The 288,358-nt window shown below is 46.3% G+C and overlaps 1 protein-coding gene across 1 annotated transcript; it reads left to right on the top strand.

Annotated features, from left to right (window-relative positions):
- Window positions 1–45,972: 45,972 nt before the first annotated feature.
- On the top strand, window positions 45,973–268,317 carry LOC138287474 (estradiol 17 beta-dehydrogenase 5-like). The gene is made up of 9 exons (XM_069227915.1): window positions 45,973–46,162; window positions 73,729–73,896; window positions 99,300–99,416; window positions 162,508–162,585; window positions 222,427–222,549; window positions 238,258–238,367; window positions 248,646–248,811; window positions 265,999–266,081; window positions 267,483–268,317. The coding sequence occupies exons 1-9, from the start codon at window positions 46,076–46,078 to the stop codon at window positions 267,523–267,525; spliced, it is 975 nt and encodes a 324-aa protein (XP_069084016.1). The 5' UTR covers window positions 45,973–46,075; the 3' UTR covers window positions 267,526–268,317.
- The last annotated feature ends 20,041 nt before the right edge of the window (window positions 268,318–288,358 follow it).

Genomic DNA, 288,358 nt, shown 5'->3' with positions numbered 1-288,358 from the left:
TGTACTGGGTGGAGGTGCTTCTCACCTCCCCCTGCATGAACTGTAACACCTGGCGGTGGCTGACCCCCTTTGTTACAGCACCCCAGGGCACTCCAGCTAGTGGAGATGCCCGCCCCCTCCGGCTACGGCCCCACTTTTGGCGGCAAGGCCGGAAGAGATAATGAGAAAAACAAGGAGTCACTGGCCAGTCAGGACAGCCCCTAAGGTGTCCTGAGCTGAGGTGACTCTGACTTTTAGAAATCCTCCATCTTGCAGATGGAGGATTCCCTCAATAGGATTAGGGATGTGCCCCCCTCCCCTCAGGGAGGAGGCACAAAGAGGGTGTAGCCACACTCAGGGCTAGTAGCCATTGGCTACTAACTACCAGACCTAAACACACCCCTAAATTGAGTATTTAGGGGCTCCCAGAACCTAGGAAGATAGATTCCTGCAACTTGAAGGCAAAGAAGGACTGCTGACCTGAAAGCCCTGCAGAGAAGACGGAGACACCAACTGCTTTGGCCCAAGCCCTACCGGCCTGTCTCCCCACTTCAAGAAAAACTGCAACAGCGACGCGTTCCACAGGGTCCAGCGACCTCTGAAGCCTCAGAGGACTACCCTGCATCTAAAAGGACCAAGAACTCCTGAGGACAGCGGCTCTGCTCCAAAGAAGAAACATCTTTGCAACAAAGAAGCAACTTTTAAAGACCACACGTTTCCCGCCGGAAGCGTGAGACTTTCCACTCTGCACCCGACGCCCCCGGCTCGACCTGCGGAGAAACAACACTACAGGGAGGACTCCCCGGCGACTGCGACCCTGTGAGTAGCCAGAGTTGACCCCCCCTGAGGCCCCCCAGTGACACCTGCAGAGGGAATCCAGAGGCTCCCCCTGACCGCAACTGCCTGCTTCTAAGAACCCGACGCCTGGTAAAGACACTGCACCTGCAGCCCCCAGGACCTGAAGGATCCGACCTCCAGTGCAGAAGCGACCCCCAGATGGCCCTCTCCCTTGCCCAGGTGGTGGCTAGCCCGAGGAGCCCCCCCTTGCCTGCCTGCTTCGCTGTAGAGACCCCTGGGTCTCCCATTGAACTCCATTGCAAACCCAACGCCTATTTGCACTCTGCACCCAGCCGCCCCCGTGCCGCTGAGGGTGTACTTTTTGTGCTGACTTGTGTCCCTTCCGGTGCCCTACAAAACCCCCCTGGTCTGCCCTCCGAAGACGCAGGTTCCTACCTCCTGGCAGACTGGAACCAGGGCACCCCCTTCTCCATTGAAGCCTATGCGTTTTGGGCACCACTTTGACCTCTGCACCGGACCGTCCCTGAGCTGCTGGTGTGGTAACTTTGGGGTTGCCCTGAACCCCCAACGGTGGGCTACCTTGGACCCAACTTTGAACCCTGTAGGTGGTTTACTTACCTGCAAAACTAACAAACACTTACCTCCCCCAGGAACTGTTGAAAATTGCACTGCGTCTAGTTTTAAAATAGCTTATTGCCATTTTTGTGAAAACTGTACATGCTATTTTGCTTATTCAAAGTTCCTAAGTTACCTAAGTGAAATACCTTTCATTTGAAGTATTACTTGTAAATCTTGAACCTGTGGTTCCTAAAATAAACTAAGAAAATATATTTTTCTATTCAAAAACCTATTAGCCTGGAATTGTCTTTGAGTGTGTGTTCCTCATTTATTGCCTGTGTGTGTACAACAAATGCTTAACACTACCCTCTGATAAGCCTACTGCTCGACCACACTACCACAAAATAGAGCATTAGAATCATCTCTTTTTGCCACTATCTTACCTCTAAGGGGAACCCTTGGACTCTGTGCATGCTATTTCTTACTTTGAAATAGTACATACAGAGCCAACTTCCTACATTGGTGGATCAGCGGTGGGGTACAAGACTTTGCATTTGCTGGACTACTCAGCCAATACCTGATCACACAACTAAATTCCAAAAATTGTCATTAGAAACTGATTTTTGAAATTTGAGCTACTTTTCTAAATTTTTAAAAGTCCTGCTAGGGCCTTGTGTTAGTCCCTGTTAGCATTTCTTTTAGAGTTTAAAAGTTTTGTAAAAGTTTGAATTAAGTTCTAGAGATAGTTTTAGATTCTTAAAAAGTATTCCAACTTTTAGAAACATAGGGGGTCATTACAACATTGGCGTAAAAGCTGCTTAACGCCGTGCAGAAGACCGCCAACACACCGCCGCGGCTGCGGAATTCCGCCACAGCTATTATGACGCACATCTCGGAACCCACCAAAATTCAGACACCCACACAAGTCCGCCACACCAAAGGTCAGTGATAAACTGGCGAAAACAAAACCTCCACTGTCATGCCAACAGAAATACGCCCACACTATCACGACACACGAATCCACGCGGTGGTTTTTCAGCCGCGGTATTCCATTGGCGGTACACACCGCCGCCCTCAAAATACACACACATTTACAAAACACAACCACATTGGACAATTCGAAATACAAACACCTGAGACACACACACACACCACTCCCACACACCCAATACAATATAAAACACACAACCACATCACCCATAAACCCCTACGACAAAAATTGAGAACGAAGCACAGAGAGAGACACCACCAGCAAGTACAACAGCATCCACAGGCACATAACACCATCACCCACACAACTTCCACGCACCTCACACAACACACCACTACATATCACCACACTTATCACCACACACACCACCCCACACATCACCTACACCACCCCATGGCACGGCAAAGACACCCCAGGTTCTCGGAGGAGGAGCTCAGGGTCATGGTGGAGGAAATCGTCCGGGTAGAGCCACAGCTATTTGGATCACAGGTGCAGCACACCTCAATTGCAAGGAAGATGGAGCTATGGCGAATAATAGTGGACAGGGTCAACGCAGTGGGTCAGCACCCAAGAAATCGGGAGGACATCAGGAAAAGGTGGAACGACCTACGGGGGAAGGTGCATTCCGTGGACTCAAGACACCACCTGGCGGTTCAGCGGACTGGCGGCGGACCCCCACCTCATCACCCACAACTAACAACATGGGAGGAGCAGGTCTTGGCGATTCTGCATCCTGAGGGCCTCGCAGGAGTAGGTGGAGGAATGGACTCTGGTAAGTCAAATCTTAACTATTACATCCCCCACCCTACCTGCATGCTATCACATACCCCCACCCTCGCCCTCACCCCTATCACTCCAACTCCTTACAAATGTACCGATATCACAAACCAGCCATCCCAACACCAAGCCCTGCATGCAACAACAAAGCATGGACACCCATCACCAAAGCATGCACACTGCACATAGCCATACACCCCCCTAAACCATCATCACACAAGGTCCCACACAGGAATGCCAGCACTGGGGTACGCAGTCACCCACCCATTGCACACCATGCCACACACAGATGCAATAATCATGCCTTTCCACCCCTGCAGGGCCCCTACCCAACGTCACCAGACAGGAGGGACCAGACATGTCCACTCCACCCACAGAAGAGGCCCACAGTGATGACAGCACCTCTGTCCAACTGGATCTAGATGACCAGCCCGGACCATCGGGGGCCTCGGGCCAGTCGGTTCCCCTCACACAGGCACAGGCCACCAAGACCTTCCCCCCTCTGGAAACACCAGCACAGCACCCACCCAGCGGGCCCACACCTCCGTCCCCAGGACACGTCAATCAGCTGTGTGTCCACCACTACAGGGAACCCAGGATAACCCACCACCCCAACAACAACAGGGACCTGGGGGCAGTGGCAGTGGGCACACGGTCCAGGGGACGGAGGCCCAGGAACACAGGGGAAATTAGAGGGCTGCCGTGCGACAGGGGGCGGACAGATCAAGGGAACCCACTCTCCACGAAGGCCCTCTCCTCCATCATGGGAGCATACCACCACTCCCAGGAGACGATGGCAACGGTACTGGCAAAGTTTCAGGAGACCCAGCGCATGCAGGAGGAACAGTATATGGGTTTCAGGGAGGAACTCAGAACCATCAGCTCCACCCTGGGCACCATCGTAGGGGTGCTGAAGGAACTACTCAACACCAGGAGGGACACTGTGGCACTCCAAGGGGCCCCTGACACTAGCATGGACGATGAACTGCCCACCACCTCCGCCGGCGCTAGTGGACAGGACGCCCGCCACAGGACCACCACACCAGCACCCCACCCCCTGCAGAGGGAGACCCACCCCACAAACGGTCCCTGAGATCCAGGAACAAGACAGAGCACAATGCCAAGACCCCCGCCAAGAAATGAGACCACCCTGATTGTCATCCCACTGTCCCACTTTGTCACCCTATCCATAATTAAACTGCCCCAGATCCACTTCCTATGCCCATATGGGCAATGCACCTGTGAGACTAATAGACTGGACTCTGCCATGGACACTCCTCCGCCATCACCCCTCACCATTTAACTTCCCCCTTCAATATTTTGCATTTAAATAAACACACCTAGAGCACGAAATTATCTGGAGTCTGTCTGTGATTTCGAAATAGTGTATTTGCAATTACAGTGACAACATGTTCTTGAAATAGTAATGTCAACATACCTATGTCACACAGCTCTAGTCCAAGAGGAATGTAAGCAGATGACACACGTTGGGACCCACATCTGTGAAACCGTAAGGGAAAGTGACAACTCAGTGACCATACACTGGGTGAAAACGACAGACAGGATAGAGGTAGTAGTGTAAAAGTACATATAGTAGGCAGGAATGTATTCTCACCTGTGTTTCACTGGAAATATTGCTGGATCACTGAGTCCCTGTTCTGCATGTCTTCTTCCTCTGCTTCATCCTCATCACTGTCCACAGGCTCCACAGCTGCCACAACACCGCCATCTGGACCATCCTCCTGCAGAAAAGGCACCTGTCATCGCAAAGCCAAGTTGTGAAGCATACAGCAGGCCACGATGATGTGGCACACCTTCTTTGGTGAGTAGAATAGGGATCCACCTGTCATATGCAGGCACCTGAACCTGGCCTTCAGGAGGCCGAAGGTCCGCTCGATCACCCTCCTAGTTCGCCCATGGGCCTCATTGTAGCGTTCCTCTGCCCTGGTCCTGGGATTCCTCACTGGGGTCAGTAGCCATGACAGGTTGGGGTACCCAGAGTCACCTGCAAATGGCGAGGGACAACTGTTAGACACACACTAACCTGTAGGGATAACCCCAGACAACCATTCCCACTGTCTTGCTTCCAGGGGCTCACCTAATAGCCACACACGGTGCCTCTGGAGTTGACCCATCACATAAGGGATGCTGCTATTCCGCAGGATGTAGGCGTCATGCACTGAGCCAGGGAACATGGCATTCACATGGGAGATGTACTGGTCTGCCAAACATACCATCTGTACATTCATAGAATGATAACATTTCCGGTTTCTGTACACCTGTTCACTCCTGTGGGGGGGGGGACCAAAGCCACATGGGTCCCATCAGTGGCACCTATGATGTTGGGGATATGTCCCAGGGCATAGAAATCACCTTTCACTGTAGACAAATCCTCCACCTGAGGGAAAACGATGTAGCTCTGCATGTGTTTCAGAAGGGCAGACAACACTCTGGACAATACTTTGGAAAACATAGGCTGGGACATCCCTGATACCATAGCCACAGTTGTTTGAAAAGACCCACTTGCGAGGAAATGGAGCACTGACAGCACCTGCACTTGAGGGGGGATTCCTGTGGGATGGCGGATTGCTGACATCAGGTCTGGCTCCAACTGGGTACACAGTTCCTGGATTGTGGCACGGTCAAACCTGTAGGTGATTATCAAATGTCGCTCCTCCATTGTCGACAGGTCCACCAACGGTCGGTACACCGGAGGATGCTGCCATCTCCTCACATGTCCCAGCGGACGGTGCCTATGAAGGACAACAGCGACCACAGAGTCAAACAACTCAGAGGTACGTACCGACAGTTTACACAGAACACCAATCATACACAAAAGGTGGCCTGTATGTGTGTTGAGACTAGGCCTAGGTATGTGTGACGCAGTATAAAATGAGGCCATGTGGGCCCCTGAAATGGCGGCTGCCTGACCTCTAAAGTGGGACAATGGGATGTGAGGTAAGTGCGTTGGCGTTGTACACCATTGCGGTAGGCGGTCGGAGACCGCGGCGCAATGCTGCATTGGTTAACATTGGACCCTATGGGTCCCAGGATCCAATGACGATGTACGCCGGCGGTGATGGTACGCACCGCCGCGGACGTGACCGCCATTTTCTATCTGTTCAATCACTCGATACCTGATCTTCGACAGGAGAGGACCTACACTGCAAGTGCTGCTGTGACCTCAGTCTGGAAGAGACAATGGCTTGTGCATCTGGGGAAAGGGCCCCTGCCTTCACATCGGAGGAGTTGGAGAAGCTCGTTGATGGGGCCCTCCCCCAGTACACGCTACTCTACGGTCCTCCAGACAAACAGGTAAGTACACAGGGAGCATGTTGTATGGGCTATGCCTGTGTGGAGAGGGCTGGATGTAAGAAGGAAGAGGGCAGAGTGCTACGTGCATGAAAGACGGTGGGTGTATGTGCCACATGGCAAGGGTAGGGATGGGAGGCACTCACTTTGACGGTGCAGTTGGTAATGACTTCTCTTCTTCCCCTGTACATTTCATGTAGGTCAGCGCCCACCAGAAGAAAGATATTTGGCGTGCCATCGCCAAGGATGTCCGAACCCTGGGGGTCTACCACAGACGGAGCACCCACTTCCGGAAAAGATGGGAGGACACTCGCCGCTGGAGCAAGAAGATGGTGGAGGCTCAGCTGGGGATGGCCTTCCAACGTGGGAGGGGTGCCCGTCGAACCATGACCCCCCTGATGTACAGGATCCTGGCGGTGGACTACCCGGAGTTGGATGGGCACTTGAGGGCATCACAGTAGACACAAGGGGGTGAGTACACTCTCATTCAGCTGACTTTGCGCGCAGTGGAGTTGTCTGGGTGGGGGAGGAGGGCTGTGGGTTTCCCTAGGCCAGGGCGAGTTTCGTAGGCTAGGCCCCTCCATAAGGCATGGCCCTGTGGCCCCCCACCCCACCTCTGTGGAGTGCCAAGTACAGCTATTCATGCCCCTGTGTCATCTATGTGTGCAGATGTCGTCCATAGCCTTGTAGGCCATTTCCCAGAAATTGCACTGTAGAGCCCAAGAGCGCGGCGTAGAGCAGGGGGCTTCTGTGTCTGTCTTGTCCGCCAACGGTAGCGGTAATCCATGCACTCAACATGTCTTTATTCTGTCTCCCCCCCCTTTTTGTGGTCTACCTGTTCTTATGTGCATTAGCATCATCAGGCGGAGGAGCAGTGGCACCGGGGCACGAGGGAGCTGCATCCCACATGGCCATGGAGGGCCACACTACGGACTCTGAATTCACCAGTGGGACGGAGGGCGAGGGGAGCTCCACGGTGGGGACAGGAGCTGAGACCAGCGATACGGACTCGTCCTCTGATGGAAGCTCCCTTGTGGTGGCGGCAACATCTGTGCCCCCCGCATCTACAGGTACAGCCGCCACCCCCCCTACCAGCACCGCCCTCCCAGCAGCCCCTCAGCCTTCGCCCCGTGCCTGCTCACGCAGGAGGGTGGGCATCACCTTCGCCCCAGGCACCTCAGGCCCTGCCCCAGTCACCACTGCTGCCGTCAGTGAGGAGGCCATTGACCTCCTCAGGTAACTCATTGTTGGACAGTCTACCATTTTGAATGCCATCCAGGGTGTAGAAAGGCAGTTGCAACAAACTAATGCATTCCTGGAGGGCATTCATTCTGGTCAGGCGGCCCTTCACCGAGCTTTTCAAACTCTGGCCTCAGCACTGATGGCAGCCATTGTCCCTGTGTCTAGCCTCCCCCCTCCAACTTCCTCCACCCAGACCCAATCCCCTGTACCTCTGCCTATCCCAAGCACATCATCAGACCAGCCTGCACACACCTCACCACACAAGGGAAGCTCAGGCAAACATAAGCACCACACATCCCACAGGCACTCACGCAAGCATCACACACAAGCAGACACACCAACATCCACTGCCTCCACTGTGTCCCCCTCCTCGTCGTCTCCCTCCTCCCTCCCAGTCTCGTCTACACACACACCTGCATGCACTACCTCTACAGCCACTACGTCCCTCACCAGCACACCCCGCTCACGTGCAGTCACCACCCCCACTACCATTCACACGTCCCCTGTGTCCTCTCCCAGTGTGTCTGTGACACCCCCTCCGAAGATACACAAACGCAGGCACACACCCACCCAACAGCCATCCACCTCACGACAGCCTCCAGCGCATGCACCTGCACCCAAAGTCACCAAACGTACACCTCCTACTACCACCACCTCTTCCTCCACTCCCAAACCCCCTCCAGCTACCCGTCCCAGTTTGTCCAAAAGAATTTTCCTGTCCAGCCTTGACCTTTTTCCCACACCTCCCCCACCCGTCCATCTCATAGATCCCGAAGTAGCACCTCAGCCACAACATCTCCGGGACCAGTGGTGCCTGCAGTCACAGGTATGTGGAGTGCACCGGCCACCAGGACAGCCAGTGTGGCACGGAGCCACAGCACAGCCAGTCACCCCCCTGTGAAGCATCAGAAGTTGGCCAGTGCCCGGCGGGAGAGGGGGAAGACTCCAGCCACCAAAGCCGCTCCCAGGGGTCCCGATGGGAGTGTGGAGTCAGCTGTTACACCTCCCAAGGTGGGGAAGGGCCACAAGAAACCCGGCAAGTCTGGGAAGAGCAGCACGGCGGAGAAGACCGCCATCATCCCTGCTGCCCAGGAGGCCACCGCCAGCCGCAGCCCAGCTGCCCAGGAGGGCCCCGCCAGCCCCATCCCAGCTGCCCAGGAGGGCCCCGCCAGTCCCAGCCCAGCTGCCCAGGAGGGCCCGCCAGCCCCAGCTCAGCTGCCCAGGAGGGCCCCGCCAGCCCCATCCCAACTGCCCAGGAGGGATCCGCCAGCCCCAGCCCAGCTGCCCAGGAGGGCCCCGCCAGCCTCATCCCAGCTGCCAAGGAGGGCCCCACCAGCCCCAGCCCAGCTGCCCAGGCGGGCCCCGCCAGCCCCACCTGCCCAGGAGGGCCCTGCCAGCCACAGCCCAGCTACCCAGGAGGCCACCGCCAGCACAAGCTCCGTTGGGCCATGAAGGACCGCCAGCACAAGCCCCGCTGAACAGGGCACCGCCAACTCAAGCACCGCTGAATAGGGCACCGCCAAATCAAGCACCGCTGAACAGGGCACCGCCAAATCAAGCCCCGCTGAACAGGGCACCGCCAACTCAAGCACCGCTGAACAGGGCACCGCCAACTCAAGCACCGCTGAACAGGGCACCGCCAAATCAAGCACCGCTGAACAGGGCACCGCCAAATCAAGCCCCGCTGAACAGGGCACCGCCAACTCAAGCACCGCTGAACAGGGCACCGCCAACTCAAGCACCGCTGAACAGGGCACCGCCAAATCAAGCCCCGCTGAACAGGGCACCGCCAACTCAAGCACCGCTGAACAGGGCACCGCCAAATCAAGCACCGCTGAACAGGGCACCGCCAACTCAAGCACCGCTGAACAGGGCACCGCCAACTCAAGCACCGCTGAACAGGGCACCGCCAAATCAAGCCCTGCTGAACAGGGCACCGCCAACTCAAGCACCGCTGAACAGGGCACCGCCAAATCAAGCACTGCTGAACAGGGCACCGCCAACTCAAGCACCGCTGAACAGGGTATCGCCAACACAAGCACCGCTGAACAGGGCACCGCCAAATCAAGCCCCGCTGAACAGGGCACCGCCAACTCAAGCACCGCTGAACAGGGCACGGACAAATCTAGCACCGCTGAACAGGGCACCGCCAAATCAAGCACCGATGAACAGGGCACCGCCAACTCAAGCACCGCTGAACAGGGCACCGCCAAATCAAGCACCGCTGAACAGGTCACCGCCAACTCAAGCACCGCTGAACAGGGCACCGCCAAATCAAGCACCGCTGAACAGGGCACCGCCAAATCAAGCCCCGCTGAACAGAGCACCGCCAACTCAAGCCCCGCTGAACAGGGCACCGCCAACTCAAGCACCGCTGAACAGGGCACCGCCAAATCAAGCCCCGCTGAACAGGGCACCGCCAACTCAAGCACCGCTGAACAGGGCACCGCCAAATCAAGCACCGCTGAACAGGGCACCGCCAAATCCCACCGCCAACTCAAGCACCGCTGAACAGGGCACTGCCAAATCAAGCACCACTGAACAGGGCACCGCCAAATCAAGCACTGCTAGCCCATGAGCGGCAGGGGCACTGACGCAACTGGGTCCGTCACGGGGTGGGTGATGCACTCTGGGCACCAGTCCCCCTCCAGAACCAGTGGAGAGATCCATCCACTACCTCTGTCCTTCACAGGATGAAGCACTCTGGGCACCAGTCCCCCTCCAGAACCAGTGGAGACATCCATCCACTACCTCTGTCTTTCACAGGATGAAGCACTCTGGGCACCAGTCCCCCTCCAGAACCAGTGGAGACTGTTATCCACTTGAGAGACTGTGGCTTTGCACTCCCCAGGATTAAACAGTGGGCAAACCACCCACTGGAGAGACTTGAGAGACTGTGGCTTTGCACTCCCCAGGATTGAACACTGGGCAACCCACCCACTGTAGAGACTTGAGAGACTGTGGCTTTGCACTCCCCAGGATTGAACAGTGGGCAACCCACCCACTGGAGAGACTTGAGAGACTGTGGCTTTGCACTTCCCAGGATATGGCAGTGGGCAAACCACCCACTGTAGAGACTTGAGAGACTGTGGCTTTGCACTCCCCAGGACTGAACAGTGGGCAAACCACCCACTGTAGAGACTTGAGAGACTGTGGCTTTGCACTCCCCAGGATTGAACAGTGGGCATTGAGCCCCCTCGTTGATCTGGCGTCGTGCACTCATCCGGCTGAGGTGCCCTCCCTTCCCTTCCCACCTGAGGTGCCTGTTGTATTTCTATCTGATGCTCCTGCAGTGTTCTCTCTGTTTTGATCTGGTATCGAGTGTGGGCCTCGCCCATGCATTTTGGGCCTAGTGGTTCACGGACTATAAATGGTGCAATACCTGGACTTGTATTATTGGTGTATATATTTGTTTATAGTGTATCTATATTTTGGAGTACTGTATTTTAATAGATTACAATGGTTACAATTATTTCCTTTTGTCTTTGCATTCTTCCTGGGGGCTTTGGGGGTGTAACTGTAATGTATCAACATGTATTAGTGTGTGTGTTGTAGTGGGTGAGGGTGGGGGTGGGGGTGTTGCGTGGGGGTGTCCCTGTTTTTTCCCTCCCCCCTCCCCTGTGTCGTAGGTGCAGTACTCACCCTGGTCTTCGCCGCCGGCGTTCATGCTCCTGGTACAGGAGCAGGAAGACTATCGCAGGTAGAATTTGGAGTTCCGGGTCCATGGTGTCCTCGTTCCTCGTGGAGTGTGATGAGGTGAGTGTTTTCCTTTTGAAATTCCTGTTTCCGCCGTGTTTTTATCTGCGGTGAATCCGCCCCGGAAAAGGTGGCGGATTGGCCTGTCATAATAGTGTGGGCGGTACATTGTCTCCCGCTTGTCTGTTGGCGGTGACCGCTGCGCTGTTTGTTTGTACCGCCGTGGCGGTCTGAGTGTTAAAGTGGCTGTCTTTGTTGGCAGTTTCCGCCACAGTCGTCATTGCTAATTTTTTGCCCCCGGCCTGTTGGCGGTCTTACCGCCGCTTTCACACCGTCCACTAGGGTTGTAATGAGGCCCATAATGTCTGCTGCAGAAGAGATAGTGATGGAACTCAACCTCACCCCTTATCTGCATCTTAGGATGGCAGAGTTAAGGTCTCTCTGCAAAATCAAAAAGATAAAAACTGGTTCAAACCCTACCAAAGTACAGCTCCAGGAGCTTTTGGCAGAGTTTGCTAAAAACAAACCCTCTGATGAGATCTTCACAAAGGGGGAAGCTAGTGATGTGGAGGATTTCCCACCTCCACTCCTAGATAGGGAGCCCAAGGTTCCTCAAACCCTGTCTCCACAAGTGATAGTCAGAGATGTTGCTTCTCTCAGAGGAGAGTCCAACAGCTCTGCAAGCATTGAGGGCAGCCTCAATGAAGATGACCTCCTGTTAGCCAGGATGGTCAAAAGATTGGCTTTGGAAAGACAGATCTTAGCCATAGAAAGGGAAAGTCAAGAGATGGGCCTAGGTCCCATCAATGGTGGCAGCAACATAAATAGGGTCAGAGATTCTCCTGACATGTTGAAAATCCCTAAAGGGATTGTAACTAAATATGAAGATGGTGATGACATCACCAAATGGTTCACAGCTTTTGAGAGGGCTTGTGCAACCAGAAAAGTAAACTGATCTCACTGGGTTGCTCTCCTTTGGGAAATGTTCAATGGAAAGTGTAGGGATAGACTCCTCACACTCTCTGGAAAAGATGCAGAATCCTATGACCTCATGAAGGCTACCCTGATTGAGGGCTTTGGATTCTCAACTGAGGAGTACAGGATTAGGTTCAGGGGGGCTCAAAAATCCTCGAGCCAGACCTGGGTTGATTTTGTTGACTACTCAGTTAAAACACTGGATGGTTGGATTCATGGCAGTGGTGTAAATGATTATGATGGGCTGTACAATTTATTTGTGAAAGAACACCTGTTAAGTAATTGTTTCAATGATAAACTGCATCAGCATCTGGTAGACCTAGGATCAATTTCTTCCCAAGAATTGGGAAAGAAGGCGGACCATTGGGTCAAGACTAGGGTGACCAAGACTTCCACAGGGGGGTGACCAAAAGAAAGGGGTCACAAAGACTCCCCAGGGGAAGAGTGTTGAGACATCCAAGGGAAAAAGTAAAGAGTCTTCTATAGGGTACCCACAAACCTGCTCAGGAGGGAGGGTCCAAAGCCTCTTCACAATCCAGTTTTGGGTACAAGGGTAAAAACTTTGATCCTAAAAAGGCCTGGTGTTGTAGCTGTAATCAGCAGGGACACCAAACTGGAGACAAGGCCTGTCCCAAGAAAGGTTCCACTTCTAACTCTACTCCAGCTAACACTGGAATAGCCAGTCTCCAGGTGGGATCAACAGTGTGCCCAGAGCAAATCAGGGTTCACACTGAAGCTACATTAGTCTCTGGGGGTGGGGTGGACTTAGCCACTGTGAGAAAGTAGCCTCTTTCTAGCCTTGTTACCCCGACTTTTGGCCTGTTTGTGAGTGTATGTCAGGGTGTTTTCACTGTCTCACTGGGATCCTGCCAGCCAGGGCCCAGTGCTCATAGTGAAAACCCTATGTTTTCAGTATGTTTGTTATGTGTCACTGGGACCCTGCTAGTCAGGACCCCAGTGCTCATAAGTTTGTGGCCTATATGTGTGTGTTCCCTGTGTAGTGCCTAACTGTCTCACTGAGGCTCTGCTAACCAGAACCTCAGTGGTTATGCTCTCTCATTTCTTTCCAAATTGTCACTAACAGGCTAGTGACCATTTTTACCAATTTACATTGGCTTACTGGAACACCCTTATAATTCCCTAGTATATGGTACTGAGGTACCCAGGGTATTGGGGTTCCAGGAGATCCCTATGGGCTGCAGCATTTCTTTTGCCACCCATAGGGAGCTCTGACAATTCTTACACAGGCCTGCCACTGCAGCCTGAGTGAAATAACGTCCACGTTATTTCACAGCCATTTTACACTGCACTTAAGTAACTTATAAGTCACCTATATGTCTAACCTTTACCTGGTAAAGGTTAGGTGCAAAGTTACTTAGTGTGAGGGCACCCTGGCACTAGCCAAGGTGCCCCCACATTGTTCAGAGCCAATTCCCTGAACTTTGTGAGTGCGGGGACACCATTACACGCGTGCACTACATATAGGTCACTACCTATATGTAGCTTCACAATGGTAACTCCGAATATGGCCATGTAACATGTCTATGATCATGGAATTGCCCCCTCTATGCCATCCTGGCATAATTGGCACAATCCCATGATCCCAGTGGTCTGTAGCACAGACCCTGGTACTGCCAAACTGCCCTTCCTGGGGTTTCACTGCAGCTGCTGCTGCTGCCAACCCCTCAGACAGGCATCTGCCCTCCTGGGGTCCAGCCAGGCCTGGCCCAGGATGGCAGAACAAAGGACTTCCTCTGAGAGAGGGTGTTACACCCTCTCCCTTTGGAAAATGGTGTGAAGGCAGGGGAGGAGTAGCCTCCCCCAGCCTCTGGAAATGCTTTCTTGGGCACAGATGTGCCCAATTCTGCATAAGCCAGTCTACACCGGTTCAGGGACCCCTTAGCCCCTGCTCTGGCGCGAAACTGGACAAAGGAAAGGGGAGTGACCACTCCCCTGACCTGCACCTCCCCTGGGAGGTGTCCAGAGCTCCTCCAGTGTGCTCCAGACCTCTGCCATCTTGGAAACAGAGGTGCTGCTGGCACACTGGACTGCTCTGAGTGGCCAGTGCCACCAGGTGACGTCAGAGACTCCTGCTGATAGGCTCCTTCAGGTGTTAGTAGCCTATCCTCTCTCCTAAGTAGCCAAACCCTCTTTTCTGGCTATTTAGGGTCTCTGTCTCTGGGGAAACTTTAGATAACGAATGCACGAGCTCAGCCGAGTTCCTCTGCATCTCTCTCTTCACCTTCTGATAAGGAATCGACTGCTGACCGCGCTGGAAGCCTGCAAACCTGCAACATAGTAGCAAAGACGACTACTGCAACTCTGTAACGCTGATCCTGCCGCCTTCTCGACTGTTTTCCTGCTTGTGCATGCTGTGGGGGTAGTCTGCCTCCTCTCTGCACCAGAAGCTCCGAAGAAATCTCCCGTGGGTCGACGGAATCTTCCCCCTGCAACCGCAGGCACCAAAAAGCTGCATTACCGGTCCCTTGGGTCTCCTCTCAGCACGACGAGCGAGGTCCCTCGAATCCAGCGACTCTGTCCAAGTGACCCCCACAGTCCAGTGACTCTTCAGTCCAAGTTTGGTGGAGGTAAGTCCTTGCCTCACCTCGCTGGGCTGCATTGCTGGGAACCGCGACTTTGCAGCTACTCCGGCCCCTGTGCACTTCCGGCGGAAATCCTTTGTGCACAGCCAAGCCTGGGTCCACGGCACTCTAACCTGCATTGCACGACTTTCTAAGTTGGTCTCCGGCGACGTGGGACTCCTTTGTGCAACTTCGGCGAGCACCATTTCACGCATCCTCGTAGTGCCTGTTTCTGGCACTTCTCCGGGTGCTACCTGCTTCAGAGAGGGCTCCTTGTCTTGCTCGACGTCCCCTCTCTCTGCTGGTCCAATTTGCGACCTCCTGGTCCCTCCTGGGCCTCAGCAGCGTCCAAAAACGTTAACCGCACGATTTGCAGCTAGCAAGGCTTGTTGGCGTTCTTTCGGCGGAAAAACACTTCTGCACGACTCTCCACGGAGAGAGAGATCCGTCCACCAAAGGGGAAGTCTCTAGCCCTTTTCGTTCCTGCAGAAACCTCAGCTTCTTCTGTCCAGTAGAAGCTTCTTTGCACCCGCAGCTGGCATTTCCTGGGCATCTGCCCATCTCCGACTTGCTTGTGACTTTTGGACTTGGTCCCCTTGTTCCACAGGTACCCTAGATTGGAAATCCACAGTTGTTGCATTGCTGGTTTGTGTCTTTCCTGCATTATTCCTCTAACACGACTTCTTTGTCCTTAGGGGAACTTTAGTGCACTTTGCACTCACTTTTCAGGGTCTTGGGGAGGGTTATTTTTCTAACTCTCACTATTTTCTAATAGTCCCAGCGACCCTCTACAAGGTCACATAGGTTTGGGGTCCATTCGTGGTTCGCATTCCACTTTTGGAGTATATGGTTTGTGTTGCCCCATCCCTATGTTTCCCCATTGCATCCTATTGTAACTATACATTGTTTGCACTGTTTTCTAAGACTATACTGCATATTTTTGCTATTGTGTATATATATCTTGTGTATATTTCCTATCCTCTCACTGAGGGTACACTCTAAGATACTTTGGCATATTGTCATAACAATAAAGTACCTTTATTTTTAGTATAACTGTGTATTGTGTTTTCTTATGATATTGTGCATATGACACTAAGTGGTACTGTAGTAGCTTCACACGTCTCCTAGTTCAGCCTAAGCTGCTCTGCTAAGCTACCATTATCTATCAGCCTAAGCTGCTAGACATCCTATACACTAATAAGGGATAACTGGGCCTGGTGCAAGGTGCAAGTACCCCTTGGTACTCACTACAAGCCAGTCCAGCCTCCTACATTGGTTGTGCAGTGGTGGGATAAGTGCTTTGAGACTACTTACCACTCTTGTCATTGTACTTTTCATAAGAGAAAAATATACAAAACAAGGTCAGTGTATATACACATAGCCAAAAAGTTTTGCATTTCCTCTTTTCACTCTTTTCTAAGTGCTGAAAAGTACTTCTAACTTTCTAAAAAGTTCTAAAAAGTTAAAAAAGTTTTTTTCTCTGTCTTTCTAAAAGCTCTGACAAACTTTTTATCTTTTACTATCACTTTAACTCTCTCTAAAAATGTGTGGCACAGGCCAAAATGTTGATCTGTCCAAACTTGCATATGACAACCTTAGCTGGAAAAGAGCAAGGAGTCTCTGTATAGAGAGAGGTTTGAGTGTAGGGAAGAATCCTTCCTTGGAACTGTTACTTAACATGCTTAGAGAACAGGATAAGGCCATAGGTGCCTCATCTGTTGAAAAAGTACCTAATAGTTCTCAATCTGATTCAGGGACTCCCCCAGGAAAAGATTCAGGAAAGAAACTTCCTAGCCTGCCCATTACTAGACAGTCTAGCATAGTTGGTAATGATGATGAGCCACACCATACAAATAGTGTTGTCTCACATCATAGCAAAAGCATTTATTCTCACCATACTGGTAGTAATGTTTCTGTTAACCAAGCTGTTAGGGTGGCTTCTGTAAGGGACAGGTGTCCTTCTGTTCATTCCCATCATACCTCTGTATCTAGGAATGTCCCTCCCACCAACCCTGAAGACAGAATGTTAGAGAGGGAACTCAATAAGTTGAGGGTGGAACAAACCAGACTGAAGCTTAAAAAGCAACAGCTGGATTTGGATAGACAGTCTTTTGAACTAGAGAAGGAAAGACAGAAGTTGGGTTTAGAAACCCATGGTGGCAGCAGCAGTATTCCCCATAGTCATCCTGCAAAAGAGCATGATTCCAGGAATCTGCACAAGATAGTTCCCCCTTATAAGGAGGGGAATGACATTAACAAGTGGTTTGCTGCACTTGAGAGGGCCTGTGTTGTACAGGATGTCCCTCAAAGGCAGTGGGATGCTATCCTATGGCTATCATTTAGTGGAAAAGGTAGGGATAGGCTCCTTACTGTGAAAGAAAATGATGCTAATAATTTCCAAGTTCTTAAGAATGCACTCCTGGATGGTTATGGCTTAACCACTGAACAGTACAGGATAAAGTTCAGAGAGACCAAAAAGGAGTCTTCACAAGACTGGGTTGATTTCATTGACCATTCAGTGAAGGCCTTGGAGGGGTGGTTACATGGCAGTAAAGTTACTGATTATGAAAGCCTGTATAACACAATCCTGAGAGAGCATATACTTAATAATTGTGTGTCTGATTTGTTGCACCAGTACCTGGTAGACTCTGATCTGACCTCTCCCCAAGAATTGGGAAAGAAGGCAGACAAATGGGTCAGAACAAGGGTGAACAGAAAAGTTCATACAGGGGGTGACAAAGATGGCAATAAGAAGAAAGATGGTGAAAAATCTCAAGATAAGCATGGGGATAAGGGTAAAACCAAAGATCCCACTTCAAATCTTAAACACTCTTCAGAGGGTGGGGATAAAACTAATTCTTCCTCTTCTTCTCAACCTGCACACATTAAAAAGCCTTGGTGCTTTGTGTGTAAAAACAGAGGCCATAGGCCAGGGGATAAGTCCTGTCCAGGTAAACCCCCTGAGCCTACCACCACTAATACATGAAGCTCTAGTGCCCCTAGCAGTAGTGGTACTAGTGGTGGGACTGCTGGCAACAGTCAAGTTAAGGGTGTAGTTGGGTTCACTTTTGGGTCCATAGTAGAAACTGGGGTAGTCACTCAAAAGACAGTTTCTGTCTCACCTAGTGGCATTGGCCTTGCCACACTGGCTGCTTGTCCCCTTACAATGGATAAGTACAGGCAGACAGTTTCAATAAATGGCGTTGAGGCCTTGGCCTACAGGGACACAGGTGCCAGTATCACTTTGGTGACTGAAAACCTAGTGCACCCTGATCAACACATCATTGGACAACAGTATAAGATTATTGATGTCCATAACTCCACTAAGTTTCTTCCCTTAGCTATAATTCAGTTTAGTTGGGGTGGAGTTACTGGCCCTAAGCAGGTGGTGGTATCACCTAGCTTAACTGTAGACTGTCTCTTAGGTAATGACCTAGAGGCCTCAGGTTGGGCTGATGTAGAGTTTTATGCCCATGCAGCCATGCTGGGCATCCCTGAGGAATTGTTCCCTCTCATTTCTACTGAAATGAAAAAGCAAAGGAGAGAAGGCCTGAAAACTCAGGATCCCTCTCCATCAACAGGTAAAAAGGGTATCACAGTATCCCCTAACCACCCTGCCATTCAGGATACCATTCCTGTGGTGGGAGAAACCTCTCCTGGGGTGGCACCTGTTCCAATGGAAGCATCAGCTGGCAAAGCTGTACTCCCTGAGGTGGAAGTACCTCTCTGTGGGATAACTAACATTGGTGACAAAAAGACCATTTTAGTTAACATGGAGCATCCCTCCAACCCTCCCAGAGAAACTTTAGTGCAGAAACCCTGCACTGCCTCACAACACTTAGGACAGCATCCCTGCCCTAGTGTGGAGCTCATAGGACAGCATCCCTGTCCTGCTCCAACCCAAGAGAAACAGCATCCCTGTTCTCTCTTCCAGCCATATGGACAAAGTTTTTGCCCAGCTATGGCTTTTCTGAGACAGCATCCCTGTCTGGCATTTCCATCACTACAAATAGGTTCAGTGGACAATTCCCACTGCTCTAAACTAAAACTTACTGATAGAAACTCTGAAAATACATCTTCACATTGTTGCTTAGCTAAAAAACTTCAAACAGGGTGGTTTACATCCCCACAGGGAAGTAACCATATAGTGGATGATAAAGGGAGTAACCAGTCTATTGCAGAGCTACTCTCTACTTATCACCACTTAGACAATAAAGTCTCAACTGGCCAAGGTTAGCCTTATTGTCCTTCGTTTGGGGGGGGTTGTGTGAGAAAGTAGCCTCTTTCTAGCCTTGTTACCCCCACTTTTGGCCTGTTTGTGAGTGTATGTCAGGGTGTTTTCACTGTCTCACTGGGATCCTGCCAGCCAGGGCCCAGTGCTCATAGTGAAAACCCTATGTTTTCAGTATGTTTGTTATGTGTCACTGGGACCCTGCTAGTCAGGACCCCAGTGCTCATAAGTTTGTGGCCTATATGTGTGTGTTCCCTGTGTAGTGCCTAACTGTCTCACTGAGGCTCTGCTAACCAGAACCTCAGTGGTTATGCTCTCTCATTTCTTTCCAAATTGTCACTAACAGGCTAGTGACCATTTTTACCAATTTACATTGGCTTACTGGAACACCCTTATAATTCCCTAGTATATGGTACTGAGGTACCCAGGGTATTGGGGTTCCAGGAGATCCCTATGGGCTGCAGCATTTCTTTTGCCACCCATAGGGAGCTCTGACAATTCTTACACAGGCCTGCCACTGCAGCCGGAGTGAAATAACGTCCACGTTATTTCACAGCCATTTTACACTGCACTTAAGTAACTTATAAGTCACCTATATGTCTAACCTTTACCTGGTAAAGGTTAGGTGCAAAGTTACTTAGTGTGAGGGCACCCTGGCACTAGCCAAGGTGCCCCCACATTGTTCAGAGCCAATTCCCTGAACTTTGTGAGTGCGGGGACACCATTACACGCGTGCACTACATATAGGTCACTACCTATATGTAGCTTCACAATGGTAACTCCGAATATGGCCATGTAACATGTCCATGATCATGGAATTGCCCCCTCTATGCCATCCTGGCATAGTTGACACAATCCCATGATCCCAGTGGTCTGTAGCACAGACCCTGGTACTGCCAAACTGCCCTTCCTGGGGTTTCACTGCAGCTGCTGCTGCTGCCAACCCCTCAGACAGGCATCTGCCCTCCTGGGGTCCAGCCAGGCCTGGCCCAGGATGGCAGAACAAAGGACTTCCTCTGAGAGAGGGTGTTACACCCTCTCCCTTTGGAAAATGGTGTGAAGGCAGGGGAGGAGTAGCCTCCCCCAGCCTCTGGAAATGCTTTCTTGGGCACAGATGTGCCCAATTCTGCATAAGCCAGTCTACACCGGTTCAGGGACCCCTTAGCCCCTGCTCTGGCGCAAAACTGGACAAAGGAAAGGGGAGTGACCACTCCCCTGACCTGCACCTCCCCTGGGAGGTGTCCAGAGCTCCTCCAGTGTGCTCCAGACCTCTGCCATCTTGGAAACAGAGGTGCTGCTGGCACACTGGACTGCTCTGAGTGGCCAGTGCCACCAGGTGACGTCAGAGACTCCTGCTGATAGGCTCCTTCAGGTGTTAGTAGCCTATCCTCTCTCCTAAGTAGCCAAACCCTCTTTTCTGGCTATTTAGGGTCTCTGTCTCTGGGGAAACTTTAGATAACGAATGCACGAGCTCAGCCGAGTTCCTCTGCATCTCTCTCTTCACCTTCTGATAAGGAATCGACTGCTGACCGCGCTGGAAGCCTGCAAACCTGCAACATAGTAGCAAAGACGACTACTGCAACTCTGTAACGCTGATCCTGCCGCCTTCTCGACTGTTTTCCTGCTTGTGCATGCTGTGGGGGTAGTCTGCCTCCTCTCTGCACCAGAAGCTCCGAAGAAATCTCCCGTGGGTCGACGGAATCTTCCCCCTGCAACCGCAGGCACCAAAAAGCTGCATTACCGGTCCCTTGGGTCTCCTCTCAGCACAACGAGCGAGGTCCCTTGAATCCAGCGACTCTGTCCAAGTGACCCCCACAGTCCAGTGACTCTTCAGTCCAAGTTTGGTGGAGGTAAGTCCTTGCCTCACCTCGCTGGGCTGCATTGCTGGGAACCGCGACTTTGCAGCTACTCCGGCCCCTGTGCACTTCCGGCGGAAATCCTTTGTGCACAGCCAAGCCTGGGTCCACGGCACTCTAACCTGCATTGCACGACTTTCTAAGTTGGTCTCCGGCGACGTGGGACTCCTTTGTGCAACTTCGGCGAGCACCGTTTCACGCATCCTCGTAGTGCCTGTTTCTGGCACTTCTCCGGGTGCTACCGGCTTCAGAGAGGGCTGCTTGTCTTGCTCGACGTCCCCTCTCTCTGCTGGTCCAATTTGCGACCTCCTGGTCCCTCCTGGGCCTCAGCAGCGTCCAAAAACGCTAACCGCACAATTTGCAGCTAGCAAGGCTTGTTGGCGTTCTTTCGGCGGGAAAACACTTCTGCACGACTCTCCACGGCGAGAGGGATCCGTCCACCAAAGGGGAAGTCTCTAGCCCTTTTCGTTCCTGCAGAAACCTCAGCTTCTTCTGTCCAGTAGAAGCTTCTTTGCACCCGCAGCTGGCATTTCCTGGGCATCTGCCCATCTCCGACTTGCTTGTGACTTTTGGACTTGGTCCCCTTGTTCCACAGGTACCCTAGATTGGAAATCCACAGTTGTTGCATTGCTGGTTTGTGTCTTTCCTGCATTATTCCTCTAACACGACTTCTTTGTCCTTAGGGGAACTTTAGTGCACTTTGCACTCACTTTTCAGGGTCTTGGGAGGGTTATTTTTCTAACTCTCACTATTTTCTAATAGTCCCAGCGACCCTCTACAAGGTCACATAGGTTTGGGGTCCATTCGTGGTTCGCATTCCACTTTTGGAGTATATGGTTTGTGTTGCCCCTATCCCTATGTTTCCCCATTGCATCCTATTGTAACTATACATTGTTTGCACTGTTTTCTAAGACTATACTGCATATTTTTGCTATTGTGTATATATATCTTGTGTATATTTCCTATCCTCTCACTGAGGGTACACTCTAAGATACTTTGGCATATTGTCATAAAAATAAAGTACCTTTATTTTTAGTATAACTGTGTATTGTGTTTTCTTATGATATTGTGCATATGACACTAAGTGGTACTGTAGTAGCTTCACACGTCTCCTAGTTCAGCCTAAGCTGCTCTGCTAAGCTACCATTATCTATCAGCCTAAGCTGCTAGACACCCTATACACTAATAAGGGATAACTGGGCCTGGTGCAAGGTGCAAGTACCCCTTGGTACTCACTACAAGCCAGTCCAGCCTCCTACAGCCACACTGGCTGCCTGGCCCCCTAATATGCAAAAATACAGGCAGCAACTCTTAATTAATGGGACAAGTGTAGAAGGCCTGAGGGATACAGGTGCCAGTGTCACCATGGTGACAGAGAAACTGGTTTCCCCTGGTCAATACCTGGCTGGACAGACTTATCCAGTCACCAACACTGACAATCAAACTAAAGTACATCCCATGGCTATGGTAACTTTAGAGTGGGGAGGGGTCAATGGCCTGAAACAGGTGGTGGTCTCCTCAAATATCCCTGTAGACTGTTTGCTTGGAAATGACCTGGAGTCCTCAGCATGGGCTGAGGTAGAACTCGAAACCCATGCAGCCATGCTGGGTATCCCTGAACTGGTGTGTGTCAAGACAAGAGCACAGTGCAAGGCTCAGGGTGAAAAAGTGGTGTTGGAGCCTGGAAAAAGGGCCCAACCCTCCAAGAGAAAAGGAAAGAAGACTGGGGAACAGCTTCAACACAACAAGAGAAAGAGAATCTCTCTTCCCAGGAAGAAGTTCTGCCCTCTGAGGGAACTGAGCCCATGGAGTTAGAACCTTATCAGGTTGAGCTCCTAGGCCCATGGGGACCCACAAGGGAACAGTTGTGTAAGGGGCAAGAAACATGTCCCTCTTTTGAAGGCCTTAGGCAGCAAGCTGCTGAAGATACCAAAGGAAAAATCACTGGAACACATAGAGTCTATTGGGAAGATGGACTCCTCTACACTGAGGCAAGAGATCCCAAACCTGATGCCACTAGGAGAGTGGTAGTGCTTCAGGAGTTTAGGAAGTTCATTCTGACCTTAGCTCATGATATTCCACTTGCTGGGCATTTGGGACAAACCAAGACTTAGGAAAGGTTAGTTAACCATTTCTATTGGCCCAACATGTCCCAGAAGGTAAAGGAGTTGTGTGTCTCCTATGCCACCTGTCAAGCCAGTGGTAAGACAGGTGGACACCCAAAGGCCCCCCTCATTCCACTTCCAGTGGTGGGGGTCCCCTTTAAAAGAGTGGGGGTGGACATAGTGGGTCCACTTGAACCTCCCACAGCCTCAGGGAACCAATACATACTAGTAGTAGTGGATCATGCTACTAGATACCCTGAAGCAACTCCCCTTAGGTCCACTACTGCCCCTGCAGTAGCAAAAGCACTCATTGGTATTTTTACCAGAGTGGGATTTCCTAAGGAGGTGGTGTCTGACAGGGGTACCAACTTCATGTCAGCATACCTGAAGTATATGTGGAATGAGTGTGGGGTGACTTACAAATTCACTACACCATACCATCCACAAACCAATGGTCTTGTAGAAAGGTTTAACAAGACATTGAAAGGCATGATCATGGGGCTCCCTGAAAAACTCAAAAGGAGATGGGATGTCCTCTTGCCATGTCTGCTTTTCGCCTACAGGGAGGTGCCTCAGAAGGGAGTAGGGTTTTCCCCCTTTGAACTTCTGTTTGGCCACCCTGTAAGGGGACCACTAGCTCTTGTAAAAGAAGGCTGGGAGAGACCTCTTCATGAGCCTAAACAAGATATAGTGGACTATGTACTAGGCCTACGTTCAAGGATGGCAGAGTACATGGAAAAGGCAAGTAAAAACCTTGAGGCCAGCCAACAACTCCAGAAGATGTGGTATGACCAAAAGGCTGCTATGGTTGAGTTTCAGCCAGGGCAGAAAGTCTGGGTTCTGGAGCCTGTGGCTCCCAGGGCACTTCAGGACAGATGGAGTGGCCCTTACCCAGTGCTAGAAAGGAAGAGTCAGGTCACCTACCTGGTAGACCTAGGCACTAGCAGGACCCTCAAAAGGGTGATCCATGTGAACCGCCTCAAACTCTTTCATGACAGGGCAGATGTGAATCTCTTGATGGTAACAGATGAGGACCAAGAAGCTGAGAGTGAACCTCTCCCTGATCTCCTCTCCACAGACCCTAAAGATGGCTCAGTTGATGGAGTGATCTATTCAGACACCCTCTCTGGCCAACAGCAATCTGTCTGTAGGAAGGTCCTACAACAGTTTGCTGAGCTCTTTTCCCTAACCCCTGGTCAGACACACCTGTGTACCCATGGTGTGGACACAGGAGACAGCATGCCTGTCAAAAACAACATTTTCAGACAGTCTGACCAAGTTAAGGAAAGCATCAAAGTGAAAGTCCACAAGATGCTGGAATTGAGAGTCATTGAGCACTCTGACAGCCCCTGGGCTAGCCCAGTGGTCTTAGTCCCCAAACCTCACACCAAAGATGGAAAGAGAGAGATGAGGTTTTGTGTGGACTACAGAGGACTTAATTCTGTCACCAAGACAGATGCCCATCCCATTCCAAGGGCAGATGAATTGATTGACAAACTAGGCGCTGCCAGATACTTAAGTACCTTTGACTTGACAGCAGGGTACTGGCAAATCAAAATGGCACCAGGAGCAAAAGAAAAGACAGCATTCTCCACACCTGATGGGCACTATCAGTTCACTGTTATGCCCTTTGGTTTAAAGAATGCCCCTGCCACCTTCCAAAGGTTGGTGAATCAAGTCCTTGCTGGCTTGGAGTCCTTTAGTGCAGCTTATCTTGACGATATTGCTGTCTCTAGCTCCAGCTGGCAGGATCACCTGCTCCACCTGAAGAAGGTTTTGAAGGCCCTGCAAGCAGCAGGTCTCCCTATCAAGGCATCCAAATGTCAGATAGGGCAGGGAACTGTGGTTTACTTGGGACACCGTGTAGGTGGAGGCCAAGTTCAGCCACTCCAGCCCAAGATCCAGACTATTCTGGACTGGGCAGCTCCAAAAACCCAGACTCAAGTCAGGGCATTCCTTGGCTTGACTGGGTACTACAGGAGGTTTGTGAAGGGATATGGATCAATAGCGACACCCCTCACAGAACTTACCTCCAAGAAAATGCCCAAGAAGGTAAACTGGACTGTAGAATGCCAACAGGCCTTTGACACCCTGAAACAAGCTATGTGCACAGCACCAGTTCTAAACGCTCCAGATTACTCCAAGCAGTTCATTGTGCAGACTGATGCCTCTGAACATGGGATAGGGGCAGTTTTGTCCCAAACAAATGATGATGGCCTTGACCAGCCTGTTGCTTTCATTAGCAGGCGGTTACTCCCCAGGGAGCAGCGTTGGAGTGCCATTGAGAGGGAGGCTTTTGCTGTGGTTTGGTCCCTGAAGAAGGTGAGACCATACCTCTTTGGTAATCACTTTGTAGTTCAAACTGACCACAGACCTCTCAGATGGCTAATGCAAATGAAAGGTGAAAATCCAAAACTGTTGAGGTGGTCCATCTCCCTACAGGGAATGGACTTTATAGTGGAACACAGACCTGGGACTGCCCATGCCAATGCAGATGGCCTTTCCAGGTTCTTCCACTTAGAAAAGGAAGACTCTCTTGGGAAAGGTTAGTCGCATCCTCTTTTGTTTGGGGGGGGGGGTGGGGTTGTGTAAGGAAATGCCTCCTTGGCATGGTTACCCCCTGACTTGTTGCCTTTGCTGATGCCAAGTTATGATTTGAAAGTGTGCTGAGGCCTGCTAACCAGGCCCCAGCACCAGTGTTCTTTCCCTAAAACTGTACCTTTGTTTCCACAATTGGCACACCCTGGCATCCAGGTAAGTCCCTTGTAACTGGTACCCCTGGTACCAAGGGCCCTGATGCCAGGGAAGGTCTCTAAGGGCTGCAGCATGTCTTATGCCACCCTGGAGACCCCTCACTCAGCACGGACACACTGCTTGCCAGCTTGTGTGTGCTGGTGGGGAGAAAATGACTAAGTCGACATGGCACTCCCCTCAGGGTGCCATGCCAACCTCACACTGCCTATGGCATAGATAAGTCACCCCTCTGGCAGGCTTTACAGCCCTAAGACAGGGTGCACTATACCATAGGTGAGGGCATAGGTGTATGAGCACTATGCCCCTACAGTGTCTAAGCAAAACCTTAGACATTGTAAGTGCAGGGTAGCAATAAGAGTATATGGCCTGGGAGTCTGTCAAACACGAACTCCACAGCACCATAATGGCTACACTGAAAACTGGGAAGTTTGGTATCAAACGTCTCAGCACAATAAATGCACACTGATGCCAGTGTACATTTTATTGTGAAATACACCCCAGGGGGCATCTTAGAGATGCCCCCTGAAAACATACCCGACTTCCAGTGTGGGATAACTAGTTTTACCAGCCTGCCACACACCAGACATGTTGCTGGCCACATGGGGAGAGTGCCTTTGTCACTCTGTGGCTAGTAACAAAGGTGCTTCTCACCTCCCCCTGCAGGAACTGTAACACCTGGCGGTGAGCCTCAAAGGCTCACCCCCTTTGTTACAGCGCCCCAGGGCACTCCAGCTAGTGGAGATGCCCACCCCCTCCGGCCACGGCCCCACTTTTGGCGGCAAGGCCGGAGGAGATAATGAGAAAAACAAGGAGGAGTCACTGGCCAGTCAGGACAGCCCCTAAGGTGTCCTGAGCTGAGGTGATTCTGACTTTTAGAAATCCTCCATCTTGCAGATGGAGGATTCCCCCAATACGATTAGGGATCTGCCCCCCTCCCCTCAGGGAGGAGGCACAAAGAGGGTGTAGCCACCCTCAGGGCTAGTAGCCATTGGCTACTAACCCCCCAGACCTAAACACACCCCTAAATTGAGTATTTAGGGGCTCCCAGAACCTAGCAAGATAGATTCCTGCAACCTGAAGACGAAGAAGGACTACTGACCTGAAAGCCCTGCAGAGAAGACGGAGACACCAACTGCTTTGGCCCCAGCCCTACCGGCCTGTCTCCCCACTTCAAGAAAAACTGCAACAGCGACGCGTTCCACAGGGTCCAGCGACGTCTGAAGCCTCAGAGGACTACCCTGCATCTAAAAGGACCAAGAACTCCCTAGGACAGCGGCTCTGCTCCAAAGAAGAAACATCTTTGCAACAAAGAAGCAACTTTTAAAGACCACACGTTTCCCGCCGGAAGCGTGAGAGTTTGCACTCTGCACCCGACACCCCTGGCTCGACCTGTGGAGAAACAACACTTCAGGGAGGACTCCCCGGTGACTGTGACCCTGTGAATAGCCAGAGTTGACCCCCCTGAGCTCCCCCAGCGACGCCTGCAGAGGGAATCCAGAGGCTCCCCCTGACCACGACTGCCTGCTTCTAAGAATCCGACGCCTGGTAAAGACACTGCACCTGCAGCCCCCAGGACCTGAAGGATCCGACCTCCAGTGCAGAAGCGACCCCCAGGTGGCCCTCTCCCTTGCCCAGGTGGTGGCTACCCCGAGGAGCCCACCCCCCCCTTGCCTGCCTTCTTCGCTGAAGAGACCCCTGGGTCTCCCATTGAACTCCATTGCAAACCCGACGCCTGTTTGCACTCTGCACCTGACCGGCCCTGAGCTGCTGGTGTGGTAACTTTGGGGTTGCCCTGAACCCCCAACGGTGGGCTACCTTGGACCCAACTTTGAACCCTGTAGGTGGTTTACTTACCTGCAAAACTAACAAACACTTACCTCCCCCAGGAACTGTTGAAAATTGCACTGTCTAGTTTTAAAATAGCTTATTGCCATTTTTGTGAAAACTGTACATGCTATTTTGCTGATTCAAAGTTCCTAAGTTATCTAAGTGAAATACCTTTCATTTGAAGTATTACTTGTAAATCTTGAACCTGTGGTTCTTTAAAATAAACTAAGAAAATATATTTTTCTATACAAAAACCTATTTGCCTGGAACTGTCTTTGAGTGTGTGTTCCTCATTTATTGCCTGTGTGTGTACAACAAATGCTTAACACTACCCTCTGATAAGCCTACTGCTCGACCACACTACCACAAAATAGAGCATTAGAATTATCTATTTTTGCCACTATCTTACCTCTAAGGGGAACCCTTGGACTCTGTGCATGCTATTTCTTACTTTGAAATAGTACATACAGAGCCAACTTCCTACAAGGCGCCTGAAACACTCTAGGCAAAGCCTATGCTCAATTTTTACAACCCTGGGTACACTATGATACCACAGGGCGTAGGGAGCAATCAGATGGTACAAATAATACTCAAAACGAATTCTGGGTCGAGGGATCAGGCTTGGGACGGTGAAGCACACCACAACGCTGCCCCAGAAGTTCGGAAAACTGCAATCAGACTTGCGGTATAATGCGCGCATGCGTGCGTGTGCCAGAAGCCTGAAAAAGTCCTGGAGGACTAGAACGAGAAGACGCGACCGACCAAAGATGGTGGCCGCGTCTCTGCTCCCACTACCACTCCACAAAAAAAGGAAACGCAAAAGCCTTTGTGCCCTGGGAGGCCGAAGCGCTCCCCAAATAAGAAATTTTAGTGCAATGAAACACAGTAGTGCTTGCGAAGCGACGTGCTAAAACACACGTAAATGCAATCACCGAAGTATACAAATAAATGACAAGCGTGTACTTAACTGGCTGCGGAGCAGCAAAGAAAGAGAAGACTGATGATTTCAGGAGTTTATATATGTGGGCTATCTTTACGGTTGGTCACATGTTATGGTAGTTATGGGAAGTGTAGTTATTAAAAAAGATCTCTTAATTGGCTGAAAAAAAAATCATAGAAAGAGAAGCATAATCTGAGCCTCTGGTCCTCACATAGAATCGGGAGGCACTGCAGAATCCATTTTCCCTTGGGCTGGTCGCGGTGGTGTAAGCAGCCAACTCAAACTGGTCTGGCCATTGGACGCTCACTGTGATGTCAGCATGTGCTTCTGTCAGCCGGGCCGCACGAGGAGGGTGTAAGGGGGCTGGATGTGTCTGTTTTGTTCACTTAACTTAGTTTTATCTACATTGTAACACGGAGTATTCCACTGCAAGCACACCTGGTGCCAGCCCGTTAGTGTGCCGGCCGCACAGCGCACTCAGCCCAGCTGATCTGTGCATTATAGCTCTCCCCTTAACAGCTGAGGAGGTGCTATAATCCAAGGTTTTCCATTTCCATGCATTGATGCTGACCACCACACTAAGGGCCTTATTTATACTTTTTTAGCACCGCATTTGCGTCATTTTTTTACACAAAAGCGGCGCAAACTTACAAAATACAATTGTATTTTGTAAATTTGCGCCGCTTTACATCAAAAGGCGGTGCAAATGCGGCGCTTAAAAAGTATAAATACCTGCCTAAATGCGTTACAATCACGCCTGATGCGTGATACCAGGCAGGGTTGTACTTACAGAACTTTATGTTGTGCCTCATGGGATTCTTTCTCATCTGTTTTAATCCCAGTTAGATTTCACTCACAGTGTCACTCATAAGGCACAGAATGTCACACATAAACACACTTCCAATGTGGTAATGTCACACACGACCACCAAACTGGAAACTTGGCAGCTAAATCCCTCTACATCCCCATACCGTGGTTTATTTTATTTGACTGGAGCAGGTACTCTCTTTTACGTTAAAGCTGCTATTTTTGTGCTACTAGGCCCTCTCCCCCTACGGCCTTGAAAGTCGTGAAAAGCTGCATTCCTTGGTCTGAGCTCTCACACCGCAGGAAGCAGAGAGCCTCAGAACCTTAAGCCGCAGAGATCAGCGCACCGAAGAAGCCATGGAGCTCAATAAAGATTCCTTCTTCACAATGAACGACGGAAACCGAATACCGGTCCTCGGCTTCGGAACCTATGCCCCGGAAGGCGTAAGTCAATCTCTCCTTTCTGCTTCCGTACTGCCTTTGTATTCGTGCATCTCCCAGGCTTAGCTGACCAGTCGTCTCATGTCCTGGGACTCTTTGCAAATGGACATGGACACTTTGCAAACTGCATAAATGATATCATTTTAGTACAGGAAAGCGAGAGATTTGGATAAAAAAAAATCAGAGGAACGTATTTTGTGTTAAAGGTGGCGAGTCAAAAAATTAACAGGGCCTGACCAGGATCTTAATGTCCATTCAGGTGCCAAGCCCTGAAAATATGTATTGTATGAGTCATACAAACATCATGTAAAATATCATAGTCTTTTTAAAATTAAAAAATGTATATATATTTCTGTAACACGTGGAATTTGTGACATTATTAGGGCACATTGTAGCACTGCACTGAGAAGTACTTATTAAAAGTGATAGTTTTGTACAACTGGCAGTTTGAACCTACATATTTTGAACGCGTTTTATACGGCAGAATGAAGAAAAAGGAGTTTTAGTTAAATAAAATATATTTGCCTAAGATCACACAGTTTTCGCGGGAAAGCCGTGATTTATCTAGTGTTTCTGGTTTCACCTTGCACAAGTTACCCTGTAAATGTCTATTTGTCTTTCAGTATAGTAGGATTTCTCGCGCCCCCCCCCCCCCCTCAGTGCATTTTCTGTAGTTTTTAAATATCGCACGAACGAAGGCCGAGCGCTTTACCCGAGCACCAGTTACATCAGACATGGTCACGTGCATTGTTTATGGCTACGGGGAGAATAAGTGATTTTCACAGAATCACTAGATGTCGCTCGACTAGAATTAGAAGTTATAACGAGAGGACAAAGGGAAACCCGGCAGCCCTACTCGTGTGTCCCATACTGTATGAGCAGGTGGTATGCTGTATAACAGAACTCGGCCAAAGGCCTCACTGAATGATTCTGCACATTCCATTCAATGAAACTGTACACTCTCCACGGTAGGTATGCAGCGGCTTCTTTAGAAGGGGAACTTTGTTTCAGAAGGGCAGGACTTTGAGTGGGCGGGGCCTATAGGTCTGGCTTGTTTTATGTGTAATATCAGTTGTTGAATTATGTAGCCGGATGCAATGACGGAAAGAAACAGAAAAATACCACTCATGCGGCTCACTATGCTAAGCACGGATTTTTGAAGGCCGGATAGGCACTGGCATACATTGCTGTAAAGAAAGTTTTAGAATGAGAGATCTATACCGGCACTTGAACACACACTCTCTCTCTCTCACTTACATATGGTGACCACCCGTCCATACATTTCACAGACTGCCCGTAATTTTGCCCTGCTGCGTGATGAAAGACTTAACGGATGGCAGTGGTCCATAATTTTAGCCTTTCACCTTAAGGACAAAATGTAATTGGGACTGGCCAGTTTTCCCAGCTGGATTGAAAGGCAGGGAATCTCCTGTGCTATGAGGGAGGGAGGGGCAGATAGATAAGAAAAGGCCTTGCCAGGGTGTCTCCTTCCCTAAAGAAATGCAAATGTGCACAGTTGGTAAATCTGCATATGTAAAGGGGCTGGAAAAACTGCATTGACTCAAAGGAGTCACTTGAAGCTTTCTGATGGCAAAGATATTTTCTTTGAGAGAGGTACTGTAATAGTGTTCCAAGGTGAGCCATGGAGGGAGTGTGTGTGGTTTTAATGGAGTGTTAGAAAAAATGTTAGCTCTAGGTATAAACTGTATATTATTCAAATCTGTATTTGAGCACTTTTTTAATTTATCCAATCTGTATTTGAGCACTTTTTTAATTTATCCAAAATGTATTTGCGCATTTTGTAACAGCCCATATTATAATGTAATTGTATTTGTATAGCGCTTACTACCCCTGATGAGGCATCAAATGCATGTTTAAAATAAGGACTTACACATTCACAGTTCTTTCAGGGACCTCAGTACCTCATAGTACTAACAAACTTTGGCAAACCCAATATATTTAGTCTACGCAAAAGTTATTGGCTTTGCCAATGTTTTTAGCCATTACGGCAGAGTGGCTGCTGTTCTTGGCTAAAAATTAGTGGCATAGTGGTGTGGAGTAGAGTAGAGTGGTATAGGAGCAGTGGTTTAGAGCCCAGTGGTGCAGAGTACAGTGCAGTGGAGTGCAGTGCAGTTTTTTAGAGTGCATTAGTGTAGAATGCAGTGTTTTAGAGTGCAGTGGCATGGAGTGGCGTGGGGCAGAGTAGAGTGGCATCAAGTGAATTGGAATTGAGTGTCATACAATAGAGTAGCAGAGAGTGCAGTAGTGTAGAGTGGTGCAGTGGCATAGAGTGCAGGGTAGACTCGCATGGTAGAGAGTACAATGGCGTAGAGTGGAGTAGTGTACAGTGGTGTAGTGCAGAGTAGAGTATAGTGCTGAAGAGTGCAGTTGCGTAGAGTGGAGTGATGCAGAGTAGAGTGGCATAGAGCGCAGTGGCTTAGAATGCAGTAGTACAGAGTAGATTGGTGTACAGTACAGTGGCAGAGAGTGCAGTGTTGCAGAGTAGAGTGTCAGTGATGTAGAGTGCATTGGTGGAGAGTGCATTGGCATAAAGTGGCATGGGGTAGATGTAGGAAAGTACCATCTTGCCTGGCATGTTACCCCCATATTTCACTGTATATATGTCGTTTTAGTCTATGTGTCACTGGGACCCCGCCAGGCAGAGCCCCAGTGCTCATAAGTATGTGCCCTGTATGTGTTCCCTGTGTGATGCCTAACTGTCTCACTGAGGCTCTGCTAACCAGAACCTCAGTGGTTATGCTCTCTCTACTTTCCAAATTTGTCGCTAACAGGCTAGTGACTAAATTTACCAATTCATATTGGCATACTGGTACACTCATATAATTCCCTAGTATATGGTACTGAGGTACCCAGGGTATTGGGGTTCCAGTAGATCCCTATGGGCTGCAGCATTTCTTTTGCCACCCAATGGGATCTCTGACAATTCTTACACAGGCCTGCCAGTGCAGCCTGAGTGAAATAACACCCACGTTATTTCACAGCCATTTACCACTACACTTAAGTAACTTATAAGTCACCTATATGTCTAACCTTCACCTGGTGAAGGTTGGGTGCAAAGTTACTTAGTGTGTGGGCACCCTGGCACTAACCAAGGTGCCCTCACATAGTTCAGGGCAAATTCCCCGGACTTTGTGAGTGCGGGGACACCATTACACGTGTGCACTGTACATAGGTCACTACCTATGTACAGCGTCACAATGGTAACTCCGAACATGGCCATGTAACATGTCTAAGATCATGGAATTGTCACCCCAATGCCATGCTGGCATTGGGGGGTGACAATTCCATGATCCCCCGGGTCTGTAGCACAGAACCCGGGTACTGCCAAACTGCCTTTCCGGGGTCTCCACTGCAGCTGCTGCTGCTGCTGCCAATCCCTCAGACAGGTTTCTGCCCTCCTGGGGTCCAGGCAACCCTGGCCCTGGAAGGCAGAACAAAGGACTTCCCATGAGAGAGGGTATAACACCCCCTCCCTTTGGAAATAGGTGTGAGGGCTGGGGAGGAGTAGCCTCCCCCAGCCTCTGGAAATGCTTTGATGGGCACAGAGGGTGCCCATCTCTGCATAAGCCAGTCTACACCGGTTCAGGGACCCCCCAACCCTGCTCTGGCGCGAAACTGGACAAAGGAAAGGGGAGTGACCACTCCCCTGACCTGCACCTCCCAGGGGAGGTGCCCAGAGCTCCTCCAGTGTGTCCCAGACCTCTGCCATCTTGGAAACAAAGGTGTCTGTGGCACACTAGACTGCTCTGAGTGGCCAGTGCCCGCAGGTGACGTCAGAGGCTCCTTCTGATAGGCTCTTACCTCTCTTGGTAGCCAATCCTCCTTTTCTGGCTATTTAGGGTCTCTGCTTAGGGGATCTCACCAGATAACGAATGCAAGAGCTCATCAGAGTTCCTCTGCATCTCCCTCTTCACCTTCTGCCAAAGGATCGACCGCTGACTGCTCAGGACGCCTGCAAAACCGCAATAAAGCAGCAAGACGACTACTAGCAACCTTGTATCGGCTTTCTTGACTGTTTCCAGGTGGTGCATGCTCTGGGGGTAGCCTGCCTCCTCTCTGCACCAGGAGCTCTGAAGAAATCTCCTGTGGGTCGACGGAATCTTCCCCCTGCAACCGCAGGCACCAAAAGACTGCATCACTGGTCCTCTGGGTCCCCTCTCAGCACAACGAGCGTGGTCCCTGGAACTCAGCAACTCTGTCCAAGTGACTCCCACAGTCCAGTGACTCTTCAGTCCAAGTTTGGTGGAGGTAAGTCCTTGCCTCCCCACGCTAGACTGCATTGCTGGGTACCGCATGATTTGCAGCTGCTCCGGCTCTTGTGCACTCTTCCAGGATTTCCTTTGTGAACAGCCAAGCCTGGGTCCTCGACACTCTAACCTGCAGTGCACAACATTCTGAGTTGTCCTATGGTGTCGTGGGACTCCCTTTTGTGACTTCGTGTGGACTCTGGTTCACTCTTCTTCCAAATGCCTGTTCAGGTACTTCTGCAGGTGCTGCCTGCTTCTGTGAGGGCTCCCTGACTTGCTGGGTGCCCCCTCTGTCTCCTCCTACAAGTGGCGACATCCTGGCCCCTCTTGGGCCACAGCAGCACCCAAAAACCTCTACCGCGCCCCTTGCAGCTAGCAAGGCTTGTTTGCAGTCTTTCTGTGTGGGAACACCTCTGCAAGCTTCATCGTGACATGGGACATCCATCCTCCAAAGGGGAAGTTCCTAGTCCTCTTCTTTCTTGCTGAATTTCAAGCTTCTTCCATCCGGTGGCAGCTTCCTTGCATCCTCAGCTGGCATTTCATGGGCTCCTGCCCACTCTCGACACTGTCGCGACTATTGGACTTGGTCCCCTTGTCTTACAGGTACTCAGGTCTGGAAATCCACTGTTGTTGCATTGCTGGTGTTTGTTCTTCCTGCAGAATCTCCCTATCACGACTTCTGTGCTCTCTGGGGGTAGTAGGTGCACTTTACACCTACCTTTTAGGGTCTTGGGGTGGGCTATTTTTCTAACCCTCACTGTTTTCTTACAGTCCCAGCGACCCTCTACAAGTTAACATAGGTTTGGGGTCCATTCATGGTTCGCATTTCACTTTTGGAGTATATGGTTTGTGTTGCCCCTATACCTATGTGCTCCTATTGCAATCTATTGTAACGTTACACTGCTTGCATTACTTTTCTTGCTATTACCTGCATAATTTTGGTTTGTGTACATATATCTTGTGTATATAACCTATCCTCATACTGAGGGTACTCACTGAGATACTTTTGGCATATTGTCATAAAAATAAAGTACCTTTATTTTCAGTACTTCTGTGTATTGTGTTTTCTTATGATATTGTGCATATGACACCAGTGGTATAGTAGGAGCTTTACATGTCTCCTAGTTCAGCCTAAGCTGCTTTGCCATAGCTACCTTCTATCAGCCAAAGCTGCTAGATTCACCTCTTCTACACTAATAAGGGATAACTGGACCTGGCACAATGTGTAAGTACCTCTGGTACCCACTACAAGCCATGCCAGCCTCCTACAGTAGAGTAGCATAGAGTGCAGTGGAGTAGAGTGGCATACAATAAAGTGGCAGAGAGTGCAGTAATGCAGAGTGGTGCAGTGTCATAGAGTGCAGAGTAAACTCATGTGGCATAAAGTGCAGTGGCGTAGCGTGGTGCAGATAGGAGTATTGTAGAGTGGTGTGGTGCAGAGTACAGTATAGTGCCTAGAGTGCACCGATGTAGAGTGCAGTGATGCACAGTGCATTGGCATAGTGCAGTGACATAGAATGCAGTATTACAGAGTAGAGTGGTGTAGAGTGCAGTGTTGCAGAGCAGAGTGTCAGTGCAGTGGTGTAGAGTGGTACAGAGAACAGTGGCATAGAGTACAGTGGTGCAGAGCAAAGGGCAGTGGCATACAGTGTAGTTGTTTAGAGTGCACTGGCGTAGAGTTCAGTGGCATAGAGTGGCATGGGGCAGAGTAGAGTGGCATAGAGTGCAGTGGAATAGAGTGTATTGGTGCAGAATGTAGTAGTGCAGAGTAGAGTGGTGTCCAGTGCAGTGTTGCAGAGTAGAGTGTCAGCGTGCAGTGGCATAGAGTGCATTGAACTAGAGTGCAGTGGTCAGAGTGGCATAGAGTGCAGTGGCATAGAACAGATTGTTTCAGAGTAGAGTGAATTTGCATAGAGTGGAGAGGTGCGGGGTAGAGTGCAGTGGAGTGAAGTGGCCTAAAGTAGATTGTTTCACAGTAGAGGGAAGTGGCGTAGAGTGTAGAGGTGCAGGGTAGAGTGGAGTTGCGTAGAGTGGCATACAGTGTGATGGCATAGAGTAAGGTGGTGTAGAGTGCTGTGACATAGAGTGCAGAGGTGCCAAGTAGATTAGAGTGACGTACAGTGTATTGATGTAGAGTGCACGGGTATAGAGTTGAGTGTTTCAGATTAAAGTGCACTAGCATAGAGTGTATTAGCTTAGAGTGCAGTGACGTACAGTGCAGTGTTGCGGAGTGGCATAGAGTGGAGTTGTGCGGACTAGATTGGTGTTGTCTAGACTGGAGTGGTATAGCGTGCAGAGGCGCAGAGCGCAGTGGTGTAGGGAGGCATAAAGTGCATTGGCATAGAGTAGAGTGGTACAGAGTAGAGTAGAGAGGCATAGTGTGAAGTAGCATAGAGTGCAGTGGCATAATGTGGAGAGGTTCAGAATGGAGAAGAGTGCAGTGCAGTGGCATGGAGTGGTGTAAAGTGGAGTGATGCATAGTAGGGTGCAGAGCAGGGTGGAGTGGAGTGGAGTATGCATGGTATGGTAAAACACTGCCATTACAGACAACACATTTTTTATTGAAAGGACTATTACATTTACACAGACATACAGTTTTTCAAATCAAACTATACTGTGCAAAGACCATGATGTGTGGAAATTGAATCACCTAATGCAATGCTTTGTTTTAATGATGTAAAGGTATTGTTTCCAGTACAGTTCAGAATTAACAAAAATGTGCTTCATTTGTACTCCTAATTCGGAAGTTTATTTAAATGTTGTCATGTGATAGAAAAAAACTCTTTCCTAACCCCAGTATCCAGCAAGATTGTCGCATAAATCATCTCACTTTGAAGTCAGAGAAAGAAAAGTAAACAGTAAGTTCCCACTGAAGACAGAGCCTGACATTTGACTTTGCTTTTTGAATGCACAGCAAATGTGATGAGATAAGAACACGATTTACAGGCCTGTTTACAGAAAGGGAGCACTCGGAAGGATACTGTAAATGAAGGTTGGGCAAGGGAAAAGACGAACTCAAGCTGCATAGCCTAAAACAAATAAAGCCAGCAAATTGAAAGCAACAAAATGTGAGTTACAAACCACAAGGCCAATGGCAAGCAACGGACAGAATGCATTCACAAGGAAGCTCTATGAATGTACCTAAAGTGACAGCGTGGGATACTTTGTGGGAAGAGTCCAGTATTTTAGTCCAATCCATATCTTGCAGAGGTTTGGCCACATCAATCACCCAGGTAGTATGACGAGAAGACCTGGAGTGGTTTCCATGTTGCAGGAAAGATCTGTACACCCTTTCTATCAGTTTGCCATCAGTTCCTGTGGTGTAAAACATCTGGCACACCTCTTGTAGGGTTAGTGCTCAGTGGCAGACATGAAATAGGGCATTTCATGATTATTTAAGGTGGTTGTAAGTAAGGAGTTGACTGGGGTGAAGATGGTAGTCTGCCACAATGATTTGGAAATTTAGTAGCTCACTGTCCAGAAATAAATCCCCCAATTTTAAGATACCCGCAGCATGCCACTGATGGAGTTGCTCTGAGCACAGCCGTCCTGTGCGAGTGGGAAGGCTTAGCAAAGGTAGTGCAGGATGTAGGAAAGTACCATCTTGCCTGGCATGTTACCACCATTTTTCACTGTATATATGTTGTTTTAGTTGTATGTGTCACTGGGACCCTGGTAACCCAGGGCCCCAGTGCTCATAAGTGTGCCTGAATGTGTTACCTGTGTAGTGACTAACTGTCTCACTGAGGCTCTGCTAATCAGAACCTCAGTGGTTATGCTCTCTCATTTCTTTCCAAATTGTCACTAACAGGCTAGTGACCAATTTTACCAATTTACATTGGCTTACTGGAACACCCTTATAATTCCCTAGTATATGGTACTGAGGTACCCAGGTGTAAAGAAATGGCTCCCTGTTGCAGTTACCCCCCACTTTTTGCCTGATACTGATGCTGACTTGACTGAGAAGTGTGCTGGGACCCTGCTAACCAGGCCCCAGCACCAGTGTTCTTTCACCTAAAATGTACCATTGTTTCCACAATTGGCACACCCTGGCATCCAGATAAGTCCCTTGTAACTGGTACCTCTGGTACCAAGGGCCCTGATGCCAGGGAAGGTCTCTAAGGGCTGCAGCATGTATTATGCCACCCTAGAGACCCCTCACTCAGCACAGACACACTGCTTACAAGCCTGTGTGTGCTAGTGAGAACAAAATGAGTAAGTCGACATGGCACTCCCCTCAGGGTGCCATGCCAGCCTCTCGCTGCCTATGCAGTATAGGTAAGACACCCCTCTAGCAGGCCTTACAGCCCCAAGGCAGGGTGCACTATACCATAGGTGAGGGTACCAGTGCATGAGCACTGTACCCCTACAGTGTCTAAGCAAAACCTTAGACATTGTAAGTGCAGGGTAGCCATAAGAGTATATGGTCTGGGAGTCTGTTTTACACGAACTCCACAGCACCATAATGGCTACACTGAAAACTGGGAAGTTTGGTATCAAACTTCTCAGCACAATAACTGCACACTGATACCAGTGTACATTTTATTGTAAAATACACCACAGAGGGCACCTTAGAGGTGCCCCCTGAAACTTAACCAACTATCTGTGTAGGCTGACTGGTTCCAGCAGCCTGCCACACTAGAGACATGTTGCTGGCCCCATGGGGAGAGTGCATTTGTCACTCTGAGGCCAGTAACAAAGCCTGCACTGGGTGGAGATGCTAACACCTCCCCCAGGCAGGAGCTGTAACACCTGGCGGTGAGCCTCAAAGGCTCACCCCTTTGTCACAGCCCAGCAGGGCACTCCAGCTTAGTGGAGTTGCCCGCCCCCTCCGGCCACGGCCCCCACTTTTGGCGGCAAGGCTGGAGGGAACAAAGAAAGCAACAAGGAGGAGTCACTGGCCAGTCAGGACAGCCCCTAAGGTGTCCTGAGCTGAAGTGACTCTAACTTTTAGAAATCCTCCATCTTGCAGATGGAGGATTCCCCCAATAGGGTTAGGATTGTGACCCCCTCCCCTTGGGAGGAGGCACAAAGAGGGTGTACCCACCCTCAGGGCTAGTAGCCATTGGCTACTAACCCCCCAGACCTAAACACGCCCTTAAATTTAGTATTTAAGGGCTACCCTGAACCCTAGAAAATTAGATTCCTGCGACAACAAGAAGAAGGACTGCCCAGCTGAAAAACCCCTGCAGAGGAAGACCAGAAGACACCAACTGCCTTGGCTCCAGAAACTCACCGGCCTGTCTCCTGCCTTCCAAAGAACTCTGCTCCAGCGACGCCTTCCAAAGGGACCAGCGACCTCTGAATCCTCTGAGGACTGCCCTGCTTCGACGACGACCACAAACTCCCGAGGACAGCGGACCTGCTCCAAAAAGACTGCAACTTTGTTTCAAGGAGCAGCTTTAAAGACCCCTGCAACTCCCCGCAAGAAGCGTGAGACTTGCAACACTGCACCCGGTGACCCCGACTCGGCTGGTGGAGAACCAACACCTCAGGGAGGACCCCCGGACTACTCTCCGACTGTGAGTACCAAAACCTGTCCCCCCTGAGCCCCCACAGCGCCGCCTGCAGAGGGAATCCCGAGGCTTCCCCTGACCGCGACTCTCTGAAACCTAAGTCCCGACGCCTGGAAAAGACCCTGCACCCGCAGCCCCCAGGACCTGAAGGACCGGACTTTCACTGGAGAAGTGACCCCCAGGAGTCCCTCTCCCTTGCCCAAGTGGAGGTTTCCCCGAGGAAGCCCCCCCTTGCCTGCCTGCAGCGCTGAAGAGATCCGTTGATCTCTCATAGACTAACATTGCAAACCCGACGCTTGTTTCTACACTGCACCCGGCCGCCCCCGCGCTGCTGAGGGTGAAATTTCTGTGTGGGCTTGTGTCCCCCCCCGGTGCCCTACAAAACCCCCCTGGTCTGCCCTCCGAAGACGCGGGTACTTACCTGCAAGCAGACCGGAACCGGGGCACCCCCTTCTCTCCATTCTAGCCTATGCGTTTTGGGCACCACTTTGAACTCTGCACCTGACCGGCCCTGAGCTGCTGGTGTGGTGACTTTGGGGTTGCTCTGAACCCCCAACGGTGGGCTACCTTGGACCAAGAACTGAACCCTGTAAGTGTCTTACTTACCTGGTAAAACTAACAAAAACTTACCTCCCCCAGGAACTGTGAAAATTGCACTAAGTGTCCACTTTTGAAATAACTATTTGTCAATAACTTGAAAAGTATACATGCAATTGAAATGATTCAAAGTTCCTAATGTACTTACCTGCAATACCTTTCAAACAAGATATTACATGTTAAATTTGAACCTGTGGTTCTTAAAATAAACTAAGAAAAGATATTTTTCTATAACAAAACCTATTGGCTGGATTTGTCTCTGAGTGTGTGTACCTCATTTATTGTCTATGTGTATGTACAACAAATGCTTAACACTACTCCTTGGATAAGCCTACTGCTCGACCACACTACCACAAAATAGAGCATTAGTATTATCTCTTTTTACCACTATTTTACCTCTAAGGGGAACCCTTGGACTCTGTGCATGCTATTCCTTACTTTGAAATAGCACATACAGAGCCAACTTCCTACACCAGGGTATTGGGGTTCCAGGAGATCCCTATGGGCTGCAGCATTTCTTTTGCCACCCATAGGGAGCTCTGACAATTCTTACACAGGCCTGCCACTGCAGCCTGAGTGAAATAACGTCCACGTTATTTCACAGCCATTTTACACTGCACTTAAGTAACTTATAAGTCACCTATATGTCTAACCTTTACCTGGTAAAGGTTAGGTGCAAAGTTACTTAGTGTGAGGGCACCCTGGCACTAGCCAAGGTGCCCCCACATTGTTCAGAGCCAATTCCCTGAACTTTGTGAGTGCGGGGACACCATTACACGCGTGCACTACATATAGGTCACTACCTATATGTAGCTTCACAATGGTAACTCCGAATATGGCCATGTAACATGTCTAAGATCATGGAATTGCCCCCTCTATGCCATCCTGGCATAGTTGGCACAATCCCATGATCCCAGTGGTCTGTAGCACAGACCCTGGTACTGCCAAACTGCCCTTCCTGGGGTTTCACTGCAGCTGCTGCCAACCCCTCAGACAGGCATCTGCCCTCCTGGGGTCCAGCCAGGCCTGGCCCAGGATGGCAGAACAAAGAACTTCCTCTGAGAGAGGGTGTGACACCCTCTCCCTTTGGAAAATGGTGTGAAGGCAGGGGAGGAGTAGCCTCCCCCAGCCTCTGGAAATGCTTTCTTGGGCACAGATGTGCCCAATTCTGCATAAGCCAGTCTACACCGGTTCAGGGGACCCCGTAGCCCTGCTCTGGCGCGAAACTGGACAAAGGAAAGGGGAGTGACCACTCCCCTGACCTGCACCTCCCCTGGGAGGTGTCCAGAGCTCCTCCAGTGTGCTCCAGACCTCTGCCATCTTGGAAACAGAGGTGCTGCTGGCACACTGGACTGCTCTGAGTGGCCAGTGCCACCAGGTGACGTCAGAGACTCCTTCTGATAGGCCCCTTCAGGTGTTAGTAGCCTATCCTCTCTCCTAAGTAGCCAAACCCTCTTTTCTGGCTATTTAGGGTCTCTGTCTCTGGGGAAACTTTAGATAACGAATGCAAGAGCTCAGCCGAGTTCCTCTGCATCTCTCTCTTCACCTTCTGCCAAGGAATCGACTGCTGACCGCGCTGGAAGCCTGCAAAACTGCAACATAGTAGCAAAGACGACTACTGCAACTCTGTAACGCTGATCTTGCCGCCTTCTCAACTGTTTTCCTGGTGGTGCATGCTGTGGGGGTAGTCTGCCTCCTCTCTGCACTAGAAGCTCCGAAGAAATCTCCCGTGGGTCGACGGAATCTTCCCCCTGCAACCGCAGGCACCAAAAAGCTGCATTACCGGTCCCTTGGGTCTCCTCTCAGCACGACGAGCGAGGTCCCTCGAATCCAGCAACTCTGTCCAAGTGGCCCCCACAGTCCAGTGACTCTTTAGTCCAAGTTTGGTGGAGGTAAGTCCTTGCCTCACCTCGCTAGACTGCATTGCTGGGAACCGCGACTTTTGCAGCTACTCCGGCCTCCGTGCACTTCCGGCGGAAATCCTTTGTGCACAGTCCAGCCTGGGTCCACGGCACTCTAACCTGCATTGCACGACCTCCTAAGTTGTTCTCCGGCGACGTGGGACTTCTTTGTGCGACTTCGGGTGAGCACCGTTTCACGCATCCTCGTAGTGCCTGTTTCTGGCACTTCTCCGGGTGCTACCTGCTGCTAAGAGAGCTCCTTGTCTTGCTCGACGTCCCCTCTACCTCCTGGTCCAATTTGCGACCTCCTGGTCCCTCCTGGGCCACAGCAGCATCCAAAAACGCTAACCGCACGATTTGAAGCTAGCAAGGCTTGTTGGCGTTCTTTCGGCGGGAAAACACTTCTGCACGACTCTACAAGGCGAGTGGGATCCGTCCTCCAAAGGGGAAGTCTCTAGCCCTTTGCGTTCCTGCAGAAACCGCAGCTTCTTCTGTCCAGTAGAAGCTTCTTTGCACCCGCAGCTGGCATTTCCTGGGCATCTGCCCATCTCCGACTTGCTTGTGACTTTTGGACTTGGTCCCCTTGTTCCACAGGTACCCCAGATTGGAAATCCAGCGTTGTTGCATTGTTGGTTTGTGTCTTTCCTGCATTATTCCTCTAACACGACTTCTTTATCCTTAGGGGAACTTTAGTGCACTTTGCACTCACTTTTCAGGGTCTTGGGGAGGGTTATTTTTCTAACTCTCACTATTTTCTAATAGTCCCAGCGACCCTCTACAAGGTCACATAGGTTTGGGGTCCATTCGTGGTTCGCATTCCACTTTTGGAGTATATGGTTTGTGTTGCCCCTATCCCTATGTGTCCCCATTGCATCCTATTGTAACTATACATTGTTTGCACTGTTTTCTAAGACTATACTGCATATTTTTGCTATTGTGTATATATATCTTGTGTATATTTCCTATCCTCTCACTGAGGGTACACTCTAAGATACTTTGGCATATTGTCATAAAAATAAAGTACCTTTATTTTTAGTATAACTGTGTATTGTGTTTTCTTATGATATTGTGCATATGACACTAAGTGGTACTGTAGTAGCTTCACACGTCTCCTAGTTCAGCCTAAGCTGCTCTGCTAAGCTACCATTATCTATCAGCCTAAGCTGCTAGACACCCTATACACTAATAAGGGATAACTGGGCCTGGTGCAAGGTGCAAGTACCCCTTGGTACTCACTACAAGCCAGTCCAGCCTCCTACACAGGAGCACAGGGTTTCTTCGTGTCAGTGAGCTTACAGGTTCTAGCAAGGCAAGAGAAATCTGTGCATGATAACCCCAGATGGTGATCCGTAAAATGGTCAGTAGGAAACAATGAGCAGTGCATTAAGCCTTCCTTAAAAGTCTTTACTGAGAAACCCCATCTCATGCAGGGAGGTGGGCAGAAAGCCAGCGAGCCACCCAATGGACCTGTGCAGCTGAATAATAGCATTCTAAGTCCAGAAGATCTAATCCACCCGCAGTCACAGGTAGCTTTACAGGGAAAGAGCTACCTGATGACATGCCACAAATCAGATGTGTGGCATGCCTGAAGAAAGAATGAAGGATGAGCAGGAGAAGGTTTGCAAAATAATACTGTCATCGGGGTAGCCCACCATCTTCACCAGTGCCACGTGGCCCACTACAGAAAGCAGAAGAGAGGACCAAAAAGCAAACTGGAATAGGAGGGACTGTGACGCTCTGCCGAAATTTCCATCCTGCAAATCAGTGGGAGAATGGTAGATATTAATCACTAGGTATCAAAAGGTAACTGGTTCCCAGTTCAATCTGAGAACTAATTGTATATATAGGGGAAACAGTGCCATATGTTAACCCCTTCTGTGCCCAGGACGTAATGGTTACGTCCTGAGGCACAGTGCTCATGTGCCCAGGACGTAACCATTACGTCCTGTGCACAGAGCCCAGAGGAAGCGCTAGCGCTCCCTCTGTGGGGTTCCCCCCCACTCCCCCAAGGCAGGGATGGAAGGGGAAGCCCTTCCCCTTCCACCGCCGACACCCCCACCCACCCCCGGTGACGTCAGAGCGCAATCGCGCGCTGACAATCACAGAGGCCTCCTCCCATTGCGCTGCCAGCGCGATCGGAAGAGAAATGCAAAGCATTTCTCTTGCGATCACGTGGAGGAGGCCGGAGAGGCTTCAAAGGGAAGGAAAGGGATTTCCTTCCCTTTGAAGTCTCTCTGAGCGTTTTAGCAGCCGGATTGCAAGCAATCCGGCTGCTAAAACGCCCACTAGACACCAGGGATTTTTTTTTTTTATGAAATTGGCAAGGGTCGCTCCCAGGGGGGCATTTTTTTTAAGGCCTTTTCTGCCCCCCCTGGGGGCAGATCGGCCTATTATTAGGCCTATCTGCCCCCAGGCGGGGCAGAAACCTCTATGCACCAGGGATCATTTTTTTTTTTTTGTTTTGTTTTTGATTTTGTTTTTGTTTTTTTTTTAGAGGTGGGGAGTGACCCCTTAGGCAAGTGTCGCTCCCCTATGAGGCAAATTATATTTATGCCATTTCTGTCCCCCTTGGGGGCAGATTGGCCTATTTTTATGAGGCCAATCTGCCCCCAACGGAGACAGAAACCACTAGACACCAGGGAGTTTTTTTTTTTGTGTGAATTTCACGCAAGGGGAGCGACCCCTTAGGCAACAGTTGTTTCCCTGGGGGACAAATTTATTTTAGGCCATTTCTGCCAGATCAGCCTAACCACTAGGCACCGGGGATTTTTTGTTGTTGTTTTACAGATGGGGAGCGACCCCTTAGGCAAAGGTCGCTCCCCTGGAGGGGCAAATTGTATTTAGGCCATTTCTGCCCCCCGCTCGTGAAGCGGCGCGCTAAAACACACGTAAATGCAATCACCGAAGTTTACAAATAAATGACAAGGGTGTACTAAACTGGCTGCGAAGCAGCAAAGAAAGAGAAGATTGTTGATGTCAGGAGTTTATATATGTGGGCTATCTTTATGGTTGTTCACATGTTATAGTAGTTATGGGAAGTGTGGTTATTAAAAAAGATCTCTTTTATTTGGCTGAAAAAAAAAATCATAGAAAGAGAAGCATAATCTGAGCCTCTGGTCCTGACATAGAATCGGGAGGCACTGCAGAATCCATTTTCGCTTGGGTTGGCGCGGTGGTGTAAGCAGCCAACTCAAACTGGTCTGGCCATTGGACGCTTACTGTGATGTCAGCATGTGCTTCTGTCAGCCGGGCCGCACGGGGCTGGATGTGTCTGTTTTGTTCACTTAACTTAGTTTTAGCTACATTGTAACATGGAGTATTCCACTGCAAGCACACCTTGAGCCAGCCCCTTAGTGTGCCAGCGCACAGCGCACTCAACCCAGCACTGCAGCTCAGCTCAACTGATCTGTGCATTATAGCTCTCCCATTAACAGCTGAGTAGGTGCTATAATCCGTGGTTTTCCATTTCCATGCAGTGATGCGGACCACCGCACTAAATGCGTTACAATCACGCCTGATGCGTGATACCAGGCAGGGCTGTACTAACAGAGCTTTATGTTGTGCCTCACGGGATTCTTTCTCATCAGTTTTAATCCCAGTTAGATTTCACTCACAGTGTCACTCATAAGGCACAGAATGTCACACATAAACACCCTTCCAGTGTGGTAATGTCACACACGACCACCAAACTAGAAACTTGGCAGCTAAATCCCTCTACATCCCCATACCATGGTGTATTTTTATTTGACTGGAGCAGGTACTCTCTTTTACATTAAAGCTGCTATTTTTGTGCTATTATGCCCTCTCCCCCTACGGCCTTGAAAGTCGTGAAAAGCTGCATTCCTTGGTCTGAGGTCTCACACTGCAGGAAGCAGAGAGCCTCAGAACCTTAAGCCGCAGAGAGCAGCGCACCGAAGAAGCCATGGAGCTCAATAAAGATTCCTTCTTCACAATGAACGACGGAAACCGAATACCGGTCCTCGGCTTCGGAACCTATGCCCCGGAAGGCGTAAGTCAATCTCTCCTTTCTGCTTCCGTACTGCCTTTGATTTCGTGCATCTCCCAGGCTTAGCTGACCAGTCGTCTCATGTCCTGGGACACTTTGCAAATGGACATGGACACTTTGCAAACTGCATAAATGATATCATATTTAGTACAGGAAAGCGGGAGATTTGGATTTTAAAAAAAATCAGAGGAACATATCTTGTGTCAAAGGTGGCGAGTCAAAAAATTAACAGGGCCTGACCAGGATCTTAGAGTCCATGCACGTGCCAAGCCCTGAAAATATTTATTATATGAATCATACAAACATAATGTAAAATATCATAGTCATTTTAAAATTAAAAAATGTATATATATTTCTGTAACACGTGGACGCTGTGACACTATTAGGGCACATTGTAGCACTGTACTGAGAAGTACTTATTAAAAGTGATAGTTTTGTACAAATGGCAGTCTGAACCTACATATTTGAATGCGTTTTATACGGCAGAATGAAGAAAAAGGAGTTTTAGTTAAATAAAATATATTTGCCTATGGTCACACAGTTTTCGCGGGAAAGCCATGATTTATCTAGTGTTTCTGGTTTCACCTTGCACAAGTTATCCTGTAAATGTCTATTTGTCTTTCAGTATAGTAGGATTCGCCTCCCCCCCGTGCATTTTCTGTAGTTTTTAAATATCGCACGAACGAAGGCCGAGCGCTTTACCCGAGCACCAGTTACATCAGACATGGTCACGTGCATTGTTTATAGCTACGGGGAGAATAAGTGATTTTCACAGAATCACAAGATGTCGCTCGACTAGAATTAGAAGTTATAACGAGAGGACAAAGGGAAACTCGGCAGCCCTACTCGTGTGTCCCATACTGTATGAGCAGGTGGTATGCTGTAAAACAGAACTCGGCCAAAGGCCTCACTGAATGATTCTGCACATTCCATTCAATGAAACTGTACACTCTCCACTCTAGGTATGCAGCGGCTTCTGTGTTTCAGAAGGGCAGGGCTATGAGTGGGCGGGGTCATACAACAAAGCCATTGTACTTGTTGACAAAGCTGGCCAAGCCCCTTTAAGAGAACCCCCAGTTTTTTCATCTCACTTAAAGGCCTGCAGAAAGGGGTAGAGCTGGTCTCATTTGAGGAGAGAGGAGTTTGTTAAAAGGGATGTACTGTATACCTCCCGTACTACAATGAAAGGCAGGATAGGCGCTGGCATACATTGCTGTAAAGAAAGTTTTAGGATGAGGGATCTCAGGGAAATCGGGACATAATAGTCGACACTCACTTATTAGTGTAAAAGGCCATTTATTAGGACAGGATTGCAAACATAACATAACATTGATATCCACTGTAACTTCAACTTATCGACCTTTCAACCTCCCCCTTTGAACTCTCCCCATTCTTCCTTTTTACTTCATTCCTCCAATCTTGCCTCCGTTCCAGCATCCACATGCATTCCCCCACAAATCCCTCTTTTCCATCCGTCCCCTGCCTGTCTCGGGCATCCCCCACTCTGTCATCCTTCACCTGTTTCTTCTTCTCCCCGTGGAAGGGTGGCCAGGCCCGCATCTGGCTCTCCACCCTCCCCCATCTACTGCTACCACTGTGCAAACCTGCCCCAACTCTGGCATGCTCCCCCCTTTGCTCTTGCCCCATCACCCTAGCCCCCATTCACTTTACCTTATTCCCTATGTAGGGCGGGTGGGTGGCCAACTTCATGACAGCGCGGCAGGCTGTCGCGGAAGAGGCCGTCCCCCTAATCCCATTCCTCCTATATACTCCCACCATTAGACCCTCCCCCCACCTAGCCCCAGCCAATCCCTGTCCTGGTGTGTCACTTCCTGTCCCGAATGCCCCCGTGGAGAGACTAGACTGCGTCTGCTCTCCACGGGTCCCTACATCGGGACATAATAGTCGACACTCACTTATTAGTGTAAAAGGCCATTTATTAGGACAGGATTGCAAACATAACATAACATTGATATCCACTGTAACTTCAACTTATCGACCTTTCAACCTCCCCATTTGAACTCTCCCCATTCTTCCTTTTTACTTCATTCCTCCAATCTTGCCTCCGTTCCAGCATCCACATGCATTCCCCCACAAATCCCTCTTTTCCTTCCGTCCCCTGCCTGTCTCGGGCATCCCCCACTCTGTCATCCTTCACCTGTTTCTTCTTCTCCCCGTGGAAGGGTGGCCAGGCCCGCATCTGGCTCTCCACCCTCCCCCATCTACTGCCACCCAGCAGAAACCCCTCTTGGGCGTTTTGCTGCCCCACCAGCGAACCCACAGCAACACTGCAACCTTAAGCCGTTCAGCTCATCATTTTCTTTTCTTTTGATTTTGACACATTACCATAATGTAATATGCATTCCCCGTCTTCAGAAAAAATGCACCCGTCATCTGTGGAGTGCCCGCTTCCTTCACCATAAATGCCCTTGCATTCCATGACTCATGTAATGAATCCCAGCCAAAAACCTTCATAGCCAGATTGATCTTCCTCCAAGCCCCTTTCGTGGGTATGTTTCATTGCCCCTCACCATCTTCTTTTGAGGACCGCTTAGTCCAGACAACACAAATTCCATGCCCATTCTGGGCAACATACGCTATGCCCCGTTGCATGTGTTGCCGTAGGGTGAGCCCCAGGGAGCCGTACCAGGCCATTATCCCCAGGTGTAACCAAATTGTCCATACAGCCCCCATGTTGGCCTAATAGGCATCCAAGAAATGCAAGCTTCCCCACTCCATGTTGCTCTTTCCTCCCACAAAAATGTTGTGATGGCCACCCCAAAGGTCCAGCAAACCTCTGTAAAGTTGCCCCTCTGCATATATCCCCTCTCGCACATGACTGATGATGCTCAATGCAATGGAACCACGTCCGCTTACCCGGGGCCACTTATGTATCCTGCAAAGAAAATACATAATGGTGTACTAATGATGGACTAATCTGCAAAGAAGCACCATAGTTTAAAGGTAGACTATCACAAACCCCCCCCTCTGCTTCCGCTACCATGCCCTTATACCTCTTGCCTTGACTCTCACTGCTCATGCCCCCCACCTGACGGACACTGCGTTTTACCACCACCCCAACCCACCAGAAGGAAAACCAGTGCCAACCTAAACTGTCTGCCACCGTGGCTGCTCCACATAAATGAAAAAACACGCAGACAATTGGCCTACTGCCTAACCCAGACAATGCCATCCTCAAGACCGCCATCAAATGGAAATGCATAATATATTTCCCCTTTTGCCCGACAAACAGCTTCCTTCCCTCACGTCACCCTGTGCGTCCCGAAACTGTCCCCCATTCACATACCAGCCATGCTGCTGCAACTCCCTCTGTGCTCCCCATGTCTGCTTCCCTGGCCCCCCATTTATTATTATATATATATATATATTTTTTTAAATATATATATATATATATATATATACCAAAAATACCAATTATCCCGCCAACCGCCACTCAACTAACCCCCCCCACACCTGCTAACCGACTTCCCTCCAATCGTCAACTCCTAAACTCCCATATGAGCCCCAAACCTATCTACCCTGCCGAAGCTGACCATGCCACTTCCAGTGCACCCAACCAGCATATTGGCAATACGTACAATTTCAAACCGGTGGACAAACGCAATAAACCTTGTTCACCGCTGTTCCCTACCCCAGGTCCTTTCTTTTTTTTTTAAAACCCCATCAACCTTTCCACAATATCGTTCCCAACGGGATAGCATTGTAAACCAAAATGCCCATGGAAAACACCTGTCCACTTGTCCACCCTTGTGACGTGCGGGAAACCCTTCCAACCCCAAGACAAAACCACGTAAACCCTCCCTTTCCAAGTACGGCTCAGCAGTCCCCAAATTGCCCCGTCACAAACCTACCAAATCTGAAAAACCAACCATGTCAAGCGGGAAACTTCTCTGCATGGGTGGGGCTAACGACCCTTCGGCCCGCTTAATGACCATCCACGCCCCTGTTCCCAAAAATTCCTCCAGAAACCTTGACCTGCCTTCGTTCTTGCTTGAGCCAGGCTTCCAAAATTATTGCCACCTCCAATGATCCAGTGCATCGGCAGCTAAACGCGCGCTGCCTTGAAAATTTTGTGGAGCAAAGCCCTGAAGCATGCAGAAAATTCCACCGCAGATGCAGCACCCTAAAGTCCCTTGCCCTCTGTCAGTTCAACAAAAAACACTACCTTCAGATTGCACACATGTGCTGATGGTTCGAGTGGCCAACCTCTCTCCCCATTCTGTCCAACCACAAACAGTGAAAAAACTTCTAGAACACCATACTCCTGTCTTAACAAATTTGGTTCCAGCCGTATTGCCGTGCTGTACCGTACATCCCCAAAATTGGCTAACACCCAAGCAGCCCCTGTCGCATCAGGCAATATCCGCACCTGCCATACAGTACCTGTTTTCGCCAAAAACCCTGTATACCCTGTGTAAAACCATGCTAGAAACGTGTTCCACACCCGTATACCCTTCCTCCGGCCCCTTAGGAAATTAAAGTATGCACCCGGCATCTCAACAAATCCCACCCAGCTGCCACGTACCTTGTCCCCCCCATGCGCATATAATTTGATCGCAGTAATTCCTTACACCGCATAGTGCCCAGAAAAATCCCTGCCATGCCTCGTGGCATCTTGCCGTGAAGGCCACTGTGTCCAGTTTGATTCTCCATTGTCAGTACCCCCCCTGGTACCCTCTGTCTGCCATGGAGCCAACAGAAACACCACTCCCTTTTGCGAGCTGCTTGAAAACCTGCAAATCACAAGCCCCCAACCCCAAAACCGTGTCCATCCCTCAAAGAGAAATCATTTCACCAGTGCAGCCCCGACCAGTGTCCACTCCCCTTGTGAAAGGAAACCAATCAGAAATGAACCAAAGGCTGCCGAGAAAGGACAGTGGATTACACATTCCATGAGCACTCCTGCCCCCTATATTGCCCCCCCCCAATAGCAATTCTCAGCACTGTAACAGTATCTCCCCATAAGTATTCAAATCGACAGTCGCTTCAACTGTCGCCTTCAGCCCATTCATCGCCTCTGCCACACCCCAAAATGAGCCGATTAGCCTCATCCGCTAGCGCATGTACCACCTGCGTCTCCACCCAGATGATGAAATCATTCACCAACGCCTTCCCCATCCATGACGGGTGTGTACAAATCTGAAGTACCACTTTTCGTGAGGGAAACCACACAACCCACTGCCACACTTGCATGTTCCCAAGTTTTCCCTTTGACCTTTCTTTGTGCACTCCGTCATTTCCGAAACTGCCACTTCTGGTGCAGACCGCAATTTGTCAGCCCCAGCGTCAAAAACTCGGGCCCCAGTGACCCAAACTGAAATGATGTTGATGACCCCCATTCAGCTAGTGCGCCAGGACCATACCCATGCATCCATTTTATATATATAATTTTTATTTTAATTGTTCAATGTAATTTAATGTTTTTTTTTTTTTTTTTTTGTTTCCTGGGAAGCAGCCCGCAACATCAACGCCTTCCTGTTTCCCCGCAACCTCATCTTTAGCTTACTCCACAAAATGAAAAACCAAAAACTTTGTCCAACCCCTGCACAAGAGCTTTAACCTGTGTCCCCTTCTCTGTCTCCTCACCTTCAGTCTCCCTTACCGATATCGTCTCTCCCTCCCCACTCGTAACTCTTTACTCTTGGGCCACTACCCCCTTCCTGGCGCTCCACCTGTGTTGCACCTATACCGAGGCACTCCGTGTATGGCGTAATCCCCCATCCCAATATGCCATGCAGTGCACCGTAGCTACCCAGCAAAGTATCACACTGGACCCCCAATTCACCATACCTGGCACCACTGTGCGCCTGCTCCAGTGTCCACCATTGCCTTGCAATCGCGATTCTCGTTGCGAAAAAATTCCTTATTTCCATCTTGGCATTCTGCAAAACATTAACTGAAAAAAGGGGGGGGGTCACGCCGCACCTGCGCCCCTTCCCCTTCCCGCTTCAAAGTCCCACGTACTCATGAATCTCCCTTTCCTCTCAACCTCTACACCACCTCAAAATGAATTGCCCCACATCATCGTCTTTCCCACACACGTGTCCCTAGCACCTTCAGAAAATACGTCAAGCACTCACTCCCCAGCTCCTTACCCCTGATGGCGTGTGCCATATGTGTGGTGTCCACGTTCCCACGTTGTAGAGAATGCCGCCGGTGACCCCTCTAGTGCTTCGGGCCAACGTCCGAGGGCCGTGTTGCGCCCCGTTGGTTTCGCCACCTTTCTGCCAGCCTCCACAGCTGACTTCGACTCTCGTCGACTTGCATGGCCGTGTGCGCCATGCACTACCTGCGCGCTGCCTGCCCCCTTGGCCGCCCCAGCCGTCTGCCCCTTCCTAAGATCCTCATGCGGCACCCCCTCCTACTACTCCGACTAATTCAGGCCCTCTTGACCAAGGCGCCAGCGTCCCCCCTTTCCTATGTCCTGTCCACTAGCCCCCTGCCGCCCCCGGCTACCCGAGCCCACCTCCCTACTGTCTCCGATGTCCCCTGCCAGCCACGCAGATCATTGCCTTTACCCTCCCGAGGGGGACGAGGGGTGGGGGGGGGGGGGGCCACCGCCACAGTTGCCGCTGTCCCCGCCATGCCACTCCCCCCCGCCCGCTGTCATGCTCAACCAGAGGGGGGGGACCTGCACCGGGGTGCACCCCAAACCATCTCCTTTGGTACCCCCTGGGGGGGGGGAAACACAAACCCCACTATGCCTCTCCTCTCTACCTTTACATGCCCTTACAGCCTGCGTATTAACGGGTAACCTCTCACCCCAGTTCCCCAGCTTCCCACCTCCCCCCACCACCAATAAAAGTTGAGACTGGGCAGGGCCCTGCTAGTTCCCCCCCCCCCCACCCCGTCCGCTCCCAACCTCTGGGCCCTACTCCGCGTGAATGGGCTATCCCCGCCCTGCCGAAAAAACGCCCTGCCTGGCCGGCCTGCCTGGCCAGGAAAGAACAACATGCGGTGTGCAAATTTGTGAAAAACAGGTGGGGGTGAATAGCCACACCCGCCCCACAGAAAACCGATTGTTCCCGCACCTGAGCCGCGGACGACGCGCTGTACAGCCGCCTCTCCGCCTTGCGCTGCGCCATATTTCCAGCGCTCCTTGTCCCCCGAGGCCCGGCCCACAAAACAGGCCTGGGCAAATTTGCCTGGCTGGCCAGGCGACATCGCGGGGCACGGCCCGCGCAGCCCCCACTCACCGCGAGTTCCTCCAAGAACCTAGTAATCCACCCCCTACCTTTTCAATATTGAACAAGAAAAAAAAACCCACAGCCAACTTCATGACAGCGCGGCAGGCTGTCGCGGAAGAGGCCGTCCCCCTAATCCCATTCCTCCTATATACTCCCACCATTAGACCCTCCCCCCACCTAGCCCCAGCCAATCCCTGTCCTGGTGTGTCACTTCCTGTCCCGAATGCCCCCGTGGAGAGACTAGACTGCGTCTGCTCTCCACGGGTCCCTACAAAAACAACACACGGAGAAATAAACATAGTTCTCCTTGTTACACTTGACTCAGGTCGGTGCACATTTGGTGTCAAAGTGATGTTTATAAGTATTTGTTAATATGGGTTTGTGTCAAAATACATGGGTAGCTGCACAGGAATGCCCAAGTACCACTCGTGTAATGCCTACCTGACGTAAGGTAATGCAATGCAGCACTATATTTTGAAATGGCTTTCTTTTTTTATTACAAAACCACAATCCGGAATGTGTGTGGCTTTGTACATCCAAAACAGATTTTGCATCGGAGCTGTGACAAAAAAGTGACACAACCTGACGCAAAATCTTAGTAAATCTAGGCCTCAACCTATACATTTAGGGTCCTATTTATCAAATAATCACACATCGCAGCACGTCACCTTATTGCACTGCATGATTGGGAAAGCGTAGGAATGCGCCATATTTAAAATAATACAATACATTCCTGCCTTTTCCCAGCGCTGGCGCACAATTAACTGAATGGCAATTGTGTGGAGGATCTAGAGCTACCAGGAGTGGGTGGACATCATCATTGCTACATGAGTAAAATGTAGAAAAGTGATCAGCCCAGACTTTTGGATTTAGAAAATACTATTTGTCGGGTTCTCAAAAAAAGTCCACCATCTTTGTACTCCCCGGTACTGCCCGAAATTTGCTCAGCTCTTAAGATGTCTGCTTTCACTTGTGACAAACACTGAGGTTCATGTCTGATCCAATGAGTTATATTATTTATCAGTGATCCCCTATCCTCCCTTGTATTTCGTCCCAGATTGGGAATGTCTATCAAGTACACTATATATGCTGGCTGCTTAACAATACTTCCTTTCCTATAATCATTTGTTCCACACATAGGTCCATTAAGAGGATTCATCATACTGGAAGTGGTACGTGTTGAGAGTTTCCAGGTCATTCCCTTAACAAGTGGGTCAATGTGAATTGGATATGTAAATGGTTCCCTCCAAAATTGCGTAAATATACCCCTCCAATGCCAGCGTACACAGATCATAGGATCCTGGTGAACCAAAGTCCGGTCAGAATTCATCACCTGCTTTAGGCTCCAGGTGACAGTAACCACTTAAACATTTCGACATTTCGACTATCGATCTTAGAAAAACAAAATTACTGAAATTAGGCGAAGGTGGGCCAAAGTGCTGGCGGTCGATAAATGGCACAGTAATTGACCTGAGAAAAAAATATATAATTATCTGGGACTCATTTAACATCCTTGAGCGAGCCGTTTCCTTTAGAAACTTTACTAGGTGGAGCAATGGATGTATTTCAAGACCCTCTGCATTGTACAGCGGGCACTTCGGAGTGATTCACCAGCATTTCATCACCAGCTGATTCGAAAGGTAGCCACCTCTCCGGTTACCTCGCTCGGCATTTGCTTCAAGGGTAGTCGATTACATGTTTTGTTTATTGTGATAAAGAGTTATGATCTAGCTACAGTTTGGCCAGTGTACCAAAAAGCAGTGCTGTGGTATCTAAAAAAAAAGATGACACCTAGTTTTCGCCACTTTAGTGAAAGATTTGAGCATTTTGAAAACCGCCATGCCATTGGCTGGGATATTTTTATTTAGACCACTGAAATACTCCCAGATCCATTGGAGAGAGTCAAAGAACTCATAATGGTTATTTATACACATTCATCCCCAACACTTCAATGGCTCCTTGTTTTTAACCTTCTTCCTGTTTGATGTGGAACACTCTGCCACCAGTGGGTGAAATGAGCTAATAGCATTAGAGCTCTTCTGCCTTGGGCTGCAAGTGTTGATAAAGGTTCTTCCCTAGACATTAAGCTCTTGCTTGTGGTCAGAGTAAAGGGCCTTTCTTGGCCGGTATTTTCCTCAACATTGGGCTATATAGATATAACGATGATCTAATGTCAACAAAATGTCAGTTGTGCTAGAATCTAGGCCTGGAATGCATGTCTTCTGGGCACGAGGTTGTGCTGCAGGGTTAGACCCTTTAGTAGTTCAAACAATTAGTGGTGGTGTGTAGTCAGCCTGTTCACTGCTCATCACTGTCATATTATCCCCACAAAAGTTATTCATTTCTCCTCACCTCTCTTCCCCAAGGTACACCACAAGCACCAATGTGGACAATTCCAGGGATGCAATACTGAGGTTTCTGGCTGTGTAAGAATCGGACCATTCCTCCGTCCACCAATATTATTCTCTGTGCAAAGTGAAAGCACCTTCCTCTGCCATGTCTCACTATGTCTGCTTTCCATGTCAACAGGCCTGCCAGCAACTACAATGACACCCTTTCATATCCCTACCCACCCAATAATTGCTGACACATCAGCAGTTTCTGGTAGTGCCTGGATACCTCCCCTGGGCGAGATGTGCCCTCTACAAATAGTCGTAACATATCAGTTTGTTCTTTATCTATCTCATCACTCTAATCTTATGGTGGGTTTCCCCTTTCACTCCCATTGCCTTATACCTACAGAAACCCATGCTGGAGTGAACACTTGGCATACAAATTGAGGTGCCCTAGCAGTTGTGCAGAACAGGTGATACATGAGTATGCATCGTCGTACCACTTTTTGGGTTCTCTGCCCAGCTGGGAATTTATTAAGCACCTGATCTGGAGTTGGGTGCTGTCTAAAAATCCTCTGGTTATGGAAATGCTAATTGTGAAGTGGGATCCGCCAGCAGAATTTATTCCACTAAGAGATGTGTGAATGAAACGTTCACCACTCGATAGTCCCATGAATTTATCATTTTCTTTAGATATCAGAGTATTTTTCATTCCTACTCACCTGCAAAGCATACCTGCAAATGGCACAGGCTGGAAAGGGCCATTCTCTCTCCTTCAATCTCCTTCTCCAGTTTAATCATACTGTCTCTTCACGATCTTTTAAAGATATAAAATTCTCCACTCTTTACAATTATTCCTTCTAAATAATGGTAGAAGTGTATAGTTCCAGTCGTACTGGCTAGCTTAACTAGACAACTTGCATCAAGCCTTTTCACCACAGGAGAGACAACCGAGCATTATCATAGGTGGGAGTGCCGATGTTCTCCATCCTCCAAGACACCAGGGACTCCACCTGTGATGCAAAGCAGACTCACACACCTCCTTCAATTTCCGGATAAGCATGGAGGAAAAATCAAGGCCTAGGTCAAGTGAGGCAGTGTAGAGGTGCGCTACAGAACAAAATAATTATCACAGAAGTCCCAAAAATGAGAATTTGTAGACAGGTTTCTGTAAATGTGCAGCACTTCTTGAAAACTACACACCAAATAGAGCATCCCACAGGCATAAGATGTGACTTCCCCTCAAAGTGAATGCCAAGAGGTATATGTCTACCTGGTTTAAGAGCTGTAGAAGAAAGGTAGTTTTTATGTCACTTCTACGGTGCTGTAGTCCCTTGCCAGTTCTTTCACTCTGTTCAATTTGGAATACTGTACTTCACTGAACAGTCAGCATGGTCACTAAATATATATTACCCAAACCACAATTTCTTCCAGGCAGACATGTGGTGTATAAGATTCCATGCCACATTTTGGGCTCCCTATCCAATCAGCAAGTTATTTTTAGAAATGTGTATTAACAGAAAATGTTCTTTTTTTAAAATAAAATGCAAAATATAAAGCAGAATTCAAACATAGAATTTCAATATCTCAAAATATAAAAATATATTTACAGTAGAAATCAAATGGTCCAAGTACGCAGTACACTACAAATGGTAATGAAAACACAATTCAGTGGTGAAACTAGAACCTCTGGCTTTTAAATTAATGTACCGCTTGGAATCTCCAAATGATTGATAACACTGGAAGACTCCTGAAAAAAAACACAAAACCAAATCATTTACTGCAAAGATGGAAGGGCTCAAACAATATTTGCAAACCTGTAGACTTCACTACCCGGTATTCAATGATATTTCAGTTAAAACGTCTTTATAAAGCTGATGGGGCCCACTACAGGATGTCCCATAAGTACATTGAATAGACTGAACCCAAGACCCTCCAATTAGGCCTGAATCAGAAATGGAAGGACACCCCAGTACCTCTGAATGGGCCCTTTACAGTGCCCATCATGAATTTGTGCACAGAGTATCATCCGTGCCCATCCACAGAGTACCATCTGTGACCAGCAATCTCCCGGTCACAGGTGGTACTCTGTGGAAAACTGGTAGTTCACACTCCATTTCTATCACTTGACATGAAGCCGGGTCTGGTGGCTTAGTGGACTAATGCGTCCACTATAGGGGCCTGTGTTTGACCTCATGGTCACAGGTTCAAATCCTGGTAGGTTCACTCAGCCTTTCATCCAAAATTCTGAGGTCGATAAAATGAGTACCATTGAGTTGGGTAACAATAAACATCTGTTATTCAGCGCCAAGATGCCTGCGGGTGAACGTGTGCTTTACAAATACTAATGTTATGTAGGGGGACATGAAGTTGGTACACCTGTCTGACTTGTAATCCAGGTACAGAATCTCCAAAGGGTCCCTGGCCACACCTGCAGCTGCACTGCCTCTGGCAATGTGGTCCATGAGAATGAGTATGCACTTATTGCTCGTAGTGATAGGAATACCACCAAGACTCACAGGGTATGTCTCTACCCTCTCCATTAGAACCCTGACCACTAGGAGTGGCATCAGGGGTGTTGCATTTTGACAACCAGATTTAACAGACTTCTAGCAAGTGCCCTGCCTTCAGGCCTGTTGTTAGAAATAGAGTTTCTGGTTGGCTAGGGTATGCACCTAAGCCAGGCAGAACCCACCCACTCTAATGAGGGCGAGGGAGTTACACACCCAAGATAACCCCTGCTCACCCCCTTGGTAGTCAGGCCTATCCCAGAGGTAATGTGTAAAGCCATTGCACAACACACGTGACACACTATCCCCACCACAAAGGAAACACAACACCAAGTTATATAAAAGTAAACTGTATTGTATACAATATTATTAGACCAAACACAACATCATTTATACCCTGCTACCCAAGCAGTTGTCAGGACATTACACAGTACTATTACTCTGCGAAAGCCAGCAGTAGTCACATACACATAGAGGTTACTGGTTATTCTGCAACATAAGCAGCAGTCAGGTAAATATTGCTAAAAAAGTGCACATATCATACTACCATCATAAATTCCCATAAAAGCAACATCAGAGAGCACCTGGCAAGTCATGAATGTACACTGTAGCACTCGCATTGCACAAAAATCACATTAACATCAGGGTTGCACATATCATGAAAACAAATGTCACCAGCAAAGTAGCAACAGTATCATGTAATGCACAGTGAGAATCATCTTGCGCAAATGTCACCAAAACACCAGGAATGTCCATAACGAGGAAGCAACCCTTGCCCGTTTGCAGGCCGAAACCATGTGGCCACATAAGGGGCACCAGTGATCCTTCTCCGCTAAAGAAAGTCATCTGAATATGGGTGAGGGAGGGGGGCGGCACATACGCCCTCCGATCCTCAGGGGTCAATGCCAACCAGGGGTGCAAATTGCCGCAGGGGCCCCTCAGGGCCACAACTGGCCCCCACCTGGGCAGGGAAGCCACAGAAACTAAAGCAGTACTGGAGCATTCATGCTCCTCATGCAGCGACTGGGAAAGAGGGACTTATCCTCGTTTCCCCCGCGTCCTGCTCTCGGGGTGCCCCCTCCTTGACCGGGGACACCATACAACCCCCCTCAGGCTTCCTCGGTGCCCGGTGGGGAAAACAGAGGCTGTCTCAGCCTCAGGTGACTCGGGGGACCACGTGTCTCCCCCCAAACGCACTGTCGTCGTGGCCAACTCTAGGGTGGCCCTGGGAGCTGGGAATCAAGTAGATGCAGGTGCCACAGCACCCATCCCTTGTGGGACACAAGTGGAAGCACAGGACGGTAGGGCCCAAAAGCAGGCCAGCCAGCACCAGAGGAATGCAGTCAGGCAGTTTCTCCTTGTGAACCAGCAGGTCACAGGTCAGCACAGCAACAGCAGTCCAAGTCAGTTCCTGGTGAGCCCCTTCAGTAGAATTCTGTGTCCATTACAGTTGTTCCAGAGTGTCTAAGCATGGAGAAAATCCCCTGTACTTATACTCATTTTTGCACACACTTAAAAAGAGGGGAAAAAGGCTTCCAACCAGTTACAACTGGTTCTGGGAGTGTCCCCTCTCTCCTCCAGCACAGGCTCCAGACATCAAATAGGGGTGAACAGGCCCTTTGTGTGAGGCCATGGCACAGCCTTTACAAATACAGGTGTGCCCTGCCTCCCCTTCTCTCAGCCCAGGAAAACCATTCAATATGCAGAAGCACCTCTGTGACACCTCCAACCTCCCTGTGTATAGGCTGTCTGAAAAGTATGCACAAAGCCCAGTTGTCACTCTGCCCCAGACGTAGATTGGATTCAAGCTGCAAAACACCAGAGTCATAAGCACAGGGAAATGCACACTTTTTAGAAGGGGCATTTCTATATTGGCAATAAAAATCCACCTACACCAATAAGCAACATTTCTCACTCCCATTACAACCATACCAAACATGCCTACGCTACCTCTAGACATACCCCCTAGACATAAGGCAGGAAATTTCCAATGCAATCCTATGAGTACTCACAGCAGTGAGAAACCAAATAGGCTGTTTGTCACTACCAGGACAGGCCACACAACCAGGCACAGGTCCTGCCTTCTACATACATAGCACTCAGCCCGTAAGGCTAGCTAGGGCCTATCTTAGCGGTGACTTACATGTAGTAAAAGGGGAGTTCCAGGGCTGGCAAGTAAATTTAGACGCCAGGTCCCTGTGGCATTAAACTGCACATGCAGGCCCTGCACTAGCAGTCCTGATACAGGGTTGAAAGGCTACTTCGGTGGGTGGCGCAAGCAGTGCTGAAGGCCACTAATAGTATTTAATTTACAGGCCCTGGGTGTAGAGCTACCAATGTACAAGGGACTTACAGGTCAATTAAATGTGCCAATTAGGTGTAAGCCAATCATACCAACTTTAGAAGGAAGAGCACCTGCACTTTAGCACTGATCGCCAGTGATAAAGTGCTCAGAGTCCTAGAGCCAATAACAAGAGGTCAGACAAAATAGGAAGAAGGAGGCAAAAAGTTTGGGGATGACCGTGCAAAAAGGGCCAGGTCCAACACCTATGCTGAACCAGTAGAAATGTTGTAAGCCTGTCCTCTATGTTTGTGGGTGATTCTGTGGTCCTTCCATTGCCTCTTAGAGGCTGTGATGTTGCCTCATTGTGGGTCTGGAGTTTTGATGTTTAGTGGGGCTTGCCTTGGTCTCTGATTTTGGAGGAAGGTACAGGCACAGTTCCTTGCCTGTATGAGAAATTGGGGTATTAGTTCAGAGGTAACTACCCATCTCAAATAATAACCACAATCCTTGTCAGGGTGAACCCTTTAACTTATAGCAAAGAGAAGTCAGGCTTAACTAAGAGGCAACGTGTAAAGTATTTATGCAGTACTCAAACACTAATAAAGTGAAAACACAACACAAGTATATTTTAAAAATTAAAAAGACACTGAAACAACAGGAACCCTGTAAGTAGAATCAGAGTTATAATTTTTTAAGTAAACAACAGCCCCAGCCATGGTCATCTGGTTGCACTTGCCCTTTACAAAGGTGCAAATAAATGTGACCACAGTGCAGTGCAGATACAGTAACCAGGTTCGACACAGTCAGAAGGTTTGCCTTTGGACTTAGGGCCTAATGACGATATTGACGGTCCTTTGCTGGTTGGACTGCCAGAGGACCACCGTTCCTCCCAGAAACATGGTTCTAGACAGGCTGACGGTGGTCAGAGTCATGGTCAGCCACAGCGGTGTTGAGTTCAGCGCTGCCACGCTGATCACAAGCCCGGTTTCCGCCAGCCTTTTCACGGCGGGGACCCCGCCATGAAAAGGTTGACGGAAATACAGTGCAGGGGGCCACAGGGGGATCCCTGCATTGCCCATGGTCATGTCTTGGGGAGTGCAGGGTCCCCCCCTGCACAGCACCCTCGTAATGTGCACTTTCTGCTATGGCAGACAGTGCGCATTCTGAGGGTGCTTGGGGCACCCTCTGTACAACAACATCGGCCTCAGTTCCATGAGGAGCCAAGGCCAATGCCGTTGCACGGTTTACACTGGGTTGTCCGGTGGAAACCTCTGCAATCAGAGGTTTCCACCGGACAGCCCAGTGGAAACCCTGCAATCTGCCCGGGGGGTGAGACTGCCAGCTCTGCGCAGTCTTCTCTCCACGGGGCTGGAAGGCCAACGCCATGCCCGCTAGCCTCGTATTGAGGCTCTTAGGCCCATATTTATACTTTGTGACGCAAAACTGCGCTAACGCAGTTTTGTGTCAAAAAAATTAGCGCCGGCTAACGCCATTCTGAAGCGCCATGCGGGCACCGTATTTATTGAATGACGTTAGCCGGCGTTAGCCGCTGGCGCCGTCTGGTGTGCGTTAAAAAAAACGACGTACACCAGGCAGCGCCGGCGTAGGGGAAAATGGAGCTTGGGCGTGAAGAAATGGGGCAAGTCAGGTTGAGGCAATTTTTTCGCCTCAACCCGATTTGCGCCATTTTTTTTTCACTCCCAACCCCCATAGAAATGACTCCTGTCTTAGCAAAGACAGGAGTCATGCCCCCTTGCCCAATGGCCATGCCCAGGGGACTTCTGTCCCCTGGGCATGGTCATTGGGCATAGTGGCATGTAGGGGGGCACAAATCAGGCCCCCCTATGCCACAATAAAAAATAAAAAAAAACACTTAACTGAACTTACCTTAATGTCCCTGGGATGGGTCCCTCCAGCCTTGGGTGTCCTCCTGGGGTGGCCAAGGGTGACAGGGGGTGTCCCTGGGGGCATGGGAGGGCACCTCTGGGCTCCTTCAGAGCCCACAGGTCCCTTAACGCCTGCCTTTTGCAGGCGCTACAAAACGGCGCAAAAGCGGCCGTACGTCATTTTTTTTGACCCGCCCACTCCCGGGCGTGATTTTTGCCCGGGAGTATAAATCCGACGCACATGCCTCGGAGTCGATTTTTTAGATGGGAACGCCTACCTTGCATATAATTAACGCAAAGTAGGTGTCCACGCTAAAAAATGACGCTAACTCCATGGACTTTGGCGCTAGACGCGTCTAACGCCAAAGTATAAATATGGAGTTAGTTTTGCGTCGAAATTGCGTCAAAAAAAACGACGCAATTCCGGCGCAAACGGAGTATAAATATGCCCCTTAGTCTCGAAAATGAAAGCCAAAAATCCTCAGTGGGGAAAGACAGCAGGCTCTGTTTGAAGAGGGTTCCGTATTATCGTGTAGCTGCTAAACCCATTTACTTTCGTCAGGGAAGCTCCAAGCGGGAGAAATTCAAATTTCACGCCTAGAAAAGGTCCCTCGCCAGCCGGACACTTTTAACACTTTCTTCCTTTGATTTCTACTTTCTAACTTAGGTCCTGATTTAAAGTTTGGTGGATGGGGTTACTTTGTCACAAATGTGACGGATATCCCGTCAACTGTATTACGATTGCCTTATAGCCTATGGAAATTGTAATACGATGGACAGGATATCAGTCACGTTTGTGACTGAGTAAACCGTATACTAAACTCTAAATCAGGCCCTTAGTTACCTTTTTGGAGCTCAGATTCTTCCAAAAGGGGAAAAGGTGCAGGATGTATTCGAAGAGGGCTCAACGAGGCTGGATAGCTTTTCCACGAGGTCCCACTGGATTGGGTTTGCTGTTGCAGAGTAGAATGTAGCAGAAAACAACTTGAATCTTTGGTCCATTGGCAGCGCACCTTCGCCAGATTGGCTTGGCCCCAGTCTCCTACCTGTTCCCAGAGCAAAAAGTTAGAAATATGTTTCTAAGTCCCATGATTTGTTGAGAGGAATGCTTTTTGACACCAGCCACAGGTTCAGGTACATAGGTTCAGCAATTGGGGGTCATGGCTTACTCTAGCAAAAGCCAACAGCAGGGTCCAGGGCAAGTCAAGTTGGAACTGGTCAGCTGGAAATGCAGGAAAAGGCCTTTTGAAGCTTGCTGTATCCCTATAGCCCAAACACAAGGTAAGCATTTTAACCCTTGCAACCCACTTATTTGTTCTTGGTACAAAAGGGAGAGCATAGTAGATCTTCTTGGCTCTTTTCAGCTTACAGACAGCAGGTCCAGTCCTCTTCTTTTCTTCGACAGGTCCAGAACATGTTCTGAGGAGGGTACTGTGGATACCACATTTACGTCCAGTGGGCCTGTGGATAAGGAAAGCCACCAGTAGGGTAAGAGATCCCATGGTGACCTTACCCACTACCAAAACCAATATGGCAGAACCTTTTTAACCGTGTGCAGTGCTCCTGTGCCCGCCCTAAAGGCGAGGCCATTGAAATGAGCAACCTTTTATCTGTGGCCACTCAAAACTGGTTCGGGGCAGCTCCTCTCCCACTGGGCCTGGTGTCTGATTGACAGGGGGTGCAAAGGAAGGAAACAGGCTCAGGTGTTAGCTACATCTGCCTGTGACAGGGTAGGCCCCTTTGAAATTAATTCAGTACCTGGGCACAGTTCAGCATGCCAGAGAAACATAACACCTCCCACACCCAAGGCCTTTGTTTCAGCTCTGGGTGCAAATTCACACCTCATCAAGGGGATTATTCAGCTTCGAGGTGGCAGTCATTAGCTGTTGTAAATGGGCTTCTGGAGACTTTTGGCAGATAAAAGGAACCTTTCAAAAGTATCTATTCTAAAATATTTATTACAAATCTGACTTTACCAATGCATTGGGTTTATAATAAGTATTTAAAAAAATCCAAGAATTAATTCTATAGCTGGTTCCTAAGCAGAGATGGTCAGATAAAATGTAATATTGTGTCCCAGTGCTTTCCTACAGCACAGCTAACCCTGCCATAGTGAAAATAGCCTTTGGGGCCTTTTTACTGTAACAACATGTTTAACATTAAACCTTTACAAATCCTCCTCTTACATACCTTGCACCCTTCCTTAATAAGCAGTGATGTCTAACTACAGGTGAGCTATTTTGCAAAAGGAGGATTTAGACCTGTCAACAAGTTTATTTTGGCAGGTTGGATTTCTAGATTAAACCTACATGGCCAGGCTACAGGTGGCATGCCTGCAGTCATGTTTACCTTTCTAATAAAGTGGATGGCACAATGAGTGATGTAGTCCACTCGTAACCTTTAACTTACTGACATCAGGTACACTTTGAGTACTATGTATTAGGGACTTACAGGTAAGTTAAATGTGTCAATTAGGGCTATGCCAATTTCATCATGTTGAAAGGGAGAGCAGAGGCACCATACCTATGGTTAGCAGGGAATAAAGTGCACAGACTTCTACAGCCAGCAAAAAGGTCAAGGCAGAACACCACATTAAAGATGGTCATTTCCAGCAGCTGGCATCTGCTGACCGCTCTGGGTGGCACCTACTTTGTTACATCTGTTATGGAGCAATGACAGCTCCACTGGGACCTATTGTGGTGCAGGACCATGGGACTATTGTGCTGGGATTCTTTACATGGTTTCTAGATCAGTAGAGGGGAGACACGAGGAAACACTTGGGGAGGCGAAGTAGACAACTGTAACCTGGCGCTATATTGGGGGCTGGGATTCTTTATTTATTTACTGTCTATAAGCAGCTTTGCCTCTAATCCATTTGGTTTCATTAGGCCAAAGTATTATGACTATCTTTTCATTTCTCTTTGTTGTTCCTTTTAGTTTCTTTATTCTTTTAGTAACTGGTATATTGTAACCACCCACTGGTGCATCATAACCCTTCTACTGTCTTTTTGCCAGCAGGATCATCTCTCCTTTACTTGGAACTTTTTGTCCCTTTGACTTTTTCCCCTTTTTTTCTTGCTTAGGTGTTGTGCTGCTGGTTCATGTTTCATGTCTTGTTATTGGAGAGTATCCTGTTATGCCTGGTAATTCCCTGCTTCATTGTTGAATCTCACAATTAGTTAGTTTTTAGGATGTTTTCCTGTGCCAGTGGTTTTTAATTCCTTATAATATGAAGTCTTCTTGGACAGATTTTCCAGCTTTCATTGATACATGTTTACCGGGCTGGTACGATGGTATAGCAACTCAAGTTAAGTAGCATTTTTTCTGCCCATCAAACATACAAAAGGTGTTTGGAGGAATGCTTTCAAATAGTCTAAACCACTACCTCTGGCAATCGCTCTGGCTAGCCCTCCTGCCCATTGCTTTTCACCCACCGTGCCACTGTAGAGAGAGACCCCCTTTTTGCAAATTAATACTGACTCTGCTTCTTCTATACACACAACATCGACCAGGACTATCCTGGTCCTAATTCTGAGAAATAAACAACTAGGTTGGAGAGAGATTACTCGATCCCAACCAAAAATAGATTTCATGCTCTTTCTTTGGAAGGCGTCGATTGACTATCATTTGATCAGGAAGTGGGTGGGCCTATGACTATTACGCTAATCCCAGTTTCTGATCCACTAAAGGGTGGGCATGGTTTGATGGATAGTAATGGAGATGAACAGACGGAGATGAAAGTTGAACTGAGTCAACTTGTCAGTAACGAAGCGCCAATAAGTGGATTTTCCATCCAATTAAAAGACATAGGGCCTGATTACAACTTTGGAGGCAGGTGTTAATCCGTCCCAAATGTGACGGATATACCACCAGCCGTATTACGAGTCCATTATATCCTATGGAACTCGTAATACGGCTGGTGGTAAATCCGTCACATTTGGGATGGATTAACACCTCCTCCAAAGTTGTAATCAGGCCCATAGTAACTAAACAGTCTTCCGCGGGGCAAGGTACTAAAACTTGGGGAGAGGACTTCTCATTTTTATTTTGGAATGTGGCGGGCCTGCGCTCGAAAATTAAGAATGAAGACTGGTTAGAGTATATTCAATCCTTTTCCTGGGTGAGTTTACAAGAGACTTGGGGACTGATTACAACTTTGGAGGAGGTGTTAATCCGTCCCAAATGTGACGTATATACCACCAGCCGTATTACAAGTTCCATAGGATATAATGGAATTGTAATACGGCTGGTGGTATATCCGTCACATTTGGGATGGATTAACACCTTCCTCCAAAGTTGTAATCAGGCCTTTGGTCCGTGGACCCTATCCACATAAATGGTTTTAGGACATTTCATACCCCGCCGTCCCTTGCTCACGAGGCAGGGTAAAAGGTGGGTTGTGTACTTTCATCTCTAACAAGTTCAATTTAATCAAGGATGTTAGATTAATTTCTAATTCATTTTATCAACTGATCACATGTGAACTAAAAATCATCGCTGAAAATGGTGATCATTAACTTTTATAATAATGTTCCTCAACAAAGTTTTTTTTCTGTTCTCAAGTTGTTAGAGGAAGATCTGGACCGAGCATGTAACTCAGCGCAAAATGAGACTTTCATTGTGTGGGGGGGGACTTTAATACACATTTGTGTCCTCAATTCTTGGAAAAATTTTGTTTTTTTGGCACGGGTGGAGATGATGACTCATACCATTTTATACATAATCATTATGGTAATTTGTCGAATTAAACGTTGTTTAAATTTGATCTCCTTTTGTGCAATAGATTAAATCACTGTAAACCACAGTTAAAACCCACATTCAATGGCAGACATGCCAACACAATAATTGATTTTATACTATTATCTAATAACTTTACTTCTTATGTGTCTGAATATAAAATTCAAGATGCTTTGTTCAGTGACCACTACCCTCAAAGCTTAAGTATTGCACTCTCTCAAGCCATCACCAAACATAAGGAACCAACGGAGAAGGTAGAGAATATAGAATTGGGAACAAGAAATGGTTACACTATCCGCTGGTCACAGCTTGAGCCTACGCAGTTCATGAAACAATTAATGAGCAAACTCTCTAAAGAGTTTGAAATTTGTCTTTCAGACAATATTTGCCCGCAGGCTTGCATTAATGCATTCACTGCAATTACTAACGGAATTAAAGACTCCCTCACAGTTAGCTATGGTAAATCGTGACCTTATGTAGGCAAAAGATGGTTTGAGAATGAATGTACTCAAGCCTATAAAAATTTTAAACAGTGCTTACATAAACAAAATCCTGACAAACATGGCATCAGCCTTAGGAGGAAGAGTATAAAAAGGCTATAAAAACAAGAAAACAGAACCTAAAAAACGAGGCTTGGCAGTCTCTTCATGAAGCAAGCCTTCAGAATGACAACGTTAAATTTTGGAAAATTGTAAACTCTCCTCTTCTGTGTGATGGAACGTTACCATCAATCGAAATAGCCATTACTGAAGAGGATTGGGTTTCTTTTTTCTCTAGTATATATTCCGCTAAAGATTTGGGGGGTCAATATGACCCTGGCAGAAGGCGGAGAAGCGGCGGTAAGACCGCCAACAGGCTGGCGGTCTTTTTTCTTGTATTATGACCATGGCGGTTACAGCCATGGTCATCTGCCGGTTCTCCGTTCCGCCCGCCGGGCTGGAGACCTGGGTCTCCAGCCCGGCGGCCGTCACTATACCGCCGGCGGTATTTTGACCCGGCTTACCGCCGTGGATTTCCTGCGGTTGGAACCGCCATGAAATCCATGGCGGTAAGTACTATCAGTGCCAGGGAATTCCTTCCCTGGCACTGATAGGGGTCTCCCCCACCCCCACCCCAACTCCCTCCCCTACACCCCCCACCACCCCTGCCACCCCCCAAAGGTGGCAGGGACCCCCTCCCCACCCGACCCCCAACATCACAGAACTCACACACACAAGACACGCACGCAGGCACCACCGACACACACACGCACACCCACCGACATACATGCCTACATCCACACACACAGTCAGACACGCACACCCACATTCATACATACACGCACACATCCATACAGACATACCCACAGACATACACGCACTAATTCCCAAAACATGCAACACCCCCGCAAGCATACACGCACTCACACAGCCCCTCTACATACACAGACGCACACCCCCATGCACCCACACAACACACAACACCCCTCCACCCCCCTCCCCTAACGGACAATCGACTTACCTGTTCGGTCGATCCTCTGGGAGGGGATGGGAGCCATGGGGGCTGCTCTGCCGACACCACACCGCCAACAGAACACCGCCACGCCGAATCACAGGACGTGATTCGGTGGGCGGTGTTCTGTTGGCGTGGCGGTGAAGGTGGAGCACCCTCCACTTCCCCGCCGCCCGCCAGTATGGCTGTTGGCGGCTCTCCGTCGGAAAAAGGATGGAGAGCAGCCAACAGTCATAATACGCTGAGCGGCAAACCGCCACTACTGGCGGTCTTCCGCACGGCGGTCCCTCGGCGGTCTTGTAAAAAGACCGCCGAGGTTGTAATGATCACCTTGGACTTGGAACCAAACCCTCTGAGACCAGTTTCCCAATCTATTTTCCCACCATTTAGCCTAAAAGAGGTTACAGATGCAATTAACGCTAGTAAAAGTGGGAAAGCGCCAGGCCCAGATGGAGTCCCAATTGATATCTATAAGTCGAACGTTCCACTTTGGGGCCCACTATTAACTCACGTTTTACGTGCCTGCTGTGCCACAGTCTTTATACCGACCTGGGCCGAGTCCATCATTGTTCCTATCTTCAAAAAGGGAGATCGTCAAAATCCTGCATGCTACCACCCAATCTCTCTGCTTGATACTCTTGCAAAGATTGCTGGACGAATTGTTTTAAACAGGCTACGAGATTGGACGGAAGAAAAGAATATCCTTTCGGACTTGCAATATGGCTTTAGAGCTGGGATAGGGACTACGCAGCAGGCCCTGAACTTAGATATTATACTCTGTAAATATATGAGGGCCAAGACCGGAGCCTTATACCTAGTGTTTGTCGACCTGACTTCAGCATTTGACTGCGTGGTCCATAGTAAATTATGGCCTATCTTATTGGACATGGGGTAGAATTAACTATTGTTCACTTTATTAGGGAACTATACGCCGGAGCTAAAGCCAAGGTGCGTTATGGGCTTCAGGGTGAATGCAGCTCAGCCTTTCCCATTGAACGGGGGGTACGGCAAGGCTGTGTACTAGCGCCACTACTGTTTGCTTGATATATTAATAAATTAGAGGGGGTACTATCCGATGTTTGCAGTGACCTCCCACAAGTTGGTTCTCGAAATATCCCAGCACTCCTGTACGCGGATGATGCCGTTTTGATGGCCCGCATCCCAGTAGCATTGCAGAGGCTACTTACAACCTTTGATAAGTATATGGAAGCATTAGGTCTCAGAATTAACCATTCTAAAACCTTCTCGATGACATGTGGCAGAAATTCTATAAAGAAACCTCAGATCATGCTAAAAGGTACGAAACTAGATGATACAGGAACCTTCTCATACTTAGGCATTACATTTGATAATGAAGGGACATGGTCACAAGCCATAAAATCGAGGAAGCTGTCATTCACTAAAACTATCATGGCTGTAAAAAACTTTTCAAAAAAGGTTGGTAGAGCGACCCCCAAGGATATGATGATATTGTACAATGCAAAATGTGTTTCTGTTGCACTGTACGGGGCAGGACTCTGGGGATATAGGAACTGCAACATCCTACAGCTAGTTGAAAACGATTTTTTAAAGTTTATTTTAAGCGCTCCAAAATCTACCCCTACACTGACATGCCATATGGAATTGGGGGTATCATGCCTTATAGATTTAATTCGTATCCAACCAATCCTATTATGGCATAAAGTATGGACTTCTGATTCCGCTAGGCTGAACAGGGCCATCATAGAAGATGCATTGGCATTATCTTATCCACTGAAAATTCCATGGCTAAATTATATAAAGATTTTTTCTATAGAGCTGGGCTATCCTGACTTATATTCCACCCCCGCAAAATTGGAAACAATTTCCAGGAAGGAATTGAAAATATCTGTCTTACTCACCTGGCCGATTTAAGATGGGCCACTGAGGCAAAGAAACCCAGCGTAATGAGGAATTTCATGTTGCAACAAACAGATGGCATGGAACCATATTTGAGTAATGTACTGAATCCAAGGCATCGGTTCGTCCGTACGTGCCTAAGATTAGAGATTTTCCATCATCTTGTTAGCTTCCCGTGTACTAATGATTGGACCCCTGTCTTGGTAAAATGTCCTTGTGACTTAGGGGGTCATTCCGACCCTGGCGGTCATGGACCGCCAGGGCCGGGGTTGGAGGATGCACCGCCAACAGGCTGGCGGTGCATCAAGGGCAATTCTCACCGCGGCGGTAAAGCCGCGGTCAGAAAAGGGAAAACGGCGGTTTCCCGCCGGTTTTCCCCTGCCCCTGTGAAATCTCCACGGCGGCGCTGCAAGCAGCGCCGCCATGGGGATTCTGACCCCCTTCCCGCCAGCCTGGTTCTGGCGGTTTTCACCGCCAGAACCAGGCTGGCGGGAACGGGTGTCGTGGGGCCCCTGGGGGCCCCTGCAGTGCCCATGCCAAAGGCATGGGCACTGCAGGGGCCCCCTAACAGGGCCCCACATTGATTGTCAGTGTCTGCCTAGCAGACACTGAAAATCGCGACGGGTGTAACTGCACCCGTCGCACACCAGCAACTCCGCCGGCTCCATTCGGAGCCGGCTTCCTCGTTGCTGGTGCTTTCCCGCTGGGCGGGCGGCCTTTTGGCGGTCGCCCGCCAGCCCAGCGGGAAAGTCTGAATGACCGCCGCGGTCTTTTGACCGCCGCGGTCTTTTGACCGCGGTACGGTCTTCTGGTGGTTCCCGCCAGGCGGGCGGCTTCCGCCGCCGGCGGGGGTCAGAATGACCCCCTTAGTGTCTGATCAAAGTACAATACACATTCTCTTTTTCTGTAAATTCTATGCAGACTTAAGGAAAGCGTTTGTGATCCCATTTTTAAAATCAATGCATTTTAAGCAATGTCGCCCTGCCTTCAATTACCTACTGTCCCTACCATCAATTATGATTTGCAATGGAATAGCTTTGTTTTTATGTGCAGTGAAGGCTAGACCACATTATCAGCCAACTTAGATAGGGTTTTCTTATTTGTATACATTTTAAACGTACTTTATTAATGATAATAGCTTTTGTTTTAAAACATACTCTTATACTGATTTTATCTGTCATGTTTTTGAACTGTTGTTTTTTTGAGAAGTTATTTAATTCCTTGCAACGTAATCTCGCTACACGGTCCTTTTAGGTATGGTCTGACTTGCTTGTGTTCTCATATTATTTTAAATATTGAGTGATGTCTTTAATATGAATTATCTACTTTTATGATTGTTGTACTCAATCGAATAAAGTATTTTTGATGATGATGATGATGACTCTCACTGGAGCAGTCCATCCCAAGATGCCAGATGTGGGCCCTCCAGAGTGGAGCACCAGCAGCCCCAGACTGGTTTTGGCCTAACCTCATCAATGAGTAATAGCTTGGATCGTATGACACAGTGAGCAAGGGAACAAAACCACTAAAGACAGGTTTCCCTGAAAAAAAAATATATGGACTCGAGTGGGACAGAGACAAGAACTAACTAAGGAAAGTAACCCACACCTCCAATAATGGTTCTAACAATAGAATGGGTAAATTGGATCATGACATAGTGTGAATATAAGAGCAAAGGTGTTTTTAAAGATGTATTTAATTGCTAGGTAATTCCTTGATGATGTGGTTTCAGTGATAGTCACACTATATGTAAGGGTCTTGAGAAACAGGGGCTACAACAAACACACTAAAAAACAGTGCCACCTTCAGGGCTGTGTGACCGGTGCTATCACCGCAGTCACCAAGCTTGGGGTTGGGGCGGGGATGCATTTTAAAGTATCTTATGGAATCAAATGCAGTTGCTGCAGAGATCCTTGTGTGCCCAGAAACTTTCAGAGGATAATAATAATGTCAAGATGACTCTGGTGGTTAATGTTCTTGCTGGAGAGATCTGTGTTTCTCTAGTCACAGGTTTGACTCATCATACGGTAGCAGAGAGGATTAATGTGCTTGCTGAAAAGCACAATCTGTAAGATGCAAATCTCAGATTTGTATTTTAAGTAGATGGCTCACTGGTTACTGCTCACTGATTGCAGTTCACAAGTTACAATCTTAATATAGCATAATGAGTTATGAACAAGCTTCCAAAAGCTGCAAACTGAAAACATAGGTTTAGAACTGTACTGTTTTTACCAATCATTATTCTAAGGGCCTCATTTACTAAGTTTTGGCACAGGGCAGTGCCATAAGTATTTTTGCTGAGCCACACTGCGTCAAAACAAAAGGGCAGGTATGTGCTGTATCTATAAAATATTGCGCATTCCTGTCCTTGTCCTCTGCGCTGGCGCATAAATTGCTGACTAGCCCCAACGCAGGCACCATTGCGCCATGGTGCAAGGGCGCCTGCTTTGCAGTGATGATTGTTTATGTGCAGGAAGGGGCACCTTCATGCTGAGAAATAATTGTATGTTTCCCTGTTGCGCCACTTTAATGCCACCCCTGAGGTGGCGTAGGAATCTGATGCATTCCCAGACTTGTAAATCTGGGAATGCGTCAGATTACTCTGGAGTTCCATGGGTGTTGTGTGGGAACACCCACAGCAACACCCATGGAACGCCCCTTTCACGCAGTGTTATGCGTGAAAGGGGTCAATATTTACAAGGCCATGAAAAGGGCTTTGTGTGGGCTTGTAAAAATGGGCCCGCACACTGCGGTAGTGGAGCATTAAAAAGAATGACGCTCCGATGGCGTAGTGTGCTGCTAGGGCCTTGTAAATGAAGCCCTAAGTTTGCTAAAAAAAACGCGGTTCCTTTGGATTGTAAAACTTTCTTATTATTGCAGACGAACCCAACCATTGCATTACATTTTAAATCCTGAATCCTGACATGTGACTCCTGTTAATTGATTTACATAATTGTATGATTCATTGTCTCTGTATAATATGTGTATGATGTAAAGCGCTCTGACACCGTACATGAGTAGTACTATAAAGATATTAAATGTGAGGGAGGGGCTATGGAGGGATAAGGGGCAGTGTTGGCAGGTGATAGTGAGGGAATCTGTAGAGATCATTTAGGGGGAACAATAACGCTAAAGCCGGCCCTGCCAGAAAGCACACTCACTGCTCCACATCTTGTACTTTGGTTGTACTACATACAACATTGCATTCTCACTTGTTCCACCTTTGTTGATTGATGTTGTAGGTCCCTAAAAGTCAAGCCAAGGAGGGTGTAAAGGTGGCTATAGAGGTTGGCTACCGCCACATTGATGCAGCCTTTATGTACAAAAATGAAGTAGAAGTTGGTGAAGCAATTCGGGAGAAAATTGCAGATGGCACGGTGAAGAGACAGGAGATATTCTACACTGGAAAGGTAAGTACATCATTCACCATTATCTTAACTGGAAACATGTATGTGTCTTGTCAGCTAGTCTTTTTTACAAGAATCTGATGATGTCTTCCAGTTGTCAAAATCTGTGTTAGACTTAGAACAGTGTTAATAAATAACAAGAGATACTCAGCTTGCCAGTACAGGGCCATGAGCAATCAACTGAGATATAAAGACCAAGGTCTATAGTTGACTCATTTAAAAAAATAAATAATGACCGATGTTGGTGGATGTGGAGAGTCATCCACAACATCTAAAAACATACATGAGCATGGCCATAGGATTTTAATCAATAAATGTAATCGATTATAATTGTAGACGTTATGTATTCATTTGATAATGATTGTGAATTGCTCAAAAAGTAGTGATCACAAAGTGCAACAAACGTGCTACGGTGAGAACTGTGCATTCAAATGGAAACAAAAGACTAGACTCAGGACAATTTCAGGACAAGTAGGGTCATGTGAGTTTAAATATATTACTGTCAACAGAGTTTCGACCTGTGAAGCAAGTCCTGAGGTCATCATCAGGACAGTGAATAATTCAGAGGAACACTCAACCTGCAATTCAGAGGGGACAGTATTTGAGTAAGTCATGACTAGGGTGTGGCCAATCAGCAATTAGGAATACACATAGGATGGGAACTTACAGTAGTCTGAGGGGTCCAGTTGAAGAATTACTTGGAATAACCATTACCAAATGGAAACTGCAAGAGGGCAAACGCATTAATTATGCTGGGAAACAAGTGTTTGGTAGGGATATTAAGCCATGCACTTTCTTGTACTTACCCCAGCAATGGAATAATCATATAGCCGGAAAATATGGTGGAGCTATAGTGAGAGCAAAAGAACACTTTACGAATATATGTGCTTGGCTGCAATTGCAGGTGCTCTATGTGTGATGTAAACAAACTTACACAGTATAGGCTGGGAGTGGGCCTAAATGAAAGTAATAATGGTTATCAGGACTTGGTTGAAATAAACACTTCTGTATTAGAGTACGAGGGAACTGTGGACTTGCTTGTAATTTTTAGATTTACTCTGGAGAGAATGAATCTTATAGGGATGACAGTGCAACCTCCCAGCTTCTGGGCAAAACTGGTGGGGTGTAGGGGGCCTGTAATGGCCCACCCCCAGTGTGTGAGGAACATCATTGTTCCATGGGGAAACCCAGTAATTATGTATTCTTTAGTAGAATAAATCTACTGAACCACTCGAAGAGCATACACTGAGGAAAAAAGTGCAAAATCTGGTAGCTATTATGTACAAAAAAATCAATTCTATTAAGGACACAGTGGTGACCAATATATGCTCTTTCTGTGCTGACGTAAACAGCAGCCAATAAGAAATTAAACTAAGAAGTACAACTCCCATTAACATCAATAACACAACATCCATTTTCCACCGTCCTTGCGGTCCTCAAAACTGGGAGATATCAACTTGCTGCCTCTTTCTTTGCTATATAACAATAACCTTTATCAGAAGTCCACAATGTTTGGTCCAACATCCATCGAGCCTAAGCCAGTCTTGCTTGGCCGAAGGACGCTCATGACACTGCCTACAGAAATTTCCGACTGCGTTCTGGAGACTACTCTTGCTTCTGATCAGAACCTGCAACACAAAATACAGAAATGGTACTATCTGCAATCCTTAAACTCCAATAACATGTCTCTATATTCTAATGATACCCAGTCATCATTAGAAGGATAAACCTTGGACAATTAAAACAAACACAGTCATGTAAACACAACCCAATGTATTCTTTTAACATACTGTATTAACGTATTATAATAACCGGGTTGCATAATTCTTGCCTGTGTCCTTAATAGAATCGAAAATTCTTGTTGCAATAACTAGCAAACTTTTCATTCTATGTCAGGACTCGAAGCTCAGATTATGTTTGTTCAGAACTGATCCACCACCATTGATGCCACATTTACAATATGTTTTTAATAAAAATGCTTAAACGTTGAATCTGAAAATTGGTCAGCTGTCTTTAATATACCTTCTAACCTGGAACTCAGGGAGTGAGCCTTCAAAGCCATGGCTCTGCTAGCAGAATGTGCTCCAAAGACCTGAACATCAATTGCAGCCCCTGCAATGACCCATTCGACCCACCTAGACAGGGTTGCAGATTAAACTGGTTTATAAGGGTTGAGCAATGCAATCCATATTTGGCCTTTGGGATCAGAATGCAGATATTTAGTACATTCTTCATATACCTTCAGACATTTAATAACACATAATTTATCATTATGTGGCAATGCAGAGTATTCTATACTTCATCTGGAAATAGAAAATGACACCTGTTCTGGGGAGTATACTCTTCCTGCCAGGTCCAGAGCTTTAACATCTGATACTGTCTTGCAGGCTACTTAACAGAGTGACATAGCCAACTTGACCATCAACTGTTTCGGCGATAACTGAGAGTTATCTGGCCGAAGCTCAAACAATCTCAGCACCACATTCACATTCCATAAATTACCATATTTTGGTTTAGGTTGATTAGACATTCTGATTCCTTTAAGTAACTTACAAATAAGACAATGCGTTTTAACCAGACTACTGTTTATCAGCACATGCCTTACAGAAATTGCAGATGCCATTCTGTAAGATAGTCTTTTTCCTCCCTTCTGAGATAACAAATTGATAATGGCTTCCATACTGAAGTATATGGTTTGTGAATGAAAGACGCCATGCCTATTCAATGTAACTTGCAGCTTCTCCCAATATCCCTTGCACTTGTGATCGTTGCCTGAAATTTTCCAAGCCAATAGACTCAATTGACTATTAGGTGCAAATCCTCCAAGGGACCCTTCAAAATCTCTAGGAACATTGCTAATGCTATTGTACAATCCTGTGCCATTTCCAAGAGGACTGGTAACCACGGCTCTGCTTTTAAATTGGAGTGATTACCACTAGATCCGTTTGAACAGTCACTCGCAAAATTATTGCAAATAGTGGAAACACATAATTCAAGTCTGTGGACCAAACCTGAAGACCAGCATCTGTCACTTTCGCAAGAGGGTCCGATCTCCAGCTCAAGAAATCTTCCAGTTGCCTCTTCAGCCTGGTTGCAAAGAGATCCATCTTGCAAGGGCCCAGAGTGTTCTGGATAGCTAGAACAGCTGCAGATGTAGTTGCCACTTACTTGTGAACAGAAACCTGGAATCCCAATCCACTATCACACTGGTCTGCCCTGGGATGTATTCCGCAATCACCATGATCTTGTCCTCCAGGCAAACGTGCCAAAAGTCTTTGGCAACATCCTAGATCTGGTCCCGCCTAATTTGCTTATGTATCTGACAGCTGAAATAGTGTCCAGCTTGAGCAGAATACAAAAGTTGTTTTTCTTCTTTATGGCAAATGACCCCGCAAGTATGTAGAGTTCCAACTTCACTTGAGGCCACATGCCGCCTTTGGAGATACTGCATCGTTGCAGCCCAATTCCATCTGCTGGCATCAGACTCTATCTCTATTTCCGGATTGAACTGAAAATGGCCCTGCCATTCCAGGCTTCCTTATGGCTCATACAACAATTGAGCTCAGCCTTGGCCTCATTCAATATCAGAATCTGATCTGTATAAGTCAGCACTTTCTTTAGGTGTTGAATCTTGAGATGTTGCATGGCTCTGTAATGCAGAGGGCCCAGAAACAGTGCTCCAGTTGAGAAGGTCTGGAGTCCTACTATCTTTGGAATTAACCTCAAAGAAACCATCTGCTTACCTAATGCTGACTTCAATTCTTTTTTTAATGTCCTTTATCTTATGTTTGGACAACTGTAATTGTGCCTTCACTGAATTGATTTAGGAACCCAAGAATTCTAGTGATTGGGTTGAGATTAGGACAGTTTTTTTCTCATTTATTGTGAAGTCCAGATCCTGCATGAGTTGTATTCCCCATGTTAAATGTTGAGTCAGAGGATCCTGAATTTGCCCCATAATGATTAATGATCACATTGTCTAGGCAAATGATCAGCTGAACAACCTTTTCTCTCAGACTTTTTACCACTAGTTTCATTATCTTGGTGAAACCTCAAGGGACTGAGGAGAGAATGAAAAGTAACAGCAAGAATTAGTATCATTGGACTCCCCACCAGAATGGTAAAAAACGCCTGTGGGGGTCAAATACGGGAATCATTAGGTAGGCATCTTTGAGGACATTAATTTCCCTTACTGCAGGAGATCCCTCAAAAGTTGGATGCCCTCCATCTTGAAGTGTCTGTAAACAAGCCAACAGTTGAACTCCCTTAGAGATGTAGAGAAGAAAGCTCTGCCTCGGAATCCCTCTTGGCAGCCACCTTCACTTGAAAAAGGTATATCCTGTTTGGTAGCCCTTATAGTCCTGACAGCCTGGCAAATGCCCCATCTTCAGCGGGCCCTTAAAAAAAGGTTGAGCTGAAAAACATTCTTGAGAGATGTCTGAGCTTAATCTAGTGCTGCAAAGGTTGTGGGAAATTTCCCAGTGCCCTTGACTAGCTTGTCGCTGAACACCAGGCCCTCAATGAACAGCCCAAGCTCAGCTGAGGCGAGCTCCACAAGCTTGGGATCAATTTTCAGTCTGTCCAGTGAAATAGCACAATTGGCATTTCCTAAGAGAGGCACAGCGGGCTGGGACCACCCTGCCAGCTTCTCTGAATCAATCGTCACTCCTGTCTCTGTGGCCTTAAGGCCATTTCCGATGTTTAATAAGGGCCCCGTAATATCCAGCAACCTGTCTTGGCATGCATGCCACACCCGGTCTATACCCTTCTTGGGGTCCTTTGCATACTTTTATTTTAGAAAAGTAAGCATGATAGGGCCTAAATCTGGAGTATTGTCCTCTTTGCATGGAAAATCTGGCCTGGGTCATTCTGCCCGCAGTCTATTTCACACATCCTTATCGAAGTTCTTTCTCAACAGGGACTTAAAATATTAAGTCACAGCTGGGGCTGGGACCCAATCTGATGATCTTGGATGTATGATGTCTTTTCAGATCAAAGGATAACGGGTTTGACGAAAGTGGGCCACAGTCAGAAGTGTGAGTTTATTCTGCTGATCCCTTGCGGTTGTGGCCTTTGATGGAATTACTGGATAGATGCATATCCGTATCCATGTCTTTGACCCGATTAGGCAGATCAGCTTCTTTTTTGGGGATATCAGTTCCTGCACATCACCCATGGTCACCCAGGTAATCTTGGGACAATTTGGTCCAGCACCTCCTAAAGAGGCCAGTAGTTAATTTTGGCTTTGGCCTTCTGGGGCTTGTTTGATTGTGTTGCTCCAGAGTTAGAGGAAGAAGTCTGGGTACACCCTTGGTGTTTTGCATATTGCTGCATCCGTTTTATGATGGGCGTGACCACAGCATCTAATGCTTTATTGACCGACTGCTGGACTGAGTGGTCCAAAGCTCCACCTGGGTTATCCTCCTGGTAATAATCCTGCACTTCATCTGGAAGGCAGGGCTTATACTCTGCCAAGTCAAAAGACACCCAGTCAGCCATACAGACCTTCAATATGCAAAAGGATTGCCAAGGCACCCCCAAGGGGAGTAAGAGAGGAGCTGCCCAAAAAATATGCTAATCTACCTCGAAAATTACTTTGCACCCTGTTTGGGCCAACGCTCTCCAGGTCAAGTCTGTACTGGAATGATCGGAGCCCCAGCCGCCTCTGCAAGAGGGAGAATTTCTGTACAGTTGAATATATAAGCGCTTACTCTGTCCAACCACTTCCACAAATCTCTCTTTATGGCAACTCCCATTATTACAGCTTAGCGTGGACACCAGCCTCCTGTGCGTTTGAATTACATCACCATTGAGCACTGGCGGCATGGATCTAAAAAGAGAACTGCATTTGTGACGTCCAATTAGTCAATGAGTCCAGTCCTTGCACCCTTCAGATGTCGGGTCCCGCACTGTAGCCATGAAGGTGCCCAGCAGTTGTCAAGGCAGCTGACTCTGCTACCAGATTGGTGTCCCTCTGCAAACAATTCCAAAGGAAAGATAAAGGAATAAGGGAAGGCACATTTTTGCCTTGAGGCCTTATTAGCAATGGTGTTTAGTGGGCAGAAGCCCGTCTGGCCTGAGGAAATATGTGTTCACAACAGCAACAATGGGAAATACACCCTATATCTAGCCAGTGATGTCAAAATTTAGCTGCACAAAACAATACAGTAAAATTACAGAAGGCGTGCACTAAAAGTCGACTAATAAACAACATCAATGTCATTAAAACTGGGAAGCACTTATCTTGCCTGCTGAGCAGCAAAGAAAGAGGCAACAAGTTGGTGACTCCCAGTTTTGAGGACTTGTAAGGACAGTTGACTGGTAGAAAAGGGATGTTTTGTTATTGATGTTCATCTGAGTTGTAGTCCTTTGTTTAATTTCTTACTGCCTGCTGTCTATGTCAGTAAAGAAAGAGAAGCATAATCTGAGCCTTCGGTTCTGATATAGAATCACGGGACAAATCACAGGACAATCGACAGAACATCAGACGGATTAGTGCGTTGAGAGTGACTATGAAAAATGAAAGTACAGAACAGTCAAACATTTTATAATTTTGCAGTTATGCATGTATATAAACAGCAATACCATCCAACCATGGCGAATGGGTGAGTTAATAAAACAGTGACAGTGCAAATCGTAATCATAATACAAGTATATTTGACAGGGAAAATATGTACTGTCCCAATTAACACAATTGAGGACATGTCAGCACAATTAATGAATGAATAGGTTTGTAAAGCGCACAGATACCCCAAGGAGTGTCCCGGCACTGCAGATTACCAGTACGAACAAGTACCACTTAAGCCGAAACAAATAGCCAAGTTTTAAGGTTTGTTTCTGAAAGAAGATTCTGAACTCATCATTGAAGCTCTACTCAATCCCCAATCAACTTGGAAAGGACCAAACAATATGATCTCAGTCTAATCCATGTTACACATAAATTGACTAGCACTGAGCCATTCAAAGACTGCCTGTAGACAAGCCTTAAAAAGGTATGCACACAATTTCTGCCTCCCTCTGAAAAGAGAGGAGTAGCTGGATGTCATCGGCAGAGGACACCAACTTAAAACCAAACGATTCAACCAGTAACACCAGAGGGGCCAGACTGAAAGTATAGAGTATTCAAGGTTGATATGGCGCTGCCGTCTGAAATGGCCGCCTCAACGTAGAGCTCTGAGGCTCAAGGGGAGAGGGATTTCCCAAACAGCTGTCAAAAAGCCTCCTTGGAGTCAGAATGAAAGGAAATATACATGTGATAACAGTGACATAACTCTGAAGTTATTTTCAAAGTAAGAAATGCCAGTTAAAACAGAGTTCTTCACTGAAGCCTGGCTACAAAGGGCCCCTCAGCTGAGCAAAGAACAACACTTTCTGTCAGAAAACAGAGTCAGCTGCTGACGAGATAAGGGGCTTTCTTCCTGTTTAAACTGGGAGGCTGCTCCAGGGGAATTAAATTACTGCTGACCTTTGGTTGAACTCTCCACACAGCACAGGGAAGCCTCTGACAAGTCTCAACTCTGAGGTATTTTCTCTTTGCTTAACTGTTCAGACTCCATTACCTGAATGTGTGAGCACAGGATTTTCTTGTCAGACAAGTGTGTGGAGCAAATGCAGTTCAGAAAGTGAGTGTTGTACACCATTTCTGCAGCTGAGAGAGTCTGTGAAAGTTACTCATTCTGTCAGGAAATACAGCCAGTTTCTTAACAGATAAGTGGAATTCCCTTTCTTAAAAGTTGAAAGACTGCTGTAGGGGAAACATATGGACTTTCACTTCTGAGGTATTTCTCTTCATTTGACAGTTTAGAGTCTGCTACGCAATTAAGTAAATGCTGGAATTCCTGTCAGCAGAGGGTGTAAAGCGAATTTGGATAGGCAGGCAAAACATGTGAGCTATTTCTGATGCACTGGTTTTCAGGGACACCTGTCTGAAAGCATTCAGTCATTATTTTTAAAATGATAGAAGTCTGTGGCAAAAACTAATTCTGTCAGGAAACACAGCCAGCTGCTGGTGAGATAAGTCAGAAGGCTGCTGTAAGTGAAGCCGCTACTCTCAACTCTGAGGTATTTCTGTCACTTAACTGTTCAGGATCCATTACGTGATTATGTAAGCGCAGGAATTTCTTGTCTACAGGTGTGTGGCGTAAATACAGTTTGGCAAGTGAGTGTTGTACACCATTCCTACAGCTGAGAGAGTTTGTGAAAATTAGTCATTCTATCAGGAAACACAGACAGTTTCTGAAGAGATATGTGAAATTCCTTTCCTTGGATGTCGAAAGGCAGCTGTATGAGAAGCATATAAACGTTCACTTCTGAGATATTTTTCTAAATTTGACAATTCAGACTCTACTACGAAATTACATAAATGCCGGAATTCCTATCAGCAGAGGGGGTAAAGTGAATTTGGGTAGGCAGGCGAAAACTTCACAACATTTCTGAGGCACTGTTTCTCAGCGACACCCGCTTGAAAACATATAGCCATAATTTTAAAATCCCAGATGTCTGTCACCATTTACAGTGTTAATATCTACCGACTTTGTGAGTCAATTAGATATCATATTTGATTACTAAGCTGTACTTATTTATTGTCTTCTCTAACATTAAAATATAACAGTATGGCCAGTGGCAAATCTAATAGAAAGCCTTTGTTTACACAAATAGTAGGGAACACTGTACCTCCAGGCACGTCTACTGTTGTCCCACAAGACATTGCTTCTATGGACCTTATTTTAAAAGAGATCTCTGCCGTGGGACAAAGATTGGGATCTAGGGATGTAAAAATTTCAGATCTCGCAACAGAAATGAAGACAATACGGATGGATCTAAACTCTTTTCATACCAAAGTGGAAATTTTAGATCAAAGAACCACTTTTTTGGAAGAGAAATTAGATAATGCAGAGTATTGGGGTCCGGATATCTGGCACCTAAAACAAAAAGTTATAGATTTGGAAGACAGGGCCCGAAGAAATAACATTCGTTTTTATGGAATTCCAGAAAAAATGGAAGTCAATAATGATGTGAAGAACTTGCTAGTAACGTTAATACCGCAGCTACTGAACATATCTTTTGAGCATCCCCTTGAGTTGCAGAGAGCTCACAGAATTCGATCAAGAACTTCAACTTCAACTCTTGAATCTAGACATAGACCGTCATGAACAGGTCCGCCAAATATTAACAGCTGCTCGTAAACATGGTCCGTATGACTTGGAAGGCCATAAAGTATTTATTACTGCAGACTTCTCCACTGAAACCAATGCCAAACGAAAAGCGTTCCTGCAACTTAGGCCAAGACTTCGCAAATGGGATATCAAATATGGTCTTTTAGAACCTGCCACAATGTGGATCACAATGGATGGGAACTCAAGGTATTACACAGAGCCTGAGGATCTGGTACGCTTCCTGGACAGTTTGGATGACCAACATATGGACTCAATGCCATTGGTCAAAACATCTATGAATAGTCTGCTTCAATTACAGAAAGATCCACAAAGCCATTGCACCGGTAGATTACATGTCCGTACCTTTAAGAAACAGTTTGACAGAGATAAAGCAGTCCACTGCGTAAAGTCACTCACACAGGAAAATCCCAGAGACAAATCGAGATCACCTCTAAAGTCACCCACGTCTTTTAATAAAGTAACTGATGCTCAACCTTCCACTATCACTTCTTCCAGCTAGATGAGTATATTTATACATGCTATGTATTAATATAATGTTATTAGTGTTTTACTACAGTTATTAATTCTGATGGATATGATTTATTTCCTATCCTCATATATTGCTGTTCAATAACCATGTACATTTCCTACTGTGTTTGTATTTGCAGATTTTTTCTTGGATAGATTTTATAACTCCATGGAGTGGTTTTTCTTATAACTTATTTACCATGAGTGGTTTTCCTTTCCTCCCCTCCAGAGTCTGGGTTTCGAATTGAGGCTTAGACCCACCGACGAAAGATACATATTATTTGATCTGCAGTGTTCTTTTACATTCTAGCATTTAGAACGGTGTACTTACACCATTTAGAGTTTAGTGTTAACAATATTTTATGATTATAGTTCCACATATTGGTTTCAGGTTTACAATACTCCAGATAGTGTTTTTTTTTTTTCCCCTCCAGTAAGTTCTCATTATCACATTACTATATAATTTATCTACTTCCTTTTCCCTTTTTTAGCATTTTGACTCTGTTTCACACAGTACAAATATACTCTAACATTTTTAGTCATCATCATGACACGTCCTATGCAAATTGTCTCTCTCAATGTCAATGGCTTTACTAATTACATTAAAAGGAAGAAAATTATTTCCTATTCAGCCTCCAAACATACTGACATTGCTCTCATTCAGGAGACTCATCTATCAGATATAGAATCAGAAAAATTTAAACGAGATTGGGTAGGCCAGATTCTTTACAGCTGCAAATCCCCTTCTCACATATCAGGAGATGCTACATCCCACACTACTACTAGAAAAAGTGGTGTAGCCATTCTAATACGGAAAACACTGCAATGCCAAATACTTCAGTCATGGTCAGATGAGGATGGTAGATTTGTTTTAGCGAAGCTTAAAGCTGGTAACAATATATTAGGAGTGGGTTCCATTTATGCCCCTGTTGGGACTAAAGCCCCCTTTTTCCTTCATCTAAATAGAATCCTAACAGAAATGGGAATTTCCAGAATAGTTTTGGGAGGCGATTGGAATCTTGCGCCAGATGTGATCTTAGACAGAACAGGTCCCCTGGACACAACTCATGGTAGAGATAGAGCCATACTCGGAGACATCAGAGAAGATCATGGTTTGATCGATATCTGGCGTTTACTACATCCATCAGATAAGGGGTTTACATATCACTCAACAGTACATGATTCCCATTCTAGAATAGATTACCTCCTTATTTCACATTCTATTACACCACAAGTACTAGATTGTGATATTTTAGAAATTGCACTGTCAGATCACGTTCCTATCAGTGCCCAGCTTGATTGGGGTCTGAAACGCCCTTGTAGGAAACCATGGCGATTAAACATATCGCGCTACAAACTACCGGCAGAAAAGCCACAATTACAATCACATTTGACTACTTATATGAAAGATAACAAAGGATCAGTTTCTTCTCCACAAATCTTATGGGCAGCTGCAAAAGCCACTATTAGGGGACAAATTATGAGGGATTCTGCCATAACAAATAAACGCAGAATAGAACAACAGGCCATTTTGGAAAATGATATCAAAACACTGACACATACTCATTTTAGTAATCCAACTGAAGCTTCCAGATGCAGATTGGAAAAAGCTAAGATGGAACTTAATACACTATGGGGGTCATTTTGACCCCGGCGGGCGGCGGTCGCCGCCCGCCTGGAGGGAACCGCCATATGGCCGCTCCGCGGTCGAAAGACCGCGGAGGCCATTCTGGCTTTCCCGCTGGGCTGGCGGGCGACCGCCAGAAGGCCGCCCGCCAGCCCAGCGGGAAACCCCTCCCCACGAGGAAGCCGGCTCCGAATGGAGCCGGCGGAGTGGGCATGTGCGACGGGTGCAGTTTGCACCCGTCGCGTATTTCAGTGTCTGCTAGGCAGACACTGAAATACACAGTGGGGCCCTCTTACGGGGGCCCCGCATGGGCACGGCAGGGGCCCCCAGGGGCCCCGCAGCACCCCCTACCGCCATCCTGTTCCTGGCGGGCGAACCGCCAGGAACAGGATGGCGGTAGGGGGTGTCAGAATCCCCCATGGCGGCGCAGCAAGCTGCGCCGCCATGGGGGATTCCAAGGGCAGCGGTAAACCGGCGGGAGACCGCCGGTTTACCCTTTCTGGCCGCGGCAGAACCGCCGCGGTCAGAATGCCCTTTGGAGCACCGCCGGTCTGTCGGCGGTGCTCCCGTGGCCGGTGACCCTGGCGGTCACCGGCCGCCAGGGTCTGAATCAGGCCCTATATACTTCCAAAGCAGAATATATGCTATATAGACTTAAGGCTCGCAATTATGAACAAGGAGAAAAAGCAGGCCGTTTACTAGCGGCACGATTAAAACAGCGAGAAGCTATGACAGCTATTCCAGCTATATATAACCCTGAGGGTAAACTAATAACTGAGACTCAAGCAATAGCTAATACATTTGCAGATTATTATACCAAGTTATATAGTTCAGAAGTTGATGATGACCTCCTCAAAGAACAGGAGTTCTTTGATAAAATAACACTCCCCTGTCTCAATGAACAGGACCGGCTCATACTGACTGACGAAATAACAAAGGATGAAATTGCGCAAGCAATCTCCAGTCTCCCATACAATAAAGCACTGGGAGAAGATGGTTTCCCTGGGGAATTTTACCGTTGGGTAAAACCAGAAGCAATAGATGTCCTTTATGAGGTTTATAAAGAAGCAGAGGAAACTGGTAGTCTCTCCTCACTCTCAAATAAAGCTATCATAACTGTCCTTCCCAAACCTGAGAAAGATCCATTATACTGCAGTAACTATCGTCCAATATCTCTTCTGAATACAGATTCAAAGCTATTAGCCACCATTCTTGCCAAAAGACTCAAACAAGTTATCTCTAAACTCATACATAATTCTCAAGTTGGATTCATGCCAGGCAGAAACTCTCGTAGCCATCTCCGCACTTTGGCTCACATACTTTGGTTTTCCAAGGATGCTGGAGAAGACAGAGTAGCATTATCCTTAGATGCAGAGAAGGCCTTTGACCGCATTGAATGGAGCTATATGTTCCGTACATTGCATAGGTTGGGATTAGGTGATGATTTTATCTCTAAGGTTAAATGGTTATACAAGGCACCATCTGCACAAGTGAATTGTGGGGGTTTCCTTTCAAAAACCTTTTTAGTGCAAAGAGGTACCCGCCAGGGTTGCCCTTTATCGCCCCTCTTATTTCTTCTTGCACTTGAACCACTGGCTGCAGCAATAAGACAGTGTTCACAAGTAGCAGGCATTCCTACACCAGCAGGCATCTCAAAACTACGTCTATACGCGGATGACATATTACTCACACTTGCAGATCTACCTACTTCACTCTCGGCACTCATGTCTACTATTTCTCACTTCTCAAACATTTCTGGATACAAAGTCAATTGGAATAAGAGTGAAGCTCTCCCATTGTCCCGGGGTACAACAAAAGCAGCTATCTTAGGCTACAATTTTCAATGGAAAGCGGACTGCCTGAAGTATCTAGGTATTTATATCAACACTGGTTTAGAAAGTATGATTCAAGATAACTTAGATCCACTCATTGCTAAAACGAAGTCAGAATATGAAAAATGGTCCCATCTTAACCTGTCCTTTTGTGCTAGAGTCCAGGCAGTGAAAATGATTATAGTGCCTCGTTTCACATATGTTTTAGGTATGTTACCTTTGACAGTTAAAATATCAATACTGCGAGACATTGACAAAGGTATTAAAACCTTTATTTGGGGATCTCTGAGACCTAGACTCAAAATCTCCAAACTGATTGCTCACAGGCGATCTGGTGGCCTTAGTTTACCATGCATTGAACATTACTATACAGCCCTCCATTTATCTCAATTGGTTTATCTTTGGCCAATACAGGATGACCCCCCACTATGGGTTCTCATTGAAAAGCAATCTTTACAGGTATCTTCAGGTTTGCAAATGTTTTATACTCATAAATCACCTGCTTTACAAAGTTCTAACCCTATTATTCAGTCTATGCTTAAGATTTGGATACACTCCCACAAACTCCTTAAGAGTAATCCAAGGCTACATAATAAGGCTCCTATATGGCATAACGCTGATATTAGAATAGGGAAACAGACAATTTCCTGGGATACATGGGAGAGAGCAGGTATTCTAATGCTGGATCATTTATTCACTTTAGAAGGCAAGCTTAAAACCTTTACGATGCTTCAGATAGAATTTCAACTCCCTAGCTCTCAAAAGGGGAAATACTTACAATTGAAACAAGCTCTACTTAGTAGACTAGGACCATTTCCGTGGATACCTGAGGATTCCCCAGTCGTACAATACTTAAAAACTTGGGGGAAATTGAAAGGAGCGGTCTCTGGATTTTATAATCTCATTGTGCATAAACTACATTCATCACCTTTACTAGCACAACTCCACGTCAAATGGCAAGGATTAGTTAATGTAGCCTATTCCAATGAGGACTGGACAGATGTTGTTATGAACATGGATAAAGGAATCAGAGAGGCAAGAATGAAATTTACTCTTTTCAAAATTCTTCATAATTGGTACTGGTCACCACAAAAACTCAAGGCAGCAGGTTTACTACACCATTCTACATGTTGGAGGTGTCCTCATGAGGACTGTGATATCCTACACATTTTATTTCAATGTCCAGTTTTGACGGAATACTGGTCTTCTATAACTTCCTCTATACACAGAGCTATACATGTGCCCATTCCTTTAACAGAAAAATTAGTTATATTACATGATGTTACTGATCTCCCAAATCTAACAAACCATACAAGACGATTGATTGCTATTGCACTCACTGTAGCAAAAATTTGTATATTACGACATTGGAGAACACCACAACATCCTACACATGACGAATGGCTTATTGAAATGTATAACATGGCATCATATGAAAAGCTGATTTACAGATTGCAAGATAATGTTGGGATTTTCATCCAAATTTGGAAACCCTTTCTAGCTAATACATATTCTATTAATATTCACACTTTGTCTCCTATCTTTATTAAGACTTTTTTATTATTGTTTTGAGTCATGCTGTTATTAAGACAATTGAGATCTCGCCCATTAACACTGTTATTTTAAGTAGGACTTACTGTTCACCAATTCAACACTGTTGAATTGGCAGGAATATCTCCATTTGAAATGTTATATATGTGGATTTGCATGATATTACTATCTCGACTGTCTTCTAACAACCTATAATATATGGTTTAATACATATTGCATAATTCTTTCTTTCCAGTTTTTCTGTTATAGGTCTACTTCTAAGAGTTAATGCACAGTTTGATGCCTTATAAATAATCTCATATATTGCATTTACTGATATATGTATAATGTTTTTTTGTTTTTTGTGTTTAGAAATCTGAGAAGTTAATATTTCAAAATATATTTTTCATATATGGCCATAATTTGATGTATTGTTTCTCTATTTAACACAGTCTGTATATTGACATGTACTTCTCAATAAACATATACAAAAAAAAGAAAAAAAAAAAAAAGGTTGATATGGCAACTGCAGTAATGACTCATGATTATAGTGTACAGTTAACATGGAAAACCTGTACTGTTGCACTCAATGGATGTATGATGGACTCTGTAGTGCCAGTGGGACTAACTAAGGCATACAGATATGTAATGGCATACACATAGTCTCACAATAGTATTGCAGGTAAGTTGGTGTTAAATACAGGATGTAAAAAGATAAGGGACTGTGGGACAATAACGTTTGTTAGAAAAGAGGGAAAAACCGAAACAAGGGTGTGAGTGGATTTGACTGTGCTCTGGAATGGAAGTAATTATTAAGCAGCATTCCATTCATCAGCTGACTTCGGTCCATTGAACTGAAGCTCCATTTGCATTCCAACGTGGATAAAGTGGTGACGAGGTTACCACCTTGTGGGGAATTTTTGGCAACATTCACACCTGCCAGTCATTATAAATTACAGAATGATTCAATGAAGTGTAATGCTCAACAAAAGGAGCATTCTGGACCTTACACAGAGAGTGCTTCTGTATTGTGTTTTTCTCGCTCTGATTTTTTTGTGTTGTTTGCCCAATGTAAACACAGCCAGTAGAGCATTTATTTCAACAAGTTACGTCGGTCGGTTTACAGTGTGAAAAAAACTGGAGATTTTTTGTAATATCCTGGTAATTGAATGCTGTTGTCTTGGAAGTGTAACCACATGGTATGTAGTTCTCACATCTAAAATGTCCAGTTAGAGGTGGAAGGTCTCACGTCGAGTTCATGGTGTCTTCTGTAGGTACAAACACATACTAATGGTATGTTGTAGGACGTTGGCTCTGTATGCACTATTTCAAAGTAAGGAATAGTATGCACAGAGTCCAAGGGTTCCCCTTAGAAGTAAGATAGTGGCAAAAAGAGATAATTCTAATGCTCTATTTTGTGGTAGTGTGGTCGAGCAGTAGGCTTATCAGAGGGTAGTGTTAAGCATTTGTTGTACACACACAGGCAATAAATGAGGAACACACACTCAAAGACAATTCCAGGCCAATAGGTTTTTATATAGAAAAATATATTTTCTTAGTTTATTTTAAGAACCACAGGTTCAAGATTTACAAGTAATACTTCAAATGAAAGGTATTTCACTCAGGTATCATAGGAACTTTGAATCAACACAATATCATGTACAGTTTTAGCAAAAATGGCAATAAGCTATTTTAAAACTAGACAGTGCAATTTTCAACAGTTCCTGGGGGAGGTAAGTTTTGGTTAGTTTTTGCAGGTAAGTAAAACACCTACAGGGTTCAAAGTTGGGGCCAAGGTAGCCCACCGTTGGGGGTTCAGGGCAACCCCAAAGTTACCACACCAGCAGCTCAGGTCCGGTCAGGTGCAGAGGTCAAAATGGTGCCCAAAACGCATAGGCTTCAATGGAGAAAGGGGTGCCCCGGTTCCAGTCTGCCAGCAGGTAAGTACCTGCGACTTCGGAGGGCAGACCAGGGGAGTTTTGTAGGGCACCGGGGGGTACACAAGTCAGCACAAAAAGTACACCCTCAGCGGCACAGGGGCGGCCGGGTGCAGAGTGCAAACAGGCATCAGGTTTGCAATAGGTTTCAATGGGAGACCCAGGGGTCTCTTCAGCGAAGCAGGCAGGCATGGGGGCGGCTCCTCGGGGTAGCCACCACCTGGGCAAGGGAGAGGGCCACCTGGGGGTCGCTTCTGCACTGGAGGTCAGATCCTTCAGGTCCTGGGGGCTGTGGGTGCAGTGTCTTTACCAGGCGTCGGGTTCTTTGAAGCAGGCAGTCGCGGTCAGGGAGAGCCTCTGGATTCCCTCTGCAGGCGTCGCTGTGGGGACTCAGGGGGGTCAACTCTGGCTACTCAAGGGCTCGCAGTTGCCGTGGAGTCCTCCCTGTAGTGTTGTTTCTCCGCAGGTCGAGCCGGGGGCGTCGGATGCAGAGTGGAAAGTCTCACGCTTCCGGCGGGAAACGTGGAGTCCTTTAAAAGTTGTTTCTTTGTTGCAAGTTGTAGTTTCTTTGGAACAGGGCCGCTGGCCTCGGGCATTCTTGGTCCTTTTAGATGCAGGGTAGTCCTCTGAGGCTTCAGAGGTCGCTGGACCCTGGGGGACGTGTCGCTGGAGCAGTGTCTTTAGAAGTGGGGAGACAGGCCGGTAGAGCTGGGGCCAAAGCAGTTGGTGTCTCTGTCTTCTCTGCAGGGCTTCAGGTCAGCAGTTCTTCTTCGTCTTCAGGCCGCAGGAATCTCTCCTCCTAGGCTCTGGGGGCCCCTAAATACTCAATTTAGGGGTGTGTTTAGGTCTGGGGGGTCAGTAGCCAATGGCTACTATCCCTGAGGGTGGCTACACCCCCTTTGTGCCTCCCCCCTGAGGGGATGGGGGCACATCCCCAATCCTATTGGGGGAATCCTCCATCTGCAAGATGGAGGATTTCCAAAAGTCAGAGTCACCTCAGTTCAGGACACCCTAGGGGTCGTCCTGACTGGCCAGTGACTCCTCCTTGTTTTTCTCATTATCTCCTCCGGCCTTGCCGCCAAAAGTGGGGCCGTGGCCGGAGGGGGCGGGCATCTCCACTAGCTGGGATGCCCTGTGGCACTGCAACAAAGGGGGTGAGCCCCTGAGGCTCACTGCCAGGTGTTACAGTTCCTGCAGGGGGAGGTGAGAAGCACCTCCACCCAGTACAGGCTTTGTTACTAGCCACAGAGTGACAAAGGCACTCTCCCCATGTGGCCAGCAACATGTCTGGTGTGTGGCAGGCTGGCAAAACTAGTCAGCCCACACTGGAAGTCGGGTATGTTTTCAGGGGGCATCTCTAAGATGCCCTCTGGGGTGGATTTCACAATAAAATGTACACTGGCATCAGTGTGCATTTATTGTGCTGAGAAGTTTGATACCAAACTTCCCAGTTTTCAGTGTAGCCATTATGGTGCTGTGGAGTTTGTGTATGACAGACTCCCAGACCATATACTCTTATGGCTACCCTGCACTTACAATGTCTAAGGTTTTGATTAGACACTGTAGCATAGTGCTCATGCACCTATGCCCTCACCTATGGTATAGTGCACCATGCCTTAGGGCTGTAAGGCCTGCTAGAGGGGTGACTTATCTATGCCATGGGCAGCGTGAGGTTGGCATGGCACCCTGAGGGGAGTGCCATGTCGACTTAGTCATTTTCTCCCCACCAGCACACACAAGCTGGCAAGCAGTGTGTCTGTGCTGAGTGAGGGGTCCCCAGGGTGGCATAAGACATGCTGCAGCCCTTAGAGACCTTCCCTGGCATCAGGACCCTTGGTACCAGGGGTACCAGTTACAAGGGACTTACCTGGATGCCAGGGTGTGCCAATTGTGGAGACAAAGGTACAGGTTAGGGAAAGAACACTGGTGCTGGGGCCTGGTTAGCAGGCCTCAGCACACTTTCAAATCATAACTTGGCATCAGCAAAGGCAAAAAGTCAGGGGGTAACCATGCCAAGGAGGCATTTCCTTACATATGTCCTTTCATAAAGGGAAACAAAGGCAAGTCTAATAAGAGGTTAACATGAACATATCAAATTCCAGTATTTTTAGCAATCTTCACTGCCTTGTTGGCTAAGTGGAAAAACATGTCTACACAACTGATTTTATTCAATGACTGCTTGGTTTTGAGGGCAGAAAAAATTCCAGATTCCCTAGGTGAAGTTCTTTTCCTTGATCATCTTATTGAGTTTTTAGGGTAGTCACAAGCAACCAACTTCTGACAGAGGATGGTTTCTTCTCTAAAAAATCATTTTTAAATGTACAGTCCCTGCATAGTCTCACGATCATTTAGGGCACGTGGATGGAAACTGTGATACGGTAGCATAGTGTTTATTGCTCTGTTTTTTTTTTTAAAGAACGTGGTTCATACTTTCACAATTTTGCACAGTAAGGTCCAAATATTCAATATTAGATTTACTTCAATGCAGTGCTTTAAATGGAAAAATAGAAGTGCAGGTACTCTGTACCAGAGTACCTGCTTGTTTCTGAGAAGTGCCGGTACTCTCCAATTAAAAGTATTACGTTTTTCGTGAGATATGCCGGTACTCTCCCTCTCAAAATAAAAAAGTGCCGGTACTCAGTACCGGAGAGTACCGGCCCATTTAAAGCACTGCTTCAATGATGGGTAAAGCGTAGGTAGGGCTGGGCTGTTTTTATCTAAGATATTATTTGAGTCCGGGAGCCAGTGCAACCTGACCAAGTCATGAATTCGCCATCAACATATCTTCTTCGACATCCTGATGTTATCAGTAAATAGACTGGTCGTGTATCAAATGTGCATACGCTCACGAATGTGCAAAAATATAATACCAAAACTCGGGGCAAAACAGCCAACAACAACATAAATTTTCTTTGGCAGTAATAATCTCCATGAAATCAGAAAACGTTTTTGTCAATTCTATTTGAAGAAGTGAAATTAGAAAGTGGTGGACCACGGAAGGCCTAACTCTGGTATTCATGTCATACTGTCTTTTACATGTGTGTCAGTCAAGGGTACAGAGTTGCACATACAAAAATCGGTGTAACTGCCCAGGGGCTCTAAAATCAAACTTTAACCTGACAGAATAGGACTTCCTGATGGATTATTGGTATTCCTATGGCTTTTGGGCGGTGTGTATGATACCAGTGTTCTGGGATGTTTGTGATAAAGAAAGAGAAGTCTATTCTCACAAATGACACCCTCTTGTTTTGCTAACTCTGTCAACTGATTTCACTTTGGGTATTAGGGAGGGTTTAGTGATCAAGGTGGAACTAGTGTTCAGTATTACTCAACTGGCTATAGAGCTCATTGCTATACAGGTCTTTGCCTTGAATCACAATTCCTCTACCTCTGTCAGAAGGATTAATCAAAACATTGCCATTCTTTTGAAGATCCAGGGGGGCCTTTCCTTTCTGCAAGAAGTATATTGTATGGTGTATGAGGATCTGATTGATATAATCAGATATTTCTTTCATCACCAGTTTTTCTGAAGCCATTAATTCGGAGGGTGTCATGTTATCACTGGGATTGAATATGAAGCGTGAGCGAAGGCTGGATATAGCCGGATTTTTCTAAAACATTACAACAATTCCGTGGGTATGGGGCAATTTTTCTGTGATGACAGAGGAGGGGCCTTTACTGAACAAGGATATGTCTGCTGAGGATAAGTACGGGGTGAGAGATTGAAAAAACATTCACAAAGAGATCTGTCTGTTCTGCTAATCTAGGAGCTAATGACCGGCTCAGTCACTGTCACCATGACATGATCCACGAAACTAAGAATTTAGGTTTTTTCACCTTAAATCGAGTTCCTTTTGGGATGTGGCTGGTTTCTTTAACCAATGGGGTCAAGAGATATCCCTGACTAGGCCTCTGAAAATAGGTACTTGTGCCAAGCCAACACAAATCCATGCCTCAGTCAATCCTAGGCAATCCCTCAAGGGATCAACTTTGTTTCTTGCCAATAACATTGAACACAATTGGATGTTCTGGCGCACTGATGAAGTAAGATGCCTTTCCCTGTAGCTGATCTGTTAGTACTAGCTACACAAAATGTATAAAACAAGGATGGGAGAGCTGAGTCATCAGGACAGAGTTGTTGATGGAAGATGAAGAATAAACTGACCCAGTTCAGAATCTGCCCTTGAGAACCTATTTAGTTTTTTAAGGTATTGATTAGTGGTATGCTGAATTAAAATTCCACCCTCTAAGCTGTATGAAGTTAATATTTTTTGTATTCTTTCAAGTTGTGAAGTTTGCGAACATCAGACAATCTTTCCTGTTACCTCTAGTGCATCAAGGTGTGGTGGACTGACTGTGGTAGCAACAGCAGAACAGGACTTTTCATCTGTCGCCTGCCAGGCAGAGTCATGTACTGGCCTCTTTGGTGTCTTTTATTTGACCTTCCAGTTCCCTGCAACAAGGTTGTGTGTGTCTGTGTGTTTGTGAGTGTGTGTTTGTGTGATAACCTACTGCAGTATCAAAGGACGCTTGGGGTTACAATAGAAAATACACACTCCTATTACATTAGTGGCCTGTACTCATAAACATAGGTATAAAATGTTGGAGGCTGGTGAGTGCCCTTTCAATATGAGAACTTCAGGACTTCCTCAAAGGATTCAGGGGCCTTTTGAGAGTATGAAATGGAGGCTCTCTTTGACGTTTGGAGAAATCCCATGGCTTTTCCTGCTCCATATTTTCCCTGGAAATGTTACCCCCAACAGGTTGAGAGATATTTAGGGGAAAGCCTCTCCCTCTATTCTTGGCCTTATTTTGGGTCTCCTGTGACATGGGAAGAGCTACACACACCACCCCACCTTCCTTCTGGCACTGTGAGACAAAGGCTGTGGCTGGGTCAGTTCGGGAGGAATGCATGCAAGTTTTAAGTTTGAGGTTTTAAACCAGTCTCAGAGTTGGATCTTACAAAGTGTGCATGCAAACTTTGTAAATGTGGACCAAATACCACCAGCCACCATGCCAAACTTTCAATTCATCTGCAGTACATGGTCCCGCAGCAGTTAACACTAAGAAACTTTTCTCTTCTCCAAAGTTGGGGTCACTGACTGTTAATCATGGCCAGGCTTTGGAACAGGAACTTGGAAGTTCTGCAACCTAACACAGGAAGGGCTCCCTTGAGTCTTATATAAGGAAAGGCGTTGATTGACTACTTAGTAAGGGTGCTAGAGGTACCATTGCACAAAGAAGAGGCTCTCTAGAAATCGAGGACTACGTGGAGCTGGAGGATGAGGGCCAGAAATTAGCCTGTTGCAACCAGGGAAGGATCTGCATTGCCAGGCCACGTGGTGAGGCATTGAGACTTTGGTGACCTTACAGAAGCGCCTGTTGCGGGTTGGCAGTCACAGAAATCATGGCTCATGGTTTTCCCCATATAGAATGGCATGCCTATGATTGATGCCTAGAGTAACTTTACTGAACCAAAAGAAGCCAAAGCATGTTGAGACGTTTCTTTCTACATCTGGATCATATAACACAGCCAGACGTTCTTTGGCTTTCCGGTGGATAAAAGATGCAAACTGATGTGCTCTTTACTTTATTTGGCTTGTGGGAGTGTGTTTAGCCCCAAGGAAGGACCAAAGGAGAAGATCTGTCCAACCATGATCACAGCCAGCAGAGCACAGCCTTATGCTCATGTGTATGTTCTTTGCTTCACCTTCTGAGCAGGGTCACACACCACCAGTAACTATGTAGCCCCTGCCCACATACACTGGAGGAACAAAGGAAACCAAAGCCCCTTGAGAAGGTTGACTCTACATCCAAATCATAAGAGGCAGGCAGCAGTTACTTGGACAAATACTTGGGCCTCCAGTGGGTCACAGCTGTGTCCTAGCATGAGCTTTGTACTTTATTTGGGAAGTGGGTTTGTATTTGGGCCCAAAGAAGGACCCAAACAGAAGATCCAACCAGCCAGGCTCAGCACCAGTGAAGCACAGCCTCCTCCTCTTGTGTGTTCTTCACCCTGCCTCCTCCACTGAAAGCATGCACCAGTTTACAAGACACAGAGAACTTATACAGCAAGAGCATCAGCAGGGCTAGTGCTAACTCAACATGGCAGTGTCTAGTGGCTATGTAGGATCACACACCACCATTAGCTGTGCAGCCCCTGCCACAGCCTGCTAAAGTGGGTCCTACCATCTCCACTTTAATATTAAGATACAGGGCATGGGAGCAATGTTACAGGAGAACTGTGACTTTGGTGCAATTCACTTGCCACCTCCAACTAAGTCATATGTTTATTTGGGTGAAATAGCAAATATCCTATATGAGCCTAGGAAATTTGCCCCCAGCACTTTTCCTGTGAGATTGATGAGCTTGCACTGACTTTAGTACATACTTCCTGACTACTGGGAACAACATCCACTAATACCAAGTGGTTCCTTCACAGATTGATTGCTATCCTACTATTGTGTACCATAATTGCACACTCTGACTTTTAGATACTGCATTGTATTGTGTGTGGAAGTAAAATACATTTTTTGGTAAGTTAAAGCACTGGCTGGAGATTTATTTGTCCCTCTTGCCTTTGCTAGCTCGATGATCATGCGGCAAAGTGGTATCCTTGGTACTCAGTTTTGTGTTCAACAGTAAGGAAAAGGCTCAGGACACCAGTAGTAAAAAGCTCTTGTTGTTACATTGTGAGCTCAGTAACCTCTGATTTCTCTGGAACTCCTGAAAAAGTCCCCATACCATCCTCCACCACTGTCATTCAATTCTTAACAAAAACAGAGAGAACACTATCAGAAGACCATTCAGCATACAGCCAATCATGTTGAGCACCAGTAGGGTTCCATTCTCAAAGTAGCTGCACATACTTGACCTAACTGATGAGATGCCATTAGGTCACATTCTAGATTCACAACTCTCAGTGGCTTTCCTTTTGAAAGGCAAATTGGTTGATAATTTTGTTATTTCGTGCCGATAGTAGGCCTGTCACCTACTGTGCTTCCAAAGATGCATGTAAAAATCCTTGCATCAAGGAGTAAATATGTCTGTTATATATCCCACTCAGTAAATTAGAGAGAGTTACAAACAGACTGTATACCTAGGGCAGGGAGAAGGTATAGAAAGAATATGCTGCCATGCGGCATTAATAATAACTAGACTATCAGGACCCCTGGTTAGAAAAACTCTTTATTTCTCAGTTGTCTTTTGGGGAAAGGAGCTAAATCAGCTAGTACATAACAAACGGTGCATTATTTTGAAACTGTTAAATCTTTCAAAAGAAAATATACACATTTTTATTGGATGGCCCCCAGAGAAATTCAATCTCCATAGATTACCTAACCACTGATCTAGACCTAGTTTATAGTTTAAAGTGATAACCAGCAGCTAAATTGAGCAACGGGAGAAGCTTTGACCTGTATGCAATGGACCCTGGGTTCATCTGGAGACATGATCATTCAGGTATAAACAGAAAAGGTAAGTTTTAGATACTTCGTGAATGACAGAACCATGGGTATACTTGTTAAGTCTGATGGCACGCATTTCCAGAAGCTTGTTGTATCCCAAGAAGGGGTTTGGTTTGGTGCATGGCATTTCAATTTCTGATGTTTTCAGAAGTAGGGAGTTTTTTTCCTGAGTGTTTTTGATGGCTTGAGATTATTAACAGGTCTGTCAGATAAGCAGGTGGGTAAGCATGAAAGCCAATCATGGTTTAATCCTCGTTTTGATGGAATGTAAGTATATGTATTATTGCCTTACAGCCCACTGCTGAGGACTATACCGGTTGTTAAAGGTCCTGGACCTGAGTTATGGGCCTGAGCCTCAGGCGAGGGCCTATAACGAGGGAGAGGGTCTTTAGCTACCGGTATAGACCAAAAAAGAAGGGTTATAAGGTTATTAGAACATTTCATCCACTGAGGGTAGAATGTTCTGAATTAAAAAGGGAGTAATAGAAAGGCAAACATTGGAATGTTGGGGCACTAGGCTTATACCAGCCATTATAAGCCCTGAGCCACTTCATTGTCTTCAGTGGAGCTCTCAGCATTAGAAATATGTGTGATGTGGCTAACATTTCTAGTGATAATGATAGAAGTCCAGCATTGAGTGGAGGCCTGCTTCCATAAGGGCAAAGGCCCTAGATGCAGAATAAATAGGAGAGGAGCCAATAAGGAGCCCTGGATCATACCACATAACATTGCTGCCTTATAAGATATGCGATTGACAATCTTGATTGAATAGAAATGATGCAAACATATCAAGACTTGAACATGGAAGCTAATGCAGTGTGTTTGAGCCTACGATGATCATCTGTATGGAAGCCATTTAGATCAAGGGGAAAAAACACGAGAGTTCCCCTCAGGTAGTATGCATGATTTTGTTTCTTGTGAAGGGAGAACATTTTGGGTGAGTTCCCAAGGTAGGTAAACATGCACAGCTTTTGCACTAGTGAAACTTTGGATTCACAATTTACCTGTCTGGCATCTGTTTCTGTTACAACCAACCATTATGCAATTTAAGAATTCATTCTGCCAAGTAGAACTCCCATTATGTGCAGTCAGTTTTAATAGGTTTGGTACTGGCTGATTTGCTGTATTTAGCATTACTTTTTATCTATTGTGCTATTCGTGCCCCTACTCACGTTATGTAATTCAATTAATTAATCTAAATGTATCTGAGGCTGTAGGTCGTGTGCTGTCTGAGAGATGTTATACTATGTTTGCTCGTGTTTGCAGATGTTTTCCACATCCTTAGATTTCATGTGAATTACTTTTATTTCTTTTTGGTTTCATTGGTGCAGCTGTGGTCAACCTTTCTTTCTCCAGAACTGGTCCGGACAGGTCTGGAAAAATCTCTGAAGGCCCTTCAACTGGACTACATGGATCTGTTTATCATCCACTGGCCTGTCAGCTTGAAGGTAAGGCTTCATTAGCAACAGTCACTAGTAGATTTAAGTGATGTGTAGGAGTGTCTGGAAAAAAGTGAGAAGATGCTCAAACAGGCAGACTCTGATGTTACAGATTGATGTTACAGCATTCCACCGGGTGGATAGAATCAAGTACTTTCTGCAATTGAAATAAAAATAGTCAGAATTTATCAGCACTGAGCCTTAATGACATGTTAAATGGCTCAACTTGACTCCCTATGCTTTGCGGACCACAGAGTGAATCTTGGAGGTTGCGGGGGAGGATTGGCTACACTTTATCCAATCAGAATTTGCCCCCAAATGGCGGAAGCGCTACATGTCTTGTTGGATCAGTGTGAGTTCTTGTAAATGTTCCCTGTTCATGCGGGTGAATAGTGTGGCACCTGGATTCCTGTGAGGATCCATGTCTTGATGGTGGACTATGTCACACATTTTTCAGTCCATGGATGCAGATTTCAAACCCCAGAAGTGGCATATTCATCCACATATGCATCCGCCATTAGTGAGTATTTATTAGGGTTATTATGGTTATTGATTGACAGACAGAGCCTGAAATGTACAAATCCGTAAACAGGCGGGTATATAAAACATGGATGGAAGAATGCATAGGCAGAGTGGTCAACAGAGAAACCGTTAGGCCTATGGGCAATTTAGTGGCACATGGATGAATGTATCAGCGGTTAGCTTAAACGGTGAAGGAACTGTCTGATCATTAAGCCGATCACTGGCTGGCCCAATGGAAGGAAGGGGAGGCAGTTAAAATGTTAGAAACAAATGGACAGATTGGAGTATGGCTAGATAGACAGATAGACTGATACATATTTATTGTATTCATTAGGATTGTAAAGAACATCATTCACCCAAATTGGGTATCTTGGCTGTATAAGTAATCGTCCAAACACATTCACAGACCCCCAAGGGCAAGAAACAGCCATGTCTTCAGGAGTTTCTGGAATCTAAGCAAGTGGGGGGCAGCTGAGGTGGAGAAAGCCCTGGACTCCAATGTTTTACATTTAGCCAATCTTAACTGGAGAATCGGACGGTACCAACGGAACCTGGACTGCATGAGTGAACGGTGGGAGCACTAGCTAGCTTTGTGGATCAGACACATAGATTTAAAAAAACCTGTTTCACCAGAAGCCAATACATAAAGACTAGAGCGGGAGAGATGTGGTCTCTAGAGCAAAGTCCTTAGACTAGTCCGCAACAAAATGTTGTACTAACTGCAACCTCCGAATCTGGTAGGGAGGGAGAAGAATTCCAGCAGTCCCAAAGAGAGGATACAAAGGCCTTGAGTAACTGCACCCTCAGGTGAAAGGTAAATAAATAAAGAATGCGCTTCAGAAACTGTAGCTGAACAGAAAACAGGACTTCAGTACTGATGAGACATGATCTGTGCTGAAAAGGTTAAAAATCTGTTAATTTGAATACCCCGTTCTTTACTGAGACTACAGGTGGAGGCATGGGGCCTAACCGATGTGGCCCAAAAGTAAGTTCCTAAAAGGTTGAAGGTGCGGGTGGGGCAAAGAATTTCAGCCTTATCACCGGTAAGTGTGAGAATGGGTAGATGGATGGTTGGATGAATGGCGAACTTCATTTTTTATATCACTTAATTGATAAACACAATGATCATATGCCAGTAAGTGAAAATGCCTTACTTTTCAAAGTACCAAAAGCATGCTTGTCACATGGCTTTGAACAAACTGCCTAATGTGCCCACAAGGGGCTGCAAAGCAGTGGGTGTTTTTTGCACAAGAACTGCTTTCCAAATTAGCCTGACAGTTGTGGCTGGACTATTCGGGGCTGATCTGAATACGGCTGGTCTATGTCTAGGGTGGCATTCAAAGGGTAATCAGGTGGAAATTGCACACTCGATAAATACTTCTCAATGGAGGAGAACATGCAATATTTTTGTTATACCTCAAACTTCAAATTTACTTGCTCATTGCATAATGTAAATTGAATGGATTAATTTAGTAAGAAGGGTAGTTTATTTCCAATTTAACAGAGTTCTGAAACTCCTTTGTTTATGGTCTTTTGTTACCAAAATCCTTCTGATTTTGAAACATAATACATTGTATACGTCTGACTCACTTTCTTTCATCTACAGCTTGAACAATCAGTTCACTGCTCCTTAATTTCTTCCTTCACCTGACTTAGAATGGTGTTTCTATGCTAACTTCCTACAGGATTTTGGCAATCAACATGTAAATAATGACAAAACAGAAGAAAGGAGACTGTGCAGCATTACAATTAAGGCTGCCGCTAAAAGGGACCTGCCTCTGTTTCACACAAAAAAACTCTACATTCTTTGCCTGTAGGAATGGATTGAGTGGTGCCTGTGTAGTTGCTAGGGAATTTTCAGATGGTACTGCCATCCCCGCTAATTCACAATCAGGATAAATGCTACAGCATGTCAGCACGAGAAGCTTGTCACCGACAAGACAGTGGTTAGGGTAAGAACTTCAGGTGGTTTTTATTTTCTGTACAGAAAGTGTACCTAGGTAATTCAGATGTACAGGTTTTCTTAGATCATGACAAATGGTAGGCTACACAAGTGTGAAGGTGATAAGGTCTCAAAATGTTTCTAAAGACACCGAAGTCGGTTTTCTAGGCCCCATGGCACTATGGAAATGTCAGTCTGAATCAGAGAACCAAATGTACAGTGACCGTTCCACAATCCACTCAACAATATTTGAGGGAGATGAGTTTCATGTAACGCTCAATCCCATGACACATTACAGGGATTGTTAGTAAAACCCTAAACCCTCTTTCATTAAACAGTTACAAACTCAATAGCACTAGAACACGAGGGATACCTGTAGTATCCTAGGTTTATGTATGCAGTAATGGTATTGTCAAGTATAGGAAGAACGTAGCCTATGTGTTCTGATCTAGAATGTAACAGTGTCAGAGGAGAATGTAGAGAGGAGATGGAAAAAGGCTGAGAGACGGTTGACGAGGGGATGGGGCCTTCTTGTGTATAATAAACTTATCCTCCTGTTATCATCTTTTGCTCTTGGACTTTTTTATACAAGTTCACCTCGTTACACTGGCGATGAAGGATAGGATTTGAGATTCAAGATTGTCAACGGGAGAATTTTAAAGACCTTTTTTTTTTTTGCTCTCTTCCTACTTTTGTCACAAAGGTCTCAACACTCGACGTGGCGTGATTTTGGACATAAGAAACTCCTCATTTTTCTGGGCTCATCATGGTTTTGGAATATATTGGGTGATAAAGATAATGAACCCAAGACTGTATGAGAGAAAGCGTATTTGGATGACACCATAATTTCATTTTAAATGCAGGCAAGTATGGGATTACAGCCGTGAATAGCCGTGATTGGTTTTGGGAGAACAAGTAGATGTAATATTGCAGAAGACACTCATCTTTATTTTTAACTCCAGTGAAGGACTCACGCCTTGGCTCACGGCATGAGCAAAACCTGGATTGTGAAGGGGCATTTGTTTGTGAATGAGCTGTCTGCGGGGGCGCAATGGTGTTCAAACATTGCCTCGCGACATTGGAGAATACCGGTTTGTGGAGGAGCCAGTTGCGAGAGGCGGTTGAAAAGGGCTTGGAACAGCACATATGATGAGGTTTTATAAAATAACAAGACTCACCGTTTCCTTGGCTGTTTGGTGAGTGCCCTCGTGCGGGCCCTCTGACGTCCTGGTTACACAGGCTGCGTCGAGGTGTTCGAGTGTAACATGCCAGCCTCAGAGGACGTCGACGTGTGTGGGTGAGCGGACATTTTTTTTTACGACGGCGAACGTCCAAGGAAGCGATTGGACCCGCAACAGGAAGTGAATGTAGACACTGTAGGAAAGGATTGCAAACATATTGGAGCGCCTTTGGAAACGAGTTGTTTGCGCACTAGTTGTTTTTTTCTAGTTTGTTTCTTTTTTTTTTAAAAGAGGTAAAAGAAGAAAGAGAAGAAGGATAGGAGAAACAGTAGGTGATATAACAGGTTGCTTATGTGTATATTGATTTTTTTTTGTTTATTTTCAATAAACAAATAGGCCTATATTTATACTTTTTTAGCGCTGCATTTGCGCCGAACTAACAAAATGCAATTGTATTTTGTTAGTTTGCGCCGCTTTTGCGTCAAAATGCGGCGCAAATGCGGCGCTAAAAAAGTATAAATATGGGCCATAGTGTTTGGTGGGGAGTTCAGGTTTCGAAATTGTAGAAACTATGCAGAATGTTACTGCACCACCTTTCTTCCTAGCCTTTACAGGTGATCCGCCCATAAAGTGGCAGAAATGGAAAAAAGTCTTTGATAGATATGCAAAAGTGTGTGGAACATCGTTGAGTGCAGAGAGGAAAACTACACTACTCTTACACTGCTTAGGGTCAGAAGGACAAGAGGTGTTTAATAATCTACCAGATGTAAATGATGAAAATTTAAATGAGTATGAGAAGTGTATAGAAACATTAGATAGACATTATTTACCGAAAGTTAGCACTGTTTTGGAGAGGTATCACTTTGGGAGAAAGATCAAAAAGAAGGTGAAAGTGTAGAAAATTATACAACTGTACTAAGGAAATTTGCTTCCTCATGCAAATTTGGCATATTGTTAGAAGAACGTACTAGAGATCAATTCATGCTAGGGTGCAAAATAGAAAAAATAAGGGAAGAAATTTGGCAGAAGGACGAGCCTTCTCTGGATGAGGTGTTAGCAATTGGTAAAACAATTGAACACTCTTTGCAATGTGTAGAGACTATCAAGAAGGAAGAAGGGAAGGGTGATAGTATACAAGTAGTTAATTCTGCAGTTAAACAAGAAACCTTAGGAGGAAACAACTACAAAAGAAAAGAGAAAAATGTATTCTAAAGGAAGTGTTTTCGCTGTGGCAAACAAGGCCATATGGCTAATGACAAAAGTTGTCCAGCGATAAAAATGGTTTGTAGCCATTGTAAAAAAAGGGTCATTTTGCTGCTGTGTGCAGGGGAAGAGGTGGTAAGGGCAAAGTATATGAAGTGATGGACAAACTAACTTCGGAAGAGGAATGTGACACTGACTTTGAGTGTGGTCAAATTGTGATTCAAATTGAAGGAGAAAAAAGGAAAATCCCTCTGGATGAAATAATACTGGATGGCGAGAGGACAAAAGTTTTATTTGACTCTGGAGCGAAGATAACTATTGTATCAAAGGAGTTTTATCTTGAGAAACTCAAGGACAAGGTTATGTTGTTCAAACCTGATATCAGTCCGTATGCATATGGAGGTGAGCCCATTTAGTTATATGGATACTTTTGGGGTTTACTTGAATTCAAAAATAAGTATACCAATGCAAAAGTTTATGTTTCAAAAAAAGATGACAGCTTTTTAAGCTGGTTTCACCAAAAAGATTTAGGGGTAATTCTAGATCCCAATAGTGATCCGCCCGTAAAATTGAGAGAAGAGTTTTCTGTGAATGTGGTGTGTGGGCAGGGCGGAGTGAATGAGAAATGCGGTGTGGTAGTAGATGATTATATAGAAAATCTAAAATCATTTTTTTTAGGTGTTCAAAAACCAGTTAGGGTGTCTCCGACATTATACTCATCATATTCATTTGGTGGAAGGAGCAAAACCGGTGTGCAGCAAGGTTTGCGGTATTCCGGTAACAGTACGTGAGGAAATGAGGTTGGAATTGGAAAAACTTAAGAGGGAAGGTACAATTGAGGAAGCAGAAGGTACTGAATGGCTCCTCCCAGTGGTCGCTGCCAGGAAGGCCAATGGCAGTCTTCGTCTGTGCATAGATTTGAGAGAACTCAATAAGAATGTGGAATTGGAAAGATATCCTTTGCCCAACATCTCAGACATGTTGTACTTCATGGAGCGAAAGTATTTTCCACCATAGACTTAACATCAGCTTATCATCATATAGGTTTAGATGATGACTCAAAAGATCTCACTGCTTTTGTCACGCCTTTTGGCACATTCAGGTATGTCAGGCTGCCATTTGGATTGATTTCTGCAGCTGTTGGACTTATTTATACAAGTTCACCTCGTTACAATACCTTTTAATTATTTACTTAAATTCAGAATCCTAGTCTAGTGCACATGATATGAATTGTAACCACAATAAAGACAAATAAAAGAGCATCAGCAATGTTCATGAAAAGCATAAATAAGAGGAACCTCTCTGACAAGGTTGCAGTGATAAGTCTATCACCATCTACCCTCATTCTGTCACTTCTAACCGCTAATCCAATTTTAGCACACCAAATCAATTTTTGAGTTTCAAGATGGTACACTCCTGCTTACCTGTTGGAACAATAGATCTTACATGTATACTACACAAGAGGTCGATAATTGCAAATCCCTCCTCAAAGTTTGGACTTGCTGAGTATCCTCTTCGCGCTACATGAAGAAATCCGTTGGTCTTGATATCATTGATTGGGGGACTTTATCTCCATTAGTGAGAAGGTGTTTTCTGGGGAAGAATAACTATTTGATTATGTTGTGAGGACATGTTATCTACTGTGAAAAATGTGGAGTTTACTGATTCCATGACTATTCAAATACATGCGATTTTTTAAAATTAAGAAAATAGGGACGCATTTGAGGGATAGGCTTAGAGGAAGGGGTGGTCCTCGAAACTCATGGTGGCTGAAGTATTGGGAATTTGGTTATGAACTCACTCGAATGAATGATGAAGAGTAAGAATTAGGGACTGCATTTAAAAAAAAATGAACAACGGAGTCTGTTTGGAATAATGAACTTTGATGAGGGTTTTGAAATAATTGCCATAAAAACGTTTCTAGTGGGCACAATATAAAACAAGAGAATACTTGGAAAAGTTTAAGGTTTCAACATACCAGTGGCCTTCTCTAACTATGCCATCAGGTTGTAGATTCCCTATAAAACCAGCCCTGATAATTATAAGAGGCTCCACACAAACACTAAGGCCCTCATTACCAACTTGGTGGTCCGAGCGCCATATTACTACTGAGACGGTTGTGCCACGGTCAGACTGCCAGCACCGCCAGGACTAGTCGCCCCAGCGGTCATGGTGCCCAGGCCGCGCTGCAAGCAGCGTTGCCCTGGGGATTACAATTTCATTCTCCACCAGTGATTTCATGGCAGTATCACTGCCATGAAAAGGCTGGCAGAGAACGGGTGCAGGGGGCCCCAAGGGGGCCAATTTACTGCCCATGCACTTGTCATGGGCAGTGCAGGCCCCCCCCCCCCGGCAAGCACCATCGCAATCTTCACTGTCTGCTTTGCAGACAGTGAGCATTGCAAGGATGCTGGTGCACCCTGCTCACTACAGCATTGCCGGCGGCTCTATAATGAGCTATGCTAGTGGGACGGAAACTGAGGTTTCCACCCTCTGACCCAGGATACTCGTAATGGGCCCAGTAGGGAGCCAGCCACAATGGCTGCAACCTCCCCGTTGGAATTTCGGCGGACGGGCTTTTCCGTCCGCCGAAATCATAATGAGGCCCTAAGTGTTGGGATTGGTGGAGAGTCATGCAAGTCAAAATCTAACACCAAAACTTATCAAATGTACTATACTTAATTTATTGACAATCTCATCACAACATGGAAACATTATTATACATTAATAGATAATCCAGCAAGCTTTTAACACAAACTTATACTTACACATAGGATTGCATACATATAAATATGCCAATAATACCATACATAGTCTAAGAACTTTACGTTACAAAAAATCATAAAGAGAATGTATGTTCCATTTATGGTTTAAGTCATAGCCATACTTTTTCACCTCCTAGTGATCTATGAGTACATCTATGGTGCCTTGAAATGATGTATCCAGGGAGGGATACGCAACCAATATGGATAGTGAAATGGAACAGCCAACTTGTATTTCACAGCGTCTTTTGCTCACACTTCTTCAGGGCCAATATCATTCCTTTATTTAGTTTTTATGACCCACAAAACATAGTTTCCTTTTTTGACAGTGATGGGCCATCTCTTTCTGTGGAGCCTACACTTTAGGATGCAGGGGGTCAATATATTTTCTAGTACTCATCTTTAGTCACAGGATTACCTCAGGGCAAAAATGCATAGCTCATTCAATTTTCTAGCGATCATCACTTTATTGTTCAAAGTCGTATGTTCAGTTCATGAATGGTTTTCCATATAATTTGGATGGAATGATATGCATGCACTTCACCAGGATGCCTGGTGTTTCTTTCACAGCTCTGCTGTCTAGCTAGCATCATGACTTTTTGGGGTCCTAGAGACCACAGCATTAAAACCAGATGCAAAACACCTATTGCAAATAACATTTGTGTGCATAAGTACATGTGTGTGCGCCAGTCCGATTTACACCATGGTGTGTGGCAAAAAATCCCCTTGCCCATGGCAGCGCCTTGAGACCCTCAAGGGTGACAAGCCGCTCTATGTAAATCTACATTTAATTTAATTTCATTTAATTTCATTTCAGATGCAAAACAACTTCCTACATCTGTGTGCATGTACATGTTTGTGTGTGCCAGTTCGATTTATACCTTGATGTGTAGGAAGAAAGCAAATAATTATGTGCAAAGCATACATGTGCGCATTTTTGCCTAATCATAATCCATTTCTCACTTATGAGCAACCAGTCATTCATACACTTACAAATAAGCGCCTCCACCTCCACGCTTTTCATGTGTTCAATTTTAGGGCCAGATTTAGAGTTTGGCGGCCGGGGTTACACACATGATATATAGGGTCTTATTACAATTCCATTATATCCTATGGAACTTGAAATATTGTAGATAGGATATCCGTTACGTTTGTGATGGAGTAACCTGCCAAGCTCTAAATCAGGCCCTTAGTCTTGATAGTATCCGGGTTAATTAGTGCTAGTGTATTCAGAAAGTTACCATATTTTAACCCATCTTTAGCATCATCGGAGACAGGCAGACTCTCCAATGAGACATTGAAATCAGACAGATAAGGTGATAGAAACTCGTGTTTATCGAAAATACTGACAAACACATTACAAGACAGTAAATAAGATATCAACAGCTGTAGATTTATTGCACCTTCACCTTCAAAAGAATGGAGAAAAGTACCCACAAAACAATCCTTGACCACCATAATATCCACATATTCGCTCAACACTTCAGTTTAAATATTATCATGAAAACCACTAACTAAGCTATCCTTGTGAGTCAATGTATTAGATCTTACATCATGATGTTGTGTAGTTAATTCATCCTCTGTGGAGACATATCCCACGGGAGAGAGGAGGCACAACAATAAACTAACGAACAATGACTGGTGCCACAAGAGCGACTAGACCCACAGAATTGACACAGAGTGCTGAAGTTGAGGTTATTGAGGCCCATGCCGTCTGTCAAACCTATGTTAAGCATTTGCTCCCTGACTGCCGCTTATAGGACGGGGAGAGAAGAGCTTTTGGGGCTATTATTAACCCATATAAGGGCCCACATCAACATTCACTCAATAACTCCACAACTGTGGCACCTGGGGGATCAAAAACCGCTTCTGTATTTAGGAAGGTGGGCTGTGAGTACCCAAATATAGGAACTCAAATATGTGATATCATGCCTAACATTCCACCAGAGTGTGCTCCTTATATAATACTGTTCTTGAAAATGTTCCTCCTTTATATGAGGGAAAACAGGAGTCGCATGCCTCTCTCCTAAATTGTACTAGTTGAGGAAGAACTCAGGCCGGGCTCGTAGGGTATCATGTGTGGGTCCCTCATTGAAAGCTTCATCGGGTCACTGTGTTATTATGAATTATATGGTACCTAGTTTTGTTAAGACTTTGCTCCACTAACTCAGTCACTCTTGTTCTGGACAGGGGGCATTGGAGCCCTTCCCTTGGGGTTTTTATATCCCCCAGATGTCAAGGGAGTTGCTGCATCGGATGGACTCCCTGCAGCTCACGGAAAAGCTTGGAATCTTGTAATTATGCAGTTCCCACTAATAATCGTTTCCTAGCACTTACCTCACTAGACCAGCAGGATTGACAGCAACCACTAGCGATATATTGAGTCAACATCAGTAATCACCAGTCCCGGGACCTTTGTGGAAAGTCAAATCTTGAAGTAACACAGGTGTAGTTGGAATTGCTCTGGGCGGTATTGAAGCTCCAGACGTAGAGCTATCTTCATGGAATAATACAGAGTGGACAAACAACTCTGTCCAAACAAAAGTCAAATACACAACAAACCTAAATGTAGTTACATGGAATGTGGCAGGTATTGATTCCAAACTAGATGATAAAGACTGTCTGTCCTTCATTGGAAAGTTTGATGCGTGTATGTTCCAAGACACCAGGGCTGTAGCTAAGGTTTTTGTTAATGGGTTCAGCACGCACAGTACAGAGGCAATTCTCCCTTCAACATCAGAGCGGACAAAGCGAGGTCTCATGACTTTGGTTAAAACAATATTGCATGTGCTCAAGAGCCCCTTATGATAGATTCACCAGATCTAATGGGTGTTAAACTCAAATTTCCAAGGGGTCTGGTTATGATTATGCTGAATGTGTACGCTCAATCCATGCCTGAAAAGTATGATTCACCAGTCCTAAGCATGTTAGATGCCTTAGTTGAAACTTACAGACAGGATGCCCAAGTAATTGTGGCTGGGGACTTTAATACAACTTTTGAACCTTCGCCTACACTTAATTTGGTAACTGCGGAGGAAAGAGAATTCTGGGGGGTCCCTAGAGTGGCAGGGAGACCACTGTGTCAATATTCCAATACCGCTTTACATTTAACTTCTCTGGTGGTTGCACATGGTTTGCGTGCATGCAACAGGAGAACTTTTTCAGACCTAAGAAGAGAGTTTAGGTTTAAGAGAGGGAGTCAGAAAAGTGTTATTGATTACATCCCGGTGGACGTTCGACTCTTACCAGACCTTATTGATATGGAGGTTGTAAGTGCTATTGTTAGTCTTCATAACCGTTTGTGCACTTCTTCATCAAGCACACAGTTTTTGAAGTCATTGTGCTCGGTTTTAGCCGTAGTAAGTGAACCCATTATAGCCAATAATAGCTGTAGAGTCACGTGGCCTAGAGTTATGGCGAACCAGGACGTGCATGTTAAAATCTATAAACTTTTTGCTCAACATATGTCAGGCTTCAAGGAAGTCTGCCCAGATTCTAGCATATTGTTTTGCATCCATATAGCTTTTTTTGCCAAGCTCAAGGCCATTCTTTATTGTGACCATCAGGGCAATCAACAGAAGGAGAAGGAAGGCCCTAGGTGGTTCTCTAAGGAGTGTTAGCAGGCTAAATTAGAGTTTAGGAAAGCTGCAATGGAAGGTAAGCGGGCAGCCATCGGATGCGCCCGCCTTAGATATAAAACTGCAATTAAAGCTGCAAAGAAAAAATGGGATGAGGACAATTGGCAGAACCTACTACAGTCACTTAAAGTGAAAGATACTCACACTATTTGGTCGCTGATTGTGACTGGGACCAGAGGTCAGAGGAACCCAAGATGTTCTCAAATACCACCAGACAATTGGGAGAATGACTTTGGCAATTTATACACCAAGAGTAGTATTAAGGAGAAACCCCAGGCCCAGGAAGATGTTGAGATAGATACCATTTGTCTCACTCCAGCTAACAGCTCGAGCGAACCATTCTTCTTTACTATTGAAGATACCCTTGCAGCAATAGATAGCTTGAAAACCCTAAAGGCCCCAGGCCTGGATGCCATACCAGGGAATTTATATAAATCGGAGCCCCGAGTATGGGCTTGGTATGTGAACACCCTCTTCAATGCTGTAGCTAATGGGGGTGAAATGCTGGACCCTTGGAAAGGGCGGAAATTAGTCCACTCTTTAAGAAAGATGATGCAGGATGCCCTGGTAACTATCGGCCCATTTGTTTATTGGTTAATTTCCAAAAAGATTTTACTAGGCAGGCAGCAAGGGTATACTTTCCCCTCTCCAGGCAGGGTTTCAGGTAAAAACTATCACTATTGACCAGGTGTTCAGGTTTTCACTCCTTTACTGGAAGCAAGTCATCTTCAGTCGTCAGAAGCTATATGTAGCTTTTGTCGACCTCTGAGCTGCCTTTGACTTGATTCCACAGGACAATCTACGTATGGACGGTGCTAAAGAAAATTGGTGTCCCTGGTGACCTCGTGAACATTTTGGTTAGGATACATCAGGATAATTATGCATAAGTGTGGTGGGGGAATCATGGGGAATTGAATCCCCATATGCCGTGGAGTACGCAAGGGTTGTGGGCTAACCCCTACTCTTCTTTCTCTTTATATAAATGATACAGCCTAGTCCCTGAGACAGTGTGTTAACGACTCGCCCACCTTAAATGGGGAAAAAATTCTGATCCTTCTATTTGCGGATGACTCGTTGATAATCTCTAAGTCACCCATAGGTCTTCAAAATGTAATGAGTATGTTTCTGACATTTTGTGTGCACAGGGGCCTAGAGATAAGATGTAAAAAAAAACGAAATACATGGTTTTTGGCAGGAACTCTACTAGAACTTAGGGGCAGATTTATACTTTATGACGCAAACCTTGGTTAGCGCAGATTTACTTCAAAAAGTATAGCGTCCGGCTAGCGCCATTCCATGGTGCCGGCCGGGCGCTATATTTATGGAATGGCGCTAGCTGACGCTAAGGCCCTGTTAGTGTCCTTGGAAAGGACACTAACAGGTCTACGGAGCCATAGGGGAAACCGGGACTTGTGCACCAAATTATGACGCTACACTGTTTAGAGGCAAAAAAATTGCCTGCGCCATTTTCTGGCGCACAACCCACATGGACATGGCTCTTGTATTCGTAAAGACAGGAGCCATGCCCACCACCCCAATGGCCATGCCTAGGGGACAAACATCCCTTCCTTAGGTGACCTCCTGGTGTGGGTGGGGGTGTCCCTTAGACCAGTGGGCAATTTCCATGGTCTCTGATAGGTCCCCTTCGCCTGCCCAGACCCAGGTGTTAAATAATAATGGCACAAGCTTAGCGCCATTATTTAAGGCACCCATGCCCCTGTGTTGATTTTTGCACGGGGATAAATATGGCGCAAAGGCCATATCATCCTTTTCTGGATGGGAACGCCTACCTTGCATCTCATTGACGCAAGGTACTTTTTCCCCTCCAGAAAACAACGTAAACTTCATAACTTTGGCGCTAGACGTGTCTAGCGGCAAAGTATAAATATGGAGTTAGGTTTGCGCTGAATTAGCGTAAAAAAAATTACACTAATTCAGCGCAAACCAAGTATAAATATGGGCTTAACTGTGCCTGGATGGGCAATGCAGAGCTTGACAGGGTGTCATGCTTTGACTATTTGGTATTCACTATGACAGATAAGTTTAAGTGGAATTCCCAAATTGCAAAGAGTTCGTTCACGCTGACACATAGGTCTAATGCCATCTTACGTTTTTTTAAAGCAACATTCACCCAATCTATATCACCTGCACTCGAGGCCTACCGTGGTAAGGCCTTGAATGCGGCCATTTATGTAGCTGAAATTTGGGGGATGCACAAACACATATAGGCTCGCAGTAGCTGAAAATAACTTTCTTAGGGTCCTACCAGCTGTCCCTGTTAATACACCGCTCATCCCCCTGCGCCATGACTTAGACATTCATGGGGTGTCTGATCTTGCCCAGTTGAAACCACTTCTCTATTGGGTGCGCATTAGGTCAGCTCCTGAACTGCACACATATAGAGATAGTTTACAGGATTTAATAAGACACAATCACGCTGTCAAAAACACCTTGGCCTAGGTTTGTTTTTAGTTTGAGTAGGAGATTGAAGATACTGGCACTTTTGGATAGTCCAGAGCAGATATATAAGGCTGATAAACAGGTTGTTAAGTCAGCCTATTGGTGTTACAATATGGAGCACCGGTATTCCAGGACTAATGTGGGCCGCCTAACAGAAAGTTTCCTTGATGTCAAAGCTGCTCCGTTGTTCAAGCCCTTTCTGGATATCGTTTCTCCTCTGGCTAAGAGTCTTTACCTGTGATTTGGGTATGGGTGTTTTATTTTGAACTCCTCTTACAATGTTTGGACAGAGGGGTGTCTATCTGCTTTATGTCCTGTTTGTGGGCTAGCTCCTAAGTTGATCAATCATATTATAATTGTTTGTCCGGGCTACTGTGAAGCTAGCTGCTGATGCCTTTGACCTATTTGTATATCTGTAGGGAATGTAAGCTTCCAGGTGGCGCTGCGTTTATTTAGGACCAGTACTGCAAATCCAATTGTATACTCAGTAAGCCGATTTCTTGTTTCTCTATGGCATAAGCCTGCCAAATTGTTATGTGAAAATTGATCAAGCAACCCTAAGCTCAATGCCAAGACCAACTCTTAAAGGGGAGCTGACAATCAGTGAACTTGATGGCTGGCCATGTTGTCTTTAACAAAAGGACCTTCTGCATTTCAAGGCCTCTTATCTGAATGGCTGGCCATGTTGTCATCTACCTAAGGACTCTGTGAACCCCAAGGTCTTATGAATTGTAGCTCAGTGATTTCTTAGTGTCTTAATGAACATGTTGCATAGTATTCATTGTGATTTGATACTTTGCCCTTGGGTGTAAGGTGTTATAGGGAGTGTTGTGGCTCTCGATAGGAGAGCTTAAGCTAAGTGTGTTTTTCATGCTTTTAGCTCGCACTGGCCCAGTACTGTACATGTTGTTTACTCCGGTGCTAAAGCTCATCAACACTTATGGGAGCTTTAATTTTGCAAAAGTGAAATGACCTGTGGGTCCTTTTTTTGATGTGTGTGTAGTATATTTATTTTATATTATAGTATATTATATTTATTGTCATTTAGGTGATCTTAATGGACTTGACTGACTCTCTTTGTATTTTATGATATCATGCAATGGTTCTCTATGTGTTTTTATTTTTGTGCATTTATGGTCATTGTACTGAATAAAGATTATTACTACTAATACTACTACTATCAGTGTGATTATCAAGGAGATTAAGATAATAACTTTGCAGCGTTTCCTATATGCCATTTTCTATTGAGATCAAAAACAAAAAGGAGCGTGGAATTCCAAAAACTCGCCAAATATTTTCTTTAAAACAATAGTAAACCTGTTCTTTTTTTCTTTTCCTAAAACGTAATAATCAAAAATCAAAACAGTGTTCAGAAGTTTTTTTTTTATTTCATCAGCTCTTTTGGTTCAATTCATACTATTCTCAAACTATTTTCTTTGGATTCTTTTCCCAAGTTCAAACTAATTTCACCACTGCCAGTCTTTTCCCTGACAGCTCAAGGTGGCTCTTCTCCAGGATCATTTTCAAAAATAAATTTGCAACAGTTTATTGGGCTGCAGACCTCTGTATTTGACTCTTCTTCTTCTTCAGACACAGGTGGTAGATGCGGCCATTCAGGTGAAGCATACTGTTTTGAATTCTGTTTCTTGCTGGTCTCTTAGTAACTGGAGACTCACGTTCACTGTTCTCTGAGTCCATTTCAATTACTTCAGGTTCTTCTTTGCTTGGCTTTAGTCTTTCATTCTGCCAGTGCTTTCTTTTGAAGGTTCATGTTACTGCCTTTGTTGTCTTGACTCTTGCATCTTGCGATTTCAGCTCAATCTTCTCCACTCTCTGATGGACCTGCGCTTTGATCAGCATCTTCAACTCAGCTCACTGTGAACTGCTTTTTTCCTCTTGGGGTTTTTGAGACTTGGATTTTCCTCTGGAGCCTCTCACTGTTTTGATCAAACACTACTTCTTGCTGCCACTTGTGGCATTGCTACAGCTCTTCACTCTGACTCTTGATTTTACACTGTCCACTGCTACTGGTACCTTCACCAGGATCTTCACAGTTTTAAAAATAATTGTACCCCTCTCTGGATCTATGTTGCAAACGTGAGCTTGACTCTATGAATTGATGTTTGTTATCACCACTTCTTCATCCGATACCTTCCCTCTTCTTGTGTGACCAGCGTAGATCTACTGTGGGATTCCAGCATGCTTCAAAACAGTGTTAGTCACAAGCACAATATGAAACAGGCTTCCCCATTGTTCTTCCAAGCATGTCCAGTTTTTTTGGACATGCTTTTTAATAAGAACCAATTCTCCTGGTTTTAGGTGTGAGATTTGTTTTGTCAATGCCGTAGCCAAATTCACCTGATGAGAAACAGATTTCACCATATCAGCCATAGCCTTGCAGTAATCTAGAACAATGCCATCAGTCATTGAAACAAGTGTAGCGGAAAGAATATAGGCCAATCTCATTGCTCTGCCCATTAGCACTTCATGGGGTGAGAGATCAGTCTTTTTATTTGGGATACTGCTAATACTCATTAGGACAAGACGAAGACTGTCAGATCATTACTGAATAGTGGATGCACATACTTTGGCCATCTAGTTTTTGATTGTCCCATTTATCTTCTTGACTAAACCAGGTGGTTGAGGACCATATCTACAATAGCCCCTTTGTCAATTTGGAGAGCTGTACAAATCAATTGAGAAATTTCACAATCTGTCACAAAAGAGGTTGGCAGGCCGAAACAAGGTGTTAATTCCCTAAACAAAAGTTTGTTAACTGGTATACTGTCTCATCTCTGGGGGAGGTAGGCCTCAACCCTTTTAGAGGATAAGCAGACCAATTTGAAAATATACTTAAGACCATTTTAAACTGGCATCTCAATGAAACCTGCTTTAGTCTTGTAAATTGGCCCTCTCATTCATAAGGACAGCAGTCCATTTTCCTTGATTATTAAGCATCTTTGGCAGAAATCTTCTGCTACACTTTTGAATTTTGAATTTGACCAGCACCTATTAAATGTTCAGGTCATGGAATCTCTCTCTTTGTGTGTGACTAATTATGCAAATACCTAACAATGCAATTCAACACTGAATCGGAAAATATATATTTATACTCAGGAGTGATCCAAATGTCCCGATAATTTTTTGTAATGCAATGTTTTCCTTTTTTTACTTCCTCTGGGGCTTCCTCTTGGAGGTCCCTTAATTCAGTCTGAATTAGATTCAACAAGAAACAGTTTACATTTTCTACATTTACAACAGAACCATCACTTGATACTTTTTGTTCTGTCTCCTGAATCATAATTTGTTCATTTGGTCTCACCATTTCAATCTCAAGTGCACAATATCTGGCCATTTGGTCTCCATAATTATTTTGAGGTGTGACCATATCTCTTTCAACCTTATGGGCAGCACACTTCACTACCGCAATTTCTTTTGGCTGTTGTATTGCTTCCAAACAATCAAGTGTGCACAAACTGTTCCTGATGGAGCTCGAGAGAATGTTTTGAAACCCCTTTGTGACCACAACTGTCCAAAGTCATGGACCACTCCAAAACCATATTGGCTGTTTGTATAAATCGTCACATTTAAATCTTCCGCAAGGCAACAAGGCCTGGTTAATACAATCAACTCTGCCACTTGTACTGAAGTTAAGGATTTCAGATATGGAACCTAGTGCATTGGCAGGCGTCAGTGCTTCACAATGGTCTCTTACACAAGAACCATCAACAAGCAAAATCAGATCTCCATTTCAAAGGGAATTTCTTTAATGTCTGGTCTTGGCTTAGTACATACCTCTGTGATACTGATACAGCCATGCTCTGGTTCATCTTCATCATCACTTCTATCTCTGTCCACTATTGTCTGGAACAGGAAATAGCATTGTGGGATTCAAGAAATTACACCTTTTAATAGAGACATTCTCAGCTAGCTGCCAGTATGCCAGTTGTTCATATCTGGTCAGACAACTGATTTTCAAATGCTGTATGAGTAAGCAAAATCTCAGCAAAACATGAAACAAAAAACAGTCAATGTTCACTTTGCTCAATTGTGATGCAAATAGATGCATCTAATTACAATTAACCAGGAAAACCTACAGCTACTGGATCTAACACAGCTGATAGGTATGGCTCTGGGCTCATGACTCCATGATGTTTCTGAGTGATAATTGAAGGAGCACACCCACCTCTTTCATGGCAATAGGGGAAAAACTCCACATTGTAGTCAGGCATTCCAAGGGTGGGTGCATTACACAGTTTTTCTCTCAATACCTGGTAGGCCTCTAAACATTTGTCTTCAAATAATACCGGATCTCTGATATTACTGTGGGTTAGCCTTACTAAAGGCTTTGCAATTAAGGAAAAGTTTAGAATCCACTGATTACAGTGGCCAACGATTCCCAGGAACATTCTCACCTCCCTCTGGGTGGTAGGAGGAGTCATCTTCAGAATTGCACAGTTTTTGAGACTTTCCTTGCCCCTTTACCAATGTGATGACCAAGAAAAATCACTTCTGTTTTTTACAGTACTGCATTTTTATGGGAGACACCTTGGAACAATTGTCAGTAAAATGATCTAACAGTGCAATCTTGTCAAGTTTAAAGTCTTTTTTTTAATGCCTCCAATACATCATCTATATATTGAACCAGAACAGAATTACAGGGCAACTGCACACTCCCCAAATCCATCATTAGGATGTGACTAAAAATTGAAGGGCTTTCAGTGTGTACCTGTGGGACTCGGTACCCAAGGAGAACTTTATTGTGAAATGTAAACACAAAAAGATACTGACTATTGACTGTTCTTATGCAGAGGAATGGAGAAAAATGCTTGGCCTAGGTTGATGACTGTATAACATTCTGCATCTGTTGGAATCTGAAACAACATTACTACAGGATTCAGAACCACTGGATAACATGGAATCACGTTTTTGTTTATCTTTCTAAACAAACGATTCGCCATTTACCAATAGTTTTTTTAACGCCAAGCACAGGAGAAATTCAAGGACTACCAAGCACTTCCCTTTGAATTCCTTGTTCAGTCATTTTTTCAGTGGTGGGCTTCATTCCTTCTTCTGTCTCTTTTGAAAGTTTGTAGTGTTTGATTTTAGGGAAAACCACCTTTAGTTTCATGTTACCCTGACAGGCTTTGCACTTTTTATTATTCCTATGTCCTACATCCAGGGGTAGGTCACCTTTAGTAAGGACTGTGAACAATTGTACTCTTGAATCATGCAACTTAATGTTAAACACAATCTTCATCTTGGGTTTCAATTGCAACACCATTTGGTGTACAATCATTCACACAGTTCACAACCCAACATATTAACAGGACTCGAATCACACAATATGAGCTGATGATTATTTTTCATGAATCCCATTTTAACAGAGACATTTGCTGTAACTTGGTCAACAATCTGTTTTTTGCTAATGGCTACAGTTTGGATTTCAGTTCCAGAGAGGGGTTGGTTTGAAACCTCAACAGAACGAACTGATGAGTGGGTAGCTCCTATATCTATCAAGAAAGACACGAGGTGGTTATTGACTTCACCATCAATATATGGTCCACTCTGGTCCACTTCCAGACTACTCCACTTGAGCAATCCTCCTCCCCCCTCAAGCACCGTCACTGGGCATTGGCCTCTGGGGAAAACTGAGAGAAATTATCATTCATAATCAATGGAATATGTTGCTACAGTGGACTGTATGGCATTTTGTTTTCATGTTTTGCTGCAACACAGGAGCTGTTGATTTTGCACGTTCTACACAGAAGCTGATTGGGCTGGAGCTAATGACAGTGTCTGTAACTGATCCTATTCTGCAGCATCTGGGGAACAAAGTCTTCTAAATTTGAATTGGATTCTGTCTACACTCCCACTTCCAATGGCCAATTCTACCACAGAAATGACAAGGAGTCAATAAATCAATATTTTCATTTATTCCAGAATTATACACAACCACGGTTCCACGACCTTGCAACTGAAACCTCTTATTTATTATTAATTTTTGCAATTTTATATAGCGTAGACATGGCCTGAAGGCATCAGAGCACTTTACAACGCACCAAATACTGGGTTACAGCGGGTTACATTAATGTTAGATGAACTCGAACGTTTACTTCAGTGTATGTAAATAAGAGTTACCACAAGAGACAGTTACAACAATAGGGCAGAGGACATGAACAGTTAAACGAAGGCAGGTCATGGCACATTGGAGAAAGTAAATAAGACTGGTCAAGGGTGTTTTAACCAAGATATCTATCAGATAGGAGGAACTTGAGGTCCTTTTTGAAGGTTGCTAGGCAGGTGGTTAGAAAGAGTGAGGGAGGCAGAGAGTCATAGATTCTGGTGGTGCTGCCAGAGAATGACTGATTCATGTATCATTCTCGCCTGAAAGTGGGGGCTTCCAGGAGCAGGGATTGGGTATTTCTGGAATTTTTAATTGCTCTGGATATTTTTAGTTTCTTGTTTAGACAGGAGGGTGAGGAGGAGTGCAGTGCTCTGTGGGTTAGGCAAGCGATTTTGAATTGGGCCTACGCTACAGTGGGAAGCCATTGGAGGGTTGGCAGGGCAGGTGAAATGTGGTCAAGTTTCTTGAGACCTCAGACGAAGTGTGCTGCAGCATATAGTGTTGCTCTCAGTGGGCCTAGGTGAACTTTTGGAATGCCTGAGAGAAGGGGTATTCCATAGTCTAGTCTAGAAACAATGAGCGACTGCACCACTGTTTTGAGGTCTTGTTCCGGAATCAGTTGTCTGATACCCCAAAGCTGCCTAAGTTGCTGTCGTGCGTTTTTGGCCATGGCTGCTATGTGGCTGTGAAGGTCGAGACAACTGTCCAGAGTGATGCTGAGTGATCTGGCACTCCTGACAATGGCGGGGCAGCCTACGAGGGCGGGAAGGTTGGCCATCCATTCTTGTACAGAAATTGTTGCTTTCAGAGGTGAGATCAAAAGGAATTATGTTTTCGTTGGGTTGAGTTTTAAATGGTGTTCGGACATCCAGTTTTGAATCTTTACAAGTGTATTTGAAAGCAGGGCAATGTCCTCCAGGGATGAGATTTGGAAGTATATTTGGGTATTGTTGGCGTAGAGGTGGAAGAGAATCCCAGAGTTTCTGAGAATCAAACATACTGGTTCTAGGTAGAAGTTGAAGAGAGTTGGGGAGAGGATCGAGCCTTGGGGGACACCTTGGTGAACGGTAACTGGTTTCTAGTATGAGTTGCCCATTTTCACAATTTGGGAATGGTTGGATAGGAAAACCATTTGAGGACCGTGCCACCACATCCCATGCGTAGTTCAAGAATATGAAGGATGTCATAATGGTTGACAGTGATGAATGCGGCGAATAAATCCAGGAGGACTAGAGGGCAGGAGTTTCCAGAGTCGAGTATTCTAAAGGGGTCATTGACTATTTGGAGGATAGCAATTTCTGTACTGTGACCCTGGCGGAAACCTGAGTAGAGAGTGTCTAGGAGGTTGTTTGTTTGATGTGTGTGTCTAGTTGGGACGCTACTCAGCTTTCGATGACTTTGCCTAAAAATGGGAGTGTGGAGACTGGGCGGTTTTTGTTCAGTTTCTCTGGATAGAGAGGTTGTTTTTTTAAGAGCAGAGTGATTTGACCCATTTTTAGTTGTTCAGGGAAGAGGCCCTGATTAAGAGAGGAATTGACCAAGGTGGTCCATATGGGTACTAGGTGAGAGGCAAGAGATTTGCTGATAGAGCCTGGAATAGCATCATGATGGCTTGAGGGTTTTACTTTGGAGATTGTTCGTTGTAGGTCCTGCTCGGAGATTGGAGAGAAAGAGGACCATGATTGTATTGCTTTGCACAGTAGAGACTCAACCTGTTCCAAGGGAGTTGTGGATGGGAATAAGAAATACGGATGTCTCTAACTTTCATATCAAAGAAATCCACAAAGTAATTGCAACAGAACACGGATTGCTTAGGAGCCGAAGTGATAGCAGGGTTTATAGACTGTGCAATAACCTCGAACAGGCCCTTCGGTCTGTTCTTTGCAGAATTCATGAGGACTCTGATATGAGAGGATTTGGCTGTGAGGATCTAGTCTTTGTATTGCTTTATTGCTTTGTGAAGCTTAGTCATACTCAGGAAGAATGGTGCTTTTCTCCATCCTTTCTCATATTTTCTGATAAGCTTTCATTCTTCATAAAGCTCTTTAGAGAACCAGGGCCTAGAGGGTTTTGGTCTGGATAATTTGCACTTCAGTGGTGCAGATTTGTCAATAAGGGATTCTATGCAGAAGTTGAACTTGTCAGTGGCCTCGCTGATTTCAAGATGAGATGTGATCACAATTATGGCCATGGCTTCTGTGTTAAGGTTGGAAGTGTCTCTAAACCATATTTTCTCTTTCTTGGGTTGTCCATATGTTCTGGTGTAAGAGCTGGTTAGAGAGAATGAGATCTGCATATGATCAGACCAATAAACTGGAATGGTGTCAAATGTCTTTAGGTAGGGGGAATTGGAGATTATCAGATCCAGAATGGCGCCTTTGTGGTGTGTAGGTCTAAGGCAGTGTTGTTGGAGATCGTTGGCATTGAAAAAGGACATAAAAGTGTCCACATAACTGTTGCCCATGTCTGCCCAGTGGATGTTGAAGTTGCCAAGGAAGATATTGTTGTCAGAGCTGATAAATTCAGAGGTGAAGAAATCTATGCATTCCTCGATGAAGGTGTTATTTTGACTCAGTGGATGGTAAATCACATTCAATCTGAGGTTGAGGTTGTGGATGTGGACAGTTCCACCGAAAAGCTTTCAAAAGAAAAGTGAGTCGTTTGGCATCTCAGAGAGTTTTGATGAATGAGTGTGAGACCTCCACTGTGTCTATCTTCCTAGTCGGGCCCAAACTGGAGTAGCTGGAAGGAAGAAGAAAGTCAAGAGCTTGGTTAGATGTGACATTGAGCCACATTTCCGCGAAGATCAGGATGTCAGGAATATGGGTCAGGATCATGTCTGATAACTCAAGACAATGATTGACTGCAGATCGACAGTTGTGTAGCATGCAGTTCAGGGGGAAGCTGTTGTCTTTTTGACTTGGCCGAACCAGGAGGGTATTTGGGATTTGTATCAAGTTACGAGGAGATGGACGTGCACAGGGGTGGTGTTTGTGTGAGCTTTACTGCGGTCAGAGATGATATTCAAAATCAGGCAGCCCGCTACGGGAAGATAGGAGGAGAGGATAGCGGGCAGATAGGAGGAAGGGGTAGTGGAATTAGAAGCTGCATTACTCTTTGGGAGATGGAGAAGGTCTGAGTTATCAAGGGGAGGTTGATTCTGTTTGGGTCTGGGTAGGGGGCTGTCTCTTTGTATGCTGGGAAAGTATGGTGGGATGGTCCGAAGGGGGTGATAAGGATAGGAGTAATAGGAAGACAGAGAGTTACTAAGCTGGAATAGAGCCAAAATAAGGATGTCCATTCTTCAATGGAGGTGTGAGAACAAAGAAAGGAGCTTGTTGAGAAGGGGCCCATTGTGTTCAATAATTGTGGGGGTATTGCGGTGAACTGTCAGGAATGGCCTCTGAGGGGTTGAGGTCTGAGAGGGGGAGGTACTGGTTGTTGGGGAATGGTGTTTGCTGGTGATGGAGTAGGTGGCAAAAAAGGAAGGGAGGGAGGTGGGGACTTATGGATTGACTGTGGTGATGAGAGAGGGGTGATGATGGCAACCCGAGTGGGAGATAAAGTTTTATGGAAAGTTAAAGAAGAATGGTGCAGAGATGGTATGTGGGAGGGATGTTCAAGGTCCGGAATTGGCGGTGAGCAATGGGGTCTAGGGGGCATTACAGATTGGAGGAGGGTCCAGGGTTAGAGAAGTTGTCTGGGTGCACCAGAAGGAGGGTAGAGTGGGGTCTTATGGGTGGATGGAGAGAGGGAATGTGGAGGATAGTAAAAGAGCCTGAGGGTGAGATAGATTAAGTCAATCATGTCTAGGATTGTGTCGTTGGCTTGGAACATGATTTTTCCATTGTTGTTAATACAGGGAGTGCAGAATTATTAGGCAAGTTGTATTTTTGAGGATTAATTTTATTATTGAACAACAACCATGTTCTCAATGAACCCAAAAAACTCATTAATATCAAAGCTGAATATTTTTGGAAGTAGTTTTTAGTTTGTTTTTAGTTTTAGCTATGTTAGGGGGATATCTGTGTGTGCAGGTGACTATTACTGTGCATAATTATTAGGCAACTTAACAAAAAAATATATATACCCATTTCAATTATTTATTATTACCAGTGAAACCAATATAACATCTCAACATTCACAAATATACATTTCTGACATTCAAAAACAAAACAAAAACAAATCAGTGACCAATATAGCCACCTTTCTTTGCAAGGACACTCAAAAGCCTGCCATCCATGGATTCTGTCAGTGTTTTGATCTGTTCACCATCAACATTGCGTGCAGCAGCAACCACAGCCTCCCAGACACTGTTCAGAGAGGTGTACTGTTTTCCCTCCTTGTAAATCTCACATTTGATGATGGACCACAGGTTCTCAATGGGGTTCATATCAGGTGAACAAGGAGGCCATGTCATTAGATTTCCTTCTTTTATACCCTTTCTTGCCAGCCACGCTGTGGAGTACTTGGACGCGTGTGATGGAGCATTGTCCTGCATGAAAATCATGTTTTTCTTGAAGGATGCAGACTTCTTCCTGTACCACTGCTTGAAGAAGGTGTCTTCCAGGAACTGGCAGTAGGACTGGGAGTTGAGCTTGACTCCATCCTCAACCCGAAAAGGCCCCACAAGCTCATCTTTGATGATACCAGCCCAAACCAGTACTCCACCTCCACCTTGCTGGCGTCTGAGTCGGACAGGAGCTCTCTGCCCTTTACCAATCCAGCCACGGGCCCATCCATCTGGCCCATCAAGACTCACTCTCATTTCATCAGTCCATAAAACCTTAGTAAAATCAGTCTTGAGATATTTCTTGACCCAGTCTTGACGTTTCAGCTTGTGTGTCTTGTTCAGTGGTGGTCGTCTTTCAGCCTTTCTTACCTTGGCCATGTCTCTGAGTATTGCACACCTTGTGCTTTTGGGCACTCCAGTGATGTTGCAGCTCTGAAATATGGCCAAACTGGTGGCAAGTGGCATCGTGGCAGCTGCACGCTTGACTTTTCTCAGTTCATGGGCAGTTATTTTGCGCCTTGGTTTTTCCACACGCTTCTTGCGACCCTGTTGACTATTTTGAATGAAACGCTTGATTGTTCGATGATCACGCTTCAGAAGCTTTGCAATTTTGAGAGTGCTGCATCCCTCTGCAAGATATCTCACTATTTTTGACTTTTCTGAGCCTGTCAAGTCCTTCTTTTGACCCATTTTGCCAAAGGAAAGGAAGTTGCCTAATAATTATGCACACCTGATATAGGGTGTTGATGTCATTAGACCACACCCCTTCTCATTACAGAGATGCACATCACCTAATATGCTTAATTGGTCGTAGGCTTTCGAGCCTATACAGCTTGGAGTAAGACAACATGCATAAAGAGGATGATGTGGTCAAAATACTCATTTGCCTAATAATTCTGCACTCCCTGTAGATATAGAAAGGTTGTCAGAGATGCCAAAGGGGTAGCAGCATTTGAGTTTGAGTTTGTGTCCAAAGGGTATGTTAGAGATAGAAGAGGATAGTAGAAAACTGCTTAAGGATCTGATCCATACGTCGTTTTTTTTGTGAGAAGAGGAGAAGGTCAGTTTTAAGGGAATCTTTGCATTGGCTGTGTCATTGGTCTGGGAAGAGGGTTTCCGGAAAGTCTCTCAAGGTCCTGTGTTTCAGGTTTTTCATTGCATGTTTGGAGAGATTTGGCGGGGTATTTGATATTGAAAGCATTTGCGCCGGATTTGTAAAGGGGAGCTAGGGCGGAGGTGGTGGCAGTGGGTGTTGACATGTAGGGGAGTCTGATGCCAGTTGGGAAGTTATAGGTGTTGACCTAAGCTAGGTTAAGGATGGTCATCACCTGCAATGACGTGGGGATTTGAGGCAGTTGTCCGGGGAGAATGAGTGAAAGGCACACACTGGAGTGGCCCACAGTGTTGAGATGAATTAGGGCTTTTCTAGTCCTGTAGCGTTTTCTGGATGAAGTCATTCAATCATCTCGCTCTGTCTAAATTTAGACTCAATGGTTACTGATCGCCAGGTTTGGTCTCTGTCCAAAGCACTACATTCTCTATGCACTGATACAAACAGTTTAATAGTTTATCATTTTAGTTCACGGATGTTAGCAGTGTAGGTTGTCATTCATGATTACACTATTAGGTGGAGATCCAGAGCTGTAAAAAAGGCATAGTTCTCTTAATTGCTCTGAATCAGAGATGTGGGCTGGTATGGGATCGTCGTCCTCAGGAGGATTTTTCTTAAATTGACCGCCACCCAATAGTGTGTTTAGTCCTCTTTCCATTTCCATGTTTCAGATCAGTTTCAGTTGCAAGGGCAAGCCAAAGAACGCCATTCAAAGCTGGCCGCTCCCTTTTGAGTGTTCAGCCTTGTTTCAAGGGCCATTAACTTAGGCATCGATCATCTGTTAAATTAGCACCAAAAGAAAGCATAGGTTGCCCACAATGCCCATTCAGAATTCCAAAATATGCCCCCTTGGCTTAGCAACATCGCCTTTCACCAGTGCTGCAGAGCAGAGCAGGCGATCCTTGGCACAATCCCCTGCTCGCTATGCATTGGCAAATTATGACAAAGAGAAGGAAAGCAGAAAATTTCACAAAATGGCCATTCAAAAATAGGATACACAAAGTGCCAATTTCTGAGATATGCCCCCTGTCTCTGCCGCAGCTCCTTCACTCACACTGCAGAGTAATAGCACCCCGGTACGCTCCATGGCTCACCATAAAGATCTCTCTATACCTTGGGGATCTCCTATGTCAGTCAGTCAAAGATCTTTATTCAGCATATTGCCATAAAAGCACATATATGTTACATAAAATATAAATAACTATTAAAATACAGTCCTTATAAATTAATACAAAATACAAATATCTTCATTCGACTAATATTACAAAACTAATTATCAAGACATATCAAAAAGTGTCCCGCAGCCCTTCTAAGTGGAAAGATAGTAATTTACAAACATTAAAATCCTAATCAGCAAATAAAATCGCAAATAATTAGAATTACATTAGTAAACAGTTACATCGACCAGTTCATATTGATTCCTAATAGCAATGGCTGACTTAATAAAACTTAAAACTGAACTACACATTTGTTTGGATGAAAGTCTTTGAATACCAATCAATGCTTCCTTATAAAAAATAGTATGTAATTTACGCAAATTTGGCAATATAAAAGCTTTCCTAGGAGCTGAGTAAAGTGAGCAAAATAAAACAAAGTGACAAGTGCTTTGTTTGGAAAAAGTGTCACAAGGACAAGGCGATCACATTTTTTGCCATATACATTTCTTTGGAAGAGCCACACTAAAATGAATCATATTTAGTCTAAAAAGAACAAGTAGAGAGTACAAAGAAGGAGATGAAAACCAAATGAAATATGGTTCTATCAAAGTTGTAGTTGAAATCTGCACATACAATTCAAATGTTTTCAATTTCTCTGCCACTTGATATCTATGAATCATAATATACTCTATATATCGAGCTATTTCCTTAGCATTTACAGATATAAGCTCTGGTTTAAGATACATCATCTCCAGATCCAATTTCCGAAAATAATTATGTACGAAAGTAAGCCATAGAATTTTATTATGATTGGCTAGTTGGATACAATATTTTAAACAATCTTGAACTAAGCTAGCCGTAGGATTTAACCATACTTTTATCCATAGCAGGAGTGGGGCGATATCCATTGAATCCTTAATATACTGTATTCCCAGCTTCCCATGGCATATAATGTTTGTTACGTTCTTAGGTACCAGAAGCAGCCGATGGAGAAATGTAGTCTCTACATGTTGTAAGACGGTTGAGTTAGTATATCCCCAAAGGCCCCCCTATAGATTGCTGCTGAAACACATTTAGATTTATAGAGCATAATTATCTGGTGGACTGGTCTATGTCCTAATTTACTAGCAAACCGAAAAATCGCTTCCATGTTTCTCTCCATTTGTTGAGCCTTTAAGTTAAGATGGGGGTTGCAACTTAAATGCAGTCCTAAATGCAGTCCTAAATAGCAAAAATCTTTCACCTTTGTTAAAATGTTTCCCCCCATATTAAAACGTTTAGTTCGCGTATTTCTGGGTCCACAGATTATAACATGGGAATTTTTAAAATCAACTTTAAATCAAGCTCTTGCGTAAAAGTTAAAAAAAGGTACAATAGATTCTGTAAACCGTTTGCTGTACGAGCAATTAAAACGGCGTCATCAGCATACAGTAAAATCGGAAGTTGTCTAAGACCCATCCTAGGAAAATCCTTGCAATTTTTTACTAGAAAGCTATAAAGACCATTAATATATAACAGAAATAAAAAGGGTGCCAAAGCACAGCCCTGTCTAACCCCCCCCTTAAATGGGAGGGGATCTCCTATGAACAGCTTCTCTGATCAGGGCCGGAGAGGAGCAGGGAAAACACCCAGGGCGGTCCATGTCACAACAGGCTCTCCATGTGAGCCCCGGCTATTCCCCCCCGGAACATTCGGCAGCAAGCGCAGTGTGTTTCTGTCTGTGAACCTCATTAAGTGCTGTCCCTGCCATGAGGATGTCTTCTCAATTTAAGAGGAAAATGCACTGCTGGCACGTGATGAGAGCCCAGGGCTGCAGGATGCTTAGCCTGTCAGTGAAACCCTCCTTTCTCAGCCCTACTTTTCGGCCTACCTGATCCCGCAGTGGCCAGCTGGCAGACGGGTTCTAGAGCTCTCCATTCTGTCCTCTGCAGCCGTGATACCCCTGGCCTTGCCTCATTCACACTCCTTTAACATGTTGCCTTTATTTTTCTTCCGATGCCCTCAGCATGCTCCTGCCAAGGATGGATTCTCATTTCTGATTCATTGATTTATTCATTGTAAAATTTCTCCAAATTCAATCTTCAAAAGCCCATCATTAAAATCTCTCTGTGAGACTCAACGGGAATAGTAGCAAAAGGCATATTACTTGAAACTGAAGAGACAATCATAGGATAACTGCTAGTATTCGGCACAACAGTCAATGTTTTCTCAGGTGGGGCACTCCCTGATGTACTCGCAATTACAAGCACAGTCAGTCCCTGTGTTTGTACACTCATATCATCTCCCACTGCACCCATCTGCATCAGGCACTATAGAACTCTGCCCTTGTGTTTGGCTTCCATCAGTGTATGGAGGAAGCTGTGATAGAGCGGTCCGTACTAATAATTTACCTGTATTCGGACGCTCTTTAGGCCGATGAATCTTTTGACTAAGTGGGACTCTCTGTACTCTTAATCGGTCACCTTAATCAAATCAATAATCAATATCGAACATAAGCAATACCCTGTTCAACATAACACTTAACAATTAATCCAGAATACATTTTCGGCGAACCCTGACCTTTCAGTCAGGAATAACCACACCAGTTTATTGCAAAGTTAGTGAATTTTATTTCCCTATATTAACAAAGCTAGCACAATATAAATGTGTCTCAACACTAAATGATAAACGTAAATGAACATTAATAGCTGTCCATAGCGGCGAAACAAGTGCAATCTATGTAGCATTTGAATCACAAGACATTCGATAATAGCAATGCAAATCACTAATACGATAATCTGTAATGAACTAATTGCATACATTTAGTCAGCATAACAAAATCTCAAATTGCATCGTGCGACATAAGGAATCCTCGTCTAACCTCAAATTAGCATCGGCATGTGGGACGTCATGCAAAAACAATTTAGCAACATTAATTTAGAAAAACTCCTAACTAGGGATCTTATCAAAATCAGCAGTTGGTTACTGTTGGACTTTTGCTTATGCAGGGTCATCCCCAGACTTTTTTTTGCCTCCTGCCTCCTATATTTTTCTGACATGTTGCTGTTGGCTTTTCAACTCTGAGCACTTTACCACTGCTAACCAGTGCTAAAGTGCATATGCTCTCCTGTTTAAATTGTATGTAAGTGGTTTATCCATGATTGGCATATTTGATTTACTAGTAAGTCCCTAGTAAGGTGCACTAGAGGTGCCAGGGCCTGTAAATCAAATGCTACTAGTGGGCCTGCAGCACTGGTTGTGCCACCCACATAAGTAGCTCTGTAATCATGTCTCAGACCTGCCCTTGCAGTGTCTGTATGTGTATTTTTACACTGTAAATTCGACTTGGCAAGTGTACCCACTTGCCAGGCCTAAACCTTCCCTTTCCTTACATGTAAGGCACCCCTAAGGTAGGCCCTAGGTAGCCCCAAGGGCAGGGTGCAGTGTATGGATAAGGTAGGACATATAGTAATGTGGTTTATATGTCCTGACAGTGAAATATTGCCAATTTCGTTTTCACTGTTGCAAGGTCTGTCTCTCTCTCATAGGATAATATGGGGGCTACCTTTAAATATGATTAAAGTGTAGATTCCCCTAGAGAGTAGATGGACAGGTGGAGTTTGGGATCCCTGAACTCACAATTTAAAAATACATCTTTTAGTAAAGTTGATTTTGAGATTGTGCGTTTGAAAATGCCACTTTTAGAAAGTGAGCATTTTCTTGCTTAAACCATTCTGTGACTCTGCCTTGTTTGTGGATTCCCTGTCTGGGTCAGTTTGACAGTTGGGTTGTTTTTCACCTCACACCAGACAGTGACACAAAGGGAGCTGGGGTGTGATCTGCATTTCCTGATTAGCCATCTCTGCTAGGAGGGAGGGGTGGAGTGGTCACTCTCATCTGAAAGGACTGTGCCTGCCTCTGACAATGCTGTCTCCAGCCCCCTGGTGTGTGTCTGAGGCCTTGCCTGGGCAAGGCAGGATTTCACAAGAAGGTGTGAGTCCCCTTTGAAGGAAGGTGACTTCAAAGACTAAAATGGGTATAAGAAGGGCACCCAAACTTACAAACTTTAGAAACACTTCTGGAATCAAGGGGAACCTCTGCCTGGAGAAGAGCTGATCGCTGAGGAACAAGTGCTGCCCTGCCTGTGACTGTGCTTTGTGGAGCTTTCCTGCAGTGCTGCTTCTGCCAGAGTAAGAGGGCAAAGACTGGACTTTGTGTGCCTTCCATCTTGAAGAAGAAATCTCCAAGGGCTTGGTGTAGAGCTTGCCTCCTGTTATTGAAGTCTCAGGGATAGCAAAGACTTCTTCCTGCCAGCACCTGGAGTCTCTGGAGAGACCCCTACTCTGCTCTGTGGTGCCCTTCCAGTTCCTGGGACCCTGAAAGGAGAGGCTGGCAGCCTAAGGACAAAAATACACGCACCGAGCACCGTGCGGAGAAAAGATCGACGCGAATCCGATCGCGGCTGAGAAAACGACGCGACGCCGGCTCCGCAGCTGAGAAACGACGCCGCTGGAAACGCGACCGGAGAATCGACGCCCGGAGCAGGAGAAACGACGCGCAGCATCGCTGACGAAGGCTGAGAGATCGCAACCAGCGCCGCGGGACTTCGGACCGTCGCGTGGCTGGCTTTTTCGACGCGCCTCGCCGAGCCGAGCTGTTTTCGACGCATATACCCGTGCAGGGTTATTTTCGACGCACACCGCCCGTGCGGGGTTATTTTTGCCGCAAACCAGGTACATTTTCACGCTAGCAGCGCTAGTGTGGTGTTACAACTACCTAAAGACTCTTTTCATTTTAAACCTTTAAAAAATCATAACTTGACTTGTGTATGTTGGATTTTTGTCGTTTTGGTCTTGTTTTGTCTAGATAAATATTTCCTATTTTTCTAAACTGGTGTTGTGTCATTTTGTAGTGTTTTCATTAAGTTACTGTGTGTGTTGGTACAAATACTTTACGCCCAGCACTCTGAGGTTAAGCCTACTGCTCTGCCAAGCTACCAAGGGGGTAAGCAGGGGTTAGCTGAGGGTGATTCTCTTTTATCCTAACTAGAGTGAGGGTCCTTGCTTGAACAGAGGGTAACCTGACTGTCAACCAAAGACCCCATTTCTAACATTGGTGACCAGCGGTCGGGATTGGACTTGTATTTGTGCTTGACATACAGTAATTAAGTGTACACTACTGTTTTGATCTCAGACCACTACGTGACCACATACTACTTGTTTGGTGATCTTTTGATTTTTCTCTTAAGGACTCTTTTTATTCTACTTCCATGATTTTGCTGATCCCTTGACTGATTCTTTTTACTTCATTGGGAAATTATTTTTTTTCTGCCTTTGGAACTTTGCACTTGTGACCATCATGTCTCAATCTGGAGATGCAACAGCTGGAGCTGTGTTTGAAATGGAGAAACTGAAGGAGTACTCAGTTGCTCAATTGAAACAGTTCCTTAAAGATCTTGACTGTCCCACTGAGAGCTCCACCAGGGAGGGGGAGCTGCAACAGGCACAGAGGGCCGGGGTGACAATCAAGAAGGCTGGAGGGCACACAGAGGAGGAGAATGTGGGTGGGGAAGTGCAGAGGATACACAGTGGTGTAGTGGAGGTACCTGTTACGCCTGGGGGGAGGGTCCCCAGGAGGGATAGCAGGGTGTCACCCAAGGGTCTGACTCCTGAAGAGTTACAGGACAGACAGGCAGACAGGGCTCGCCGATTCAAGGAGTTGGAAGAAAGGAGGAGGGACTTAGAGATTAAAAAAATGATTTATGCTTACGAGCTTAAATTGAAAGAGCTGGAAGTCATGAGGGCTGAGTCCAGCTGGAATGGTGGCAGCAACAATTGTATATCCAGTGATGCTGCAGAAGTGCACATGCCCAGAGAGGTGGTGTCCTACTTGAAGGAGGGAGTTAACACACGCCAGGAGGTTCAGGGGTATGAGGTAGCTCCAGTGATGCACAGGGTCTCTGAGGTAGATTGGGGAACTGGCATGGGGAGTCATATTCCTACTGGTGGGAGGGACACTCTACTGACTCTAGTTGAGAGTGACAGGGAGAGGGGTTCCCCCCAGGTAGAAGTCCTGGTTATGGAGTGTGAAAACATCCCAGAAGAGTGTGGGTTGAGTGTCAGGGACAGTCAGGTACTGTCTCACCAGTCTCAGGAGGGTGATGTGGGGTGCTTTTTCAAAGCAGAGTCACTGGATGGTTGGGTGAAGGGTACTTTGGTTAATTCATGTGAGGGGCTGAGTGATGTAATTGCTGGAGAGCATATGTCTAGTCCTTATTTTCCAGAGCTATGCCAACACCAGGTGGAGTGTGAGTTCTCTGACCCCAGGGAGCTTACAATGGAGGCAGACTTCTGGGTGAGTACCAGAGAGTCTGAAGAGGCATTTGGGGGTGCTCCTGAGAGGAGTGGTCTAGGTAGTTCCCAACCAAGGGAGGTAGGGAAGGATTGTAGTGTCCCAGGTAGGTCCCAGTGTAGTGGGATGGGTGAGGGACCCCATGTCCAGTCTCAGAGGAGAGGGAATGGGGATGGGTTGAGGCCCAAGGTGCCCGAGATCCGGTCCCAGGTCCTGGAGGGTTCCCTGCGGGAACACCAGGAGGGGAGCCTAGCCTGTACCATAGGGCCATCTGTTGAGGGAGACCCCACAGTGTCAGGAGAACTTGGGGGGGCGGCTGTAGCCAGCGTCCCACCAGTTCTGGTGTCTGGCAGTACCACTCCTAGTGAGGGGGTGCAGAAGTCCAGACAGAGGGTTGAGAGGGGGTTGCGGACCCCAGTGGAGAACCTGGAGGGTCAGGGGTCAGCTCTGAGAGCAGAGCCCCCCATGAATGACCTTGGTGAGACCATTTCTGGGTTGGGGGGAATCCAGACTCTGTCAGATGGGCAGAGGTCAGGAGACCTGCGCCAACCAGACTCTTGTGTGGCCCTTCGGGACAGTGTGTCCCTTGAGGGGGGTAAGTGTGCCCCCCTGGAAGTCCTGGTGTGCCAGGCAATGGTTCAACCGCAGGGTGGTGACTCTGGGTTGAATGATCAGGTTCAGGGGGTAAACTCTGACCTGATGGGGGGTAAGTGTGCTCCCAAGGAAGTCCTGGTGTGTCAGGCAGTGGTTCAACCGCAGGGTGGTGACCCTAGGTTGGATGACCAGGTTCAGAGGGTAAACTCTGACCTGGTAGGGGGTAGGTATGCCCCCCAGGAAGCCCTGGTTTGCCAGGCAGTGATCCAGTCTGTGGGTACAGACCCTGGATTGGGAGGCCAGGTTAAGGGTGTCCCCCCTGACCTGGAGGAAGGGGCTACTGCTAACAGTGCCCCTACCATGTTGTCTTCTGGGGGGGCCACTCCTAGTTGGGTGGTTCAGGACCCCAGAAGAGAGGGCAGGGGGAGGGAAGCCTCACCCCTGGCCCTGGTCCAACCTGAAGGTACAGACCCCAGGTTGGAGGATCAGTTGCAGGTTAACATCCCTGCACTGATGGAAGAATTGTGCAGGACTGCTTCTACAAGCACCCTGACAGTTTTTGACTCTGGGGGTGCCGCTTCTGCAGGGAGGGTACAGAGCCCCAGAGGGGAGGACCAGGGTCAGGTTGTCATCCCTGACCTGGTGGAAGAGAGAGTGGTCAAAGGGTGCCAGGCACCTGGGGCTACCACCCCCCACTCTCCACAGTCACAGTGGTTAGAGAGGCCTGAGGTCGGGCTCTCTTCCCTGACAGTTGTCTGGGGCCACTGTGGCTTGCTGTCCTGGTGGACAGAGTTGCCCCTGGGGGGGGGAGGACGAGAGTCACACCCCGGGGGTGGAGTGGGCAACACCACTGTGTTGGCCCTGGTGGTACTATCTGCCCATTGCAATACATCTGTGAGCAAAGTAAAGTTAGGTGTTACACAGATGGTGTCTGTAGATGTGGAGAAGGATTCCCCATGGGTTAGCTTAGTGGGCCCTGAGAGTATGGACAGAGGGATCCAACTGGAGTCAGGAAGGCGTAGAACTGGAACATGCCCCTGCTGTTGTGGGCCTGGGTCCCTGTTCTATCGCCCCAATCAGGGAAGTACATCAAGGTATTGATTGTTCTCCCCTGGCTTTAGGCTGGTAGGGGGTCGTGTTGGACTTTTGCTTATGCAGGGTCATCCCCAGACTTTTTTTTGCCTCCTGCCTCCTATATTTTTCTGACATGTTGCTGTTGGCTTTTCAACTCTGAGCACTTTACCACTGCTAACCAGTGCTAAAGTGCATATGCTCTCCTGTTTAAATTGTATGTAAGTGGTTTATCCATGATTGGCATATTTGATTTACTAGTAAGTCCCTAGTAAGGTGCACTAGAGGTGCCAGGGCCTGTAAATCAAATGCTACTAGTGGGCCTGCAGCACTGGTTGTGCCACCCACATAAGTAGCTCTGTAATCATGTCTCAGACCTGCCCTTGCAGTGTCTGTATGTGTATTTTTACACTGTAAATTCGACTTGGCAAGTGTACCCACTTGCCAGGCCTAAACCTTCCCTTTCCTTACATGTAAGGCACCCCTAAGGTAGGCCCTAGGTAGCCCCAAGGGCAGGGTGCAGTGTATGGATAAGGTAGGACATATAGTAATGTGGTTTATATGTCCTGACAGTGAAATATTGCCAATTTCGTTTTCACTGTTGCAAGGTCTGTCTCTCTCTCATAGGATAATATGGGGGCTACCTTTAAATATGATTAAAGTGTAGATTCCCCTAGAGAGTAGATGGACAGGTGGAGTTTGGGATCCCTGAACTCACAATTTAAAAATACATCTTTTAGTAAAGTTGATTTTGAGATTGTGCGTTTGAAAATGCCACTTTTAGAAAGTGAGCATTTTCTTGCTTAAACCATTCTGTGACTCTGCCTTGTTTGTGGATTCCCTGTCTGGGTCAGTTTGACAGTTGGGTTGTTTTTCACCTCACACCAGACAGTGACACAAAGGGAGCTGGGGTGTGATCTGCATTTCCTGATTAGCCATCTCTGCTAGGAGGGAGGGGTGGAGTGGTCACTCTCATCTGAAAGGACTGTGCCTGCCTCTGACAATGCTGTCTCCAGCCCCCTGGTGTGTGTCTGAGGCCTTGCCTGGGCAAGGCAGGATTTCACAAGAAGGTGTGAGTCCCCTTTGAAGGAAGGTGACTTCAAAGACTAAAATGGGTATAAGAAGGGCACCCAAACTTACAAACTTTAGAAACACTTCTGGAATCAAGGGGAACCTCTGCCTGGAGAAGAGCTGATCGCTGAGGAACAAGTGCTGCCCTGCCTGTGACTGTGCTTTGTGGAGCTTTCCTGCAGTGCTGCTTCTGCCAGAGTAAGAGGGCAAAGACTGGACTTTGTGTGCCTTCCATCTTGAAGAAGAAATCTCCAAGGGCTTGGTGTAGAGCTTGCCTCCTGTTATTGAAGTCTCAGGGATAGCAAAGACTTCTTCCTGCCAGCACCTGGAGTCTCTGGAGAGACCCCTACTCTGCTCTGTGGTGCCCTTCCAGTTCCTGGGACCCTGAAAGGAGAGGCTGGCAGCCTAAGGACAAAAATACACGCACCGAGCACCGTGCGGAGAAAAGATCGACGCGAATCCGATCGCGGCTGAGAAAACGACGCGACGCCGGCTCCGCAGCTGAGAAACGACGCCGCTGGAAACGCGACCGGAGAATCGACGCCCGGAGCAGGAGAAACGACGCGCAGCATCGCTGACGAAGGCTGAGAGATCGCAACCAGCGCCGCGGGACTTCGGACCGTCGCGTGGCTGGCTTTTTCGACGCGCCTCGCCTCGCCGAGCTGTTTTCGACGCATATACCCGTGCAGGGTTATTTTCGACGCACACCGCCCGTGCGGGGTTATTTTTGCCGCAAACCAGGTACATTTTCACGCTAGCAGCGCTAGTGTGGTGTTACAACTACCTAAAGACTCTTTTCATTTTAAACCTTTAAAAAATCATAACTTGACTTGTGTATGTTGGATTTTTGTCGTTTTGGTCTTGTTTTGTCTAGATAAATATTTCCTATTTTTCTAAACTGGTGTTGTGTCATTTTGTAGTGTTTTCATTAAGTTACTGTGTGTGTTGGTACAAATACTTTACGCCCAGCACTCTGAGGTTAAGCCTACTGCTCTGCCAAGCTACCAAGGGGGTAAGCAGGGGTTAGCTGAGGGTGATTCTCTTTTATCCTAACTAGAGTGAGGGTCCTTGCTGGAACAGAGGGTAACCTGACTGTCAACCAAAGACCCCATTTCTAACAGTTACCTAAAAGAAACACAATGCAATTGTACAATTTCCTTTCATATTTACCAATTACGATCAGCATACAAGGAAATCTTCGTCTCACAGGTACTGTTTCTCGATCAGCATGGGACGGGGCAAAGGGGCAGGGGTGGACGGGGCAATTGCCTCACGGCGGCAAGGTAAAACTACTACTTCATGCAAAGGGACAAATCAAAGTTAAAGTCTCTAGGGCCAGAATCATTTAAAGTCTCTTTCTCTCGATTAGAGAAAGCATCAAAGTCTCTCAAAATGGCGTCGCAGCAAAGTGGGCCATAATAGCTACGAAGTCAAAATGGCGGGATGTCCAATAATGGAATCATAGCGCAATGGCTGGTAATGGCTGATAATAGCTACTTTCCTCTCGTGCACCTGGGTTTTATAGACAACAGTTCAAATCCAGTAGGGTCTTCCATTGGAGGGTTCATAGGTTAGCTTCAAATTGTCCAATCAAAAACGACAGTTCTCAAGCTTTTACTTAAGCATACATTATCCTTGGAGATGGGTACGCAAGTTGCAACATTGTATACCAATTAGCTCACTTTCAGAGCCTCCATTGTCCGCACCTGCAATTCGACCTTGGAGTAAAGAGAAAATATGCCAGGCTGGCACGAAACCTTAAGATAAGCATGTGAACGGTCTCAGTGGAAAAGTACAGCTTCAAGCAAAAATACACGTTTAATAGCACATTGGAAAAATACGAGCATCTAAACCGTGAGACCAGGCAACTAGGCCAAAGCCTCCGCTAAAGTAATGCTAAGCTAAAGCATTTCAAACAAGCAAATCATAGCACACGTTTATAATTATGTCGGATTAGTGCAATTCTAATACATCACGTTATATAAAGCACGCTTATAAATGTTGGCAAACTACTCTGAGGGCACATTTTGTCCCCGTACAATCTTTATTAGTTCGGTTAAAGTCACACATGATTATTTCACTCTACGTTTATGCGTCAATAAATGTAAAACCTTCATTTTCTGCTTCATCAATCCCTCCTCTGATGACTATTTGTCATCACACCAAATCATGCCCACAAATTTTATTCCATTAAAATTCTGTCAGTTCCCTTTTCCTTTTAATTCCCCTAGTTTGCGCTTTGTATTCTTCTGCCATTCTTTTCATTATTTTCTCCTCCTTCCTTCTTTTAATTCTTTCCATAATCATTATTATTCCCCTTTTTATTCCCCAAATTCCAAATACACAAATTATAACTATTAAAATTCCCTCTATTATTTTTAGCAATATTCCATTCCAAATTCCCCCAATCCAATGTCCCACTGAAGCAAGTCCTTTTCCAACCTTCTCCCACACTCCTGGTTCTTTCAATTCCTTCAAGTCTGCACTTTCTTTTGTTAAATTAGCAAGCATTGTTTTAATCTTCACACTATTGTCGGGAATATATGTACAACAGTGTCGTGCACCAAGCATTTTGCAAACGCCACCATCCTTTGCTAAAAGAATGTCTAAAGCAAGCCTATTTTGAAGAGTCATAGCTCTTTCCGCTGCAAGTTCAGCATCTATCAGGATTATAGCACCTGAAAACTTTGTCAACATGTTATCCACTATAGTAGACAACTTTCTTATTTTGATGGAATTCAACACAACTCCCAATGAAGGAATCATGGCCCAAATATATCTCCTACCACAGCAGTTGCGGTCTCTCTTTTCTGGATACGATGGGATCCAGATGTCTTTGGAGTCATCGATAGGTCATCCAGTTGATAAACCTTTGGGAACACTATACCCAAATAACATCTCCCCCACCACCCTTTTGGAAGACGATAAAAGGCATTATACCCACAAATGTAATATACACCTGGAATGACAGGGTCAAGTCCGTTCATCATGAATGTCCATTTGGCCTTAAAGATAAACGTATGTTTACACTCACTCGCTCCTACAAAAATGTTGTCATAATAAGATTCACCTCGATATATACAACATTTCCCTACATGCCAAGCATCTAAAGCTATTTTCCCTTGTGTCTTTATTGCAGCAAAATCATAATTATCTACTGAAGTCCTCTTATGTAGCTCCTTTTCTAATTTCGCATTCATTTGTGCCCTTCTATCATCTGTGCGATCTAAAAAGCTTATCTCTACTGCAGAGAGCGAGCAGGTAAGATTTTCCCTATGAGCGTGAGCCGTTTCAAAAGGTTGCATTGGCTCGAAAAATTCCCTCATTATCTTAGCATCCCAATCTTTAGCAATCTGGCTTAGCTGCGCTATTATAGGAACATAGGCAAAGGTAACATCATAATTTGAGTAAAAATACTGTATTTTAGTTTGACCATAAAATCTAGACATTACTATACTACATGTAATCCCGTATGTAAGAGGCATGTGGTGATATGTCACCCCTTCCTTTACTGATGTCGGTATCTGTGTACACACATAGCAATCTTTCGCATCCATTGTCTCAACATATTCTGTTAGCAAGCGATAGAAAACATTATACGAAAGCTCTTTCTTATCATGCAAGAGTCTCTCATCTATTTCTAGTCTTTTCAATGCGGTTAGTTCAGTGACAGTGACAGGAGCAAAAGTAGAAGCATCAATCCTCTCATTCTCACCCTTACCATGCATTCCAAGTACTATTGCCATTATTATTAGTACACATGCAATTATCAAGCCTATACACACATATTTACAATATTTCTTTCTATTGTTTTGCGTCATGATCTGTATAGAATCAGAGAGCTAGAAGCACCTATAAAGAAACTATTTAGCACTTCAGTTACGAAGCTGAACGAGCGCAATGTTCACACAGTTTTCTTCAAGAGGCCAAGTCACTTATCGGTTAGCAGCATTTGTCTCAGTTCGGCAATAACTCAGTCTTTATCGGTTTAGCAAGTCTCATCCGGTTTAGCAATATCTCAGCTGGTTTTAGCACTTTAGATTGTAGCAGGCAATGTCATAAAACTTTTCTTTTCTATTGGTATCTCTTCCTCTTCGTTCTCGATGCTTAGAGATACAAACTCATCAGTCCAATCGTCATTGACTGCATACGCCCATTCAGGACCGGAATATCTCCTGTTCGGTATCCTTTTCCTTTTCAATTTTGCTTCTCTTTTCGATTCTGCTTCGCTGGTACTTTCCTCTTTTGTCAAGTCTTTTTCGTCACTTGAGGTTGGTACCACGACAGACACTTCCTTTCTTTTCTCTTTCACTTTTGGCCTTTCTCCGTCGTTCAAACCTTCTTCAGTCCTTTGTTTTACTGGTGATATACTTAGTCTCCTCTTTGCACCATGTCCATTTGACGGACCTGCGACCTTTTCTGAGGAAGCTTGAACTGTTTCGTTCAGTTCTGACTTGTCCCCTCCTTCTGGGGAATCAATCACGTTCTCTTTTTCTTTTTCTGTATCGTCTGCTTCTGGGAAAGCCCTCCTCTGATCAGGCTCTCCTGCTTTTTCACCTTTTTCGAGCCCTTCGTCACCGTTACTTTCGTCAGGCTCTTTATCACTTTCAGCTGCTTCAGGTTCTTTGTCACCCTCAGCTGCTTCAGGCTTTTTGCTACCCTCAGCTGCTTCAGGCTCTTTGTCACCTTCAGCTTCTTCGTCGCTGTCTGAACTTTCTCCTTGGTCTTCCCCAAGTGAGTCGGACTCTTCGCCCTCCAATAATATCTCTCTCTCTCCTGCTTCTGCCTGTTCGCTTTCAGTTCGGTTTTGTTCTGTCTCAGCACTCAGCACTGTTTTATCAGGCACTGGCAGTTTCAGCGCTTCAACTTCCTCATCTGTGGGACACAACACCTTCTTTGTGTGACTGGCGTGGATCCAGTTGGGAACCCCCGCACACTTCACAGCGGTAGTTGTCGTCAGGATCACTTGGAAAGGGCCTTTCCAACGGGGTTCCAGACACGACTTCCTCACATGCTTCTTTACCACGACCCAGTCACCTGCTTTCAGTGCGTGTCCTGGACCTTGGATCGGTGGCAAGGTGGTCGCTTCCACCTGGTGAGAGAAAGAGCGAACCACGTCAGCCAGACCCTTGCAGTAGTCTAATACCATATCATCTGTAATATTCAAAAGCGCGTTTGCGGGAACTGCAGGAAGTCTCATAGCCCTGCCCATGAGAATTTCGTGCGGAGACAATCCAGTCTTTCTATCAGGGGTGTTTCTCATTGACATTAGCACTAAGGGCAATGCGTCAGGCCATTTCAAATTTGTCGATGCACATATTTTCGCCATTCTTGATTTCAGTGTACCATTCATTTGCTCCACCAGTCCTGATGCTTCAGGGCGATAGCTACAATGCAGCTTTTGCTCAATGTTCAGCGCTTCGCAGAGTAACTTTATCACCTCGTTATTGAAGTGACTTCCCCTATCTGATTCTAAAGAGATCGGGAATCCGAAACGTGGTATCAACTCCCTCAACAATAGCTTTGCAACTGTAAGGCTGTCATTTCTACGTGTGGGGTATGCCTCAATCCAGTGACTAAAAATGCACACAATCACCAACACATATTTCAGACCTCCATGCACAGGCATCTCAATGAAGTCCATCTGCATACGACTAAAAGGCCCACTGGCCCTGCCAATGTGGCTCGCGTTCACAACCGTTCCCTTTCCCGGGTTCATCTGCTGGCAAATGACACATCGATGGCAAACTGCTTCTGCAGCTTGACGAAATCTGGGGTTAAACCAATCAGTTTTGAACAATCTTATCATGGCATCTCTCCCTAGGTGAGCTTGCCCATGATAGAACCGCGCAAGCTGTGATAAGAGACTGTCTGGCAAAACAAATTTTCCCTCATTTGAAACCCATAACTCGTCTGGTCTCTTTATACATTGTGATTTAATCCAGGAATCTCTTTCATCCTCCCTGACATTATTCTGTAATGCTTTTAGTTCATCTATTGTATCTACGACCTTCAAGGCAAATGCTTCAGCTGGTTCGAGTTCTGGTTCACTTATCGAACTCCATTCATCTCTGAGTAATATACAATTCAAGGCACAAAATCTCGCGACTTGATCCGCATATGCATTTCCCAGAGAAACATAGTCCTGTCCTTTCGTATGAGCACTACACTTTACCACTGCAACTTCGGCTGGCGCTTGAATGGCGTGTAACAATTCCCTTATTCTCTCCCCGTTTTTCACTGGGGATCCTGAAGAAGTCAGGAAACCTCTCTGTGACCATAGTTGTCCAAAGTCATGCACAATCCCAAACCCGTACTGACTATCAGTGTAAATGGTGACTTTCATCAATGCAGACAGTTGACATGCTCTGGTAAGGGCTACAAGTTCTGCTACTTGTGCAGAATAGACTCCTTGAAGCCATCCCGCTTCCAAGACACCTGTTACAGTACATACAGCATATCCTGCTTTCAAAATCCCCATCCCGTCTCTTAGACATGAACCATCAACAAAAAGAATTTGGTCATTTTCATCAAGCTTAGTATCCTTAATGTCCGGTCGAGGTTTTGTGCAAAATTCAGTCACCTGAAGGCAGTCATGCTCGACGTCTTCAGCGTTCTCAATTTCAGCATTTTCTCCAGGGAGCAAGGTTGCTGGATTCAACGTAGTGCACCTTTTCAGCTGCACATTCGGTGAGCCCAGAATTATCGTTTCATACCTTGTGAGTCTTGCTCCGGTCATGTGTTGCGTTCGGGAGCGGGTCAAAAGTATTTCAACTGAGTGAGGGACCATGACTGTTACTGGGTGTCCCATCACTATTCCTTCACTCTGAGTGAGGCTGATACCAACTGCTGCTACGGCGCGCAAACACCCTGGGAGTGCTGCTGCAACCGGATCCAAAGTAGCTGAAAAATACGCTACTGGTCTGTTTACGCCACCATGGGCTTGGGTCAAGACAGACAAAGAACATGCATCACGTTCATGACAAAACAATGTGAAAGGCTTTGTGTAATCAGGCATACCTAAAGCTGGAGCCCTACACATGCATTCTTTCAATTCAACAAAAGCATCCATCTCATCTCCTTTCAGCTCAATTTGATCCAAGGCATCCTTCTGGGTCAGTTTCAGTAAAGGCTTTGCTAGAGTCGAGAAGTTGGGAATCCACTGGCGACAGTAGCCCACCATTCCCAAAAACTTCCTCACCTCCCTCCTTGTCTTTGGTGGACTCATTTGAAGTACGCTTGTTATTCTCTCCTTCATTATTCTCCGTGACCCTTTCTCTATTTGGTGACCCAAGTATTTCACTTTCTTCTGACAGAACTGCAATTTGGAAGGAAACACCTTGTGTCCATTCCTTCCCAAATGGTTCAACAGAGCAATGGTATCGGCTGTGCAGCCACTTTCTGTCTTTGACGCGATCAGTAAATCATCAATGTACTGTACTAGGGTTGACTCAAACGGCAATTCTAATGCTTCCAAATCTTTCTTTAGAATCTGATTGAAAATTGACGGTGACTCAGAAAACCCTTGAGGAATTCGACACCAACTGTATACTCTGTCTAGGAATTTGAAACAAAAGAGGAATTGGCTGTCCTCATGAAGAGGCACCGAGAAGAACGCTTGTGACAAATCGATGACTGAGAACCACTCGGCATCGCAAGGGACCTGAAACATTATCACAGCTGGATTTGGTACGACAGGGCAACACTTGACTATGATGTCATTTATTTTCCTCAAGTCCTGCACAAGTCGGACCTTTCCACTTGGCTTTATTAGTCCCATTATTGGTGAATTACATGGACTGCTTAACACTTCTTTCAGTACTCCCTGTTTTACAAATTCGTCAATGAGTTGGGCAACTTTCATGAGGGTGTCTTGTGCCATGTGGTATTGTGGGGTCTGGGGAAAGATTGCATTGGGCTTTACAGTCACTTTCACTGGTTCCACTCCTTTCATCAATCCCACCTCTTTCCCTGTCATGTCCCACACTTCCTTTCCGACTGTCTCCCGTAATTCGGCTGAAATATCTTCTTCAGTTATCATCGGGAAAAGGCAAATCAGAGGATACTCTTCATCGACAGTTTCCATCTCATCCCCCTCTACACTGTCCTCTTCTTCCCCATCACTGCTCGTCTGTATTGTTATTCCTTCGTTCGAACACATGATTGAACAACCCAATTTACACAATAGGTCTCTCCCTCACAGTGCTATCGGGCTTGAGTCACATACCACAAACTGATGTACCCCTTGATAGTTACCGATGCTGACTGGTACCGGATCTGTTATTGGGTTCGTCAGGTGCCTGTTTGCTACTCCCACCACTTGAACTGTCCTCCCTGAGAGTGGCAAATTTGGTACTTCACTGCTCTTAACAGTTGAACGTGTGGCTCCCGTGTCAACCAAGAATGAGACACGATGACCCATTACTCTTCCCTCCACGTACGGCCCCTTTTGATCAACTTCCAAGGATGCTGCAAGCACACAATCTCCTTCTTCTTCTGAGCTCTCACTCTCCCATACATTGTTTATTCCACTCTCACTGTGTAATGGGAACTGTTGTACGGTGCCATTTGTACTCATTACCTGACCCGAGACCTGTGGAGGAACCATCACTTGCTGCTGACTCATTGGTGCCAAATGTATTTGCATTTGCTGATTAGGTACCATGGGTAACTGCTGTTGCATTGGCTGCATTTGCGTCATCTGCATACGGGGCATCTGCATCTGCTGCGGCTGCATAGGTTGCAATCCCTGCAATTGATTTACGGTCTGAAAATTTGGGCTTGGACCTCTCATTTTCGGTCCCCTCATTGTCTGAAATGCATTGACATCATTGTTTTGCTGACCAACACCTGCACCTGCACCTGCACCTTCCTGCACCACCATCGGGCACTCGCGTTTCCAATGACCGACAATTCCGCACACGTGACAGGGCATCACCTTCTTCATTGCCTGCACGCCCGTCACAACAGTGTTCAAATCCGGACCATTATTCACAAAACCTCCTCTGCCTCTGCCTCTAGGCTGTGGCTGAAACGCCATGTTTCCCTGCAACTGCGGCTGCGGTTGCGGTACCTGCTGTTGGAACCCTTGCATCCCTTGCAAACCCTGCAGACCTGTCTGAGCTGCCTTAAGCTGCATCATCATCACCTTCTCTTTCAACCTTTTCTGCTTCACTTCAATTTCGTCGCTACAGTATTTCGCATAATTCAACACCTCATCAATCGGTTTCCACTGCCAACAAATCAAATGCGACTTTATCATCTGACTTATCTCCGGTCTCAGCCCTTCCACAAATCTGAACACAAAATGAAGCATGTCCTTCGCCTCTATTGTCTCTGTGCCACTGTAGTTCTTAAACGCCTTTAACAACCTCTCATAGTAACTATGAATCGACTCTTTAGCCTCTTGGGCCGTTCCATCGATCTTCTGCCAGTCCACATTTTTCGCGGCAACCTTCGTCTTCAAATGCTCAATCACCTTGTAGTACAAGCTCATCACCATAGGTGATGGTGCACCCGTCTCCCTGTCTCTTTCTGGTTCACTTGTCGGCCAACCTACAGCTCTTTTGCAATCCTCCCACAAATCTGCTGGAACCACAATCTCAAAGAGAGTGTTCAGATCTTCCCAGAGACATTTTGCAAGCTTCACAAACCTATCAGTCTGTTGATACCATTCAATCGGCTTCTCTCTCAGTTTGGGAAAATCGTCCGTAAAAGACTGGATATCGCTTCTGTGCCATGGTACATGTATTAATTTTCCCCCTGCTGTCTCCCTCATTGGTAACATGGTTACTGTCTCGCTGCTTTGTGGTCTTTTCTCATTATGCTCTGTAGCACTGTCCCTCCTCTTTTCCTTTCTCTTTACCCATCTGCTTTCCCACTTGTCTAAGCACCTCCACACTTGTGCACTCTGCAACAATTCTCTAAGGTGCGCCTTCATGCCTGCTGACCTCATGTGTTCAAAATCTGTGGTCCCAAAATCCAGCCTGTAGCTCCTGCTCAAGTGTTTCATCTTGTCTATATCAACCCCGTTTTTGTCAGCTACCTCCTGCAAGCTTTTGTGTACCTTGTTCACTTCTTTTGTTATCCTGGGACATAGATATCTCAGCTCTTCTTCCGAGTAGGACTCTAACCTATTCACACCCATAGTCCCTTCCACCAATTCTTGTGCTCCATGTTCAGCCTCATCCTGTTCATATAATCGTCTCCCTTCCCACTGTCTGAGCTTTGTGTGGAATTTAGACTGTTGAACCACTGTGTCAGCTGTTGCGCATTCAACCCCATCAGTGTAGCGTTCACATCGACTGCCATTGATGGTTGCGGCAACTTTTCAGTATTCGATGTTAAAGATATTATCAGTGGGGGACTCGACCTCACCAGTGTCGACTGAGCACATACGGGACTAAACTCCATCAAGGTCCCAGATCCAGTTGGCTGAGCCGCTATCGGAGTTATCCCTGGAGTGCTTTCTATGCACCTTCTTTCTGTCCCATTCTGCAGCATTGATCCTTGACTGCTCATACCTAAGTTAGGCTGGCTGTACAAAGGTACCGGTGGACCTACAGTAATGGGTAGTGATATTGCGTCTGGCTTCTGTCCACTTCCCATGTTCTGAGGCATGTTCATTCCCACACCATGGGTCATCATTGCCGGCATGCCCATCTGACTCCCCGTCATTTGAGCATGTGCTGTTCCCCCCTGCATCTGCTTTTGAGGCATCAAAAACTGGGTTGATTCGGCTTGTGTCAATGTTGGGTTGTGACCATTCTGTACTCCCCTTACGGTTTGTTCTAGAATCATTCCTGCACTGTTGTCACTGCTGTAGTACCCTGGCATCTGCGGCTGATAATTTTCTGCTGGTTTCAACATGGGCACATCTGGATATATTCTCCTAACCTGCGGTATCTGCGGGGTGAACGGTAAACTCGGGTCCTTAGATCCCGATGATGCTCCTGAACTCTGGGTTTCACTGTTCTGTACCGGTGCCGGAGGGGCAGAACTGGTACTTGGACCTTGTCCATTCTCTGCATAAGGTGGTGGACGGTCGTTCAGCAATTGCATTATTAACTCCTCATCCTCTAACTCCTCTTCTCTTCTCAACTTTTCCTCGTCCTCTCTATCCTTGGAATACTTCCTGTCTGTCTTACAGGTAGCTTTCTTACCTGTCTCCTCTTCTTCCTTAGTAATTGCGGGGAACAATTTTATCCCCTGCAATACATCTGACCTCCACACCTTCTGTGCATTATCCCACCTAGCGTCCGCTAGTGTCTTTTCTACCTTTCTCATTCTGGTCTCGAACTTCTTCTGCTGTTCCTGTCTGGCCATTAGTTCCCAAATCGCTAGAGCCTCAAACTGTGCTGGCCTTGGAGGCACCTTCATGTCGTACATCGTGAATCTCAAATTCTCTAGGATCCTTATATTGAATGTCCCATGTATCGGGAACGCTACGCTCCCATGTTTCTCTGTCAGTTTGTGCCATTGCTTTAGCCAAAGACACGGAGCTACCCCCTTCTCTTCCATTACAATGTAAGCTGGTGTACCTTCGGGCGGCGTCTCCTCTCCTACGCTCGCTTTAATGTAAGACTCCCCCTTCATCGCACTCCTGAATGCTTTAAAGAATTTCATTTTCTCGTCTTTTATTTCACAAAGTTTGTAATCAATAGGTGACTTTAATTCCCGGAATACTCTTCGCTTGCCCCCACGGACTGCGTCCAATCCGTGCGCGACCCTTCTCTACAACCAACCTATCCCAGCGCGGCTCCTAGTGACGTCACACTCACACACACTGCGGCTGACAAAGCCTCGCGGCTAGTCCTCCTTCACTCAGCTCCTCTCGTAACAACTTCTTGCATGTATCGCGAGCTACCAAAAATAAAACAGATCTGTCGGTTTACTACAGGAAGGGTAACACAGTCGCTTCAGGACCTTAGGGACTTTTCACTAGCCTCGGCCGCTATTCCGTCTTTCTCGGTCCCCACGTTCGCAAGCAAATCTGACCCGCAGACCTACTCTCAACTTGTCAATGATCTATTCGAGTGCACTTAGAATCTTGTCAAAGCCCGAAGTCGAAGTTTCTTTCACTCCCTAACACACGTACCGACTCGTTGACCACGCCCGATCAACCTACTAAACCGCCCAGACCACAACATGGATCAACATACTCCGGAGTCTCTTGACCTCGCAGGGCCCGTCCCAACAACAACAACCACGTGGACCTTTTTATGCACAAAGCGCCACACGCACATGAAGTTCGACGACTTCCCTACTCTCACACTCGGAGTCGCACCTCCGCTATTTCTATGAAGTTCGACGACTTCCCTACTTCTACACTCGGAGTCGCACCTCCGCTATCTTCTAAAAGAAAAATCCTCGCAACCTTTTCACACACCCTGCGGCAATAAGCTGTGCAAGCGCAAAACCCTAACTTCACTCATACCATCACTAGTACCGCCAACGCTGATTCCACACCTCCATTCTCTCCATTCGCAAGCTCCGAGATCCCGGGAAAGTCGCGGTGGACCTAGCCCATCATCATTCTGTCAATCTGTTTTACCCAAGAAAAATCTAATTCAACTTCTCGAGTGGGGTCTCAAAATGCGTAACCGTTAATTCAACACCATGTACTCTAAGAGTACAGGGTCCCAAAAGACGAAACCATCCTCTGCTACCATCTACTGATAGAGCGGTCCGTACTAATAATTTACCTGTATTCGGACGCTCTTTAGGCCGATGAATCTTTTGACTAAGTGGGACTCTCTGTACTCTTAATCGGTCACCTTAATCAAATCAATAATCAATATCGAACATAAGCAATACCCTGTTCAACATAACACTTAACAATTAATCCAGAATACATTTTCGGCGAACCCTGACCTTTCAGTCAGGAATAACCACACCAGTTTATTGCAAAGTTAGTGAATTTTATTTCCCTATATTAACAAAGCTAGCACAATATAAATGTGTCTCAACACTAAATGATAAACGTAAATGAACATTAATAGCTGTCCATAGCGGCGAAACAAGTGCAATCAAGATCATTTAAAAAGTTATCCTCTTCATCTGAGTCTTATTCTTGGTTTTGTTTCTCTCTCCCCCATCAGCTTTCTTTCTGTATGTTGTCTCTTTGACTATTGCAAGGAAAACTCATCTCCCTCTATCATGTCCTCCCTCCAGCATTTCTCCCGATGACTCCACTTGGGTTCAAGCTCTTGTCTAAATGAATCCTTCACCAGCATGAAACCAGAATCAGGACTGGTGGGAGTGGCCTCTCTCAGCACTCACCAGACCGCTGGAGGCCTGTGCTTTCTCTAACCCAGCTCTCTTAAGACAGCTGGGTTAGATAAGTTTTAAGTGCGCATGTCAGGCTGGCCGTCGCGAGAAAGCCAGCCAAAGGGACATGCGCACTTTAAACTTAAGCTCACTCAGCAGCAGAGCAGAAGTGGCCCGCCCCGTCCTGACACTTGGTTCAGGACGGGGTAATGAAAAATAAAATGGAAATAAAGAAAGTTTATTACCGTTTAATTTTTCAGCTCTGGGGCATTTTTGTGGCATTTGTTTAGCGGGGCAATGCTCCTCCGCTCTCGTGGAGGGGCCGCCCCTGCCCATTCTTAGAAAATGAGACAAGACCACATGCGCTGATAAGCAACTGTAAGGCAGCACTGAGAAAACCTGCTAGCTTTCGGATGTGTTTGTTTCACCACTGTTCTGTGGGGCTGGCAAGTTTGTCTACTTCTATTAATTTACAGTCATCTCAAAAGGAAAAACTGTGCATTGCACTGAAAGAAAGGCAGGGTAGCTGCGTAGGCACACAGCTTACAGAGAGTTCCACTCACCAGGGGCATCATTTACAAGGAAATGGCGCAGCACGGTGTCACAAGCAATATTGTTGCACCATGCTTTGTCATTTCCAAAACGCGAACCGTATTTACAAAAATACGCCATATCCCTGTGTTTACCCCTTCGCTAGAACAGCTGCCTAGCGCCAATACAGCTATCCTAGCACCATGGCGCAAGGGTGGCTGCGTTGCATGGATGATTGTTTATTTGCAGAAAGGGACACCTTCCTGCACATAAACAATCATTAATGGCAATTTGCTCCTCCTATTTGTGCTGCACAATGAAGCAAACATAGAAAGAGCAAAAAACTCAGAGATATAAAAGTATAATGCCACCTCTGCCCACAGCAACACCCATTGCAACCCCCTTTGCCACAGAAAACTGTGTGGGGCGGCCCATATTTACAAGGCGGCGTTATGCCACCAAAAGTGGCTTTACGCCGATTTGTAAATCTATAGAGCACGGAAGAGCACCACGGGAGCATCGCTAAAAGTGCCGCTTTGGTGGGGTAGGGGCCACGTAAATGAGGCCCCAGGTACCTAAAATCGCCATCACAGAATAAAATGGGCTAGTGAGTGAAATCTTGCAATGCCAACAACAACAGCCATGATCTCATAGGGCCAGGTTGTCCTGATCTGCAAATACTGCTGCACAGCCATATGGTACCTGACACCTTATAAAACAAGCATTGGCAAATCCAATAGGTTGCACATATGCGAGATCCATTGACTTAGTTAATGTGTTTTTTAGCCATGTTGCACAGCAGGACAGCTGCTGTGCAGCATGGGTAAAAGTTAAACAAGCATTGACAAAGCCAATAGGTTTCGCCTTTGTTTTTTCTTTTGCACTCTATCTTACTAACTGGATTATAAATAATAGAAAAAGGTTATAATAATGTTTGTTCTAAAATTTGATACACCATTAACAGTTGTTTATGTTGTGATGTATGTTGAATTAATACCCCAGGATTTCAAACGGGTAATTTGTACCTTATTTAATATTCCATTATATTAGAGTCTAGTAATGTGTAGTTAGTAAAGTTCCACTGCACTTTCTGCACCATTCAAATCATGCCTCTTTTCACTGCAAGGTAAACACAATTGTGACTGTCTGTTTAGTAGTAAAACATAGCAATATTTGGTGTTTAGAGGAGCTATAACAACTTTGGCCCCAGTGCCACTGCAGCTGCTGCATGATTCAAATCATGGCCCTATTGGCTACAAGGTAACTGCACTTGTGACTGCCTGTTAAGTAGTAAAATGTAGCAATAATCTGTGTTTAGAGGGGTTCTGACACCTTGTGGCACCAGTGCCACTGCACGTGCTGCACCATTAAAACCATGACCCTAGTGCATGCAAGATAACTGCACTTTAGACTGCCTCTTTAGTAATAAAATATTGCAATATTTGGTGCTTAGAGGAGTTATGAAAAACTTTGGCTCCGGTGCCACTGCACCTGCTGCACCATTCAAATCCTGACCCTATTGCCTGCAAGGTAATTGCACTTATGACTGCCTATTTAGAAGTCAAATATAGCAATATTTGGTGTTTAGAGGGGTTCCGAGAGCTTTTGGCCGTAGCGTCACTACTTTTGCTGCACCTCTAAAATCAAGACCCTAGTGCCTGCAAGGTAACTGCACTTGTGACTGCCTGTTTAAAAGTAGAATTCCGCAATAATATGTGTTTGGAGGGGTTCTGACACCCTGTGGCCCCAGTGCCACTGCAACTGCTGCACGATTCAAATCATGGCCCTAGTGCCTACAAGGTAACTGCGCTTGTGACTGCCTGTTTAATAGTAATATATAGCAATGTTTGGATTTTAGAGCAGTTTGGCAACTTTTGACCCTGGTGCCACTGCACCTGCTGGACCATTTAAATCATGTACTCGTGCCTGCAAGATAACTGCACTTGTGACTTTTTCTTAATAAGTCACTGAGCGTATAACAATTTGAAATAAAATGTTGCTCAATTATACACATTTCCTTTCTTTAAAAATTAATGAGTGGTAATTTAAGAAACAAACACACAAATAATGTTATTGTTTACAACTGTTATTCATCAAAAATGTAATTATTGAGTAATGAAAAACACAACATAATGAGCCAACTCACTGCTTGCTTTACATATGCACTCGATAATCCATTGCAAGATGGTCGACATGTTTACACACATTTCAACGCAAATTGACTTGGGTTCAGTTCATCTGTTCGCGTACAAACACTAATAAGTTACCAATCAGCAAAAACTGGCGGGTGTACTTCGGCCACGCTCCACGCAACAGCAAAAGCAGAACAGAAAGCAGAACAAAAGAGCAGATGAGTCGAAAGTGACCTGCTAGCCAATAAAACAACAAGTAAATACAAGCCACGTTGGAGCGATGTTTGAATGGAAGGTTCAGGTAAGTAGGGGGCAAAGTAGGCGCGGGTTCTAAGTCTTCACTTATGCACTTGAGATCTGTAATGACATCACTGTATGCAGCAGGACCAGTCCAACCCAGCTTCAATTTAAGAAAGCGCTAAAGACCCACCTATTTAAAGAACACCACAGCACTACAAAGTAATAGTCCGACTCCACTCTCAGAACCCAGCTTTCCCTTTAATTGCTCATTGACGGTAAGCTTGTCTTTGATCTTGTGCAGAATTCTGCTGCCTTTTTGCTAGATTTGCACTATACAAATACCGCATACATACATATAATTTTCTGCAAGAGCAAATGTTGGGAAATTATAATGCAGATTAATGGTTTTAGATAATGTGACACCCTTGGTAACCAAGCTATGTAAATAGGTAATGAGTATCTTTCAACTAATTATCACATTTGCTGCTCCCTATTTCAGGGTGATATGGATCTTCATAACACAACCTATTATTAACCTATTCATGAGCATACATGCCTTACTTATCTGTCATTATCTTGGGGCTGAGAGCCAACCAAATCCTTGGCAGGCTTTGAGATCTTATGCAAATCCTGTGTTTTGTCTGTTAAGCCTCGTGCCCCTGGCTATGTCATTTTGATCATCCATGTACGGAAACATCCAATTTATTACCAAATGTACCAAACTACTTTGATGTGGGGAGGACTGCACTTCTCTTCCACTGGACAGGCACATAATGCTAGCCACTGGAGTACTCTAACATACTCAACCCTGCAGGCCCTGATTAGCTCCATACTCTGGTCGTTGCTGGATAACTTGTAATGACCTAGATAGGATGCCTGTGACACAATCCATCCGAGCAGATCTTAGACCCTTCTCCCCATCCCACCCCGGCCTGTCCAGGTCCATAAAACCTCAGAGTGGTTGATCCTGTGCTATAAACAGCAAATTGCAAGGAGTATGTTAGGAAATAGTAAATATCATAAAGGGGCTGGCAGACAACATACCATAAACACAACTTCACGCTTATCCCTCAGTCTTCTCCATCATGCCGCCAAGTGGTGTGCCCTATACCACGATAACCACATACAAGTGGTCATCACAGAGGACATGGAAACACTTCCCACATAACATCAAAAACAAATGCAACAAACACATCTTCCTCTACGCAAGCTGCACAGTGCAGCGTGCAACCTGTGCAGGCAAGCACTCCAGAATCCATTTAGGGTTTAAGCACTAAATAAATATTACAGTACCATCGGGTATCTGACTTATGGAATTTATAGAAAGCTGAGCCACCTTGCCTTGCCCTGGCAGGGGTCCTTGCCACTGATTACACAATAACGTTATAAATCTCATTAAAATCCATGGAATGTGCTAAAGTGCTCAGGACATGTGTGCCCGTCAGTAAGACTGCTTCTCTCCTTTGTTCTCAGCAGTCACGGCTCGTGGCAAGCAGAAGGGGCGGGTCGGAACAGTGCATGGTGGGGGGAATAAAAATTAAATTAAAAATAATTTTTAAAAAATCACTTACCTCCATCGCCGTCGCACTGCTCCATCTGCACCTCTGCTGCAGGCACAGGCTCCCAGCCTGCCTTGTGGGCAACTGTGACGCTGCTCAAGGCAGTGTAAGGATTGGCCTAGAGCACCCACCCAGGGCGCTCCCAGGCAGACTAGGAGCCTGCGCAGCCTCTCTCCAGCACGGCAACTGTGTTGCTGGGCTGGCGAGAGCCTACTGCGCATGTGTACTTGACCGGCCCGAGACGGCCGGCCAAACATACATGCGCACAGAGGGGGAATGCTGTGCACTCCCCCTCAGGTCTCATCACAGCCTGTGGCCCCGCCCCTTTTACCAAAAAACGATAATAAACACCTTGTTGTCCTTTACAAATAAACCAGACTCCCTCAGTCAGTCAAATTCAAAATGAGATGACTACCAGACAAAGCAGCCCCATGACTCTGCTCTCAGCAAGGGAGCAATACACGCAGCAGGTTTCCTGCGCACAATGCAGATAACAGAATCCTGCTTATTTCCACTGGGAACCACGCTGCATTAGAGAGCAGAGGGAGTGTTTGCTGGCACTTTAAAATGCCTGAATATGTGCACCTGACTGTATGTCTGCTCTGTCAGTCTAGGACATCTACAAGCTGCCCCACACCTCCACGTTTGCATGTTCTTGTATCAGCACTGAAAAGGGCAGGCCCCCATTTGTTTGTTTTTGAATGCTAAACTCTGCAGAGAGGGTCTCACATCCTTGGGGGCAGCACAACCACCAGCCGGGGAGTGCTATTGTCTAGGGCCCCTTTTTCACAACAAGCATCAACAAATGGAGGCGTAGAGACAGCATACAAACCAGTGCTCTCTGATGGATTGCTACTCCTCAAAAAAGAAAAAAGAACCTTTGCATGCGTATGGACACTGGACACCGGAAGTAGTACTTGATCGGGGCTCCATGGCAAGACGACGGAGACATGGAGAATGCACTGATCAGCCGAGTGACGTAGGAGCCTTCGTGGAAGCCAGCCAATGGTAAGTACAGGGATGAGGGAGCTTTGTGGGCGCCAGCCAGTGGTAAGTAAGGTGAGGTAGGAGCCCCCGTGGGACACAGCCAATAGTAAGTATAGGTAAGTTAGGGGTGGGCTTAAGGTCACTTTTAAAAGTTTTTTTAATTACATGAGATTTCGCAAGCACAGAGCAAGCGCTGTGCAGGCAAAACCTAAAAAGTGCTATGACATGGTCTTTACAGCATTTTATGAAAAACTTTCAACCATGCTGTGCAGCACCCATGCAACTCTATAACATGGCAAAGAAAACTTTGCCAAAGCCAAATAGCTCTACTACGTATGGAGTACATTATTGGGTGCAATAAATAGCACCTATTCCAAGTTTGTGGGTAATAACATGCATATTTTGGTGCTTAATGCACCAAAATATGCATGATACAGTAAATACTGTATGCTTTTCCACCGTTAACTTTAACGAAGGTTGAGGTATTTTACACATCTGATGCTTATCGGATGTGTTTAAATGCAACCAATCTCGTAATTCCAACTTGTGCTGACCCACTCGTAATCAGGCCTCTTGTGTATTAATCAAATGATTATTCAAGGTACTTTGAGTTGCAGCTATATATGTGAAGTTACACCAGAACGTGCCAAGTCCTATTTTTAAGTCAAGCGCACAAGCTCTTTGACCTATTGTAAGTACTGTGTGCTTTTTAACCATGCCAATCACTTTAATTCGTTCCTGGGCCTGCCTATCAAAAATCACTTGATGACATTGGTAAATGCTTTACATTTGTCCCACCTGAGGCTGTTTTTGTCACGCCTGGCAGACTGCCCCTGTTACATGGATTATTGCATGATTGCTGACATACTTCAGTGTGGGCAAACTATTTCTTTTGTCTCTCCCCTTTGTGCTTCATGGCAGCCATGGCGCCAACAGGCACAACAGCATGAAGTCGATCAGTATTATCACGAGGGCGATTAATATAATCACCAAAGCCCATTATGGTCATTATCTGTTCCAGCGATTGCTATCATTCACGTTTATCAAATTGTGGGGGGTGCCGGGGAGTGGGAGCTGGATTGGTATGGCACCTCACAGGTCATACCCCTACAGTCCTATAGAGCATGTATATCCTCCTCTCTTCTCGAGGGTTGATGCATCCACAAGTTTTCCATCCCCCCCATTGATTTTAAAAACACAAACTTTCACAGTCATCGTAATCGCAGAAGACTCGTGCTCCCCGTCCTTGAGCCTGATTTCAGCACGTGCACAGCTCACGGTGGGCTCGTGAAGGCACAAGGGGGCAGGCGGCTGGCGTCAATTTCCTGCTGCCACTCATCAATGGGGGAGGGACTCATCTCTCCCGCAGCTCCTCTCTGCAACACTATATGACCTATTTTATTCCATTCTTCCAGTGTGTAATTTATGTACAAACGTGGGGTGTTAGTAGGAATAGAGTGGCACATTACTGCACCCTTTAACTAGATCACATCTAAAGTAGGCGAATGTGGAAACGTGCAACATATCCTCGTTAACCCGCCCCTTCTTGCCAACTGGAGTGCCCCCGTCTGTTTTTGGGACTGGCCTTTGAGACAGTGCCAAACTCTTGTTTTTCTAAAAAAAAAGTACACATTATACATACTTTGAGTTGTTTTGGTCTGATAACTTCACCCATTGGTCTGGTAAATTGTCATTCACAATTTGTTTCTACCCAGGACGGCATAAAGTATCCTGCAATGGGTCAACCCATTTTTACTAACTGGTTTCCTTCATTTTGAGTGACAGCACAAAGCCTGTGCAGTATTGCTAATATCCACCTAAAAGTAGTTCCTTTATCTTTAGTGATAATTATGCTTTTTATTTTATTTATTTTGTACATTCATTTAAATAACCCAAAAATGTTTTGCCTGCACTTGGTGTGCCCTGGTAATGATGTATTTCCCCTCTTTTTTAAAAGTTGAAAGTGTTTAAGTTACACTGTAGAGTGCTTAGTTATGTAGTGATTTTGTCTTGTTCCCTTCACAAAACATCACTAGAAAAATGGCCACAGCTGTTAATGTTTTAACCCCTTCGCTGCCAGGCCTTTTCCCCCTCCTGTGCCGGGCCTTTTTTTGGCTATTTGGGGCAGTTCGCGCTTAGGCCCTCATAACTTTTTGTTCACATAAGCTACCCACGCCAAATTTGCGTCCTTTTTTCCAACATCCTAGGGATTCTAAAGGTACCCAGACTTTGTGGGTTCCCCTGAAGGAGACCAAGAAATTAGCCAAAATACAGTGAACATTTTGTTTTTTTCAAAAAAATGGGGAACAAGGGCTGCAGAGGGCAGCTCGTGTTTTTTCCCCTGAAAATGGCACCAACAAAGGGTTTGCGGTGGCAAGATCACCATCTTCCCAGCTTTCAGGAACAGGCAGACTTGAATTTGAAAACCCAATTTTTCAATACAATTTTGACATTTTACTGAGACATACTGCATTTTTACCATTTTTTGTGCTTTCAGCCTCCTTCCAGTTAGTGACCAAAATGGGTGAGAAACAAATGCTGGATCCCAGAAAGCTAAACATTTCTGAAAGGTAGACAAAATTCTGAATTCAGCAAGGGGTCATTTGTGTAGATCCTACAAGTGTTTCCTATAGAAAATAACAGCTGAAATAAAAAAATATTTAAATTGAGGTAAAAAAACTGCCATTTTTCTCCACGTTTTACTCTGTAACTTTTTCCTGCGATGTCAGATTTTTTAAAGCAATATACCGTTACGTCAGCTGGACTCTTCTGGTTGCGGGGATATATAGGGCTTGTAGGTTCATCAAGAACTCTAGGTAACCAGAGCCAATAAGTGAGCTGCACCTTGCAATGGGTTTTTATTCTATACCGGGTATACATCAATTCATTTGTTGAAATATAAAAAGTGAAAAATAGGTATCAAGAAAACCTTTGAATTTCCAAAATGGCCCACAAGATAAGGTGTTGAGAAGCAGTGGTTATTTGCACATCTCTGAATTCCGGGGTGCCCATACTAGCATGTGAATTACAGGGCATTTCTCAAATAGACGTCTTTTTCACACACTGCCTTACATTTGGAAGGAAAATTGTAGAGAAAGACAAAGGGCAATAACACTTGTTTTGCTATTCTGTGTTCACCGAAGTCTCCTGATAAAAATGGTACCTCACTTGTGTGGGTAGGCCTAGCACCCACTAAAGGAAATGGCTCAAAACACAACGTGGACACATCACATTTTTTCACAGAAAACAGAGGTGTTTTTTGCAAAGTGCCTACCTGGGGATTTTGGCCTCTAGCTCAGTCGGCACCTGGGGAAACCTAGCAAACCAGCGCATTTTTTAAAACTGACACCTAGCTCAGTCGGCCCCAGGGGGGGCAGAAATGGCCTAAAGTAAATTTGCCCCCCAACCCTCCCGGGGAGCGACCCTTGCCTACGGGGTCGCTCCCCCTGCGTGACATTGGCACAAAAAAAAAGATCCCCGGTGCCTAGTGGTTTCTGCCCCCCTTGGGGGCAGATTGACCTAAAATCGGCCGATCTGCCCCCGAGGGGGGCAGAAATGGTCGAAATACAATTTGCCCCCCAGGGGAGCGACCCTTGCCTAATGGGTCGCTCCCCATCTCTAAAAAAACAAAAAACAAAAAAAAAAACACAAAAAAAATTTGCGCTGGCGCCTAGAGGTTTCTGCCCCCCCTAGGGGCAGATCGGCCTAATAACAATAGGCCGATCTGCTCCCAGGGGGGGCAGAAATGGCCTAAAATAAATTTGCCCCCCATCCCCCTGGGGAGCGACCCTTGCCTACGGGCAGAAATGGCCTAAATACAATTTGCCCCTCCAGGGGAGCGACCCTTGTCTAAGGGGTCGCTCCCCATCTGTAAAACAACAACAAAACAAAAAATCCCCGGTGCCTAGTGGTTTCTGACCCCTTTGGGGGCAGATCGGCCTAATTAAAATAGGCTGATCTGCCCCCCAAGGGGGCAGAAATGGCCTAAAATAAATTTGCCCCCCAGGGGAACGACCCTTGCCTAAGGGGTCGCTCCCCTTGCGTGAAATTCACACAAAAAAAAACTCCCTGGTGTCTATTGGTTTCTGTCCCCCTTGGGGCAGATTGGCCTCATAAAAATAGGCCAATCTGACCCCAAGGGGGGCAGAAATGGCCTAAATATAATTTGCTCCCTATGGGAGCGACCCTTGCCTAAGGGGTCGCTCCCCACCTCTAAAATCAAAAACAAAACAAAACAAAAATAATTATCCCTGGTGCCTAGAGGTTTCTGCCCGCCTTAAAATAAAATGCCCCCCCTGGGAGCGACCCTTGCCCAAGGGGTCGCTCCCTCATGCCAATTTCATTTAAAAAATAAATCCCTGGTGTCTAGTGGGCGTTTCAAAAGCCGGATTGCTTTACAATCCGGCTTTTGAAACGCAGGGAGAGACTTCAAAGGGAAGGAAATACATTTCCTTCCCTTTGAAGCCTCTCCGGGCCTCCTCCACGTGATCGGAAGAGAAATGCAAAGCATTTCTCTTCCGATCGCACTGGAAGCCTCTGTGACAATCAGCGCGCGATCGTGCGCTGATGTCACGGGGGGTGGGGGGTGGAAGGGGAAGGGGAAGGTCTTCCCCTTCTATCCCTGCCTTGGGGGGCTTGGGGGGGAACTCCACAGAGGGAGCGCTAGCGCTCCCTCTGGGCTCTGTGCACAGGACGTAATGGTTACGTCCTGGGCACACGAGCACTGTGCCTCAGGACGTAACCATTACGTCCTGGGCACAGAAGGGGTTAAAATGTAAAATTGCCTGTGTATAGTCTGGCAGCTTTCATTAGATGTTGGGGCGTGGCCCGTTGAGAATGGGGCTTCGAGACATGGGGCTGTGTCTCACTGTGTCGATGAGACTCCTTTTATTGTTTATGTGTTACAAGTGGTTTCCCCCATAATTGTTCTGCTGCCCGACTCAGTACGCAGGCAATGGGCTTTGTGTTTGCATATAAATGTTATATACCAATAAACAGATTTGAACCATAAAATGTAAAATTGTCAATGCAAGCATGTGACTGCCAAACACTTGAAATCGGTAAATGCTTTAGGTAAAACAGAAATCCTCAAAGAGAAAGCAGCTCTCCTGGCACAGCTGGAGAGCTGACAATACAATATTTACTGCACCCGGAAATCACCCCATAATGCTTTGCAGGGCATTACTTTTATAAAACATTTTTGCTCATAACTCAGTCTCTGGTGGTCCTAGGATAGGGACCACCACCAAAACTTTCAGTGGGACACACTCTTTCCATCTGGGTCATCTCTGTGTCCCCACATTAAGTTGGTGGGGACCTCAAAATAATAACTCCTCTGACCAGTCAGTATATTTTTAAGCTCTTATTGGTGGAACTTTTGTTTCACCGTTGAGAGTAGTTAATGTTTTATGAGTCTTGTTTATAATATTGTTGTAGTAATCCTGCCAGCCCTGACAGTGTGTAATGCACTATATTCTCTAGGGGTTAAATATATGGTCATAGTGCCTTATTTCCAGCCATTTGTTTTCTGTGTGGTTATGATCTTTAGTGGCTAACTATATAGTTATATGAACATGTTTATTACAAACGTTATTTTTATTGTGATGTTCTCTAGGGGCTGTTCTAAGCATCACAGTCATATCAACATACTAAACTATTCTTGGCAAAGTAACTTACCCCATAATGCTTTGCAGGCCATTACCTTTACAAAACATTTTTGTTCATAACTCAGCCTGTGGTGGTCCTAAAGTAATGGGACAGCCTTCAAAACATTGACCAAAATGTGCTCTTTCTGCCCACATCATCTCTGGTTCCCCACAGTATATTAAGAGGGACTACGAAATAATAACCCCTACCACCATGCGTTATCTTTTTAAGTTCTCTCATGGCTAAAACTTTTGTTTTACAGCTGGGAGGAGTTATGTTTTGTGGGCCTTGCTTGTAATATCATTGCACTAGGTTTGCTAGCCTTGGAAATGTGTAATGCACCATGCTCTCTACGGGCTACATATATGGATACAGTGCATTTCTTTCTCCAATTTTTGTTTTATGTGATTATGTTCTCTAAGGGCTGACTGTATTGTTATATGGCAATGTTTCTTCCAATTGCTATTTTTATTGTGGTGTTCTCCAGGGGCTGTTCTGAGCATTGCAGTCAACAAACTATAATATTTGTGGTATGAAACATGCTCCATAATGCTTTGCAGGGCATTACTTTTATAAAACATTTTTGCTCATAACTCTGCCATAGTGGTCCTAGGACAACGGGACCACCTTCACAGGACGCTTTCTGTCTACATCATTTTTGGGTCCCCAAGCTAGGTTAGTGAGGATGCCAAAATAATAACGCCTCCCACCATTCAGTGTCTTTTAAACTTTCTCATGGCTAGAACTTTTGTTTTAGAGCTAGGAGAAGTTTTGTTTTAAAGGCCTTGTTGGTAATATTGCAGTAGGCTTGCTAGCCCTAAAAAAAACTCTCTAGGGCAGAGATCTTCAAACTAGGGGGTGGGCCCTCCTAGGGCCGCCTCAAGTGATCCCAGTGCCAGACTCTAGCCAAAAGAAGCATTATACCGATATCAGGCCTTTGTTTTAAGCAGAAGCATGTTATTGCATTTTTAAAAAGGTAACAGTACTTAACTGCAATCTTTAAATAGGTCTAAAAATATTTAACCATTGCCATCTTTATGAAATAATTGTGAAAAATTCTGAGGGGGGCCCCAGTGATTTTTATTTTTCAACTGGGGGGGCGCCTCATTAAAAAGTTTGGAGACCACTGCTCTAGGGTCTAAGCATATGGTTACACTCCATTACTTTGTTCTCTGTTTTTTTTTTCATGGGGTTATGCCTTCTACGGGATAACAATATGGTTACATGGCTATGTTTCTTACAAATTATATTATTGTTATGGTGCCCTCTAGGGGCTGTTTTGAGCATTACAGCATGATGCCAAAAGTTTATTTCTGATAAAGGTATATATGATCATTGTATATGTTTTAATAATCTCTCCTTATTACAGTTATGACCATGATTCAGACCATCTTAACATCCTTATTACACAATGACTGTTTGAACACTCTTGATATGTTTGGGTGACCCTTCTAGTTTATTTATCCTCTTTTGTGTTAGCCAGCCAACAACTCTGATGGTGGGGTTGAAAGTGGTATTCTATTGGAATTAGCATGGCAGATTTAAATTAGGATGCTAAGTGGTAACGTTTTCATTTTTTGCTGCATATAGAGGAAGATGGTAAACGGAAGGGCTTTAGGTATATGCAGGGCCACTGGAATTATAAGGCAAGAAAATACGAAATTATGAGGCAGGGTTGACCAGTTTATGTGGCAAGAAAAGTCCTGTTATGAACTTAAAATGCCAATAGCTCTAACTCAAGCAAAAGTGGGACCTATTGCATTGCAAATACATTTTTAATGTAATGATTTAGGGCTAGCATTAGCTAAGTCCTTTTGATGTACTAAAACTGCTCCCATTACAGCATGAGGCAGTGAGTTACTCCACTTCAGCCTTGGCTAACTTCACTATGAATGATAGCATTCTGCACTTTCACAATGAACACATCCACAGACAAAGGACCTCATTAGGAGTTCGGTGGACGGTTTGAACCGTCCGCCGAACTTCTGACAGAGAGGTTGCCGCCACACAGGTTACCTTCCCGCTGGACCCATTCCGAGTTTCCCGCCCCAGCCCAGTGGGAAAATGTCGGCAGCACTGGCGCCGGCTCTTAATCGAGTCGGCTGCAGTGCTGCTACCGCAGGGGGCACCAGCACAGTGCACAGCAGACAGTGAACAATGCAAGGGTGCTGGGCAAGGGGAGCTCTGCCCTGGCTGATTCCGACCTGCACCCACTGTCAACCCGTCACGTTCATTGATCCCAGCTGAGACAGCGGAACCATACTGTGGCGGTCGGACCTCTACAGCAGCGGTGGTTCTGAGCGCCACCTTGTAATGAGGCCCAAAGTGGTCCCTTAGTGCCAGGGTTCACTATGGCTGCTGGCCAGTGTTTTGTTTGACTGATTATGGCTGAGCAGTTTACCCAGAAATAAAGTTTTGCAAAAAACATGTCAATTAGAAACAAACATTGACAAAGCTAAACAGCTGTTGGCCATCTCTTGTTGATGTAACGTTCTTGATCAGATAAAAAAATATTTTCTTGAAAAATAACACCTGGCAACTCTTATGGTTCATTCGCATATATATTTAGCTCAGACTTCAAGTAAGCATTTGATTTTCATTTTGCTTTTAGTGGTAAAAGACTTGTTTTGAAGCAAGCTTCACCTTTCAGCAAATAATTCCTGACAGTTTTATGTGTTATTAAAGCAATGGGTCTCAAGAGGTGGAATAACACACCTTGTAGCCAGTGGCATGGCAATTGAAAGGACATTGTGGGCTGATTGATTCATATTATTCAATTCAGAGATCAAAATGGAAGGTAGACAGCTAATGGTGTGTGTCTATGTCCCAAATGGGCACAGGACCTATAATTAGAAATGTTAGAATGCGCCAGTGTCGATGTTAATGAGAACTGTTTCTCCTGTGTTCAGAATTTTTACCTGAATCTTTGTAAACAGGACAGTTGCACGTCTAAGCAACACAATCTTTGAAATCTCAGCAGAAAATTGCCTTTATATCTAGTCATTGAAGGTGTGATATTTGTTCTTAACTTAACTTCTCATTCATTCTTTTTAGCCTGGAGATAACCTTCTGCCAGTGGATGAAAATGGAAAAGTGATTTACCACAGTGTTGACCTCCGTGCCACATGGGAGGTATGGCATTGTACATAAGAGGAAGTGCATGTCTATGGAAATTGTCTAGCTAATGTGTAATTGTGTGTGTGTTTAACTAACGTTTACCTGCAGGCATGTCTAAAGCTGACACGAAGCTGGGAATGTTAGGTTGCAGCTAGATGCTGTGCCTCCAAGCTATTGTTTTTGTAGTTTTGTCCATGCGTTTGGGCCCTGTGTGCATATCTTGCCTTTATGTCTTGGCTCAATCTTGGTGTCGCCCATTTCTGGTGTTCATATGTCCACATCTCATTATTTCCCGGGATGGTGTCACTATCTCCATTTACGTTCCAATGTCCAAATCTCTATGTCCGAAAATCCTTGTTTCCTTGTTACGTGTTCCATTATCCATGTCTTTTATCTCAGAACAATTTCTGTGCCTCCTTTCCCTCTTGACTGTCTGTTTCTGTCCTGTCCATGTGACCTAGTGTTCTTGTCCCAGCACTCAGTGTCACTTCATCTTTGTCTTTCTATCTCAGTAACTGTCCTTGCACTCTGTGCCTCAGTGTTTCCCTTTCCCCTTGTCCATGTTCCCCAGTCGGGTGTCTATATGTTTTTCTACACCCCGCTTGGAGCAAGGCCACAGTGCACTCAGGTAAAGTAGGCCATGCCCTCTCTATACTCTGCATTGTACATACAGGGCACTGTCATATATATGTCTTCAGTGAACATACAGGGTATGCCACAGGTAGGGCTACCAGCTTTGTTGAGTAACAAATGCTGACCATGTTAAAATAACAAAACCATTTTAGAGTGAAATCGAGTGACTCATTTATGGACTTTGAAAAATCTTGCAAATCTTGCACACGTCACACAATGGTTTTTCCATTTAAATATGTTTATTTTCATACCAACTTTCGTCTTGTCTCCATCAGCTGTTTGCTCTCTTGCATTGTCAGAAATTGGCTATCTTTCATTCACAATCTTTTGATCAGCAAATCTGTATCTCTTAATTTTAATTTATCAGACCTTATATGCATCTTTGAAACCTGGCACAATGCCCACACTCAGGCTATTATTGATTCCCTGGTCCCTTAAGGGACCTCTTAAAACTGGAGTACAGACAATTGAGAGGAATCTCTGTTATGTATAGAGACTCAGTTAAATGATAACATTCTATTCCTCCTCCCATTCAGTCTTTGAATGCCTCACAAATTAGGAGTCTCGCTTTCATATTCCCTGTACTTACACATTCATCACCCCAAAGATAAAAGCCAGTTTTGAAGCACAGATTGCTAACTACTTTTCTACTTTTCAAAAGTTATATTTAGGGAACCCCTTTCTGTTTCATTTCAGTATTGATTTGGACAAAAAAAAAACTTCAAATATCCCAATTATTTTCTGCAGCTGTAAGACGTCCATCAATATTTGTCCCGTTGGATCCTACATGTAATCATTGCTGGTTCAGTGTCAATCAAATGCTCATCTCCAATTGATGTTGGTCTGATCACCATCAAATTCCTTTCCAATTAACACTCCCATACTCATCTTCATCAACCAATACAATGCCATAAATAATCTAACAACTGTCACTTCAGACCATACATTGGAGAGGTGTATTATTCATGAACAAATTCATGACTTACACATGAGTGATGCCAACTATATGCTGACTTCATACAACTAGATCTCTGCCTTAGCAGCTGACCCCGTAAGTTAAAATAACAGTATCAGAACCCCAGCCAACCACGGTTCACTTAGGTACTTAATACAAGAGAGATTTGCAGTCTAGGAAATATCTGACCATTCTCCAAATTCCCAATTACTGGCATAGAACTAAAATCCTTACGCAAGTGAGTGTACCCGCCTCCAGCCTGACAGAGGAGGTCATCCAAAAGAAACTTTTACGTAAATAGTGTAATTGGATGTCCATATTCCTAAATATGCAGGTAAAAATGTGTAGGTTTTTTTTCTGGTCATTTATAGTGACCGTTCCATGGAAATGGTGTTTGGGTGCTAACAAATCACAGGAGCACCACTGTAAGCCAACCCCAGAATCTTGATTGTTATTCACAGTTTACAAAGGTGTGATTGTGATTTTGTCATTTCATTGATTACTTCAGAATTTTCAGCTGTTGCTTTGTGTACTAGATGTCTGCAGCTCAAAGAGCAGGTATATGCCCACCACATAGCTCATCCAGTTAGAACCATGATTGCACCACAGAAATATGTATCCAGAGTGCCGAAGTGTGTTAATCTGAAATATCAATTCCCAATTAATCTAACGCGCACCACAAATACAATGTCTTGAGAAATAATGAGTATTAGGTATAAACTTTAATGGTTTAAATACCACCACAAGAAACAAAATAATGCCATTCAAGTAGGAATAGTGCTCCTAAGTAGAATAGTGTAATAGAAAATGACCCTCAAAGAACTGTTGCATGAAACAATGCTCCTCAAAATATAGATGATGCTCACAGATTACTAGTTTGCAGAATCGTAGAATCCGACATCATAACATTATCTGGTAGAAATACTTACTCAACATAATGATCTACTGAAATCAAGACACAATTGTAGTACTATTTCCAGCATAAGTCTCTACAGGTCATTCCTGGTACTTGAAAGCATTAATGCCAATAATTATAAAAGACATAGGTGGTCATTACAACCCTGGCGCACGGTGTTAAAGCGGCAGTAAGACCGCCAACAGGCCGGCGGAAAAAAGTTTGGAATTACGACCGTGGTGGAAACCGCCAACAAAGACAGCCACTTTAACACTCCGACCGACACGGTGGTACAAACAAACAGCTCGACGGTCACTGCCAACAGACAGGCGGAGGACAATGTACCGCCCACACTATTATGACAGGCCAATCCGCCACCTTTTCCGGGGCGGATTCACCGCGGATAAAAACACAGCGGAAACAGGCATTTCGAAGGAAAAACGCTCACCTCTACACACTCCACGAGGAAGGAGGACACCATGGAGCCGGAACTCCATATTCTTCCTGCGCTAGTCTTCCTGCTCATGTACCAGGAGCACCAACGCCGGCGGCGAAGACCACGGTGAGTACTGCACCTACGACATAGGGGAGGGAGGAGGCAAAAAACAGGGACACTCACACAAACACCCCAACCCCCACCCCCACCCTCACCCACTACAACACACACACCAATGCATATCCAAACATTACAGTAACACCCCTCAACCCCCGGAAGAATGCAAAGACAAAAGGAAATTAGTGTAACCATTGTAATATATCAAAATTCAGTAAGCAAAAAAAAAAATATATATATATACACTATTAACAAAATAACCGCACCACGATTAGTAGTCCAGGTATTGCACCATTCATAGTCCGTGGACCACTGGGCCCAAAATGCATGGGCGAGGCCCACACAAGATACCCGAACATGACGGAGAGAACACTGCTGGGGCATCAGATAGAAATACAACAGGCACCTCAGGGGGAAGGGAAGGGGGGCACCTCAGCCGGATGAGTGCACAACGCCAGATCCACGAGGGGGCTCCATGCCCATTGATGTATCCTGGGGAGTGCAAAGCCACAGTTCCACAAGTCTCTACAGTGGGTGGATTGCCCACTGTACCATCCTGGGGAGTGCAAAGCCACAGTCTCACAAGTCTCTACAGTGGGTGGATTGCCCACTGTACCATCCTGGGGAGTGCAAAGCCACAGTCTCTCAAGTCTCTACAGTGGGTGGTTTGCCCACTGTACCATCCTGGGGAGTGCAAAGCCACAGTCTCACAAGTCTCTACAGTGGGTGGATTGCCCACGGTACCATCCTGGGGAGTGCAAAGCCACAGTCTCTGAAGTCCCTACAGTGGGTGGTTTGCCCACTGTACCATCCTGGGGAGTGCAAAGCCACAGTCTTACAAGTATCTACAGTGGGTGGGTTGCCCACTGTACCATCCTGGGGAGTGCAAAGCCACAGTCTCACAAGTCTCTACAGTAGGTGGATTGCCCACTGTACCATCCTGGGGAGTGCAAAGCCACAGTCTCTGAAGTCCCTACAGTGGGTGGTTTGCCCACTGTACCATCCTGGGGAGTGCAAAGCCACAGTCTCTGAAGTCCCTACAGTGGGTGGTTTGCCCACTGTACCATCCTGGGGAGTGCAAAGCCACAGTCTCTCAAGTGGATAACAGTCTCCACTGGTTCTGGAGGGGGACTGGTGCCCAGAGTGCATCACTCACCCCGTGACGGTCCCAGTTGCATCACTGCCCCTGCCGCTCATGGGCTAGCAGTGCTTGAGTTGGCGGTCCTTGCCCTGTTCGGCGGTGCTTGACTTGGCGGTCCTTGCCCTGTTCGGCGGTCCTTGACTTGGCGGTCCTTGCCCTGTTTGGCGGTGCTTGCCCTGTTCAGTGGTGCTTGACTTGGCGGTCCTTGCCCTATTCGGCGGTGCTTGCCCTGTTCAGCGGTGCTTGACTTGGTGGTCCTTGCCCTGTTCAGCGGTGCTTGCCCTGTTCAGCGGTGCTTGACTTGGCAGTCCTTGTCCTGTTCAGAAGTGCTTGCCCTGTTCAGCGGTGCTTGCCCTGATCGGCGGTGCTTGACTTGGCGGTCCTTGCCCTGTTCAGCGGTCCTTGCCCTGTTCAGCGGTGCTTGCCCTGTTCGGCGGTGCTTGACTTGGCGGTCCTTGCCCTGTTCAGCGGTGCTTGCCCTGTTCAGCGGTGCTTGACTTGGTGGTTCTTGCCCTGTTCAGCAGTCCTTGCCCTGTTCAGCGGTGCTTGCCCTGTTCGGCGGTACTTGACTTGGTGGTTCTTGCCCTGTTCAGCGGTGCTTGCCCTGTTCGGCGGTGCTTGACTTGGCGGTCCTTGCCCTGTTCGGCGGTGCTTAACTTGGCGGTCCTTGCCCTGTTTGGCGGTGCTTACCCTGTTCAGCGGTGCTTGACTTGGCGGTCCTTGCCCTGTTCAGCGGTGCTTGCCCTGTTCAGCGGTGCTTGACTTGGCGGTCCTTGCCCTATTCAGCGGTGCTTGACTTAGCGGTCCTTGCCCTATTCAGCGGTGCTTGACTTGGCGGTCCTTGCCCTGTTCAGCGGTGCTTGCCCTGTTCAGCTGTGCTTGACTTTGCGGTCCTTGCCCTGTTCAGCGTTCCGTGCCCTGTTCAGCGGTGCCTGACTTGCCGGTCCTTCATTGCCCAGCTGGGCTGGGGCTGGCGGTCCTTCATTGGTCAGATGGGCTGTGGCTGGCGGGGCCCTCCTGGGCAGCTGGGCTGTGGCTGGCGGGGTCCTCCTGGGCAGCTGGGCTGTGGCTGGCGGGGCCCTCCTGGGTAGCTGGGCTGTGGCTGGCGGGGTCCTCCTGGACAGAGACGATGGGGCTGGCGGTGGCGTCCTGGGCAGCGACGATGGGGCTGGCGGGGCCCTCCTAGGCAGCGACGATGGGACTGGCGGTGGCCTCCTGGCCAGCGGGGATGATGGCGGTCTTCTCCGCCATGCTGCTCCTCCCAGACTTTGCAGGTTTCTTCTGCCCCTTCCCCACCTTGGGAGGAGTCACAGCTGAGTCCACACTCCCTCTGGGACCCCTGTGAGCGGCTTGGGTGGCTGGAGTCTTCCCCCTCTCCCACCAGGCACTGGCCAACTTCTGGTGCTTCACAGGGGGGGGACTGGCTGTGCTCTGGCTCCGTGACACACTGGCTGGCCTGGTGACCGGTGAACTCCACATACCTGTGACAACAGGCACCACTGGTCCCGGAGATTTTGTGGCTGAGGTGCTAGTACGGGACCTATGAGTTGGACTGGGGGGGGGTGGTGCGAAATTGGTTAAGGGTGGACAGGAAAAGTTGTTTGGAGACACTGGGACGGGTAGCTGGAGGGGGTTTGGGAGTGGAGGAAGAGGTGGTGGTTGTAGGAGGTGTAACATTTGTGGCTTTGGGTGCAGGTGCATGCGCTGGAGGCTGTTGTGAGGTGGATGTATGTTGGGTGGGTGTGTGCCTGCGTTTGTGTATCTTGGGAGGGTGCGTCACAGACACACTGGGAGAGGACACAGGGGATGTGTGAATGGTAGTGGGGGTGGTGACTGCACGTGAGCGGGGTGTGGTGGTGGGTGTGCTGGTGCGGGATGTAGTGGCTGTAGTGGTAGTGCATGCAGGTGTGAGTGTAGACGAGACTGGGAGGGAGGAGGGAGATGAGGAGGAGGGGGACACAGTGGAGGCAGTGGATGTTGTTGTGTCTGTATGTGTGTGATGCTTGCGTGAGTGCCTGTGGGATGTGTGGTGCTTATGTTTGCCTGAGCTTCCCTTGTGTGGTGAGGTGTGTGCAGGCTGGTCTGATGGTGTGCTTGGGATAGGCAGCGGTACAGGGGATTGGGTCTGGGTGGAGGAAGTTGGAGGGGGGAGGCTAGACACAGGGACAATGGCTGCCATCAGTGCTGAGGCCAGAGTTTGAAAGGTTTGATGAAGGGCAGCCTGATCAGAATGAATGCCCTCCAGGAATGCATTGGTTTGTTGCAACTCCCTTTCTACACCCTGGATGGCATTCAAAATGGTAGACTGCCCAACAGTGAGGGACCTGAGGAGGTCAATGGCCTCCTCACTGAGGGCAGCAGAGGTGACAGTGGCAGGGGCTGAGGTGCCTGGGGCGAAGGTGACGCCCACCCTCCTGGGTGAGCGGGCACAGGGTGAAGGCTGAGGGGCTGCTGGGAGGGCGGTGCTGGTAGGGGGGTGGCGGCTGTACCTGTAGTAGTGGGGGGCACAGATGTTGCCCCCACCACAAGGGAGCTCCCATCGGAGGACGAGTCCGTGTCGCTGGTTTCAGCTCCTGTCACCGCCGTGGTGCTCCCCTCGCCCTCCGTCCCACTGGTGTATTCAGAGTCCGTAGTGTGGCCCTCCATGGCCATGTGGGATGCAGCTCCCTCGTGCTCCGGTGCCACTGCTCCTCTGCCTGATGATGCTAATGCACACAAGAACAGGGAGACCGCAAAAAAGGGGGGGGGGAACAGAAGAAAGACAGGTTGAGTGCATGGCTTACCGCTATCGTTGGCGGACAAGACAGACACAGCAGCCCCCTGCACTACGTCGCGCTGTTGGGCTCTACAGTGCAGTTCCTGGGAAATGGCCTACAAGGCTATGGACGACATCTGCACACATAGATGACACAGGTGCATGAATTCCTGTACTTGGCATGCTACAGAGGTGGAGTTGGGGGCCACAGGGCCATGCCTTATGAAGGGGCCTAGCCTACAGAACTCGCCCTGGCCTAGGGAAGCCCAGAGCCCTCCTCCCCCACTCAGACCCCTCCACTGCGCGCAAAGTCAGCTGAATGAGAGTGTACTCACCCCCTTGTGTCTGCTGTGATGCCCTCAAGCGCCCATCCAACTCCGGGTAGGCCACCGCTAGGATCCGGTACATCAGGGGGGTCATGGTTCGACGGGCACCCCTCCCACGTTGGGAGGCCATCCCCAGCTGAGCCTCCGCCGTCTTCTTGCTCCAGCGGTGAATGTCCTCCCATCCCTTCCGGCAGTGGGTGCTCCGTCTGTGGTGGACCCCCAGGGTCCGGACGTCCTTGGCGATGGCACGCCAAATATCCTTCTTCTGGTGGGCGCTGACCTACTTGAAATGTACAGGGGAAGAAGAGAAGTCATTACCACCTGCGCCGTCAAAGTGAGTGGCCCCCATCCCTACCCTTGCCATGTGGCACGTGCACCCACCGTCTTTCATGCACTCAGAACTCTGCCCCCTTCCTTCTTACAACCAGCCCTCCACACAGGCATAGCCCATACAACATGCTCCCTGTGTACTTACCTGTTGGTCTGGAGGACCGTAGAGTAACGTGTACTGGGGGAGGACAAGCTGAGCTGCTCCAACTCCTCCGATGTGAAGGCAGGGCCCCTTTCCCCAGACGCACGAGCCATTGTCTCTTCCAGACCGAGGTCACAGCAGCACTTGCAGTGTAGGTCCTCTCCTGTCGAAGATCAGGTATTGAGTGATTCAACAGCTAGAAAATGGCGGTCACGTCCGCGGCGGTGCGTACCATCACCGCCGGCGTACATCGTCATTGGCTCCTGGGACCCATAGGGTCCAATGTTAACCAATGCAGCATTGTGCCGTTGTCTTCGACCGCCTACCGCGACGGTGTACAACGCTAGCGCAGTTACCTCACATCCCATTGTCCCACTTTAGAGGTCAGGCAGCCGCCATTTCAGGGGCCCACATGGCCTAATTACCAACTGCGTCACACTTACCTAGGCCTACTCTCAACACACATACAGGCCAGATTTTGTGCATGAATCGTGTTTTGTGTAGACTGTGGGTATATACCTCTGACTTGTTTGACTCTCTGGTCGCTGTTGTCCTTCATAGGCACCATCCGCTGGGATATGTGAGGATATGGCGGAATCCTCCGGTGTACCGACCGACAATGGAGGAAAGAAATCTGATAATCACCTACAGGTTTGGCCGTGCCACAATCCAGGAACTGTGTACCCAGTTGGAGCCAGACCTGATGTCAGCAATCCTCCATCCCACAGGAATCCCCCCTCAGGTGCAGGTGCTATCAGTGCTCTATTTCCTTGCAAGTGGGGCTTTTCAAACAACTGTGGCCATGGCATCAGGGATGTCCCAGCCTATGTTTTCCAACGTATTGTCCAGAGTGTTGTCTGCCCTGCTGAAACACATGCAGAGCTACATCGTTTTCCCTCAGGTGGAGGACATGCCTACAGTGAAAGGTGACTTCTATGCCCTTGGACATATCCCCAACATCATAGGTGCCATTGATGGGACCAATGTGGCTTTGGTGCCCCCGACAGGAGTGAACAGGTGTACAGGAACCGGAAGAGTTATCATTCCATGAATGTACAGATGGTATGTTTGGCCGACCAGTACATCTCCCATGTGAATGCCATGTTCCCTGGATCAGTGCATGACGCCTACATCATGCGGAATAGCAGCATCCCTTATGTGATGGGTCAACTCCAGAGGCACCGTGTGAGGCTATTAGGTGTCTCTGGTTACCCCAACCTGTCATGGCTACTGACCCCAGTGAGGAATCCCAGGACCAGGGCAGAGGAACGCTACAATGAGGCCCATGGGCGTACTAGGAGGGTGATCGAGCGGACCTTCGGCCTCCTGAAGGCCAGGTTTAGGTGCCTCCATATGACAGGTGGATCCCTATTCTACTCACCCAAGAAGGTGTGCCAGATCATCCTGGCCTGCTGTATGCTTCATAACTTGGCTTTGCGACGACAGGTGCCTTTTCTGCAGGAGGATGGTCCAGATGGCAGTGTTGTGGCAGCTGTGGAGCCTGTGGACAGTGATGAGGAGGAAGCAGAGGAAGAAGACATTGACAACAGGGACTCAGTCATCCAGCAATATTTCCAGTGAAACACAGGTGAGAATACATTCCTGCCTACTACAAGTACTTTTACACTTCTACCTCTATCCTGTCTGTCGATTTCACCCAGTGTATGGTCACTGAGTTGTCACTTTCCCTTACGGTTTTACAGGTGTGAGTCCCAACGTGTGTCATCTGCTTAGATTCCTCAGGGACTAGAGCTGTGTGACATAGGTATGTTGACATTACTATTTCCTGAACATTTTGACACTGTAATTGCAAATACACTATTTTAAAATCACAGACAGACTCCAGATCTTTTGGTGCTTTAGGTGTGTTTATTTACATACAAAATATTGGAGGGGGAAGTTAAATGGTGAGGGGTGATGGCGGAGGATTGTCCATGGCAGAGTCCAATCTATTTGTCTCATAGGTGCATTGCCCATATGGGCATAGGAAGTGGAGCTGGGGCAGTTTCAATATGGACAGGGTGACAAAGTGAGACAGTGGGTTGACAATCAGGGTGGTCTCATTTCTTGGCGGGGTCTTGGCATCGTGCTCTGTCTTGTTCCTGGATCTCAGGGACCGTTTGCGGGGTGGATCTCCGTCTGCAGGGGGTGGGGTGCTGGTGCGGTGATCCTGTGGCAGTGCCTCCTGTCCACTAGCGCCGGAGGAGGTGGTGGGCAGTTCATCGTCCATGCTAGTGTCAGGGGCCCCTTGTAATGCCACAGTGTCCCTCCTGGTGTTGAGTATTTCCTTCAGCACCCCTACGATGGTGCCCAGGGCGGAGCTGATGGTTCTGAGTTCCTCCCTGAACCCCAAATACTGTTCCTCCTGCATGCGCTGGGTCTCCTGAAACTTGGCCAGGACCGTTGCCATCGTCTCCTGGGAGTGGTGGTATGCTCCCATGATGGAGGAGAGGGCCTCGTGGAGAGTGGGTTCCCTTGGCCTGTCCGCCCCCTGTCGCACAGCAGCCCTCCCAGTTCCCCTGTGTTCCTGGGCCTCCGTCCCCTGGACCGTGTGCCCACTACCACTGCCCCCAGGTCCCTGTTGTTGTTGGGGTGGTGGGTTATCCTGGGTTCCCTGTAGTGGTGGACACACAGCTGATTGACGTGTCCTGGGGACGGAGGTATGGGCCCGCTGGGTGGGTGCTGTGCTGGTGTTACCAGATTGGGGAAGGCCTGTGTGAGGGGAACCGACGGTCCTGAGGCCCACGATGGTCCGGGCTGGTCATCTAGATCCAGTTGGACAGAGCTGCTGTCATCACTGTGGGCCTCTTCTGTGGGTGGGGTGGAGATGTCTGGACCCTCCTGTCTGGTGACGTTGGGTAGTGGTCCTGCAGGGGTGGATGATTATTGCACCTGTGTGTGTCATGGTGTGCAATGGGTGGGTGAGCGTGTACCCCAGTGCTGGCATTCCTGTGTGGGGGCTATTGTGATGATGGTTTAGGGGGGTGTATGGGTATGTGCAGTGGGCATGCTTTAGTGATGGGTGTCCATGCGTTGTTGTTGCATGCAGGGCTTGGTGTTGTGATGTGTGGTTTGTGATATTGGTACATTTGTGAGGAGTTGGAGTGATAGGGGTGGGGGCGAGGGTGGGGTATGTGATAGCATGCAGGTAGGGTGGGGGATACGGTAGTTAAAGGTTTGACTTACCGGAGTCCATTCCTCCACCGACTCCTGCAAGGCCATCAGGATGCAGAATCGCCAAGACCTGCTCCTCCCATGTTGTTAGTTGTGGGTGAGGAGGTGGGGGTCCGCCGCCAGTCCGCTGAACCGCCTGGTGGTGTCTTGAGACCACGGAACGCACCTTCCCCGTAGGTCGTTCCACCTCTTCCTGATGTCGTCCCGATTTCTTGGGTGTTGTCCCACTGCGTTGACCCTGTCGACTATTCTTCGCCATAGCTCCATCTTCCTTGCAATTGAGGTGTGACGCACCTGTGCTCCAAATAGCTGTGGCTCTACCCGGACGATTTCCTCCACCATGCCCCTGAGCTCCTCCTCCGAAAACCTGGGGTGTCTTTGCCGTGCCATGGGGTGGTGTAGGTGATGTGTGGGGTGGTGTGTGTGGTGATGAGTGTGGTGATATGTAGTGGTGTGTGGTTTTTTGTGCGTGGAAGTTGTGTGGGTGATGGTGTTGTGTGCCTGTGGCTGCTAGTTTGTGGATGGTGGTGTCTCTCTCTGGCCTTCTCTCTGTAATAGTGGGTTTGTGGGTGATGTAGGTGTGTGTTTTATATTGCAATGGGTGCGTGGGAGTGGTGTGTGTATGTGTATCAGGTGTGTGTATTTGGAATTGTCCAATGTGGCTGTGTTTTGTAGAAGTGTGTGTATTTTGAGCGCAGCGGTGTGTTCAGCCAATGGAATACCGCGGTTGAAAGACCGCCGCGTGGATTCGCGTGTCGTGATAGTGTGGGCATATTTCTGTTGGCGTGACGGTGGAGGTTTTTTTTTCCGCCAGTTTATCACTGACCTTTGGTGTGGCGGACTTGTGTCAGTGTCTGAATTTTGTCGGATTTCGAGATGTGGGTCATAATAGCTGTGGCGGAATTCCGCAGCGGTGTGTTGGCGGTCTTCTGCACGGTGGTAAGCGGCATTTACCGCCAATGTTGTAATGACCCCCATATTCTGTGAAGATGTTCTTTTTGTTTGTTCGTTTAGCTATGCAAGATAAATACATAAAATGACTGGTCTCTGGTATGGTAAACATGTGATAAGCTACCAGTGTCACTCCTAGCTCTGGTCAAGATAATATGGATTCTTGCTCTAAATGTCCTACCTCAGTCACAGCTATTTTGTAAATAATACTCTTTTTTGATAATTCACAGTCAAAATCCAGATTTACTCAAAGTTTGTTCACGATTGTGACCAAAACCCAGACCAGATTTATTAATTCACAGCACTCTCCTGTAAAACACCCAGGGGCAGGTTTAAGGAAAGTGGCGCTGCACCCAGTGCAGTTGCACTTTCCTTGCGCCCCTTAGCTCCCCCTACCTCCACTGTGTGTGCCGTATCTAAGATATGGCGCACCAGGCGCAGGGTAGTGGGCAATAGCGTCAAAATTTGTTACGCTATTGATGTACTGTTCACGGTAAGTGGCACATTTGTGACGCTAACCCTGAACAGTACATAGGGGCCCACTGTAAACAATGGTGTGCCCCCTTTTAATGCCTGCTCTGAGCAGGCGCTAAAAGTGCCAAAATAATGACGCAAAGAAATCTCATAGATTTCTTTGAGCCATTTTGTTTGGCCCCTCCTAGCGGGGGATCGCCCCCTTTGCATACATTTATGCCTGGTGCATGCATAATGTAGCTCAAAGGGTCACAGAGTGGCACAATGCTTCATTGCGCCACTTTGTAAATATAGCGCAGGGAAAAGGCCACCTTAGCGTAAACAAAATGCTGTTGCTAAGATGGCACTAGGCCCTCTTAAATCAGGGCCTGAGATTGCTGAATGTGATTCTCATGATCATATGTAGAGTCTATCAGAGCTACACCATTGATAATACCTAGAACCACTCACAGCTTCTTAGCTGATATAACTCATATTTGCACTTATAAAACCCAGAGTCAGTCAAAGGCTTGTTCTTATTCATTGCAAACTCACGCAGAGCTTTACTCACAGTATCACCCATAGTTGTTCAGGTTTCTTCCTTTGATAATACAGACTCACCACAAGCCTTTCATTGAACATGGTCACTCAGTTATCTGCTCTTGATAATACCCAGAGTCTCGAACAGTATGGTGTGAGGTTGGGGGCTGCTTTAGTCTGTTGTCATAGAGACCGGTGATAACTTTGTTCCCTTTAGCAGATAACATCAAAAAGCCAAATCTAGAAAAAAGCCTTTGTCAGGCAAAGGAATCTTCTTACCAAGCAAAGCCCCTTTTAGGTTGCCTCCTAGTTACGGTTACCACCTGCAAGTGCAAGATTGAATCAAAAGACAAATGGCAGCCACATGCCCTGGAAATAAAATGTGAACCCAGCCTGTCCCTTTGCAACAAAGGGAGCCCTCACGATTTTCAGCGAGTTGAGGTAAATGTATTTTAATTGCTATTTGTTCATTTGAATGAGGAGTCTTCCTTTGAAAGTCATCTGACCTGGTCTGCCACCGCGTAGCTCCACCGGTAAGTGAAGCCCTTCTGTCCCTGAAGTCTGACCTCTGTCAGTAGTTCGAGGCCCTTCTCCACCCACAGGCTTCTGCCTGCGCCTCATCCCTGGTGTCTAGTTGGAGAGCTCTGTTCTTCTGCTGGGCTGCCCTCTGCCTCTTTTTTCTTTTTTCCTTTGTGTTCTGCCACTGCTGCCCGCCACCCTTTTTCACGCCGTTTTCCGCTCCCACTTCCCAGTTTTCCTCTCCTCCTTCTGATTTAAGAGGGCCTTTCCTCTCCTGCCCTCCTCCCTACTTAATGGTGCCTAAGGCAAGCCTGTCTGTGCCTGTCTGTGCCCGTCTGCGAGCTGACCGCGACCGGCGCCAGGACCCCGGGACCCCGGGACCTCTCGCCCACCACGCTACTCGTCAGCAGCACTCATCGCACTCTACCCAGGACATATGTAAGCACGCATCACTAGGTAACACCAAGGGACTCTTCACCTGTCGACACTGTAAATTCACCAGTCTGTCACTCAAGCCCTCCTCCGAAGACTCACACAACATAACACAACTTCAGATGTATCCTGATCAACACTCCCTCCATCCATAGGCATGCCATCGAAATCTGAAACCTCATCAACACCACATCCCCGGATGTCATCTCCCTCACAGAAACCTGACTTAACCCCTCTTTGGCTACAAACATCGCCATCGCCATTCCAGACGGCTACAAGATCATCCGCAAAGACCGCACAAACTGCCCCGTGGGAGGCATCGCCACCGTCCACAAAGACTCCCTACGCCCCTCCACCAGCACTGAAGACTCCACAATCAACATGGAACTCCTTCACTTCCAGATTGGAACCAACCCTAACACCACTCTGCGAGGCACCCTCATCTATAGGCCGCCGGGCCCTTGCCCCTATTCTGCGACACCATTGCTGATATCGCCACCACCCACGCGCTCGCTTCCAATGACCATATACTCCTTGGGGACCTCAACTTCCACCTGGAGAACGCCAATGACAACAACTCCACGACGCTGCTCGAAAACATCGTCAACCTCAGACTCAAGCAACTCATCATCTCGCCCACCCACTCCTCCGGACACACATGACCCCATCTTCACCGCCAGCAAGCACATCTCCATTAGCCACATCACCAAACTCAAATGGACTGACCACCACTGTATCCACTTTACCTTCAGCAAATCCCCCGACTGACAACTCGCTCACCTACCACCCCGCAGGAGCCGGAACAAGATCACCAAGGACCAGCTACTCACCAGCCTTAACAATTCACCCCCCACCCAGCCGACCTTGACACTAACACAGCTGCCCAGGACCTCATCAACTGGATCTCAGACTGTGCCAACACCTTAGCCCCCATCAATAAACCCTCCAACAGACGCTCATCGATGAGAGCCAACTGGTTCACCTCAGTCCTCAAGGAGTCCAAACAAAACTGCAGATGCCTCAAAAGGAAATGGCGCACCGACAAGACCCCCACCAACCATGAAGCCTTCAAAAAAACCTTAAACACACACCACCAACTCATCAGGACCACCAAGAGAAGCGCCTTGCAGGAACACATCAACAACAATGCACACAACAGCAAAGAACTATTCACGATCATCAGCGAACTGATCAACCCCAGAGCGAACTCCAAGGACATCCTCCCCTCACAAGACTCTGCAACAACCTCTCCACCTACTTCCACTGCAAGATATCAGACATCTACAACAGTTTTCTGACCCAGGACCATCCCACGCCCAACACTGTCAAAGCCTCCACAGAAGCTCCTTCAAACCCCCACCACCTACTCTGCTGGGTGAACATCTCCGATGAGGAAGCCCTCAACATTATGAACTCTATCCACTCTGGCTCTCCCTCCAATCCCTGCCCCCACCACAGCTTCAACAAAGCAAGTAGCACCATCGCACCCAAGCTCCGGCACATCATCATCCGCTCCTTCGAAACTGCCACCTTCCCAGAAATCTGGAAACAATCCGAAATCAAGCCCTTACTGAAGAAACCAACCGCAGACCCTGACGACCTCAAGAACTTCCGGCCCATCTCTCTAATCCCCTTCCCAGCCAAGGCCTTCGAAAAGGCTGTCAACAGACAACTCAACAAACACATCGAACTCTACAACATCCTTGACCCTTCTCAGTCTGGCTTCCGGAGCAACCACAGCACCGAGACGGCCCTCCTTGCCACCACAGACGACATTTGCATCCTCCTAGACAGGGGCGAGACCGCGGCTCTCATCCTCCTCGACCTGTCCGCCGCCTTCGACACCACTTCTCACCGCACTCTATGGACTCGTCTTCACGAAGCCGGCAACCGAGACAAGGCACTAGAATGGATCACCTTCTTCCTCTCCAACAGAACCCAAATAGTCTGTCTCCCCCCTTCTACTCAGAGGCCACCAAGATCATCTGTGGCGTCCCGCAAGGCTCCTCTCTGAGCCCCACTCTCTTCAACCTCTACATGGCCCCTCTACCCCCCATCACCAGACACCACGCAGCTAATCATCTCTCACATAACGACCCGCTCACAACCAAAGCCAACCTCCACAACGGAATGAGGGCAGTCGCAGCTTGGATGAAGGAGAGCTGCCTCAAGCTAAATACCGAAAAAACAGGACTTCTCGTCATCGGCAACAACCCGTCAGCCTGGGACATCTCCCGTTGGCCCGCTGCCCTCGGAAGCGCTCCAACCCCCACCTACCACGCCCGCAACCTCGGATTCATCCCGGACTCAGCGCTCTCGATGAACCATCAAGTCATCGCAGTCTCCTCTGTCTGTTTCAACACCATGCACATGCTCCGGAACCACCACCAAGGTACAGCAGAGACTACAACGCATTCAGAACGCCTCCGCCCATCTCATCAAGAACGCCCACAACCACAGCCACACCTCCACCCTACTGAGAGACCTGCACTGGCTCCCATTAGACAAGAGAATTACATTCAAACGTCTCACGCACGCATACAAAGCCTTCCACAACACTGGACCAGAATACCTAAATCAAATACTCCACTTTTACACGCCCACAGGGCAACTCCGCTCCGCCGACCTCGCCCTCGCCACCGTCCCACACATCCAGAAGGCCACAGCTGGAGGAAGGTCCTTCTCCCACCACGTCGCTAAGACCTGGAACTCCCTCCCTATCTACCTCAGAAGATCTCCCACTCTATCACAATTCAGAAAGGACCTCAAAACTTGGCTCTTCAGCTGATCCCCTCTGACCTTCACTTACCGCTACCCCCCTAGCACCTTGAGACCCTAACGGGTGAATAGCTGCGCTTTATAAATACATTGATTGATTTAATATTTTTGTATTTATGGAAGGAGGCAAATGGTGGCAACTTAAAATTTGTAGTGTGGTCAAGCATTTTCCTAAACAGTAGGGGCCTGATTTAAGAAATGTGGTGCTGCACCCAGTGCAGTGCCACTTTTCTTGCGCCCCTTAGTGCCCCTCTAGTGCCATCATGTGTGCGCCGTATCTAAGACACGGCACACCATGGCCGTAGTTAGGGGAACTGGCGTCAAACCTTTTGACACTAGTTCGTTGCTTTGCAGGATTGGTGTAAAAAATGTTGATGCTAATCCTGCAAAGCCCATTGAGGCCGATTGTAATCAATGATGTGCCTGCTTTTAATGCCTGCTCTGATGAAAATGCAGAGAGGGACTTGGAGTTATGTGGCAAGATGTTGGAAGGTCTGGTAGCTGGAGAATCGCAACTGGTCACGCCTTCTCAGCACTCACTGGTTATAGACTTGGATGTATCCCGGAGAAAAGGCAAACAGGATCCCCAAATGCCTAAATGACATGTACGCGTGTCCATACGAATGTGTGAGTGCAGTTGTGCGGGTGTGTTTTGTGTACCTATGGGAAGGAGGGTGAATGTGAGTGTGGATGTATGAACAAATGCTAATGTCTCCACATATGGGATGAGGCTTGGCGAATCCTATGGGGTTGGGCTCCAGACATCCTTGGGCCCTTTATCCTTCTCCCGCTCTGACCCCTCCTTGCAAGGGGTATGGTTCACCCCCCATACAAATCAGTTAGCTACCGCCACTACTGATAGTTGTGCTGTATTTCATTCTTTGAGCTTTCTGTGATTATTACAATAAATGTTTTCCATTTTGCTTATTTGGTGCACACTCTTGCACTGTAACACACATGTGGACTTGCATGTTATAACACCGACATACACGGGTATGTGACTACCCAGAGGTGTCCGATGTGCAAGGCCTTGGCCCCAAAATGCTGAACCACTGCTTTATTGGTTTCATTTTCATTAATAGCTGCACCAGATTTTATTACTATGCCATCTGTGACGCTAACGTATGTTATCCTGTTATACTATAAGCTGTGCTAATACCAAATACAAAAGTTTAAAAAAATTACCACCCAAATTTCAGATCATATAAACCAATGTGCTGTCTCTTTTTTGTAACTCGTAAATGTGTACAGTCCTTGGTAAGTACTGTGTTCCTGATATCCTCCCAATGCCTATGGAGTCTATCTAAACAATGTAAAGATACCTTTATAGTAGTGTGTGCTATATAAATGTAGTTAAACAGTCAGTCAGCCAGTCACGCTATCACATTGACAGGATTAGGAGTAGACTATGAACCAATTAATGCCAATTAATGCTAAGACAATTGAGGGTGCTCATCTAGCTGATGCATAGACCCCACAAAACTTTTAAAAGGACAATGCCACTGATTATATAACCACATAGAAGTGTGCCTTATTCACAAAGAATTGTAAATCTCAGCATGAGTAGGATTATGCCAAGGTATGTTATGATCTACCACCCAATATCTAATGCTCATAGAACTTGGACATGCTACACTCATAGGTAACATGTTATTAACTTTATTGAGCTATTCTTGTGACACCTAATCATTATTGTGGATTGTCAGCATTGTGAACATTTTACAATTGAAATGTTCAGGTCTTTGTGAGATGCATAACTATTTCTTACCATTTTCCTCCTTCACAATGAAATGTTTTTCTCTGTGAATATTTTCCTTCTTCTATACTGTTGGGCCTGGCCATTTTTGCAGGATTTCCCCTAGATATTTGCCTTCTGTTGCTGAATCCACTTTTGTTGGAATTACTACTCTGTGCACTTTTTCCTGGCTAACCAGTGGTAAAGCGCTTGTGCTCTTTCCCAAAAACGTGGTACGGATGACATCTACCTGATTGAATTGGTACATTTAATTTACTTGCAAGTCTCTTGTTCGTGGTACTACATGTACCCAGGGCCTGTAAATTAAATTATACTAGTTGGCAACAGCACTCATTGTGTCACCCACTAAATTATCCTTCTCAATTTATGTCTCAGGCTTGCCACTGCAGCCCATAGCACATTTTTAAACTGCCATTTGATCTGGCACAATAAATCTTTTGCCAGGCTTAAACCTTCTTTTTTAATACTTTTAGGTCACCACTAGGGTAATCTTTAAAGGTTTATACGGCAGGGTGCATTGTATTTTAAAAGTGGGACATGTGTATTCAGGTTTTACATGTCCAGGCAGTGAAAAGTTCCTAAAGTTATTTTTCACTTCTGTAAGGCCTAGCTCTCTTATTTGCTAACACTGGGATACCTTACTATATTTAATAAGTGCTACTTTTGGATTCTAAGCATGTAGGAATATGCTGTTTGCACTCAAAGGAACCGTAATGCAAGATCCTCTTTAATGGTAATGTTGATTTTTATGTCACAGTCCTGAAAATGCCACTGTCCTGGGTCAAATGACTGAATGGCTCTGCTGTTGAGGTTTGTGTATTGCTTCTAGAGAGTAACATGAAGGGGGCTTAGATGTGGACAGGATGGGTCAGCCTGGCAGGATGACTGGAAGGAGATGTACCCAGCTCCAGTTACACTTCAAAGGACTTTGCCTCCTGACCACGCAAAAGAATCCGAATGCAGGCCTCCCCTGCCATATGTCAAATCTTGACAGTTTGGAGCCTTGACAGGGGAAGGGGAAGAACGTTCCAAAACCAGGTGTGTGGGTAGTACAGGGAATCCCCCACCACACAAAGGCTGGCACAAGGTATAAATATTGGACCTCCAGAACCACCCATCAAAACACTTCTGGACCTGTGGAAGTTATGGAAGAAGACCTTCCCTGCTGCCAGAGGACAGCCCTGCTGCTGAAGGCTGCCTTGCTGTCTGAGAAAGAAGATTGGACCTCCTGACCTTCGTCCCAGGCTAACACATAGTGACTCCAAGGGTAGATTGGCGAACTTGTGTGAGTTACAGGGAGACAACAAGCATCAGAGGCCTCCCTGCAACAGCCCTGCTGAAGCTGGCCCTGCCTGGACCTGCAACTAAACCTATGTGAGCCCTGCTGGCCTCTGCTGGAGTGAGTCCCTGATCCCCAAGAGGTGACTTCCAGGTCCTGGACCCTTGGCCGGTATCAAAGTGTACTCCTCTGCAATAGAAGGTGGAAATCCCGAAGTTTGGTCTCCTCGTGACCACGAACGGACCTGTTTGTGCTGAGACTCTGCCACTGCAAAGCTCTGGTGAGACTTGCTCCTCGCACTACAGTGACACCTTGCAACGAGAGAGCCTCACTTCATAGTACAGCAACAACAGCCTGTGGTGACCGTCAGAGCGAAGTTACAGCAGCAATTGTCTGGAACACTTGACTGGCTTTTTGCGTAATAGCGATTACAGCCAGAGGCGCCCATCCTGCTCGTTGCTCTACAGCAGCAACCATCTGTGATGCTCTACCTGCTCCTTCCCACCTCCTCCAGTGCAAATGGAACTCTTTGCACAGACCCGCACTTCATTGCTGTCGGCCTGAAGTTGTGACTTTCTCCTGGTCTGGAGTGACTAGATGACCGCAAGTGGCGCTTTGGGCCTTTAGGTGTTATTTTTACTTAAAACTTTGAAAATGAATATTTCCGGTTCTGGTTATTTAATTCTTTGTCACTCTGGTATTATATTTAGTAAAATCCATTTGTTTTTCCGAAATTGGGATTTTTTGTTTGAGTGTGTTTTCACTTTATTACTGTTTGAGTGCTACATAAATACTTTATACATTGACTCCAAGTTAAGCCTGACTGCTTTGTGCCAAGCTACCAGAGGGTTAAGCACAGGTTAATTTAGTGACTTTTGTGGTTCACCCTATCAAGGATTGTGGTTGTTACCTTGCCTTAGTGGGGCTTACAGCCCCTTCAACCAGTAACCTAGTTTCTTACATGCACCTTCTATACCTTCATGAAACATGGGGTGTTCTGTGCACTTTCACATACATACATGTCTTTTTTAACTTTTATGTGTTTTTTGTGTTATGTTATTGTGTTTTGTTCTGTTGGGCACTGTAATTATTTTAGAGATGCCAACAAATACTGCAACATTTCCAGCCCAAAGAAGCATGTGCTATTAAAGGTACATTTACAAACAACCTTTTGCAACCATCTAAGGCGGTAAAATATCACTGATTTAGGGGCATATTTATACTCTGTTTGCGCCAGAATTGCGTAGTTTTTTTTGACGCAATTCCGACGCAAAACGAATTCCATATTTATACTTTGACGTTAGACGCGTCTAGCGCCAAAGTCCATGGAGTTTGCGTCATTTTTTAGCGTGGACACCTACTTTGCGTTAATGATATGCAAGGTAGGAGTTCCCGTCTAAAAAATTGGCTCCGAGGCATGTGCGCCGTATTTACACTCCCGGGCAAAATTCACGCCCGGGAGTGGGTGGGTCAAAAAAAATGACGTCCAGCCGCTTTTGCGCCGTTTTTTAGCACCTGGTCAGGGCAGGTGTTAAGGGACCTGTGGGCTCGGAAGGAGCCCAGAGGTGCCCTCCCATGCCCCCAGGGACACCCCCTGCCACCCTTGCCCACCCCAGGAGGACATCCAAGGCTGGAGGGACCCATCCCAGGGACATTAAGGTAAGTTCAGGTAAGTATTTTTTTATTTATTTTTGTGTGGCATAGGGGGGCCTGATTTGTGCCCCCCTACATGCCACTATGCCCAATGGCCATGCCCAGGGGACAAAAGTCCCCTGGGCATGGCCATTGGGCAAGGGGGCATGACTCCTGTCTTTGCTAAGACAGGAGTAATTTCAATGGGGGTTGGGAGTCGGAAAAAATGGCGCAAATCGGGCTGAGGCGAAAAATTTGCCTCAGCCTGACTTGCCCCATTTTTTGGCGCCCAAGCTCCATATTCTCCTACGCCGGCGCTGCCTGGTGTACGTCATTTTTTTTCACGCACACCAGGCAGCGCCGGCGGCTAACGCTGGCTAACGTCATTGAATAAATACGGCGCCCGCATGGCGCTTCAGAATGGCGTTAGCCGGCGCTAATTCTTTTGACGCAAAACTGCGTTAGCACAGTTTTGCGTCAAAAAGTATAAATATGGCCCTTAGTTCTTCAATGCTTTTAAGACAACAGTAAATACAACACTGTGCAGAGAACTGTGCTCACTTCCTGTAAAACTGCCATATGTTAGCAGCTAGTGAGCTGTTCATAAAATGTGCTGCTGTGTGGGGCTCTAGCATTGTCAGTTTCAGCTGAAAATGTTATATGAAACGAACACAATAAACAAGTGGTTTCAGTCTTGTGTACATCATTGAACCTTAAGGCATTGTTTGCTTTTGCCCCAATTTAAAATATTAATTTCCATCAAACGGCAACGTTAAGCAAAATACCTTATTTGTACTTTCAATTTAAGTAACATATTTGGAAATAGAAAATTAATAAAATGCGGTTGCTTCCAAATGTATTTTTAGTTCAACATATTTAAAGGAATTCCTCTCCTATATTTGCTTCCACACTTTTCTGCTTTCCGCTAAGTGTCATTAAAATTCAGATTACAGAATGATGACCACTATTTGCAATAAGACACATCTAAATGCAGAAGTGCACGAAAAATGGATAATCTGCAGTTTGTAAATTTATGTATATGTAATTTCTAGAGTTTGAGCCTAGCCGAAAGAAAGTAGAGTGCTGCGCATAGGCGAGGAAGCTGAGCTGTGGACAGTTATTGTAGTTAATGTATTGTGATCTAGTGTTCTTTAAAAAGGTGAGTCTTGAACTCTTCCCTAAATTAGAAAAGCGTTGGGGAGGTCCTCATCGATACAAGGATGTTATTTCGGGATTCATAGATGGAAAAGACCTGTTGTCTTGTTTTTTTCTTTTTGTAAAAATGAAAGAGACCTGAGCTTAATTTCACCAAACCCTTGACTGTCTTTGTACATAGACCAAAGGCAGCAAGAGAATCCATTGAAAGGGCTTCATTATTGTACCCTCTACTGCTGAAACTGCTCTAGTTCATGTAAGGGTGCTGCAGGACCTGTTGCACCCCTACTTCCACCGCCCCTATGTCCAAGCCGTCCAGATCCCTATTTAGTACATCCACTCCCACACCTCTCCCATCAACAAAGAGTTTCCTAGCTCTTCAACTAACAGATGCAACAAATTCCTAACAAATGTTACTAGCAACATTTTCTCTATCAGAAACAACTGCTCATCTCACAATCTCTTATCATGGCCACCATACCTAAAACCACTAATTCCTGGAGACTACCTACCAACTATCACCTATCATTGACAAATATTATCAAGTAAATGTTGTATCCTAGTAACCAGACCGTAGTTGTTTAGAACGTGGGGTTTGGAATGTGATGGTTTGAAGGGAGTGAGAAGGTAACGGGGAAGACGGTGGAGCCAGATGTGTCTTGAGCCCTGGCAGGGGTTGTTCCTATTTACTTAAATAAAGAAGACTTGTCTCATTGGTGATTGGCATCGCGTTTATACATAACATTGGCGACGAAGGATGGGATGGCGGCCATTGAAAACAATATCAGAAGAAAGCCCTGAAATTCGCGTCTACGTCAACCCCTGCCAAAGGAGGGCAAATCCTCAGAAGTAAGTGAAGAAGAAGCGCAGCATTAGTACGCAGGTCCGGGTAGTACAGGAGTAATACCCAGCAAGGTGTTATTACGAAGAGAAAGGAGCGGATGGACAAAAACGACATAATTCAAGTACGCCGCGTCAAATAAGATGTGTGTTAATGCGCGTGAATGGAGCAACAAGGGGCATTTTGATTATTTATAATAAAAGTTACCGTGTTTCGGTGGAGGGCTCGTGGAGGACGCGCGAGGAACCGCGCGTGCAGTAAGCGAGGTACAGGACGGTTGCTGGGTGACGTCATCACGCCAACAACGCTACAGCACTGACAGTGTGACGTGGTGTTGTATGCACGCAGGTAACCACGGCAACGGCCGTAACAAGGTAGACGGGTGAAATAAACAGGATTTCTTTCAGGACAACAACGCTATAGCACCGACAGCGTGACATGGTGGTGTGTGCACGCAAGCAACCACGGCAACGGCTATAGCAAGAGAGGCTGGTGTAATAAACAGTATTTCTTACAAACCTGGTTAAAAAGAAAAAAAAAGAAGGAAGGAAAACTGTGCACTCGAATTTCAAATTTTGGAAAGGCTAGTAAGCGACACACACAAGGGAGTTTCATAATTTGTGTATTTATTCTATAATTGTATGAAACTAATAAGGTAACAGCATGGATATGTCATCTATTTTGGCTCCAGTGAAATTTTTACAAAGTCCAGGTCCGCCATGTATGGTATGGGAAGACTGGCGCGAAGCCTTTGAGACATATTTGGAGGCAATTGGAGGAGTTGCTTTCGAACCTGTGCGCAAGTTAGCTATTTTAAAACACTGTTTGGGTGTCGAAGGTCGGAGAGTATTAAAAACACTACCAAGACCCAGTCGTAATGTCTCCTCAAATGTAGATGGTGAGGGAGATGATGACTCATCATCACCTTCTGACAACTTCAGTGGTGATGAATACAGCGTAGCTATGAAAGCATTAGATGACAATTATGGCAGAAAAGTCAGTGTAGTTGTTGAAAGACACAATTTTTTTTCCAGGATTCAAGCACAAGGAGAAACCGTAGAGCAATATATTGCCGAATTGAGAACATTAGCTGCATCGTGCAAATTTAGAGAATTGCAAGAAGAACTAATTAGAGACCAATTCATTAACAAAACAAATAACTCAAAAATTCAAGAACGGCTATTGGAATTGAAGGATCCCTCGCTACAAAAGACGATCAATATTGCAAGACGTATAGAGAACACTTCTAAGTATTTATCTGAACTGAATCTTAAAGAATGCAATAATGTAAGCTTTTCAAAAGATGTGAACATTATATCCAGGTCAAATAAAGGGGATGTTGTAAAATGGGATAAAAAAAAGGGAAAGGGAATGTTATAGGTGCGGTAGCAATAATCATACCGTGGAGGCTAGCAAATGTCCAGCTGCCTTGGTGAAATGTTACCAATGTAAGAAGATAGGACATTTTGCACGTGTATGCAAGTTGGGACGAGTGCAGAAACAGCGACAAAAACTTTCGGTGAACAGCATCAAGGTGTGTGATGATACACAGTATAATGTGGATGATGAGGATGATGAGGATGAAGATGAGAGTGAAGATGAGGGCAAGGTTGAAGTGTTGACTATAGAAGAATGTGTGGGGGCAATTGGAGATAATTATACTCCTCCGAGGTGTATGGTCAGGATAAATGGTAAAATGGTGGAAGTGTGGGTAGATTCATGTTCTCCGTGCACCATTGTGAGTAAACAAGTGTGGAAAGAGTTGGGGTGTGCTGAACCCAAGCCCACGAAAATCAAACCTGTAGGATATTGTGGAGACAAGTTACCGTTGATTGGTTACATAATGTGTACTATAGTTTTCAAGGAAAGGAGTGCAAAGGTACCTGTTTATGTGGTAGAACACGGGAAGAGTTTATTGGGGTGGAATGAACAGAAATCTTTGGGAATAATATTGAATCCCAACCATCCTGATCAAGTGTTAGTAGTAAATAATGAAGAAAAGAACAAATGGTGGGAAAAGTTTCCCAGTTTGTTTTCAGAGAATTTGGGTTGTTTGAAAAAATTCGAGCATCGAATTGTAGTCAGGACGGGTAGCTCTCCTAAGATACACAGAGTAAGAAACGTACCATTTGCTTTGAGGTCACAATTAAAAGAGGAGTTGATGAGATTGTGTAAGGATAAAGTCATTGAGCCCATCGAGTCGTCAGAATGGCTTAGTCCCATTGTTTTGGCATGTAAACCAAATGGAAAATTACGCATGTGCATAGATTTGAGAGATCTCAACAAGAGTATTTTGGTAGATCGTCATCCCTTACCACACATCAGTGAATTATTGTCATCTGTAAGGGGGGCTAAGTATTTTTCATCCATCGATCTGTCGAATGCGTACCACCAAGTACGATTACACCCATCATCTAAGAAAGTAACGGCTTTCATTACTCCTGAAGGCATGTTTCCGTGTATTCGTATGCCATTTGGGTTGGCATCAGCGTCATCAGTCTTTCAAAGAATTATGAATAGTATTTTATCAGGAATTGAGAAAGCTGTAGTGTTCCAAGATGATATTTTGGTATGGGGTGAGGATATAAGCGGTCATGATGAAATGTTGACTGGTGTTCTGCAAAGGTTACAAGATTCAGGTCTTACCATCAGAGCGGAGAAATGCAAGTTTGGTGTAAAGCAAATAGAATATCTTGGTCACACGTTATCTGAAGATGGTGTGAGGCCAAAGAAAAAATTGCTTGATGCCATAAAAAATGCGCCAGCTCTGGGGAACAAGGAGCAATTACGATCCTTTCTGGGTCTGGCAGAATATTATTCCAAATTTGTTCCACAATTTGCCGCAAAAGTACATGTTTTGAGAACACTGATGAAATCAAGGGTTCAATTTGTTTGGTCAAGGGAGTATCAGGAAGCTTTTGACTTAGTAAAAAGGGAAATTTCAGAATCTGTAAGTCTTAAACCATTTGATCCCAATGATCAGTCTATCATTGCAGTAGATGCTAGTGCATATGGTCTTGGTGCGGTTTTAATGCAAAAAAAGAAGGGTCAAGAAAGAGTGGTAGCCTTTGCATCGCGCACTCTTAAAGGAGCGGAGGCTACGTATTCGGTAATTGAGAGGGAAGCACTGGCTTGTTGGTGGGGTGTCAATTACTTCAAAATATATGTATGGGGGAATCGGTTTGAGGTTAGAACAGATCACAAACCCCTAATTGACATATTTTCCACTAAAGGAGCTGGCAATGCCACTCCTAGGATAGCTAAGTGGGTGCATCGTTTGCAGTATTATGATTTTGAGCTGACATATGTGCCGGGTTTGATTAACAGGTATGCCGATTGTTTGTCGCGCATTCCTTTATAGGAGGTTGAGGGAGATGAGGAAGACTTTAATGGTGAAGAATGGGTAGTGGCCAGTATTAGTGAATCGTGTGGAGGCAGCATAGGAAGGGAGGAGTGGGTGAAAGCATTAAAGGAAGATGAGAATTTGAGCAAGTTATGCAACAGTATTGCGAATCCCATTAAGTCATGCAATTCCAAGGAGGGGCTATGTGAATATAGTAAGTTATGGCCAGAATTATCAGTGATTGATGGGGTATTGAGAAGAGGTGAAAGATTAGTGGTACCCATGGGCTTGAGAGAAAAGCTGGTGAGTCTATTACATGAAGGTCATGGTGGTATGACTGGAATGAAGAGAAGAGCGCGGGTAGATTTTTGGTGGCCGGGTATGGACAAAGATATAGAGAGATGTGTGCGCAACTGCATAGCATGCATGTGTAGTGACAAATCCCATGTGGTAAGAGAATCTTCTATATCGGGCACTAAATTTCCGGAGAAACCCTGGCAGAAGGTGGCAATTGACATTTGTGGGCCGTTTGTTTCCAAAGGTATAATGGGAAAATATGCCTTAGTATTGGTAGATTACTTTTCTAAGTGGCCAGAGGTGGCATTTGTGAGTGATGTGAAAACTGACAGTGTGATTGATTTTTGTGAAGAGGTGTTCCGTAGGGAGGGTTATCCTGAGTGTGTAGTGTCTGATAATGGTCCACAATTTGTGTCTGAACAGTTCAGGCACTATTTGAAGGATTTGAAGATGGAACATTATACTACCACTGTGTACAATCCTAGGGAGAATGGTCTTGTAGAGAGATTCAATAGAGTGTTAAAAGAGTGTGTTCAGTTGGGTGAAGAACAAGGTATGAATTGTAAAGAAGCGGTCAAAGAAATGATGTGGAGTTATCGGAATACCCCTCATGTTGCCACCGGAGAAACTCCCTTTTCCCTGTTAAAAGGGAGGGTAGCAGGTACCAAATTAACACCACCATGGATGAACAGAGCTAACGTTAAATTGTTTGATAGAAAAGAAATAGAGAAGAGAGTTGAAGAGTATCAGGACAAATTTGTCAACAGACACAATGACAGTGTGGGAAGAAAGCATGATATGTACAATGGTGGAGACTGGGTTAGGACATGGGTACCGAGTAATCAAAGGAGGAGTTTGTCTAAATGGTCTAAACCCAAACAAGTTGAGATTGGGGTAGGAAACAGCGTGTGGTTAAGTGATGGTAAGAAATGGAATGTGCGAAAGGTTACTAAGTGCAGTGAGGAGGAGTGTAAAGTGAAGGATGTGGATGGAAATGAAGGAAGGCCAAATTTAATGGATGGTAGTGTGAGGAAAAGCAGTAGATCTACAAGCAAACCATCGTGGATGAGAGAGTTTTACGTTGCTAAGCCGGTTAAATAACTAGCGTGGTTCATTTGGGGGCGCCTGTGTTTAGAGGGATATGTGGATTTAGTATAATTGCATTTAGAGATATGTCACATTGTTATTTCAATCTCATTAAAGAAAAAAAATATATATTAATAAGTATAATGATAAGTTGTTGAAGGGGGGAGATGTGTTGTATCCTAGTAACCAGACCGTAGTTGTTTAGAATGTGGGGTTTGGAATGTGATGGTTTGAAGGGAGTGAGAAGGTAACGGGGAAGACGGTGGAGCCAGATGTGTCTTGAGCCCTGGCAGGGGTTGTTCCTATTTACTTAAATAAGGAATACTTGTCTCATTGGTGATTGGCATCGCGTTTATACATAACAGTAAACTCTCTTTGATTCAACTTGCTTTGAGTTAACTAATGCTTCTTTTTTCTAGGAAACCTTTCATGATGTTGCAATATATGCAAATGACTCCCATCCTAAAGAATCCAAACTTGACCCAAATTGCCAATTTACCAGCAGATCAGAACCCAACCTTTTGTGGTTTAGCACAGCCATGAAGGATAGGTCTGTACAATGTACTGATACGGAAGACTTATACCTCCTTTGACTTCTCAATAGTGACTGACAGGATTGATCATGGATGGGCACTGTCTGTACTCAAAGACCGCATGAACCTCTGTGCTCAAATGGCTCCCTTATTTATTATCACACCAATCCCAGCTGGGGATGATTGGATGCTACAACGCACAGCCCTGTGTACTGGCCTGCGGTGTACCCCAAGAGTCCATCCTCCCATTCATACCTTTTAATCTGTTTCGCACTGCTGAGCTCTGTCTGATATGGTACTGCTGGGTCATCCATTCACCCAAAGACTGCAGCTCACGCCCTCATAGTATTGTGTTTGGACTTTTCTGTTCAGTTCTGGAAGGTTTGCTTCACCCTTGTTCTATTTTCTTTTTTTTTATATCTTTATTGGCATTTTTATTTTTTAAACACCAACAGCATTGTATTCCAAGTACCACAACAGCACCTCCTGAGAGCAACAAAAGCACTTATTTCCCGGCATATATAGGATTCTAAAGTGTGCATAACTGTTCCCTCAAGACAGTAACCCCTCGCATTCCCGGAATCATGAATGTCTTTGGTGACCTTGGGGTTCTATGTGAATCATCAATTTTGTAAGGTCTCTATCCTTATCAACCAATAAAGTTCGAACTAAAGCTTGAGCAGGCCTCCCAGGGATGGTGCATGTGTGTATCTCAGGTACCCTTGTTCTATTTTCTCAAAGCTGCCAACACCATTCTATCACCAGAGTCCTCTCGTTAACGATGAATTTAACCAGATTCCACATATTCTCTCCAATCTGCATTGAGGCGAGAATAAAGTTCAAACTGCGTTGCCTCACCTGAAAAGCCCTGCACCTTAGCACACCTCCTGATCTTTCAAACCTACTCCCATTATCAGGAGGACACAGCGGGCTCTAAAGCAAGAAGACATTTCTGCGGCACTCATCTTTTTCTGAAGCGCCCAATTCTTTCTGGAATAGACTTCCACTGAACTTAAGAGAAAACCCTTCTCTGATGCTTTTCTATTGACATCTAACACCTCAATCTTTCAGTCTCTTTCTAAACCAGTCATACATGTTTCCTTGAGCCAGATGTAGCAAGGGGTTTTATCCATTCTGTGTCTAAGGGAAAATGCGTTCGTACATATGGCCCCTTGTCACTCAGGCATCTGTTCGATCCTATTCCGCTGCGCACTGCTGGATTGCTGACCGAGATCTACTGTTCCTCGCTAAACTATTTTATATTTGCTGTTGAAATGTAAAGCTCCCTTATACTATATAGTCCACGCGTGCTGTTTATAACTATTCAGATAAAATAAATACAGTAAAGGGCATCACACATACCATCACAATACTTAAAGAGGCAAATCAATGTTTTAATTTGAAAATGTATCTAGTGTATGTGTGTTGGATTTTTTTCCATTTATTACATTATTACAATTGCTACACGTTAAGCATGGATAAGAGCCCATCTTATGAGATTTTTTGTTGTTGCAATTTTGTATAGCGCAAACTCGACCCGAAAGTATTGGAGCGCTTTACATCAGCACCAGTTACATTCCACAAGGGCACATTCATTTTTTAGTTTATATAGTATGCTTCATTTAGCTGTTTTTCTCCAGCTAAAATATCAGTATGTACTAATACATCATTTAAGAATCTTAAGCTCTTATAGGAAAATAGAAGGGGAATGTTATATATTGCCTGCCTTCCTTACCAAAAGCATCTTTATTCTTGTGGGGTTATTATTTCATTCAGTTTTCGATATTCTGTACACTAGCTGTTTAAAAATGTTAATTATTCTTTCAAAAATGTAATTTCTTTTGGCTAATTTTTTCACAGTGTTGGCACAGTCCTATAGGCATTAAAACCTGTTACAGGCACTGTAAAAAGATATGCAGGTTATAGAGAAATATACAAATAAATATGAAGCAAATAGCCTAGGTACTTACGGCAATAGGAGGAAACAGACGCTATATTCAGACATTAAGTTAAATAGTCAACAATATATGATGAAAGTAGAGCCTTAAATAGGTAAGATGTAGGTGAGAGTGTTGTAAATAATATGTTGTGTCTTCCCCCTTTCAGGGCCTGAGTTCCCCTTCTATGAATGGTGTAGGAGGCTGGCCTGGTGTGTGGTAGGTACCTATGGTACTTACAATTTATACCAGGTCTAGGTATCCCTTATTAGTGTAGTGTAGTCAGTGTCTAGAAGCCAGGCTCTCTAGAGGTAGCTGTGGATGAGCAGCCAAGGATTATCTAGGAGGCATGCAAAGCTCATGCAATATCACTGTAGTCACAATTATTAAACACATGAAAGAAAACACTCAGTGTTACAAAAATAAAGGTACTTTATTTTGGGGACACAAATACCAAACATACCATTTAGGCTATACTCCCTTAGGAGGTAAGTAATACACAAATGATATACACTAGTATGCAGAAATAGGCATAAAAACAGTTATAAAACAGTGCAATTAGTGAAAATCACAATTGAGAGAAATAGCCTAGGGTGACCACAACCATATACTAAAAAATTGGAATGCAAAAGTCGATCCCCCACCTAAGTAAGTGGTGTGTGTAGAGGGGAGCTGGGAGTATGAGGAAAGCCCAAAGGTGAGTGCCACAACCCAACCCAGCGACTAGGAAAGAAGGAGTAAATCACTGTAAATTCCCCAGAACACCCATTTAGAAGAAAAGAAGAAGAATGCAAAACCCATAAGAGACTGCAAGACACCAACAGAGGAATCCTGGACAAGAGGACCTGTGGAAGAAGGGGACCAAGCACAAGAAGCACAGCAGAGCCCAGGAAGGGCAGGAGCCCCTACCCACCAGACTGAAGGTGCAAGAGGTGAGTCCACGATGAAGAATGAGAATCAGCACTGAACTCAAGAAGACGAAGTCGAGTTCCCAGAGGATGCAGGTGATATCCCACGCCGGAAGGAGGATTGCAGTCGGGTTTGTGTCTTTGGATTCTGCCAACAAGCCTTGGCAGCTGCAAGGGACGTAGAGCATGGGGGTACTGTCCTGCATGGGCAGGCAAGGGCTTACCTCCACCCAAGTTGAACAGCTGGAAGAGAGGACCGTCTGGACCACTTCAGTCCACCACCCGTGATGCAGGATCCATGCAGCTCAGCAGTAGAGGGGATCTACGCAGCCGTTCGTCATTGCAATTGGTGCCTGCAGGGAAGTGACTCCTTCACTCCAAAGGATATTCATTCTTCCTTCTGATGCAGGCTGAAGAATGGCTGTCCTCAGAGGATGCACAACTGGGGAAATGTTGCAGTTGCTGGAAGGAGCCGTGGATACAATGTTGCAGGAGGCGTCTTGCTTCTTTGTTGCAGGTTGTTGGGTCCTGGAGCATCCAGATGCAGCTTCTTCCATCAGAAGTCAAAGTGGAGGTTCCAGAGGAATCCTGCTGGAGTCTTGCACTCCAAATCTGAGGAACCACCCAAGAGAGAGACCCTAAATAGCCCTGAAAGAGGGATTGGTCACCTAGCTGGGTAACCAACTATCAGGAGGGGGCTCTGACATCACCTTCTGGCACTGGCCACTCTGATGCTCCCAGAGTTCCCTGCCAACCTTGAATCCAAGATGGTAAAATCCAGGGACCCTCTGGAGGAGCTCTGAGCACCACCCCTGGGGTGGTGATGGACAGGGGAGTGGTCACTCCCCTTTCCTTTGCCCGGTTTTGTGCCAGAGCAGGGACTGGGGGTCCCTGAACCGGTGTAGACTGGTTTATGGAAGGAGGGCACCAAATGTGCCCTTTAAAGCATTGCCAGTGGCTTGGTGAGGCTACGCTCTCAAGCCTGTAACACCTATTTCCAAAGGGAGAGGGTGTAACACCCCTCTCCCAAAGGAAAGCCTTTGTTCTGCCTTCCTAGGCTTGAACTTCTCAAGCAGCCGGAAGGCAGAAATCTGTCTGGGAGGTGGCAGCAGCTTGGGCTGTCTAGAAACCCTCAGAAGGCTGTAATGGCAATACTAGGGGTCCTCTAAGGAGCCCCCGGAGTGCATAGGGTCATACAACCAATGCTTGCAAAAGCATTGGGGTATGATTCAAACATGTTTGATACCAAACATGCCTTTGTTTGGAGTTACCATTATGTAGCTGGACATATGTATTGACCTATGTCAAGTACACCCGTAAAATGGCGTCCCTGCACTCACGAAGTCCAGGAAAATGGACCTGGAGTTTATGGGGGCACCTCTGCTAGTGCAGGGGGGCCCTCACACACAGGTACTTTGCACTACGCCCTCTGTACTGGAAGGCCTGCCATAGAGGTGAGTTGTAAGTGATCTGGTGCAGTGGAAAGTGGCAATGAAAGGGTGCTTGTACCTTTTCATGCAGGCTGCAATGGCAGTCCGGCAGAACCCTTTGCTTTGGATCCCTATGGGTGGCAAAATATATGCTGCATCCCATAGGGATCCCCTGGACCCCAATGCCTTGGGTACCTAGGTACCATATACTAGGGACTTATAATGGGGCACCAGTGTGCCAATTGTGGGATGAAATACATAGTTTTGGGAGAGAGAGCATAATCACTGGGGTCCTGGTTAGCAGGATCCCAGTGAACACAGTCAAACACACTGACATCAGGCAGAAAAAGGGGGTAACCATGCCAAGAAAGAGGGTACTTTCCTACACAACGATTCCCCCCCAAACGAAAGACAAGAAAGCTAACCTTGCACAGATGAGTCTTCTGTGTCTAAGTGGAAATATCTGGAGAATCCATCTGCATTGGACTGGCTACTCCCAGGTCTTTATTCCACTGTAAAGTCCATAGCCTATTGGGAAATGGAAAACCTTAACAATTAGGGTTTTTCTCCTTCATCTCTTTAAGCATAAGAGAGGTTTGTGATCTGACTGAACAATGAAGTGAGTACCAAAGAGGAATGCTTTCAACTTTTTCAAGGCCCAGGCCACAGCAAAGGCCTCCCTCTCTATGGCTGACCAACGCTTTTCTCTGCGTGGGGGGTCAACCTTCTGCTAATGAAAGCTACTGGTTGATCCTGGCTCTCTGTATTAAGTTGAGAGAGAACTGGCCCAACCCCTACCTCTGAAGCATCAGTTTGAACTATAAACATATTGGAGTAGTTAGGGCTTTTTAGAACAGGTGCAGAGCACATGGCCTGTTTGAGTTCCTCAAAACCTTTTTGCCAGCTGGATGTCCATAATACCTTTTTAGGCATTTTTTTAAATATGAGGTCATTAAGAGGGGCACAATGGAACCATAGTTCTTAATGAACCTCCTGTAATACCCAGTGAGGCCTACGAAGGCTCTGACCTGAGTTTGCATAGTAGGGGAAGCCCAATCCAAAATAGTTTGGATCTTCCCCTGTAGTGGCTGAATCTGTTCCCCACCTACTAGGTGTCTCAGATAAACCACCTTCCCCTACCCTATCTGGCATTTTGAGGCCTTGATAGTGAGGCCTGATTTTTGCACAGCCTCCGAAGCATTCCAGAGGTGGACCAGGTGATCATCCCAGGTGAAGCTAAAGACGGATATATCATCTAGATATGTTGCACTATAGGCTTCCAGACCTTGGAGGACTGTGTTCACCAACCTCTGAAAAGTGGCAGGTGCATTTTTCAAACCAAAGGGCATTACTGTGAATTGGTAGTGCCCTCCAATGGTTGAAAATGCAGTTTTAGGTTTAGCATCTTCTGACAACTTAATCTGCCAATGGCCAGAAGTAAGGTCAAAAGTGCTAAGATACTTGGCAGATGCCAGTGTATCTATGAGCTCATCTGCCCCAGGGATAGGATGAGCATCAGTTTTAGTTACTGTATTGAGCCCTCTATAATCAACACAAAACCTCATCTCTCTTTTCCCATTCTGGGAGTGGGGGTTTGGGACCAGAACCACTGTGCTAGCCCAGAGGCTGGCAGGTCCAGCATCTTTTGCACCTCTGCTTTGATGCAGTCCCTTACATGGTCAGGCTGGCTGTAGATTTTACTCTTAACAGGTAGGCTGTCCCCTGTATCAATGGTGTGTTCACACAATGTGGTTTGTCCAGGTATAAGGGAAAACAGTTCTGTGAACTGCCCTAAGAGATTTCTTCAGTCTTCTTTTTGAGACTCTGAAAGGGAATCTGCTAAGACTACCCCCTCAACTGAGCCATCAGCAGCAGAATTGGAAAAGAGATCAGGGAGAGGGTCACTCTCTTCTTCCTGTCCCTCATCAGTGGCTATGAGTAGGGTTAAGTCAGCCCCGTCATAGTAGGGCTACAGGTAGGTCACATGAAGTACTCCGCTGGGACTTTTTGGAGTGCCAAGGTCTACTAAATAAGTGACCTCACTCTTTTTCTCCACTATGGTGTGTGGTCCACTCCACTTGTCTTGGAGTGCTCTGGGAGCCACAGGCTCCAGGACCCACACTTTCTATCCTGATTGGTCCCCATCAGGACAGCCTTCTGGTCATGCTATTTTTCTTTCAATTCTTGGCTGGCCTGAAGGTTTTTACTGGCCTTCTTCATGTATCCAGCCATCCTTGATCTGAGACCAAGAACATAACCCACTATATCTTGTTTAGGGGGCTTCAGAGGTTATTCCCATCCTTGTTTCACAAGAGCACGTGGACCCCTAATAGTGTGACCAAAGAGGAGTTGAAAGGGGATGTAGCCCACTCCTTTCTGGGGTACCTCCTTGTAGGCAAAGAGGAAGCATGGTAATAGGACATCCCATCTCCTCCTGGGTTTTTCAGAGAGTCCTATAATTATGCCTTTGAGTGTTTTGTTAAAACGCTCAACCAGCCCATTTGTTTGGGGATGGTAAGGTGTGGTGAATTTATAGGTTACAGCACACTCTTTCCACATAGCCTTCAAGTATACAGACATGAGATTACTACCTCTGTCTGACACAACCTCTTTCGGGAAACACACCCTGGAAAAGATTCCTAGGAGGGCCTTTGCCATCAGGGGCTGTAGTGGTCCTAAGAGGTATGGCATCTGGATACCTGGTGGCATGGTCCACCACCACCAGAATAAATCTTTTTCCAGAAGCTGTGGGAGGGTCTAGGGGGCCAACACTGTCAACCCCTACCTTTTTAAAGGGTACCCCAACCACTGTAAGTGGAATTAAGGGGGCCTTTGGAGTGCCACCTGTCTTGTCACTGGCTTGACAGGTCACACAGGAGCGATAAAACTCCTTTGTGTCTTCTGACATATGGGGCCAGTGAAAGTGAGGGACCAGTCTCTCCCAGGTTTTGCTTTGCCCCAGGTGACCAGCTAGGGGAATGTCATGGGCTAAGGTCAACAAGAACTCCCTGTATTGCAGAGGTACTACCAATCTCCTGGTGGCACCAGGCTTGGGTTCCCTAGGTTCTGAATACTGGAGATTGTCCTCACAGTACATCCCTAGCTTCATGTTTGACAGCTTGCTGTCTGTCTCAAACCCTCAAGTGTGGGACAAGTCTGTTGAACCACCCTTAACTCCTCCCTGGCAGCCCCCCCTGCACCTAAGAGTTCAGCTGTGTCAGCTTGAAGTTCTTCAGATGTAGGTTCTGTCCAAGCAGTAGATTCCTCCTCCTCAAAGGAGGAATCATCAGTGGAGGGAGGGATGAGGGATAATTTCTTACCATTTCTACCCCTGCTTTTGGGAAGCTCTTGATCCATAGTTTCAGGATCCAAGTTTTCCTGTTCTCTTTGCTTCTTGGCCTGAACCCTAGTCAAAGCAAAGATATGCCCAGGAATACCCAGCATGGCTGCATGGTCCTCCAACTCTACTTCAGCCCAAGCTGAAGTCTCCAAGTCGTTCCTTAGTAGACACTCTACAGGTAGGTCTGTGGATACTACATCTTTTTTAGGACCAGTAACCCCCACCCTCCCAGCTGAGATCAACTACCGCCATGGAGTGGCTCACAGTATTGTTGTGGGCGTAAGGTCACTTGGTACTGATGACCAGGTAGGTGTTAAACAAGGGGACACCGGTTTTTCAGTGACCATGGTGAGACTGGCACTTGTGTCCCTGTAGTCCTCAACCTGAACACCATTTATTAGGGGATGTTGCTTGTACTTATCCATATTAAAGGGACAAGCAACAAGGGTGGTAAGGTCCATGCCACCATCAGAGACTAAAACAGCCTCAGTGGTTTCCCTAACTAAACCAGCCCCCACTACACTTCCCAGAGTTAGCCCTGCTACTGCCTTGAATTGACTATTAGTAGTATTAGTCATCCCACCACTACTTCTATTGCTAGGGGCAATAGTTGTAGGCGTGGGGGTTGTCGTGTTTGGGAGGTTTGGTGGTTTTCTTAGGACAGGAGCTATCTCCTGCCCTATGGCCTTTATTTTTTACAAAAATAGCACCAAGGCTTTTTGTTTTGATTGTTTTGGGAAGACGATTTAGACCCACCCACAGAAGAGTTTTGTGGGCCTGATGAAGACTCTTTCTTATCTTTGTCCCCACTTTTGTCATGTGACTTACCACATGCTTACACCTTTTGACCCAGGCTGCAATGGCAGTCTTGCAGAACCCTTTGCTTGGGATCCCTATGGGTGGCAAAATATATGCTGCAGCCTATAGTGATCCCTGGAACACCAATGCCCTGGGTACCTAGGTACCATATACTAGGGACTTATAATGGGGCACCAGTGTGCCAATTGTGGGATGAAATACAGAGTTTTGGGAGAGAGAGCATAATTAATGGGGTCCTGGTTAGCAGGATCCCAGTGAACACAGGCTGAAAAAGGGGGTAACCATACCAAGAAAGAGGGTACCTACCTACAAAAGGCACGTGCTAAGTAATTCATCAAAAGAGGATATGTTTAACTCCTGCTTACCTGCGGGCGGAGTTTGTTGTTTCCAGTGCCATTGAAGGTGCCATGGTTTTGACACTGCACTACTGTGCCAGGTCTTTCTGTGTTGAGGCTGCGTAGCTTGTCAGTTTGTTTCCTGGTAACAGTTTTTTAGCAGAATTGCATGCCATGAGTTGGCTGTTACCTGCAGCACCTCTGTCCCGCTGTAGGCATAGAAGTAGAGATAGCCCACTTCCCTTGCTCTTCAAGTAGTATTCTATTCCATTTCTCCCCTGGAGCAAATTTGGAGAGCACAGCTTAATCTAACCTCTCAGTCTCAGATCTTGTCTTAACTGAGCATTTTTATATAATTTACCCTAAGTTTAAATATACTTAAATATTTTTATATTACATATAAATATAACAGGAATGAAATTATTCCTCTCTTTCTGATGTCCGAGGTTAGTGATCCCAATGCTATGTCATGGCCGAAAACCTTTTAAGTACTTCCTTTAGCATATTTTGATATTGTGTTTCTTTCATCATTTTGACCTTTCCAACCCAAACCGCATGTCTCCCTTCTCACGCTTCTAATATCGAATGTGTGGCTCAAAGCAAAGTTGTTCATCCTCTCTTTCTAAAAATGTAATGCATATAAGTGCGTTTACCCAATGTAGACTGTCAACACCAGGACAGTGCGCGCTCTACGTGCATCTAGAATGCAAAAACCCAACACTCGCAAGATAATGTAATTTATGCATTGTGATGATATGTTATTGTTTAACCTTTTGCATTGCAGAATTCCATCCAAAAGATTCATTTTTAAGGTGCTTATAAATACTGTACATTTGCAATGTATTGTTGCAGACATTCAGAGTGTGTTAGGGTGTGGTCCCTTTCCAGGGCCTTCTAGAGACTTTCCCTGCAACATGCCTGGGCGTGGTTCTAGGCTGGGCCAAGACTCTATAAAAGAGAGTCAGCCCAACTTCCAGTGCTCACTATTCAGAGGTCCCGGTGCAGAGCAGCAGCTTCTTCCTGAGCTCCTGTCCCGGCGGCCTATTTGGATTTCCCAGTCTTCTGCACTCATCTCTCATTGGTGATCACTGTTTCCAGGCGGTAAGAACGTGTTTGGACATTTTCCAACACCGTAATTGAGAATTTTCATATTCTTGATTTTAATTCTTAAATGAATAACAGATTACTTGTGTGCTGCCATTTTTTGACATTTGTATGGTGGTTTGCAAATAGGGAGGATGCGCAATTTATTCCATAAAGATTTGACTTCGTTATTATATTGTTGTTCATTGCGCGCTGATATTTCTTGACATTTACATGATGTTTTACGAGTTGGCAAGATGTGCAACTCGTTTCATGAGCATTTAACTTTGTTGTTCATTGCGCGCTACCTTTTCTTGACATTTACATGGTGGCATTCGAATCGGCGAAACGCGCGATTCACTTCTCGTGTGTAATTCATGCTGTTCATTGTGCGCTACCATTTGTTGACATTTGCATGGTGGCATTTGAATCGACAAGACTCGCGATTCTTTCCCTGAGTGCTTTTCATGTTGTTCATTGTGCGCTACCATTTCTTGGCATTTGTATGGTGGCATTTGAATCGGCAAGACGCGCAATTCTTTCCTCGTGTATAAATAATGTAAATTACTGTGCGCTACTATTCTTAGACATTTTCTTGGTAGCATTTCAAGTTGACACGTTGCGTGATTTATTCCTTGAATCTACGTTGTGTGATTTCATGGTGCGCAATCCTTTATGGTGTTTAATACTCATATAAAAATCTGCAATGTGCGCAATTCACTTCCCAATGTTTTTTCTGAGATGAACACAACAATACCAGTGTTCTAGATGTAATGCTGTGTGTTCCTGATATATATTCTTAAAAGGAGATTCATATGGTTGTTTAGAAATTGCTCAGAGTGTTTCCTGATTCTCATGCTAAAGAAAGTACTCGAATCTGAAAGTCCTATTTAACTTTTCCTGTTTCCTCCTCAGGCATTCGGTCATCTAAAGCCTAGTCAGTTTTAGGACTATTTTAGGGTTGTTCATGTTTTTTCGGAAAAGACAAAGCTTAGAGTTGTAGCATGGTACTGATTTCATGAGATATAATTTTGATGTTGTGTTTTAACCTTTTGCTTCCTACAGGTCTCCTTCCCAGCTGTTCCCGTCCTAATCCCCTTTTCCCCACTTGGACTCTCTTAGACTCTGTGATAAATCTAATCAGAGTATTGGAGCTGTCTTGTGGTGGAAGTGTTGGGAACGTGCACAGACACCGAGGATCTGGTGACTCTGACAGTAGACCTAGCTTAGTAGACATAGGGGGTCATTCTGACCCTGGCGGTCGGTGACCGCCAGGGTCACCGACCACGGGAGCACCGCCAACAGGCTGGCGGTGCTCCGTCGAGCATTCTGACCGCGGCGGTTCAGCCGCGGTCAGAAACGGAAAGTCAGCGGTCTCCCGCCGACTTTCCGCTGCTCGGGAGAATCCTCCATGGCGGCGGAGCACGCTCCGCCGCCATGGGGATTCTGACACCCCCTACCGCCATCCTGTTCCTGGCGGGTCTCCCGCCAGGAACAGGATGGCAGTAGGGGGTGCTGTGGGGCCCCTGGGGGCCCCTGGGGGCCCCTGCAGTGCCCATGCCAATGGCATGGGCACTGCAGGGGCCCCCGTAAGAGGGCCCCACAAAGTATTTCAGTGTCTGCAAAGCAGACACTGAAATACGCGACGGGTGCAACTGCACCCGTCGCACCTTCCCACTACGCCGGCTCCATTCGGAGCCGGCGTCCTCGTGGGAAGGTAGATTTGCCCTGGGCTGGCGGGCGGCCTTTTGGCGGCCGCCCGCCAGCCCAGGGCAAATCTCAAAATACCCTCAGCGGTCTTGCGACCGCGGAGCAGTATTTTGTCGGGGGAAGACTGGCGGGCGGCCTCCGCCGCCCGCCAGTCTCAGAAACACCCCCATAGTCATTTATCAGAGAAATCTGGGTTGATCAGAAGTGCATTCTGACACCTGGAAGGATATCCATTATACATGGACCCTGTAACTGTTATAAGTGCAATTCATGGGTGCCCCCATCCCACGGTAATGTTCGCAGATCCTTGAATAACCCAATGATGATTGAAGGTGTATTTTCTGTGGCATAAATAAGTTTCAGCAGCGTAATCTTTTAAAAAATTATCGCCCACCCAGTAGTGTTACTGGCATAGAATGTCACCTGCTTACATCAAACCAGAAGTCCCTTATTATCTGCTCTTGGTTTTTTTCCGGGGGCAACTCTGCTTTAGGTGCCAAATACATACCAAGATATTCAAAACCTTAATCTAAGATTCTTATACCAGGGGGTACATCCCCTCCAGATTACAGTCTTTAGTTTCAGTTTATATTGTACCCCAAGTATTAGCCGCATTACGCAAAACAGGGTATCATATGCACAGAGGGAATTCTTTTCATGTTGAGAGCTAGTTCCAGTACAACATGAAGAAGTTGCACGCAAAGGGCACATAGCAACGGAATGAGCAGGCATCCCTGCCTTATGCCCTCTTCAGGGAGAAGTGTGAAGATGTCACGCCCCTTTTCACTCCTCCCTGTTGGATCTTCATATAAGAGCTCTACCTACCTGGGAAATACCAATCCAAATCCAAATATCCACAATACCTGGAACAGGAATGGTCAGTGGACAACGTTGAATGCCTTTTTGGTATCTATTGATATTATTCCAGTTGGATCTGTCTTCGAATTGCTGCCATCTAGGTATTGATTTGCCAAGGGTTAAGTCTTGTGCTCAGCATAAATCCTGTATTAATGTGTAAGAGAACTGACTTCCCAAGGCAACGTGGCAGCCTATGCGGTATGAAGCACATTTATCTTGAGGCTTCCCTTCTTTGTGGCAAAACTCCCTTCTCCCAGTCTTCATTAGGTTTGTGTTGTAAATGCAGGCACAATAGACTAGAGCAAGTGTCTCCAACCAGTTGATCGTTAGCTACCAGTTGCTCACAGGCTCTTTCAGAGTAGCTCACACCCTTAAATTCAGCACAGGGTCCCATTTTCTTTTTAAAGGTAAGGGAATGCTGTGTTTATTTTACATTATTATCTTCAGGATGCAGATAGCAGGGGCTGATAATGAGCAGTACTGGAGTCAGGTTTATGACCCAGGGAACAGAGAAGAACCCAAGCACTGAAGTATTTACATTTTAGATAGAAGTCCTTGTCAACATATTATTGGATAATGAGAACAAAATGATGTTTCCGAATGCTTTTAAATGATAGAAAATTAAAAAGAAGAGCTAACTTAATGATTAACTCTTCATTTTAATGTTATCCCATTTCAAAGTGTTTAATTTACAAACAGCAGGCCTCAAGTGGACACTGTGCTATATTTATAACTGCAAAATACTGTCATCGTTTTCAAATGTGAGAAATGTGAAGTGAATAAAAATATTTCCATGAAACATTAAGTCAATGTTTTTCTTCACTTTCAATTAAGGCAATTATGTCTTAATATTTTATGAAGCATGTTTCTTCACTTAATCTAATTCCATTTAATCTAATGGCTATATTTTTGTGTCATACATATGGCACTGTATCTTCAGGCCACTGGGTGCAATATGCCTGCCATTTGTAACTGCACGAACTTTGACATGGGAGAATATGTAAATTATGAGTTTTAGGGAATCCATATAAACATAAAGTTAACTTCTCAGTTTAATTTTCTCCTATTTTAAAGTGTTGCATTTACATCTTGCTCCCAGTGGCTGGTAGACATGGTGTTATATTTTTAGCTGAAAAATCCATCCATTTTTGTAATTGGGAGATATTTAAAGTGCAGAAAAATGTTCCAAATTATGAATTTTTTTTGCAGAACATTTGTCTACACTTTGAGGTTCTGTCATTAAAAATGGCTTTTTGTTTAATGATACATGTAACAGTGACACATATGGCAAAATGTATGTCCCGTGCCATAAATACATAGGAAATAGGCTACCAGTCGCCCAAACACATATATTCCATTCATAAGCACACATTTTCATACATCTTCACAGACCACACACTTACTAACACACATGGTAGCCCTGTCATAGTGCATCTAGTCAAATTATTTTGTTCAAACCATAGTCTTTGGCTCTATGGACATTGGGCCCAAAGTCAATGAAACTGGGTGCGGGGGTCTCGTACCTTTGCACAACTGGCTTGGCTTTCAATAGCTCACAATGATTTTCACTGATCAGAAGTAGCTCTCACTGCAGAAAATGTTGGAGACCTCTATGTTAATTTAATATGAATATTTCTTTAGTTACACTGTCTTATCTCATTTGATATATGTTAACTCTGAGTCCTACACCCCATGGCACATAACATGTCCACAGGCTTTAGAAATCAAATATTGATTTGAATGGAATTGTTGAATAGTTTACTCATAATTCACAGGTAACTGCCTCTTAAAAGTAAGCCTTTCTAAATCTCTTTTAACCAAACGGTCAAAAAAATCCAAACTACTGTTAGTTACAGCTAAAAGAAAGTGCTTGTAGGACAAAATTCCTATATTCAGATTTCTAAAAAAATAATTCTCGGTAATTCATTGTAAAAGATTTTAAATTCCATACTACAAATACATTTGTAAATGTCAATTTCAATCTCAAATAAAATATCTTCTATTATTCAGAAAGAGTAAGATTAGAAAAATTGATCCTCAGGTTTCCATCATTGTTGAGTCTCTGTTTCTAGTACTCTTCTTTCCCTTCTTTTTTTCTTTGTTTTTATATCTACCATTAAAGACAGGTGATGGTATAACTGTGCTAGTAGTTTCTAAATTTTGCGCAGCTATTCTTGTGGTTCTTGCACTGGAATTATAATTGAATCCATAAGATGTCCTTCAACACCATTAGTAAATGCACCTGAGGATGTGTTTAAGCTTGTAGGCCTTTTAACTGAATATGGTTCTTGCCAGTAGTAAACCATCATTTTACACAATCATAGATGTGACTTCAGAACAAACACATCTTTTCCTGTTGTATTTGTGTCTTATGAGAATCAGGCTGGATATTCATATGTTTTAGTTAATTCGTTGTGTGGCATTTGTTTCTCAATATTTAATTTTAGTGTCCCAACATCTAACTCTAAGGCGGCAGTTGGTTGTGGTAATTAGTGTTCACTTAGTCTGTTTTGTCTTTGTGTCAATGTTAAGTCTTTTGCTAAATAAAGACTCCTCTATGTAGTTTTGATGTCTTCAAGTTTATTGGATTACAGCAACAGACCATCAACCTTACAGGTGGCCTCTCAGTCCCAGTCTAACTTCCCTCAACTCAAATTGTAGAATCCTCCGGCTTTTGGGAACTGTATTCAGTCATTAATGACCTAATCAACATTCTAACATGATGACTAAGTCACAGCAGTCAACCTTCCTATGTCCTTGTTTCTCTTCCATAAACTACCTTCTGCATTTATCCTTTTTTAGTGATTGTTTCATGAATCTCATTTTCCTGTTACCCATAATTTTGCTAATATAGCAACACCTTTTTGAAACAGATTTCAATATTTCATTACAGATTTTTCATTTCTCTCACAGATTGGTTAATTTGAATGGCCTCATTTAGATGTCACTGATGATGCAGTAATCTTTTACACGGATTGGTAATTCAGGAAAATGAAGTTGTCACTGTTTCAATCTTTCACCTATAGAACGCTGGATGGTCAGAAAATAATGTTTCCGCACTGATTTTCATAGTTCACATCCTGAATTCCGAGGCTTTGTTTAGGTAACATTTTCCACAAGATTTGACCTGTTGGGTGTGTCCCTGTAACTACCCAAGTTACAATTACATGTGCTTGCCAAATCTTACCAGTTAGGAAAATAGCTCATATTTCTGCCCAAATTAGGAATCCCAGTAACTTAGAATAAATGCAAGTGTCTCTAGCTCTAGCATACATTAGTCAAACTCTTCAGATTTAAACAAAATACATAAATAACCTTTACTAAGTCTGGTATGAGAGTAAGAGGGAGATGAATGCTGCTTTTTTTCTTCACTTTCCTTTACATATTTAGGTCCATATTTATACTTTTATTAGCGCCGCATTTGCGCCGCTTTTTGACGCAAAAGCGATACAAACTTACAAAATACAATTGTATTTTGGAAGTTTGTGCCGCTTTTGCGTCACAAAGCGGCGCAAAAGCGCGACGCTAAAAAAGTATAAATATGGGCCTTAGTGGCATATTTATGACCCTCTTGCACCGCTGTTGGTTAATTTTTTGTGACGTAAGGGCATTGCATTCCTTGCAACGATATGTATGAGGCCATGCAAAGCCACTTTGCATGGCTGTGAATCGCCACATAGATATGGAATAAGGCAAAGCAGTGCAAATGGCTGTGTTATCTTACTCTGAGCAAGGGAGGTGTTGCATGGGCGTTGCATGGGCATTGTGGTGGGTGTTCCCACGCATCCCCACAGAAAAACGCTTCCCAGTATTTTTTATTTTTTTGCAGGAAGGTGCCCCTTAATGCACAAAACCAATCCTGCTTGCAATGCACACACCCTTGCACCAAGATGAAAGGGATCCTGCATTGGCACTAGGCAGTCCATTTTGCGCCAGTGCAGGAGGAAAGGACAGGAATGCACTGTATTCCTTAAATACAGCAGATTCCTGCCCTTTCCAAGTGATGCAGCGCAGAAAAGTGACTTTCTGCACTGCACCACATTTTCGTAAATATGCCCCTTAGTGACATTGAGCTGGCAAAAACCTGATCTGGAAATTATGACAATTTGTGAGAGTTTTGAGCGAATGAGCAGCCATCCCCTTTTAGATAGTTGACTGCACTGCCTCAGAGTAAGAAGGAAGTAAATGTGAATTAGCTGGCCACTCAGGGTAAAGCAAAGGATGTTTATCCTGAGTGGTCAGGTCCTTCCTATCAAATAAAACTGCTCACCGCACCAAATCCATCACACAAAAAATATTTTCTGAACTCCAACACGGGCTTCAAACCCAATGAATATCGAACAAAAAAATATTTCTTTAGATTTACAAGGAACATCCTATCCCTAAAGCCACGCTGTAAACCCAGTCTCCCAGTCTAAACGCTAATTATCTTGGATTACCGGGCGAACATTTTAGAAGCCTGCCAAATGTTCAGTGCACTGCGGCTCAGCTAGTGACTGCTTCCTATCTGGTTCAAAGTGCAGGGATCCCATAACCTGTATTATCAGACTTTTCCACTGACTTTTGGTCAAGAAAAGAGTGCGTTTTAAGGTTTTGGTGGTGGTGCACCGCCATTTTTGGCACCTACATTCAAACTATATGTTTTGCACTATGGACTTTGTTCCCCAAGCCAACTGCAGGTGGGCATCCAAAAAACAACAAGCATTGGCAAAGCCAGTGGGTCTTGCCTGTACAAGATCTATTGGCTTTGGCAATATCATATGCCATATAGTACACCAGTGTGGCTGCTGACCAGTATGGCTAAAAGTTAGTGGTGTGGTGTCTCAGAGTGGAGTGGAGGATTGGAGTGTCGTAGTGTTGAGTGGAGGGGAGTAGAGTTCAGTGGCAGAGAGTGGGGTGTAGAGTGGAGTGTCAGTGGAATCAGGTGGATTGGAGAAGAGAGAGGGGTGCACTGAGTGGATTGAAATGGGGTGGGGTGGGGTGGATGGAACTAGGATGGATTTGAGTGGGGTGGATTAGATTGGATTGGGGTAGGTGTTTTGGATTGTAGTGATAGGGCTGGGGTCGGGTGGATTGGACTAAAATGAGGTGGATTGGATTGGGGTGGGATGAATTGGATTGGGACGGCTGGATGGACTGGAGTGGGGTGGACTGAACTGAGGTGGGTTGGATTGGACTGGGAAACAGTGGGTGGACTGGAGTAGAGTGTGGTGGATTGGAGAGAGTGGGGTGGATTAGAGAGGGTGAATTGAAATGTGCTGGGCAGATTTCAATGGAGTATGTTGGGCTGCAGTGGGATGTATTGAATTGGATTGGGGTGGGGTGTATTGGATTGGATTGGGGTGGACTGGAAAGGATTGGGGTGGGGAGAATTGCACTGGGGTGGGGTGGATTGGAGTGTAGTGGATGGGTGAATTAGATTGGGGTGGGGTGGACTGGGGTGGGGTTGGTTGGAGTGGATTGGATTGAAGTGGAGTGGACTGAACTGGGGTAGGGTGGATGAATTGGATTGGAGTATGGTGGGCTGAACTGGGATGGGGTGGAGTGGATTGAGGTAGAGTGGGGTGTATTGGAGTAAAGTGGGGTGGAGTGGAGTGTAGTGGGGTGAACTGGAGTGGATTGAAATGGGGTGAGATGGATTGGGGTGGAGTCAACTGGAGGAGGTGGACTGCGGTGGGTGGGTGTATGGGGTGAGTTGAATTGGAGTGGAGTGGATTGCGTTGACATGAGGTGGATTGGATTGGTGTGGGTTGAATTGGACTGGAGTGGGGTGGACTGGAGTGGGGTGGTGGACTAGAGTGGGGCAGTGGACTGGAGTGATGTCAGATTAGGGTGGATCATATTGGGGTGGGTGGAGTGGATTGGAGTGTGGTGGATTGGATTGAGTGTAGTGGACTGACCGCAGTGAAATAGGGTGAGGTAGGATGGACTGGATTGAGTGTGGTGGATTGGATCAGGAGGGACTGAATAGGGGTTGGTGGATTTGAATAGAGTGATTAGGGTGGGGTGGTGTGGATTGGAGTGGGTGGTGTGGATTGAAGTGGAGTAGATTATGGTGGATTAGACTGGAGTGGGATGGATTGGATTGGTGTGGAATGGATTGATTGGAGAGGGGTGTACTGGATTGAAGTGGGGTAGGTTAAGGTGGTTTGGAGTGGGGTGGTTACTGAGGTAGGGTAATTTAATGTGGTCTGGATTGGGGTGGATTAAAGTGGATTTTATTGGAATTGAGTGGGGTGGATTAAATTGGAGTGAGGTGGATTGAGTAGGAATGGACTTGATTGAAATGGGGTGGATTGGAGTGGGGTGGGGTGGGTTGGGTTGGAGTAGGGTGGGTTGGATTTGAGTGGGGTAGATTGGATTGGAGCGGGGTGGATTGTACTGGAGTGGATTCGGATGGGGTGGATTGGATTGGGGTGAGGTGAGATGAGGTGTATTGGAGTGGGTAAATTGGACCGGGGTGGATTGTAATGTAGGGTAGTGGGGTGGGGTGGATTGGATTGGAGTGAGGTGGATTGGGTAGGGGTGGACTTGATTGAAATGTGGTGGATTGGAGTGGGATGGGTTGGATAGCACAGGATTGATTTAATTGTAGTGGGGTGGATTGTGGTGAATTGGAGTGGGGTGTAGTGGGATGGAGTGGGGTAGATTGGGTTGAGTGAGGTGGACTGGATTGGAGTGGGGCTAATTGTTTTGGATTGAGGAGGTTGTTTGGGATTGGAATGGGGCAGGTTGGAGTGGAGCAGGGTTTTTTAGGTTGAAGTGGGTCAGATTGAGTGGGGCAGAATGAAATGGATTGGAGTGTGGCAGGTTGTCTTGGATTGAAGTGAGGCAGATTGTTTTTGATTGAAGTGGGGCATATTGTTTTGGATTGGAGAGGGGCAGATTGGACTCGGGTAGACTGGAGTGTGGCATATTGTTTTGGATTGGAATGGGGTATATTAGAGTGGGCCAGATTGGAGTAGGACAGATTGTTTTAGATTGGAGTAGGGCAGACTGGAGTGGGGTAGATTGTTTTGAATTGGAGTGGGGCAGATTGGAGTGGGGAAGACTGTATTAAGGTGGGTTGGAGTGGGGTGGATTGGATGGGAGTGGGGTAGGGTGGAGTGGACAGGAAAGGGGTGAATTGGGATGAGTGGAATGGATTGGATTGGGGTGAGGTGGGTTGGATTGGAGTAGGGCATATTGTTTTGGATTGGAGTGGGGCGAATTGGAGTAGGACAGATTGTTTTGGATTGCGGTGAGGTGGATTGGAGAGAGCCAGTTTTTTTGGATTGGAGTGGGGCAGACTGGAGTGGGGTGGATTGGAGTGAGACAGGTTGTAGTGGGGTGCATTTGAGTGGGTCTGATTGTTTTGTATTGAAGTGGGACAGACTGGAGTTGGTAGATCGTTTTGGATTAAAGTGGGACAGATTGGAGTGAGGTGGATGGGAGTGGGGCAGATTGTTTAGGATTGGAGTGGGGTAGATTGTTTTGAATTACAGTGGGGCAGACTAAAGTGGGGCAGATTAATTTGGATTGGTTTGCATCAGATTGCATTGGGGCAGATTGTTTTGGATTGGGGCATATTGGAGTGTGGCAAATTTTTTGAATTCGAGTAGGGGAGATTGTTTTGGATTAGAGTGGGATAGATGGGAGTGGGGCATATTGTTTTGGATTGCAGTGAGGCATATTGGATTGGATTGGAGTGGGGCAGATTGTTTTGGATTAACATGGGGCAGATTGTTTTGAATTGGAGTGGCTCAGATTGTTTTGGAGTGGTGAAGATTGTTTTTTATTAGAGTGAGGCGAATTTTAGTGAAGCAGATTAGATTGTGGTGGGTTGGGAGGTTTGGAGTGATGTGGATTGGAGTGGATTGGATTTGGGTGAGTGGTTTGGATTTGGTAGGTGTGGGGTAAAGTGGAGCAGAATGCTGTGTATTGTAGTGGGGCGGATTGGAGTGGGGTGGATTGGAGTGTACTGCACTATAATGTGTTAAAGCATCATTTCAGAAATTATACATAAAAAACAATGTTGCTTTGCAATATTTTGTCCAAGTTAATTCTCATCTTTTGAGAAGTTTGCCCACAATCAAAGACATAAGAAAACATGAGTGGAAAGTGAGAATAGATGACTTGACAAATAAAAAGAAGGTTTGCTTAAAAAAATAAACTTTTGTAATTTTGTTTGTCCGGCTGGTCACTTTTTTGACAGTCACACAAGCCTTCTGTTTGAAGGACACTAGAAGTACCTCGATCACGTCATGAGCAGCGGACGGGCACTAATTACGTTGAATTAATCAGTGCTTTGTCCTTACTCCACACAAAGTAATGGAAATGATGCCGGGCGTCCCTGGATGAATTTTGAGGCTGTAAATAAGAGTGCCACACAAACCAGCAAATGGCTCACGACAGGCGGACTCCAATCCCTTCACTGTACACAACAGAGTATCACAAGCGAGACATACGTGCTGGCGCATGCACTTGCAGGCTCAATCCTAAAAACAGCCTCTTTTGGTGTGTTACTCTTGTTTAAACCAAGAGGAAACAATGCCAAAGAATGCTGCACCCTTAGTCTGAGTAATGAATTCGTTAAGGCACTTCCCAGATAGCAAATAAAAGCACACAAATATATGAAATCAAGCATTTAACTGAAATGCAATGAAACACGTGCATATGCCCAAATTCTCACAGCAGTTAAAACAATTACAGGCAAAAAAATGCGCAATACACCAGCAGTGATAAATATATGTATATAGATATATATATATATATATATATATATATATATATATATATATATATATATATATATGTTCGATGGCATGTGTAGCTGCAGATACACATGCTGTGCATATCCCGCCATCTAGTGTTGGGCTCGGAGTGTTACAAGTTGTTTTTCTTCAAAGAAGTCTTTTCGAGTCACGAGATCAAGGGACTCCTACCATTTCGGCTCCATTGCGCATGGGCGTCAACTCCATCTTAGATTGTTTTCTTTCCGCCATCGGGTTCGGACGTGTTCCTCTTCGCTCCGTGTTTCGGTTCGGAAAGTTAGTTAAATCTCGGAAAATTCGACGGTATTGTCTGCATTCGGTATGGGGTTAGTTAACGCAGAATCGACACCGAAGAAAAGAAAAGCTCCGGTAGCCCTTCGGGGCTTCTATCCCCCGGCGGGGCCTGGTCGGCCCGACCGCGTGCGTCTTCAAGGCTAATGGAACGGACCCCATTCCGCTTCTGCCCCGAATGCCACAACAAGTATCCTTACACAGATCAACATCTGGTCTGTAATTTGTGTTTGTCCCCCGAACACAAAGAGGATACCTGCGAGGCCTGTCGGGCATTTCGCTCGAAGAAAAAGCTATGGGACCGGAGAGCAAGGAGGCTTCAAATGGCATCAGCGCCGTCAGGACATCATGACGTCGAAGAAGAGGAGACTTTCTCCATTGCTGACTCGGACTCGGATGAGCCCGAAACGGAGCAGACGCCGAAAACCGTGAGTAAACCAGCCCCAGCAAAAACTCACGCCAAAATTATGAAGACCCAGGGGACGCCACCGCCGGCAGGCCATGGCTTAACCCGTAAAAAAGGGCACACACGTGTCGAAGTCATCCGACTCCGGTCGATATCCCGGCACAGAGTATACTCAACACCGAGAACCTGGCTCCAACCAGACTCGACACCGAGATACCGGCTCCGAGCTAAGTCGGCACCGAGAGATCGGCACACCGAAACCGAAAAAAGTGCCTTTGGAGCCGAAAAGGGCTGTAGAAAAAGTTTCGGTACCGAAACACCCAGCTTCGGAGCCAAAAACAAGCTCCTACTCCGAAGAACAAGGCCTTTCAGCACAACTACAAGGCCATAAATTTGGACAAGAACTAGAAGCAGGGGAGCCAGATTATACACAAAGAAGGCTCCATATTCAAAAGGAAACAGGGAAAATAAGAACTCTCCCTCCTATAAGGATGAAAAGGAAACTTGCTTTCCAAGACAAAGAAAAACAGCTACAAGCAAAAGTGGCAAAAGCAGTAACTCCACCACGCTTTTCGCCACAACCATCACCACACCACTCACCGCAACTGTCACCAATTGCAACCCCCCCTATGATGCAATCTCCAACGCACACAGGGGTGAGCCAGGATGACCCAGATGCGTGGGATCTATATGATGCGCCAGTATCAGACAATAGTCCAGACTGCTACCCAGCAAGACCATCACCACCTGAAGACAGTACTGCCTACACGCAAGTGGTGTCCAGAGCAGCGGCTTTTCACAATGTGACACTGCACGCTGAACCCATTGAGGATGACTTTTTATTTAATACTTTTTCGTCGACACACAGTCAGTATCAAAGTCTTCCAATGTTACCAGGGATGTTGAAACACGCGAAACAAGTATTTCAAGAGCCCGTCAAAGGCAGAGCCATCACACCTAGGGTGGAGAAAAAGTACAAGCCTCCCCCTACAGACTCTGTGTACATCACGCAACAACTGACACCTGACTCAGTAGTAGTAGGCGCAGCACGTAAAAGGGCTAATTCACACACCTCTGGAGATGTACCACCACCCGACAAAGAAAGTCGAAAGTTTGATGCAGCGGGGAAAAGAGTTGCAGCACAAGCGGCCAATCAATGGCGCATTGCCAATTCCCAAGCTTTATTGTCAAGATATGACAGAGCTCATTGGGATGAAATGCAGCACTTTATAGAACATCTGCCCAAGGAGTTCCAAAAGCGTGCACAGCAAGTGGTGGAAGAGGGCCAAAGTATCTCGAACAATCAGATACGATCGGCAATGAACGCAGCGGCACAGCCGCTAGAACTGTGAATACAGCGGTCACTATTCGGAGACACGCATGGCTACGCACCTCCGGGTTTAAGCCAGAGATCCAACAGGCTGTGCTTAATATGCCTTTTAATGGACAGCATTTGTTTGGGCCGGAGGTGGACACAGCTATAGAGAAGCTGAAGAAGGACACTGATACGGCCAAGGCCATGGGCGCGCTCTACTCCCCACAGAGCAGAGGCACATTTAGAAAGACACAATTTAGAGGGGGGTTTCGGGCCCAAAGCACAGAACCCTCAACCTCACAAAGCAGACCCACATACCAGGGCCAGTATCAAAGAGGAGGCTTTCGAGGACAATACAGAGATAGACAGTTCCCTAAAACTAGAGGAAAGTTCCAAAGCCCAAAAACACCTCAAACTAAAAAGTGACTTCAGTGTCACAAATCCCCAACACATAACACCAGTGGGGGGGAGACTCACAGATTATTACCAACATTGGGAGGAAATAACAACAGACTTGTGGGTCCTAGCCATTGTCCAACATGGTTATTACATAGAATTCCTACAATTACCACCAAATGTGCCTCCAAGAACACACAACATGTCCAAACAGCACTTGGATCTATTACAACTAGAAGTCCAAGCGTTGTTACAAAAAGACGCAATAGAACTGGTACCCAACCATCACAAAGGAACAGGTGTTTATTCCCTGTATTTTCTAATACCCAAAAAGGTCAAAACTCTGAGACCCATCTTAGATCTCAGAACACTAAGGGGGTGATTCTCACCCTGGCGGGCGGCGGAGGCCGCCCGCCAGAGTTCCCCCCTCCAAAATACCGCTCCGCGGTCGCAAGACCGCTGAGGGTATTTTGGGTTTTGCACTGGGCTGGCGGGCGAGCGCCAAAAGGCCGCCCGCCAGCCCAGTGCAAAACAGCCTTCCCACTAGGACGCCGGCTCAGAATTGAGCCGGCGGAGTGGGAAGGTGCGACGGGTGCAGTGGCACCCGTCGCGTATTTCAGTGTCTGCAAAGCAGACACTGAAATACAAAGTGGGGCCCTCTTACGGGTGCCCCTGCAGTGCCCATGCCATTGGCATGGGCACTGCAGGGGCCCCCAGGGGCCCCACGACACCCCATACCGCCATCCTGTTCCTGGCGGCAGAGCCGCCAGGAACAGGATGGCGGTATGGGGTGTCAGAATCCCCATGGCGGCGCAGCGAGCTGCGCCGCCATGGAGGATTCTACAGGGCAGCGGAAAACCGTGGCTGAACCGCCACGGTCAGAATGCCCTGCGGGGCACCGCCAGCTTGTTGGCGGTGCTCCCGCCAACCCTGGCCCCGGCGGTCCATGACCGCCGGGGTCAGAATGACCCCCTAAATCTTTACATCAAATCAGATCACTTTCACATGGTGACACTTCAAGACGTAATCCCCTTGCTCAAACAACAAGACCACATGTCAACATTAGATCTCAATGATGCGTACTTCCATATACCCATACATCCTTCACACAGGAAATACTTAAGGTTTGTAATCCAAGGAGTACATTACGAATTCAAAGTGTTACCATTCGGGATAACAACAGCACCAAGGGTATTTACAAAATGCCTTGCAGTAGTAGCAGCACATTTCAGAAGACAGCACATACACGTATTCCCGTACCTAGACGATTGGTTAATAAAAACCAACACTCAAAAACAGTGTCTTCAACACACCAAATACGTCATAGAAACCCTTCACAAACTAGGGTTCTCAATAAACTACCTGAAATCACACTTACAACCGTGCCAAATACAACAATACTTAGGAGCAACAATCAACACAAAAAAAGGGATTGCCACTCCAAGTCCACAAAGGGTACAAGCATTCCAAAACGTAATACAAGGCATGCACCCAAACCAACAGTATCAAGTAAAATTAGTGATGAAACTTCTAGGCATGATGTCTTCATGCATAACCATTGTCCCAAACGCAAGATTACACATGCGGCCACTACAACAGTGCCTAGCAACACAATGGACACAAGCACAGGGTCAACTTCAGGATCTAGTGTTAGTAGACCGCCAAACACACACCTCGCTACAATGGTGGAATCCTATAAATGTAAACCAAGGGCGACCTTTCCAAGACCCAGTTCCTCAATACGTGATCACAACAGATGCTTCCATGGTAGGGTGGGGAGCACACCTCAACCAGCACAGCATCCAGGGACAATGGGACACTCAACAAAAACAACTTCATATAAATCAGTTAGAACTACTAGCAGTGTTTCTAGCGTTGAAAGCATTTCAACCACTAATAGCCCACAAACACATTCTTGTCAAAACAGACAACATGACAACAATGTATTACATAAACAAGCAGGGAGGGACACACTCAACCCAGTTGTGCCTCTTAGCACAAAAGATTGGGCGATTCACAATCACATCCGCCTAATAGCGCAATACATACCAGGAATTCAAAACCAGTTAGCCGACAATCTCAGTCGGGATCACCAACAGATCCACTAATGGGAAATTCATCCCCAGATACTACAAACCTACTTCCAAACCTGGGGAACACCCCAAATAGACCTATTCGCAACAAAAGAAAACGCAAAATGCCAAAACTTCACCTCCAGGTACCCACAGCCTCACTCCAAGGGCAATTCGTTATGGATGAGTTGGTCAGGGATATTTGCTTACGCTTTTCCCCCTCTCCCACTCCTTCCGTATCTCGTAAACAAATTGAGTCAAAACAAACTCAAACTAATACTAATAGCACCAACTTGGGCACGACAACCTTGGTACACAACACTACTAGACCTGTCAGTAGTGCCTCATATCAAACTACCAAACAGACCAGATCTGTTAACTCAACACAAACAACAGATCAGACACCCGAATCAAGCATCGCTCAATCTAGCAATCTGGCTCCTGAAGTCTTAGAATTCGGACATCTAGACCTTACACAAGAATGTATGGAGGTCATCAAACAGGCTAGAAAACCTACTACAAGACATTGTTACGCAAATAAATGGAAGAGATTTGTTTATTACTGTCATAATAATCAAATTCAACCATTACACGCGTCCGCGAAAAACATTGTAAGCTACTTACTACACTTGCAAAAGTCTAAGTTAGCTTTTTCATCCATTAAAATACATCTCACAGCAATTTCTGCCTATCTGCAAATTACACATTCAACTTCACTATTTAGAATACCAGTCATAAAAGAATTTATGGAGGGTCTAAAAAGGATCATTCCACCAAGAACACCACCAGTTCCTTCGTGGAACCTCAATATTGTATTAACACGACTCATGAGTCCACCATTTCAACCCATGCACTCTTGTGAGATTCAATACTTAACCTGGAAAGTAGCCTTCCTAATAGCTATCACATCTCTCAGAAGAGTAAGTGAAATACAAGCCTTTACCATACAGGAACCCTTTATACAAATACGCAAGCATAAAGTGGTTCTACGCACAAATCCCAATTTTTTGCCTAAAGTTATATCACCGTTCCACTTAAATCAAACGGTGGAACTCCCAGTGTTCTTTCCACAACCAGACTCTGTAGCTGAAAGAGCATTACATACATTAGACATAAAAAGAGCACTAATGTATTACATTGATAGAACCAAACAAATTCATAAAACAAAACAATTGTTTGTAGCTTTCCAAAAACCTCATGCAGGGAATCCAATATCCAAACAAGGCATTGCCAGATGGATAGTTAAATGTATTCAAACCTGTTATATTAAAGCAAAGAGAGAACTGCCTATTACACCAAAGGCACACTCCACTAGGAAGAAAGGTGCCACCATGGCCTTTCTGGGAAATATACAAATGACAGAAATCTGTAAGGCAGCCACATGGTCTACGCCTCATACATTCACTAAACATTACTGTGTGGATGTGTTAACAACACAACAAGCCACAGCAGGACAGGCAGTATTACGAACATTATTTCAAACAACTTCAACTCCTACAGGCTAAACCACCGCTTTTGGGGAGATAACTGCTTACTAGTCTATGCACAGCATGTGTATCTGCAGCTACACATGATATCGAACGGAAAATGTCACTTACCCAGTGTACATCTGTTCGTGGCATGAGACGCTGCAGATTCACATGCACCCTCCCACCTCCCCGGGAGCCTGTAGCCGTTATAAGTTGATAAAAATAATCTTGTACATTTATAAATTTGTAAATACAACACTTTTAATCACATTATGTACATACATACTTACTCCATTGCATGGGCACTATTACTAGATACACAACTCCTACCTCACCCTCTGCGGGGAAAACAATCTAAGATGGAGTCGACGCCCATGCGCAATGGAGCCGAAATGGGAGGAGTCCCTCGATCTCGTGACTCGAAAAGACTTCTTCGAAGAAAAACAACTTGTAACACTCCGAGCCCAACACTAGATGGCGGGATATGCACAGCATGTGAATCTGCAGCGTCTCATGCCACGAACAGATGTACACTGGGTAAGTGACATTTTCCATATATATATATATATATATATATATATATAACATGCATCACCGTGGGGGTTAAATCCACATCTTTGCCAGCACCAAGCCGGGGAGCCCTTCCCCCAGATGGGATTTTCCTGGGCAGTGTGTCCACTCCGCAGGCGAACTCTGCCTTCAGCGTCAAGTTTCCTCATCTTTTATACCTTAAACAAACTCAAGAGGAAGATTCTAGTAAGCCCCCCCCACCTCCCCTTTGGTTATGAAATTCAAATGCTGGCTGTACTCGGTCTGTGTCGAAAACACGCAAAGGAAAGGGCCTTGCTCCAATGCGCATTCCAGAGACAGAGCTGTACTTTCCCCGGATGAAAACATTCTCAGCCTGAGACTCTCTTATCATGTCTACTTTTCACATCCCCCATATTATGTTCCAACACGGTGTGCCCCTGTTCTTGTGGGAAATGCACAAACACTTTCTGTGTGGAAAACAACCTCTGTGTGGAAAAAAACCTACATCTCAGCTGTGACAGCACCTGCAGCTAAGAACAAAATGAAGTCAATGATCAAGATGGAGTCGGTGGTTAGATACACATAGCATTACATTTGGGAATATATTTTTTTCCTGGAGATGTGATCACTACCTTCACTCCTTAAGTTTTGAACAAAGCTGAAATCGTTACCATTTAACCAACTGAACTTAGCTTGTGTTATTGTCTCCTACATCTCTATGGATTTCTGATAAACATGCACTTTACAAATATCAATAACATAACATAGCATATAAGGTTAGAGCATGTATCACTGATAACTAACTCAAAGGGGCATAATAAATGATGGGCCCAACTAATGGTCTGTATTCATTCATTACTGACCACAAATGTAAATGTGGTGCCAGAGGAGTACCGGTGGGGCCATGCTGTGTTTATAGTAAGGATACATGTAGGAAAGTGCCCCTGTTGGCATAGTTCCCCCTCCACGTTTTGCCTGATAGTGATGCTAACTTGATTGAGGGTGTGCTGGGATCCTGCTAACCAGGCCCCAGCACCAGTGTTCTTTCCCAAAACTGTACCATGGTTCCCACAATTGGCACACCCCTGGCACACAGCTAAGTCCCATGCAAAAGGTACCCATGGTACCAAGGGCTCTGTTGCTAGGGAAGGTCCCTTAGGGCTGCAGCATGTATTGTCCCACCCTAGGGGACCTCTCGCAAAATACATGCACACTGCCATTGCAGCTTGTGTGTGATCGTGGGGAGAAAAAGACAAAGTTGACAACATGGCATCCCACTCGAGGTGCCATGCCCACAAACCAATGCCTGTGGCATAGGTAAGTCACCCCTCTCCTCTAGCGGGCTGTAAGGCAGGGTGCACTATATGATAGGTGAGGGCATAGCTGCATGAGCAATAGACCTCCTACAGTGTCTAAGTCCATTCCTAGACATGGTAAGTGCAGTGTAGCCATACTGAGTACATGGGCTGGGAGTTTGTCATTACAAACTCCACCGCTCCATGATGGCTTCACTGAAGTCTGGGAAGGATGGTAACAAACTTCTCAGCACAACAAACCAACACTGATGCCAGTGTGGCATTTTATTGTAAAATGCACCCAAAGGGTATCTTAGAGATGCCCCCTGTACTTTACTCAACTCTTTATTTCAGGACTGACCAGTCTGTGCCAGCCTGCCTCTAAAAGACAGGTTTCTTACCTCGTAGGGTGAGAGCCTTTATGACTCAGGCCTCCTGTGACAGTGCCCCAGGTGCTAGGGGAGATGTCCACCCCCCAGACACAGCCCCACTTTTGGCGGCAAGCTAGGACCAGCCCTAAGGTGTCCAGAGCTGAAGTGACCTCCTCCCTGCAGAATCCTCTAAGTTGGTTTGGAGGGCAGGGACCAATAGGGTTATGTCTGTGTCCACCTCCCCAAAGGGAGAGGACACCAGAAAGGTGTAGCCACCCTCATGGACAGTAGCCATTGGCTACTGCTCTCTGACTTCTGTAACACCCCTAAATCCAGGATTTAAGGGCTCCCCTGATCTTAGCTCGTCAGATTCCTGGCAACCTCAAGAAGACGACTAAAAGAAAGAAGAAGGACTGCTAAGCTGACACCCCAGCAGAGAAGGCTACAGACACCAGCTGATTTGTCCCCAGCCCTACTGATCTGGCTGCAGCTTCTGAAGCCCTGCTACCAAAATACAACACATCCTTCAGGACCAGGGACCTCTTCAAACCCTCAAAGGACTGCCTGCCTACCAGAGGACCACGAACTCCTGAGGACAGTGGCCCTGTCCACAAGAAAACACCAACAAAGACTCCAAACTGCCCCAGATCCGCGAGTCCTGCCCACTCTGCACCCAACGCCCACGTCTCGTGTCCAGATGGACCACCATTCCAGAGTAGGTCCCCAGGCGATCCTGACTTTGTGTCCACCCTGGGTTGATCCCCTCCTGGCCAACACAAAGACGCCTGCAGCCCAAATCCAGTGGAGCCACCTGCCCGCGAGAGAACCGGATGAAGATTACCAATGCCAAAAGGTACCCCTGCACCCACAGCCCCCTGGCCTTGGGGAATCCGATCTCCAGTGCAGCAACATTCAGCAGGTGGCTCTCCTCTTTGTCCAGCCTGTGGTTTTCTGGTACTGCCCCCCCTGGACCCAGCATGCAGCCTACTTTGACCCCCAGGATCCCCCCTTTGGAAAGCATTGGGAGCCCAATGCTGAGTTTGCACCCTGCATCTGGCCGCCCATGTGCTGCGGAGACTGTGTGTTTGATGTTGACCTGTGGTCCCCCAAGTGCTCACCTAAACCCCCCAGGTCTGCCCTCCAAAGTCGCGGTACTTACCTGCTGGCAGATCTATTTCTGAGTGCCCCCAGTCTCCATAGGATCCCATCTTAAATCCAACAGCAACTTTGACCTTGGCATCTGGCTGGCCACGGGTTGCTGATGGTGGGTGCTTGGGGTTAACTTGAACCCCAGCCAGTGGACATCCTAACCCCCGGAGACTGGAACTGTAAGTCTTGTACTTACCTAAAAACGTACCTAACATTTCTTCCCCTCAGGACTGTATTGAAAACTGCAGTGTCAACTTTGAAACAGAATATTGCTACTTACTTGTAAATCGTTTTCTTTGCCAAATTGAAACAAAGTGGTGTTGATATATATGCTTGATATTTATTTGCTAAAGTACTTACTTGCAACAAGATCCTTTTGGTTCTAGAAATAAAGTAACAAAATATATTTTTGCTATATAAAAACAATTGGCCTGGAGTTAGTCATTGAGTTTGTGCTCCATTTATTGCTTGTATGTGTACAACAAATGATTTGCACTATCCTCTGATAAACCTAACTGCTCGACCACACTACCACAAAATAGAGCATTAGTATTATCTACTTTAGCCTCTGCTAAGCCTCTGGGGAACCCTTGGACTCTGTGCATGCTATATCTCATTTTGATATAGTATATACAGAGCCAGCTTACTATAATATGTCACAGATACATTTATGTATGTCCAGTATGTACTATGTGCACATGCTAAATAAGATGAGAGACATCTCCTTGTTACTATCTACAGTGCTCTGCTACCCTTTTGTGGGTTAGTCTTAGCTAACACACAAAAGGGCAGCATTAATAACTCTAATAACGTATTTGTGTAACCTTTGTGTAACCTTTGAGATTAGATAATTTTATCCAATGGAGCTCATGTGTTTTTACCCACACAGGCGATGGAGGCGTGCAAGGACGCTGGTCTTGTGAAGTCCATTGGTGTTTCCAACTTTAACCGCAGGCAACTGGAGCTGATCCTTAACAAACCAGGACTCAAATACAAACCTGTCTGCAACCAGGTAGGAGATGAATTCCTATTGGCAACCATTAGGCACTAAATTACACTTATAAACAGGTTTTCTGTGCCTGGAAGGTATGTGTTATTTCATGGCCAGATCCATTATTCATAGGATTCTTCTCCCATTTCCATGGTAGAGATCAATTTATATTTCTGGGCATAATCTTAAGGTCATTTCTACGCTGATCCCTGGGAAGGATCTTTATCCTAGATTTAACAATATTGATGTTATCATAGGGAGGTGTGCCACCTGTCTATAATATTGTGATTCATGTTAAAACTGTTCGCGTTTGTATTGCTCATTGTGTGACTTTTCATGTGTTTGTCTTCCATATTATCCCTGTGCCTGTGCTGTATCTACAGCGTGTGGTTTACATGTTTACTACTTAGACTGTGTGGATCATACAGTTAGACTTATGAAGTATGGGTTGAACTGCCTTTTAAATATTTGCCTGTAGCTATAGTTCAATAACTAAATTTGCTGAGTATAAAGGGTTAACATGCTCTTAATTGCCATTTGCTGCATTTTTAATTTGCATTGAAAACAACAGAAACAACATTCCAAAGGTTGCCATATACTTTGGTACAACCTGGGCCTACAGCATTCAAATGGTTGCCATATACTTTGGTACAACCTGGGCTTGCAACATTCCAATTGTTGCTGTATACTTTGGTAGAACCTGGGCTTACAGCATTCCAACGGTTGCCATATACTTTGGTAGAACCTGGGCCTGCAGCATTCCAACGGTTGCCATATACTTTGGTAGAACCTGGGCTTGCAGCATTCCAACGGTTGCCATATACTTGGGTAGAACCTGGGCCTACAGCATTCCAACGGTTGCAATATACTTTGGTACAACCTGGGCCTAAAACATTCCAATGGTTGCCATATACTTTGGTACAACCTGGGCCTACAGCATTCCAACGATTACCATATACTTTGATACAACCTCGGCTTGCAACATTCCAATGGTTGCCATATATTTTAGTATAACCTGTGCCTACAGCATTCCAGTGGTTGTCATATACTTTGGTACAACCTGGGCTTATTGTCTTTTTTGAATTTTTTAGTGTAGCTTTAAACGTGATATTTTATGTGTAATTTAGCAAGTCAATTTCTACACCTTGGCAGAAGGAATAGCGTTTGTACGTGCTACTTCCCCTCCTTTCCGTACTGCTGTATTTGCAGTGATATCTGAAAAGTTAGGGCAAATGTACTGCTAAAATCGAGGGCAATATGAACCATATTTCTGGTCGTAAGAAGCAGTTGTAATGTGCGACCCCCCAATTTTGCAATCCAACCTATTTTCTAATAGGTCAGTTTGCAAAATAAACAATCTGGGTGGTCCCAATCCAACCTACCTAATGAATATTCAATAGGTATGTTCAAACTAAAAGTGTGGCTTATTTTAAAAGGTCACAATAACAGGAATTGTAGCCTGCAAGGGTCTGGAGATCACCATGACTGTGAGCGCTTTTAAATGAAGAACCATTTTGTAGCAGCCCAATATCCTTAAAAGTCTGCGTACTCCCCACTGAAACTTTACCCCCAGTTCATTAAGGAGAGAGTCCTCCCCTTTTGTGTACCAGTTACTACCACACCATGGTGGGTTGGTAACTTTACCATGATTTGCTACTGCTGTTACAGGCTTAAACCATTGAAATATATGAATGGGAATCGCAATTTGTACGGGACGCCGCTACATGTCTTTTCCAAATTGCGATTCGTAATCCAATTCTTAACCCATTTTAGGAGTCTGTAAAATGTTACCAACTTCCAAAATGGCTTTACTCCATAGTTCAAACATTTGTAGGAGTTGTAAACCTACAAATTTAGCATATTGAAGGTTTTACGACTGCTAAATACTGTAATACATCTGACCCTTCGATCTTTAAAATTCATAGTCACTCTACTCTGGCGCAATTAAGATCTGATTTGGTTGTTTACAGCAAGAGTGTAGTAAAGCATCAAATTCGTCACCATATATGTTTTGTGTGTCTTCCCAAACCCAGGACCATTCTAATCTCTAAGGCCTGATGAAGAGTAGAGCGCCAGTGGTTGACACAAAAAACTCAGTACAGTGCTACAGACCATTCAGAACTCAGCAGCCCTAATTACTCCCAGCCTCTCACATAGCACTCACATCACACAACACCTGAAGTAGCCCTACTGGCTCCCCATACACAAACAAGCACAATTCAACTCCTCACCCACACTTTGAAAGCACTACATAAAACTGGTCCAGATACCTCAACAATCGCTTCAGCTTTCATAAACGTTCCAGAGACCTCCACTTCTTCGGTCTCCATGCACACATCCCATGCATACAGAAATCAGATCCGGCAGTCAAGCTATCTTGTACTTTGCTCCTAAAACTTGGAAAGACCTGCTGCCAAATGTAAGAGTCTACTCCTCTTGTTTGTATTTGTTTTTTAATACCTCCTTAATGACTTAATGAAATTTATTATTTTGCAACGTAGGTAAGCAGGCATGGCAAAGCAGGTTTTTGTAAGGAAGTTATATAATATACTTGAAAAATGTTGACAATTAATATATTCCCTTACTATTCCATTATATCACTGTACTAATATGCAGGACAATGATTGAGAAAGACTGACGTTTTTTATCTCGATATATGTACATGTTGAGCAGTTCAATCAATCAATCAATCAGGATTTGTAGAGTGCACTACTCACCCATGACGGTACACAGGTGCTGAGATCTAAGCTGCTCGGGGGCATCAATTGAAAAGCCAGGCCCTGAGTTTGTAGGATTAGTGGAAGCTCAGGCGGTAGTTGATGTATGCTGGCACTTGGTTGTGTAAGGCTTTGTAGGCGTTGGTCAAACTCTTGAATTGGCATCTCTGGTTGGAGGAGAGCCGGTGGAGTTTCTTAAGGTGAGGGGTGATGTGGGTCTGTCTGGGGAGGTCGAGGATGAGTCTGGCCGTTGTGTTTCCAATGGTCTGCAGTCTTTTCAGGAGGTGTGACCTGATTCCTTCATAGAGTGCAGTGACATAGACAAACAGCTGGTGATGAGGGCTTGCGTGTCGGTAGTTCTAATGGAGACTCTGTGCCATTTAAAGATCTTTCAGAGTATGTGCAGAGGGAGTAAGCAAGCGGAGGAGACTGCGTTGATCTGGTTCTTCATGCTGAGTTTGCTGTCCAAGGTGATGCAGAAGTTCTGGGCATGGTCTGTTGGAGTGGGAGAGGGTCCCAGGTCAGCAAGCCACCAGTAGTCGTTCCACGGTAAAGTGGTGTTCCTGAAGTTCAGAACCTCTGCCTTATCAGTGTTGAGCTTGAGGCAGTTGTCTTACATCCAATTAGCGATGCTGGTCATGCACTGGTGGAAGTTGGCCTTTGTGGTGGAAGGGTCTTCAGATTGTGAGAGGAAGAGTTAGGTGTTGTCTGCATAGGAGTTAATGTTCAGTCCGTGGTTTCTGGTGATATTAGCCCGGGGTCATGCAGGCGTTGAATAGAGTGGGGCTAAGGCATGAACCTTGAGGGTCACTGCAGATGATGTTCTTGGGCTCCGAGGTGAGCAGTGGCAGGCGGACTCTCTGTGTTCGTTTTGTGAGGAATGATGCAATCCATATGAGGGCATCCTTTTGGATTCCAATCTGATGAAGCCTCTTGATCAGGGTGTGATGGGACACTGTGTCTAAAGCCTCTAAGAGGTCGAGGAGGATCAGGGCAGTTGCTTCTCCATGGTCCAGGAGGTTTCTGATGTCATCAGTGGCAGCAATCAGGGAGGTTTTGGTGCTGTGGTTTGTGCAGAATCCCGATTGTGATGCATCCAGAAGATCGTTCTCAAGGTAGTCTGTGAGTTGGTGGTTGATGGCCTTATCGAGGACTTAGGTGGAAAAGAGGAGCAGGGAGATAGGTCAGTAGTTTTTGAGCTTGTCGGGGTCCGCCAAAGAGTTTGATTTCAGCATGTTTTGGCAGAGGTGATGCTTGTGTTGAAGATGTCTGAGAGTTTGTTGCTGATTGTGTTGTTGCCAACGTTGAACATGTGGTGTGGACAGGAGTCTGTGGAACCTCCTGATTGGACGGAGGGCTTGATATCAGTTGGGCCCTGCCTGGCAAGCTGGTTCCAAGCGGTGATCCTTCACTAGCAGCATTAGGATATATCCCTCAGACTCTCATTCAGGATCTGGTGAAAAGGTTCCCCCATGCCAGGTGGCAAAATCATGAACTTCCTGCAAACGAGGAAGGAGAATGACTGCCTCTGTTTAAAGAAAACTTTGGAGACATAAGCATTCTAGATATGCATTTGATTTTAATAATGAAACACTATTATAGTTTTATCTATTATTTGGTTCCAGCGCTTAGGTGCGTGAGGGTGTGAATGGCCACATACATGATGATGAATATTATTGATATTATTGTCGAAATTAGTAGTAGTAGTAATCATATCAATAATAATATAAAAAAGTGTAACCAAAATGATGTAAATAATACAAAGAATAGTATTTTTATTATAAATGTTTTAAAACAATTAATAATACACTTACCCCTTGGGTCAATAAACCCTCTATCTCAATACCCCTTGAAGGCTGTACTCCACCCAGAGCATTAACCAACAAAACATTGTTAGAGAGACTGGGATTCTGTCTGGTCAGCCTTTGGTACCAGTGATATATTTGGTCTCCCCCAGTGCAATCAAAGTAATTGCTTCTGCCCCAAATCTACTGGTCCTTTGAAAGCAATTCAAAATCTCCAGTGTTCTAGCTTTGCTTCCAGCAGGATAATATGTTTACACATATAGGCCCTCAATATGACCCTGGGGGTGGGTGATAAAGTGGCGGTAATACCGACACAGGCTGGCTAACTACCGCCAAATTATGGCCATGGCGGTGATATCTCCGAAAGACAGCCAATGTACTACACAGACCGCCAGGGCGGAAACAACAGTCACCACGGCGGTAGCTGCCTACAGCCAGGCAGATTACAAAGTTCTGCCCACCATATAATGACGCTACAATCTGCCACCTTTTCCGGGGCGGTACCAACGCCATCAAAAGCCTGGCGGAAACAGAGCACAAAAGTTAAAGGACTCACCATTGGAGACATAGGGAAGAACCACGCCGCCATGGAACCAGAACTGCATGTTTTCCCGATTATATTCTATGTCATGCTCCACCATGAACACCAACGCCGGCAAAGACGATGATGGTGAGTACAGCCGCCTAGCACACAACGGAGAAGGGGAAAAAACCGAGAGTGACACACACCTAACACACACCATACACACAACCAGCTGCAGAAGATACTCAATTTTCCATGAATCAGCAAAATAATGCAAGGACAACAGGAATTGACTACAGTGATTGTAATAAGATCAACATAAAAAATAATAAGTCGATGTGGCAATACAACAAATATGTACAAATGTACAAAAAAGGGACACTGCCCAGTCCATAGTTCACAGGGACCACATGGCCACAGGGCAAAGTCCAAGGCCCCACTCGATTCCTGCACCAATATGGAGAGAACACTGCAGGGGCATCAGTTGGCAAATAGGCAGGCACCTCAGGGGAAGGAGGGAGGCACCTCAGCCAGATGTGCGAACAAGACCACTGGTTCTGGAAGGGGCAACATGCCCTGTGCTTGGTCCTGGGGAGTGCAAGGCCACAGTCTCTGGTGTGGGTGAATAGGCTACTGGTTCTGGAGGGGGCAACATGCCCTGTGCTTGGTCCTGGGGAGTGCAAGGCCACAGTCTCTCAAGTGGGTGAATAGCCCACTTGTTCTGGAGGGGGCAACATGCCCTGTGCTTGGTCCTGGGGAGTGCAAGGCCACAGTCTTTCGAGTGTGTGACTTGTCCACTGGTTCTGGAGGGGGCAACATGCCTTGTGCTTTGTCTTGGGGAGTGCAAGGCCACAGTCTCTAGAGTGGGTATATTGCCCACTGGTTCTGGAGGGGGCAGGCTGCACAGCAGCTCATGGAGGCCGGACTAGGTGGCGTCCGCTGGCGGTGACGGCTGCACTGTGGTGGTGGTTGTGGGAGGCTCCTGCTTAGCCCCTGCACCCTCGGATGGCTGCACTGTGGTGGTGGTTGTGGGAGGCTCCTGTTCAGCCCCTGCACCCTCTGATGGCTGCACTGTAGTGGTGGTTGTGGGAGGCTCCTGTTCAGCCCCTGCACCCTCTGATGGCTGCACTGTGCTGGTGGTTGTGGTAGGCTCCTGTTTAGCCCCTGCACACTCTGATGGCTGCACAACCACGGCTGGCGGTGGGGGCTCTGTGACAGTTGCTGGTGCAGGCTCCTTCCCCTTCTTTGTGGCTGGTGCAGGTCCCTTCTCCTTCTTTGTGGCTGGAGCTGGCCCCTTCCCCTTCTTTGTGGCTGGTGCAGGCCCCATCCCCTTCTTTGTGGCTGGTGCAGGCTCCTTCCCCTTCTGTGTGGCTTGTGCTGGCCCCTTCCCCTTCTATGTGGCTGGTGAAGGGCCCTTCCCCGTGGCTGATGCAGGCTCCTTCCCCTTCTTTGTGGCTGGTGCAGGCTCCTTCCCCTTCTTTGTGGCTGGTGCAGGCCCCTTCCCCATGGCTGGTGCAGACTCCTCCCCCTTCTTTGTGTCTGGTGCAGACTCCATCCCCTTCAGTATTTGTGGCCTGGAATCCTTTCCACCACAAGTAGGTGCTGCTAAAACTGGGCCCGTGGACTGTTTGGCTGAGGTGCTTGCTGGGTCCTTGATACCTTGCCCATTGAGCAGGACCGGGGGGGAGTTGTGAAGAGGTCAATCTGGGAAAGGAAAAGCTTTTTAGGTACATGGGGCAGGAAGAGGGAGGAGTAATGAGAGTGGAGGATGAGGGAGTGTTGTTGGATGTGATTGTCTGCTGGATTTGGGTGCAGGTGCATGGGTTGAATGCTGTTGTGAGGTGAATGACTGTTGGGTGTCTGACTGCTTGCGTTTGTGTACTTTAGGAGGGGGGGACAGACACTGTGGGCAAGGACACAGGGGACGTGTGCATGGATGTTGTGGAGGTGTCTGCCAGTGAGGTGTGTGTTCTGCTTGGTGTGGTGATGATGCAGGTAGTGGATGATGATGTAATGCATGCAGGTGTGAGTGTGGACGTAACTGGGTGGAAGGTGGAGGAGGAGGGGCATACAGTGGAAATAGTGGTTGTTGTTGTGTCTGCAACTGGATGGTGTTTGTGTGAGTGCCTGTGGAATGAAGTGTGGTGCTTGTGTTTGCCTGTGACACTCTTGGATGTTGTCTTGTGTGCATGCTCGTCTGGCTGTGTGCTTGGGATGGGTTGGGGTTGAGGAGAATGGGACTGGGAAGTGGAAGTTGGAGGGGGGACGGTTGAAAGAGCTGCCATCAGAGAGGAGGCCAGAGCCTGGATCGATCTCTGTTGGGCTGCCAATCCACCGTGAATGCTCTCCCCAGGAATGCATTAGATTTCTGCATCTGGGCTGCCAGCTCCTGCATGGGATTCACAATGGTTGAATGCCCTACAGAGATGGATCTCAGGAGGTCAATAGCCTCCTCACTCAGGGCAGAAGGGCTCACTGGGGCAGGGCCTGAGGTGCCTGGGGTGAAGGAGATGCCCACCCTCCTTGGTGAGCGGGCACGGGCAACTCACAGAGGTGCTGCTGGGAGGGCGGTGCTGGTTCGGGGGTGACGGCTGTACCTGTAGCTGGGGTGGTCACAGAGGTGTCCGCCACTACCAGGGAGCTCCCATCGGAGGAGGTATCTGAGTCTGTGTTGTCCCCTCCAGTCCCGGCCGTGGTCCTCCCCTCGCCCTCCGTCCCACTGGTTCCCTCAGCGCCAGTAGACTCTGCCTCCAGGGTCCTGTGGGATGCAGCTCCCTCTGTCGCTGGTGCCTCTGCTCCTCCACCAGATGATGCTAATGCACATAAGGAAAGGATGACAAAACAAGAAAGGGGGGGAGAGACTAAGGATACACTGGGTCAAAGACTGCATCAACACCACAGTTGGCATACACAGCACCCTCACACACAGGGTACAGGTCTACATACTATGCATTGCACTACCAGTGATACTGCTAGCCACCAAGGCATGAGGAGGAGCACACGCCGCCAACTGCAGCACACCTGGGACCCACGCAGCCCTGACCAGTAGTGTATGCTAGCAAGCTAGGTAAGTAGTATCTCCCATTCAGACCTTTAGTCACCAGAGGACCTACGCTGCTATGTCTGGCCTGGCCTAGGGGTGATAGTCACTGTACTCACCCCTTTGTGGCTGCTGTGATACCCTCAAGCACCCATCCAGCTCTGGATAGGCCACCGCCAGTATGCGGGCCATCAGGGGGGTCAGGGTCCAACGGTCACCCCTTCCTCGTTGGGAGGCCATCTCTAGCTGGGCCTCCGCGGTCTTCTGTGCCCAGCGTCTCAGGTCCCCCCACTGTTCTCGACAGTGGGTGCTCCTCCTGCCTCCTTGGTGAAGGCACACCATATACCCTTCTTTCTACGGGCGCTGACCTGCAGAGCAATACAGCCAGGAGAACACCATTAGACAAAAAGTCCAGCCAGTAACACGAATGGCCCAGCATACCCGTTTCCCTCACCATTGGCACACACATAGCCCAGCACACAACGTGTACACCGCCAAGAGGACATCCACCCCCCCTTACCCGATGCCTTCACACACAACTATATGCATTCATGCCACATGCATCATGCCCACAATGTACTCACCTGTTGGTCTGGAGGCCCTTACAGCAGTCCGAGGTAGGACGCCATTCACCAATCTTTCAAACTCCTCCGAAGTGAAGGCTGGGGCCCTTTCCGCAGTCACACAGGCCATGGTAGGTTCCAGACACAGGTCAAAGCAGCACATGCAGTGTTGGTTCCTCTCCTATGGAAGGTCAGGAAACAAGTGAGGAATTTGATAGAAAATGGTGGTCACGTCCGCGGCGATGCATACTGTCACCGCCAGCGTAGATCACCATTGGCCATTGTACCCCACAGGGCACAATTATAACCAATGAAGAGTTGCTCGGCGGTTTCCGACCGGCTTCCGCCACAGCACTCAACGTCAGCGCCATTACCTCACTTCCACCTATCCCTCCACACAGGACAGGCAGACGCCATTTCAGGGTGGAAACAGGCCTATGGAATAATGCTGCGTCACAGGATAAGTAGGCACATACTTGACAAATTGCACTGTCCCATTACATGTTTACAGATTGCGGACTACTGTTGTGGCTCCATTGTTCAGTTTGTGACAGCCTCCTCACACTTTTGTCCATTAGAAACCTACTCCTGTGGATGAACAGAAGATGGAGACATACCCCCGTGCACAGACCCCTGGTGGACTTGGCTACACTGGAGGACAGGCACATTATCCTCACCTATAGACTGGACAGGGCCACAATCACAGAGCTGTGTGCCCAATTGGAGCCTGACCTGATATCTGCTATCCGTCACCCCACTGGGTTCCCCCCTCTTGTGCAAGTGCTATCAGTTTTCCATTTCCTGGCAACTAGTTCTTTCCAAGTGACAGTGGGCTTGGCAGCAGGAATGTCACAACTAATGTTCTTAATAGTGTGTTGTCTGCCCTGATAAAACACATGTGCAGCTACATTGCATTCCCCCAGGGTGAGGATTTGGCCACTGTGAAGGCCGGGTTTTATGCAATGGGACATATCCCCAATATAATAGGTGCGATTGATGGAACACATATTGCATTTGTGCCCCCCTGCCAGAATGAACAGGTGATCAGGATTCGAAAGAGTTTCTACTCCATGAATGTGCAGATGGTATGCTTGGCGGACCAGTACATCTCCCACGTCAGTGCTAAGTATCCAGGGTCAGTGCATGATGCCTTTGTCCTGAGGAACAGCAGCATCCCAAATGTGATGTCCCAAATACAGAGGCACAGGGTGTGGCTAATAGGTGAGCCTTGTTTCCCACCCAGTATATGTTGGTGTATGCCTATGGTGTTGGCCATATAGGATAGTGTGTGGCTAAATGTTGTCCCTCAATATTTGCAGGTGACTCTGGTTACCCAAACCTATCATGGTTGCTGACCCCTGTGAGGAATGCCAGGACAAGGGCAGCAGAAAGTTATAATGAGGCACATGGGTGAACCAGAAGGATCATTGAAAGGACCTTTGGCCTCCTGAAGGCCAGGTTCCGGTGCCTCCATCTGATAGGTGGATCCCTGTTCCTCTCACCCAAGAAGGTCTGCCAGATAGTCGTGGCATGCTGCATGTTGCACAACCTGGCCCTCAGACGCCATGTACCTTTTCTGCAGGAGGAGGAGACTGGAGATGCCCCTGTGGCAGCATCGGACCCTGTGAACAGTGAGGATGAGGAGGCAGAGGATGAGAATGTGGACAACAGAACATCTGTGATCCGTCAGTACTTCCAATGACACACAGGTGATACAGTGCAACTTTACATTTCAATGACTTTGGTTGTACTCTGTGTGGCATTGGCATGCTGGTATTTCCCACTTCTATGCCAACTTACTGTAACCTCTGGATATTCATTTTGCAGATGTTGGTGATTTGACAAATACTCCTGGTGTGATCACAACAGCCAGCTACAGGTCATTGATTCTATGCTCATTCTATGTACAGTTCATTTGCAATGGTTGTACCTGTTTCAATCTATACATATTTGAAATACATGACATACTCGAAATCGATTTATATCAAAGGGTGCTTATTATAGTACTAATATATAGAGGGGAAGTGCAATGGGATGGGGTGATGATGGAGGAACATCAAGGGTATTGGTCACGTATCTGTTCGTAGCACAGGTGCATTGTCCAAGGGGACAGAGGAAGGGGAGCAATGGCAGTTCGAGTTGGACAGGGTGACTGAGTGGGACACAAGGGGGACAATCAGGAGAGTCTCATTTCCTGGCGAGGGTCTTGGCAAGTGTCTCTGGCTTCTGTCTGGATCGCAGGGAACATTTGCGGGGTGGTTCACCTTCTGCAGGGGGAGGGGTGCTGGTGGCTTGTGGGTCCCGTGGCGGGGCCTCGTGGCTTCTAGCAGCAGCGGAAGTGGAAGGCTGTTCAGATGACTGGCTAGTAGCAGGGTCCCACTGGTGTGACACTGCCTCCCTCATAATGTTGACCATGTCTGCCAGCACCCCTGCTATGGTGATCAGGGTGTTGTTGATGGCCTGCAAGTCCTCCCTGATCCCCTGATACTGTCCCTCCTGCAGCTGCCTGTTCTCCTGCACGTTGTCTAGGATCTGGCCCATCGTGTCCTGGGAATGTTGATAGGCTCTCAGGATCTCAGAGAGTGCCTCCTGGAGAGTCGGTTCCCTGGTCCTGTCCTTCCCCTGGCACACAGCAATCCTCCCAGTTTCCCTGTTGGCGTGTGCCTCTGTCCCCTGAACCGTGTGCCCACTGCCACTGATACCAGGTCTCTGATTGTCTGGGGGGGGCGAGGTGTAGCCTGGGGTTACGGTACAGGTGGCCACACTGCTGATTGATGTGTCCTAGGGACAGAGGTTTGGAGACACTGGGTGGGGGCTGTGGTGTTGTTTCCTGATGGGGGAGGCTCTATGGTGGTCTGTAACTGGGCTTGGGTAACCGGCTGTCCAGTGGACCCTGATGGGCCAGGTAGATCACCCAGATCCTGAAGTCCAGAGTTACTGTCATCACTGTTGGCCTCTTCTGTTGGGGGAGTGGATAGTGGTGGCATCTCCTCTCCAGTGACATTGGCAGGGGTACCTGTGGGGATTTAAATGATTTATTATGGTTCATGTGTTTGACATATTATACATCCCTGGCTTCCCCTCTATGGTTGGTGTTGCCCTGCCAGCTTTTACTTGTGTATGTTGGTGTATGGTGGGATTGTTAGTTTCCCTATGGTGTGCATGCTTTAGTGATGAGTGTCCATGCAGGGCTGTGAGGGATGTCCATGCTTTGGTACAGCATGCAGGGCTTGGCATTGGGATTAGTGAGATGTGATGGTGGAGTGTGTGGGATGGAGTGGAGTGATGGGAGGGAGGGTGAGGCTATGTGGGGGCATGCAGGTATGGGGGTGATAATTGATGGAAGTCGACTTACCAGAGTCCAGTCCTCCTCCGACTCCGGCCAGGCCCACAGGATGTAGTATTACCAAGACTTGCTACTCCCATGCTGTGAGTTTGGGGGGAGGACGTGGGGGTCCACTGCCAGTCCTCTGTATAGCGAGCTGGTGTCTTGCTGCTATGAAACGTACCTTCCCCCGGAGGTCGTCCCTTGTTCTTGGGTGCTGTCCCATGGCGATGACCCTGTCCATGATTCTCCGCCATAGCTCCATCTTCCTGGCTATTTATATTTGCTGCACCTGTGCTCCAAACAGCTGTGGCTCTACCCTGATGATTTCCTCCACCATGACCCTTAACTCAACCTCAGTGAAATGGGGGTGCCTTTGTGGTGCCATGGGTGTATTCGTAAGGGGTTGTGGTTACTGTGGGTGTGTGTTTTATAGTGGTGTGGGTGTGTGGGTGTGGTGTGTATATGGGTGTCAGGTGTGTGTTGTTTGAATTGTCCAATGTGGTGTTGTTTTGTTTGTGGGTGTCCATTGTGAGCGTGGTGGTATTTACCGCCAATGGTTTACCGCCGTTGAATGTCCACCGTGGTGATTCGTGGGTCATAATGTGATGGGCGTTGTTCTGTTGGCGTAACGGTGTGGGTTTTGATACCACCAGTTTATCACTGACCTTTAGGCTGGCAGATTTGTGTATGTGGCTGTATTCTGTCCGATTCGTGTGTGTGTGTCATAATATGGTGAACAGATATCCACCTCCGGAGCGGTAAGTTTGTGGCCGTCAGTATGGCAGTAAGCGGGAATTACCGCCAGAGTCATAATGAGGGCCATAATATTTAAATTTCCAAACATCAGATCCTTCTGAAGGCAAACATTTATGTTTTCATATATTTGGGATTGGAATTATTCGGTAGTAAGCCGTTGGGCATTCTCATCGGGTAGGAATCAAGCACATTTGGATGGCCTGGAAATTCACTAGTTTACCGACAATTTGAGAGCATTGGGAATGTAAGAATTTTACCAGAATGCAGTCTGAATCTTAGGGGCTTCCAGGTTCAGCAGAGGATAGTGTGACAAATTTTGTATGTAGGCGCTCCGAGTCTCAGGTTATAGATGCTACTAGTGGTGTAGTGAAGGTTTTGTGTATCAGATGCTGTGGTTATTCCACAAACAAATGTTGTAAAATGGTCTGTTGGATGCTAAAGCATGCACCTGGACCATATGACACCAGTGCTCATGGGGTGGGGGTTTACCCAATCCTTTGGGCAAAAGTAACTGGAATAAAGACTTTACAGTGAAGCCACCATCTGCTGCTACAGAGGAATATAAGAAAAAGTGGAAGGTAGGGAACAAAACAGTGAATGAAGACCGAGGGCAAGAGGATAATGCAAAAACGCTTAAGAGGAGTAACTGAGGGGACGTTGCCTACCGCTGATGGAGTAGCATACAAATTAAAGTCTTCATGGCTGCCGCCCAGCCATTCATGACATCCTGAAGTAAAATGGGGATAATACCCTTGTCCCATTTTCAAGACAAAAAACATAGCCTGGAAAAAAAGCAATGAGTGAGGTGAAGAAGACGGAAATTGATGGTGAGGATGCGAGAGATAATGAGCTGCACTTGACGGCCTGATCAACTGAAGGTAAAGACATGGAAAGGCTCACTGGGGGTTGTAAGCACTCCACTCCCAGAGAGAGGGGTAATCCATGGTGGCACCACAGAGCTTTCCCACTAGGTGAGTGAAGAGTGTGGCACATGTGGGAGCATACCTGCTGACCATGCTCCACCCCGAGGAGACATGGAAACTGCATTTATCGACAATGGAGGTGTGGAGCGGGGAGGCCTGCTGGTGTCAATGCTTGTTGCACTTGTGCTACCAAAAATAGGAGGAGAGCTGAAGAAGGGCTTTAAGCAGGGCAGTGTGAGATGTAAGCAGGGGGAATCAAAAGTGCTGGTGTCCCTAGAGATAAGTTAAAGCAGTGGTGAGACTGCACTGGGGAACCTGAGAAATCCACAATATTGACCGGCAAAGTGAGTGTGGAAGAAAAGCAGCGCATATCTGAAGTGGAAACCATAAACACATAGCAAGGGGTTGTAAGGCCTATCTGCTGAACAGTAGGAGAGATGATCCAATATTTGTGCTAAAGGAAAGGTGCATGCACATAGGAGACCCAAAAAAGTAGAGGACAGAGGGTGTGATTTCGATGTCAGTGGATGGGTTACTCTGCCCAAATCTGAATCCCATAGGATATAATGGGATTTAGATTTCTGCGGACGAGCTATCCGTCACTGTTGTGATGGATTAACCAGTCCATCGAAATCAAAATCAGGGCCAGAGTTGGGCCCTTTGGGCAAAGATGGGAAGACACACTAAGATGCGGGCGAAGCCCACACAGACTATTCTCCACCCATCTGCCGTACACACCAGTTACAGGTGCAACCATCGGGTGAAACAAGACAGGACACGGAAGGCACTAACTTAGATACTATTTTGGCAGAGATTTTGGAAACCAGAGATGCATTTGAAAATAAAATGGACACAGTGGCTTTGGGTATTACGATACCGAGGGATGATCAGCAGAAGATATCTGATTGCACAGGCAAAACAGAAGTAGCAGTGGCTGATTTTAAACCTATGACTGAAGAACTGAAGGGACAGATGGTGGCCTGGAATACAGGATGGAAGATTCTAATGTGCGGGAGCAAGCACCTCAACAATAAACACATAATTGTATAACCTGAACATATTGAAGGGATATGTATGATCACCTGCCTTGAACAATGGATCTGACAATGAGTGGCTCCTAAGAGACTGACACAGATTTTTGCCCTTGAACAGGCTCATGGAGTCCAAGTGAGGCTGCCTCTACCTGGAGCACCTCCTTGATCAGTGGCAAAGCAACTGCATTACTGTGACAGGGACTATATCCTGCAACAGGGGTGTGAAACAGGCAGACTGGAAGTCAAGCACCAGAGAATCTCAATCTTTCCAGACGTCACTGCTGTGGTCCATCAACAAAGGACCTCTTTCATGGAAGTGAAATGTAACATGTGCAAGATGGGAGTTAAATCTGCCCTATTATTCCCTGCCAAATTGAAAATAATGAAAGACACAGGTTCTGTATTCTTCACATCTCTACCAGGAGTATGGGAATAGGCGAAAGCATACAAGACAGTAAGGGATATGCTGTCTACTTTGAGAGTGTTACAGAGAAGCAATGGAGCAGGAGATGAAGGAAGCAGTTTTGAGTTAGGATGCCGACCAAGCGCTGACAGAGCTAGGTTAATATTCCCATAAAGTAAGTTCCTCTTAGTTCTGAACACCCAAACCTCTGGAAACCACAGGGGCCCAGGCTCCAGCTGAATCCATCCATGAAGGGTTATGCCTCCGTACCTTCAAATGGTTTACACACTATTTTTGTGCTTCTACGAAATCCCTGGAATTGCTGTGTATGCTTTTCTTGCAGCAGGTCTGCGATTTCATCTTGCGGTGGGTCACTATGTTACTCCTGGGTGCAACAACTAATATTACTGTTGCTTTACATGCCATGTCTATTGTGAGACTGCATGTTGTCCTTCGAGTAGCCACTGGCCACAAGCTGTTGCTAAAAAGGATGGACATGCCAGTATTTATGTTGATCAATATGTTGTTCTACATGCTAATCCTGTAGTGCCCAAAATGCAACCCCTAGTGAGGATGTATATTCTTTTGTGGGAATGTATAATTTGGTTTCAACCTCTTTTCTTCTTATTTTTTTCAGGTTGAGTGCCACGCTTATTTGAACCAGCAGAAACTGCGGGAGTTTTGCAAGTCCAAGAATATTGTGCTGGTGGCGTACAGTGTCCTTGGATCAAGTAGAGATAAGAACTGGTAGGACAATCTGAGAAGAGAACTGATAAAGAGACTGGTGGGTGGGGGCTAGAGTGCATAGGCGATGTTATCTTGTAGTATGCATCTAATCAGCTCAATGTCAGTGTCTGTGGAGAGGAAAGAGTCATTCCTTAGGTAGATCCTCACTCTACTAGGTCTGGATTGTGCTGGAGTAGTTGATCAGCTCTTTTGTTACTGCACTCTTTCAGTGCTTAATTTGTAAAAGAATGAGTGCTGATGTCCACAGCTGTGCTCAGAAGCCCGTGGCCCGCACTAATAAATGTTAGCGTGGCGAATACCAAGGCTGTGTAACCTTCAATTCAACTGATGCCTCTTTAATCCACTACTAGACAACTCTTTCCCCTTTATCTCAATCTTGCAGGTTTTTCCTTTCTCCCTTCCTGACATTTGTTCTGTCTTTCTCTTCCCCTTTCTTCCCAATTGAGGTGTAATGGCAAGAAATATCTGTATTTGTCGTGTTTTTCCTCTTTGTATGTATACTGCATTCTGCAGCACAGGTAGAAAGCAGAAAAAGCCTCAGAAGATGTCCCTTCCTGCACAAAAACATCCCTGCCTGCAATGCAGGCACCCTTGCACCATGATGCCAGGGTGCCTGAGTTGGAGCTAGGCAACCAAACGTGTGCCAGTGAAAAGGAGAGGACAGGAATGCACCATATAATGTTAAATATGGTGCATTCCTGCCCTCTCCCATTCAGGCTGCGCAGCAAGGTGTCATGATACATTGATGAATCTGCCCCTCAAAACTCAGGCAACGATGCAGACATGTTCTAAAATAAATTGCCTTAGCTATCAGTAACAGCGGAGTTAGGACAGCACCTAATTATTTTTATGACATCCAACACCAGGGCCTATTTTATATATAGGACACACTGTCCTTGATTGCTCCATGGCAGAGCGGACACAATGTGTGCTATTATAATGAATGTAGTGCCCTGAAGCCATGAAGTCACGCAGCCCTGAGGGCAGTGCACTCAATGAAATACGGAGCATCTGCTTCAAAGCTTCTCAGTGTTTCTCTGTGCGGCCGCCAGCACTTCAAAGAGGGGTTGGAGATCCCAGTGCAGGCGGGTGCAGTAAGCGACTGCACCTGCCTGTACGGTGTTGTCTGAGGGCAGGCGTCCATGGGGCACCATCGCCCCCTCCTGAGGCTGCCCTCAAGCAGTGCAGTGGCTGTGTGCCACCTTTGGTGGTGCAGTGTCAGTGTGCCTCCTAAGGGCATGTTTCCCTCTGCACGTCTGTAATAGAGCACAGGTGCGCAGGCAAAGTGACTTATTTGCATGAGCTCATGCCCCCCATGCAGGTTAGGGACCAATGTTTGAAGATAGTGCTGGTGCTACAAGTGCTCCAACGCTATCAGGGCTATCAGTATTGCAGAACAAGCTGCACAATCATCTGTGCCACCTTCTGAACTACAATAGTGCACCAAGGGCGCAAAAAGCGGCGCATACACCCGATGCACTCCCAAGCACTATGTGTAATATGGCCTCAGATGAGCAATGGCATTTTATATCCTCTGCAAATGTCTGATGTAGGAGGCTTGCATCCTCCATAAAACTCTTTAACTTTGCCTCCGACAGAAATAGAGCAGAGGCCCTAAATGATACAGCAGGCTTGTTGCCTTAGGGATGGGGTTGTGCGCAGCTTCTTAGCTTGTGCATGGGCCAAGACAGCTGGTACTCCAAACCCACACATGTCTCTCCTTGGGGCCAATATTCAGGAAAGCTGTGGGTTACCCCCTGCCCTAGACGAACGATAAAGCACCTGAGACTAACTTGATGCCCGTTGACTCTGCTTGCTTGTACTGTTGACGGATAACAAATGCCATTTTAATAACGAAACAAAACTGGTTTCCCTGCAACAGTGCAGGAAACGTAGGGGCTTATTTACTAATTTGTGATGCTGATCAGCACAGCAAGTCACTTTGCTGCCCTGCCCTGCCCTCTCATTCCGTATCTAAAAGATACGGCTCATTCCTGTCGTCTTCCACTGCCCTGGCACACTATTCGGAAAGTAACACTTTTAAGGGATAAATTAAATATTCTTAACAGAAATAAAGCAAAATCAACATTGCTTTGACAAGCAACAACGAGCTGTGAACAAGGGAACAACATTAAACCACATCTGGCCCAACAACAAAGGCAAAACCTAGAAATGATGTACATCAAAGAAATTCATACTGAGAGAGGTCATATCTTCACACCAGAAGAGGATAAAATGGAGACATTCAGACACTTTTATTCAGAACTTTGTAAGTCTGAGCAGCTTCTGAAAGAAGACCAACCCAGACCTCTTGGTACAACCACTCTTCCTAAAATAACTGTAGTTCAAAGAGAGGATTCGGGAGTACCAGTCACCCCAACTGAAGCACTAAAGGTAATTACAAAACATTTAAATCTATAAAAGCACCAGCCTCAGATGGCTTTATGGTAAACTTTTATAAAACATTTGGCACAATGCTTGTGCCGTATCTAGTCACCATCTATAATGCAAAATCACAAGGGGAAGTGATTTTGGGGATTGTTGAGTGAGGACAGCATTTCTTAAATCCCAACATCAAATAAAAATATAAATTCTTATGCCTCTTATAGGACAACTGCCTTGTTAAATATTCATTAAAATATATGCAAGCAATTTAGCTTCCAGACAAGATTCCTTAATGCCCAGTATCATACACGCAGACCTATTGGAATTCATAGGATACCAACAAATACATGATAACCTTTGCCACATCATAAACCTGATAAAGAAGGTGGGAAAAAAGTCAGTTTCTGATATACTGCTCATGCTAGATGGCTGAAAAGGTATTTCATCAAATAGACTGGACATGCCTAACCTTAGTTTCCCAAAAAATAAAAATAAAAATGGCACTGGACTTCAGTTCCAATTGATAATGCTAGAGAATTGTCACGTTCTTTTATATGTTTCAGTAGAAAGTATGACGTTTTATGGATCACATATCTACCTCCTATCTAGGCTGACATATCTTTATTGTTTTTGTTATGAGCACTAACATAACATCCTGGATGCGTACAGTGCAGGCTGGCATATTCTTATAGTTTTAGTCAGAGCAGTTGAGAGGGCACTTTTACTGCTATAGTTCTTAGCCTTTTTGAGAATTTAGTGTCTGCGGGGGACTGTTTTATTGTAAATTAAGATTATTTTATTTAAGATAAAATCAGCGATCAGATTCTATAAAAATCCAGGTAACTCACCATAATTTGGAGGGAGTTTAGCACAACTGTCAAGCCAGTGGTCACAGCGGTGTGCAGCAATAGACAGCCTTTGTCGGGGGGAGCTGCCACAGGAGTGGTGCAGAGCAGTGGCCTTCTGCCTTACTGTGCTTATCATTCCTAGGCAAGGGTAATGATACAGAGTAGCGAAACACCAATTTCAGAGAGTAGGAATGATGTTCATTTTAAGAACCTTGGGGGCTTATTTACATGGAGTTTGTGCTGCTCTTGCGTTATTTTTTTTGACGCATCGCTGTGCGAGTTCCGTATTTACAATGTGATGCATTTGGCCAAATGCATCAGTTTTCCTGGCCCTCGGTTAAAAAAAAACGTGTGCAGGATCTGGCTCCGTCATGTAAATTTTATTGTATGCAGAGTGGGCGATCTGTCTGAAAAAGTCACTTACAACTGATGTAGTGATATTTACAAGAATTTGCTCGTTTGATACTTCTTCAAGATGCGTCATGCATAGCCTGCAATGTGTCAGAATTCCTACATCTCCAAAACCCAGATGTAGGGACTGACGCAATGGCTTTAAAACAGGATTCTGGCCAGTAGACGTCACTTCCCACCCTGGAAGATGTTTTTCACATTCCCACTAGTTGCAGTAGGTCTACACATGTACAAATCATGTTGTAGGACCCCTTGACCATCCTGGAACCATGGCACATATGATTCCATCATCCACTGCAGCAAGCCTATGTGACATTGTGTACCTTTTGTAAAGGACAGGCCTGGATTGTCACTTCTCCATGGCGAAAGGGTCCCCAAGGCCAGGCCTGCATACTCCAAAAGACAACATGTAAGTACACACATAAGCAGTGACGGCTGGTAAAAGTCTGGGTGCAACTTTTATGTAGCGAGTGAAGCGAGCAAGCTTAATGAACAAACGAGGGGTCCAGGGTGGGTCCTCCTCTCAAGAAAAAAATGAAAAAAGAATGACAAATGGTGCATTTGAAAGGAAATAAATTTAGTGAGAAAGCAAGGTTTACAAAGCAGTAGGAATGTATATTCTTGAAGTATTAAACACATTAAAAGCTGCCCCACATGATAGGTAGGTAAACATTTTATTGTATAATTAATTCAAATCTTTACAAAAGAAGATCTTCAAAAGGTAAAAACCCAAAAATATCAAGATAACAGAAAACATAAGTAGCAGAGACACAGTAAACAAAATACAATTTTAAAACTAAGGCAATGAAAAATATGTAAAAAATACTGGAACATATCATCAATATTGTCTCACCAAAAGGAGGCAACACACTAAAAAAGGAAATCCGTTAAGCAGATTTCCCACATTTAGGTAACTGCTAAAGGGAGGCCTCAGATTTGATAGCTGACCCGAAGTCACCATATGCTCACAGAATCATCCGAAAAGACACATAAAATCCAAATAATTAAAAGCGAAATATAGTGTAAGACAAATAAAATCAAAAGCTATGCAAAAATCACAGAAAAAAACTAATAGAAGGAAACAAGTCCAACAAGCAGAGTTTCACTAATTAAAGTGGCATGTACAAAGGGACTCCATCCTGGATGGTGACTCTATTTCAGAAGCAAGTGCAAACAAGCATGAAAAACAAGCAAGGTCTCAGCTTCCCCATATCTTACTGCATTAATATGTTCACCTTTTACTTTAATGTGCAAACTGTACACTGCGACAACTACAGGCCCTTTCATGTGTGTGCTTACCCAGTGTCTTGCACTGCATGCAGCATCAACTTTGGAAGAAAATCCTCTAACCAGGCATCAAGAAGCACCCACAGCTGCTGGCTGCAATCAGGCATACAAAAATATGTTCCAACAGGTCTTCAAGTTGGATGAAAAAAGTGGTGGTTCTCCAAAAGGGAACATGCAAGATACATTTGTGTGATTCCCATAGTGTGCCACCCGGCCTGTATTTTGGTTTCTCTCTGAGATGTTATTGCATCCAGAAATATAACACAACAACTGACATACACATAAATCCTATTAGTACTGTTGGCTTTGCTAATCGTTGTTAGCTGCTGAAGATACATGAGTAACAACAATGACTAGTTATAAATAATTAATATTGTAAATGTTTCAATTCTGAAATTGTGGGACTGTCAATTAAATATTATTGAGGCCTGTGGAAGAAGTAGGGCCTTCAGGTATGTGTGCTTTATGTTGGATATGGAGGCCCTTTTTCTTTTTACATCTTATCCATCTGCACATTTTCAACCTCCTCCCTTTCCTTTTCAGCACCCTCTTTTCCCTCTCCCCTGAATGCACGTCCTTGCATCGTCCTCATTTTACCACCCCAAACATACACTGCACTCATTCACATTGAGCACTTTATTTCCTTGCTTTCACCTTCTAAATATTTTGATCTCTGTGCACTCCCTTCACACAGGTACACTGACTTTCAATTATAACTGGAGTACATGGCCATTGTTCGCAGTGCTCTGCAGAGATGCCAACCAACTCACAAGCACTTTGTTTTGCCTTCAGCCTCAGCACCAGCACTCTGAATGAAAGCTGCTTATAAACACCGGATGCACTATGCAAGAGTTAATAAAATGCTCTGAGCCAGCAGCTGAAAAATAAAGCAATAGCAAAATATTGTTTTCAGCTGCGGGCTAATCCAGTGGGGCGACACCCTTTCACCATTGCAAAGGAGCTGCCCCTGGAAAACACCTCACAAAAACAATCATCCCCACAATGCAGGCATCAGTGCACCACAGTGCAAGTGTGCCGCTTTGCTGCTAGACAGAAATCTGTGCGGTCACGCAGGGCGGTACAGCAAGGCAGTTGCTGTGCCGCCCTATGCACACACCTCGCAAATGAGGCCCTATGTGAGCAGAAACTCCACAGTCAGGGCAGATAAATCTGCATATACAGGTATAGGAGAAATCGAGGCATAAACCCAGCACCAAGGTTTGTGAATTGCATTTTGTAGTATGTTATTTAGTTTTACAAAACGTACTACAAAATGCAGTTTGTGAATGGACCACTTAAATGGGCTGGCTGCTGGGCCAAGGTAGGGCCTTCCATACCTTAGAAGTTTGTCAGCATGCCAATTTCCCTTTGCAACCGTATGATATCAAGTTGCAATATAATCCCATATTTCAGCTTCGAAGTACAAGTTGCAGTGCAACCCCATATTTCAAGTTGCAGTGAAATCCCATATTTCAGCTTCGTATATTTCTGCAGAAACAACGTTTTCGTATCACATATAGAGTATTAACCTGATCATCAGAGAAAACAATATAAACTTCAGCTCACTAAACACGCTTCAGGATGAATGCAGACGATGCTTTCTGAAGATGTCCATGCTGGATTGGGATAAATGATAGCTGAATCTGCAAATGCATCTTCATTGCTCTTTCATCGTCTGAACTCCTGCAAGGTTATTTTGGGGGCCCATACTTCCAGTGCCCATGGTAAAGTTAGAAGGAATTAAATATCCTAATAGTTGCTTATTTGCCACTAATGTCTCAAGCCAATAGGTTCTAATGTGCAGGAGGTATCGCCAAATGTGATAGAACTCACCCTTAACATCACAACATCTCTGATATCTGGGAAACAAAATTCGATGCAGGGTGTCCAGCATAGGTACCAATTAAAGTGCTTTTTCGCTCACTAAACTATATCCATTCTTATAGAGCATCTCCCATGGGAATATCCATTGTGTTCTAACTATTTGCTTATGTACAACCCCTTCTCGATGTGCTTCATGGTACTAGTGAGTTTCGTCTTTAGGTATAGTCACAAAGTATAAAGAGTCAAGTGCACCCCTTTGTTATAGTCACACATTTCTTTATTTGATTTAGGTCTGCTTGTTTTAAAACCAGGTTCATCGCCCAATGTCTGATCTGATTACAGTGGAATCTCTTAGCTTTCTCTAAATGGAGTGTTCGTTTGTAATCCTCAAATGGGTTGGTTTATTGAGTATATCTGAGACAGTCAGACTCTCTCCCTCTTTCCAGCTGTCATATCCCCTGCCCGTGTGATGGGGCAATCAGTATTAAATTATCTGAGAAACACATCAAGGTCAGATTCCACAGCTCTTACAACCTCCCCATTCGTAGAGTCAATTACCTTGTTGTAATAGTTGATAATAATCACATCAGACCCCTCCCCACGTAAAATTAAACTGTACAAATTGATAATAGGGAGAGAACGTGTCATATTTTTTCACCTTCACTGGGAGTAAATTGGAAATCAGCACCTGAAGCCCATCCTCCACGCGACCAGCCTAGACTGGGTAGGTGAGGTAATCACTGAGGTAAAACCCCCAATGTACAGGGGATCCACCTACCATGTTTCTAGGATGCATATTAGGCGTGTAAGTAGGGGTGATATTAAGCCACAAATGGTCATTTAGTTTAGCCTTCAGCCCTGCAATGCTCCATGACACAATGTCACAGACAGCATTATAGCATTGCTGAGGCACGGGGTTGGTTATATCAACCTGACTAGGGCTCCTGCTTGAGTCCCTGCTAGTGCCTAAGTAGTAATGCCCGTAGTTGCATCTACGACAACTGCTGGGTGCTCATCAAGTCAGTCTATATCCTGCAATTCATTTAGTGTCTCAAACTGATTTGAAAATATAAGGTGAGAATTATTTCTTCCCACTGAAGAAAAGTCTGAGGAATGTGGAGCGAGACCTACACGACAGTTTAATAGATGTCTATGGAAAAAGCTGATGAAAAAGTAAAAAAGGTATTGTGTAGAATCCTACCAGCAAACTGGGAGTGCCTAAAATGTATGGCAACACAATCTCTGGCAAATGCTTTTTTGGCGGGCCCAATACAGCCCACCCTCTGTGTCAGCAGAATTTGATCTACTGCTGATATTGAGAATATTAATCTGAACTGAACTTATTCCTTAGTTGAATGGGTGACTCCACTAAGCCCACTAATTGTTTGCTAGTATAACTATGTAAGGGCAACAAGTGAGGGTAGATTGATCACATTCAAGTTAGAGCAACCAGTCCCTCTATCTTGCAGCCCTTTCGTTCCCACTGCCCTTGCTTTCGGAGGCCCATCTGATGGATTAACTGTATAAATAACATTTGTTGGGGAAATGTGTTGTGTAGCCGGCCTATGACCAGAGGGTCTAAGCATTCCTTCTGCCCTCTTCCCCAAAAGTGATACAAATAAATAGCTTTGAATAAATTATATACATCAGTTTTAATAATTATTAATATATAATTTTTAAAGAGTAATTTTCTGTATACTTTACAATACGTAGTGTCTGCATTCGGTATGGGAATCTCGGAATGTTAAAGTTTAGGGAAACAAAAAATATAGAAATATTTTTATAGTACATATTATTGAGAATGAATGTTATATATTTATTTTAAATTCAGAACTACATAAAAAAAAAGGAGCGGTGCTAATAACTTACTTTTGAGTAAATATCTATTTAATTAAATTGTCAGAAATAAAATAAAAATTATTTTTATGATGTTGACGTTAAAAAATAAATTCCCATGTAAAGTTAAAAAAAATGTTTTTGGCCTTTGGGATAAAGATGTTTAAGTCTACAATTTTCAGTAACATTACGCTGTGATTTTGTGGATAGTTACTTAAATTAACTAGTAAATTTACACTTGTAAATTTCTCACTAGTATAATTTAACTTTGAGAATCACTCTGTTAGTGTTCCCTCACATTTTCTGTTTTTCAGAAACAAACCCCCCAAGCTTTGTTTCCGAAACCAAATCACTGTTTCTGTGGGCGCTGGGAATCCCTCATTTCTCAAACCCATGAAAACACCTTATTAGCACTCCCATGGTTGGATAGGTCGGGACGGTGCTAAACCTGTTTCATGAGGCAAAATATCCAGAGACAAGGCACTATTTAACATATCGAAAAAACAAATAATTATGTGAGGCCTGGCTCAGTAAGTGAGTTCTAGGGCAGAATTAGAAAATTTAAAAAGATTTCTCCCAAAATGTAAGGGGTAGAATAAAGAAATCATAAGTGAACATTGCCTCGAAGGCTCCGGATAATAGGGCAATACAGAATAATAAGCATATTTAGAAACATTCTAAGTCCCATTTGAAGCAGCAAATACAGTACAAAATTGGTCAGTATCACTAGTAGCATCGGAAAGGTCCCAGGAAAGTTCTGGCTCACTTCCAAACTCAGTTGTTCATATAGAAGGTCTTCTCATTCTCACAGAACATAACTAGAACTGCAAATTCATCACGATGTGAGCAAAGAATTATCATTTGGGCAATTCAGATTACAGTTTTAATAGATGTCATATTGCTTTACCATCTAAGCACTGTCACATTATTTGAATATTGATTCAGCCCTTCTATGCAAATGTCATCTGGAAATGGCAGGACAAACTAGATACAAGAACAATAGAAACATATTCTGAATGAGTGCAGTACAGTGAGCTAGCGGAAGAAAACGTGAATGGTTGCAACATCACTGAGCCCATGTTGGAAAGGTTTTCTTGAAGCGAAAACAAAATTAACAAATTTTGCTTGACTGTGTGCAGCAGAAAGAATAAACAGTGAACATGCAGAGTGAGACATACATTTTAAACAAGATGATGTTGAGGCGTAACTGAGGCCTAGTTAGCATGAGCCAAGAAGAGACAGTTTAACATGTCATAGTAAAATCATTTAAAGAACAATAGTATCAGATAAGAGTTCATGTGTAAATTTGAGTGTAGATTCATATTCTGCGCAATGTTATTAAAGCACAGTTTTATAAATGCACAAAAACACTCACATTTCCGACACCCTGAGAACTGTGTCCCATCGTTCGTGAGACTCTGTTCTCTTAATCGTTGCGGGGTGGGCCCCCCAATGCAGTGGAGCTGTGGCCCTTCCCTACTGCCCCAAAAGTATAGCTAATGGCAGAGCCAACTGTGGTTTCGCCCTCAGAAATTGTCTTCAGAAACTGACACCGTTGTCATACCTTGGTCCTTGGATGATCTCTAAACTGCACTGCAATTATTACAAGATAGACCGGTCACTGCAGATGTTTGTAACACAACCATAATCAGTGGTGTTTTACCAATTCTTTCATCTTGTGATGCAGGATTGACCAAAGGAGTCCAGTGCTTCTGGATGACCCAGTACTTTTAAAGATTGGCCAGAAGTACAAGAAGTCTTCAGCCCAGGTTGCCATGCGCTACTTTCTTCAGCAGGGTGTTGTAGTTCTGGCTAAGAGCTTCACTCCAGAGCGCATCAAACACAATATTGAGGTGAGTATACGTGCGTGTGTGTCCTTAGAGAGTGCAAAACCTATAAACAAAGCAACACGAGGGCATGAACTGGATATTACAGTTCCTTGAAAAGGATTGGGGAATATAGGAGGAAGGGGGAGAAAGATGCCGCTCGAGGGAGGTGGAGGGACAGAGGAAAGACAACAATGGGTAGATGGAAAGAGGTGGGATTTACATCGAGGGCATAATTGACTGCAGAGGATGGGTGATTTTCTTGAAGTATTTGATATTTGGCACAGAAGTCCATTTTTGATATAATTTTTTTTAAATCAGTAACCTGAATGGATACTGGGGAGATAGCATCTGGTGCCCAGTCAAGGAAATCACCCTCTCTAACATAAGGGGTGCTTTTAATGGATTTTTGTCCTCATTAGAGAAGTTTAACTGCTCAACTTTTGAAGACTAGGGTCACATGACCACTCACATGGCCACTCCCTCTTGAAGGACAACCTAAAGTGCCCACTCCTGAAACATGCTGTTACTTCTTTCTGACAGAGCTTCTTTCAGCACTGGCTTTACCCATGTACAGCGCTGGAATGGGAAACAAATGCCTCTTGGAACTTTTCATTGTGTGGATAGGGCCAGAAAAAAGAAAGCTTGGGAGGGGGTTCTGGGAGTAAGAAGTGGGACTACATTATTATGAGCACAGATCAAAATGGGTGCCATGCTTTTATTTTTACAGCACCAATCTCCAACTCCCTCTATAAGGTCTCTTACATTAGTAAGTGACAGTCCCGGCACTTTTTGGCAGGATTACTATACTTAGCGGATTGTAGCAGCACTTCTCCACAGCACTACAAATTATTTTAGTGGGGCTCTTATATTAAGTGGCTGATTTAGGGGAAACAGACAGAACATAATTTGATGTAAATGTCTATTAGATAATGTACTTTGTAACTTATTGCATGAAAGTGAAGCCTGCTGTGGTAGAGGTCATATAAGAGGCAGTATGCTTGAGTGTGATATAATGATGAGTGTCAAGGCACAAGAAGTGTGCACTGTCAGAGATGCTGCGGTAACCCATGAGCTTCTTTTGTGTGCATCACTTTGTTGTGAGAGCAGATGCTGGCAGGGGTGAAAACAAAACATGGTAAATCGGACTAGAATTTACACTTCAATAGTGATACCAAAAATATACTTTTTCTGCAGAAAATACAGCATCACCGCGGGTCTGTGTGTGGGTGAGAGCCTGTGTATGCTGGTGGGAAGGCTCCATGCATGAGAGTAGCTGGGGCAAAAAACTGTTTTATTTTGGATTCCCTGATGATGGTGTCCACAAGTAAGGATTATTTTCTGGTCTCTATATGGTTTCATTGTACCAGAAAAGAAAGTAGGGATTGTAGGAAAGTGCCTCTTTTTGACATGATCACCCCCACTTTTTGCTCGGTTTCAGATGCAATTGTGACCGAAAGTGCACTGGGTTTCTGCTAACCAGGTCCCCAGTGCCAGATCTTTCTTTAAAACTGTGCAATTGTTCCCCAGTTGGCAATACCATAGGGCCCCCTATAGGTCTCTAGTAAAGGGTACACCTGGTACCTAGGGCATGGGTACCAAAGAGGGTCCCTAAGGGCTGCAGCATGTATAGAGCCACCCTCAGGGTCCCCCCACTTAGCACATTACAGGCTGCCTTTGCAGGCTTTGTGTATTGGTGCAGCTAAAAGTGAAAACATGATACGGCACACAGCTTGTGTGCCATGTCCCCTAATACTGCATGCAATATATGTAAGTCACCCCTACAGCAGGCCTTGCAGCCCTAAGGCAGGGTACATTATATTACATGTGAGGACATATCTGCAAAAGCAGATATGTCCCTGCTATGTTTTGTCGATTCTTAGACATAGCGAGTGAACAGGGAAGACATTTTAAGTACATGTGCTGGACACTCGTCACTACGAGTTCTCCAGCTACATTATGGCTTTAATGAGAATAGGGATGTTTGATATCAAACATCTTGTATTGATAAACCCTAATTGAAGCCAGTGATGGATTTATTAATACAGGCACCCAGAGGGTGCTTTAGAGGTGCCCCCTGAAAACCTACCAACCACCAGTGTGCGGACTGACTAGTTTTAGCCAGCCTGCCACCACCAGACATTCCTCTGACCCCCAAGGGTTGAGAGTCTTTGCTCTCGGGCAGTCAGGAGCAAAGCCTGCTCTGAGTGAGGTGTTTACACACCCACTCAACAGGATGACTGGCGATCTGCATTCCAAGGCGGGGTCTTCAAAGAAGATCTGGCTTCACACAATCTACTCCAGGGTCCATATGACACCTAGACGGGGGTAAATTTAGGCCCACATTTAAGAGGGCCTAGCGCCATTCTAACGACACATTAGCATCATTTATTTTACACTGTTGTGGTGTTAGATGGCAAAAAACGCTGCACCATATTTACTAAGTGGAGCAACGCATGCATTGCGCAACTTTGTAGCCCTTTGAGCAACATTATTCCTGCACCAGGCATAATGTATGCAAAGGGGGCATTTCCCCATTAGGGGGTCTGAAACAATGGCACAAAGAAATCTAAGAGATAGTTCCCTAACTTCCACCATGGTGCGCCGTATGTTAAATATGGTGCACACATGGTGGCGTTAGGGGGGGCGCTAAGGGGTGCAAAAAAAGAGGTGTTGCACTATGTGCAGCACCACTTTTCATAAATATGCCCCTTAATATTCAGAGAGGTGTGCCCACCCCCCAGTTCAGTTCCACCCTGGTGGGCTGCCTGATGTGGACACAACCTTTAGAAATTTGCCATCTTGGTGCTGGCAGATTTAGGAACTCTGGGACAGGGTTATACCCACTTTCCCCACAAAGTGGTCATATGGACCCCAGTGGTCAGTAGCCCATTGGCTCCTACCCTACACTCCCCAAAACGTCTCTAAATTCAGAATTTAGGGCAGCACCTGGCACCAAGAAATCGGAATCCTGGTGACCTACAAATAAAAAGGGCATTCAAGAGCTGCAAAAACAAAGCCTGAGGGAGAAGCACCTGAGTTGGACCCAGCCTTGCTGGCCTGTCGACTGTTCCTGCCGATTTGCACAAAAGTCGGCTCGCCTTCAAGCTGCTATGCCTCCAAAAGCCTGGGAGGACTGCCTACCTTTAACAAAGACCTAGGAACTCCTGTAATGCAGCCCTGCATCTTGTAGGCACCCCAAGAGACCTGAGAGGACTCCAGACTGCAAAAACCTGACATCAGAAAGCACCACTGAACCAATACCTTTTTGCCCGAGCTGAAGTGGGCCAATGGTGCCAACGTGGTCCCCCAGCCCTCTACAGACAAAGCCCACGTTGGACTTGCCAACTGTGGACTCACTGATGCCACCTGCAGCCTCCGTCCACAGGCCCCCTCAACAATGAGTGCTCCAGGTGGAGAAAACCCAACACCGCAGGACACCTCTGCACTCATCACCCCTGGGACACGGGGAAGACAACTGAAGGTGTCCCTCCATCCCTGAGCATCTCAAGACTTGAACCCACCTGTTGGTTCTCCTTGATTGGACTTCCTGTCCAAACCAGCAGTCTTTTTTCAACCGGACTGATCCCCATTGACTAACATTGGGTACCCGACATCATACTACACCTATTTACTCGGCCGCCCCAGTGCCGCTTGGTGTGACCTGTTGGTATGGCCTTGATACTTGCCCAATACTCACCTTAAGTGGAAAACAATGCAGTGACAACAGACGTTATTCATGTTACTTCATGTTGTCCACACAAAATTGAAAACTCTGCATCACTTCTATATTTTATGCTTAACATTTTTTCTTTTTTTGTTGTTGTTTTTTTGACATTACCTTAATGGTGAGGTTGGGACCTTATCACCGTAACTCCATCTTGCTTCCACAAAAAAAAACAGGTGAGCGCCTAACAGAAAGACAAGCCCATATAGAGATTTTGCCTGCTCAAGGTGGATGCATAGGATATCATTTTGCCAGACTTTGCCATTATGCTAGGTGTTGGACTTGGCACTTCTTAGGGGATCACCCTGAAATATTTTTACTTTCTCTCTCCCAGTCTTTTGCTGACTCTCTTTGCGTGGCCTTAGAACTCTGGGCACTTTCCTACTGTACTTGGGAGGGAAAGTGCATGTGTCTTCCTACACATGCTAAGAAGGGCCGCTTACATGATTGGCTCAGGTGCTGTACCCCAGAAAGCCTTGTAAAAAAGGTACATCACGTATCCGGGGCGGGTACAGCCCTGGCTACTAGTGGGATGTTGCACCCACTAGAATAGGCTGTTAAGCATGTTGCTGGCCTGCCAATGCAGGCCTGTGGAGGTGCAGTTGCACTTCATAGCCAATCCTTAGGGGACACTTCGCTACACTTAGAGCACCCCTCTGAAGGGAAGAGCAGGCGTAAAACAGAAGGCTGGGCAAGTACACATGGGTGGTCCATTCCTGGTAGTGATGAACCCCCATATGGGGTTTCCCTGTCTCAGAGTCATCTCTTACAATAGGTTTTTGCTGATTCCCGACCCTGGGCACTCTTCCTCTGTCAAAACAGTGTGCAAGTAGGCGCGCCTTGTTACATATATAAGGAAGTGTCGCTGGCCAGTGTGTACGACCGTGTGCCCACTGATGCACCCAGTATGTGCTGAGTCTGTCATAATAGGTTTGTGGTTGCACTTGCACCTATGGTGCTGCTAAACATGAATCCAGCCTGTCTTCACAGGCTTGTGTGTGCGCACTAGCTCCTATGAGGTTTTTAAATATGTATCCCACCTCTCACAACAGGCCTGTGTGTTTGCACTTGCACCACTGGTGTTCAAAATATGTATCCTGCCTGTCTTAGCAGGCCTGAGTGTGCTCTTGCACATGTGGTGCTTTTAAACATGTGTCCATCCTGCCAATGCAGGCTTGTGTGTGCGCAAGGGTACGTATGTCCAGAGAGTGAAGAATACCCATGTGTATTTTTACCACATATGAGAGCTGCCCTGCCATAGGTTAAAATGGGATAAGTGTTACATTTACTCCTAGATTGCAGCAGAGGAGCCTCATACTGTTTACTATCATTTGATTAGTCCTGACAAACCCTTTTCTATGGTAAAGGTGGTTTTATCAATAATCATGGAGATTTGCAACTTCTAGAAAGTGACATTTCTCTGTCCCAAAATGCTTTGTGTACCTTTTAATTCAGCTCGAGTCCACACTGGGGGATGGAGGAGCACATTTGTGCATTCCCCAGGAGCAGCTATAAAACTTGGACACACAACTGGAACGAACACCTTTGCCATTTGAGGGCCTGGCTGGAAAAATTGGAGGGAGAGGTTTTGACACTTAGCCTCTCAGAGCCAGATCATGGCCCCACTAAATATTAAGGTCGCCATTCCAAAGCCCCATTGCAGACAGGACTGAAATTTAGGGGAGACATCTGTGGTTGAAAGGGGGACCCTCTCAACCTCACTCAACTTCAAGGGCACACTACAGCATAACTACAGGGACCACACTGCAGAAAAGGAGTAATTAAAGCCCTAGGAAGGGACCGTGCACCCTTCCTGCATCTTGGCTGGCTTGGGCAAACTGGTTGCTGTTGCACGGCACATTGAAGTATGCCCTCCAAGGGCTTGTTGGCTTTCCCTCTGCTCTCTTGTGGAGGTCTCAAGCACATCAACGACCTCCCGCAAGGGACCTACACCCTTTACCTATGAAATCTGGAGAGCAGTACCCTCTTAAGTGCCTACATCATCTGCTGGGTGTCACCTGTTAGCAGCAGTGTGAGCATGGAATTAAGTACTGTGCTTGGAGACTGGATTTGCCTGGTGCGAAGCCTTCAAAGTATTGCCCGCATTCAAAGAGAGTGGCCCTTCATGAGGCACCGCTGAACTTGTGTCTCTGTGTGTATGACCAGATTTATCTGGTGCAGCTCAAGTCAGCACCCACCAGAGGCTGTGCCTCATTCCAGGGGATACAGGATTGGAACTATTGGTGCGTATTCAGAATTGTCTGGTGCATCTCAAGTCATTGCGCAGAAGACATTGTGCCTCATTGCTGGGAAGTACGGTATTAGTAAATCTTTGTGTGCGATCACAATTGTCTGGTGTGACACAAGTCATTGCGCACCAGACGTTGTACCTCATTCCAGGTAGGTGCAGCATTGGTCATCTTGGATGTGCAATTGGAATTGTCTGGTGCAACCCAAGTCATCGCAGAACAGACGTTGTGCCTAGTTCCATAAAGCACAGAAGTTAATAACTCTTCATGGGTGATTGGAATCGTCTGGTGCGACTCAAGTCATAGCGCACCAGATGTTGTGCCTCCTTTCTGGGAGGTGCGGATTTGGTAACTCTTCATGCACAACCAGGACTGTCATGGGGGACTCATCATCACTCCCCAGATGCCGTACACCCTACCAGGGAGGTGCTGAATTAGTAACTATTTGTGTATTGGAGTGCCTGGCTTGGCTGGGTGCCACTGTGAACCATGTGTGTCCCAAAGCGATCCACCCCCATGCTTTGCAGTCCGGGGCCCACACTGGAAAGCACAGAGCGGTGGCTAAACCTCCAATTGTCCACTGTTGCCTTATCAGCCATTATCTCTTTCTCCCCCCCGAGGTTTGCCCTGAATAAGTGTAACTTCGCCCATGAGTGGCCTAGTATCCGGGAAAAAGGTGCTATCATCTCCACCTCCTGAGGGTAGGGTAGTACGAACTATTTGGAGGGTAGAGGAAGGTTTGGACCCAGGCCATTCTCCGATTGCATTGACCACTAGCCTGTGGGATATCAGTGCACTGCATTAGGGTGCTGGGAGTGAGTGTGTGTGAGTGGGTGTTTTACTAGCCTGCCTGATATCTGTGGTGGAGCGAATGAGTGGGAGTAATTTCCTGTGACTGACTACAATGGTATAGCGGTGTTGCTGTACAGGTTGTTTCTTGTTCAGAAGATTATCACGGTTGACATCGGATTTTACCTGTGTGGCCTAGTCCCCTGAGCTATTTACAGTTGCTGCTATTCTCTGTTTGTACACATTGCTGTTATCATTGTGAATCGGGTGCACCCTATAATTAAGTGATATTAAAATGGGGTAATTGTTAGGGTGGGTCTCGTGCTGACAACGTTTTGGCACCGCATGAGGGTGTTAGGAGGAAAACAATTATTTTCTCACGTGTACATACTGCTAATGTCGCTTTAACACAATTGGGCCTAGTGCTGCTAGTGATATTTCTAAGTGTGCTTTATGCCCATATTTACATGATGTTCATGTTGTGTTAACTAATGTGTGTGCTGAATACAAACTTTATTTACATACACCTTGTGTGGTCTCTTTTCTGACGCTCAATGTATTTATTGTGTAGTAGTGCTGTGCCATTGCTTTAAACATTGGCCCCTGTGATAAGCCTGACTGCTCTGTGCCAAGCTACCCAAATGTTAGCACAAGTTATACATTGAGTGTAATCACCCACCCCTGACTGGAGTGGTAGGTTCTGCCTGGCTAGGGCCGCACTTCAGCCATCCAGAATGTGCCATCTCCAACAATAGGCAATTTACAAAAAGAAACGCAGGCATTTATCCAAAGACTAGACACAACATAGGGCCATGAGCTATGGGTGGTACTTTTCCAAATGCCACCTTCACAGGGATTAGCCAGGTTACAGGGACACCAGTTATACAGGTTATTACTCTTCCAACTATTCTGTTGGCCTCTCCCGAGAGATTCACAGGGGATCCCATGAAGTTTGCTTCCTTCATTAATCAATGCCAGTTGCATTACATGTGCAAGGTTTCTTGTTTCCTCGATGAACAGTGAAAAGTCCCCTTCGTGTTTTTATACCAAGGTGTAACAGCAGCTACCTGTTCCATTCCATTAGTAAAACGGAATGATCCATTTCTATATAACTACAATGTCTTCAAAACTGAACTAAACAGTTTTTTGACCTCCAGTCCTCTATACAGTCTGTAGACACAGAGCTGTTGAATCTGCGACATGGCAATAAATCCCTGGTGACTTACATTTCCCATTTTAATCGGTTAGTTGCAGAAGCTGGTGGGCCTGAAAGTAAATACAGTTCTGTGTTTTACAGAGGCTTGAGAGATGAGCGAAAGGGCTGTAGGAAATTAGCCTCTTTACTGGCATGGTTACTCTCACTTTTTGCCTGCTGTCAGTGTGTTTTTGACTGTGTTCACTGGGATCCTGCTAACCAGGACACCAGTGGGGTGCGTGGCTAAGATGGTGACCGGAGCAGATGCTTGCTGAGCAGATCAGCTCTAGGCCCAACAGATATCCTGATGCAGAGCCCCTCCTGGACCCCCAAGATGGCGAAGCTGTTGTTCTGAGGGGCCTGGGCGGACAGCACTTCCCTCGTACGGTCCCGAACCGTTCACCTACGGAGGAAGAAGCATCCGGCATTGGGGCGGCCTACACGGGTCGACACGCAAAGGGAGTGTGGACCTGGCAGCAGCCTGCCAGGTGGAGGGGTGAAGGGACCGCTGACTCGCCCACCGGCTTGTGACCTACGGGCCGGGGACAGTGAAGTTGCCGGCTGCGGCGGGGAGCGAGAGCAAACGGGAGACGAAGACGCACATCATCCGGAGTAGGCACGTACAATTGAGACTGAGGTGAGCGTGCACCCAGGGCGGCCGGTATTTCCTCAAGTGCAGAGGAGAGACACCATTAAGGACCTGCAAATTCCTCTGCAGACACCAGGCCTGTGTGCGTGCAGGGCGCGGACCGCTGGAGGCGGTGGGCAGCAGCACACCACTTAGAGCTTGGAGGCACCATCATAGAAAACGTGAAAAGGCCGGGGTGGGGCCCTTGACTCAGCGGGCTGAGCTGAGTGTGGAGACTGAGCTAAAAAAAGGCACACAAGAGGAGTGCTAATCTACTGCTCAGCCTACTCTGTGTGGTTCATCCTAAACACAGCGAGGGCACCCCAGGATATGGAATCCACGCACTAATAAGGCCCAGCCATCGCAAACCTGGGGTGCAGTCCCTCCAGTTGATGGATCAGGGCGCAGGGGGACTGCAGTTGTGCGAGGGCTTTGACCCTCTGCACTTTGAGCCCCATAGGACTTTGTAACCCATGCACTGCTGCTAAAGGCCGGGGGCCGGCGGGCTGCTGGCTCCTCCATTGCATCAATGGTCAGACCACAGGCGACATGATTGCCACCGCCCATCGCGGAACTATGCCCCTCCTGCCTGCAACCACTATGGACAATGCAATAATCCTCCAACAGATGGACGCGATGCTACAGGCACATTCTACTCAATTCGACAAACTTCTACAGGCAGTAATGGACACTAAAGTGACTTTGGAGCTAAAAATTGATTCTGTGGCACAGGAGGTTAACCTGCTACGGGAAGATCATTGCGGACGAGCTGAAAGAGTACTTGAAAATGAAACTTCACTGGCAGTGGCACAGCAGGCAATTAAGGTTCTTCAGGCAGAGATGATGCAGCTAACGGCGGAGGTCTCCTCTCTGCAATGCAGAGCAGAGGACGCGGAGGGATGCTCACGCAGAAACAACATTCGCTTCCTGGAGTTCCCGGAGCACGCAGAGACACCTAATGCCGAACTCTTCCTTGAACAATGGTTGAAGACGATGGTGTTGGCGAATGACGTACCACCCTTCTTTTCAACAGAACGTGTACACCAGATTCCGGGAGGGCCACCACAGCCCAGAGCTCCAACTCGGCCATTAGTAGCCTGTCTCCTTAATTTCCGAGACCTCAATTTCATCCTCCAGAGATTCCGGACACAGGACCCCTGGAAGCTAGAAAGTACCACCATTACGGCTTACCCTGATTACATGTTGGAAGTACAACACAAGCGTAATTTATTTCTAAAAATCAAACAGCTTCTTCGCGAGCATAACATCAGCTACTCATTGTTGCTCCCAGTACGACTCCACGTGGTGGACAAGGGGAAAACTCATATTTTCCCCTCAACTGAAGATGCATGGATATGGTTACACGCTAAAGGCCTGGTTCATCCACGTCATGAACACTCTACACCTGGAGACCGGATGACACCACAATCCCGACGCAATAGGAGAGCAGGAGCTAAGATGCACCCATCAAAAGCTCAAGCAGCTGAGGGCCAAGCACAGGCACTAATTGAGGCGACCCAACTTACCTCGAATCAGTATGCTGTTCTCCATGAGTACAAAACATCAGACTCTAACTCGCTGTTGGGACAATCTAGCAGGTCTACAATTCCCTCCACAGTGGGTCTTGATATTACACCGCGCACGGCGGATGACCTCTAATTCTACACTCTAATTCATGGAGTCTGCATTCTACTCCCAGATTGTGCACGGCAGCGAACATGACCTTGGATGCATGGAATCTGGTGCTCGGTCCCCAAACCCACTGCGATGCTGGGAGAGGCCTAGAACTCCAACTAGCTGAACACAATAGACTGATTGCATGATGTCTTCATGGGGCTTTGGTACTTAGGACATATGTGTAGCTAACCAACGATTGTGGGGATCAGGGGGTGGAAATGGGCTACCAGAATTCAATATGGGCCGTAAAGGACAGGTCACCTACTTATTACACCTACACCCCTCCTCCCCCTTATGAGTTCCCGAATGGACGTTTGTCAATCTATCATTATCTATAGTGCCTGTTGCACTAATATAGTATGGGGAGACTGTGGCCCCGTTGGCCACCGCCCTGAAGAGTTCAATATTGTTGTTTATTTGAATATTTTTACATGGTTTTTGACACTGACGATGAGTAACAGTGGGGTATGGGTACTTAGAGGGGCGGATAATGACTCAATTTGTATACTGATTTCCTCCGAGGTAATGGCGATGGACCACACGATATTAGCACACACACCAAAATATATATTCACATGACAATGAAGATTGATAGTTATACCGCGACGACATGGAACATATGGGGCATGGCCAACCCCACTAAACGCCATCGCATATACGCATTTCTAAAACGCCACAAGGTTCACATATAGCGATCCTGCAAGAAACGCACCTCACAGTGAGGGACTTGCATAGCCTTAAATCTAAATGGCGAGGAGAAGTATATGGCACGACAACATCTGCATTTGCCAAGGGGGTATTACTACAGTTGGCACCTGAAGTGCCCTATACCACAGAACAGCATACAGTGGATAAGGAGGGCAGATACATGATACCGGAGGGCTTCCTAGGTGGTACATTTTTGTCCATTGCTGGACTATACGCCCCCAATTCCAAACAAGGGGACTTTCTGATGTCAATTGCACCCACGTTCTTCCAAGACCCTACAGCTGCCTGTATATGGGGAGGCGACTTTAATTGTGTACCAAATGTAGACACAAACAGATCACATCCACCGCTGGCAGGTGCCTCCAGCAGGACAGTGTCGCGTGAGCTGTGCAACTGGATGTCCGTGAGTGGACTCCATGACATATGGCGACTGCTCCAATACCAGGACCAGGAATATTCCTTCTATTCCCTAGTACATGGGCTACATACCCATATAGACCTGCTCCTAAGCCCGGCAGAGCTGATCCGGGACGCCTTGGAGGTGGATTATTAAGCCAGGAAGCTATCGGACCTCTGCTCACTGCAGGTCAGCTTTTCCTGGGGCAGATTGTGCGCCTGTATACCTACTTGCCGTTTGCAACCAGATATGCTGGCGGACCCTCAATTCTGTTGCAAATTGTTGGCGTGTATCTCCAAATACTTTTAAATAAATGATTGGACGGCTACGTCATGTGCAACGGAGTGGGATGGTCATAAGGTGGTTGTACAGGGGCACTGCCTCGCGGCCAGGGGGGATATTAGGTGCACTTTGGCAAGAGAACTTGCCTTACTGAAAACTGACCTATAAGGTGTGGAATGTGGGGTAGCGAGGGGATCACTCCATCCTGGCTCACTTCACGAACCATGCGCACGCTACAGAGAAGTAGATGTGCGCTTGCGTACATACGATTACCAACATTACAGGTCCGTTTTGCATGCGGAGGGTGACCGTTCTGGTAGGTTACTGGTGTGGCTCACCCGAGGCAAGCAGCCACGCACCCCTGTAGGTGCCCTGATATTAGACTCAGGGTCTGTGGTTAACACCCAGGTAGCTATTAATGATGCCTTTTGGCACTATTACAGTACGCTTTATGCAGCGGGACCTGAGCCCTCAGCTACTTAGTTGGCGGTTTGCTTTGACATGCTCCCTCAAACTCAAATTACTCCACTGAAACAGATAGAATTAGATGGACCTATAGAAATCGACGAGATCCGCACAGCAGTGCGTCAACTAGCTCATAATAAAACTCCCGGTTCTGACTGGTTACCAGTAGAATATTATGACACATTTACGGCACAATTAGCTAAACCATTCATGGATGTGCTACATAAAGCACAATTGCGGTGACAACTTACAGATTCTCAACGCAAAGTGCTGATAGTGGTCCTACTCAAACCATGTCGCGACCCTCTAGATGTGCGATCTTATAGACCTCTGTCATTGCTTGATTTGGACTGTAAGTTGCCGGGTAAGGTCCTTGCAAATCGGTTGATCCCGCTGATGGCCTACTTAGTGCATGAAGACCAATCAGGTTTCATACCGGGACAGAATACATTCCTAAACATTAGACGACTCCTGTGTTTAGTGGCTGATACTCCAGAGGGGGAAACATAATAGAGTTGTGGTGCCTTTAGACACAGAGAAAGACTTTGACATCCTTTCTTAAAAGAGGCTTTGCGCAACATGGGATTTGGCCAGACTTTTTTAAGATGGATAGGTAACTTGTATTCTAATCCCATAGCCTGCGTAAAGATGGGCCAGGTCATCTCAGACAGGTTTCCAATCTATCGTGGTTCCAGACAGGGGTGTCCTTTATCACCACTGTTATTTGCAATAGCGATTGAGCCCCTAGCGGTTCAACTCATACTACGGGCGCAACAGTTGGGGATACCCAACCGAGGCACACAACGTACAGTTTCTCTCTACGCTGATGAGGCGTTAATATACTTACACAGGAGTACGTCCTCACTTCCGGAGCTCTTACTTTTACTAGACATATTCGGAGTCAGGTCCGGCCTGCGGGTGACAAAATCTTGTGTGTTTCCGTTAACCCTGGTGCCAGAATGTTTGAGGCCCTCTCTCCCAGTCCATGGACTCCCATTGTGCCATTTTACCTTTAAATAGCTCGGTATCCAAATATATCACACTATGGAGGACTTACTGGAGGTCAATCTCGGACGAGTGGTATGCTCGATCTGGGGATCTTTACCGTTTTGGAGCACATTGCCACTATCACCCCTGGGACGGGTCGCGATTGCAAAAATGATCATACTCCCTAGATTGCTCTATTATTTCACAGCACTTCCATTAGTTATATCGCGCTCATTCTTCAGGACCCTTAATGGCCTGATGCTAGAACTAATCTGGGGGACTGGCCTTCGTCGTGTTGCACTCACTCATATACATCACCCGCTTGTGGAGGAAGGCCTTGGCATGCCGAATAGTGAGTTGTACTATGCGGCGGCGCAATTACAGTGGCCGCTAACCTGGCTACAGAAATCCCCTACTACGGAGACAATGATGGTACACGATACTCTACGAAGAACAGACACATTGACATGGTTGCAGGAACATAATATCCCTCCTATGCAAGGAAATACCCTGATGGATGTGGCATGCATGTGCTGGTGCGTTACATATGTGGTAGGAACTCTGTTCCGCCTTACTCACCCAAGATTCCACTGCAGAACCTTCAGGGTATAAGGAAATTATACACACACCATGCCTTAGAGCAGTGGCAGTCGCAGGGCATACTTACCATCGGAGATGTATTTAGAGATGGCTCTATCATGACATACACTGACCTGGTAGATACCTATGGCATAGGACTGGGGCAGTTCCTTACTTACTGCGCATTGAAACAACTTATACACAACACTTGGGGTAGTGGTGATGCAGAACCTCCAGCTTCCCCTATATCGCACATTGTAATGTCGGGCCTTGGCCCCAAACGTTATATAGTCTTCTCCTCGGGAGCCTCAACACAAACAAAGCTGGAGCAGGGGCGAGATGGGATGGGGCCCTCCCAGCACCGATATCGCAGTCTGCATGGACAGCAGCGCTTTGTTTGACAAAGAAGGTATCACGTAACCCAAGATTCCGCTTCACACAATTACATTTTCTACACCAAGCTTATTTATCTCCCCACCGGCTCCACTGCATGTTCGCACACACTAAACACGAATGCCCACGGTGCAGAGAACAGGATGCCATGGAGTTGCCCACCTGTGCAGCGGGCCTGGCGCGAAATTACCTTCTTGACGGGGGACTTGGTTGGTCACTCATTACTCCCAACACCTGAGTCCTGCTTGCTTGGTGTACGCACTAGGGTGAAGAAAAACAAACAGTTACACCAATTATAGATTTGGCATCTGTACTATTGAAATGCCATATAGCAATGCAATGGAAAGCACAAAATACACCGGACACACGCTGTTGGTTGGGCGACTTACTGAAGTGGGCTAGGGCAGAAGCACAGACACTTCACTCTCTCAATGACAAGGGTGTGCTGATCAAGGGAGTGGGGCTTTGGGATAGTTTTATAGTTACAATAGAAGCCAAAAGTAATAATTATCCCCCCTGAGCTGAACTCAGCAGGCCAGTGCTCTACAGGTGTATTACCGAGCACTACTGGTACATAAAAACAAGTCAGATGGATACAGATTCTCAATCCTCTAAACCTGGGGTGGCACTCAGGGCACTACAGGCTCATAGAGAAGTAAGACACCCTATGACAAGAGTCAGGCATGGTCGCTGCACAATGGTTTTGGGGAAGACCCAAGGCTTCCTACCTGGTCATATGAACGGACTGCCGTGATGAGTGACAGTCATATTTTTTCCAGACAAGACACAGATTATTGGATATTTCCCAAACACATTACCCGTTCAAATGTACACGTCTGTTACCTGGGAGCTATTGTTGTGTAATGTGATGTGACGGTGGGGGTGTGGGTGTCTATGCCCAGATATCATACACAGTAATTAAGTGTCGCGAGACTCAGTTCTCCCTTCATTGCTTCCCCTTCCCCTACAATACTGTACCTCTATTTTATCAACGAAGATATGCCTATGATAACCCAGTCAGATGTTGTTTTTACACGTTGTACTTATAAATTAATAAAGAGATTTTTTTTAAACCAGGACCCCAGTGACTGTTCTCTCCTTCTAAATTTGGTTACTTAGGAATTAGCACTCCCCACAATTGGCATACTGGTGCCCCCATGTAAGTCCCTAGTGTATGGTACCGAGGTACTCAGGGCATTGGGGCCTCAGGGATTCCCCATGGGCTGCCGCATGTATTATGCCACCCATGGGAGCCCATGCAAAATGTGTCTGCAGGCCTGCCTGCCATTGCAGCATGTGTCAAAAAAGGTGCATGCACCCTTTCACTGCAGGTCACTACACCAGGTCACTGTAAGTCACCCCTATGTCAGACCCTCCTAGCCTAGAGGGCAGGGTGCAAGTACCTGTGTGTGAGGGCATCCCTGCATGAGCAGAGATGCCCCTACGAACTCCAGCTTCATTTTCCTGGACTTCATAAGTGCAGGGAAGCCATTTTACGGGTATACTGGACACACGTCACTACTTGTGTCCGGCTGCATAATGGTAACTCCAAACCCGGGCATGTTTGGTATCAAACATGTTGGAATCGTACCCCAATACTGTTGTCAGTATTGGTTTTATGATTTCATGCTCTTTGAGGGCTCCTTAGAGGACCCCCAGCTTCACTTCTACCAGTTTGCAGGGTTTTCCTGGGCAACCCGTGCTGCTGCCATCCTATAGACAAGTTTCTGCCCTCCTGCTGCTTGACCAGCTCAAGCCCGGTTTAGTATGGGCTGTTTACGTCTCAATAGGGTTTATAACTTTTATTATGTTATGAAGGTTTGTATTTGTCGTTTCTGGCAAATGGCCCTAGAGACATTAACTCTAGCCCTCCTGCCTAGGGCACTCATACTTTTAGCACCAGCCCTTATCTGTCCTTGATGAGCACTACTTATGCCTGCATTGGGATGAGTACTAACGTATACAAAAAGTGATGGATGGAATGCTTGAATTAATCTCATTCACTGGTACTTACTTGGGGCGGCATCGCAGTCCATCATTATTTTACACAGCATGCCACCTCAGTTAAGACCCAGCAATATGAAAATCAGTCTTGACTCTGCTCCAGTAGGAACAGTACAGCCCAAACTGCCACGCCAGATCCTCCCTGAATCAGAACACAGGCAACTCATGACCAATTTCACCCCTATTATGGGCTCATCAGCCGATTATCGCTTTGTTCCAGTGACATAGTCTGCATAGGACCAACATCTGGGCATACCCATCATACATTGGGTGACATACTAAAGTATGCAAAAAGTGATGGATGGAATGCTTGAATTAATCACAGCCACTGGTAATTATGTGGGGCTGCATCCCAGTCCATCATTATTTTGTACACCATGCCACTTTAGTTTGGACCTTGCTATATGCAAATCAGCCTTGATCTTGCTCAATGGAAACAGTCCTGCCGAAACTGCCAAACCAGGTCCTTCCTGAACTGGAATACAAGTAACCCAGGACCTGTGTCACCCTTATTATGGGCTCATCAGCCAGGTATGTCTTGAACTCAGTGGCACAGTGTGCATGGGACCCACATCTGGATAAACCTGTACCACTTAGGGTGACATACTAAGGTACACAAATAGTGATGATCCCATAATAAGGGTGACATCAGTCCTAGGATGCTTGTATTCCAGTTCAAGAAGGTCCTGACCTGGCAGTTTGGACTGGACTCTTCCCATGAGAAGCAGAGTCAAGGTTTATTTGCATATGACTGGGTCCAAACTGAGGTGGTATGGTGGATGAAAAATGATAGGTTGTGATCACTGAGGTTAATTCAAGCAGTCCATCCATCACTTTGTTTTTTGATGCCCTACATTGGAATGAGAGCATTCTTTAAAACTCTGTTCATAAATTCTTCAAACATTGCACATTTAAGATTCTTGGTGGTTGCCAGAAGTGGTTCCTTGTGTGTTTCGATTTGCTGAGGTGTAATAGGATAAGGTTACCACGTGACATCATTTTTATGTCTGAGCATTGGTTTCCATGCATGTTTAGAAACAAAAGGGGGCTTTTCATTCAAATCTGGGAAGGTTGTGAGCTTTGACCAATCTGTGTTGCTGTAATCATTGAAGATGAAATCTCTTCTCCCAACAGGTTTTTGACTTTCATCTGGCTCCTGAGGACATGGAAGCCATTGATGCACTCAACAAAGACATGCGCTACCTGGACATGAAAGGGTATGCTACCTAAGGGGCTTTTGGAGGAGGGGTTTGAAAAAGAGAGCAGGAGACACAGTGGCTCTTTGTAGTGTGAAACAATATATCGGCAGACATAGTCACTTGTATATTTTAAAATTGATTGGGCAATGGGACAGTATGCTACATACACTGTGTTTTTCTAGATGCTCATCCAGTGCTGTGAATGTAAAACTGTGGCCCATATTTATACTTTTTGACGCAAACCTGCACTAACGCAGGTTTGCGTCAAAAAGGATAGCGCCAGCTTGCGCCATTCCAGGACGCCAGCCGGGCACCATATTTATGAAATGGAGCAATTTGGCGCAAAGGGTGGGCTTGTGTCAAAATAATTTACGTTAGCCGGGTGGGGGTATGCGAGATGGGTATTTAGCGCCAAAAAATTACACTAGGCTGGTTAGAGTAAAAAAAGATGACTCTAACCAGATTAGGGTTATTTTATGGCGCTAAACCTACCATGCCACATGACTCCTGCCTTAGAAAACGCAGGAGTCATGTCCACCTCCCCAATGGGCACAGGGGACAAGGGTCCCCTGGCATGGCCATTGAACCCTGTGCCATGGAGGGGGGCCCATTTCAGGGCCCCTAATGGCACTTTCAAAAAATGAATTAAATACTTACCTGTACTTACCTATAATTACCTCGGATGGGGTCCCCTATCCTCTGCTGTCCCTCTGGTGTGGGTGGGGGTGTCCCTGGGGCCTGGGGAGGGCACCTGTGGGCTTATTCCATGGTGTTCCACCATGGAAATAGGCCCACCGGTTCCCTAACCCTTGCCCTGACCCGGGCGTTAATAAATGGTGCAAAGCAAGCTTTGCACCATTTTTTGACCCCTCCTGATTTTTGCACAGGAGGATAAATAAGGCGCTAGGGCCTTAGAGTCATTTGTTGCCTGGGAACGCCTACCTTGCATCTCATTGACGCAAGGTAGTTTTCCGCAAGCAAAAAATTACTTTAACTCCAATATTTTAGCGCTAGACATGTATAGTGGCAAAATATAAATATGGAGTTAAGTTTGCGCCAGATTTGCATTAAAAAAAATGACACAAATCTGACGCAAGCATAGTATAAATATGGGCCAGTATTTCCAAAAGGGCCTCTTTAACTACTGAGGATAGGCCTGGTGAGGTTGGTTGGAGGAAGGCCAGGGTAAAAGAAGATTCAATATTCAACATAAGAACAGTTATTGCTGGTTGATTTAATACATTTTGAATTGCATATATATTGCTTTTTGTAGGATATTGGATCTTACTGCTGAGTGCTGAAAATGAATAGTAGTTTGACAAAGAAAGTTCTGAAGATGTCATAAAGCACAGCAACAGCAAGTGTGAATTGTAGAATAAATAGAAATCAAATATTTAGTGTGTGTTTGTATATTTTTAGAATGTCGGATTATCCAGAGTTCCCGTTCAACGATGAATACTAGGTGGCTGCCATCCAGCAACGAAGAGAACAGAACAGAAAGAAGAGTCTTCTAGCTTACACATTTTCCAATCTGTCTATCATCTTCAATTTCATTCAGTATTGACCCCATATTTATTCATACAATGGGCCTCCTCTGAAGTCTCCTGCCTAAAATATTGTTGATTTACTACATCTCCCTATTCACTCGAGTCTGGTGTGCAAACCCTAATATGATATTGAGGCAGTCTCCTTAACTCAACCATCTTCGAATATACCATGATTAGCGGGCTGTACCGCATCCTACCAGGCAGCAGAGGGTTGTACTCTGATACCCTTGCAAAGCACATCATCATCATCAGGCAGTCTGAGATCTCTGTGCCTTCAGAAGGCACAGAAGCTTTGCCCTCGTTTTCTCCAGCGTATGAGGGATCATTTATTTGTTGTCTTGTTCAGGAAAGCCGGGCTTCTTCTGGCTATCTCAAACTGTAAATCCCATGAAACTTTGACCCATGGTCCCATGTCAAGTCGAGCCAATGATCAAAACTTTCCTCCAGTGTAGGCTCTGTCAGTGGAAACATGGATGCTACCCTGACTTTACGTAGAGCAAAGGAATCACAAGTTTGGCACAAGGGGTATTCCTCCACATTTGTGACAGAGTACCCTGTCCACTAAACTCTAAATAAGGCCCTTACTTCCTTTCTACCTCTGATAACTAGAATATGTGACAAGCAAAATCTTTTGTTGCACCTGAATGACCAAAATAAAGAATGCCAACAGAAGCTATGGCAAATAAACCACGAGAGACAAAAACAAATTGTCTTTTTTTGTGTAATCTTTTCAGTATTTTGGACATATGGGATCTAGGTGACTTCTTCTGTTACGGCCTCGTTTAAGAGGCCCTAGCGCCACCTTAGCGCTGCCATAGGGTCATTTTTTAATGCTAAGGTGGCGCTAAAGTGGCTTTTTCCACGTGCCATTTACAAGGTGGCACAATGCATGCATTGCACTACTTTGTAAGCCCTTGCGCCACATTATGCCTGCGCCAGGAATAATGTATGCATGGGGGGCATTCCCCGTTAGGGGGACTGAAAAATGGCACAATCAAATCTAAGAGATTTCATTTCGCCATTTTTTTGGCACTTTTACAAGGGGGCATGCCATTGAATACAATGGGCCCCTATGGACTCTGCAGGAGTGGCACCAAAATGTTGGCACTGCTCCTGCAGAGTACATCAATAGCGTCAGGAATTCTGACACTATTGCCTCCTACCGTGTGCCATGGTGCACTGCATTTAAAATACAGTGCACACATGGTGGCAGTAGGAGGCGCTAAGGGGTGCAAGGAAATTGGCGCTGCACTGGGTGCAGCTCCCCTTTTCGTAAATCAGCCTCTTAGTCTTTAGTAGCACATTTGGTACTGAACCAGATGGCATACTGCTAAATCAACTGATAAAGCATTGTTTTGTATGTGGGTATTGTGACATGGAAGAGATGAACCTCTGGTTGCACAACTGAATATGAGAAATAATGTATAGTTGTGATAGAAAGAGTGACAGTAGAAGAAAGGGTTTCAACTTCATTTGTAAGAGGGCAGCATAAAATTTCCAAGATGCTTGCTGGTAAGTGTTTTATTGTAGATTCTCGGCAGTGTATATACCCAACAATAACTACACAAACATTTCACAGTCTCACGACCTCCACAATAACCCAAAAGCAGCAAGACCAAATAGCAACATTGCCTCCGCATTTGGATATTGATCAAGGGTGATTTATTTGGAAAAGCCACTAATGCTTGGCCAGGACAACGTAAACCCTCTGGGAGGAAGAGGTTGTGGGTGTATTAGTGAAGGAGGCCAAGCACAACCTTAATACCTGACTGTAGGGCTGATTAAAAGCAATCAAGAATCCAAATAGGGGTATAAAGGGATCAAGCTGATCCACCATAAGAGACATTTATATCTCCTTGAATGTATTGCCTCAGTCCTAGTGAGGAGCAAGCAGAGAATACAATTCTACTGGCCACGAGCAGGATGAAGCTTAAATAGAGAAGGACTTCCAGGAGGTAGGACACAGCTCCAGCTGTGCCCCACCAGCATCTGATATAATGACGTCCTAGCGTTGAAGGCATCCAGCTCAGCAGAGCCAATGTCATCATGCACCCCCAGTGATTCCACCACGTTTCCAAACTAATGCAAATGCGACTCCCTCTTCTGTCCTTATCAAGAGAAAATATGACCATTGCATGCAGTAAATTCACCAAAATACATTACATGAATAGTTGTAAAGATCAAAGACTTAATAGCTGATGGCAGAGATACTCCTCGGTTTTTCACCATTCACTGGCTTTCGAAGACTCATCTCTAATCTGCCTTACTATGGAGAAGGCTAGTGATATAGAACTACAGCAAAAGAACACCCTATTACAATCTGCTGTGCACAGCAATTCTATATGTTATGGTATTTGCATTTGTGTACTGCACAGTAATTTGATCTATGTTATGGCATTATAGTGCATTCTATGACTCAGACCTACTTGGCTTTTACATTTCCAACCATTTAGGTCCAGGAGACATCAGCGTACCAAAGAATAGTCAGTCAAGCAAATTCTCCAAACTGAACCTACTCTGTTAGCTGTGGATCTGAACTTAAACAGCTAATTCTTCTACCGCCGGCCCTCAAAGACAGAGAGCAAAGAACTAAAATCAGGTACAACTTGTATTTAAAAAAAATTCTGAAGCCAGCATCACAGTACCTGATCTTGTATCAAAGTCATTGCTATCTCTCACCTGCCCATCAGCAAAGATAGCGGAGTGAGTTACATGAGAGCTTAGGTCCATTATGTGCTATCAGTGGATTGGGGGGTCACTGTTGCAACAGTTTGTGTATAGTTTGCAACCAATAACTCATTATGACTCATCAGTACCATGCAAGATGAACAGAGTGATACATCTGGTGTTACACTAGAGATTTCCCCACTTATCAGTGAATAGAATAGTGTCCTTTTATGGGTAAGTTATGTAAACAATACAGATATTCGTAAGGTTAGAACCTGTATACAAATTGCGTTTTCACTTGGCTCTCCTCCTTTTTCTCTACTAGTTACTGCTAGTATTTTGATTCTCTCCATTAAATGGTTTCTCAGTGCATGCATTTGCTTTAAAGCATGAAGAGAAATTGTAAGACTTATCATGTGAGCTCTGGTTATCAGGAGCGGTTCCTTTGCTATGGCGAAGGAGCGTCGCCCCACTGGCTGTGCCAGAAGCAGACAAATAAAACAATAGATCGTTTTATTTGTCTGCTTCTGGCACAGTCAGCAGTGCAGGCGGGGAGGGCTCGGCCACGTGAGGCGGGAGGGGGAGGTTGGAGAGAGTGCACCTAAGAGGGCTTGTGTGTTTGGCCGGCCGTCTGAGGCCAGCCAAACACACATTCGCACTTAGGTTTTTCATGCCTGGTTGTGTACACAGGCCCCAGGGCTGTGTCTGAGAAGCAGTCACTGCCGCTCAGACCAATCCTGGTGCTACCTTCATGCAAGGTTTTGCATGAAAGCAGTGTCAGGATTGCTGGGGAACCTGTGCTGGTGTCTCAGCAGTGAATGCTGGGACACCAGAGGAAGAGGCGCGCGAGGCGGCAGGAATAGAGGCAAGGTAATTTTTTAAAAATTTAAATGTTTAATTTTTGACAGATTCCCAGGTTTACATGTCTTTGTAAACCTGGTAATGCGTCAAAATTGATGGCTGGATTCATGGGAATGTTCATGCTGTACTCATGGAAAGCGTCCCAAATCGGAAATGTTACGTAACGCAGCTAACTTGTGTTACATTTTTTTACAAGACCATGCAAGACCATGCCTAGTGTGACGCAAGGACTGCACAAAGGATTCATAAATATGGGGCTTAGTTCTCAGCTCTGGACATGCAGCCTCCCGTTCTTTGCATGCAGGAGCTGCAAAAGGGCCGACTCCTTTTGCATAACCTCACGGGGTCCACAGTATTAAGATGGAGATGGGGGGATGAAGGCACCTCCATGCAAGGCATCCAAGAGGAGATAGGAGTGTGTAACAGTGGGGCTGAACTTATTACTACAGAAAAGCTTCAAAGGAGAGACATATTGTGACAGAGGCAAATGTGGCTGTAGATAAACATGCTGTGCATACTCCTGCCATCTAGTGTTGGGCCTGGATGTGTGCAAGCTGTTTTTCTTCACACAAGTCTTTCAAGTCACAAGTATAGAGTGACTCCTCCTGGTGATAATGCACATGGGCATCGACTTCATTGACTGTTTCTTTTCCGCCGCAGGGTTCAGATGTGTGCTCCTGTGTTCCGGGTTGAGACCACTGCGTTGCTCTTTTCGGTTCAAAGGGTACCTTCCTTCCATCGGTATTGTACTTTGATTGTGTTCCTCTACTTTCCTTTCTTGTCGACATTCGAATACCTGCAAGGTACAAGAGTTTACCCAATATACTTCCTCATACCCCAAAAAGATGGATCCCTCAGGGTCATTGTTTTCCTCTGGTTCCTAAAGAAATACATCCTATAAGAACACTTCTACATGGTGGCCGATCAGGATGTCATCCCCCTTCTCCAGCAAGGCAACTTTATGGCTGAAATAGACCTATAGGATGCCCATTTCCACATTCCAGTACATCCAGCACATCACCGATATCTCAGGTTTGTGATAGGAGGAATGCACTACCAGTTCAAAGTCCTCCCCTTTGGGGTCACAACTGCACCTTTGGTATTCAACAAGTGTCTTGCAATTATACCAACTCACCTCTGCATACAGAGCATCCATGTCTTCCCATATCTGGACAATTGGCTCATCAAAGCTGTCACCAACCAACTGTGCCAAAAACACAAGCAAAGCATTGCTTAGGATCTGCTATCAACGCCACCAAATCCCACCTCCAACCCCTACAGATCTAGCTTTACCTAGGCTCTATGCTCACCACAGACGTAGGCTTAGCCTATCCAAATTCATCAAGGATAAAGTCCTTTCAAGCACTGTTTCCCTTATTCCAACTAGGTCAGCAACTCACAATCAGGATGGTCATGCGTCTTGTAGGCGTGATGGCCTCCTGTATAGCCATCATCAACCAATCAGTCAGTATTTGTAAAGCGCAGCACTGTCACCCCTGGGAGCTGTGGTGTGAGGTCTCTGTCGAAAAAGTCAAGTCTTGAGTTTCTTTCTGAAGTCCACAAGGAAGTGTGTTGTTCCAAGGGGGAGGGGCGGGACATTCCAGGTCTTGGCAGCGATATAGGTGAAGGAACGTCCATCGCTGCAGCTGCAATGGATTTGAGGGTTGAGTATTAGTGAGGAGGAGTGCAGGTGTCTGGCGGGTCGATGGAAGTTCAGTTGGTAGTTGATGTAGGCTGGTCCTTGATAATGTAAGGCCCTGTAGACACCTGTGAGGATCTTGAACTAGCATCTATTCTTGATGGGGAGCCAGTGGAGGTTTCTGAGGTGGGGTGATGTGGGTCCATTTGGTGGGTCCAGGATGAGTCTGGCAGCTGTGTTCTGTATGGTCTTGAGTCTTTTGAGGAGTTGGGTGGAGATGAGGGTGTAGCGTGTGTTACTGTAGTCAAGGCAGCTGATGACGAGGCGGTCTTTCTGGTGTTGACTGGGATCCATGTGAAGATTCTGCTGAGCATGTGGAGTGTGTGGAAGCAGGTGGAGGTGACTTTGTTGGTTTGCCACTTCATGGTCAGTTCACTGTTGAGGATGATGCAGAGGTTATGTTCGTGGTCTGTTGGTGCGGGTGTGGGTCCGAGTTTGGCAGGCCACCAGCTATGGTTCCATATGGACGTGTTTCTCCCAAAGACCAATACTTCTGTCTTGTTGGAGTTGAGTTTGAGGCAACTGGCTCTCATCCAGTTGGTTTTGTTGGTCATGGCATTGCAGAAGTTAGTTCTGGTGGTGGTGGTAGGGGGGGTCTTTTGTGAGACAGAGAATGAGTCGTGTGGCATCTGCATAGGATATGATGTTGATGATGTCAGTGAGGGGGGTCATGTAGGTGTTGAACAATGTGGGGCTGAGGTCCGATCCATAGGGTACCCCACATATGATGGTCTGCATTCATCCTGTAATGAAGGAGGCGAGTCACTGGAGTGTGTTCTCTTGTATGCTGATGTTGTTTAGTCTGTTGCTGAGGGTGTGGTATAATACGGGGTTGAATGCTGCTGAGAAGTCAAGGAGGATTAAGGCTGCAGTCTCCCTGCGGTCGAGGAGGGTTCTGATGTCTTCTTTGGCTGTGATCAGTGCGGTCTCCAAGATGTGGTTGGCTTGGTATCTTGATTGGGAGATGTCAAGCAGGTTGTTTTGATCCAGGTATTCAGTGATCTGCTGATTGGTGGCCTTCTTGAGTACTTTGGCATGGTAAGGGAGCAGAGAGATAGGTTGTTTTTTTGTTAGTTCGATGGGATCAGATGAGGGTTTCTTTAGGAGGGGTCTGATCTCTGTGTGTTTCCATCTGTCCGGGAAGGATGACGTGGTGATGGAGGTGTTGAGGATGCTGATGAGTTCTGTGCTGATTTGATTGATTCCAAGGTTGGAAAAATGGTGGGGCATGGGTCGGTGGGTGCCCCCGAGTTGATGGATGACATGATGGCTGTGGTGGTTTGTGTGGTGAGTAGATTCCACGATGTGATCTCCTGGCTGGTGTGTTTTGGTTGAACAAGGCTGTTGAGGTTCAGACCTTTGGGTTGGAAAGGGTGCTGCAGAGTTCTTGGGATGGGTGGAATGTGCTCTGTGTGGCTGCCTGGTTAGAGTATTTCTTGACTATTTTGAATAGCTCTTTCGTGAGCTTGGCTGCTGAATCGATGCAGACTGTGATGGCTGCTCTCTTGGCTTCCTTAATTTGCCGGTGGTACTAGCTGAGGGTTGCTCTGTGAACTGTTCTGTCAGAAAGGTTCCTGATAGATTGCCATTGTTGCTAGGGTTGGTAGCAGCTGTGCTTGGTAGTTCTGAGCTCTGGGGGGTACCAGCAGGCTTCTCTTAAGATTTTGTTGGTTCTCACTGGATTAATTGGGGTGACTGTTCGGCACATTCGGTGATCCAGGTAGAGAAGTTCTGGATGGCCTGTTCTAGGTCTGATGAAGCTTCGGGTTGGGTGGTGCTGAAGGCCTGAATCCACTGAGGGTCTATTACCTTACACCAACTGCACTGGGAGGAGCTGCGGTGCCCAGTAATGGTATGCTATGTGCTGGAAATGATGAAGTGAACAATGGAGTGGTTCAACCATGTGAATTCTGTGACATGGCTGAATTTGACTGGAGTTGAAGATAGGGTCGACTGTATGTCCAGCTTTGTGAATGTGTTTGGAGACCAGTTGGGTGAGACTGGTGTTGTCCCGTTCTCCAGGAGAGTGGTGGAGTTGGAATCTTTGGGATTGTCGATGTGGAAATTGAAGTTGCGGAGTAGGATGTGGTGATTGTAGTCAATGGCACGAGGAGCTATGAGGTTGGGAATGGTGTCGCAGAAGAACGATCGAAGTCCTGAGGGTCTGTAAATGAGGGGGCCTGTTACCATTGTCTTGGCTTTGGTCAATAGTTGGAAGTTGAAGTGTTCCATGAGGGGAGTGGGGTCACCTTCAGTGGTGCTAACGAGGGTTATGAGGCAGTAGTGATAAGCTCAGGTGACACCAATGTGTTTATTATGTGTTTGTGATTCCATGACAGAATCATGGCTAAATTGTTTCTGAAATGTGGTTCTAAATATACATGCGAGTCCTTGACATTAGGAAAATAGCTTCAGTTTTTGGAAAAAATGTTTGTTGAGCGATGGTAAGTCTCCATATGTTACCAGATGTGACACAGGAAGGGCATTTGCGGGAATAGGAAAAGTAAGTGCATTCAAAATTCTGTCTGCCAACAGACATACACAGGAAACATTTTTGCAGCTCAGAGATATCTCTCTGAAGAACTAATGGACAAATTGGAGTAATTCTCAGGCTTGCTACATGCACCAAAATCTTTGGTTCATCATGTGAATGACTTGAGAAGTCACCTACTCTGGGAAGACAGGGTGAGATAGACAGTCATCAACTTCCACCTTGCAAGGACTGTCTGAAGAAACATGCAGAACGTGAGAATTATCAAGCTGCTATAAGCAAGAGATGTCTTCTGAATGATCCACAGATACCTAGTCCAATTGGGTGAAGGTGGAAGTTGGGAAAACACAACGGAGCAGAGCAGCTGGTAGTGAACTGGATGGAGGGACAGCCAGCACTGCAGGCTGTGTTAGATCTACTAGCCTACTAGCTTGCAACTGCATTTGGAACCGCAAACTGACAACATGCATCTGCTGTCTAAATAACCTCAAGTGCACTGACTTGCAGACTTCCTGTCTGAGAAAATTAAACAGTCGCACAGAATGATAACACCTATTCAGAAGATGATGACGACGAATGTGAATTATAAAATTGTGTTTATGTTCACTCATGACATACATTGCCTATGTAAGATGTGAGAACTATTATTTGAAATTGTAAGTGAAAATTATGCATATAATCCATATCAATATCTGAGGAATATAATTAAGTTTTATTGTTATTATTTTAAGGACTATATTGTTATTGTTACAATTGATAATCATAATTATTTTTTAAATTATATTGAATTTAACCAATCTGGTGAAATTAGATAAATTTTTCCACATATTATGATGAATTTGTATGCTATTTATCAAAAATATGAAATCCGTTATTTTTATTTGGCTATGGTTGCTAATCCAAAAAATCAGCCAAAACGCAAAGAGTGATGAATTGCTATCACATATTTTCCATTTCCAGGCATCCATACCTTGCAAAAAAATCCTGTTAGAACCCATCACCCCGAGTGGTACTAATGGCCTAAATTTGCAGACCTGCTTCATGGCCTATCTGTTTGCAAATGCGGACAACATCAAATGTCCAAACTTCGTCTCCAGATTCCTGTACCCACAGTCCAGTGGCAATGCAGTATAGATGAACTGGTCGGGAACATTTGCCTGCACTTGTCCTCCTCCCCCTCTTCTTCCATGTGTGATACAGAAGCTTTGGCAAACATCTCTCATGGTCAACATGGTAGATCCCACATGGCCTCGCCAGCCATGGTTCACAACTCTGCTCAAACTCTCTCTGGTCCCGCATAAGAGGCTCCCCAACAGGCTGGACCTTCTCACTCACAACATGGAGAAATCAGGCACCCGGATCCCAGGTCCCTCAACCTGGTGATCTGGCTTCTGAGGTCATAGAATTTGGATACCTTAATCTTCCCCTGAATGCTTGAGCATTCTTAAGGAAGCATGCAAACCTACCACTCATACTTGCTATGTAGCCAAATGCAAAAGGTTTGTCTGCTATTGTCACTCTAAACAAATTGACCCATTTCAAGCTACTGTGCATAACATTGTTTTTTTAGTTACTTCACTTAAAAACATCTGGGCTAGCCTTCACCTACATAAGATTACATCTAGCCACAGCTCTTCAAAACACCAATTATTAAAGCCTTCATGTAAGGTCTCAAAAGACAGATTTGTCCCCAGGTTCCAGTAGCACCCTCATGGAATCTTACCATGGTACTCTGTGACTTCTAAGCCCTCCATCTGAACCCCTTCCTACTTGCCCCCTTCATCGCTTCTTTTAGACTGTGGTATTTCTAATTGATATTACCTCACTCAGTCATGTTACTGAGCTTCAGGCATTAACCCTGGAAGAACCCTCCTTCCAAATTCATAGGACCAGGGTTGTCCTCCCCACAAACTCCAAATGTCTCCCTAAAGTAACGTCTCAATTCAATCTCAATCAATCTGTTGACCTACCTGCTTTTTCTCACAACCAGACTGTTGCAGAACGGGTACGCTATACTTCAAATGTAAAATGAACCCTCATGTACTACACTGATAGGACAAAATCTTTTGGAAAGACTCAACTTTTTGTTGCATCCTCCCAACCTTTCAAAGAGAAGGCTATATCCAAATCAGACATTGCCAGATGCATAGTTAAATGCATTCAGACTTGTTATGCTAAAGCTAAAATAATTCACCCGCTCCTCCTAGAGCACACTCTACTTGAAAGAAAGGAGCTTCTATGGCCTCCCTGGGGAATATTCCAATAGCTGACATATGCAAATCAGCTACCTGGTGTACAATGCAAACTTTCAGTAAACACTACTGTGTGGATGTTCTAGCACGCCAACAATCTCATTTTGGTCAGGCAGTACCACATACACTTTCCCAAACAAATGCAACACCCACACGCTAGCCACCACTTTTTGGAGAGGACTGCTTAACGGTCTATGCAAAGCATGTGCATCTACAGCCACATATGCCTCAAGCAGTATAAATGTTACCCTGTAAGCATCTGTTTGGGGCATGTAGTACTGTAGATTCACTTGGACCCGCCTTCTCCCTGGACACCTGTGGCCGTTGCAGTATCTCCTAATATCTCTCTTATTTCTCTTACACATGGATATCTCTTTACTTATCACTTTGTTTCACACTCTATCCTCACCCGCCATGTGTGAAAACAATCTAACAATGGAGTTGATGCCCATGCACTTTATCACCAAGAGGATGAGTCACTCTAACTAGTCACTCAAAAGACTTCTTCGAAGAAAAATAACTTGCACACATCCAGGCCCAACACTAGATTGCAGGAGTATGCACAGCATGTGAATCTATAGCACTGCATGCCATGAACAGATGCTTACAGGGTAACATTTTCCTTAGGTCTTTTCTTTCATGGAAGCCTAATCTGGGATGCACTTAAAAGTGGAGTTTTCAAACCAATGGTGACAAGATGCCTCGTCCATTGCAAGATAAGAGCTCAGCCTCTTATGTTGCATTGTCTACCTATTAACAGTTGTCACAGGGTTCCAGGAGAGGACAGGGTTACCTGAGCTCTCTGAGCTTTCTTGATGGGGGAGAACTCACATATGCTCTCATAACAACCCTGGCGGACAGTGTTAAAGCGGCGGTAAAACCGCCAACAGGCCGGCAGAAAACAAATTGGAATCACGACCGTGGCGGAAACCGCCAACAAAGACAGCCACTTTAACACTCCGACCGCCACGGCGGTACAAACAAACACTGCAGCGGTAACCGCCAACAGACAGGCGGAGGACAAAGTACCGGCCACAGAATTACAACAGTCCAATCCGCCACCTTTTCCGGGGCGGATTCACAGTGAACAAAAACATGGCAGAAACAGGACTTGGAAGGGAAAACGCTCACCTCTACACACCCCATGAGGAACCAGGACGCCATGGAACCCGAACTCCAGATTCTTCCAGCCTTTATCTTCCTGCTCCTCTACCAGGAGCACGAACACCGGTGGCAAAGACCACGGTGAGTACTGCACCTATGACACAGGGGAGGGGGGAGGGAAAAGAGAGTGACACTCACACGCAACACCCCCACCCTCACCCACTACAACACACACACTAATACATCATGATACATTACAGTTATACCCCCAAACCCCCCTGGAAGAATGCAAGGACAAAAGGAAATGATTCGAATGATTGTAATATATTCAAAGACATGAATCAAAAATATATACATCTATAAAGATATTCACACTATAAACAAATATATACACCAAGAATACAAGTCCAAGGGATTCCACCATCATAGTCCGTGGACCACTGGGCCCAAAATGCATGGGCGAGTCCCACACAAGATACCCGAACAAGACGGAGAGAACACTGCTGGGGCATCAGATAAAAATAAAACAGGCACTTCAGGGGAAGGGAAGGGGGGGCACCTCAGCCGGATGAGTGCATGACGCCAGATCCACGAGGGGGCTCCATGCCCATTGATGTATCCTGGGGAGTGCAAAGTCACAGTCTCTCAAGTGGATAACAGTCTCCACTGGTTCTGGAGGGGGCATTGTGCCCAGAGTGCTTTATCCTGCCAAGGACTGAGGTAGTGGATGTATCTCTCCACAGGTTCTGGAGGGGGCATTGTGCCCAGAGTGCTTCATCCTGCCAAGGACTGAGGTAGTGGATGGGATACTCCACTGGTTCTGGAGGGGGCAGTGTGCCCAGAGTGCTTCATCATGCCAAGAACTGAGGTAGTGGATGTATCTCTCCACTGGTTCTGGAGGGGGCATTGTGCCCATAGTGCTTCATCCTGCCAAGGACTGAGGTAGTAGATGCATCTCTCCACTGGTTCTGGATCCTGCTTGTGGCGGCCTCAGTAGCGTCTGAATCTTTCGTGCTCACTGGCCTGCGGTGCTGGTGGCGGCGGTGTCCTTGGCAGCGGTGCTGGTGGCGGGGGTGTCCTGTTCAGCGGTGCTGGTGGCGGCGGTGTCCTGTTCAGCTGTGCTGGTGGCGGCGGTGTCCTTGGCAGCGGTGCTGGTGGCGGCGGTGTCCTTGGCAGCGGTGCTTGTGGCGGTCTTGTCCGCTGTGCAGGTTTTCCCAGACTTGCCAGTTTTAGTGTGCCCCTTCCACACCTTGGATGGTGGCGCAGCTGGATCCACACTCCCACCTGTACCCATGGGGGCGGCTTTGTTTGAAGATTTTTTTCCTCTCTCCCGCCGGGCACTGGCCAACTTTTTGTGTTTTTGAGATGGGGGACTGTCCATGTTCTGGCTCCTTGGCACACTGGCTGCCCTGCTGCCTGGTACACTCCAGAAGCCGGTCACTACTGGCACCACTGCTCCCGCTGATGTTGTGGCTGAGGCGCTGGGTTGGGACCAGGAGAGGCGGGCCCTAGGAGAATGAAAGGGTGGGGGAGGTGAGGGGAAGAGGTCAAGGTTGGACAGTAAAAGTTTTTGGGACACACTGGGATGGGTAGATGGAGCGGATTTGGGAGTGGAGGAAGAGGTAGTGGTTGTAGGAGGTGTACGTTTGGTGACTTTGGGTGAAGGTGCATGGGCTGGAGGCTGTCGTGAGGTGGATGGCTGTTGGGTGTGTGTGTGGCTGTGTTTGTGTACCTTGGGAGATGGGCTCACAGACACACTGGGAGAGGACACAGGGGACGTGTGAATGGTAGTGGGGTGGTGACTGCACGTGAGCGGGGTGTGGTGGTGGGTGTGCTGGTGATGGAGGTAGTGGCTGAGGATGTAGTGCATGCAGGCGTGAGTGGAGATGAGACAGGGAGGGAGGAGGGAGACGAGGAGGAGGGGGACACAGTGGAGGCAGTGGCTGTTGGTATGTCTGCATGGGTATGATGCTTGCGTGAGTGCCTGTGGGATGTGTGGTGCTTATGTTTGCCTGAGCTTCCCTTGTGTGTTGACATGTGTGCATGCTGGTCTGACAGTGTGCTTGGGATAGGCTGAGGTACAGGGGTTTGGGTGTGGGTGCAGGAAGTTGGAGGGGGGAGGCTAGGTGTCAGGATACTTCAATTCGATTTCCTCAGAAGCAGAAGATAACTCCTCAGTCCCGACCCGAGCTACTCACAACGAATGTTAATCCTTCGTGCTGAGTACCCCGGAGGGGGAAAGGGGAATGGGATGGTAGAGAGACTGCCACAGAGATGATGAACGCCAGTACTCAGTCTGCCTCTTCACATCTAAGATTGGATACAGCACCTCCAAGAGTCACAGTTGCAATTACTAGGGACATACATCATCAGTTTTTCACTTTCTACTCTCAACACTCAATTCTCTTTAATTCTATTATTTCTTCACTCACCCTGAGTTCTCTGTAGCCTTGCTTCTCTCTATAAATGATAGCTCTTCTTAAAAAAATGCTTATTACTGATTCTGGAAGAACTTCTCAACCTTTGTTAGAGATTGGTTTTATGTTGCTATATATATATATATATATATATATATATATATATATATATATATAGTTGGTGATAATGCGTTCTTCAAATCAGCTGATGTTATTTAATTTCTCCTGTCTTATTGTGACTTCTGTCAATACTTGTATTTGTAAATGCTTGTTTATTAAAGTTTGTTTCTCCTTTCTTACTTCGACATTTGTTGATAACTTGTATTTGTAAATGCTTGTTTATTACAGTTAGTTTCTCCTTCCTTACTTCGACATCTGCCGATAACTTGTAGTTGTAAATGCTTGTTTATTTAAGTTCGTTTCTCTTTTAAACTCTATTTTGGTTTATTACCATTGAATTTGTAAATGCTTATTTGTTAACAGTTCGTTTCTCCTTTAAACTTGGCCTTTGTTTATAACCTTGACATTTGTAGATACTTGCTCTTTTAAAGTTCGTTTTTCTTTGACTTTAATATCTTAAATAAGAACCTTGTAAACATAAGGTTAATTCATACATTAACTCTGTAGCCTTGCCGACTTCTACGGGAACGGTCTACTATCAAACTCTTCGAATAAACCTTGACAATATTTATCCGTTTTCTGTAATATAATCTTCAAATGTAATTTTACCTCACAGGAGTTTCTGTTCTGAAGCGCGCTCTCTCTCCACACAGCTGATTCCTGTCAGACCTCAGTTGAAGTGCAAGGCTTCCAGCTGGAGAGCTCGTAACCTAGCAACCAACCGATTGCAAGACTAGAACTGTAACCAACCTTCAGGACTCACAGCGGCCATCTTGGATCTTCTCTTCTTGATTCTTCCTTTGAAATAAGCGCAAGATTACTCTGCAAACCTTCTTCCAGTTTGTGCTTTGCTGTCACCACTGAGGATATCTCTTTGCTTTTCTCATGTACTTCTTTGATTTGACTTGGCAAGTTTGTGTGGTCATGACACTAGGGACAGGGACAATGGCTGCCATCAGTGCTGAGGCCAGAGTCTGAAAAGCTTGCTGATGGGCTGCCTGACCAGAATGAATGCCCTCCAGGTATGCATTTGTTTGTTCCAACTGCCTCTCTACACCCTGGATGGCATTCAAAATGGTAGACTGCCCAACAGTGAGGGACATGAGGAGGTCAATAGCCTCCTCACTGAGGGCAGCAGGGGTGACAGGGACTGAGGTGCCTGGGGTGCAGGAGATGCCCACCCTCCTGGGTGAGCGGCCACGGGGCAAACGCTGAGGGGCTGCTGGGAGGGCCGTGCTGGTAGGGGGTGGCGGCTGTACCTGTAGATGCGGGGGGCACAGAGGGGCCCGCCACCACAAGGGAGCTCCCATCAGAGGGGGAGTCCGTGTCGCTGGTCTCAGCTCCTGTCCCCGCCGTGGAGCTCCCCTCGCCCTCCGTCCCACTGGTGGCTTCTGACTCCGTTGTCTCGCCCTCCAGGGTCATGTGGGATGCAGCTCCCGCCTGCTCTGGTGCCACTGCTCCTCCGCCTGATGTTGCTAATGCACAGAAGCACAGGGAGACCACAAAAAGGGGGGGGAACAGAAGAAAGATATATTGAGTGCATGCAGTACCGCTACCGTTGGAGAACACTATAGACACGGAAGCCACCTGCACTACGCCGTGCATTTGGAGTTCCCTAATCAATCCCAGGCACATGGGTTACAAGGCTATGCCTGATTGCTGCACACATGGACGTCACAGGAGCCTGACTAGGTGTAGTTGGCTCTGTACACAGGTGGGGTGGGGTGCCACAGGACCTGCCTTAAGAGGGGACCCTGCCTACTAAACTCGCCCTGGCCTAGGGGAACCCACAGCCCACCTCCCCCACCCAGACACCTCCGCTGAATCAGCTGAATGAGAGTGTACTCACCCCCTTGTGGCTGCTGTGATGCCCTCAAGTGCCCATCCAACTGCGGGTACACCACCGCCAGGATCCGGAACATCAGGGGGGTCATAGTGCGACGGGCACCCCTCCCACATTGGGAGGCCATCCCCAGCTGGGCCTCCGCAGGCTTCTTGCTCCAGCGGCGAATGTTCTCCCATCTTTTCTGGCAGTGGGTGCTCCGTCTGTGGTAGACCCCCAGGGTCCGGACTTCCTTGGCGATAGCACGCCAAATATCCTTCTTCTGGTGGGCGCTGACCTACACGAATAGTACAGGGGTAAAGGAGAAGATATAAGGGCCCGCACCGTCACAGTCATTGGCCCGCATCCCTACCCTTGCCATGTCGCACATGCACTCACCGTCGTTTCAAGCACGCCTTATTCTCCCCCCCCTATTTTTCATCCACACCACTCCAAACAGCCATTGCCCATACAGCATGCTCAGAGTGTACTCACCTGTTTGTCTGGAGGACCGTAGAGTAGCGTGTACTGGGGGAGGACCCCATCCTCTTGTTTCTCCAACTCCTCTGTGCTGAAGGCAGGGGCCCTTTCCCTAGACACACGAGCCATTGGCTCTTCCAGACTGAGGTCACAGCAGCACTTGCAGTGTAGGTCCTCTCCTGTCGAAGATCAGGTATCAAGTGATTGAACAGAGAGAAAATGGCAGTCCCGTCCGCGGCAGTGCGTACCGTCACCGCCAGTATACATCGTCATTGGCTCCTGGGACCCATAGGGTCCAATGTTAACCAATGCAGGTTTGCGCCACGGTCTTCGACCGCCTACCGTGACAGTGTACAACGCCAGCGCAATTACCTCATATCCCCTTATCCCACCTTACAGGTCCGGCAGCCACCATTTCAGGGGGGCACATGGCATTAATTTTAAATGTGTCACACATATCTAGGCCTTTATTATACACTAAGACAGCCATATTTCGATTTTTAACATTTTTCCTATTAAGTTGTGTTTACGTACCTCAGTGTTGGTTGACTCTCTGCTCGCTGTTCACCTCCATAGAGCACGTCCGCTGGGGCAGGTGAGGAGATGGCGGCATCCTCCAGTGTACAGACCGCTGGTGGACCTGTCGACAATGGAGAAGCGACATGTAATCATCACCTACAGACTTGATTGTACCACAATCCAGGAACTGTGTGCCCAGTTGGAGCCAGACCTGATGCCAGCTATCCGCCATCCCACAGGAATCCCCCCTCTAGTGCAGGTGCTGTCAGTACTCCATTTCCTAGCAAGCGGGTCTTTTCAAACAACAGTGGCCATAGCATCAGGGATGTCCCAGCCTATGTTTTTCAATGTGTTGGCCAGATTGTTGTCTGCCCTGCTGAAACACATGTGAGCCACATTGTTTTTCCTCAGGTGGATGATTTGCCTACAGTGAAGGATGACTTCTATGCCCTGGGACATATCCCCAACACCGTTGGTGCCATTGATGGGACACATGTGGCCTTGGTACCCCCACGCAGGAGTGAACAGGTGTACAGAAACCGGAAGAGTTACCATTCAATGAATGTGCACATGGTGTGTTTGGCCGACCAGTACATCTCCCATGTGAATGCCAAATTTCCTGGCTTAGTGCATGACGCTTATATTCTGAGGAATAGCAGCATCCCTTATGTGATGGGGCAACTCCAGAGGCACCGTGTGTGGCTATTAGGTGAGGACATGGACCCAATACAGTGTGACTAGGTGTCTGGGGATGTCCCTAAGAGACATGGCTACTGACCCCAGTGAGGAATCCCAGGACAAGGGCAGAGGAATGCTACAATGAGGCACATGGGTGAACTAGGAGGATTATAGAGAGGACCTTCGGCCTCCTGAAGACCAGGTTCAGGTGCCTTCATATGACAGGTGGTTCCCTATTCTACTCACCAAAGAAGGTGTGCCAGATCATCGTGGCCTGCTGTATGCTTCACAACTTGGCTTTGTGACGACAGGTGCCTTTTCTGCAGGAGGATGGTCCAGATGGAGGTGTTGTGGCAGCTGTGGAGCCTGTGGACAGTGAAGACGAGGAAGCAGAAGAAGAGGACACAGACAACAGGAACACGGTGATCCAACAATACTTCCAGTGAGACACAGATAAGAAAACAACACTGCCTGCTACATCTGTTTAATTCTTCTACCTCTCATCTGTCTGTCATTTTCGCACAGTGTATGGACCCTGAGTTGTCACTTTCCCTTTCGATTTCACAGATGTGGGTCCTACTGTGTGACATCTGCTTTGTTTCCTCATGGACTAGAGCTGTGTGACATAGGTATGTTGACAATACAATGGATATAGCATTTTTCCACAGTTATTGCAAATACACATTATCGAAAGCTCAGACTGACTCCAGATAGTTTTGTGATTTAATGGTGTTTCTTTAAGTGCTAAATAGTAGAGGGGGTTGTAAAATGGTCAGGGGTGATGGTGGAGGAATGTCCATGGCAGAGTCCAGTCTATTAGTCTCACAGGTGCATTGTCCAAAGGGGCAGAGGAAGTGGAGCCGGGGCAGTTTAAGGATGGACAGGGTGACATAGTGGGACAGAAGGATGACAATCAGGGTGGTCTCATTTCTTGGCGGGGGTCTTGGCATTGTTCTCTGTCTTTGTCCTGGATCTCAGGGACCGCTTGTGGGGTGGTTCTCCATCTGCAGGGGGTGGGGTGCTGGTGTCGTGGTCCTGTGGCGGTGCCTCCTGTCCACTAGCGCCGGCGGAGGTGGGCAGTTCATCGTCCAGGCTAGTGTCAGGGGCCCCTTGTTGTGCCACAGTGTCCCTCCTGGTGTTGACAAGTTCCTTCCGCACCCCTACAATGGTGACCAGGGTGGAATTGATGGATTTGAGTTCCTCCCTGAACCCTAAATACTGTTCCTCCTGCAGCCGCTGGGTCTCTTGAAACTTGGCCAGTACCGTTGCCATCGTCTCCTGGGAATGGTGGTAGGCTCCCATGATGTTGGAGAGGGCCTCGTGGAGAGTGGGTTCCCTGGGCCTGTCCTCCCCCTGTCGCACAGCAGCCCTCCCAGTTCCCCTGTTTCCCTGGGCCTCTGTCCCCTGAACCGTGTGCCCACTGTCACTGCCCCCAGGTCCCTGGTGTTGTTGGGGTGGTGTGTTAGCCTGGGTTCCCTGTAGTGGTGGACACACTTCTGCTTGACGTGTCCTGGGGACAGAGGTAGGGGCCCGCTGGGTGGGTGCTGTGCTGGTGTTTCCAGATGGGGGAGGCTCTGTGGTGGCCTGTGCCAGTGTGAGGGGAACCGACTGTCCTGATGTCCCAGATGGGCCGGGCTGGTCATCTAGATCCAGTTGGACAGAGATGCTGTCACCACTGTGGGCCTCTTCTGTGGGTGGACTGGACATGTCTGGACCCTCCTGTCCGGTGACGTTGGGTAGGGGTCCTGCAGGGGTGTAAAGGCATGATTATTGCATCTGTGTGTGCCATGGTGTGCAATGGGTAACCCTGTACCCCAGTGCTTGCATTCCTGTGTAGGACCTTGTGTGATAATGGTTTAGGGGGGTGTATGGGTATGTGCAGTGGCCATGCTTTGGTGACGGGTGTCCATGCTTTTGTGTTACATGCAGGCTTGGGTTTGGGATGTGTGGTTTGTGATATTGGGACATACGTGAGGAGTTGGAGTGATGGGGGTGAGGGCGAGGGGGGGTATGTGATAGCATGCAGGTGGGTGGGGGATGAAGTAATGAAAGATTTGACTTACCAGAGTCCATTCCTCCAGCTACTCCTGCGAGGCCCTCAGGATGCAGTATAGCCAAGTCTTGCTCCTCCCATGTTGTGAGTTCTGGGGGAGGAGGTGGGGGTCCGCCGCCAGTCCTCTGTACCGCGATGTGGTGTCTTGAGACCACGGAACGCACCTTCCCCGTAGGTCATTCTTCCTGATGTCATCCCGTGTTCTTGGGTGCTGTCCCACTGCGTTGACCCTGTCCACGATTCTTCGCCATAGCTCCATCTTCCTAGCTATGGTGGTGTGCTGCACCTGTGATCCAAATAGCTGTGGCTCTACCCGGATGATTTCCTCCACCATGACCCTGAGCTCCTCCTCAGAGAACCTGGGGTGTCTTTGCGGGGCCATGGGGTGGTGTGGGTGATGTGTGGGGTGGTGTGTGTTGTGATGTGTGGGGTGATATTTAGAGGTGTGTTGTGTGAGGTGCTTGGATGTTGTGTAAGAGATGGTGTAGGGTGCCTGTGGATGCTATTGTTCTTTCAGATGGTGTCTCTCTCTGGCCTTCTGTCGCAATTGTTGACGTAAGGGGTTGTGGGTGATGTGGATGTGTGTTTTATATTGTATTGAATGTGTGGGAGTGGCGTGTGTATGTGTATCAGGTGTGTGTATTTCGATTTGTCCAATGTGGTTGTGTTTTGTAAATGTGTGTGTATTTTGAGCGCGGCGGTGTGTACTGCCAATGGAATACCGCGGTTGAAAGACCGCTTCGTGGATTCATGGGTCGTGATAGTGTGGGCGTATTCCTGTTGGCGTGACAGTGGAGGTTTTGTTATCACCAGTTTATCACTGACCTTTGGTGTGGCGGACTTGTGTGGGTGTCTGGATTTTGGCGGATTCCGAACTGTGGGTCATAATGACCGTGGTGGAATTCTGCGGCCACGGCGGTGTGTTGGCGGTCTTCTGCACGGCGGTAAGCGGCTTTTACCGCCAATGTTGTAATGACCCCCATAGTCTTTGAGGAGCCACTTTTCCAGAAAGAGCTGCAGGCTTGGGCAGTCATATATCTCTGGGAGACCTACAATCTGGATATTGTCGAATCAGGATGGTTTCTCCTCATCCTCAAACTTATATTTGAGTTACGTGATTCTCCTTGTCAAGTCATCTATTTGCTTTAAGGGGGAACAAGGCTTTTGGTGTCAGCTGAGCCACTGCAGATTCATCTCTTTGACCTGCTTGCATAGTTTTGATGATCTTCAGTACATCGACCTCAGTGGCCACATCTTCAGTCTTGTTCTCCATAGCCTCTTGGCTGCAGGCACGGACAGCTGCATGGTCATCATTACTCTCACAGTGGGCAATGACAATGTTACTATCACTTGGTAAGCAACTGGACAGCTGCACAACCACAAGTGTCATGGATCTCTGGATTCCCAGGACTCTGGGAAAACACAACACAGCCAGCTGTGCAAAGCTCAGGGGGAGCAAGCAAGGAAGGCCAACTCTCCACCAAAAACCCTTTTGTCTGCTTTCCATTTTTGAAGCATGAAGCATCAGGGAGAGGGATCAGTGCAGGTCATCGTGGTGAGCATGATGTCTTTCATTTAGTTACTA

Source organism: Pleurodeles waltl, chromosome 4_1 (assembly GCF_031143425.1).
Source record: "Pleurodeles waltl isolate 20211129_DDA chromosome 4_1, aPleWal1.hap1.20221129, whole genome shotgun sequence".
NCBI lineage: Eukaryota > Metazoa > Chordata > Amphibia > Caudata > Salamandridae > Pleurodeles > Pleurodeles waltl.
Note: the sequence above shows the minus strand (reverse complement) of the source record. Positions and strands in the feature narration are given on the sequence as shown.

Excerpts from the sequence above, each read along its gene's own strand:
- LOC138287474 (XM_069227915.1), top strand. The coding sequence starts at position 46,076 with ATGGAGCTCAATAAAGATTCCTTCTTCACAATGAACGACGGAAACCGA. Across the intron at positions 46,163-73,728 it reads GAACCTATGCCCCGGAAGGC|GTCCCTAAAAGTCAAGCCAA; the intron begins GTAAGTCAATCT and ends TTGATGTTGTAG. Across the intron at positions 238,368-248,645 it reads TCAAGTAGAGATAAGAACTG|GATTGACCAAAGGAGTCCAG; the intron begins GTAGGACAATCT and ends CTTGTGATGCAG.